This window comes from Thunnus maccoyii, chromosome 7, assembly GCF_910596095.1.
Source record: "Thunnus maccoyii chromosome 7, fThuMac1.1, whole genome shotgun sequence".
Taxonomy (NCBI): domain Eukaryota; kingdom Metazoa; phylum Chordata; class Actinopteri; order Scombriformes; family Scombridae; genus Thunnus; species Thunnus maccoyii.
Window position 1 is genome coordinate 18,214,696 of NC_056539.1, and position 241,112 is coordinate 18,455,807.

Genomic DNA, 241,112 nt, shown 5'->3' on the forward strand with positions numbered 1-241,112 from the left:
CACTGCAGGAGGGTGTGTCTAGAAACAAACCAATGGTTTTACTGTACTGCCACGAAATGGAATGTAACAACTAGGACTGGGTACAATTATTGATTTTTTGTTAGTTATTAATAACTCAACAATATCGATGATTCAACATATGAATAGAGATGCATTAAAAGGCATTCTTCTGCTTATCTGACACCGTAAACTGAAGGAAACATAATGCCAAAGTTGCAAATTAACCTAAATGTTGCATTAAGCTTATCGTCACATTTATTTAATTTCATTTGTTGGCCAAAAAAATTACTGCTTTAATGTAACTAAGGAGGGTTATCAAGCAATTTCTATTCAGACAGTGACCATTATTAGCCGAAATGACAAATGCTGCCAGCAGATTTGATCAGCTGTAACCAATAAGAAAGAAAAAAAGAAAAAGAAAACTTTGGCATTTGTCTGGTAACGCTGAACTTGGTAACACCACTCTGTTCTGTTAGCAGTTAGCTGCGTAGATCCAAAAGAAAATGTCTCATCCGCTGTGTAGGATGTCGAACTACTAGCTACTAGCTGGGTAGCAATGATCAAAATCTCCCAATTAAACCTTAAGTTAAGTACATCACATCAATATTTTAAGCATATTGTCTGACTAGTTGTGAAATGGGACTTCCAGAGCAACAGTTCATCAGTGTATGGCACTATGTTGAATAGCAGAAGTGGAGAGCTGCCATCAGTATCATTTAGAGCCTGTTGGATGTGGCTTAATTACAGGTGGGTAGTATAATTACCATTTTTGAATGTCATGATGTTTTTTTTTTGCTATGTAAATGCTAAATGCTGCAATTGCTGAGTAATAACAAAGATATATATTTAATTATAACTAATTGTCTCAAAATATAATTTTTTAAAAAGGTTAAATATCATCCCAGTCTAGTTACAACTATTTTCACATTAAGACAGACATTTCAAGCTAATACAGATATCTTCCATTTGCACTCATCCCAATACACCTGTTTCAAGGAAGACATTCTGATTTGTCACAGGAGGAAAGTTGTAAATAATAAAATGAATGATGGCTGAATTAATTTAGCTGCTTCAGTTTCAGGGTTGTGGTATTATGCATCTGGCTCATTGTCACACTGTCATGGCTTACTGGGACACCTGAATAGAACAGCGCCATCGTTAATGTCATTAGTAGCGGCTGTGCCTTTCCTACTACAGTATAAACTGTAAGTCAAAATGCATGCTGTGAAAAAGGCCAATTTGGAAATGAGGCACCATAGTTAACAAAATTTATGAATGGGTGGCTGTCGATGGATTAAGTGAGCACAATGTCTTAAATGCAAATGCATCCTCTGTGCATGAAAAGTGACAGGAATAAATTTTCCCACCATGAAAGGATTATGTGTAGGAGACATGGTTAGAAGCTGGCCACCATTTCCATTTAAGCACAGTGCAGAGGAAAAGAAGGACATTGTGATTCAGGTGGACAGACACATTTTTAACTATAAATAAATGTTGTAGCTGTGTACTTTTCAAAGTTTTAGTGTGTCAAACGACACAGTTTCACTCGACAAAACTGATACGGTGGTATAACATGGTGAAAAAGACACAAAGCTTTCATTAATTATACAAAATTACTATCATTATTCAGAGAGATTACATGCTTGGAAACAGAAAACATCAACAGTGCTTTGAAAGTACTCAAAACAAAGCACTGACAATCTAAGAATGATGTTAAAATGCACAAAACAAAGTCTCATATAATCATAATAGCCTAATATGTTTGGCAGTAAGTGAGGCAGCTTTTTTGGTAAATGCTCTTCTGGGACAGTGAATATAAAAACATCTATCTTTGAAAAAAAAAAGATATTTGATAAGTTAGTGTAGAGACATACCTTTGAAATGTTGTTCAAAATAAGCCTCTGAAGGCTTGAAAATAGTTTGAGTGATCATGGGGTGATACAGATAATGCTGTCTCAGCTATCATAAAAATGTGTTGCTCTTGTTGTTTGGGGAAAATATGCCTGTTGGAGTGCACCACAGCATTCATATCAAGGCTCTATCCTCCAAGCACAATAATGTAAAATATTATGCAGCCCAATATAAGTAAAAAGATGTCTCCACATATAGTATATTTGTGGCAGCGAAGTACAAAACCATTACACTAAGGAACACTCTGCACTATATTAAATTACAGTTTACATTTTCCATCTCAGTTGGCAAATATTGCTTACATCAGAGTGGTTCCACTATAGTTTGCTAGGTTGATATCTTTAAAAAACAAAATCCTCTTCTGACAGCAAATGCGAAGGCTTGAGCTAAAAATATCACAAACACTGAATGTGACATTTGAAGAGAAGTGAGAAAGATATGAAGGAGAGAGAAAGAGAGAGGGACAGAAACAGAGATACAGAGAGATAAAAAAACAAACTCTGTGATAATAACTGTACATACACTGTTAACATCCATATCATTCTTACAGTAAAACCCAAAGAGATAAAATGCCATTACAGTAGAAATGTGTTCTGCGTAAATATACACATGTCAAAATATGCTGCTGTAGCTGTTCCCTGCAGAAACAGTGGGTTGAGCAGTTACACTCTCCTCAAAAGCCTGTGTGTCTGTTGATTTCAGGGAGCAGTCACCTCATTATGCTGCAGCTGCATGAAGAAACTGAACCTGTATTTACCCATCTATGCATCCCCATGGCAGTGTTAAATTCGATATTTTCCGCTCTTATACCCCGTCTGGCAGGAACAGAGTTTGTTTTCAAAGATTGGGTCAAGACAGGAGCAGCTTAAGATCCCCTCTGCTTAAACAAGAGGCCTGAGAGTTTTTTAGACACATCCCAAACCCTGATCTGTACCAGCAGCACTGTGCTTTTCTGCATAAACACATGCTCCTGACAGTCATTTTTACAGTCCTAATCTTGCACTTGTCAAGCTTGACACAGTTTGATTAAACTTGTCAACACTCCTCTTCTCCTTCGCTTTCCGACTGGTGGCAAACGCATTCACCCCGGGATGCACCCACGGCTGCCGATCCCTTCCACTCACCTCGGGTCATTCTCATAGCACTGTGCTTTGTTCCTCCCCTGCCATACAGCTAACCTCAGCAGCACTGGAAATACAGCATTATCATATTATTTATGAGGGCTGGCCTTCTGGGATGCAAGTCAAGCAGGAATACCAATTGAGCTCTCCTGCCGTCCTGCTCCAAGGCCTGCCTCCCAGGCAAAGCACTTACACTTCTGCTCCCCGGGTAGAATGTTATCTTGAAGTTGAGGTTCAGTCGCTGTTATTTATTCGCCATTTAAGCAGACACAGTGCAAACACTGTAGGTGCCTTTGTCCGAACCGTGTATTTGCAACTCTAAGGGGAATAAACTATAAACCTGAGACTTGTATTTGAGATCATCTTGCACCTGACGAGTTAGTTTGCGTTAATTTGAGGATTTGGCTAATACGTCTGAGCTCCACTGTAGCTCCCTGGTGGCAACACAAGGATATGATCTCCTGCCTGTCTTGGCTACAGACAAGCCACCAATCTGTTCACTGGGATGTGAAACACAGCTTTTCCCAGTGTTTGGACTGACAGATTAGATTGTTAGCAGAAAGTCATTATTTCCAGAGAGCAAACTAATCTACAGTGGCTGTCCTTTATATACCCTCAAGCCACACGATATTGTTTCAGAATTCACATTTTTGAATGGAAGTGAGAAATGTGACTGAAATTACATAAATATGTGACTCACATCTAGAGCAGCATGAATTAGGTAACTCTATTAGTCATTAATACCCCCAGGCTTTTCATTGGAGAGGGCTGATGAGCCAGGAGACTACATTTGATTTTTTACACTGTAACAACTGATCATCAGTCTATATCACAATTCCTCCTCTCAAAAATACTGTAATGTTGAGTTTATTAGACTCTAATACTGCTAATTAAGAATACAGCAGTTTCTTTATCTTGGATATGAAAACATTATAAATGCATTCACTCTGACATATGCTCTATCTCAGCAAGATAAGCTGTCTGAAGCTTAACAAAGACCCACTGTACAGCATTGTATGGCAAATCAGAAATTTCTTGAGTAAAATTTCCAACATTTCTTCTGTTTGTCTTTTTTCTTTTGTAAGAAGTCATTTTGGCTCAGTATGTTTCCTTAAATAACTCATCTGAATTAAATTTCACCTATCTGCTTTGCATACTCTGCTGGTATCTCTTAGAGTGATTGCACATTCTCCTCGAGAAAAAAAGGCTTTCAGTGTGTCCCTTTGCATGACAAAGAATTGGCCAAATCTGAAACATTTACATGGCTGAAAAGTTAAAGCGAAAGGGACGCTTTTGTTTCTTGTCATTATTCACCGCCAAAAAGAGGATGAATTCATTTTCTTTATTGTACTGAGTTAAGTCGGGTGAACAATACCTTTTTTGGCAGGGGGGGCACGACAATAAAGCACTAGCATTTGTGTTTTGTAGCAGTTTAACTAAACTGGCTTAACTACCACAATGAGGGAAGTATTGGATTGAGGTAATGATTTGACAAATCTTTACTACCAACGCTCCTGTTCCACAGCCCAACCATAACAAGCACATATCACACTGTATGTAGGCTGTACGCATGCCACCCAGCACTGATAAATATGTTGCAGACACATTGCAGAAATTGCCTCACCCTCCTGTGAGCTTTCCCCTCCTACTGTCCTCGTCCACAAAATACTGAGAAGCAAAAGGTTGCAGGGTGTGGAGTGGCATCTTGGGAAAACACTGGCCCCGCCAGCATGTCTTCTTTCATGCCTCATTCATTCACTTTATCACCTCATTAGAAGAATGTGAAGGTGTGGAGGGGAAGCCTTGTCACCCTGAGACAGAAAGGGAGGAGCCATACTCCATCTTCTCCTCCCCTGGCCCAGCTCTACCAGCCGCTTGCTAGCTGCGCGCACGGCTAATAACATTGCTCGGAGGGGGATGTGAGCTGCCATATGAGCACACTTCATCAGGTGACACATAGAACACACGGTTTTACCACTGGAGAGTAACAGATGTGAGGAGCAATGAGGAAGCCATGCGAAAATGCAGAATTCAGTTATTATATCAATCATTTGTCATTAAATATGAGATAATTGCTCGCAAATGTCTCTCATCTCCAATATAATAAAGCTTCCTACCTTAACATACAGCATTTATGTTTTATTTCCTTTGGACATTTCATTTATTCATTGCGATTTAATTTGATATATATCTTTTTAATATAATTATATTTTGCCTCGTTTTATTTCCTTTACATATTATACTTACCGAATTTATTTCACAAATGTATTCATTTAATTAAAAGTTGTAATGTATCCCAGAGTTTCCCATAACACTGAGCACTGCTTCTTCTCTTTAATATATATGATGATTTAATATGAAAATAGCCAAATTTAAAGAATATTGTCACAAAACATCTGCTAGAAGATACTTAAATCAAAAACCGTTAAGTCCATATTGGTCAAATTGCTAGTATGTGTTTAGTAAACTGTATGTGTGGACACAAGTCTATTCTGGTTCGCCACTAGTTTCCCCTGCTGCCAAATCACCTCACAGCGAATAAATAGCTGTTGTGTGGATCATGCAGAGGGGATAAATTTCACCTTCTCCCTGGTTTACAAGAGTACATCGGTCAGAGCTGCCCTGGATACATAACCCAGATGAAACCATGTATACACACACGCGCACACACACCTCAAAACAGAAACATTTGCATTTTTTCATTTTTTCATTTTTTCGGACGAGAACTAAAATAAGTATATATCGTGACCAGATGTGATATTAATCACAAATATAATCCACACTAATTTGGGAAAAGGTGAGAGGACATAGCAATTGTCTCCACTGTGTCACCGTCGCTGTGCAGAATACAAATGGAGCTTTTCATTTCATGTGTCAGGGCCTCACACAGTCAAGAGAGCCAGCGGCGTAATGTAAGAGTTTTTAGGGGCTCTATCATTATGCTCTGCCTTTTTATTGATTTCCTCTGGCCTCACGTTGTCTTGAATCCCTCCACTACAAATTGCCTTCATATTATTGGGATACAGCCTCTGTACAGGCCACTCCACGATTATTTATTAGATGTGTACATGGTTCAAATTGCTTTTGCCAAGAATAAAAAATAAGTAGGCCTGATGAGAGAAGATCCCCTCTGATGTTTGAACAGTAGCCTTTATGTAACTTGGCCTTTATGTCCAAATACTGTAAATAAACTGAAACCAAATGTTACAAGCTACAGTAAGTTATCGGTACAAGTAACTATCTTCTTAAGCTATCTCCTGAAAAGAAAGTTAGAACATATACATATGACATACCCATGTATCAACATCAAGTGCCAATATTGTACAATTGTATTTTTTTTTACGTGCCTTTACAATTGATTTGAGCTTTATCAGGCCCCCGTATCACACTTCCTTTTCTCCAAATACTTTAATGCAGACTTTATTAGAATCTAAAATCTCAGCATGCACTTTGAAATTTCCTCTGTCATAGCGAGATAAGCTTCCTCAGACTTATGGTTTGAAGGTGTCTAGAGACGAATAAATTTGCTTTAGGGACGTGTTTTACTATAAGGTTGCAGTTAAAGGATATCATGATGGCTCATTGTAAGGGACCACAGAGAGTCTGTGTGGTAGTGTGCACTGTATGGATTTTGGGTCCTTCTTGATGTTACACTCATTGAAAACTTAACCTTATGAACCACCATATTGGAATAGAGATTTAGAATTTGATGAAAGACTATTTTGAATTCATACAGTAAACTGTCAAGGCCCAAACATGACCCAATGAAAGCTTTTCCTTTACAACCAATTACACTGAAGGATAACTTGATCTTGAAGAGGAGATCTATGAATAATGCATCATGGGCAACTATGTTTGGCTTGAATAGGGAGGACAAATATCCGGTTTTTAGCAGATTTTCAGTTTGGTGCATAACTACAACATTTTATAGATTTACCAGAAGAAACTGACGTACATTATATTTACTGTAAGTACTTCTTTCTGCTGCAGTGTATAATCACTGGTGGCTTTACCAATCGATTTTTCATTTATTATTTTTCCTTTTTTTCTGTTTTTACCTCTATTCCATCTCTGTAATTTAATGTTGTTAGCTCATTGATTTTTACTGACAATCAAATTTCATATCAATCAAATCATTTTTTCTTCTGCTTGAAACAAAGCGGCCACTCCTTTGTTTTGTTTTGATCATAAAAGTAAATTAGCTGAACACTAATGTGAGTAACAACATCACTGTAGCTAATGAAAATAAAATTATTTGCTTGTGTGCTCCCACATGGCCAGCTTGTAATTTGCACTCTCCTTGCTCTCACTTGTAATAAGAGCCGGTACATGAATCTAGCTGAAGTTCAGGCTTAAATGAGTGAATATTTAAAGATAGGTTCACAATTTTTTAAGCCTTACTTAAAATACCAGTCAGGTGTCCATAGAAACACTGAAAGATGTTTTCCTCGCTGTAATCATTCCTCCTGTTCATCCTGGTTATTAAAAGATACCCTTTCAATAATTACAACATTATTTGACCATTGCCTGGTAGTTCCACACTGTTTCTGTGTATTAACGCATTCTGTATGAATGGAAGAACCATTTAGTGTAAAGCCATTGTCTGAATGGATTTATAGATTTTATCCTTTTAGCCAAACTTGTCTTTAAAACTTGCTGTAAGGTACTTTTCCAGCAGAAAATTCCAACTGATGGAAATGAAATGTCATAAACTTAGAATTTGTCCTCATTAAAATTGGCAACAACAGATACTCACATAAAACTATTTTATAATTATTATTTTAAACCCAACTGAACCATTTGATTATGCTCCTTCCACATTTTCAGGTAGGTGGCTGGGTAATTTTGAGGGTGTCTTTATGTGCCTGAAAGAGTTCAAAAATATCTATTAAATTGCGAATAATGTTGTATGATGAGGAAAAGGTGTCCAATTAAACACTGAACAGGTTCAATTAAAGATATAATTGCCTTAGGCAACAAAAAAGGCTGACAGTAAGGAGAGAAAGACTTCAAATAATGGTATCAAGAAGCAGTGTGAGAATTCAGATAAGGAGGCTCCTCATTTCAGCAATAATGTGTGGTCAGACTGCAAAACTGTAACTGTCCAGTTGAGGAAGAAAATCTTTAGTACAGCATGCAAATGAAAACTACTACTAGCTACTGTATGTCCAAAAAGGTAACATCATGAAACATTTTTTTTTAAAGTTGCATCTACTCATATAGACTAATTGATAGTACAGATTTAAAGCATTTCCTATTAAAAGCAGGCAGTTAACTTTAAATTAAAATTACTACTAAATTGCTACCAATGAAAGTATTGTGTTTAAGATAAACTTCAAGTAATGATTTTAAAAATGCATACACACAACTTTGGAAATTGTCCCTTTAAAAGATATCTGTGCAATGGCAAATGTGTGCTTCCACTGTGAAAGTTGTGCATGTGAATACTGATGGCCTGTAGGCTGAGTGTGATTAGGTAATTAGTATGGCATTCACAAAATATTATCATCTTCCCTCAACAGTTCTTTATTTGATTATAAATTAGAGAATGACTCAGATTTTGGTCATTTGGTGGATGTTTTTTTTGTTGTTGTTTTTTTAAAGGCACATTTTAATATAGATGACATGGAGAGAATCAACTCTTCACTAAACCCTTCCCTCAAACAGCATTTGTCCAATCATAGTTTCTCACAGAGTTGAAAAAGAAAAAGATCTACACATCAAATAGCTCCTGTTTACAGGACTTTTATTTTCTGCTGTGTGATGTTTCAAGCACAACGCTCTTCCTCAGACTGCTTCTGATACATACAGAAGTCGCCATCTTAAATACCCATAGTTCACAAAACCACTTGACATAACACACCAGGTGTAGAGTGCCATCAATAAAGTTGTAGCAAACCTTACAATATTTGACATATTTTGCATATACATGAATTTTTATAGATTTTTGTAAATACACAGAAATGTCTAAATAGGCTATATATACAGTACTGTGCAAAAGTTTTAGGCACCCTAGATGTTTAGATTCTTATCCATTATGCAATACTATCAGGGAGGTGTCTGATCAGTCCCAAATTTATTCATGACATGACAATGACCCCAAGCATACAGCTAGAGTCATAAAGAACTATTTTCAGCAACAAGAAGAATGATGAGTCCTGCAACGGATGGTATGGTATGGCCCCCACAGAGCCCTGATCTCAACATCATGGAGTCAACCTGGGATTACATGAAAAAGCACCTGAGACGGCCTAAATAATAAATCCACAGAAGAACATTCTTTCTCCAGGATGGTTACAACAACCTACCTGCAAGTTACCATGAGAACTGCTGCGGTTTTAAAGGCAAAGCTGCTCACAGCAAATATTGATTTCATTTAGGTTTCTGCTGTTTCCTCAACTTTGTACCTTGAAGTTAATTGATAAATTAAAACAATTTATATCAATATTTTTCTAAGCATTCTCACTTTACTTTCAGTGCCTAAAACTTTTGCACAGTACTGTATATACAAATATATACAAAAGGTACAAAAAGAAATACACAGTACATGTACCCCCAATGGTTTGTACTCAATAGGCTAGATAGCTGTCATAAATGCTACCTGTTAGAGGCGCCTCTGTATATTTATAAAAATATATCCACTATTTAGAGAAAGGAAAAAATGTAATACCTTGTGTAAAACACTCCAAAAAGATGACATAATATACAGAGAGGCAGTATTATTGTTCGAGAGATGACACCTAGGATATGTATGTACAAAACAGTCTAATGTCAAAGTCCTCATTAAGAACTTTTGAGGCCTTAATGAGGACTTTGTCCCCTCTGGAAATTACCCAAGTGGCCATTGCCAAAAAACCAACTCGTTCAACCACCCTCATACAGGAAGAAAATACTACATTGAAGGTCATGTTCTACTGCTAATGTCATATACATGCTTAAATGCCCATGTGGACTGGCATACACTGGTCAGACCACCAGAACTCTAAAAACTCAAATTGCTGAACACTATACCATCAGAAATAATGTAATATCTAGTCCTGTGGCTCTACATTTTTCGAAGGAAAAACACACCTCTTCCACTTTCAGATATGTGGGGACTGAAGCTTTAAAACACCCACACAGAGGAGAGATACTAACTCTATGCTCCTAAAACATGAACAGTTCTGGATACATATACTGAGCACTTTAGCCCCAACAGTCCTTGATGAGGACTTTGACATTAGACTGTTTTTGTGCATACATATCCTAGGTGTCATCTCTCAAACAATAATATTGCCTCTCTGTATGTTATGTCGTCTTTTTGGAGTGTTCTGTTTTACATACGGTGTTACATTTCTTCCTATGTCTAAATAATAGATATATTTTTATAAATACACAGAGGCACCTCTAATAGGTAGTATATATGACAGCTATCTAGCCTGAGTCCTTTATTGGATTACAAACCATTGGGGGTACATGTACTGTATATTTCTTTTTTGTACCTTTTGTATGTATTTGTGTATATATGTAGCCTATGTATAAATTTCTGTGTATTGACAAAAATCTACAAAAAATCATGTATATGTAAAATATGTAAAATATTGTAAGGTTTGCTACAACTTTACTGATGGCACTCTACATCTGGTGTGTTATGTCACTTGGTTTTGTAAACTATGGGTATTTGAGATGGCGACTTCTGTATGTATCAGAAGCAGTCTGAGGAGGAGCAGTGTGCTCGAAACCTGTAGTCCTGTAAACAGGAGCTTTTTGATATGCAGATCTCTCTCTTTTTCAACTCTGCAAGGTATTTTCTGACCCAGCACCCATCCTATTAGGTATTGGGATGTGCATGTCTTTATTATTATTTTTCATCATTAGATTTCTCCACATACTGAAGCGGACTGCATGGGACTGTAGTAAGATAGGCAAAAGTGTAAGTAATGCACATCTGCTGTTGGATGCCACTATATCAGAGTTTAAAGTATAAGTTGTGAAAGGTAAAATTTAGTAGCTTAAATTTGCAGGTGATAACTCACAAACATTTAAATAACAGATGAATGAAAAAAAATGAACCCTTTAAAATAAATGAGTCTTTAGTTTGTCAATAGTCAATAAAGTCTGTGTTCTATGATCACTTTCAATATTTGTCTGGTCAATTCTCTGTCTGCAGTTTTCTTAATATTTCTGACTGTTCCTGTGACAGTTTCTTGGGAGAGACTGCACTCTTTGTGATTGTGTGTAGCAGTCCTGGCGACTAGCAGTATTTGATGAGTCAATTCTGCGTTCCAGGTAGAATCACACTGCGAGGCTCGCCATAGATAGGAATGGATCTTCAGAATGGCTCTCACTCTGTCCATAAGACCTGTTTGGTTTTGCAAACAGGACTTTAAGATTTTGTTTTGTCTATTTGTTGTACAACGATTATTCTAAAGCATAACAACAATGTAACACTAAGCATCACACATAGTATAATACTTTATGATAACATGTTCAGGCCTTGCATCAGAGTTTACACAAGACTTTTTTTTGACAGCTAATATGTCCGTTAATATTCCAGAATTCCGGCCATATACGACTACCAGACATATGTTTAAATATAATATAATAGCCTACATTTAAACAGCAATAAAACACAAAAACAGAAACATTATGATTAAAAAAAATTATTTTAGTCAGCAGAATGAACACTTCACAAACTTTCCAAACTGAGCATATATGCTACAACAATAAAATAAAACAAATAGCCTTGCTGTTGTTAATTAAATGGAGCCAAGCAGGCAACCTGCAGCTCCGCCACCACCTCCACCTGCCGCAGTCTTCCTAAGCCCGCCTCTCACCTGGGCTGGGGAAAATTAAACCGGCTGCATCATGTGTCCACAACTGCAGATTCATCCACGCAGGAACCAAACATACAAAAATATGCTTCAGGACAGTTTTGGGAAGGTGGTGAAAAAGTTAGTTTTGAGCCTTGTAAGTTACTATAACTCTCATGCACCTTGCTAAGTTAAACGTTTGCCTAAATTTCTTCAGTCACCATCATCTTTTCTAAATGTTTACACGTTTCTCCCATCCTCACTGGGGCCGGGGAAAAGTTAAACCTCCTACTGATCAATTACATGTTATTTAAATGTGGAGCTCAGGGCTGATGCGTTTGTTTCTCTGTGCCAATGCTGGATGTAATGATAACTGAGAGAAAACGGTAAGACTTTTCATGTTAACTGCTGTCAAGCCAAAGCACAGGGCTGTTGCTGGAGTACATGCCGGCTTTTGATTCTTGTGCCACACTTAGTCACATCTGACCAAACACTCAGTGAATCTCTCAGTGTCTTAACACCAGAGACAAAACCAAACTTTTGCATAACATAAGTTTATATTTAAGTTGTCTTGACAACATATCTTATAGGTCACACAATATTAGGCAATTTAATATGCTTTTGATGCATTTATTTATGTTTTTGGCAATCGAAATGTTTCCCCCTGGACATTTTGACTGTTGATATTTTCATCTGCCGGACAGCTGCACATATGCCGGCTAACGTAAACCCTGCTTTGCATTATACTCTAGTTCAATAACTTTAAGTCTCAATATCAATATCTGAATCAATGTACTATAATACCAGCATACATCACTGTACACTATAGTACTAATTAAACAACAACTAACAAAACCATTATGCTAATAGCATTAAGCTTTACCTCAATCCAGTATCAGAAAAGATTGTAGGCAGTGTAGCCTACATGTTACATATGGCCCTGCTAATATTTTCAATGCCCACTCTCTAGTGAAAGTACAAATAACAAACATAAACCTCACATTATCCACAGTAAAATGTTAAATACTATAGTTTAAACATTTAAACCTTCAAAATATTAATACAATAATAGTAATGGACAACGAAGTTGCCTGCACACATACAATTAGCAACATTAGCACCATACAGCTAGCTTACCAAGATAAATGGAAGGGGAAAACAGCTCCCGGTTGCTTCTACTTTGGTTATCTTCTGTGTTGATTAGTTAGCTTGTGGATGCATTAAATTTTACTAACTGCAACTTTTTAATGCTATTCATCAATTTTCTTTGCTGCCATTACACGTTTCCTCTGTCTCAAATGCATATCATGCAGGTGTGTCGTGATCTGTCTGTCATGTTCAGCTAGGGGCAGGATTAACCAACTGAATTCTGAGTGGCTGATCCTCTCTCTACTTGTTCAAATAAAAAAAACAGAAACATTATATTAATACATTATTAATACTTTAGCATTTAATTGTTACTGGGTTACAATAAAAGCTCCCTCTGAAGACCTGGATCTTACTCTGGGTACAGTTAGAAGACAACTACCAGATGACCTGAGGGGTCTGGTTGGACTGTAGCCAGTGAGCAGGTCAGTAATATACTGGGGGGCCAAACCATTAAGTGCTTTACAGATTATCGGCATAATTTTGAAGTTGATTCTGTGCTCTACTGGGAGCCAGTGAAGAGATTTCAGAATTGTAGTGTGATCGTATTTGCATGTCTATATAAGTACTCTGACTGCTGCATTCTGAATGAGCTGCAGCCTTGAGATTGTGTATTTCTGTAGTCCAGGGTAAAGAGCATTACAGTAGTCCAACATGCTGCAGATAAATGCATAGACCAGTTTTTCACAATCTGCTTTAAATAATAATCCTCTAACTTTGGATATATTCTTTAAGTGATAGAAAGCTGTTTTACTTATGTTATTGACATGACTTCCAATGTTAACATCAACATCAAGAATGACTAGGAAGGCTGGGAGTGAGAAGCCTGCTTTTGTCTGTCAGACTCACAAACTGCATACAGTATGTGCCCTGCGAGTAAGGAAAGCTAAGGGCCGCATGACAGGTCAATTTTTGAGGAATCTATGACTTAAAATATCTCAAAGCTCTAAACTTGAATATTCTAAATATCAGACGAGGAAAGCTTTGGTATATCTGATGAAAAAGAAACCTATTAAAGTTTGTTTCACCAGGAGCAATGATTTCAATCATTTAACAACCTCATTAAATCTCACCGTATCCTCTCATGAAGCTTGACATTCATTTTCGCAGCCTACCAAGCATTGTACCCAGCAAATCTGTTCACACAGGATGCCTCAATCACATTCTTCATGGATTAGGCCTCATCTACTATCAGTGATCAGGGGTTAGCGATCTAATCTGGTGTTCAATCCCTCACAAAGACAGATGGAACGATTAGTTAACATAGACTCTACACTCGAACAGGTTTTCACTAATCTTTTCTCAGCGCGCTGACAGGATTTCCCTTCACAGTCAAATGTCCATGTTTTCACACAGGTTGGCTCACAAATCCGTGTACACTGCAATGTTATTTCTCCTTGAGTGGCGGGCCACATAGAGCGGGGAACTCCCTCAGGAGATAGAGAGCATTTCATTTCACACTGACATGTTCACCTCTATCCTCACCATCCCGCTGAGGGTTGCTGGGGTTGTCAACCGTGGGGAAATGAAAGAGGAACTCAAGCTTTAGCCAGAGTCAAAACAACGTGAAAACTACATTTGTGACCACAGAGCAAAGCTGGTAACAAAATCGCTTGGATCTCTTCAGTTGAGAAAGTTATTCATGTTGTTGTATTTCAATGTCCCTGTTCTATCTCTCACTCAGTTTTGTTGCAAAATAGCCTGAGGAATTATATCACCCTCAAGTAAAGGGTAAACACAGGGGGTATAAAAAGACAAGTTTTGCCATATAGGAGGAATAAAATTGTAATGGCTTGTTTCATTCCCCTTCGTATTTAGATGCAACGGGTGAACAATATACTGTAGCTTTGTTTGTATGGTCAAGTCAGGGTCATCCTTCCAATAAAGCACACATGGGGGCTGGTAGCAGTCAAATAAATTGGATTTTATATGCTTGCCGTGAATATAAGGCTCATCCAATCTGGAGACTGCTCTGCACTTTTTAGAGCATTCATGATACCCCCAGGCTTTTCATCTCTGGCAAAGCTTAGGCATATCACTTCTCATTATTTCTTGCTGAATCTTCCAATCTAGCCAATTCGAGGTAAAATTCGACACATCTGTTGTTCTCCTGAGGTTGAATTTGTGAGGTACACTGGGCATGGAGAGAAAAAAAAAAGTCAAAGCATTAGGTGCTGTTTTCCTGAGCTATTTATTCACATCATTTGTTCTTTTCTTATTCTCCTCAACATTCGTTCATCTGTTAATGAGCAGAAAGCTGATAGCCCTTTGTCATTCAGGGTACGAAGGGTGATAGCTTTTTTATTCAATTATAGACTTTTTTATCACATTAGACAGCGTATTTGGTTGTTTATTCACATCCAATATTCACAGTTCCTCCGCTTATTTTGATGTGATTAGCAATTGTTCAGTTGCACAAAAGCTTGTCCAATAATTGAATGGACTTGTTTTTGAAGAACGCAGATGGCCTCATTGTTTCTCATATTGATAAAATACAAAATACCTCTAATGGTGTACACAAAGCTACTAATGAACAGCCAGTCTGATGTCCTTTTTGGTATGCATAAGGCAACACAGGTAGTTAGAGCAGAGGCTCTAGAGGTGTGGTAGGTATGTAATCTATTTCTCTGTGCCAGAAGGTCAGACAGATTAAACCCTGCTATGAAGATCCCAGTTTTCCATGACAGCTGTCTGCAGGGGAGCTGCACAGCTCTAAAACTGAGCTCTCAATGAGATGTAAAATTAACTTCCCGTCTTCTGGTGTGAAGGTCATACTTTTGTACCAAAAAGAACAGTTACTTGACGCTCTCTGACCATAACCAATTAATATTTCTAGGTCGACATTCAAAGCAGTGAAACTGAAGCCAAAATGCTGAAGAAGTGCGAAAACGGTGAACAGGCACCTCTTTCCATGACCTTGTCTTAAGGACACATTGGATCCATTGATGGATGTAAAGTCACCGGATCCTATTCATTTTCTAAGGGCAGGGATCTGGCAGCGCGTGTGTGATGGATACAACACGGTGAGTTGACAGACCAATCACCATATCTGAATTTGCATAATCCAAATGAGTCCATCCAGCGCAACATGGCGGTATCATGAAACTCAGAACAAACTGTCAAACTAGGCAGTGCTGATCAAATATGAACAAGATTCTGTAACTGCATTGCCTGTTTCTCACCTCAAATGTTTTCAGAAATATCTTTTAGTGTACTGTTTAGCTGTAATATGAGAAAGTTTGTCACCCAGCCGCCATGTTAAGAAATGGATGAGCCAAAACACGGGTCTGTGTGTCTGCACCGTTACTGAAGATTAATGACCAAGGTGGGTTGTGTTAAGTTAAAATAAGTTTTTCTAATAAATTCCTTGTAATTATGTCTGTCTGTCAGCAGGCCATAGCTCTGTATCTCCGTTTGACAGCAGACAGGTTCAGTAACAGTGGAGCTCTTGTTATGCTGCGATTTAATGTTTTAAAACAAGATTTTACCAGCTGATAACTGCAGGAACAGACAACCAAATGAACTGTCTTCATGTAAAAATAAATCAAGTTAAACACAGAATCATTTGAAAATGATTTCTGGCTTGTTTAAATGTTGCTGCACTGTTTGTCTTCCTCTCATTATTATTATTATTTCTCTGGCTAGGGGATGTCACAGAGGAACTCCTGCCCTCCTGCTTCACACATCCACCCCTCGCCTTGCCTTTCTCCCTCCTCTCAGCCCCTTGCACACGCATTTTTCAAAATTATGCAGTGAATGGACTTAGGCTCTGACCTTGGAGTGAAGTTACTCTTTAATGTGTTGTTTAATCGCAAACTATTTAAGTGAATTATGATTGAGATACTTCTTACATCCAGAAGGTGGCAGTAATGCAACGCCAACTGCCATGAAACCCCAAAGAAGAAGAAGATTAAGATGCATCAGCTGCACATGTACGAGGTCACTTGACTGTTTACCTGTAAATCTGTGTTAATTTTGGCAGACAAGTTGCTGTTGGTCTTCATTTTCTGAGTTGGAAGAGAAGGAGGACATTTCTTTTCACCTCTTTTTGTAGTATTTTCATACTGAGCGTGATTGTAGTGTGTTTGTGATACAAGATAGAAGTTAGCCGCATGACCCAGGTTGGTCTGCTTTTTTCCCACTGAGTCCTGCCAATTCGTGAACATGTTTCCACTGTGAAACATTACCATAGACTGTATATGAATATCATTATGTAACTTTATATTCAGTCTATGAACGTTACTCTCAGCAGGCGATAGCAGCACTGTTTACAGGCAGTTCAACACCTGAGTCTGTCCTGGTGACCACAGAGAAAGCTGTTTTTACATGTCTGTGTTTAGCGCTGAATAGGTTGCTTTTGAGTCTCTGTGGTTTGGAGATTAGTTTTACTCTCACATTCATGTCTGTACTTTCAGATATCAGGCTTATTCTACTGGTGACTGAGTTTCAGAGATGTTGAACTTACTGCTGATAGAAATCAATCGTCTATCATCACCCTGATTGATTGATCATCATCAATCAATCATCCTGCTGCTGTTTCATATTAAAAACTCTCCATTGGTGAACCAGTGTGAGATTTTTATTGTGAAGCAGCTACAGGAAATACTACTTGTTTGCATTTAGTGTATCTGCAACCACTGGTAAGTAGCTGTAGGCTTGAGGTAACGTTACCACTTTACATTCTGCTCACATTTTATAATCACGGTCTTGTATTCAGCCGATATGTTACATTTGCAGTGTTTATGAACTTGAATGAACCGCTATTAGCCAACGTGTCATAATAACTTGCCAATCTGAGATGGAACCATTTGGCAGCCATCTTACATGTATCCAGTTTTAAACATAGACATATATGGGTAGACGTCGCATTGACTGCTGGATTGTATGTCAATGTCGCTGCCACAGTGGTCCAGGCAACTTGCCATAAACTTTCAGAAGACTGGACTGGGAAGATGCTTGAATCGTGTTCAAACCGTCACACAATCCAAACCAGATCTTGGGGAATTGCCACTCACAGGTAAGACTGAATAATTGTTTTTGGTTGTATCTGGCCATTATAAGATTATATTTAGCGCTAACTAGTTGGCCACCAGAGACAGACTATTAATAGCTAATGTTAGCAATAGCCAGGGCTCGATCTTAAGGAACTCCCATTGTTCTGGGTCTACGGTCCTGGGGCCAATAAAAATTGGACGAATTTTGGACAAGAGTTGAAAAAAGGACAAAGTGAGCAAAAACTGACAAGTCCAATTCCAGACAGCTGTCTGAGCTCATTAGTATGTTAGTATGTGTGTGTGTGTATTGACGGAGCAGAAGTTAGTGTCATTAGCAGCAGCTCAACATGAGTGAATCTGAATAAAAGTGCTTTGACTTGGTCTAAACGGCCCAGAGCGAGCCCCAGTGTAGCTTGGCTTCCTAGTTATTATTTCAAGGGCACTGTGCTAACTGAATTTCAGATCTTCCAATAGACCTTCTGTCAAAACAGGGCCATGAGTACACAAAAGACCAGAGGGAGTTTGCCCTCACTCTCCACCTACACGGTCCAAAAGAACATAACTGTCTGAGAGAGTCTCTCCATCTCGACCTCCCACATCCACATACATTGCAAAGGTATTCTTCATGTCATTTGACTGTACTTTTTAAAAATACTGGTTCAAATACATTAAATAACTACTTTTTCATTTTACAAAGGTGGATGAGTTCTGTGGATGCCAAGCCTGGCCTAATGCTGTTGGATATGTTGAAAAGAAGACTCTCATGTTGGATGCCATGACTATCAAAAAACATGTCCAGTACAACCATCATACCCAGAAAATGTCTGGATTTGTGGATATGGGGGATGGAATGAATGAGACGGATGTTGCCACTGAGACTCATGTTTTTATGGTGGTTGGAAGGCTCCAGTTGCCTACTACCTGAACAAGTCTGTGTCACCAGATACACAGAAGGTCCAAATTGTGAATGCGTTGGAGGAACTGCATGAGTGTGGCATAAGAGTGGTGTGTGTTAATATAGATGGGTATGCCTCCAATGTTAGCATGTATGACCAACCTGGGTGCCTGCTAAAGGCAAACCTTCTTGAGCCCTTAAAAACCTTTATTGCATATCTAGTGACTGTTTAGAGGGTTTTTGTGATGATGCTTGCTACATATTGAAGCCGGCACAGAACATGTTACAGGCTTAGAGTCCAACAACCACCACAACTGGCCAGATCAACTGGACATACATCGTTCATCTGAATGATGTCCAAGCAAAAGATGGACTGCATGCTGCCAACAAGGTAACAGACAAGCATATGTATTTTGATTCCTAGAAGATGAAGGTGTCCCTGGCTGCACAACACTGAGTCACTCTGTTACAGAAGCTCTGTGCACATTGAGGGACCTTGGCTATTCACAGTTTGAACACTGTCAAGCAACAGCTGAACTCATTGAGGTAATACTACATGCAAACATTGTTTCTTATCAAGGTTTACTATTCATGCTGCAAATAGTGATTTTTTTTAAATTTTAGAAAATAGGCTAATGATTTACTGAAACATGAAATATGATATGTGAACATGTGTATGCATATGCAATAGCCTATTTTCACATATCAATAATATTAACTATCATATGCATGGTGTACATTTCAAAGTCTAGTCTTATTTTATTTCAACTACACCAATTTCTCTGAGACTGCAAACCTATCTCAATTCTTCATCATACACAATAGCCTACTCTAGGCCTTTTATTATTCATGCATTAGACCCAATTAAATCGCGGGTTCTTCATATGCTTGTTGAGCCATCATGTGACCACATGAGAATTTGAAAGAACTTGACCTGAACTGCTAAAGTACAAATCTCCTTTCTCTGACTGGATTACTTTACCTGATCAAGACATTGTCAAGGCATTATTTGCTTTACTGAGAGGAAATTTGTGTAAAGGCATGAAGTAAGCTGACAACAAGTAATATTGATATATGATGACTAACTGCAGGATTTTGGGTTAGCTAGATGTGGTGAACATATAACATTAAGTGCGACCCCTCTGCCTTGAATAACAATATTTTGGCTGATTGTGTGGTTGGTTAGTGCTCCTTGTTGCTGTTAAGGATGTGGCTAATGTTACTGTTGTGTTGATTTGCCTGGGCTTCACTTTTTGTGTAGATTGTAATGTAGCTGGTTTGCTGGATTTGTCTTATGAAATGGGATTTAGGGGTGAAGACGAGCAATTCTCTTTGTCCTTAACATGTATGTTTGCTTTACACTTGATTCACATGGAATCAGCTGCTTGGTGGTCAAATGTCAGGTTAATATTAATAACTTTGTTATAACGTTAGTAAACATTACCTTTGAGTTCTAATTTAGCATAGCTAACATTAAAACAATGGGCCTCATGCATGAATGTTTTCTTTTTTTCTGTTATATTTGTTCTTACACAAAACAATAAGAGGAAAGAAAAGAAAATCCTGTGTGGGATTTATGAAACTCTCTTAACTGCCTGAACTTCAAATCACTCGTTTCAAACTGATGGATGCTACCTGTTCATGTGGGGGTGCACATTTGTGAAATGTGATCATTGGCATAATCCACGCCCCTAATATTGCCATATAAGGCAACTTTCATTCACAAAAAGTTCCCAAAGAGTAAAAACACTGCGCAGCTTCAAGTTCTGCTTTCAGAAGTCAGAAGACAAACACATAACACATTTGGGAGTGACTGCAGGAGACTTGAAACAATTAGAAATATGAATCCAGCTAAGATGTCATCAGAGCAGCTCTGCACTATGACAGAAATAAAGAGGGAATGATTTGACGTGAAGTTAGATGCTAAAAAACATCTTTCTAAAGTAAAGTACTCTGGTGGGAGGTGGTTATGTGACAGTCACTCAAATATTAGAGGAGAATATTATAGTCTGCAGGTGATGTTACACTGTCAGCTGCAACACAGGATGATACTGGACAGAGAGCTGCAGAGAGACATAGAGGCAGCTGTCAGAGTGAGAGACGTTTCCAACAACTAGGGAAATGTAAAAGATGCTGCCCCAAAATACGCCAACAAAAATCATAAAATCTAAAAAAAACCTCGCAGGAAATTGGCAACCATGATGATGAAAACATGGTGAACAGAATATAGATTTTGTATTAAGTTTGTTTTACTTATATAGCCTACTAATTTTTTTGTTAATTTTGGTATCATATTTAAACTTGAAATTATTACAGAAAAGGGTATTATAATTATAGTGAAGAAAGGCAGAGATGATCTATTCATGACATGTACGACAGGTTTGGACCACTCCTAAATTTTGTTCTTACCTAAGAGAAAATTTTAAGTACGAGAAAATTTATGAATGCCACAAATGTTCTTAAATCATTTGTATACACATTTTAAGAACGAAGAAGAATCTGTTCATATGAGTACTTCTTGTATGAGGCCCAATAACAGATCAATGCTGCTGAGAGCCAGCAATCAGCAGTAACTTTGACTTAGAACTCAGCTGGTCCGTTACTTGGTAGCCAACAGTTAAGTTACCTAGTTCACTAACTTTTTGTAGTTTGAGTTGATCCATTTGTACAAAATAAATCTCTCATCTACTCTATACTGACATGTGGAAAGTGAAGCCAGCCTCCCTGGTCTCTTTGGTCATTTTAGTAAAGCAATTAGATGCTGTACAGCCGACATCCATTTGCTGCCCATAGGTGGCAAATGTAAACAATAAACAGGTAAGACGGCGGATGGTTATCCCATGAGTTATGACGTAACGTTGCATCTAGTGTTTTAAATCTATGGTGTAAGCTATATGCTTACATAAATGGAAAAATAGAGTGCTGCGTAACAGAGCAGACCTCTTTTTCCTTTTCTGAATTTCCAAAAATTAATCACACTCTCCCCCATTTAGCAGGTGAAGGGGAGAACTTAAGGCAGCTCTTCAACCTTGTATTTATTTTTGAGCACATGACTGGCTACATACATGTAAGTATATTAACTGTAAACTAACAGTTTTGTTTTTGTATTACATTTTCTTCAAGGTGCAACACACATTAAAAAAAAAAAAATAGAGCTAAAGGGGCTTTAGGCTTATTTTTTAAGTGTGGTACAGACAGTTTATGCAATAGCCCTAAAGAGAAGCTATGTATTGTGCTCCTGCAATGCTTTGCTGTCAGTGAACATTAGAAATATGCAGTTCATTTAGGCAGTAACTGAAGTTTCTCACATCGCTGAGTAGCATTTAAAGTGAATTTACGATTTGCAGTTCAAAAGAATGTGTTTAGGGGTGCGGCTATGATGTACTGTATCGAACCATATACTGTAAAAAAAAAATGGACGTAGCCACTGTGACATCACCATCTTGGATTTTTGGAGCCAGAAGTGATGAGAATATTTGGTCGAGAGGGTGGAGCTGACACGGTAGCTGCTAGCTGCTAACTGCTAGCTTGGTTGTATTTACAGTCTATGGTTAACTGTGATAATGCTAATGCTAATTTTCGCTAGCAAAAAACAGGCTTAAAAACCATTAAAACAAAATATACTTACAGGAAAAACTGAACATCGGACTACTTAGAGGGTCTTTTAGTATGACCAAATGATGAACAAGACTTTTTACAGACAAGATTTTTAGGCAACCAAAATGTTACAATAACTTTCATGAACTGAAAATACACTGAAATAGTGATGGCTACAGCTTCACCTATACTCTGTGAATGTGGGGTTACGCCATGGTTACATTACCTAACCGACATTGTCGCTGTAGTAGCGACTTCAATCACAACATAGCCACGCCCTATAGCATACCCTGCTTTCTCATAAAATTTAAATTAAATGGGATCATAATTTAAAAAATGAACATTATGATGTATTGAAGAAGTCCTGAAGTCCTAGCGATTGAGACCATAAACTTATTAGGGAACAGTTTTAAAACTGTTTTAAAAGTTAAGTTTCCTTTACTGATAGCCAGATTTGAAATTGACAGTGTAAAGGTTGCAGTTCAAAGACCTCAACTTGAGGACATTTACTTAAACATTATAGGTTACAACATCCACATTATGGGCACAGGCATCCATATCCTTGCCCATATATTAATGGTCCATGTACATTCAAGTCAAGGAATGGGATCAGGTCACATTTCTGTAGAGTCCATAACAGAGAGACATCTCGGCAAACATTGTCATTGATCCTATTCAACTGTCATATTTGTAGATTCTCTGAAGTTGCCACTGAAAAGGAATATTTTACTCATATAAATTTGCATCTCAAAGCCTGTGAAACAATGTTTGTGGACATTATGTTTTCAGGTGGAAGCAGAATTTGTGAGGATTACTACTGCTCCCCTTGTCTCAAAGTTCCTTGCACAACTTGACCAGCACATTGCCAAGCTCATCAAAGTGTTGAGGAAGAAAGGAGGCTCTGCAGGGAGTAAAATTAGCATAATTTTGGCTCCAGTAGAAAACATTTGTAGAAAACATTATGGAATTATAAGAAGATTATTAGTAGATGACTGTTTTTACGGGTATAGGGACTAATAAACAGTCAGAAATCAATCACATCTGTAAACACGCCCCTATAAGTATAAAATTGTGATATGACTATTGTTCACAATGCCTGAACAACAACTCCTGTGCTTCTTTCAAACAAATTGCTACTTTTTATTTGCAGTCACCTCAAACTTTAAACACAGATCAGTGACCGTAGCTGTTTCAGTTGTACTGATATTTGGAATGAGCAACAGAAAGTTTGCTTCTTAACATACAGCATGACAACTTATCCCCTAATCCACACACACAATTTTAAGCCTCTGTTTTCAGGTTTATCCATGAGTTAGTCTTGTGAAAAAGTTCAGTTTTTGGATGTAAAAGACACGTTAAAACAAAGAAGGAAGATGCTTTACTGGTTTTCTTTCACTTCCCTGCCTAATGTGGACATGGTCTATAAGTGATGGTAACCATTAATGTCCATGTGATGATTAATTGGTCATTGTGTATGTCTATCTCTGCAGTTAAGAAGCCATTAATTTCACATGCTTAGAGAAATGTGAGGTGTAGTATGTGTGTTGTGTATGTGTGTATGTGCAGTCCTAAAGTTTTACTGTGGTTTTTTTTCTCCTTTAGAATGAAACTGTTGAAAAGAAGGGGAAGAGGGAGTGCATCCTCAGGGCACTTTGTATCTACCTGAATGAGGACTTGAGCATCGTCCTCAGAGAACTCCTGGTTGGTAATGTTTAAACTTTTTTTGGAACACTAATATATACAATCACCATGCATTTTATGAGGAACATCTGTGCAATCAAATGCAATCCACCACAACATCTCTGCCATAAATGCCACTTTTACAAAGCTTATAAATTTTCAGTTTTTGGTGGTATTGTCAGAAAGGTGATAATTATACTTTATGTTTATTACTGAGGTCATAGTGGGTGGTGGTGTACTGGAGTCCATTTTATTGAAAAGCGTTCCTACTATTGTGTTTACCACATTAACATACATGAGGGGGGCAAAACATTAGGATCACTTGTCAACAAAAGGTAAACAAAAATTGAAAATGCATAAACTTAGTAAAAGTAAAAATGTATGGCAGAGCTGTTGTAGTGGATTGCATTAGATTACACAGGTGTACCTAATAAAGTACTTGGTGTATATGTAAAATAAAATTATATTTCTAAAGTTTGATAGAATCACCCGGCACTACTTCATCTTGTTATTTTTATACACATAACACTGTTTGAATTATCACACTATTTTCATTAAATTATTATATAAGGAAAAACTTGAAATGCAAAAGTTACTCTTTGGAATTCTGCAATCTGTTTGTGATTTCAGTGTTTGTCTTTGTCCTTTTTTTCTCTCCTATGTAAAGGATTCAGATGCTACAACTGTTCAGAGGGAGCTTGAACAAGTTATCCTTGGCATCTACAGCATCAGTGTTGAGGGAGGTGATGCCACCATTCCTCCAGCTGATGGTGGAATAGTGATCGAGGGTGTTGAAGTTCTGCATGGCTTGCATCTCCTCTGCATGTGCACTCTTAATGGGTGTAATATATGCACTGAACCTCAGCTATCCTCAGGAACTGAGAGCCTTCTTTGAAGTTTTTCAGAGGCTGTTCCTTCAATTGGATGCTTGAAGACTCTCAACCAAGGTACAGAAGCTCAAGAACAAACTGTATGAATAAGCCAACCATTGATTTGGATGCTGAATCTTCTGTGGAAGAGACAAAATTATATTTTGGGCCAAAACTGAATAAAATGATGTTTAGCTGTTTGAAAATAGCAGAGCAAAGAAAAACTACACTTCAGAACAATAACCAATGATTTGGCAAACTACCACCATAAGTGAAAAGTGGTAGTCTGGTGGTACTACTAAGTGACAAGTGAAAGATATTGAATTGAGAGACCATGTGATTCATTTTCTGTGAATCATCTAATCAATTAATATTTGCAGCTCTATTTATATGTGTTGGTCTTATGGTGCCAAAAAAGTTAATGCGTTGTTTTTTTGGACCAAGTGGCTCCAAAATATTTTTATTTATTTATCTAGTTGGCTTAACTCACAACCATTGTGTTACTGTAATACAAGTTCATTAAATTAGATGAGCTTAACATTTTTGTTTTTAACTAACATATTATAATTTCATGGAACCTGTTGACAAAATACATTTAATTAAAGTCAGTGTTTCGATTTTTTGAGTGCATGTCGCTATCATTAAGGATTATATCTAGTTTTAGCTACTGCAAAATTTTGAGTTTTAGTCATCATTTCAATCTAACATAGAAAGACTTCTCTTTTTAAAAGATTAATTTCAGTACCAAACATGCTAAATTACCAGATTCACCGTGCACTCTATTATGCAATATTTATCTTTTGCTGTTTGGTATTGAATGAGAGTAATCACCCTTTGGTGATAACATTTTCTCTCCATCATTTTACTCACTGCACGCTGTATTTAAACTCTTATCATCATCATTTTTCGTTGAAATAATCACAGATTTCTACAGAGTTCTATTGACACTACTACTAATATTATTTTTGCTCTGATGCTTTTGGAAATGTGGTCCTTTTCTTTGTAATATAATATTATGCACATAATTCTGATATTTAAAAGCTCAAGACAACGGTTTCAACCCTAGCTGGTCAGTGATTCCACCTTAAAAAGGGTTCAATATTAAGTGATTATCTTTAAAGATCTTGGTTCTTGTTTGGAATATCTTAAAAGGTCACATCTATCTAGGTGTTAAGATTAATGCCCAACAAATTAAATTTGTCAGTGAGATTTAAGCTATTTTATTATGCAAGATGTCATTTAAGATGTCATTTGCAACACATTACACAATACGTTTTTTATGTTTTCAGTGAATCAAATAACAAAACATTGTTAAACACACAATACATTTGTATTGATGACATTTACAGATTAATGTGCTTTTGGAAAATGTTGAAATGAAACTGTAGAAGAAATAACCATTTTAAAAAATCCCAATTCAGTAATTTTCTTCAAAAGCGAAAATGTGAAGTACTTTAAGCACATTTATTATTTCAAAAGTTTACTTATAAAGACACCCTTCTCCTTGTTACAATAAGATAATAATTTCAGTCTCAGTGAGAGTTTAATGGTGTATTAAACTTGTGATATCCTCAGTGGATAAGCTGCCAAATATTCTTCACCACTGAGCTGAGAACCGAGAGTGAAGTCAAAAAGCTAAAGCAGAGCTCAGCCAGGTAGCAATGAAGAGAGGAAAACTGTTTTGATTTTTTTTTTTTTTAAAGAAAAAAAAGAAAAAAACTTTTCCTATAAAAGAATCTACTGCTGCTAGGTTTGCTGTGTGCAATATTAAAACTGCCTCCAGGCTCAACAGGCTCCAGTAAAAGAAACCTCTGCTGGAGCCAACAGCATCAATGATGATGAGTGTGCTGCTGTGTGAACTGATGCTCTCAGACAACGGCAGGAATATATTAGAAATACAGATAATGATGAAGAATTGAGATAAAACATGGAGAGTGACAACTAAATCAGCTCCAGCGTGCCACAGATCACCCAACTTTCTCAGCTGCTAAAGATATAATACAAGGATAAAGTTTGGAATTAACTGGGGCTTACATGTTCACTTTTGTATGTTCAGTTTAGCGCAAGGCCCTGCTAAATCCGTCCGATATTTGTGATCAATATTTAATCTGGGCCAGTATTTTTAGGCATTTTGTTGATACTCCAAATCTAACCCAGCACATGGTTGCACCATCCATCAGTGAAAACTGCTTCAAAGTGACCTGCCAAAGAATACGTGACAAAGTGGGTGAGACCACACCATTTGTCCCTGTTACACTTTAATATACGTCTTAACTTGCTTGTTATTTCTTTGTTTAGTCAGTATAACATCTATCTGTAGCATTGCTTTTGCATACTATCCTGCTTATATATTAGCCTGTTGTGTTACCATACTCACCATGCTATCCAGGATACAAAGGGGGAGTCACCCACTGACTTCCTGCTTTTAAGCTCTCGCTGACATCACCAGTGACCAAGCATGGGGGGATTTATTGGATTTAGTTAAAGGTTTGGTTACGTTTTATGTTATTTGTACTTATTTTGGCTCATGGTGAGGACTATGTTGTGAATAAAGTCGTAAACAATATCAACTGCTAGTGACATTGTTATATGCCAGTTGTTGGTATAAGGGAAAGGGCACCCCTGTGAGAATTATGGTTCTGCCTAGATAGATTGGAGGGCCTATTTAAGGGGAGAGTTGGTGGTTTAGGGGAGAGCTGAAAGGAAAGAGGATGTACAGGTGATCATGCTTAAGTTTGTTTAGTTGAGTTTTCCTGAGTTAAACTCACAATATCTCAATCAAAACAATAACAAAAGACGAAGTGTGATGACAGTGTGAAGTAACGTGGGATCATGGGAGTTGTTGTCTTCATTGTTAAACAACCAGCTTCTTCAGGTTAGGATTATTATGTTCATCGTTCAGGACGTTTTTACCGGGAGCCAAATTATCCGCAGAGGTCTCCTCCTCTCCAAAAACAAACGTACATGGTGATTAAAACCGGTGAAAATACTGAATAAAGCTGTTTCACATAAAAAATAATGTTTCTCCGACAATGTTCAGCAAGCAACGGACTTCGAGCTGCTGCTAAAGTTTGCCCAGCTTGTTTCTCTGATAACTTAAGATCCAGACGTCTGATGACTAAAATCCTTCATCCAGTTAAAAGATATAGTTAAAAACAACCAAGATCTAAAAAGTTTATCATAAAAATGTGGCTTAAAACTGAATGAAAGTCAATTTATAACAGTTTCTGTTGAACAACCACAATGCCGATGTATTATCGTGTATGCGTAGACTCTTTGGCAGATGCCATTGTGGCATTCAGCCACAATGCCGATGTGCTATCTTGTAGGTGTATACTCTTTGGTAGACACAATAGTAGTGGACAAAAACACAGCGCCGACACATGCGTCTTGTGCACGTATACCTTTTTTTAGAGGGGTATGACGCCATTGACAGGTGACAAAGTGAAACAGACCGTTACCTTGATTAAAATTACAGATTTCTCTAGGTTTGACAATTGTTGGAAACATTTGGGATAATGTAAACTCAACAAAATATATAACATAGGTCTAGATGTTTTTAGACATTTTAATGTGGAATAGTTACATATTGTAGCTTTAAGCCAGTCAAGATGAGTTTGACTTGCTTGTTTCCATTTCATTTTTTGAGACACTTCTTTGGTTACACTGGTCTGAATAAATCTTTCTTCACTGAACAAGTCTCTCAGTCTGCCTCCTGTCACCTTCCTTGACATTCTGACCAAGCTCCCCCACAGAATGATCAAAGAATATATGAAAAACCCTGATTATTCATAAAGTGCACAAGATGTTCAATATAGTGAAACCCAGTTGGCCCTTCCTTTCTGTGATTATAAAAGATGGTAACACAAAGGCAGCCTACAAGTGTGGGCAGAGTAACCTGGCAGTCCTGGCAGCATAATAATATTTAATAATATTCTCAAAGTTATCATAGCTTTTATATAACACTAACACACGTATTGTCTGAAAAGTGCTCTCCAAAGTTCACCCATATCCATTCAAAGATATTGTAGAGCAGCAACCAATAAAACACAACTAACTGACTAACTGAAGGGTACTTTCTAGGTGACTGCTCAAATAAAACTTCCTTCCTATGAGTATCTTTTCCACTCATTCTGCTCAAAACAGCTTGATAGACGACTAAAAGATTTGTTTTTTCACTTGGAAATGAATCAATCACAGCAGACCAGGTTTTCATTTCACTGTAGCCCCTTAAGAGTCGCTTTTGTTAAATTTATGACTTTGGAACGACCTTGTATTAGCAGCTGAGGATTTGTGACAATATGCACAGGTCTCTGGCAGAGCTTATTGTGGCCTCAAAGTGACAGACACGCAGTATAAATTGTATTTTCATGGTAGAATGAATAAGGTAGCAAAGTAGGGAAGAGATCCCAATACAATGTCAGTGAAAGGGTGATATATCATAACAAAAAGATTTTTTCTTTGTCATTTGTAGATTTAACTTTGAAAAATCCATTGGCAACAGAAGTCAGATCTGTTTATGAAAAGTATTTATTGTTTTAAAATATGAGTATTCAACACAAGAAATATTACAACTGATTTTAATATGACTTCTCCGACTACCGAAGTCTGGGGATTTCTTAATGAACGTTATTTGCTTGAACAGTGGCGAGAACAGTCGCTAACAATCCTACACCCTTTATATTTTGTCAAGGACACGCACAGAAATTATGCTCTCCTGTCTTTCTCCTCCATAGTGAACTGCATGTCACTGCACCAATATGAAGGGCCGCCCTAAAGACTTTGGATTGATTCTGCAATGCAGGTTTTTTTTTTTTAAACTCTCTAATTGTTTCCATTCCAGTTTTAACAACGAAACTTGGGAGATTGTCCTCAGTCTCTATGAGCGAAGCGTTTAGAGACTGACCTGTGAGTCTATGACTTACAGTACGAAGGTTAAATTCTTCGAAGAAACAGCAGTTCAAAGTGTTTAATCTTGGCAAAGACACTAAACATTTACCCAGCGCTACAAAAACTTTTCAGTAGATGCAGAGGGGGGGGCTTTTTCATGCAAGCTCACACTATCAAAGAAAACAAACAGGCACTGCTGCTTTGCCTGTGGCTGCTGTTTGAGAGTAACATAAAAAAGAAAACATAGGGAGCAGGAAGGCAGCGTTCACTTTCTTTTCCACACACTAAGGTTTTCAGATGATTTACACTGCTATGCAAACAAAGAACTTTGTTCATTACAGTAAAAGCAGGAAGAAAGATATTTGTCTATCAAATAGTCATTCTTTTATACATTCTTGAAAATGATTTGGCACTTGGCGTATTTATGTACATCACTGCATTTTTATTTTCAGTAGATAATTTGCCAAATAACCTTTTTCACTGTGGTTATATTTGGGAAGGGCTCAGCCTGTAAGTCATGATGATGCAGATGAAAGGGCTTTTTTACCCAGAGTTTGGCCTCCTAGGTAGTTCTAGCTTTCCGCTAAACGTTTTGCAGCATTTCAAAGAAAGTTAAAGCTGCACTAATAAATATATTTCTTTTCATTTTAACAATGAATCAAATGACCATATATGCAATTTGAAAGGGTTTGCTTGAAGTCACAAACCCACAGAGAATTACCTCAAGATTTTGGGTGTCTACAGGATCTTTTTTGGACAATTGTTTTGGTTTTCAGACCAGCACATCAGCCCTCATCAACCTGTTTTTCAGACATAACAGGCAACAGTGAAAAAGCCCTTAAAAACTCACTGTATGTTACCTGCTTATGGTATGTTATGTTATCAGAGTTAGTGGAAACCAAAACAGAACTGAAAGGAGATAATTGGGTGGCCAGAAACATGACTCTTAACAAAGGCTTATGTTTCTTCATATCTTTTGAGGGTATAATTGGGCTTTTTTTGTTGCTGTTGTTGTTGTTGTTTTAGTTTTTCCACTGACCCCAAATGCAGCTTTAAACACTGTTTCTGATTGAAATGAAGTGATGACTCTGTGGCTTTGGCCTAAATCTCTGCAACACGCCTAGTTAACCCTTTCTCTATAAGGTTGAATGACAAGTACATGTCACATTGAAATAAACTGATAAAAGACCAGATGTGTAACATGCTAGAGGGGGAAACAGTAAAATGTTTTGTTTTGTTTTGCAATGCAGTATTAAAATCATAAATAGAAATTGGTTTATTTTAATGAGATTTATTTCCTTGGATAAATCCTGTATTTCAATGCTCATTTAATTATTTGATAGTCTACTTGTTAATTTAAAATACACACAGATACTTACATTTTTCATTTGCTATTTATTGTATTTTGCATCAATATTTATCACTTATTTATTTCACTGCTGATTTATTGTTGAGGCAAAAATACCTTGCTCTATGGTGAGGAACAAGAAATTACAGACTCATTAATAACACTGAGCTTGATCTCAGATTTAAGGAATTTATTTCAGAGTATCAAGTCAAATTAATAATTAATAATTTAACCAACAGCAATCAGCAAACAGAGACAGAATCTCGCTATTTGGCCGAGGTGGCATCAAGACACTGAACAATGACTGTCCTTATATGCAAACAGAACTTGCAGATGGTCACGTACTTTGACGTCAGTTTGTTTTGAGTTCAGTGCTATTTACTTGTACAGTTCATTCAAATATACTTTGTCCTTGCAGAGGACATCATCATTCTTACAATTTATAACACACCAAAACAGAATAACAGATTAAGAAATAAGATTTCCCCTACATTTATCAGTATGATTTTATCGCAACTAGTCTTCAGTATTTGACAACATTACAGAACAGTACATCATAAACTCATTCTTGCTTATTTTAGACTGATGAAATCACGAGTGCGAGCACAAGTTGCTGTATTGTATTCTTAGAAATAACACATCTGACTGCTTATGATCAGTAAATGATCAGTTTAATGTTGTGAGGGTTTCATCTATGGCTTCATCCACTTTTGTCTCCCAGAGCCTCATTATTATGTAGCCTAAAGCAGACTTGGTACACAATGGACCACTCTGCATCCTGCCAACTGGGCACTCAACTGTTCCAGACAGCTGCTCCACATTTAAGCGATGAAAATGAACAAGAAACTGAACTATGTCCTATAAAGATGTCAGTAATGTCGCAGTGCTGTCCATTCTAAACATATTTTATGACAAGATGCACTTTTCACTCCCACCCTCTTTTAATTTTACTTGTCTGGTTGTGCTGCACATCCTAGAGAAAGTTCATGGTAAGCGCCACTCTTGGGGATAAAAGATCTGTATCTTGCTATATTTAATGACTCGAGAGAGCTTTTTGAACTATCCACCTTGTATGAAATGTGGTCGATGTTCTCTGAAAGTACAAATCAGTTATGACTCATGAGTGCTGTAGGTTTCGTCCCGCATGGGCAGTGCGGGAAAAGCAAAGAAAGGAAAGGCTCAAAATAAATCACTGCTGGCGGGCTACATATATCAAACTATAGTTCATTCAAAATGTGTTTTGTCCACTACATCTGTGTTATAAATGTGCGTTTGGACTTCAACAGCGAGTTACAGTTTGAGAAATGTAATACATTACTCTTTACTCAGACAAGTGGCAGTTGTTGAACTATACCATAATGGAATTTCTTATGTGAAGAACTCAGGGCAAAAGCAAGGGCATTAAGGTTTTCTTGTTTTGTATTTCATAGAATGTCGGCTCAGCTTTTTTTGAAAGCTGAATGTCAGACTTTGGTGGTGGTGTCATTTCTGAATTTACAGTAGTGGACATTCAGTCTACTATTTGCTGTAATTCTCTGCTTTTCTATGACTTATCAACAGATATAATCCTTTTCAAACACTTAAAAATATATCACACACACCAATTTATTAACTGTAAAAGGTTTATCAAACCACATTTGTGTTGCAGCTGAATTTTCAGACATACACATACTTTATTAAAATGTCAGTAAAACATCATTAAGCTTTATTCTGTGCGTGCTGTTGTCTACTGGTTTTAATTTTTCTGAGAAATGAATGTGGCTCCACAACAGTCTTTTAGCCCTTATTTTCAGAGGTATCAGAGCAGGAAGAGACTCACTGAAGTGCAACCTCATGACCAGCAGTATAGTTGCTGATAAGAAGTTGAGGATGGGCTGTGAAAAATGCCCTCTGTTTCAATTCTGTCTAGATGAGTCCTTAGCTGTTCACTTACAAGTGCTGATTTCCTGTTTTAAACCACAGGATGTCAACCAAAAATGTGAAATGAATAAGTCACATGGTTAGTGAATTTACTGAGACTGAAATCTGCTCACTTAAGAGGCCAATTTGCTGTGTACTGTACAAAAAAAACAAGACAAATCCAAGTATTAAAGGCAGAGATAGAAAGGCTGTTTTACATCAAGCTTTACAGTTATTAATTGATTAATTGGTTAAAATACAGCCTTTTTATACTACACATTTGTTGCTAAAACATGGGTCCTTTGAATGTGTGATCAATTGTCCTTACATATTTCCTCATGGATCTCTCTTAAATCCCGTAAACCCCGGCAACAGGGATCCATTTAACAGAGCTGCTCAGCATTCACATTTCCATGTTTGTTGTGATCGATTGGCACATTTCTCTGCTGGATGTCATCCATTATCACAAAAGCCTTACCAAATCACTAATACAGAAAAATGACCATTCACTTTACTTCAGGAAACAATAGCTTGAAATACGCGACATTACTCATGTTAAATTAATCCCATAAACTGTAGTTGGTATTGTGTGTAAAGCCAAATATACCTGAACAAAACGATGTGATAACATGCAATAAAGACACCAAAAAAAAAGCAATAAAGATGTTTTGCTTGGTGTTTGTGGTTTAAACTCATCATTCCCTCAGAATAGTCAAAATAAGGCAGCATATGCTTCAGTGAGTTTTCCCACATCGTTAGCATACAATTAAGACAATAACAGCAGTTTTAATACTTCACATAGTCTCCATAACCATTAAAACAGACACAAAGAAAAAAGACTATACTTCTTTGGTTTATGCTTGACTGTTTGAGATAGATAACAGTGTAAAGTAGAATAAGGGAAAAATGTTGTCCTGAGAAAAAACTGTCAATTTAAAATAAAACATTAAAGAAAACTTGCGTGCATTGATTTCACTCTGTCTTTGAACGATGGTTGGTTATAAAAAAACTCTGAAGAAATGTCTGAGGTATCTATTACTCAAAACAGCTCAGACGTTGTGATAGTCCAGTGCCTGATCTCTTTCATCTTGTTCATAATTCCTGAGGTTATTATGAGTTGAATATTAGAGGCTGCCACTCTTCTACCCCCCCCCCCTCCGCACAGTGCACTAACACTAAATGGAGTCGTTGTAATTATAGCTTTCATGCATGGGAAGGTACGTTTTCTGAGGTAATTTGAAGGGCTCAGAGAAAAGAAAAAAAAAAAAAACCTCAACATTGTGACTGACAAGCGAAGGATGGAAAATATCTTACTGTCTCAGCCCAAAACACCTCTGTGACAAAACTGAATAGAAGTATTTGTATTCATGGTATTATCACAGCTATTAACAGTAGAGGGAGCTTCAGTTATGCAAATTAGGATTGTGTTTGTGACAAGATGAACTTTTCACTCCACCTCTTTTAATGCTGCTTGTCATGGAACATTGGTCGTTGACTCGTTTCCAGCACGGTGAAATGTCCCTTGTAACCTCTGGAAACCAGTTTCCTGGCTCTCTGTCACAGACAGCCCTGCAAATAGAAATGTGTTCCAACTCCTACCCTCTCAAACCACTGCGATAAACAATTTATCTCCTCAGATAAATAATATCCCAAGATGGCAAAGGCAACTCTCACAGCACCCAGAATGAATTTATAGAGGATCAAAACTCCTTTCCTGATTTTAAACTAAAGGCAAGGCAATAGTATAAAGCTCATATCGGTATAAAAACAGAAGCAAAACGTTCAGGAGTTCACAGTCACTCACTCCATTTAATATCAATGGAGCAGCTCCAGACAGTACATCTTGATACTGTAACATCAGAGCCTGCAATCTTGGCTCTGTGGTCTGTGAGATAAGATTTTAAGATCAGACATCATGAAACTATATTGATCCCCTTGGGGAAATTAATAAAAAAGTATTAGAATTCAGTAGGAAAACGTGTTATATAGGATTCAGAGGAAAAGAATGGGAGACTTTTTATATAGGATATAAACTCATAATGGAAAATAACATCAGCAGTAAAACAACAAATACAAACACTGTGGAAAATGAAAACTGAGATTACTGAACTATGATTTAAGTGCTGATATCTGAATATTTTACAGATTGCCAAATTATAATATTCCCACAATAACTAGAACAATTTTGTAAAATCTTAAACTAAGTGAATGTACGCACATGGTCATGAAAATACAAGCTTGCTTTAGTATCTTCTGTAACTCGTTTTTGTACTGTAAATCCACAGGGAAGTTTTGCTAATGTAATGTTCATAACGAAGCATGTGTCATCTGCAATAATTAAGTGGCACCATGCCAAAATGTCATCTCAGAGAAATGTATGTCATTTCCATAGTTACGGCTGTACAGACTGTAAAGAATTATGTAGGCTAAGTCGAAAGGCTTAGAGCAGCATAATGCAGGGGGTTACTGCTCTAAAACAAACTTTATAAGTCCCTGGTGTGTGTCTGCATGTGCGTGTGTGTGTGAGAGAGTACTGTACAAACATGTATTTAAAAGTTTACTTGAAGCTAATATGAAGCTTCAGTCATCCAATATCTTTCAATGATACAGTCTTTTTAGTGCCAAATTCCTTTTTTGTTAGTCTTTCCATTGCAGCTGAAAAGGAAAATACTCCAAGACATTAAGAGGGAGACATTTTCAATAAAAAGTCTAACTGTGCCAGATATTTACTCCATTGACTAACTCAGACAGCTGAAGCCTCATATTATCTTCAGATAAACTTTTAAATACATTTTTTTACTCAAAACAAGGACTGTTTTTTCTCCTATCACTTACATCGTAAGTGCATTTGGAGGGCATCTATCTATCTATCTATCTATGGGCAACTGACTATTGTTTTAAGACATACTTGAAAAATTGTGAACCTATCCTTAAATGAATTATTACTCTAATATTCCCAAGAGAACTATTTTAGGGAGTTTTTACATTTCATATAACATTACACATACAGGCCTATAGCCTAACTGATGCTAAACTGCACATACTTTATATTAGTTGTCTGTTAGGCTCTATTTTCATAGTGTCAATATCAAATCTGTTCCTGAGTTTTCCTATGGGATACACCTGCGTCACCGGCTCCATTTCCACCAAATGCTCAGATTGTTCATTTCCTTATTGGGAATAAATAGGAGCTGGTTCTCCAATCGATATCTTTAATTGCTCCAGGATTGTATCAATACCTACCTACCTACCGGTTTTACTGCTCCATCACGAGCCACTGGCAACGGGTTGCCCGGGAAACGGCCGCATGGCAACAGGATCAGAGCCTGGGGGTTGTCTGCTTCTAGGTCTGCTCCCATTTTACATCGCATTTCCTCACTAGATGGTGTGCAAGCCACTGGAGAGTAGCTACACTTCCCCGCACAGTGGGCTCTACATCCAGCAAAACAAACCTGGGAAACTATACGGCGGAGCATTTCTTTACGGAGCTCCGAGGAGGAAAAAAAGTGTGGAAATAAAGCGTCACTCGCGTCCCCTCATTTTTTTTCTAGCTACCAACCGCTTATTTTGCAACAAGAAGACTTGGAGAAAAGCGACGACAATTTACAGCTGTGATGGACATAATGATTGCGGTGCAGGATGCTTGTGTCTCTGGTCAGTGGCTTACTGCGATAATTCTCAGCCTGTGCTGCTTTCTGCCGTCCTGTTTGCCCGCTGGACAAACTGTGGACTATTCCTCGGTTGAAAGTGTGGTTAGCAGACAAGGCGACACGGCTCTACTGAGGTAAAAAACAAAAAAAGAAAACACACGCTAACACAACTTCACTTTTCTCCCGCTCACACTCACTCTTTGTCGGGAGTTTTTCCAAAAGCTAAACACCCGACTGACACCTGGTTGTCGTTTTAAAGATGCACGTTAAGTACTTTTTAAAAGAAAGGGGGTTATCATATAGCGACTGCCATGAACACACAATGGGTCATTTTTTCCCTCCATCCCGTCCTTGTTTTCGCTTGACAGGGGGGCGGTCAGTGCAGCGGCCGATACAACAGGACGCTGCTGTTGCGACAAGTCGGGCTTGTTACTAACAGCAAAGTTTTCCAAGATACTTTCCCTTTCAGCACATCGGCTGACGGAGGAGATGTGTTATTTTAGGTAGTCTGTTAGGTTTCATAGCTCCTCATAGGTGGCACGATATCGCCTGAAAAATCCATATCAGCCACCACACACCGTCGCTTATGTAATTTTGGTGATATTATGTGCGTTGATTCCCCACAGTTTCAAATGCTGCGAGTGCTGTAAGGGGAGCTTATACGATACAAAACAGAGACTAACGTGCTGATTAGTTAGTGGTGCGATGTTAGCCAGTTTTGATGAGTGTAGCTATGTGATGTCGCAGTTTCAAAATGAGGCTCAAGAATGTTTGTGTGGTCGCCGCTGATCGGGAATCCAGTTATGGCAATGACGCGCAATCTCCCTCCATCCTCGCTCCATCACGTAGGCTACGATGCCAGCTGCACAGGTAGAAGCCCATTAAGAGCAAAATTAAATGGCATGGGTGTGGTTTGGACCGGTATGGTATAAGACTTTGTAACAGCAACATTATATTCTTTATTTGGGCTTATAAGCAAAGCCATGCTCAAAATAGTCACATAAAAATACCCTAGGCTACAGTTAAAATAAGAAGTGTCCTTTTCAAAAGATAATTTAACAGGCTCAAGTTTTAATATGCTACTCTGCTAATAGACTACTCTAGTTTTCTATAGGCCATTGTTTTTGAATCCTGGTTCTGGGGTACCCCTGCCCTGCATGTTTTTAGATGTTTCCCTCTTCCAGCACACCTGATTCAAATGATCAGCTCATCATCAAGCTCTGCAGAAGCCTGATGATGACTTGTTCATTTGAATGAGGTGTACTGGAGCAGGGAAACATCTAAAACATGCAGATCAGGGTTGCCCCAGGATCAAGATTGAAAAACACTGTTATAGGCTATAATTACAAAAGTGTCTTAATTTCAGTTTTCCTTCAACAACTCAAAACTGTCTGGTTTACACACAACACATGCAAAAAAAAAAAGATGCAAAATCTTAGGAGGGCTGTGATAATATCTTGTTCTAGCAATATCAAATATCCGCTTTGATGGCTCTCAGGAGAGGCTGTGGGGCAGGCCTGCCCCATTTCAATATGAATTCTGTGGATGTTGACTCTGAGAGATGCTGGGTGTGGACCTGAATACAGAGCAGCGGACTGTCGAAAGTTCCACTCAGCTTGGCTTGTAGTCATTGTCGTCTCATACTCGGTTATTGAAGAGCAGAATTGTTTATGTGGTGTGGGGTCGTCATAGATGGTGATACGGAGATGAGTGTCGTGTTATCTGCAGGCTTTAAATGTGTTGGTTCTCATCGCAGAATTACCTTGACAACCGCTAAGGGGTCTTCACTATTTTTACCATGTTCCCTTCATGCCTGAGGGCTGTCCCGTCAAAGAGACTTACACCTCCGACTGTCTCCTCGGAGAAGGTGTCTAATTCCCTGGTGTTAATCTGTGTTGGCTGTGATCAGTGGCAAAAGCTTTGCTTGAATCCTGATGGTTTATTGGACCAAATATTAACCCTGTGCTATGAATCAGCTCAATAAACAAGTAGCTTCCCACCACTCTCAGTAAATGCCAACCAGAAATCTAGGAATGGATAGAGAAAGCATTTTCAAGACGCTTTCATTGGTGGGCTCTTTTCTTTTCAGTCAATTAAAAGACATGATTCAGCAGTTGATGTAACCATTCATCTGGTCTTCTTTCACTCATGTGAATGCAGCCAATGTGAAGTTATCACTTTGCTGTGCTTGCACCTGTTGACCTAATAGAGATTGTAAACCTTCTAAACTGCTCTATATGCTTGTCTGGCTGGCATCTAATTGCAAAACATAATCGCCATCAGTGTGATGATAAAGGCCCACTTTGTCTTCTCACAGTCATTTTCTCAAACCACAAGAAACTGTGGCTCTGTCTTCTTTCCTTCATATTTTTTTCATTGGTCTTGAGAGCCAGGCATCAAAGAATTGACCATTTCTTTGAGGAACTCGGTGAAGAAAACAGTGCCTGTGTGTAGAGTTTCTCTATTGTCAAGACCCCAGACTATTAGAGGGCAATTTTGTGGTGCCCCAAAGCTGATTGCTGGCTAAAAAAATGCAAGCATTCTCAAATACTGACAAACCCAGAAGCATGCAATTAGTCACTGCCACTGGATTATGGAGTAGCTCCCGAGAGGGGCGTCTACTGTCACATGTTCATTTCCCCCACCTATTCAATTCTTAGCGCTGCATTACTGCTGGCCTGATTCATCTTGAACATTGGGTCCATATCAATTAAATGATTGGAGCCTCTTGAAGATGAGGGATGGTCCACATGTGTATCATCACCCTTTTAATCCTTTTTGATTACCTAAAAGCTCAGCCTCTAACAAAGGTCCTTGTGTTTGAAATGGGTTGTGCTGGTGCTCCCACAGCGTCTTACATGAGTGCATCCAAGTTATGCACATATGCTGCATTTATTAACATACTAGAAAGCCATGAGCTTCCATAGGGGGGCACATTGTTTAGAGGAGCCACACACCCCTTTCTTCCCCATCCCTTTTACGGGTTTCATGTCATTTGGATTCAGCAGAATAAACCCTGACTTTTCCCAGTAAATGAGTCATCTGGCTATGAATTTGAGGGGGACAGCCGGATGAGAAGACTGTTCCCTGTGCTGTCAGGAAACACACGGTATCAGTGGCAGCCTCTTCCACTTGGATAAGTAATCAGTAGCAAAGAGCTAGTGTCTGTAAATTTAGTCCGAGCAGACTGAAATCTTAAGAATAGGCTGCTACCATACAGTTGCAATTTGTGGTTCTGTAGTAAATCTATCTTTTCTCTGTCAGTCAGCTTTTGTATTTGTATTTTTTCAATGAAATATACAGTTCATGACAGCTAGAAAAAGGAACTAATTCATCATAAATAGCAACGAGGTTGTACACATCAAGAATAAGACAATGATCTTAGTATTTTCTTGTTATATAGTTTGACAGTTGGCCCTCAGCCACAAAATAAGGCCTGCACCACAGGCTTTACTCTCTGTAATGGTGCAAAATTGACCTGTCACTAGTTTGAAAGTCTGGTATTCATATAAATTTAAAATCATTGCCTCATGTCAAAAGCCTGTTTGATGAAAATCTTTTCTGGCTGTACATGATGGCACGGGAGCTGTGTTTTCTAGCCTTATTCAGGACAAAAACGGTGCCATGCGTCATTTTCCTTAACTGTGTCATTATTATGGCTCTGAAAGGTCTTGACATTTGCTATAAGCACTTGTGCACAGTGTTTCCCATTAATTACATAGACCGTGGCAGCCTGCCACAGTTTCACAATGAACCGAAAATATTTTTACACTTCTCATACTAACATAAAAGATGTCTAACGTTGTGTTTTGCGCCTTGCTTCAATGATATTAAAGCTTGTGGTGCTTGCAATTTTGTTGTCAGCTTTGTCTGAAGGTGAGTTGTTTATGTGAAATGATTCAGGCGTGTCTTCAGTCTGCTGCCAACATCGGAGCCCCACTGCAGCTGCTGCTACTACGTACAGGCATCATGGATGTATTATAAGAGCTGGATACCGGACCAAAAATGGTGCCCATTCAGTCCTATAGGAATTGCTCGCCTGGCGCATACGCCAAAAAAAGTTTCGAGCTTCCAGGTTTGCTTCCACGTTGTGTGGCCCACTGAATATGCGCAGTAGTGTTTCCCCCGCTGGCCTTGCCCGCGAGCTCCCGCTCTGCCTGTAGACTTTACATTGTGATGACGTCACAGATTTTTAAATCGCATTTCTCGGCTCAAGGAAAGTTTGGCAAACATAAAACCTCCATGGATCAAAAGCTCATAATAGAAAGAGTCATAATTGACGTTGTTTGCAGTTCGAGGGGTCCTGTCAACAGTTTTACAGGCATCTCTTTTACAATGGTGGTCTATGGGGAAAATCCTTTTTGGGCTGCAGGGATTTTTCGCTGCAATACCGTGAGTGGCCACTGGGAAAAATTGGCTGCAAGGCTGAGCGGCGATGCCCTATCCAGCTCTTATTATATATCCATGACAGGCATGTTTAGGGCTGGGCGATATGACCAAAATCTCATATCCGGATATAGGTCATTTCATATCCTGATATAGCACATTTTAATTCAATGATTAAATAGCTAGTTGGTCCGTCCCCTCCATCTTCCCCTGCTGGTGTAAAGCTGCCTCCGTGTGTGCTTTTACATAGCATGCAGGTGTTCTGGATTCAGAGGAGTGACGGAGATCAGACTGATCAGAGCTGTAAACTCTGCCAAACTCTGAGGGAGGACAAAGACGTTACTAGGACGAGGTGAGGACATTTCTCCTCGTTTGATAACTTTAAAAGACAAGTTAGACTTTTCTGTCGGCTTCCCGACTCACTTTAAAAAGAAGAGAGAGAAAGAGAGAGCAGCTGTGGTTAAGTGAGCTAGAGGGTGAATGAAGAGAGGGAGCGCTGGTAGTGAGAAAACTGGTGAATCAGATCAATAAAATGTTATTTTCTGATTGTTTCAGAACGGTTACGTTCTAAAGCACAAACACGCCCACACACCTCCACTCAACCCTGTGGCTGTAGCAGAGACTCACACACTGAGCTAAAATTAAAAGAGTGCACATAAATTTGGTAAATAACACAAATAAAGACAGTCTCGTCTGCGATTTGCTGTCATTTATAGTTGCCAACTCGCTGCTTCTCTGCTCTTTCTCACTGCTGCGGGGCTGAGCCCTCTGCGTGTGTGCAGCGCAGCAGAGGAGACAGACAGCGGTGGAGAGTTGATGACAGCTAAACTCATTATGTTACTGTGCCGTAAAAGCTTCGCGAGGCAAAAGCCAAGAAGAGTAATTTATCAATGTAATCCGCGCGAAGGATGGACAGACGCCAAACGACGTAAATATTACCGTAAAGAGTGGGATTTGCATCACAACGATATAAACGATAGAGCAAAATATGAAACGATAGACATTTTTCTCTCGTCACAAGAAATATATATCGTCATATTGCACAGCCCTAGGCATGCTAAGCTAACCATCACAGCTCTGAGTTAACACAAAGCTGCAACTTCAGTTCAGTCATATTGCACTGATAAGGAGAGGAATTACTGAAAGATAGAGCAACAAGTTTATCTCAGTGCTGGTGTTTCAAGTGTATTTCATTCAATCTGGGGGGAAAAAAATACAAATCAGTTCAATATTGTCTGTTTTCAAGCGTCGGTTTGCAACGCAGGACAGCATGACTGACTACAAACGTTAAAGTCTTGTGTTAAAGTCTTAATGTTATCTGAGAACAAAACTAGCTGTATTGGAAAAAAACATCTCATTTCTATTTCCGTGCTCCAGTGCTGAGTGCAGTGAAGTCAGCTGGACTAATTTTGAACCAGATGGCGGTGCAGCCTCCTCTGCCACCACCCAGTGTGGTTGGTTCTTCAGCCACTCGCGACGGCCACTGCCTGCGTATCCGGAGTGACTGACAGGCTTCGCCGCCTCTGAGCTGACAGCGTGTTCAGTGACACCTTGGAAGTCTCAGTAAATGCGATTCAACAGTCCTTTTTTAATTTTAGCTCAACTGATGTCTCTGAGTACAATGGCACAAAACATTAAACCTGCATTAACTGATGTTTTATTCTCCTGTGAAACAAGCAGAAACAAGTAATGAACACAACACAATGTCAGAAAATAGTCAAATGTGATGTCTGCAAATGTCACATTTTGTCAGAATCCAAATATAATCAGTTTACTATCATGTATGACACACAAAAACTCAAAATTATCATTTAAGAAGCTGCGACCAGCAAATTTTTCCTTAAAAAATGATTATTTGGTTATCAAAATAGTTATTGATTAATTTTCTGTCCATCAACTAATTAATGAATCATTGAGCACAAATTTTTTTGGCCACGTTTTCAGCAGTAACAAGTAGTAAACGCAACACAATGTCAGTAAATGGTTATAATAGTTGCTTATAATTTCTTAGAGCACATGTTGACGTCTTCAAATATCATATTTTGTTTGATCAACAGTCAAAAATCCAAATATATTCAGTTAACTATCATGTATGACACAAAAAAGTTTTAAATCCTCATATTTGAGAAGCTGCAAGTATTTGGTTATCAAAATAGTTGCTGATTGATTTTCTGTCAATCGACTAATCGATTAATCATTGCCGCTCAGATTTTTTGTCCTCCTGTTTTCAGCAGAAATAAGCGGTGAACACAAAACAATGTCCGAAAATAGTTACAATAGTTGGTTATTGCCATGTCATCACCATTCAGATCTATACATCCAATGTGTTTATGATTAAATTGTTTACTAGGGCATAAAATTGTTTACAAGAGCACAAATTTTCTAGCCTCTTCATTTTGCTCTCAAAGTGCACCAGATTGATGCATTTAACTTTAAAATGTACAACATTTTCTCCAGGGGTATTATGCCCCCAGAACCCCCCTAGAGCATCCAAGGTTTACCCACCACAGTCTCATAAAATCCTATGGAAAACACAGGACAACATCTGGTTTAAATGGCTTGGTGTCCTTTCTCCAGCACAGACAGTGATAAGAGTAGAGGAATATTAAGTAACTGTTCAAACTCCACAGGACACAATTAAAAGAAGGAATTGTTGACTGTCTCTTTAACACAGACCATAACCACGGTTGAAAAACACCCCTTCACTTTCTGCATTTCAGCACTTTTTTAATTAGGCCACAGCTAGTTCAGTTAAAAAAGTATAAGCAATGCTACTTCATCTCCAACGGCTTCGTTGGAGATACAAGCAGATATTGTGAGCTCTGAATACATCAGTTACCTGCCAAATATCTGCGGTTTCATACACTCATTTAGGGGAAAACCTGGTTTATCTCTTATGACACATCTGGGGGCACACCTGAGTCTGTCACTGTTAATTAAACGCCAAAATCCCCTTGCCTGCTTTCTGCACCACATGTTTAATGCGATCAGTGTTGCTGTCAGCACAATGTTGCTCTGTTTCACAGTCCTTATGCTCATCAGGGTCTCCACATCTCTGGGATCAAGTGTTAGGCAAGTAATTTGACCTCTTTTTTTGGCTTGTGAATAGACAATATCATGATGCAAAACAATGGGTGTGGGGGAGGGGATGTTTTTGGGGGAGGGGCTCCCAGCTGGAGCTATCCATGCTCAGATATTACCAACGGTGAGAAACTCATACTGTCATATGTCAAAAACCCTGATCTATCCTTTTAAACTGTAGAAAGCAGGCATTTTTCTAGCAGTATGGTCTATCTCCTATTGTTTAAGCTGGCTATACTACAGTATTCATTGCATTCATTACTCTGGCATCCATTTATAATAGACATTCTTTAGTCAGATGGAAATCAGCCAAGAAGGTGACATGCTAGAGCAATGACTAAGAAGCTTTTTATACATCTGCCTCCTATAAGACCTCCAGTTAACCTCCTTCCACGGTATCAACTTGAAACTCAGAGCCTGTCATGGCTCATCTTTAAAAGCAATATGAAAAATCCAAAATCCATGTATCCAATTTTGATATCAAGGCTATTTTTAATAAACCTGTGAAAGTGATACTTCATCTCCCAATGATGAGAAATGATCTCAAATATTTGTACCTTGTTGTTTCAAGTGATACATTGCCAATCGGTGTAGAAGGCTACACTGCTTATGAGATAAATCAGTTTACATTTGGATTCATCACTTGCCTTGGTTATCCAGTAAGATGCATATGTTGAAGTGCACTCATCTTTTTTTTTTAAACAGACACAGAAAACCCAAAATACTGTTGGAAGGTAAGGCAACCCACATCTTTCTGGCTTCCTACACAGCACATCCTTGGATGCCAAAGCTTTTTAGTTACATGCCATGATTTATAGCCTCGTATTGTTATCATGTAGCGAGGCTAACATATATATTAAAAGCCAAATTTGCCTTTGGTAAACCATTTCCAAATGGATTACATCTTGGGTCATCATTTGTCAGGGAAGTCAAATCATTTTACATTCTAAAAATTAAGTATTTATATTTCTAATATATTTCAATTAGCGTTAAAGTGATTGAGTGCCTTGGTGAATTACAGCCTAAATAGAAATGCTTTCTCAAGGTAAATCATTTGAAGAAAATAGATGCTATGCTAGGTTTTAAAGCATCTTACTAATATTCTTATAATCACTCCAATTATAGGGAATAGGGAAAATGATTTAGGGTGGAAAATGGAGCTTTTACCCGTTTCCAGCTGTGAGCATCCACATAATTGCAATAATTCTAGGAAATTCTCAAAGGAGTGTTTTTGTGTTGTGAGAAAGCTATAAGCCTCAAAATTAAACTTGACGGAGAGTGACTGCAGAGGCAATAACAGGTTATCTTTTGGGCAATTTCAAAGTTAAGTTACTTGAAACAGAATTTTTTGAAGAACATTCCTGCTGTGTTGGGGGATTTCTTCTTGTTTTTCACATCACTGAAAGGTTTGCTTGGACACATTTTGCAGTTTTAAACTGAGCATTAGACCATGATTTGTCCACTTGTTACTTACAGGTGTATTCATTACAAGAGTGTGAATGGTTTCATTCAGCTATTGTGAGGATTTACAGACTGCTTAAGCAGATACTCAACATGCACATTGATTTTCAATAGGTTTATCAGATGAATGCGGTTTCAGTGCATGTTCTCCTGATTCTACAGTATGTAGTGTTTTTTTTTCTGTATAGATTAAGTTCTCTCTTACAGCTATTCCAGAGTAAATTTCTTTTTTGTAAGCTCTTGTTGAACAGTGTACAGCCTTTTCTGCTCCAAATCATATGCCAATACCTCAAGTCTTTCATCACAGAGAGAGCTGAAACGATTCCTCGGAGCCCCTTCAATTAAAATCCTTAATTAATCAGTTTAGCATCTCCTTGTGTTTCATGATAATTAGTTGTGCTACTCTGACAACATTGCGTAATCTCAGCTGCGCCTCTTCAGTTGAGCCAAGTTATATACCAGAAAGTCTTCATGTCAGCAGGTTATAGACAAAACTCGCTGACATGAGAGTTTGAGGCCTGAGTGATGGTGAAGCTTTGAAAGAGAGAGTGCAGTCGTAGGGGTGGTACATTTTGCTTGGTATGCTGAGCATGTAAAAAACACCTCAACCTTTAGTAAGCTTCTGGGAAACATGAAATTTCTTTCATGGAAAGCTCTGCAGCAGGCATTATCATACATCCCTAAATTCGTCTGTGTTCGGTCCGATGTCAGAAGGTGAACAATGTCGTGCAACGACATGTTTGTTGAGCTAAATCTCCATATCTCACCAAGATAATCTGTTTCTGAATGTTTTAAGCCTATTTCCAATAAGTTTCATTAGCGCAGTACAAGTAAGAGAGAAGCATCATCATGGGAGATATTCCCTTAAGATAGAGTGGTGGATATCATTATCTTCAATGCAAGATCTGTATGTGTGAACATGGGTTCAGGCTGAAGGGACTACAGGTAAACATTACTTTGATCCTCTGGGAATAATAAATCAGAAGTGTTGACACATGGTTATCTTAGCGATGGCCTTCAGCGAATTAAGACAATCCAGAGGGATTTCAGCTGTTATAGAGCCTATTTTCTTGCCCTTTAATGAAATTCAACATTAGCCCAATGTCTTGAGTTTATACTAGTAGAGCTTTTTATAAGGAGAAAAATGTATTTTGTTCCACGGAGCCATGATTTCAGAGTAAAGCTGGTCGGCATGCTCTCTATTTCTTGCTGACCAAATACATGACCTCATTTCACCTTCGAACTAAAGCTTATAAAGCATAACTGTTAAAACTTTTCAAATTAAAGTAAGAGATGGGATGCTGTATTTTAATCGGATGCTTAAAGAGCAGAACATTTCTATCACTATTCTGGATGCTATAATTCCTCTGATTCCAAAAAATATCATTATCTCTTATGAGTCACACAAATTTCACCACTTTAACAGAGTCTCTGCTGTAGTGAATTACCTCCAAAGCGTTTTCAACTGTCAATCAAGAATAATATCCAAATTAAGAAAGAACTTTTGACTGTAATCTCTGTTTTAGCACTTCAGTTCACTCATATGTTCACGATGACTGGTCTCTCAAAATTGATTAGAAACTCCAGTAGCTAAAGGAGGTACGTATTGTCATAATTCATTTGGTTTTATGTTGGCATGGCTAAAGAATTTTAATTGGAGCCGCTCTGAGCAGGTTTGGTTTTTTATTTCCCTCTCTCTCTCTCTCTCTGTCATCTGCATAATGAGTGTGTGGATTTCAGACTGCTGTAAATGTTTGTTGGAGCTGAGTAATTGGAGAGCCTGCATTGGTAATTATTAGTAAATGGAGAAAGAAGCAGCGGAGCAAATCAATATCGCTGAAAATAGTGCTACCTTTTGTTTCCAGTGGGGTCAGGAGTTAAGGTAACAGAAGTGTCATGCTGCACAGAGATTAATAAAACCCTCATTTGTGAGAATGATTCATTAATATTGTCCAGACTTTAGGCGCTGTAAATGTAAGTTACTATGTAAGTCGGTGTAGTACTGGTAATACTGGAGCATATTTTACTGAAAAGCTTTTCATTGAATTTTGTGGTAGATGAAAGGCAGCCATGACAAATGCCCCTGTTGGATTCTTACTGTACGGCTTAATTGTAGATTCATGACAGTGTATTAATTTTTTGCTATTTTGCACATGGCAGAAATGGTTTGTTACTGTAGAGTAATCCGGTTAAACAGAACAAAATCTGGTGTTGCTCAAGTGGAATTTAAAACAGTGCCTTTAGCACTTGACTTATTATGGGAATACAGAACATTACCATCAGTCACAAAGGTTAGTGCTGTGTTATTGAAAAGGCCCCCGACCTCCGTTGTTTGATTGTTTGAACGGCATTGATTAGCAGTGATGTGTACTCTTTATCTGGTTTAACTAATCCTTCATTTACTCCTTTAATAGGTAAAAATTAATTTTGGACTCAACAGAGCACAAAGCTCCTGAAATAAAGGCAGAGGATTTAATCTAAACATGGAGGAAAGATTTTGACATTAATAGACTGTCAAGCTTTGTCCCGACCACACCACGACAGGGAGATTGACTCAATCTGTGCTAATGTTAAACCGCAAATTCAACTGATTTGTTAGACTGCCAGTCATTAGGATTCTAATTTTAGGTTTATGCTATTCATAATGAGACTTTGATATCTCCATGCTTCTCTGTCTCTGTCTTTAACTCTCTCTCTCTCTCTCTCTTTTTCTCTCTGCAACGCTCTGTTCCTTAATTGCAGGCAACCGAGGCACATGTGGACGTGATCAGTTACTACCTAGTAATAAATTAGCTGGCTGGTATTCTCTGCAAACACTCCAGAGTTTGTTATGTCTTTAGTATTTGTTCTGCTCATGTTAGCCTCGCCAAGTTCTGTTCTATGTGATATTCAACAGTCAACTCATTGTGGTTAATCAAAGTGTTCACGATAAATAAGTGACTGGGAAAAAAAACTTAACTGCAGCCCAGGCTCATATCATTTATCAAATGATTAATTATCCCATTTTAAGCAGAGGTTGGATGTTTTTCAGAAAACGTCATCAAAACATCTATTAAATTTATTTTTATTTATATGAAGACATAAAAGGTTCGTTTCTTCACTTTGCCTAAAGATTCTTCACACTATGAACAGTGGTACTGTTGCTTTTTCGCATTATCTTTTGGAACATGACAAAACACAACTGATAAAAGCTTTTCATGTAGAATATTTCTTTCAATAAAATTACTCTGGTTATCTTTTTAAGACAATTTTTTGGCATTTTTCCTTTACTACAGAGATGCAGGACAGGAAACATGCCAGCCAGAATCAAACTGGGGATATTGTATGCTATGTGTGGTAACGACTAGGCCACCAAGATGCCTCCTCTAGTTAATTTTTACAGTATAATATAATGAATGCAGAAAAAAATGACTGTAATCAGTCCATGATCAGGGTTTTCCTTGGATTTTTTTGAGACAAAGGTGGCAAAGGCTGGGCCTGCACCTTTAGAGTGTTGTGCACTTAAGTGAAAAAAATCATGGTTTCGTCATGACAGACGAAAGTGTCCACAGGGATTTATTTTTTATACCAAGATGGAACAAAAAGATGAAAAATAAAGGTTGTGAAAAATGATGGTGTTGATTTTATAGACCTGGGACAATATGCTTATGTCCCGATAGGATACTATCATGATACTTGGGTGCCAATTCGATTCAGAATCAATTTTTGAATCAAAACCGATTCTTGTTTGAATGAATAGAAAAGGGGGCACTGGTGTCCATAGTCCACTGAAATACAATATGAAACGTAACTGGCAGATAAGATAAATGGTCCCCAGCCTTTTTATTTTAAAAAACTTAACTGCATTAATTAATTTGAAAGCATCTTACAGTCTCCTGCCTGTATGAGAATAACAAACTGAGGGGGAGGTGGAGTGCTCCGCTGTGTTGTTATTAACGTCATGTCACCAGCAGTGGAGAGCAGCCTCTCTGCTATACTGTTAGCTCCAGGGAAAGCCATCACTGTCCCAGACACTGAGCGGGTGCAGGGCTTCTGAGGTAAAATAGACTGAGCATCGAGTTATTTTCTTCACCTCAGAGTTGGTTTAAGTTGTTAAGTGCTACAGTGTGTGTTGGTCAGCCGGTTTTGTTTGTTACTGCTGGAGTTCAACTGCTCCGCTAATGTCAGTCCCTGAGTGACGGCGTAGAAAGTTCACAATATAGGCTACTTCACGTTCATCTCACAAAGGTAATTATTTAGTCATTAAATCAAAACATGCTTGCAACCGCTCCCTTTTTTGAAGATGAATTACAAGATAACTCTAGTGTGTGTGCGCTGTAGACTGTCCAGGTGCTGCACTGCCCTCGCAATTGAGTTCTGCCAGCATCACATGCTGGACTTTTCAACAAAGGCGGCAACCAATAATACAAAGCCACCCTGCCATTGAGTTATATGGGCAGGGAAAACCCTGCATGACGTAGAGATGGGGTGGCTTTTGTGTTGGAGGTTTGATATCTTCCCTAAATACAGTTAGCACCTGTCTTGTGCACCTAATTAATCTTATCAGCTCACTTTGAGCAATATGCACAACCTACTTGAAAAAAAAATGTAGAAAAATATCTATTTATTGATGTACACCTATTTTCACACCGCAAGGAATTAGCAGTTGCTACTGTAATGTTGTTGAAGGCTACAGGAAGCTGAAGCTGCCTCACAATAAAACCCTGACAATGGTTGGCAGGTGGAACACTTTAATTGTTAAGCAGTAGCAGAATGTATTATCTTTGTTCGTTGTTATCTGGTTGACAGAAATAAACAATTGATTTCTTTAAAAGAGATTTAAGGTTTTTAAAACGTTTGTGCAACTAAGCTCCTATTTCTTTTGATACGATTCTAATATATTTTTTTATGTAGGTGTATGATGTTAATCCAGTTAATGTTTTTTTTCCTTTACAATGAATTTTCATATCTCCATCACCATTTGTGAGTTTTGACTGAACCATCCAACCTTGCAATAATGTAGTATTTATACTCGAAATGAATGGAAATTGTGCTTTTCATCAAGTACATTATTGACTGTGTCTGGTTATATTTCCTCAAGCCATTCATAGCTCTTTGGTGAGGAGCTGCTGTAGTCCACATAGTATTTTGTTAGCTAAAATGCCTTTATGTGTGTAGACACCCAAGCAGCAAATCAAGGCTTATGCCCTGTTTCTTTTTTTACAGAAAAAGCAAGTACATTGCTCTTCTATTGGTGTCTCAAACCCACAGAGTATTGGCTTGGCAGCTTCAGCAGCCAATGCTTATAATTCACAAGCTTTTTAATCACAAGGATAGCATTTTTCTCAGGAGATATTTTAACTATCCTCTTTAACTCTGTCAAACTTACATGCAAGCTTTACAGAACAACATGGAATTAACCTCAGAAAGGTTCTCTAGTGAAGTCTGGCTCTTTTTCTCATCCTTATCGTACCCAGTTAGCATTATGAAAAGGGGGATTACAGCTCCAAGCTAATTAGCATCCAGCCCTATGAACTACAAATGAAATGTTCGATAATTCAGAATGTGTAGCTACCATACCTCTGTCATGCTAAAATCTTCATGCATATTGCTAGATTTAACACAGACGCTGTTTCATCTTACTGTATTCTGTGTGACACAGTCAGGTGCCACAATAGAACTTCCCTGAGGCACGCAATCAGTTTCCAGCTTCCACAGTATATTCAGCATTCTCTAAAACCAGTTGCCAGTTGTGTTCAGTGGAAGTGTGTGGGCCATGTCTTTCTGCCGCAAACCTCAATCCAGGCACTGTCTTTGATTCCAACACAATGCCCCCGCTTACTTCCTCTCTGCACTGTGAGTGTCACTTTCATTTCAGAATATTCACCCTCCTTTTTTTTGCCAGTGCAGTAGCTAATGGGTAGTCTTTTCAAAGCCTGGAGAGGATAATCCTGTCATCTTCGTTTTCATGGCCACCTCAGGGGCAACCAAGAAGTTCAAAAGAAAAATCTGCAGTGCAGTGTTTGTGAGGTTCATTCTTGCTGTTGTGTTCCATATCTGCCATCACAGGCAGAACTACATGTGGAAACAGGTGCTGTGTTGAATGACTTCAATGGCATGTACTGGCTGACTTAAGGGGATATCTGAGCCAAGTACTTTATTGTGTTGTCTTAATGCTGATGCCAGTGTACCACAGCACAAAAATGCACGGGTGGGAGGTGGTTCTTGAAACCAGTTTTTCCATCAGAAATGTTAACATGTAAAACAACTGCCTCATAAAAAGCCATATTCTGCCTGACAGGCCAACGTGGCCATTCAGAGATTATTACGTTTACAGCCTCTGTGGCTGCCACTGATTTTTCAGATTTCCACTTTATATTATTGGTTGGGGTTTGTCTTTCCTGGGAACTAGATGACTCACCTTGAGTGAGCAACGGTGTTTGATTTGATTGTGAAGACTTCCACAGAAGAGTATCTTATGTATTCCTGTGATGAGGAAATATTTTCAGCTAGTGTCGTACGAATCATTGTAGTAAAAAACCGTAGAATCAAAATGAAGCAGAACCTCGCTCGCCCCACGTCATGACAAGAATAGTCATGTTGTTGACTGAGAGTAACATGAAGGTCTGAGACAAGGTGATATCTAGGTATTTTTTTATGAAACACAGAGAGTTGTTATATTCATATAATATTCATAATTTAGCATATGTGCCTTAATTATTACGATGCACAATAATCAGGGTTACAAGTTAAATGAGCCACAGTTTCACATGGACATAATGAATTATCAGGAAAAGTGAATCTGTAATGAACAAATGAAGTACAAGAATAGAAATTAATTTAATGATGCTGAAATAACACAAGTCAAAGAGACAATGTACAAGAGTTGCGAACAAAATGTGTGATTATCGTGGATAAATAGTGTATCATAACATCATATTAGAATTTAACAAATCACGTAACTAAAGAGTCTAAGAGCCCTTCAAAAGAAAAGAGCATTCTCTGAACAGTAAAGATCTAAATGCATGAGTGATGATGCCTATAGACTCAGTGTATCAGTTATCTTAATGGCATACATTTTGGCATGAATTCAGGGCAGTATTGCACACTGATTATTGCTGTCTTGGTGTGTAAGAGAGTATAGTGTTTCTCACCTAGACCCAGACACCCAACCATCAGCGGTGCCATCGTTGACACGGCACTGCAGATGGCTGTTTCCGTGTTTCGGTGCACATTGTTTTGTTTTATTTTGTTTGATAATCACAAAACATCTCATAGTCCTATAATTGCACATCTGTGATTTTAGATCTAACATTCCATGTTACATTATTGTAACTGTTTACGAGTTGTTTATGAGGCCTTGTTTATCATTTGCACATTCCTGGTCAATATTTTGTACATTTAATTTCATTCTGTATCATTTAAAATTTAAACCTGAAGCAGCTCTTCTCACTTATATTTTACATACTTTTTAAATTCATTTCTTTTCTTTTTTTTTTTTATTATTTAGGATTACTTAATTTTGAGTATATTTTGACTGTTGTGCAGCACGACACCAAAGCAAATCCTTTGTGTGTGCAAACCTACGTGGCAATAAACCTGGTTCTGTTTCTGATTCTGATCTATTATGTGTCTCTGACTTTGCACAGTCCTTTATAACAGTATTAAGGTATAGTTACATTTTTAAATAAAATGACTTACTACTAGTCACTTTGGCCGTGTAATTCTACAGCAAACTGGTTTAAGATATGCCTTCATTTCGTGTTCATTATAGCACGTATTTAATTTCCAAGAAACACTCACTGAATTATACATGTATGTAAATGGAAGCTATATTGTAAACAGAACTCACAAGTACATCATGTTTCTAAAAATAACTGCGCAAAGAGTGGTAAATAATAATAAACGTGGGATTTGATTTTGAAAGAACAGAACCAGTGTTTCCCGCAGGTTGAGAATTTACTTGTGGGCGGTGCAGCACATGACGGGCAGGTCAGTAATAAACTAGTCAAACGAAAGTATATGAATAACTCTATTTATTGCAAAGGAATAACTACTCAAATAACTATCTAAATGTCAACATAAATATTAAGAAATAAATAACTGTTTACATATTAATATGCGTTCACATTTTCAAAATATATTCAAGAGATCAAAACACATTAACTCTGCTTTTGGCTCAGAGTTGCTCTCCTTGCTTTCTGTCATGTGCATATTTGCACAGTTGGCATTCCCTGTTGGAACATTTAATTTTCCTTGTTTTGGGAAAAAAACATTTCTAACACCTGTCTGTGTTTGGGGTGGAACAAAAAATCAATATTGCAACATATCACGATATTACCACATGTGATCCGTTATTCTAGGATTCTTTTATTTTTAAACATGGCGCTGCTCCGGATTGATTCAACTTCTTTGACTCACCACTACCAGACCGCCACTACCCTTCGTCTCCTTATGGAAGCGCTAAACAGACTGGTGACGGTCAGATGAACAGCAATTGTGGGTGACAACGAAGAAGAAGAAATGCAGGCAAACTAACTAGCAATGAGCAGCTGTTGTCAGACTCTCTGTGTCTGCGCTGGAAACACAAGAGAGTCCTCCAGAGCTTTGACAGTCACTAGAAGCACATTCGTGGCTCTTTATAAAAGTTTCTGTGTGTTACATGTGTTGTAGCTGAGCTAATGGCTCTGCTACAATAGGTTCCCTGGTGAGTGTGTCTGTGTTTGTGGGGGAGTGTTAGTAAATAGCCGTAGCCCCGCTGTTTAACATGTTAATGTTTAGCCTACCGTCGCCACTCATCAGCCCTGGATGTCTTGTTAAGCTCTGAATATAGCGGTTAGTTATCGGCAGGTTGTAGGTTGTGTTTATTGCCAAAGAAAAGGAATACATCTTTGGGTTATTAGCATGACATCGCCTCTCTGTTGTCTCTTATCAGACTTGCTAACTCTACGGCACAAACTGAGGCTACAGTTAGCAGTGTTGTGATATTTATACTTGGCGGCATTTCTGGGGCTGAAGGTCTGCTGTCTGTGTGCATTATGAAATGACAATTGCGCATCTTGATTGAAAAAAAAAAAAAAAAAGGATTTCGAATTGTATCTACCTGCGTGGGTCTTAATCCACCCGGGCGGGCTGCCCAAGTAGAGCCTATGTATGGCAAACGTTGAGAACTGTGTCAACTGAGCTCAAAATAAGGCAGCTTTCCACTCAGAAATATTGTGTTGACAATTGCATTCATATTACACTTAAATTTGCCAGATGGACTGTTTCAGCACAGGAATATTGCCGTCTTGCAAAAAAAAGGTTAAGTTATGACACCGGAATTGATTGTGTAATAGTCTAATAAAACAAAATGTGTTGAGAGTTAGATGACACATAGATGTGGCCAAGATATTACACTCAGTCTGTAAGGAAGCAATTTCCCCCACTCAAGGAGAATGGTTGGACTAGGTAAAACAACAGGGACAATGATGGAAATAAGTCTAGGACTTTATTGCTCTATTTCCGACAAAGCCTGATATATTGTGTCTGAGTGTTGACAATAAACCTAAACCTAAAATGTATCAAGGGAAACCTTGTTTTGTGTGGGAGTACAATATGCCCTGATTTAGAAACTCTTTGGAAAACAAGGATTGCTTATGTAAGTGGAAATTCACGCAGTGTAACAGACATTTAAAAAAAAAACAGACAGACATTTAAAAAAAAAGATCTATATATGTTTCTTTACCTAAGAAATTATCTTTGAAGAAATAAGGAATGTGCAGCACAGTGACTGATACAAGTCTATTGCAGTCCACAAGGTTTAATTTTTGCCTTAAGCCTTGACACTTGACACAAAATTTGGTTGACAGGATGTGTTTGTTGGCTGCAGGAACTATTTATTTACATGCTCTGTCACATTCTGTTTTTCAGCTGCCATGAGAATGGACAAATATGGACAAAAATATCAAATGTATTGGGCAGCAGTGTTAAAACATACCTCCAGTGCTCCGCAAAGCTGCATGTTACTCTGCATATTTAAGGATGTATAATATGTGTGCATATGAGCAAAAAACTCCTTGGATACTATAACTGACCTATTTTGCATATATTACATATATTGGAGTGAGGTTTTGTTTATGTAGTATAATGTATAATACTTCACTAGTATAGTGATATAGTGATATAGCTGCAGGCATAGATTGAGTAGACATCTCACCGCACTACATCTGACAGCAAGGAAACCTATAGCACTTCATATGGACACTTACTTGCCAGTTCATCCAAATTGATTTTTATTTTTTGCAGTCAGCTCAAATGTTCACTTTCTGTGTCTCAACTCAACTGCTGGTTTGCAGACTAAATTATTCCACAGATAGATATATTTTTTATCTCACAGTTAATAATGGGGGGATACTGTATACAGCCAAATGAATTATTCATGCAGGCATTCCTTTGTAGAGATTAAAAACAGAATAAGAATAATTCACACTGTAAGCTTACATAAATGGTTTTAGAAACAGCTAATAAACTAGCAAGCCTTTCTAAGGCAAAGCAGCTACCTAAAGTTCTGAGTTCGTCCTTAGAAGTGCCTGCTTAAGCCCAGATGAGAGCCGGCAACAGAATAAATTCAAAGGCTTCTGTACAAATAATCTCCACCTCCTCCTCGATCTAAATTCTTATGGTTTTCTCCTGGACGTGACACACCGGAGCCTCTCCTGGTTCACTCTGCCACTGAGGAAGTGACAGGTCCTAATTATACAGGCTGGGGGCCCAGAGACACTTAAACATGAACAATTACGTAGGGATAAAAGCAGCAGATAAAAGGAGAAGAATAATGAGAAGACAAAAAATGGCAAGAGAGAAAATGAAACAGAAAAGGGATTTGAAATATAAAAAAAAAAAACATTTTGTAGGGTTTGCTGATAAAGCAAGCAAAAGATTGAGTCTGTGGAGAGCAAAATGACAGTAATGGTTCTTTCGACTTGTTTCGATATCGTAATCAGATTTAGAGACACATCATGTATATTTATTCAGGAGGGTTTTTTACATAATACTCTTTGTGCTCACCAATTGCACAGATCAGTCATGCCTCAGTGCACAGCAACAATTTCTCAACCCATAAGCTGAACCTTTGTCCTTCATTGAAAACCACAGAACATACAGCAGACTGTTATTAGATGCCTTTGCAACCATATGGTTTGAGAGCTTAGTAATTGCCTGTGCCTACATCGCAGATGAATTGTGGATGAATTCATGATCTGAACATGCTGTGCTGTTTAGCAAACGGTTCTAAAGGACACTGGCCGTCTGTTTGCTGTGCTGTAACCCTCCAAGCTCTAAATGGATTAATGATGCTGAGGTTGTCAGTTCAAATGCAGACGTAGAGGATACTGTTGATGTGTCCTTGAGCGAGGCACTTAATCTATATTGTGTCAGTTAATATCCATCTTCATAAAAGCATTATACGCATATCATGGGTTATGTAAGTCACCCTCAATGAAATAAGGAGAAACAAACACTGTGAGCCCCAGATAGCACCTTGGCCCACAATACAGTCCTGGGGAATATCAAGTGGCTGTTGTCTGGATTGCTTTGCTTTGTCATTGTTTGGAGTCTCTATCATAATGTATTCAGTACGTGCATTGAGGCCTTTTTCTTGTAAGCAGACATAAATAGTTCTACTGCTCCAAAGAGATACTCTTAGGTTTTCATATTCTGTCAGTGTTTATGGCTCATGTTGCCCACCTTAGTGTCTGGCAAACCTGCACTGTCTACACAGTAAACAGGACCACAGTGTGTTGCTGACATGTTGGGGGGGTGGGGGGGGGGGGGGGGTGTGGGCAGTGCTTAATCAGAACAGTATAGCTCACACACTTCTCTGAGTGGGTGGTTTGCTTAGACCTGGACCCCACATACACAGGGAGGGGAGTTTGCAGGGTTGCCCAATTAGTGCTGAAAAGTGTAGCAGTGTGAGAGTGCGTCAGCAGGGAAGTGTGCACCAGAGGAGGCGTGTCATCAATCATAACTCCAGCTCCAGGCTTGTTCCAACCCTTTTTCATATCTGCCAGGAGGAGGAAAATGAAGGAGAGGAGAGAGTGACAGTGGCCAGCCGATTCCAGGAATGCCTACAGACTGCACTTGAGCTGACCGCATTAAAAGCCTAACTCAGGGCATCAATAAAGGGCAATTATTTCTTCTGGTCATTTTTTAAATTTTTTTTTTATTGTTTTATCTCCCGAGAAGAAATTCATAAAATATGCATTTAGTTAAATGATGAGTCTGTTTTTTTTATTATCAACAAATCCAATTAAAAGACAAAAATCAACAATGAATCGATCCTACTAAAAAGTATTATCTGTTTAGTTTCATGACTACCAAAGCCGTTAAAATCAGTCTTATATTTCGTATGGCAGATCATGTTACATCAATTATTGTGTATTGTGTTTGTGGTCATTCACTAAACACCGCCAGTATGCAACGTCATGCATCATGACCTCTGGCAAATATTCTACATTCAACCTGTCAAACATGCGCATCGCCTCCCTTCCCTCTTGTACGAGCCATCTATAAACCTCGAACCGTTCCTCCTCGACTTTAACACTGACACACTGTGACACTGGCTCAGAGATTTGTAACGTTTCCAAAAATGGGTACTTGGCTCTGTATGGAGGGTATAATGATAATGACAGTTCATCATCATAGAAAATGTCTCTCATATAGGGAGTCTTCTCACTGCTTTTGTCAAAGTCTTGACAGTGTCAGTGCCAGCTAATGAAAGCTTAAAAAATTTTCTCTGAATATTATCTTTGAGGTGTTTTATCATGTATGAAATTTCTAAAAGCCCCGTACTCTCAAATTAAAATTATGGTTGTATTTCTTGGCACGAGTCCTTTTGTTCATTTTATGCCCCCACGCTCTATAGCAGAAAATGTCCATGTAGAAAATGCTTTAAGATAATCTCTCCTTAGGGAGGTGTACAGTAATATAATACAGGCTACAACAGAACCTGCCCTCACATGCAGCGATGAGACAAGAGCTGTGATAGAGAGGATCTCGCTAGATGATAACGCATTTGCAGTTATGACTTAATTCAACCTTTCATTTGCATTCTCGAATTGGTCATTTTGGATTGTGATATCAGGTTTGCAAACATGATACGGGCCTATGGCTTACTGTCCACCTGCCTGACATCCACCCTTCATAAAACGGTCATCAACATTAGCTGAATTGTGTAATTAAGTTTTTGTCCCTCCATTAGAGCAATATTTCATCACTCACAAATTATCCTCAACAACATTATCTTGATGTTAATGTCCATATGGCCTCTGTGATGACTGTACCACTCGCTGGCAGTGGTATGAAATGTTATCGCACCAGTGGAGATTTCCCTTGATAAGGGAAAAGCAAATGGTGTGACACCATGATATCACAGAGGCTATAGCCAGGTTTATGTCCTTAAGGTCAGAGTTCAGTTTCATTGGCGGTGTTCAGAGAGCATGATTTCATAGCAGCATGTGCTCTTCGTAAACTATCATACTAAAGTGGGAGAAGCATGCTGTTTTAGGCAAAAAAAAAAGCATCTGTGGGAGAACAGAGCTCGGATCCACTGGTAATAACCTCTTCTTTTAACCGGCAGTCATGAAAGGCAGGGCTGACCTACATGCTGTAAGGAGGATTCTCGCTCACTTGTTAGTGTATACTGGTGGGGAATCGAGGTCTTTTCTGTCAGGAGGTGATACGTTGAAGCTGCAGACTATCTCAGTAAAGCCCAAGGAAAAAAAAAAATGTGAGAGATAGAGAGAGCAAGCTCTGTGAGAAGGGGCCAAACACTATCCAGCACATGAGTGTGTCTGTCCACATGTATGATTGTGTAATGTGTTTGGCAGTTAATGACACGGATGTGTGTTTGCTTGTGTATATGTGTGTATCAGCGCTTGCACATGTGTGTGTGTGAGTGAGAGAGACAGTGGGAGGGTTGACTGACAGTCCTATCTCCCACAACACTGTGGAGCTCCATACATCATTAATCGCTGACAAAAATGAACATTCTGCTGTATTCTTTAAAGGCTAAAAGACGATACTGCTGGCTTTTCCCTATTGTAAGCCTGTGTGTGTGTGTGTGTGCGTGTGTGTCCACTTTACACTATGTGTAGGTGATGATTCACTACCAACTTGAGGTTTCTGACCTGTGTGTTTGGTTCAGTGCCACTATGATGGATGACATGGTTATCAGAATCTCATGTTCAGGATGGGGGCTGTCCTATCTTGCTGTCAAGGTCAGTGGTTACTAGGCTTATAACAGAGTGGCAACCTAGTGAGTTTACTGAAACACACCTTATATTCCATTGAACATCCATCATATCAAACGTCAGATTCAGAATGACCGCTGTCGTAGGACACATGAGGAAGCCGACAACTGGAAAACGTCTGACCCTGCCAGTGGCAAAAACAATTATAGAATTAAAACTTCATGGGGTTAAAAGTATAGGATCATTTGCAGCCAATAATAAGTGAATGTTATGTAATAATGAACAGATCTGTTTATTTATCCTGAGATAATGCAGCCGTGTGTGTGTGTGTGTGTGTGTGTGTGCGCGTTTGCGTGCATATGTGTGTGTGCGCCAGTCAAATGGCAGCTTGGTTACGGCGTGATTGGGACTAATGTAGAGCCTGGGAATTAGCCTCTCCCATTAGCCTACAGGGAGTTGATAACAGATTGCAGGCTTTAATACTAAAATAGCCTCACCAGAAATGAGCATATACCATAGCTTGGGCTGCAAAAATCCACTTACTCCATTGCCACATTCTGAACAGGGTAATCAGTCAGTTGTGAGATCAAAGCAGCATCAAGACATTATCCTGCATTTAGTTAGGTGGTGAAAACATAAAATTATGCTTTTTTTCTCTGAAATTGTTCATTTTTTATAGGACAAATATGTTTATGATACATTTTTGGTTATACAAAGACATGCATTAGCAGTGAGCAACAAGGTTGGGACTTGTAAAATGTGTGTTAGAAATAATCTATAGACATTTTCTGCCTTACTTTGCTTTCTTAATACCTGTGTGGGCTTGTTCTCACAGACCAATCTCATGCTTTTTTTTTTTTTTTTACACAATTCTGCAAGGTTAGTATTTTCTCAGCTAACCTGCTGATAGCAATTTTGGTTGATTGCCTTCCAGAGGCACTACCACAGCTACTTGGATTCTCATGGGCCTGTATGATTACTGTCCATAATTCAGCAGTTTCCATTGTTTTAACTTTCAGGCTCTCTTACAAGTGATGGCAGCTGTGCCCACAGCAATCTCATGGAGGGGCATTGTCCTATTCCTGTCCTTGCACTGCATTGCCAAAAAAATACAAAGGGTGTATAAAATATAAATCTTTAGGTCACCTTTTTTACACCTGTGTGCTCATCTTCTCTCCCATTGCTATACCTTCTCCTTTTTACAACAAAAGGGACATCATTACACCATTGGCTGTAACTTAAAATGGTCTTACAGGCTTATATCAGGAATGTTGGTATGAGGAATGCGACAACAGTATTTTAGTGATGCTACTGGCTCAAGGGAAGACAATGTCGATCATTTGGTTGGACACTAAACTAAGATGATGAACATGGTAAACTTCATACCTGCTTAACATCAGCATCTTAGCATTGCCATAGTGAGCATGATGTTAGCATTTAGCTGAAAACACCACTGTGGCTGTGTACAGCCTCACACAGCCGCGAGCATGGTTGTAGACTCTTAGGCTGCATTCAAAACCACCTACTATACTAGCAGTATGTATTGATTTGGCCAAAATGTACCATGTAGTATGCAGTATGCAAACAAAAGCAAAATCTGCAGTATGCCACAAATACCCAGATGTTGTACTGATTCGGAAAAAAAACTCCAGTATGCATTGCACCTTGCCTGCTGTGTCCCACAATGCAGAGTGCTGGAACATTCACAACCGGTCACAACTCTAGCGTGTGCATGTTGTAAGAATGAGTTTAATTGCAACCTCAAAGAATTTAAATCTCTTATTAATGCCATAACCAATATATTTCTATTAAAAAAAGTACTCTCAGTGTCTGTTTCATCTCCCCACACCTTTTATAAATGGAATTCATTTTCTAGATAAAAGGTGTTCAAACAAATTCACAAGGCCTGTTCTAACAAACCATTTATACCCTGCTCAGTCTTGTTGAGATATTTCAAATATTTTTGACCAGCCAACACTATCTAAACTGAGAATGAAATCCTCCATATACTCAGTTCCACCCAAAACAAAAGATTTTCACTACAAACTAATGAATGATTTCTATCCTTATGGTGAATTTTTAAGATTAAGATTTGGCTTTGAGAACAATGAATATGTTTTCTGCAAAGGTGATATTGAAACAACAGAGCATCAGCTCTGTGCTTCATGCTCTCATACCCAGTTGTTCTGGAAACAATTCATGGAATAGTTAAATAGCCAAACGACAGCAATGCCTGTTACTAATGGTTACTGTTTTACTAATTTTTGCCGAATTCTTTATTCATAAGGCTAAATTTATAAAGATCCCACCCATCTTCACGTGCTACTATAATGAAACTGAACTCTATGTTAAATCTCTGAAATTAATGAAATCCAAATGTGCCGAAGATCTTTGTGTATTACTAGAAAATGATCTGATCAACGACCAAAATTATTTTGTTTTATCTGCTTAATCTTTTATTTTTTATGTACCATTGTATTGTCTGTGTAAATGTTTTATACCTCATGTGGTGTCTGTTCATTGTAGACTGTCCAGATCCTGCATTGCTCTCGCAATTCCATCAACATCACGTTATTAAATAACATTTAGAAAATCGATTTCTAACTTCTCTTTCTCTTTCTTTAGAGCATGAGGGGATGCTACACAGTAGCAGTAGTTTGCCATTATCAGGTGCTATTGTTTACTTTTGCTTGGTAAACCTGGAAACTGGCTAAGCCCGGCCTTGCATACTGCACATTAAATCAATTCAGCAGTTTCGCACTGCATACTATATGCAGTATGTAGTACATACTGCATACTGCGTTTGTCGGTAGCATGTAGTAGGTGGTTCCGAATATAGCTTTAGTCTTGTTTTTCTCACTGTGGTGATAGGAGGGTGCACTAATGGATGTACGCTACTGTAAAAACTGAATACTGGATTCAAAGATGGCACCTTTTCATTTGAAGTGAATGAAGATCAAAGATTGCTTGTGGAGCACATAAGCTTATAGTTTTCTTGATTTCTGGTTTGCATCTCTGTAGTGCAGCCCATTGGACACATGCATTAGTGTTTCAGAGGATGTTATATACATTAAAATAACTTTTCTAAGCTCTGACAAAAAATAGCTTTTCTGAGTTCTGAGAAAGTTTGACAATACTAATTAAAAACGTATAATACAAAGAGTAATAATTAACCATGTTTGTAGTTTGAAGTGTCCTGTAAGTTTTACAGATGTGTCTTTTATACTGCTGTATAAGCTGAAAGCTTTAAATGTAAATAAGCAATAAGAAGTGTTATGTTCGCAGCAAAAACTTACTGTAACTGCAGCTCCAAATGCAGCAGTTGAAAAAACTGAGTTTGCTACCATAATGTGGTCTGATTGTTCTTGAAAATTTGTCAGCACTTGCAAAGGACCCAGGAAGTCCTCAGCCCATGTAATTATCGTTTGTGCAAGGTGAGCTGGGTTCTGTCAGAGCTATAACACAATCAGCGAGTGTATCTTTGAAGATGGGCAGGCTATTTTTGGAATACTATGGGGGTGGGGTACATTGCTTTGTTAAACTGGGAATCAGAGGATTAAAATACCTTGTTGGGGCCAGACATCATGCAGAATTGTTATCATATATGTTCTGCACCGTATTAACACTGTCAACGGTCAGTGTACCTCTAAAAACAGCCAGCGGAAAGACATCTGTGCTTGTGAAGGACTTGGCTCATTCACAACGTAACCAAACCCCTAGATGATGGAAGCAAAAAGCAACCAGAGCTCTGTTCAGCCATGCTATGCTAAGCTGTGTTTAAAAATAGATTCCATTAAGCCCTGATTTTCACAGTGTTGATATTTGCTTTCCAATGTATATGGCGAGTGGTTGCAATAACTCTTGCTAAATATTTTCTCCAATCATTCTCTAAATAGGGGGCTAGTAAAATTGCCTCGAGGATCTTCAGACACACTTGCTGCCAGATGTTTATAGTTAAAAGAAGAATGCAAAGTAGATGGATTGTATTTTAGCATTTATGTTGTGAGTATGATATTAACAAATTATGGAGTAATACCTCCCATCCATCTCAAGGTGTCCAAGGCCTGAATTAGGAGCAAGGAAAATATTCTCTCTCATCACATAGAAAGCATGTCAATGGAAAAACCCATTACGTTTGCCTTAAGGCACTTTCCTATTTAACACTGTTCTCTTTAATGGGGTTATTCAGTAAACCTCGAGGCCATCTTCTACTAATTGCATGTTTTATAAACTGATAAGGAAAAATCACACAGGTTACAGGCTGCAGCCCATACATCTTATTTAGATTCCTGCACTTCTGTAACCATCCAATTTAGGAGCTTAGCAGACTTTACTTCTTATCAGCCATTTTACCCTCAGCTGAAATTACATTCTCTATAAACTGTTGGAAGGGCTGGATTTGGTGAACATAACACACTCCAGTGCTGTGATCCCAGCCATATGCATTATAAAAAAGGAGATGTTTGTAGCACACAATCCGTTTAGTGTTGTGTTTCCTGTCAGTATCTTATGAGGTGTGTGTATCTTGTGCAGAATCATCAGCTCAGCCCCTTCCGACCCGGCAACCCGGCGTACAGTATCGTGTTTTGTGTGGATGCTCATTTGCCATTTGCTCATTTGAATGTGCGCGATGTCGGTAATGAGCAACCAGAGTTGGTGAGGCATAATAATGTCCAAGGAAGAGATGAGATGGATTCTCTGCTGGGTGTTTCTCTTTTACCATTATTAGCCTGGTTGCCAAGATGCGAAAGTCCCGGATGCTGCAGCAATTTACATAGGCTTAATGAACCTGTTCGCTTAGACGTTTTCCCGCTATTCCCCTCCACAACTGGCACATGTGTGGAGAAGAATCAGGCCCAAATCCATCGTGTAATAGGCTTTCGATAACAACATCATGATGGTTAATATGTTTTTGTGCCAGTCTGGTGTTGCTGTTGGAGCCGTGCCATCGCCTCTGCACATGTTTCAATGACTTAATGCAATTGATTGGATGTGCTAAGCAAGAGGAGCAGTTTTCTACAGGATTTTTGATTAGTTTTGTCATTTAGGAGATTAAGGGAAGAATAACAATTCATCAGGACTCTGGTTGGTTATTGAATTAAACCAAATTGTGATGTGTGTGCTGTACTTGGATGATTTTTGGTGTTTTGATAAGTTGGAAGATAATTGTAACTAATGGAAAACCTATTCTGTAATTTGCCTTCCTACTCACTGCCATTTCTTTTTCTTTTTTCTCTCTCTTTTTTTTCTTTTTTTTACAATGCTGACACTGGGGCTTGTCTGGAGAACATTTCCAGACAATAAGAGCAATTTCTTGTTTAACAAAACAGTGACCTCATTTAGCTCCAACTAATTATGCGTAACAAGGTCATTTTGTAATAGGCAACTGTAACAAAAATGACAATGGAGGTTTTGGATAAAAACCCCCACATGCAAAATGAAATTATGTCATTTAGACTGTAACTGCATAACTTTGCTTTTCCTTTGATATTCTGTCAATTGGTTGTCAACATTATCAAGATGTCTCAGAATAATTTTAATTGCTGCAAAAATAGGATCCCAGCTGCTTCTGCATAATTTATTTCTTTTCTAGATCTTTATAACGTTCGCTTGTTTTTATAGAAAGTGCAGCATCAGGCTTGCTAGAAACTTCAAGAGTAAGTTAGGATGAGAAGGTCTCATCAATGGAAAAGCAGGAGTCACAAATTCAATAGCTTTTTGTTTTTAGGATTGAATCTGGGTACTTAGTCCAATTTTGGTCATATTCATTCGGGACATACTGAGCAAATCTATGGACAGGGGAGGAATAATTTATTCTGCAGGAGTGCCTTAAGAAGATTCTGTGGACATTTTCTCGGATCATGGATGTAATAAGTTGCAGCGGTGATGTAACCCAGATAAAAGTGAACCACCTCTCTGAGACAGAAAATCCAGACTGAGCAACTCAAATATGTTTCAGGATACCCAAGAGTACACGCTGTGATATATTTTAAAACAGTGATGGACAACTAACAAACGATGTAGGTTAATGGTAATGTTCGGTGTAATGCTTATTATAAATACAGTAACTGTAATTGTTATGCTTGGCAGTGGCCGATTTCATTGGTCCAGTGAACTGGACATGCATATCAATCACATTATAATTATGCACACATATGCAAACACACAGCACTTACAACTGGGTCACATCATGAGTGTGACATCATAAAACCAATGTTAAGCTTTTTAATCTTCTAATCTCCCTTGTTGAGAGATCCCCAGTGATTTCATTGACCAAGAAGAGGAACTAACCAGAACAATCCCTGGCTCTTGCAGATTCCTTGTCTACATGGCACATGGCTGCCCACCACTGCTCTTTGAAGTTAATTTAGTAAGTAAACAAGAAGAAAAACTCAACAAGAAAGCAGCAAACTTAAAAAAAACTGTCTCTGTTCATCATTTGCCTCAAATTGTTTTGTCCAGCTTACCTCGCACGCACCAGCCAGAGCTCTGGATTGTTTGACTGCCTCTTTAAAACTGTATACCACTGTTGACACTCCTGGAGGAATTGGATTGTTTTTCACCCTGCTGACCACCACTTGAGTGAGTTAAGTGAACCAGGCTCTGAGCCCAGGTGGAGTGAGGTAAATAAGTGCCTCTCCAACCCATGTTGTGCCCCCTGTTGGCTGTCATCAGGAAGTAATGTTTAGACTCTCAGTTTGCTGACTCCTCACTGATTTATGCCTCTCAGCGTGTCCTCAAGTCAACCCACCTAGAACCCACACACTCGAGAGAAATAAACTGATATCTTTAATTGCTGTAATTGCATTTCACTCTTACTGATGTTTTCCTATGGATACCTTACGATGATTAAGGCAATCTCCGAATGGAGTATATGCTCTATCAATAAAATTACCTACTCAAATCACTGTTATGAATCAGAGACCTTGTTTGTGGGAAGAGCCCTAAGCTGAGCATAATCCTTGCCAAATGGACTGGCGATTAGCTTAACTAAGGACTTTTTGGTCCTTGCCAGCACACAGGCTCTGCATTTTAAGCAGAGGAGCATTCATTGAATTTCTGTATTCATCCAACCTTCTGCCGCCTCCTCCCATACAAAGAGGCTAACATGCATGCATATAATTACACAAAGAAATATATGCTTGCTGAAAATTTCTTAACACATCCCAGTATTCACAACAATGCTCTGCAATAATATATAGGAAAGTTTGACATCAATGCTTTTCTCGTGCTGGGAATGATGAAATTCTGTCATGATAATCAACAAAGTACCAACTTATAGGCTTCAGGCACTCTCTTAAACACCTCACGTCTATTTTTCATAGCTCTGATGTTAGCAGGGGTTTTGGATTAAGTGTTTCCTAATGCTTCATGGTGAAAGCAGAATGCTCAAACTGTGCATGCTGTGCAACCCAGTTCTTTCACCCACTCTCTAAACTAGGAGAGGGAACTGCGCGTGTACTGCATGTATGTGTGTAACATTGCGAGACAGATAGAAAAAGGACTGTCCCTAAAGCAAGCAAGTAAGCACAAATAGGGCATGTAAAATATGAGTATGCCCAAAGGGGCCTCTCCTCTGCTCGATGTATTTATTCCAATATTTGCAGATGACTGAAACCAGTTAAGTGCTGTGGCAATTGCTTATTTCCCTTTGTCAGGATGATGAATGTGGTCGCACCTATCGGACTGTGCAGGGGTTCCAATGTCCTCTGACAATGAAGGATTGTCCATTTGTGCCATGGACAGAGCACATCAAAAACGGTGGATAAAGCCCTGCAGGAAAGCAATAACAAACACCCTCTTGTTACTGTCATTGTTTATGACAGAGTTATTTTAAAGCATGGCATTTTCCATGTTGTATGCATACATTGAAGACCTGACACCATCTGACATAATAGGCACACAAATATCTTTTATCTGTAAGTGTTCAGTTAATATGAGGTATGTCAACCAGGGATGTCGTCAATAACTGGTGACAATATAAACACCTGCATTTTGTAACCAAAGGTATTTTAGAAGCTAAGGCACCCACAATATGTTTAGAGCTTTATCTTATTTGAACACAGACTAGAGTTCGTACGAGAGTGGAAATAGTCGGCAGGCTGTATATGTGGGTTACAAACAGTAGCCAGAGAAGACACCAAACATTTTTTCTGGTTTTCTGATTGATTTTCTCAGCTACTGCATCTAAAGATATATTTGCCAATAATTCAGATTTTCCTAGAAGCTTCCCAATTTTCACTGGTGCACACCCCATAGTTTTTGGCTGGATTGGCCATGGACCAACCCTATAACCGCAGTTGTCCATGAGTGAATGAGTGAGTGAGTGAGTGATGAAGTTGAACCATTGGTCGGCTGGCTGAGTGATGGAGTTTCCCCATTTGCTGTTGCTCTTTCAAAATGAATCGGTGTGAGATGATGGAAGCAGAGGACAGCAGTGCGACGCAGAGTGACTGTGTTTCCTGCTCCGAGCTCTGTTAAATACAGTAAAGTCGGCTAAACTCCTGTTAAACAGATGCGTACCAGCGTCTCTACCGTCTCCTCCTCTACCATCCGATGTGATCGACCCTCCGGCTGGCAGCGCTGTCAGCAGCCGACAGGAGAGACGCTCCGCGGTGTGTTTGGATTTTATAACTGAACTAATACCAGGACGCAAACTTTTTATTTCTCTCACATTTTCACATCACAAACGATGAACAGCAGCGTTAAAACATAAGTCTTGCAGGTAAAACATGTGACTCATGTAGCTGTTATATCAGTTTAGTGTGAGGCGTTTGCTCTGCAGGTGCGCTTGATTTGAATGTAACTGTGGTAACCAGGCAGAGATAAAGCCTCCTGAATTTGCACCGAAAATGCTGTCAAAACTTTCATTTACAATTTCCACCGCAGCCTCCATGATCATCGACTGGGGGGCATGAGGGAGAGCGCACAGTTAAAGTACCCAACATAACCATCACTCTGACAAAACACTCAATGCGCAGTGAAAAATGAGAGACATCCGCAGAGTGAAACAGATGAAAGAGCAGGGGGAGTTGACAGATAGGTAATTAGAATAGTTATAATTAGAATTAAAATAAGTTCTCTTTCAAATCAAACATCCCAAGATATGAGTGGAAACTATTGTTCTTGCAACTGCATTTATAACCTTTTTTTTTCTTTCTTTTCTTTTTTTTGTGATTCAAACATATCTTAACCATGTCATGTAATACGCTACTTCAGTCCACTTTACCAGCAAATATTACTGGGACCACTACAACAACATTTAATATCCAGGAATTCATATTATAGACATTATCACTGACTATCCCTGTAAGAAACTGGCCGCAATTTCACACATTGACCATACACAATCCAGCCATACACTAAGTTGATGATCTAATTTTAACGCCCCTAATGGAGCACTTTCACTAATATCTAAATATTTATACATTTTACTGCCGTCATCATAACCTCATAAGGCCTTAGAATATTTTTCCCTTGTCAGCATCATCAATATGGATATTGAGGATACAGCATTACCATACTTTAGTTTTGCATTACTTCAACAAGGTATTTTCTTCCTTTCTTGCAGACATTTGAACTCTGAAATGTTTTGCACAATCAGTTAAGCCTTTTTCCACTGTTAGGCTGTGTAGCATCCAAAACATGGCAAATGTTGCTGTTTGCCTGTGTGATAAAAAGGCTTAAACACCGTTTCACCTCAGCTTTTATTGCCTGTAGAAATGCTAAAGGTGGCTTGAGTGACTGACTAGCAAAATTGTGCCAAACAGAGGCATCATTATTCACATCAACTTCACTATGAGAATTATTTTCCTTCATGCAGCAATAGATTCACCAAAACAGTATTACCTCACTGTAAATAACTGTAAAATGTAGCCACAGAATGAGCAAGCATTTTTACAGGATGACATATTGGCTTTGTCGCTTCAAAGTTGGGAAAAATGTTTCCTTGCTAACTTTGATGTGATGATGGTAAATAACGAAGGCAGTGTCTCATCCAAAATTGGTTTTGGCAGCAATTTGGAGAGTTACAAAAAATATCAAGTGAGCAAACAAATAAAACCAAATAAGAATTATCAGTTCAATACAATTTTGGATGCTTTCAGTGGGGGTTGGTATTTGGGTTACATGTAATTTGGATTATGGTTGAGTGTGTACATGTTTCCAGACAGCAAGTCAATCTAATTGTGTTCGGACACCTGTGGTTGAAATGGTCAAAACCATCTGACTTGCTATGGCAGATCACTCCAGGACTTCTTGGAGTTCCTCTGTCCTTCCTCGATGGTGAAAACATACATGTTAAGAATAAGGTTGGAACAACTTTTAGATGATCTTTTAGAGATGAGGATGAGAAGCAGTGGAAGGACAGTAAAACAGAAGTAGTTGTTGTTACAAGGGAGAAAAAAAGGCTACAGATAAAATATTGCATACAGATAACATATCGCCTGGTGTCTGTATAGTATTAATTCAGAAATGTAGAATAGGGGTGTATGAAGAGTCGGACAGTTGACACACTTGCTCCAGAATGAACAAACGATCGGTGCAGTTCAGCGATGAACACGGACAATGGAGGAAGTAGGAATGCCAAAAATGTGGGGTCAAGAATTTCTGAAGCACTTTGAGCTCAGCCCGTTATCATTCCTTTATGCTCTGGATCAATTGTTGTGGAGTATGACAGGTTTTTTTCAGAAAGTTACAAAAAATAGCTGATGCCCCCACCTCAATTTATTCTTTCCCTAAAAGGAGACTACTTATTGTAGCTTTTGCACCATTTTAAGAGCATGTCCATTATATTTTCTTTTCTGTTATTTTCAGGAATATAATAAAGAAAAATGCAACTAAGCCTGTAATCTGAAAGTACTCCTTTTGATTTTTTTTTTCATCCGCTGCGTCTAGCGTCTTAACACTGAAGTTGCCCATGAAACCGAAGGTCATTTTAAAGTTATGAGGTTACAGCAATTGTGAGCTGGGAAGGCTCAGCACGCAACCGCCCCTTGATAGCAGTCATTTGCAGTGACATTTAAAAAACACAGCATCATCTCAAGAGTCCTCACACAGTCTAGACATTACACAAACACATTTGTTTGAGGTTTGTCTGATTTAACTTGGGGTTTAAACTCTGTTATGTCACACAGTAAACTCATCTGTAAACCCAAGAGGCTAACAGGGAATGAGCGGCTCTACCCCACATCCAGCCTTGACCCATCCCTCTGACTCCCACTTCCCTCGCTCTCCCTGGCACACTGCCAAGTCTGACCTGTCACTTGGGTGGTGAGTGGTGTGGGTAAACCGTTCAGCAGCAGAATATCCAATCAGGCACTGATGAAAGGAATCACCTAACACACACACACACACACACACTTCAAAGCACAAACAAATGAGGTGGGGGTGCACACCAGAATAAGGATGTCAATTTAAAAAAAAAAAAAAAAAGAAGATTAACATTAAAGAAGTCTGTAATAAATATTTTATGAATAAAGTCTTCATTACTCTGTTTCTCTTACTTTGAAGGCTAGTTGGTTCATTTTCTTACCGCTAACCTAGTACTCACCTCAATAAAACATCACACCCTTAAAAGCCGCAGCATGTTGACCCACTTTTTGTGTGATGAAGTACAGCTGTCATTTATAACTGATGTGAATAGCTTTAAATGCCATCATGGATCGAGGACTGCGTGGTGTGTGTGTGTACTATAAGTGTTACTTGTATATGTGTGTTTGAAGTGGGAGAGAGAAGACTTGAGAAAGGAGATAGAAAAGGTTGACAGAGAGAGAGAGAGAGAGAGAGAGGGGGGATTAGGAGGACCTGGGCGCAGATGGCTGTGGGAGGCAGACGTCCCCGTTGAGCTGTTCAGGGTTGTCCCTGCCAGCTCAGAAACGGTAACAGAAGTACGCAGAGCAAATAGGCTACCTCAAAACGGGTGGCTAGATTTGGGAAAGCAGATGCTAAAAAATGCGTTCCATGCGCGGAAATGTCACCAAGAGCACTACAACACAGGAAAACAGAGATCCCCTTTTACAATTGTGTGAAAGTTTTGTATTCCATCCAAAACATTCACAAAAAAAAAGGAAAAAAAAAAAACTAATCTGTGATGCAATTGACTTTGTGTTTGTGTTTGACTAGTTCAGCATTTCAACAAAAAAAAAAAAACTCATTCATGTCTTTCAGCATTATTTCAGCAGCACAACACTATCAACTCCTACAAGACTGCAAATTAATGTTAAGATGAATATTTGGTTTTCCTGATGGTCTGATCTGTGTTTAAAAGCCTCGGTGGTAATGACACCGTTAATAATGAAACATTTTGTTCAGAGCATTAAAGATGTGCATGTCGCCAGCTGGTCTACATCAGCTCTCTTACCAATCACATTCAAACAAGTCATCAGTCATGTTCAGTCAAGACAATGAGGAGGCCTTTATAATCTGCTGAGCTTTAAATCTCACTCCTCTGATTGTACTGTGACACCACTGTTGCTGGTTATACCCTTGCTAGCTACACTTTACTGGTTGTGTTGATTAATTTCTTCCTTCAAGTCCAGCTGTTGTAGTGTTTGTTTGTTTTACCATACTTGGGGATGGCATCTCTTTCCTTATGCACTTATGTTGGCTTCTGTTCTCAACATGCTTTGGTTGAACAAGAGTTGAGGGTTTACTATTTTCTGCTAAATAAAAGCCTTCTGAATTATCATTGTATCATGCTGATATGACATTCCTGTTCACAAGGCTGCCTCAATTGATGGGATTCTTCTTCTACTTTTCTTTTGTGAAGCAATCTAATGGTCTGTGTGCACAGATTCCTTCCCTAAGAGTAATATCATTTTGAGAAATTGAGATTTAAATCAAAAATGTTAGTTAAGTTATTGTCTCTAAGCAGGTCAATCTAGGTCTAGGTCTGCCCAGGTAAAGCATACTGATCTTATGCGTCCTGACATTTTTTCATTTTTCCCTATTTTTGGTCTTGTCTCTTAATTTCCAGTTGCAATCACTGGCTATAGTAAATACAAGTAAAAAGTTCAACATAGCCCGCTATATATTTCTTCAAGTTGGGAACACATGTCCACATTTTTGAGGATGTCATACGGCCTGACACAACCACATCCACCACAGATATCGGATGAGAAAGACAATCATTGGTAATTGTTCACTATCTTACAACTAGCTTAAGTAACTTGTGTTGGAGCAGTAGCTCAATGTTTCTGCAGTGAAAAATTGCAAGAGATTAGTTGATTAGTCGATTGACATAAAGTTAATTGGCAACTATTTTGATAATCAAATTATTGTTTTTAGTCATTTTCAGTAATTTTTAAAGCAAAAATGTCAATTATAATAACTGGTTGCAGCTTTTCTGTGTCATTCATTATAGTTAAGTCTCACATAGCCAGAAGTGATTATTATATTATTACTTATCTCCACAGTGCTTCTGCTAGAGGGGGAAAAAAAACACTCTGGCTTGTTTATATTTCTTTAAACCAATCACAATCATCTTGGTGGCGCTAAGCCCAGGATGCAGCAAATGTGCCCTTGCAAAATAGTGTCGAGGGGCAACTTGTGTGAGCTTGTTTGCGTTAAAATGGCTTAATCCCCGCAAAAGAAAATGCCACATAAAGGAGTAAAAGTCGTATGTTGACTATGTGATAGGACTTTTACAAACATAACTTGGCATTTTCAGCATGTAGGTTGCTAGCTCGGAGGTTGTTGTTGTTGTTTCCTGTAGCAACAGGGTTTTGATAATGGTAACATGCAGATAGCGGAAGGGGAAGAGAATGCTGCCTGAAAAAGGCGGACGATGGCAGACTTTTACCCACAGTCTACATCCGGTGAGTCAGGCTAATTATCATAAACTGACTCTGATAAAACAAGATATTTGAAAATGTCTATTTGAGCTTTAAGATATTATAACAGGCATTTTTCTCTACTTTCTGACACTGTATAGACAAAATCATGAATTGATTAATCAGTAAAATAATGAAACAATAGTGAAAATAATCATTAGTTGTAGGCCTAAAGGTGTTAACATTATTTTATTCTTTACAAACAGTCAATCAGTAAATCAGCTGATTTTTGATTTGTTGGTATGGAAGCTGATTTGTCAACATGAATTAAGACCCAAATTCGCCCAATTACATAATACATGTTTTGTCAATAGTATAATTTTAAATGATCAGCTTTTTCATAAGCCCACATCATGGTAAACTGAACTGTGCAGCGTAATAGTGGAACAAACCAAATGAGTCTCCATTTTGCACTCTCGCATGAAGAAATCGTGTTTCAAACAGCCATACTCAGACGACTTCTGTTTTAGTATCATATTGATATGTATAATAAAACATAAACACAAACACATTCTGACCAGTAGTCATAATAGTAACATGAGCAGCTGATCCTGGCGCTGCGCGGGAGAAATGATCTAATTAGAATTTAATGTTTTTCCTGACTGCCGAAGAAGAAAGCCCCTCATTTTCCTGCTGTGGCAGCCATTCACTGCAACCAGTCAGACATTTGCTAAAATGCAGGCACAAGGTGATCATGAGCAGCATAAGTCAATCTGCACAATGCAACCATTTCAAGTATAGACAGGAAGTTAAAGTCGGAGCACTTGTTTCTGAAAAGCATAAGGTCAAGCAAAGGTGTTGGAATCGTTGTGTCTGGTTTAGGTTCCATGGCGACAATGATAGGGATTACTTTGCTCTCTATTATATTGCTAAATGGCCCCAGTCATGGTGAAAAAAAACCCCATAATAGTTTATCTGGTGTATTATTTTCTGCCCTCACATTATAACCATATTTGAAATGAAGTGAAACATAATTAAAAGGTTCCCAGGGCCCAGGCAATATTATAGCACCCTGAACTCCAGTGTGCTTGTCAGGGGCTTTTCAACCACCCACTGCTTGCCTCAGTTTGATCTGCGGGTCTTTAATACACAGCAGAAATGCAGTTATCTGCCATATTTGTATTCTCCTCTCCTTCCCAGCTATTGCATATGATCCCCCCCCTTCTTTCTTTCCATAGGGGAGGAATTAACACACATGTATTCACGGTGAATATCAAATGCCAGTCAGTCAGTACAAGCTCACAACTGGCGCACTAATAATAAACTTCTCGCATCTGTGAATGCCTATCACTGTTTAAGATGAACGGCAGTTAAGTTTCAAGGATGACCGACATGTACCTCTTTGGGAGAAAATTTTTTTTTATAACTTTCTTTGAGGGTTTTTGCTAAATTATCAGTCCTTCTTCATGCTGGAGCCACAGGGAGGTGGCAGTGTGCGTTGTCAAGCCACCGGTTTTGAAGGACAGGTTAATTTGATTTGGGAGATACATTGTTGGTGGTCTCTGCATCCACAAGTAATTACAAGTCAGATGACAGGCACCTAACGGGACAAAACAGTGTGTGTTTTAGTTATCTATTCTATGGTCTTCTATCATATTAGTGATGCATACAGGCTACACCCACAGAGCTCTCCACCAGGAGTACTTAAGACTGTGTTAAAAGTAAGACGCAAGGTTAAAGTCTGCAGGGGTAAAGGCCTGTTTACTCAACTTTCTGTAACAGCTCTCCTTTGCATTTGACACGTCAAGGTAGTGTTCGCCTCTGTAAAAGATGGACGCCTAATCATATTAATGAAAGAAAAATGATCTGAGGAAATATCGTTAAAGACTACGGATACTCCCTCACCCTAGCTCGGCTTGGACATTGCATACACAGTGGATCACATCATTTACTGTAGCTCACTCTCACTTGCGAGCAGAGATACTGGAGGTCAGATTACTATTTAGCACTGAAGTGCCTTTCTGAAATTAAAACTGCCTGGCACAGTGAAGAGTGTATTGTTCAAGAAGGCAAACTGCCTCACACTGCAGGATGCCCTGCAGCAAACAAAAAAAAAAAAGAAGTGATTTAATATGTGTCTTAAGCCTGCAGCATGCTTCAATTTCATGAAAGAAATACAGACTCATTTATCTCCTAAGTGTTTATCACTGTGAATCATTGCTGCTGGAAGTTCAAATGAGAACTGTTTACCAGTAAATCTATTCAGGCGCAGAGCTTCCATCCTTTGTTTGGATCTTTTTTAAGATTGCTGAATGTAAGAGAAATAAATGCTGTTTAGGCAAAGAGGCTTGAGTACACTATGTGTAGTAATCCTAAACACTATATAGTTATCTTTATGTTGCGGTTGTGATTCAGTGGTACTGACTTAGTAGTCCAGTGCTGTGTTCATAGTATTGCTATCTGGCAGTGATATTGGATAACTGTAGAGTGTTCCTCAGGAAATGATTCCCAGGCAGTATACTATTAATATGACAGATAACAGTGCAGTAGACTGTTTAAATGTTTGATCTGGCTTTGTTTAGCTCTGTTTTGAATGTGACATTTAACAGTATCCGGGTGTGCAGTGGACTCATTTTTGATATGAATGTATTACACAGAGCACATTCACATATTTATACGGAGGAATTGTCTGGGGTGGTAAAATGCTCACCCTTTATGCCTCAGCAAAGGCCACTCTTTATCCTCTCAGAATTCCAGCTTTTATTCAACCGTTAATTTGTAAGCCCCATTCATTTTTATTCATTTGAAGTTGAATTCATTCAGTCAATGTCAGTGCTTGACAAAAAGAATCAATAATGTGAATTAATCCAGAGATTACTCGTGTAGAGCTTTGAACGATTTTCTGTACATGAATTAGTTCTAGTGTAAAGACGGGTGTTGACTTATACTCATATTGAAATAAATAACCTTGCAAAATCTTGCACGTAAGGGGTGTAAACAAGGAAAAAGACAGGTTACAAACTTGGCCTTTCACTATTGTTCACACATCAGAGATGACTTTTTCCTAGTTACATATTGTGGACTGCTTTGACTCAGCTGCTTTCACGCATGTGAAACAAGACAAAACCATTCAACCAAAGCTTTTCAAGCACAGGTCACTTCATTTGTATGCGCTGTGAGAGAGGAGGGAGAATGCACCTGAAGGGGACCCTGGAGGGGACAAGGTGATGCTATGCCAGGTTTGTTGTAGTAACTACTATGGTAATAAGAGAGAGGGGGAGGGGGGCATTGATTTTATATATACAGGTCTGACAATGTCTTCCTGCCCCCACAGTCAAATGCCCCATCTTCATGTCAGCTCAAACAGAAATGAAAAAAAAGAAAGAAAATAATTCAGAATAGATAAAACTCAAAGTCTCTTCACTTCAAGTGAGATTTTAGAGTTTCTAATGGGTATGAGACACTTTTTATACTGTTCTCTGTGTCTGTGATGTTAGGTGTTGGTTTCAGCACTGGGTCTGTGTGGATTTTAGCTAGAAGGCTTCAGATGTGTCCCACCGGCCACAGTCGACAGGATTATTTTAGGGATTAAGAGCCTGGTGCTCTGTACCTTCGTTGCACAGCACTACAGTATGTCCTCATTCTCCCTCATTCTCTGCAACAACATTACACCCCACCCCTTAAAATATCCAACATCTGGCTACTACAACTTAAACCTGTGCTCACGGGACAAAGAGACACCACAACTACAAAAAAAAAAAAAAAAAAAAAAATCAGGGGTATATGGTGCATTTATGGAAGAATATGCACATAAATTGCAAATATTATTTTGGCACATATTCTTATTTTATCAATTGCACATATTTTGTATATTGTATACGATTTGCACAGGCATTATAGGACCGTAATTGTAACCGTAATCATGTAGTCTTGTTTCTCAAAAATAATGCATTTGTTGCTTCATGTTCATTTTTTTCCACTTACAGTAGTGATAATACACAATTAAGGGGGATAGGAATATGAAGAAAGATTTCCCGTAGCACAAATTGACCTTATTAAAGATGTTGGTGTAACAGAGTAATTAAACTGAATATTTTTTGCCAGACACTGGGATTTGGGATTATTTTGTTTTATGTTCATAATACCATCCCACTGTTTTTAATGGTATTATCTTACTAGAGCTGAAACAATAAGGTGATTTATTTGTTTGTTGAAAGACAGGACATTTTTTGAAAACACTGACTGTTTAAGTATTTTTTAAGTAGAAATCTCAAAATTCATTGGTTGTAAACTGGATACCTCTCGGTTTTGGACTACTGGCAACGCAAAACAAGCTATGTGAATATGTTAACTTGGGCTTTAGGAGATTGTGATTTCTTCACAGCAGAAAAGACCTAGAATTTTCACACTTTCACATAGTTCTCCTTTCACTAGTGTTGCCTCTGTTAAGGGCAGTGACTCACTGAAAAGGTTTTAGAGCATACAGTGCAGGTACATCACAGCATCTCTTTATGTGTGAAAAGGCTACAATGGAATGAAACATCTGTCCCTGACATCACGATTAAAGGGTTTTCCTCATGCATTTTTATGGCTGTATCACACTCTCATTATGCTCTTCAAAACACTTTTATTCAAGCGGGTTAAGTGGGTGCCGCTATTAACAAAAACCCAAAAGGATTGTCTTAAAGCAGATGTTCCACTACAGTGATAAAGTGCACCACTAATTTTTGGACGTACTCCAGTTGAACAAGGACAGAAGAGTGAAATTTTCCAGGTGGTCGTCTCAGTGTCTGATGTTTAATTTATACTGTACCTCAGTGAAACAGTTGACATGCCATAGGATAGAAATGATACAAGGCTGACTGTTTCAACAGATTTTCGAGTGTCGAGTGTTGCTTTTTTCCGATGGTCACAGATGTGATCATGTGTCAGATACAAAAGTTGCGATTGGAAGAGGAAAGTTTTTTCTTGTTCCTCCCTTATCATAGTAAGATGTTCCACCCAGCAGTCAACCACCTCTCCACTCTAAACAAAATCAAAAATGTTCCCCTCCTCCAAAATATCCAAAGTTTCAACTTATTGTGAGTAAAAATGGGTTCCAGTAGTTTCCATTTGGATCCTGATCAGCAAAATATAGAAATGTGTTAAGCTCAGATGCTAACAAACTGCTTATGAAACCTTTTATTTCTCCTCAGTCTTTTTTATAGTGGAAGTCGCTAATAGTGATCACGTCTGTGCGGCTGAAATTGATCACTTATGTTATTATAACCAAATTATTTTTCTTTTTTTTAATTTCTCATGCAGATTACCGTCTAATTGACATTTGTATATTTATTACATGAATGTAAAGTAATGAAACAGATAGCATCCCTGTTTCTTGTAATTCTTGATATTTTAAAACTTTTCTCACTGAATATAGGAAATGAATGCTGTTTTTTAATGACTTCTAAGTCATTTTAACTTATCTACAGTTCAGGGATACTTGCTGTACCTGATGCTGGCCGTTTGAGCCGCTGAAAGCCACCATGTGGACGCCATGGCACAGTGACTCAGAAGCAGTCATGGGTTATCCACTTGAGAGACTGCGTTTTCTGCAGATATAGTGACGAATCCTGAGATGTCTGGGCTCAGGGCAGAGCTCCTAACCATTGAGAACCTGATCAGCAGAACTACTTAACCATCAAGCTAAACTGCACTCCTGTCTGGTCGGGCTGTAGACTGCTGGACAAGACCCAAAATGAACACCGTAAGCAGACTACTTGATTACTATAAGCAAATTATTTAAGCAGCATTTGCATAGAAATGATTCTGTCCTGAGCTTTTTGATCCATATAAGCGGTTGATCACTGTAATTGTGATCACTATAAGCGGTTTCCACTGTATTAGCAAAGAGCAATGGAAAACATATACTGTAGGTATCAGGCTTCTCATTTTTAGCCGACATGACAGACATCACCAGCGGCAGATTAGATCAGCTGTAGCTAATTAATGTTAATTCTGTCACAGCTAAAATAAAATGATCGGCTGTTCTGTTGTTAATGTGCTGTCTGCAGCTGGTGTCTGTATTCAGCCCAAGATTGTTTGTGAGTGAAGAGACACATCACTTGTTTCGTAAGTGGAATATATCTTTTTGTTGTTCAACAGGAACCAACAGAGTGGCGACTCTTAAAAAAAAATTACCTCAGCTATCTTATCACCTCACTTCATTCTAATATTTTAATCTGATCAATTTAATAGTTCTGAATCAGGACCTTCAGTATATGTAGTAGCTCTTAAGTACAGTAGGCTATAGTTGCTAATTAAATTTATCAGATACATATAATTAACACTTCATATATTATGCTGATCATGTCATTTTCAGATGGTAGATACAGGTTGTGAACATTAATTAGGCTGCCACTAAAAACTGTCCTGTTTCTGCCTTGTCAGCCAACAAGAGGTGATTAGACATCTTTATTTTTGACGGGCAAACATAACTTAAAAATATACAATATGAGATTCAAAATAATTTGGATTCAATAAGTGGATTTGACACTGGATTTGAATTTGATAAAATGCTATCAAATCCTACCCCTAATTATGAGCTAGTTTCTTTTGCATAAACCTTGGTTGAACTTGGCCTCTAGTTATACTAACAGCTGTTGTATACTGTATGCATGCTGTCTCTCTACCCTGAATACAAAGACACTTTGTGCTGAAGAATAAACTAGCTTTTCATAAAAAGATATTTTTTTAATAAAGAGTTGCATATTAAGAGATATGGCTCAGTTAAACAAAGGTTTAATCAGTGAAACTTTAGTTGTATGTTATTAAATTTATTTATATCAGGGACCATGTATAAAATATATTAATCTCAAACAAAGAGACAATATGCTTTGTACCAGAATTAGCCACTAGCTAATTTCCATCTGTAGTCCCTGGGCAGGTGAACAGAAACAATAAACCACAGAACAAAACCTATCATCTCCACTACAAATGGACCAGCAATCTATCGACATCCACACAGGCATATTCACACACATACATTTGCGTGCGCACACGTACACATGCACACACACACACACACACACACACTTTTAATAGGAATAGCAGAATACAAATATCAAAATATTCCATACATATATCTAATATTCCATACATATATCCAAAGTTATAAAAACAGGTCATCAAAATGTCAAATTAATGCTGACAAGACTGGTTACTTAAAATCCATTTTTTAACTTCACAGCTGAAAATATGGAAATCTGTGCAGGTTTTCAGATTGACAGGTACCTTATTCCATTCTTTAATGGCTTTAAAAGAAAAAGCAGATTGTGCAAAGGCAGAGCCTCGTTTAGGGACGCTACATTCTCCCCTTGAAGCAGACCTTGAAGCTCTGCTCATTTGCTCAGAGCGGAACTGAACAAAGCTCTTCAACGGTGAAGGAGCAGCATTATGGATTATCTTATGCACTAAAAGGACATCTGAATGCAACACTGAGTTGCCAAAGCTTAGCATTTTATATTTAACAGTATATCACAATGATGATACTGTTGTGATATCCTGTCCAGGACTTTCAGAACTGGTTTATGAAGTGACCTAATTAGTTTTAAGACATTCAAATATGCCTTCAACTTTAACGGATTCCTAATATCGCTAAAGTTAGCTAAGTAATATTTCACTACATGGCACATCTTTTTAATATGCATTTTGAATGTAAGAGTGGATTCTTGGGTAACACATAAGTATTTAAACTCATCAACATTTTTTATCTTTTGTCCATCTATATAAATATTTAGAAAAACCCTTTGTTTTGTTAATTCATAAAATACATGGTCGCTGTGTTCTCAGTATTCAGAGTGAGACATGAGTAACTGAGCCACTTTGCAACTTTTTGCATTGTTAATAACTTTTGGCAGAAACTTGTTCAGTGTCTTTCCTGTGTGCATATAATGCCGGGGTCTCCACACCATCACACACAGATGGAAGATCATTGATGTATTACTGAACAACAATGGCCCCAAGAAGGAACCTTGTGGCACTCCCATAACGCAGGCTCTTGATGTAGATGATGTTGAGATGTTTTATCCTTTATCCATATACACTGAGAGCGGTCAAGTAGGTAAGACTGAATCACTAACATAAAGTTTGAATTTAGACAACTTAGAGAGGAGTACTAAGTGATTGACTGTATCAAAAGCCTTGCACAGGTCAAGAAATATGGCACCCACCACCCCTCCTTTATCGAGGCTAGCCTTAATAACTTCAAGGAAGTAGCAACGTGCAGTTTCAGTAGGATGGTTTGCTCTGTACCTAAATTGCATGGGACAGAGTAGATTTTCTTTATGTAGATGAACTACCAGCTGTTCAGCAACAACCTTTCCAACAACTTTTGAAATGGCAGGCAGCATACTGCTTACTTCCTGTCTGTCACCTGATTTGTATACAGGAGTTACAATGGTGGTCGTCAGAGTGCCAGGGAATATGCTTTCGTCCAGTGACCAGTTTATAATATGAGTGATAGGGGTAGTTAAATCATATTTATATTTTTTAAGAAAACAGTATCAAGTCCCCAAGTATCTTTTGCTCTTGAACTAGATAATGATGAAAGGATTTTATTTCTTTGCCTCATCTGTATGTTTAAAATTCAGTGCAGTTGCTTCATTAGTTAGAACCGTAGGAAGCTGGTTGTCTGTAGAATTGCCACCCAGTTCCAAAATAGAGTTAATAAAATAATCATTAAAACTATTTGCAACAACTAAACTGTCATCTTGTATAATACCATTTAACCTAAGCTCTATAGGTCGACTCTTGGGGTGCTCGTTTCCTGCAAGTTGATCAATACTTTTTCATAACATTTTTGTGTTCCCTTTTGCCTGTCTTATTATCTCAAGAAAGAAACTAGCTTTTGCCTTCCTAAACTCCCCCATAACTTTATTTCTAAGGCCTTTATATATCAAACGATGAGTTTCCAGTCCTGATTTGAGAGATTTTTTGAGGGCTGCATCTCTGTTCTTCATTAAGTGCCATGAAGTGTCATTAAACTAAGACAGAGTCTGTTTTCTATTATGCTTTTGAGGCGTTGTTTTAGTAAATTTAGATACAAGTTGCTTAAATTTAGATATTAAATCATCACAGACCTGCTCACAGTTTTTACTGTTATACTGTCCCATTTAGTTTGCCTTATTTCATTCTCAAAATGCTTTAATTCCTTCTTTGGAATAAATGAGATATATTGCTTCCCTTCTTTACATTTTATTTTGATTTCTAAACCGTATCCTTGATAGCTGTCTTGTAACTAAAGTGAGATTATGTTGCCAGTGATTAGGTTGTATGTTTTTTATATACCATCAACTTTATTTGTGAAAATTAAATCCAACAAGGTTTTTGAAGATCTTGTTATTCTTGTTGGATTCTCCATCATCTGAGTTAACTGAAACTTATTAGCAATGTCCTTTAACTTCTTTCTGCATATTTTGTCTAACCGGTTGAGATTGAAATCACCCTTTAAGAGCATTCTTTGCCATCACTAAAATGTCCTTTAATGTACTTGTACTGATAAATTATCAAAGAACACATCCTTTTCAGTTAGTGGTTGATACAGTACAAGTACATTAAAGGACATTTTAGGGGAGAGAGTAATGGTAACTCCATATTACCATTACATATTCCAGAGTATCACTGGGCAAATTAAATCGTTTACACTGAATGCCTTCTTTAACATAGATCATAACACCACCACCCTTGCCATGTTTACAACCTTGTCGATAGAAGCTATAATGAGTATATACTAAATACACCTGATGGAGTTGTTTGAGTTAGACACATTTCAGAGAGACACAAATAATCAAGGTTAGTGTAGTAATCTCTGACAGTAATTGACACAATACTCTTGATATTTAAGTGTCCACCAAAAATCCCCTTGGGTTTTACTTTTGCCCTTCTGCATGATTTAGAGTCTGAAATATTTTGGTTTTCTGTTGTTTTATGATCGTAACATATTTGTGAAAGAAGTTGAGGGACCAGCAGTTAGCAATCTACATGTAGTGTCATCCAGTTCATGTACAGAGTTACCTTGTGCCGTGTCGATGTCAACTCGTTCTCCGCAAGAGAGATGAAGAAGCACGGGTTGGGTAACTACCGTAGGTCCGTGAACAACCGATGTGTGTTTGAAGCCGTCCCCTCTTATTAGCTGGTAGACTCCAGGTCCTGGTGTGGTTTGGAATCTGTCACCTCAAACTAACTGGTAGTCTCCAGGCCCAGGATTAAGGTGGACATCCCCACAGAGCAGCAGAATAGGACAGAGAAAAGTGGTGAACCTCTGGTCTTCAGGGGAGGAAGCTCCATTCCCACCAACACAGGCAGGCTGACGAAGTTTGGCCAAGGCTCGCCCATTGTTTACCACATTGGAGTATTAGGTGTGTTGGCTCCATGAATTGAGGGGAGGCTGGAGAGCAGCAAACTTGCCCAATGTGTCAACATGACTGGATGATTGCAAACAGGCAGTATAGCAGCTTCCCCATGGAGATAGGACAGCAACAACTGACAAATGCAGGATCAGACTTGGGATAGCACTTGAGATGCGATATTGACCAAGTAGAAACGAGGATGACAGCTTTTCCTTAATCTAAGTGAAAAAGAGTGCCATTTCCCCAGAAGATAATAGGGAACAGTGTTTCCCCTATAATAGTACAGGCATGGCGGGCCGCCAGGCCAATGAGATCCCCCGCCAGGCCAAAAAATAATTTTTTAAATGTCAAAAATCACACCAAATATCCATTCATTTGCAAATCAATAGCATTTGGGAGCCTCTGAGCAGCACTGTCACGAAACATGAGTTAACGTATGTGTCGTTGCCTGGGAAACTGCAGGTAGCGTAATTTAAGGAATAGGCCAAAGTGTAAGTGAGTGAGCGGTTAAGCGAGAGAGCGAGTGGCAGAAAAACAACGGTGAAAGAGAGCGGAGCAGAGGAAAAGGTTAGCAGCAAGTTGTCAGTCTGGCAGTAAATGTACAGTACAGACTACAGTTAATAAATGCTGCAGTTTGTCAAAACCATGAAAAGTCACGTCTGTTGTTTCTCCAACTGCTGGAAAAGTGAAGGGGTTAGCTCCAAAGTTAGCAACAATGGGTTAGCCTAACCTGATGACGCTAAACAGATAAATAGAAAACGGAGAAATGTGTAGCTGCCTGCTAATTCGCTCCCCCCTCCCAAAAGAAAATCGACAACACCGATCAATGACAACACCCCACCCCACCCCCCCGCCAGGCCAAACCACTCAATCTAGGGGAAACACTGGGGAAGGTGAGACAATGGCACCTGCCAGACTGTGGCAAACACCTGCCGCCATAGTAAGTGTTGATCAGAAACTGTCAATGTAGAGGAGGAGGGGAATTAACCATTTATAGCAAATGGTTATACTGTTATATTTGGTGGAAAAGGCTATGCTGTTCAAGGGAGCGCTCAAAGAATCCGAGCAGCAATGAGGATTCTGCTTAGAGAGCTAATCCCCCTAACAAACATACATGGACATTAATCTCAGTTAAATCAACAATATGAACTACATAAAGAGGAGGTTGGGGGTGTGGAGAGAGCTTCAACAGCAAACTATGTTTTCAAGAGCATAATCGGAAGAGTGAACTGTGTCTGCGGTGTATATCTGCGTGAATGTGGTTAGATGTTAGCAGCCACACAGCTGTGGATGAGTCAGAGATTGTGAGGCATATTGACAACAGCTGAGGCCAGTCAGCTGAAACAAGCACAACTTCAGTGCTCTGCCTGAACTGAAGCTGTACTTCATTAAGTGTGGCCGCAGGTTTGTTTTTACTCACATCCTTAAAAATGCTAACAAAAATATGTTTTTTGTGTCAAAGTTGCGATTTGAATAGGGATGCATCAATCTGACTTTTTATATCACGATACCAATACTTGGGGTTGGGTATTGGCCGATACCGAGTACCGATCTCACACCAGTGCTTAATTAATAAGCTTTATGCCTCATTGTGGGGAAGAGACTGGGATCATGCTTTTAAATTGCTTTCCTAACTTTGTAAAACAAAATGTAACAAATATATACATACATACAAATCTGCTGAATTGATATTTATTAAAATAATTGTATCCGATATCAGATCGAACCATTGTCACCAATACCCGATCAAGCTATTTGAGTCGGTATCTGACCAATATCTGATATCAGTATTGATATCCAGATTTGAATGCAATTTTGAAATAACAAGAGCTGTAATTTTAATGATAACTTACGATACATGATTAAGAGTGTCTTGGCAAGTTTTCGGAGGTCACATCTTTTTGGTGTTTAAGAAAAGACCAATGAAGTCTTTTTCTAGAGTAACAATCTAAGTGATGGCCTCATGTTATTTTCAGACAGGTAGCTAGCACGTAGCTTGTTAGTTGTCGAGTGTAAATTTCAGCTGTTGAACAGAGTTTTCAAAATCTCCCAGTTTAACTCTAAAGCACATCATATCATCACTTTAAGCTTTTAACCTTTAAAACTCAGAAACTTCCAGGACTCTACTGTGATGCTTACGTTAGCGCAACATCAGCTGCAAGTAAAGAGCAGGGCAGATTGAAGTGTATATATAAAATTATGATAATTATTCTATAACACTGTATATATACAGTGTGACTTGAATGTCATGATTAATTTTTAAATGCAAAAAGCAACTGCATTCTATTAAAAAAAGATTTGTGATAATACATATCTTGCAGTGTATTGTTTCATGTCATATAGACAGCAAATACAGGCTTATACTATTCTTAATTAAATTGCAGTTGCAATATTGGTCAGAACAATTGAAATAAGATATTTTTCTGAAATAGCTCAGCCCTATTAGCAGGTGACATGATGAAAACCCAAGTTTTTCTTTTGCTTATTTAACATCTTAATTGTCTAGAAAAGAAGACATTAAAAAAAAGTGGCTACATCTTATATATGTCTTCTCCTGTATTGCAAAAGATAAGTAGAGGTATTGTGCTGAAGTTGTATGTGTGCAAAAATGTAGAGAAAAGAGAGCTTACATGGGGTCTGTATGGCTCAAAGTTTAACCGTCCTGTGTGTTTATTATGTAACCGTTACGTAAGAACAGATCTCAGACTACAGAGGGACCCATCCAGAAGTGTTTGTTCATTTCTTCTGCCAAACGTAGGGGGAAAAAAACTGCTGAATGTGAACTACTAGACTGTGAAACATTGAAATATGTTTACAAGTCAAGATCTGTGGAGTTAGTGCGAGGAAGAATATTTACAGTTGAAGAACTTAGAAAACAATTTTATGAAGCAAGTATAAATTTGGGTCAGCATGATGCCCCAGTGTTAATTATGGCATCTGATCAAAGAGCTTGAATGAGTTTGGCTAAACGAATTACAATCTGCTTCTCTTACCAGCTGCCATACTGTAATTAATGGTTTGTCATCATTTTCCATTCATGTGAGGTGCTCAAACAGCAGCTTATCATCTTCCTTTTGCACATTGCACATAATCACTAGGGTTTGAATTGAACTCTGTTATTTGTGAGCCAAAATACAACGAAAAAAAAGAAGCTTGTAATGAGGCTGGTTCGTATGCAGTCACTTGTCAGAAGCAGGGATAAATAAAAGTATCAATTAGTGCATGTTTTAGGTGTCAAAGCTACTTCAGAATCGAATAATTACCTGAGCTTTGTATAAACCATGGGAAGCCTGTATCCTGGTGGGCAACCAGAGAAAAGGGGCTTGATGGAATCAAAGTCCACCTTAGGTGTTATCAGTTTTGTGCTGCTTTGCCTGATTGAAAGGTTGCTGTGGTTTTCATTTAATATTGCATTGTTCATAGCATTGGTACATGATGTAGCATGTTGATCTAATGGTAAATGGTGGCAGAAATATGTGTTGCTCTCAAAAAAGGGAAATAAAAACAAGACGAGGTAAACCGAGTGAAGCTTTCCACTGCAAATATCTTTAATATCAAAGCATTTTATCAACTAAAACTGTCTTATCATGGAAGATAAAATATATATACGGGCATTAAGCAGGATTTGTTCCATCTTTAGTTTCTATGCAGAGATGAAAAAGAGGTCAAACAGTCCAGCTTAATTATCCTGGTTATGACACACCCCCTTCCATCTTGTAAAAACAAGCTGGATGATAAATTATTAAATAAACTTACTTTGAAATCTTTGGTAAGTCTGATTTTAGGGAATTTGAGGATAGTACACACAGATTTGTGCAGCTGTTAATTTAGTGATGATTGTTGCTACAATATTATTGCAATAATATTGCAATTATACATACGTTGTACTGTATGTACAGTGTATTCTTTATCCATTGGTTTTACATGACTGTTCTGCACTCAGTTCACACTACATCAAACTGGTCGATATCACAGGCAGTCAGGCTTTGCCTCACAGCAGCCTAAATTTGCTACACTGGGTTGTCAAACTCATGCCAGACTTGTGATGAGTTCTTACATGGTTCCTATTCAAGCCAGCTGCAACAAAGGAAGCAGTCACAGTAAACAGCAACCCCTGAGACGAGGTGCTAATGTAAAAATGGCCTGTTTGGACACATACCTTGGTGAGGAGGTGTATGCATACAAGCATCTGACTCCATGGTGAGAGTTTACAAAAACTGTAAGATAACAATAAATTTCTGGAGGGAGAAGGCACAGACACTCGACAGTGATAAGCAAACTGCTAAAACAGCGAAAGAACATCAAGTACTAGTTCATCAAGATAAAGAAAAATGTCAAGAGTCTGAGTAGGGATCCTGCCAGGGTGAAGTGTCCTCTAGCCAATAAACTGGCTCTCCGCATTTGTTGAAGTGACACTTCATGCCAAATCTATCCTTGAAAGGTGGGTGTTAAAAGTTTGTAGTTTACTCCTTCACAGAGAACAGCACCTGTGGTCAGCAGTTTATATAAGCATATAATTGCAAGAGTAAGAGTGTGTTGAACAAACCAATCAAACGGATGGACAGCGGAGAATCGAGTTTCTCTGCAGGAGTGGTTCAAGAATTTTCTGTGTACCTTTTGATAATTTTTTCAACATGGGAAAACATTCTCCTTTCCAGCAGCTGACATGAATTCAAGCAGGCCAGCTTCTGATCTCTATGAAGGACTGGACTTTTATAATAACTTTTAACAGCCACCTTTCAAGCCTACAAGGAGTGAATATTTGATACCGAAAGGGTAGATTTTAGGTGAGGAAAACAGAGAAATCAATAGCAGCTACACTAGAGACAAGGTGTGTTATAATTACTGTTTTACAAGGATATTATGATGAGAGCACAGCAAGTTATACGGTGCCCACAATAGTCGTTGCAGGCTGCACACAGGTGCATTGTGCATTAATGTTTAGGCACTCACAGCAGTTGTAAACAAATGGAAAACAATAACTTTGCAATTGTAGCCCATATATCTATTATTATCTGAAAATAATAGACAGATAGTCTGAATCATTCAGTTCTTTAAAGTCATACTATGCAGGATTCTTCATTGATGTTTGTAAACACAGCATTCAACATTGGCTCCTCCTTTCCGGCTCAACGACACCAGAGCGAGCTGAGAGCAGAACGAGAGAGAGAGAGAGCTAGAGAGTGAATGAAGAGAGAACAAAGCAGTTGAATCAGATAAATAAAACATGATTTTCTAATTGTTTCACAGCAGTTACGTTCAAAAGCACAAATAGACACGCCCACACTTCTACACAGCCCTGCAGGAAGATGCCACATTACCGGATTTTGTGTGAATGCAGCCGAAGCTTCATCCTGTCCGCCGTGGCCTCTCTGCTCTGTGTGTGTGTGTAGCTCAGCCCCACCCGTGGTCAGACAGACAAAGAGCAGAGGAGCAGAGGAGAGAGACGGAGAAGCAGGGGAAACACTGAAGCACATAAAAGACAAACAGAGCAAAATAAACTGGTCGCTACATTTTTTCACAACCTCATACCCTGCGCACTGTTATTGGCTGGGGGCTACACACCCACTGCCCAAAGGTTGATGTTCAGAAACATCCCAAACACAGCAAAATAATTAGAAAATACAGGCAGAGGGCAGGGTTTTGTAGACACATACACCGCCACACACTTCTAGTAGGTCATAAGTGATGATTTAGCAGGATTATTTTTGTATTAGTTCAGGGCTTTTCTGAGACTGTGGGCCTCCCCTCAGACAAAGCTTGGAAAAAGCCCCCCTCGCTTAGTTTCAATTCCTAGATGCCTGTGGGATCACGATTATGTTATTTGATCCCATGAACACTCAACAATTGAGCCAAGATAGCCTGATATTGTTTGAAATACTTTAGACTACACAAAATACATAAAAAAGGTCTGTTTGAAGGCATTTATTTGTTTCTAACTCTGGGAAAGTGGGAAAAAAATCCCCAAAACTACTGTATCTCTGAACTATCTTTTTAACCAAATCACACACATGTAGGCTATTCTATGTGATCTCCTTTTAATAACTAATGTAATATTTTTTCACTTTCATCCACTGAGCCTCCACAGAAACTGTTTGGAGCCCCCGTGGGGAGGCCTCTGTATTAGTCTGTACATTGTCTTTAAAAAAATCCTGCATAGTATGCCTTTAAGATCATGTCCTTCCTGCTTTGTTGACAAAGATATAGAAAAGGAGTGAAACTTCACTTGAGGCTCCTTCAGTAAATCTTACCTAAGAGCCAGCAACATTACTGCTTAGTGGGCTAACTAACCAATAGGTCCATATGGACGTTCCATAGGACCTGAGCTTTTCTCTTGTGTTCTTTTTATTACTGTCCTTTCTCCATTGTTTGCCAGTGCTTTGTCACAATACCTCTAGGGTTGTACCTCCTCTAAAGGAGACCAGCCTGGACTAGACCATTGTCCTCTAACTGCTTTCCTGACAGACACTTTCTTGGCACAGAGGGTAAAGCGCTTTGTGGTTAGTGCCAAACTGATTTCCTCGGTGGCTTTACTACTGGTGCTGGCAGTCTGCATGGCATGGTGACAACAGCTAAAGAGCCAAACTTGATTGCCTCTTTTCCTACTCATTATTACAGTATTTGTCACGGAATATGATGAGATTTCTTAAGTCCAAACAGTACTGGATTGATGAGTAAAACAAATGCTTTCTGACAATGGTGACCCAATCCTCATCATGTTGTACAATTTACTGAATTGTATGTACTTGCACTTTGTCTGTGTTCAATTAGCTTTCAAAAGTAAATTGCGTTATCCTCGGGAATGACACTTGTATCAGACTACGGTCCTAGAACGCAGCCTTTTCACAGCCAGATATTAGTTTGATTATCTGTGATTGGACTGAAGGACAATCATTTGGTAACCAGATGTTTGGTTTTCCTCTGATGATCACATTTAAAATATATGTCCAAATACAACCGAGAGTTGCTCTTGTTGCCTTCTGTTTGCTATTTTGCTTGTGTTTTTGTAAGTCGCAGGTCATATTCAAGCTGAAATTCAAGACCCTGCTGTTTCTTACAATAGAGAGAATGCGGCCAAATGCATAAAATTCTGTGTTTGTTACAACTAAAACTTTTTTAAAAATATTAAATCACATGTACAAGCCTGATAGCCATAAATGGAGGTAAACATGCACTTAAGCAAGTGCTTGAATATAAATATCTATATTACAAGGTCTGCTACATCAAACCCTTGACTTGTCAATGAAAAGAATGAAAAAAGAAATGCACTTTCACCCAATGTCTATATTCATTGAGAGAGTTCACAATAACAACAGAATGGCCATACTGTATGCATGACTATTACGCATGGCTCTGGCGATTGTAGCCTTGAGTCAACCCGAGTCTTAAATCAGCTATAAATGGTTGAGTCACACTTGCCAGGTGCTGTGATTTCTATCTTTTATGACTAGCTTTATGGTATCTATAACTAAAATGTAATCCTTCCACTGGTCTTGCATGAAAGATGAAAATCAATATTGTGCAAACATTTTCAGGATGTCTGTTTATTTACATTAAACCTCAGAACTTGTTTATTGGGATCCTTTTCTACTTTGCCTTCTAAAGAGAGAGATATTATTAGTTAGCAAGAAAGATAGCAGCCATTTCTAAAAAGGTACTTGGACAGCAAACACAATGGCATCATTATAAACATTTGCTGCATTCAGTCGTTTTTCATTTCTGCAGGTCTAACTGTAGTGTCTCTTGTCACTGTAGGTGCTACCTATTGGATGGGATCTCTAAAGGAGCCTGGCTGAACCGCTCAAGCATCATATTCGCAGGGAATGACAAGTGGTCTGTGGACCCACGTGTGTCCATTGTGTCCAGCGTTGGAGACAAACATGAGTACAGCCTTCAGATACAGAAGGTGGATGTAACTGATGACGGCCAGTACACGTGCTCCATTCAGAGCGAGCGCAATCCACGGCCAAAGCTCCTCAACCTTATTGTAAAAGGTGTGTATAGATTGTCTTTTAATGTTCTGTACAGGCACGTGTCTGTGTGTGTGTGTGTGTCCTTTTCTTTTGCATATGTGTTTGAACTGATATTAAGTAATACATGTAGTGAGTTACCCATTTTCCATAACTAGTTACTGATGGATTTCAGTTGTCTGCGGTTGTATGTGGCATGCTCTTGGATATGACTGGTGGGTACAATATTTCAAGAGATAATTGCATATTTTTATATACTTTATGTCTTCCTCTGCCTTTTTATCTTGTTTGTTACTTATTACACGGATCATTTAACCGACAGAATTTCCGTAGCGTATCTGACAATATTTTTTGTTGTCCATGTCGGTAATGGTCACAGGTGTATCTGGCACCATCTGTGCTGTAAAAACGTCTGTCAATCACTTGTAGTCTGAATAAGAACAAGTGCTTGAGCCATTTTGCTTTGTGTTAAATAATAAAATTAAATCTTTTCAACAGAGACATTTCTTCTGTGGAGGCAAACTGACATTGTAGGGTACATTTTGTGCCTGTAGGCTATGTAACACAAAGTCGAAGCTTGTTGGTTAAATGACTTGAGGCAGACTATGTTGCTTTAATCAAGTCTCCTGGGTTTTTTAATCGCAGGTAACAAAATAAGATGTGATTCTTAGGAGTCTTAGCTGAACTCTGTCTAGTTATTGGCATTCTGTATTGATGAACAGGTACTAAAATTTTGAATTTCAGCCTTTAATATAATAAAACTGCAATTGTGGTGCTCTTAGGCTGACAAAATTGGGCTTCATCTTGGGCATCTCCATATCTAACAAGGTCAATAGGTGTATTTGTGTTTTATGGGACATTAAGTAGGCTGTGGGCACAGGGAGCTAATTGATGAGAGTATCCTAATTGTTACTTGCTGGAGTGGTAGCTGAGTTTGTATGCCTCAAACTGTTGCTTAGCTGCTAAACAGGAACTCAGCCCACTTGAAAGTCCAAATGCATGTTCTATTTTTTTAATAGACTGATACAAAGATTTACAATATTTATGGTCCACTTGCCTCTGCATATGTTAAGGTAGGAATATTAATAAGGATGTTTAGTCAAGCTGTCAAAGGAGTTTGTTACGTACTGTTTTAAATTTCAGTTTTTATTTCACAAGATATTGTGATGGTCTATATTCCCTGTCTAGTGTTCTCACCCTTGGTGTAGCCCTAAGCAGATATCTGCTGTATTGTAATTGCATACCAAATGATTTTTATTCTGTTTTCAAGCCAAGACAAGGTTAGGATTAATTGCAAAAGAACACAATGTAGAAAAATGCATCCCTCCACACATGCAGTATAATATTAATAGAAGAGGTAAGGGTCAGATACACTCCATGTAGAAGCGTGAGATGTGAAATGTGCAAGTGGAAACAGCCCTCCAGCTGGCATTGCTGTTATGACATATGGAGTGAGCTTAGGAAAATTATTTTAGGGGTGTGATCATACCTGCAGTTTGTTTTGTTTGGCCTGCACCATGTGTGAGCGTATGTATTTGGTATTTATCCACACTGCCATGGTACAAAAACAAAAGTCACAGAGTTTGTAAAAAAAAAAAAAAAAAAGTCACATCAATTTCCAGCCTGGACAGAGTTTTGGTAAACTGCCATCCTATGAGGTTTCAGATCTCATTGGAGATAAACAGTGTTGGTGTAATTATCAGATTAATTATTTGTCAATTAATTGATTAATAAGTGATTATTAAGAATAGGATTTAATTCACATTAAATCCACCATTAAATCCTGAAAGACAGGGAACTGATAACCAACTCACTGATTCAGTCTCATAAATAATTCCTCCTAAATTTTGCTATCTTAATAGTCAAGATTATCAAAATAAGAGGGTGAAATTTAGTTAAATGATTAATACCCTAGTTCTGTCATAACATTGTTATAGCTGAGTATGCGTGTGTGTGTGTGTGTGTGTGTGTGTGTGGCGTGTAAAACAAAGAGGGGAGCTACAAAGCAATATGGCGGACTCAACCCACGTGTGGTGGGTGAGATCACATATGTGGGCCACGAAGGAGTTGGCGACACAGGCGGGAGGATTTGAAAATGCCGCCGGTCTGAGTTGAGCGTGAACCATGGAAACTCACTCTGTGTGTGCGCGTATGTTAGTGAGAGAGAGAGAGAGAGAGAGAGAGAGAGAAATGCATGCAGAGTCTAACTGAGTGAAACCACAACCAAAGTGAAGTTGAATCAACAGTCAGATCAACCGAAACAACACAGCTTAACAAGTGGAGCTCTCACAAAGCATTTAACATTACGCATAAGCATTTAGCATCAAACATCAGCGTTTAGCATCAAAATAACACACAGTCTAAGTCTGCCCAGATGTCAGCTTTACTTGGTGATCGTCTTAGTAAACAATCCGATATGTGTTCATCCGTCTTTTCCTCTGGATCACATTGAGCGGGTCCAGCGGCGTGACGGAGCATGTGATCCCATTGTCCTTGTTCATCAGCTGGGTCTGGGTCACGTCTCTGTCCGATCCCGTGTGTTGCAGTGGAGTGGAAAGCAGAGATGATGTTGACGTCGGAAGACAATTCGTTCGCCTGCTCGATTGCTCTTCAAAAACATTGCGTGGCTTGCAGTAGTTAACCGGTTATGAACTTGTAATCACTCAAGTACTGCTGAGTTAATGTTAAACTATACCGTGGCCAAGTGGTTAGGATAAGAACGAAGTGGTCCTTTGTTGTTGTCTGATAAGAAGGGTATCTCTTTCAGCTTCGCAGAAGTGCAGTGCGGAGAGGGTGACTCTTGACGGCAATGGGGCATCACACAGAGAGACCAGATTTGAAATTGTCTGCTGGTTTTGTTGGTTAGATGATGTCAGTGGTCGTAGGTCACACCCGACCAATGATAGCTGAAAGCTGGGTCCATGGGCGGAGTTAACATCCAGGTGTGAAGTACCTGGAGGATTCTGGGAGACTGAGTCTCAATAGGACTTCCTTTGTTCCTTAGAATGAGAAACATGCAGTCTGGCCTGTGAGGCCGTACAACAGAATAGTCAAAACAAATCATCATTTATCTTCTCAGGTGTTCGTACCTGTTAAGACAACATCAACGAATGGGGCACCATCAGCAACAACCCAGAAAGCAGTGTGCCATGAGCTCATTTTGTTGTTCCAGATTTTCTAAGCCGCTGGCTATTATATGTCAACATCCATCTCCTTGCACTGTACTTATAAAACTGAGTGGGTGTGAGGTGGCAGTGTGGTTGGTTTAAACAAGTGCCTTTTGAATTATCATGGTTGTTCATATGGTTTGTCTATCATACCGACAGGCACGAGGCTGTTGATCAGAGTACAACTCACCCTCACCCGCCTTAGAAATGGCCTGCTGGTTAACAAGCCCGTCCTGTTATCAGAGGGTCACTCTGTTCAAATCCTCTAATGTGGAAGTACCTTTGATTAAGACACTGAACATCTACTGGCTTACTTATTGTTTGTTGATGTAGATACACATAAGCTTAACACCTCAAATATAAATGCAGTGTTCTATCAGCACTTGTCAGCTTGCCTGAGCACCATGGTGGCTTTGCAGTTATAGCGATTGTCCCATAGCTGAAAGGTCACAGGGGCAATCTCCGCCACTGCCAATGTGTCCATCAGCAGCCTTGACGCTTGTTAAAGTGCCCCGCAAGCAAGCAGCACTTCCTTTCTTCCCTACTTTTTCTCCCCCTTGATCCTTGTTTCCTCCTAGCGAATGGTTAAGTCCCTCTTTCAAAACCCACCCTTCCAACTTGAACCGATCCATCAAATCAGGATCAAGCCAAATAGTGACCTTATTTAGATGTGACAGGTCCCCAATAAAACCGTAAAGTATTACATTTGCTGCAGTGAGCTCATTTTGATGTGTTACTGCTGTCACTCGTCACATCTGGCATGTGCTTCACATAAATGCATTTTAATGTGAAGGCAGAAGAGTCCTTTACTGTGAAGTGGGATGTGTCAACAATGCAACTGTGGTTAGGTAATGTTAAAAATCGTCTCCATATGTTTTCTCTAAAAGTACATTTTGTACATTATAGGATTGCAACAAATTCTCATTATAATTATTGATTAGTCATCCAAATATTTTCAAAATTAATTGTTTGGACCATAGCATATAAGCAAATTTTGAAAAATGTTCATCACAGTTTCCCAGAATCCAAGGTGACGTCTCCAAATGTCTTTTTTTGTCCGACAGTATGAGGTTTAACAACATATCATAAGAATATCATGAGAATTTCAGCTATATTTCCTTGAAAAAATATCAAACTAGTTGCCAATAATTTTTAGGCAATCAACTAATCTATTAATCAGCTAATCAATGTGGCTTTAAAACTTAGCAAGAACTTTGGATTTTGTTACGTGTTCATCAAAGTTCAATAAAAGGTGAATGTCTTAGAAAAGGAAGACTGACATCTCATTAACAATGAACTTTTAGCAGTTGGAGGTTGAATTATTTCCAGATATTAAATTTGAACAGGAAACACTGATATTGTATTGGCACTCAGTATCGGCAGATTCCCTGAGACGAGAGAAAAGTATATCTTTGTATCCCCCTGAAGCTGGAGACAATCCAGGTGGAGTGTTTATCACGAAAACCCCAAAAATGGTTAAAGTTAGATCAAACCGCAAGTGCAGGGGTTAAGAAAAAAACCTTCTAAAATGGATAACTGAACAGTATTGACTATATAAAGCCCACCCATTTCTACTCAGTTTACAGTAACCCACATTATATATACCAGCTGCTAAAAATTCCTCATTGTACATCCAGCAAAATACGGGTTGCACAGTCTTGTGAGTGACTGAACTGTAGAGTGGCTGACAGCCAGCAGAGGTATTTTGGGTTAAACTTGAAATCACTTTGCTTCTCCTTCAGCAACATTTTACAGGTGCACCGTGACTCTAAATATACATGTGATAAACTGTAGTCATCTACTTGGCAGGAAGTAATAGTCACTACAGGACCATCATGTTTTTGTAGATGTTGGCTTTCTGAAGAACATTCTGTAATGGGAATCTTACCAGGGGTGTTTCGGGTCATGGCAGCTCCTCACCACTGGCCATATGGCCACAATCAAGCCGGAGCTAATGTGCCAGCTGTCAGCTGTATAATACGTTTTGCGATACCCTGAATTCCTGATGGATGTGACCTAGTGGCTCAGATTGGGCTACAGTTTGACCTATGCATACAAATTGCTGTTCTATAGTTAAGAAATGTTCCGGTTTTATTTCACAGAAACAATCATTTGGTTAAATAAAGCTTAGAAATAAAATTCTGTTTGTTCTGTTTAGTATTAGCTTCATAACACATTTACAACCAAGAGTCTGACAGCGGTTGCACGGTGATGCAAAAACACAAACATACAACAGAAAAACATGTTGTCATTATATGTGTAGTTAAAATAATAAGACAAAAGTTGAACAAAGAGACCCATAAATAAGCTTTATACTCGTTACTTTTCATCTTTTCAGTTATTAGTGAAGCTTGATGGTGTTGTGATTTTGTTATCTAAATCTGCAACTGTTGAGTCATCAGGCAAATGGGTTACCAGCTGTTGAGAAGGAGTTGTGTATCTTGAGTGTGAGCTGCAAGGAGGAAACACAGATGACTCACTCCAGCTGATACATGTTTACGGTCAAGTCTCTTGACAGGGTACCCGAGGTAGTTAAAAATTTGGTTCAATATATTGCCAGCCACTCTGTCATTTCTTTATTTATGTGCGGCCACAGCATACATGCACTGTTATGGCACCTCCATAACTTCACTCCGTATTGTACTTTTGTTTATCTCCTTTGTCAAAACTCTGTGTGTTGTGAATCATTACCTGTCACGGTGTGATACTTGTGTACACATGCTTAAGCCCACTCATGGAGAACAGAGGGATTTCTTTACAGATGAGATGTAGCAGGGGAGCTGCTCTGTCATGTTGCTGAGGCTTCTGGGAGCATGCTGTTTTTTTTTTCATCTGCTGAAAGGAAAGGGAAGACTTGCTGAGGAAAAAAAAAAACGAGACACTTTAATCTGGGCTTTTCAGTCCAAGCATACAACATTTATTAATGCTGCTACACGAATGTTACAGTTGAAGTAAAAGGATTTCATGGCGTTGGACTTTTTGGCACTTTTGCTTTGCAAGATAGTACACCGTGAGGAGTAACAAAAAATAAGAGCAATAAGGGATTACTGTATATGTATGGAAATATGCAATGGTCTCAACCCATTTCAAGCGCATGGCAGGGTTCATATAAGGTTTTAAAATAGAAAAGTGTTAGTCATTGAACTTAAAGTATCTCGAAGATCTCCGTTTCATTCTCTTTGGCGGCACCACATGGCGTTAAGCAGTAATTGCAGGTGTGTTTTTGACCCTCCCTCAAAATCAGTCCCTCTGAGTGATGGGAAAATGCATCACTAACTGCACCGCTTGTGATTTGAATGCATGGCGGGAAAGTCGCCACCGACACCTGTTCTGTTATAATCATACTTATACTTCAAATGCAAGAGCTTTCATCAGCAGGCCATAGGCTCAATCACCATTGTGTTACCTCATTTGGCGATAAATAGTGACTTAACAGACATTTATTTAAATGAAAATCTTCAAGATTATAACTTTAAGGAACAAAGTACATGACTTAATAATTGTGCTACTCCATAGAAGTTGTGTGGTGTTAACTTTATTTTGTCAGCAAACCTGTAAACTATTAATGGGAATGAGAAATAGCGACACATTTTCCAATTGGAGCCACAAATTAATATTTTTCTCTTTCTAATCACATTTCACAAGGTTTCCCCTCACCTGAACATTACATCAGTGTTACAGCAACAGGAATCTGTAGTAAGCGTCACACTTCTTAACACATGAATCACATGCTACGCATTAAAGGTGGGGGGGGGGGTTAACTATGGCTGTGACGGCTCCCTCATCTCTTAGAATCATTTAATCTCTGCAAGACATTTATCCCCCCTCACAGACCTTGTGTCACCTCAACAAATTAGATGTTTGCATCTGTGCCTCTCCTCCCTAAGCTTCATTGCTATTAAAGAGTGCCCATGATAAAGTGAGAATTCAAAACACACTACTGCACTGGCATTGCAGCTCAGAGTCGCATGAAGTAAAGGGCACAATATAGTATATTTTGCTCTTTGTCGTCACTGCAACTGAGAGAAATCTGAGGCACCATATACTGATTGTGAAAAATAAATCATGCATGCTGGTGGGAGTACTATCAGTATGATACACCAGCAAATACAGAGAAACCTATGAAAAGTGTAATGTTCTGCACAGTGACGTATGGATGGAGTTAAACTACAGTAATGCCATATTTCTGCAACAGTGCACTACTACATCAAACATTTGGAGCAGCCAAAATGTTTATCATATCGCTTTACTTCAGATCTACCAGTGCCCTAAAAGGTCTCTCACATAATCTTAGCCAAAAGCAATAATTATCAGAGCCATCAGGGTCTGTTGAATTACTAGTAGGGGACTTTTTTTTTTTTTTTCCTCCAGATACATCTGGCACAGGTAAATGCTGGGCAGTTAAACCCTTCCTTTAACTACTTGACTTAACAAGATTACAGTGAATGGGTTCTGCCTTGTGGCTGTGCACTGATTGTCGTGTGAAACTGAGATATCCCTGACAACTCCATGAACTCTGAACCATTAGCTGCTCCTGGTCCACACCAGCCAGGTTATTTAAATTTTTTTCTTTTGTTTTACTTCTATTACTGTAACACTGGTCTTCACCCTGCATATCCACCATGCATATGCTGACCTATTTACAGTCTACCCTGACCATTATCTCATATAGGATACAGAGCAATGAGAGATTGGTATCAGGCCCAACCCACCCCTCTTCACATCACATGACTACCCTCCTCCTCAGCCACCATTCTTTTCCCCCCTCTCTGTTAATTAAGATTGTGGATGTGATAATGTATTAAATATGCACAGCACCTCTCATCTAAGAATATCTTGTCAAAGCGAGGATGGGGGAAAGAGGCATACTTCCTTTCACCAATGGCTGCTCACATGGGCATTGGTAATGTGTTTCAAACTATCATCACCCAAATTGATTGACCTAAAACCCCCAAATTCTAGGCCAAGTGAGGCTAAACAATCTTGCTGACATATTGTATTCTGAATGAGTTTTTATTTTTATATATATATATATATATATATATATATATATATATGTATATATATATTCTACCAAACTAGTACAGGATCATGAACTATTATAATAAATAGCAAAGTTATGATTCATTATTTTCTTTACAGGATTTATGTAAGATTTTACATGATGCCACATTGTGATGCAGTACTTCATAGGGTTAACGTTTTCAAAAATGTGAGACATAATCCTGTATGTGATGAAAATGCTTTGGACATTAATATGGATCAGTGCGGATCCACAGTGAAAACTCATCGCCCACGCCCATGGAGTGAGTCAGTCTGGGAAGAGTGTTCCTCAGCTAGAAGTGAAATGGAGGGTTAAAGCTCAGGTCGTCGCTCTTTTCTTTGATGTCAGGACAGAGATAGAGTATAATTACAGAGTGTGGCATAAAAAGGCTCAGGAAATCACAGTTCATTCTTAATATGCTATGATTCTGTCACTCTCATTAATTACTGGGTGCATTTAAAATAGATTTCATTTTCTCATGACCTGAGTCCAAAAATACAGTCCTGTCAACTACACTTTAATGCAACTCTCTGAATTAATCCAGGGAACGAACACCTCCACAATGACATTTCTCCGTCATTTACTGGTGAGAATTCCTCTTGAGGATTAGCAACATCAATACTATAAAGTTTAAGCATAGTTGAAGCCTGGCTCTGTATTCAATTAAAAGTAGATTACACTGTGCAAACATATTGCTTAAACAATTTCCCATTTAAACTTGATGTCAAGTGGCCTAAACAGTTGAATGTTAAGGTTTCCATATTTCTTTGAAACCAAAACATAGTGGGACATTTTGTCAATATTCACTGTGACTCACCCAAAGATGAAATTGAGAGCTACTACTGGACTGGCAATTTACTATAATAGCCTAATATAAATAAATGAACAACTGAAGAAGTCATTCTCCTTACTGGGCAGCCATTTCAGTAAATTAAGGCCCCACCCACAGGTGTGCAAGCTTTACCTCTCAACACACTTTTCAGTAGTTATTGTGGTCCACTCAGTGAGTCTTGTGCTTGTTCTGCTTAACAATTGTAAAATCGACCCAAGATTTCATCCTTGCGGTTTAACTGATTTCCTTAATGTCTTGCTCTCTACTCTGTGTACATGAATGCATCTCTTACAGAGGGAGATGCAAAGCAGTGTTGACAAGATAACAAATATTCCATTGCACTTTGATACTACTTTGAATTGAAAATTTGATTTTTATCAGTATTTTATACCAAATGGATCGTGAAAGGTGAAATCCCTTAACATTAAAATAGGTACAACCCAGAATCAATTCAAGGCTAAAGAGGAATTGGCAGTGATACTACAATCTAAGTATTAGGCATGCTAGCAGCATGGCTCTAGGGAGGACGATGTTGGTCTGCCTGGCTGGTGAGTCGGTCAGTTCACCACTTTGCTCAAGATTGAAATATCTGAACTACAGTTAAATGGATCGGCATGAACTTTTGCACTGACAGAGGTTGGTGACCCTCTGACCTTTTGTCTAGCGCCACTCACAGCTTGACATTTTTGGCTTTCAGTGAAATATCTCAACTATTGTTTGTACAGATATCCAGGTGTCCAGAGGATGAATCCTAATGATTGTGGTGATGCACTGACTTTTCCTCTAGTGCCACTTGCGGGTCAAAGTTTTCACTTCAAAAATATCTTAACATCTACATGGATTAATGCATTCACGGTTCCCAGATGATAATCCTAATGACTTTGGTGATCCCCCGACTATATATTTTCTAGCTCCGGCCTCTCGAATGTGAGTATTTGTGTAGTAGTATTAGTAGTATTATAGTGTTTTTTCCTTTTGCTTTTCTCTGTTTTACATAAATTTGGGTTTTGACCTTTTGGTGATGGACATTTTTCACTGTTCTAACATTTTATAGACAACAATTATTTGACTAATCAAGAAAGCAATTGGCAGATTAATTCATAGTGAAAATAACTGTTAGTTTAGGCTCTAATTTTGTTCAGCTTTAGTTTTCAATGCAGGGTTAATATCATATGGATATTGATGTCAAGGATATAGAGCTCTTGGTCAAAATAAAATTAGATTGTTCTGTAGCAAAAATAGATTTTGGTAATAATAAAAATCTGAAAACACCAATGAAAAAAACAGATCCTCATGACTGTATGTGTGATATGATGTTTGAGGATAGTGAGTCAGTGCTACCGTCACCAGCTGGAATAACTGCGTATCGAGAGTCTCAGTGGACAAATAATGCAGTAAAACAATGCAGCTTGGCATTGATATTGCAGAGACAGTGTAAAGAGAATATGAGTGTGTCTAAAGGAACAGATTTGCCATTATGGCCCCTGACATTTAGTTAACCACTAATCATTGTCATTTATGTGTCATTTGGTGTGTGTGTGTGTGTGTGTGTGTGTGTGTGTGTGTGTGTGTGTGTGTGTGTGTGATCTTTAACAGTGATAATCATTGCTATTCACCTTTAAGCACAACCAAATCAAGTTATCGTGTCTCTGCTTTCATTGTAAAAATCATTGAAGAGTCATGGATTAATGTCATGTTTCAAATAGTGGCTTTATTTACCTCAGGTGAAAAGGGCACTAGGGATTTAATACAGACTATTATTATAATTCCAGTTTCTCATTTTTTTTATCATTTTATTTTACATAATTTTAGTAAGAAGCCTTGCTGTTAACTGATCTGTCCCCATCTCTAGTGTTTATTTGTTGTTGCTGCTGTTTGCCTTTCATGCAAACTCAATATTTACTTTATGTTTACCTGTTGTCATGGTGAGTTCAGCATAATGCACATTTCCACTGCATTATTTCCATCAGTACAATATCGTCATACATTATTAGCCTGATAATGAGACTGAATTGTGTTACCCAGTTTGACATCATGTTTATGTCAGCCATTTTCTGATTGGTGGTGTGTTTGTCTTAGTGTTTCCATAAATATGCCAATTTACTGAGTTAAGAGTTAATATTTCTGTAAGTTGACATATAGCTGCATCAATGTCATCCACCCTTGTCACCATTTTTGTCACATTTGATCAACAACTATTAAATGGACTGCCATGAAATTCTGTACATCCATGGTGCCTAGAGGATGAATCCTAATGACTTTGGTGACCCTTTTCCACTAGCACCACCAGCAGGGCAAGTTTCACTTAACCTGAAATATCTCAACATGTAAATATCTTAATCACTTAGAAAGCTCTGATATACAAAGCCTGAATACATCTCAAACTTGGACCTAAAAAGTGGAACATTTTGCAACATAACCTTCAAATAATCTTCAGAAAGGACTCTAAAGAAGAGGTTACAGCATTAATCAGCAAGAACAGAAAAGGAAATATCATCTTTGGATGTATTTTTTAAATATCAAAACAACTAGCTAGCTGTCAAATGCTAACTGCTAACTGCTACCTGCCACTCTTACCAACACTACTAAGGAGAAACTGCACTAAGGAAGCGAACAAAGGAGTTTTTTTGTGGAGACAAGAGGAGAAATGTAGGGGTCCTTGTCTGTATTATTCTCTCTCTCTCTCCATGAACTGGTGTGATGGCGGCGTGACCAATGTTTGTGGCGGCCTCTCCTAGTTCTGACTATACAGTTTCTTTGTCCATGTCTACGTTTGTCATTGTGTTGAGTGCAAGGAAAATATGTTTATGATCGTCAGTTTCTTTTGGACCTTTGTAAGACTTTTACTACAAGAAATACTGGCTGGGAGCTAAATCAGCTGAGCGAGCTCGGTCTGCTAAGCCCAGTGGGCCCAAAGGAAACCACGGCCTTGTGTGGAGCTGCGCTGGAGAGGAAATATTGAAAGCAGTGCGATAGGACGCAGAAGCTGTTCTCTGGACAGCAAAATAGATTATATAACCCCCCCCCCCCTCCATCAGTGCTGGTCACTCATTGACATGCACCAGCTGTCAACATTGAACTCAAACATGCACTTTCTCTCTAAATGCACTGTAATGCACTCTGCTGCTAACTGTTTGTTCTTTTTTGTTTGTTTTGGCATGTTTTTTGGGGAATTTCTTCCTTTTTAGGGGAATTTCTTCCTTTTTAGGAGAATATCTTTCTATTGCTGTTGCACTGCTGTGAGCTGGGATTAACAGCATTTCATGTTCTTTTTTAATGTTTTTTGTATGTAAGTACACAAGAAAATGAATCTTGAATCTTGACACTAGACCTGTGTGAATTAGGTTGAATGGAGAGGTCTGACGCCAGGCTAATGCCACACTCACCACACTAGCTGTGTCTCTTTTTTTAACAGAAACACTTCTCAATCATTAATTTATTCAAATCAGTGAGATGCACATATTTTTCCAACAATGTCATCGTTTTTAGCTGAATTCATACCTGTTTGAAGCTGTTTTACCACACTGTCCAAATTGGACATCATCCAACATTCTCTTTGCAGTCTTTGTGCCCTTCTCTACTCTGAAATGTGTATCTGTTTTTGTCTTTAATTACAACATCTGCTACAACATAATGCTCAGGTCAGAGATGTTTGTAAGTGATGAATAACTGTAGCTCCTCTCTGTTTGTAAATGAAGGTGTGTTATGTAGAGAAATTGAAATAAACTACAAAATTTTTGTTGAATTCTGGACATGCAGTCCACTCCGGAAATGCCGTGGAGGATAACACTGTCAAATTGAGTGTGAGAACAATCTAAATTCAGAATTTTCATCAGCCAGTGGTGTTAGCCCATGGCTTTTGTGGTGTTGGTTCTCAGAGGTGTAAATCACAACAGAGACATGAGTTCTCTCACTTCTGTGTGGATCCAAGCACGGTCCTCAAGGCGGTGTTTATCATACAGTACAACGTTCATCAACAGTACGATAGCTGTGAAACAGATTTGTTGGGGGTGAAGCATTGGCAGACATCTCCGAGATACACTGGCCTTAATTGGGCAGATAAATATCACAGGCTGCACTTCCCGGCCCTACAGCACAATTGCATACATCACCCTGAATCCAGACTGACCACCAGCAGTAGGGTGCCGCCCGGCTGTCTCATCCCAGAAATCCATCTGATGCCCAAAGTGCAATTAAAGAGCAGTGAGAGATTTCCTCCCTTAGCCTGCTTCCTTGACTTTTAGTTGTGTTAGGTTCCAATTGCAGACACCCTCCTGCTTTGCTAGAACATCCAGTGGTCATCTTTATTTATAGACCTAGACTGACATGGCTAAGGAAATATTATCAAAGATACAAAAACCAGGCGAATCAGAGAAGGAACACTTTCTTATTTTAAATGATCAGTCACTGATATTCTGTATGAATATCATCATTTAAACAATCAAAGCTCTAGAGTAATGCTGTAAACAAATAGCAAGAACAGACATCCATATTCTGCAAAGTACAAGCTCAGAGTTTTTAATAATGAGCAATTTATTGAATATTCATGACTTTGGCATTTCCAAAGACCTCAGTGGGTATGAATTGCCCTGTATTACCTACATGTTTCGTCCAAATCTTCTCCTACCACCCTGCGAGGAGGATTGTGAAGAAAAGTGGTCGATACTGGGCACCATCAGAGAATGAATGTGGCAGCTGACGCACACAAATAACAATACACATGCCGCACGCACATGCCGCACGCACGTACCACACAGACGCACTTACACACTGACACACACTCTGAGAATAATCAGTAATACTTTTCAGCACTTCAGCCTTGAATTGTTTGGCAGCCAGTGCTATTTATCATGGACTTATATGACTCACCAATGAGAAATAAATCAGGACAGAGAGAGGAGAGAGGAAGAGTTTGACAAACAATGAATGGATGTGGTACTCATTCTGAAAAACTTCTTTATGTCTGGACAGTTCACTCTTACTGGAAATTCAAGACTCATTTCTACCCAATGACCCAATCAGAGATACATGTTAATATTTTAAGGTAATAGCTTAAGAGCAATGAGATTTGCTCTGATGATGATGATGGGCTCTCTAGAAGGCCAAACTAGGATGTTTTGAAAGACGGTCATAACTATCAAGGGCACTCTGAAAAGTATGAAAGTCGACTGTTTCTGTGCTCTAAAAGGCCTTTCACATCTCTAAGAATTCATTTCCCAGCAGCAACTAGGCAGTTTCAATAAAACAACATCTCTGAAAATGTAGACTCAAGGCAGTGTTTTGTATGAATTATCGCTTTATACGTCTAACATCTGCGATTGATAAAGCTATAGATTAGAGATGGGAAGATTTGCATCAGTGCACCAGCACAAACGTTCACAGTGCAAGTGCCTCAATTAAAAAAGTGTGCACTAGATACCATTTGAGATGAATTCGCAATGTATGGTTTCTAATAAAAATTTGCATCAGCAAAAAACGCTTTATTTGTATATAATTATTAGGAGAGGCTGTATGCCTTTATTATGTCAAAATGTGGCCAATCATTTGTGACCAGTAATTTAATATTTAGATTGATTCCTCCTCTCTAAACTGTTTCTCAAGTGCGCTAGCATGCTAAAGCTAAGTGCGCTGCCAAAACGTTCTTGGTGGAACTCCTGCCCCAGAATTATTGTTCTGTACATGGGAGTAAGTGGATTATTAAACTGTTTTGACAGTAATTGTTTTGGTCATGGAGCATATGCACATAAACTAGAGACAGAGAACACTACACTACAAAGGACTTGTGAAAAGGCCTGTTTGTGAAAGATCCAAGTGTTTTTTTAGTGGTCAAAAAGAAACAGCATAAATGAGATGATTACTCAGTACTGGAGAAACAAATATGTAAAGTAAAAGTGGCACTTTTTTAGTTAATTTATGATTTGCTGAATGCTTAAGATATAAAATCAAACTCTCTGTACCATTTAATTGCACAGCTTCATTCTTTTGCATTACGTCAAATCACATTGTATCAAGTTGAATCACATTGTGTTGAATCGAATCGTGTCAAATCGCACTGCATCGCAATAGGGGTGACTTGTATCGTATCGCATTGGTAGTTGCTTCATATGTATCTTTAATGTATTGGATCGTTGGCAATGCATTGAGATGCGTATCGCATCGGCCTCAGTGATGGAGATGCACATCCCTACTATAGATGAAAAAGGTTTAACATTGTGTCCAACAGTGTGTACTGTCTTATTCTGATAGGAGTGGACTATGAAGTAAAGGCAACTCACTTACAAATGACAAACTTAAAAATTTATCGGTTTTTGGATCTTGAATAGTCACCTTGACTTTAAAGAGGACATATATATCATGCTTTTTGTAGTTTTCTGTGAATTTTATACTGTCATGATGTCAGATGTCTCATGCTAAACATGGTAATAGATCCAAAATTTGAGGTGAGCGTATGTAATGATGCTCCCTGAAAGTCAAAAGCCCAGCCTTCAACCTACTACTGCATAAATGTTTCATTACGTCCCCTTTAATAGATAATGATAACACTAGAACCTAACTACAGTCGCAGTGTTTTCTCTGTCTTGACTCAGTACATATTTGGAGTATGACAAATTGTTTAGCGAACAGCCAGCAAAGAGCAGAGACAAACACTCACTGAGTCGAGCTCCTGTCCCATGACTCTGTATCTGCTAGCTGCCAACTGCTCTCTCCCCATTAATCACGACCCGGGTTCTAAAGTTTGAACTTTGACCTTTAATGCTGCATCAAGGCTCAGTGACAGATGGAGACAGAGCTTTGTGTCCTCACATCAGATCATCCATTTCACACACACACACACACACACACACACACACACACACACACACACAGAGAAACACTCTCCTCACACATGGAGAGCTGAGATACACAGAGGATCACCCATAACAACGGTCGTTTGGTCACAGGCTGATATTTCCTTGTTGGAAAGCAGTGTGCCCTCAGTGTTTCATTTTGACAATAAATGATTTGAAATAAGCCTTGCATGCGGCCGCGCCTATCAAAGACACTTTGTTGCCAAGCCACTAATTGAAAAACCAGTGATCTTCCTTGAGAGCGAAAGGAGAGTGGCCCATGCAGAGGAATTTTGTTTAACATAAGCAAGATGCCGAGGCTGAAAGACACTGATTAGCATGAATAAATTAGAAACTATTTCAATAAGTGGGTGATAGCTTATCTTTGAATTACATGCCCAGTGCAGCTCTCCCATTGAAGATTAATTGCCTCTCACAAGGTATTTCGAAAAGTTCATTTTCATCAATTGATTTCCCTTAATTCATGAATTCCCCTGAAGTGCATGAAATTGGTAACAAGCTCTCAATAATCACGCTTTCTGCATCGTTAACCTCATTGGCAATTACTCATCATATGTATCAGTTGTGACATTTGCGGAAGCATGTTATTTTTGCACCATTAGGTCATGACAGGAATATTATCATAAACTAATGGTTAATTACAAGTCGAACTAAAATGGTGTTCATAGTGTCTTCAGAGTTCTACAAGAAGCAGGGCTTGTTTTCATCATGTTTTTATTCTTTTTCTTGCTTATCAGCCTGATCAACTCACTGTCCAGATAACTTTAGTCGGATCTCCTACTCCTCACACAAATGATGACAAATACATACTCATGCGAAGCTTAAACTTTCACATTTTAAATGTTTATGTTGTTTCCTGTCAGTCGAAACTGTCCCAGCAAATAACCAAGATCCGAGACACCCTGAAAACTGTGTCCCTTTATGACTGTGGCAACATCCGTATATTGAAGGCTAGTGGTAGAATTGTCCTGTGTTTTCTCTTTCTCCAAGGCTATCAACACCTCACCAGTACATTGTTGTTACCACAGTTTTGGGGTCATTTCTGTTTCAGTTAGAGATGGGATTCTGCCTTGAAGCAAAAAAGAAGTGGGCCACAGAAATACATTGATAAAAGAATATAACTTCAGGGTTACGACTAAAGTAATGGGCATAGATTTTCCTGTAAGAACTTATGCCAAGTGCATTTACGGTGAGCCAGTGAGGTGTGGGTGCTGGTTAAGACACAGCAACAAAAATAACAACTAGGTCACACCTATAGAAAAAAAAAGCTACAACATGGGAATCCCATGTTAAACGGTTTGTGTTATATAGGACACAATTTTATCACCTAACACAAATCTCTAATCAGTTGCAAGAGAAGCTTGTGCCTCTGCTGACATACAGTGCGTCATACTGTACTGTACTCCCACACTATCACACACACTATCATTGGACCCTCAGGCAAATTTCTGCAGTACATTAATAGGGTAAATCACTGAATTCATCATACGTAATGATACCATTATGGAATAATGTTCATCAGCTAATGTGCACTTGCCGAGAATCTATTTGTGTCTTAAGCCGTTTACTGTCTGCTGCCGCTTCTTACATCTCATTCTTTATTAACCTGCCCAACATCTTAGCCACAAGGTGATCTTAGAATATGAAGAGATGCCAAAAACAGACAAATAGTAAGAGTTGATGAGGTTTTATGTCTTGGCCCTGCTATTCCAACACTTAGTCCACCTCTATTGCTGCTGGGCTCAAATAAATGGAAAGAAAAAGAAAACATCTCTTTTTCTGAACATTTTTTATTGCTTTTTATTATTGGTGTATGGGTTTGTGTGTTTTTCTGTAGAAAATGATTGAGATTGATATGTTTAATAATGCTATGAGAGAGTCGCAGGCGATATTGGAGGTAAAGCTAGAGTGACTTTCAAAGTTTATGGCCTGAGAGTGAAATACTGTGTCATTTGTTTGAAAGCACACACTGCAGGCAAACATGCATGTGCATGCGTACATGCACACACATCGACACAAACACACTGTCAGTGTTTCTGAAATATTTTTATATCCAAAAAGTCAACATATTACACATTATTGAAGACATTATAAGTGAATTGGCTGAGCCTTAGGGCCAGGAAATAATGGCATGACGGACAAAGTCATCTTTACAGTAAGAAATGCAAATTTCTAAATTGGAGGGGCGTAGTTTTTCCAAACCACTAAGGTTATGTGTTACCATCACAAATGCATATAGCAGGCAGTGAAAAACCCTAGCCAATAATAACAAATTTCTCTTTCTACTTGGTTGAACTTTTTCCAAAGTTAAGTACTACAAATGATCTGCGCCCGCTTTATGACACTGCAAATAGAGGTAATCCCTTTGAGTAATATAATCTGTCACTGTTTATGTTTAGTTTCCATGTCTGACACCTAATTAACGGACTAGAAGTTGGTTCTTTTTTGCTGCCTGCAGTGAGGAAAGGGAATTGAAAACCTTTAGGAATAGCTGTGTGGGAACTGTCTCATTACTGAGGTGTATATTACACCCTACAAACACAGATATATTTTACAGGTTTATTATAATCCATCTATATCAATGTCATCTCTAACAACCTGCGGTTTGGGGAGGCTTTGGAGTTGGTAATTTTAGAATTGCAAGGAGCTACTCAAAGATCTCCCCAGGATTTCTTCACTGTATCAAGCAAAGCTGAAAAGTAAAACTCAAATCTGCTCCTAATCCAATTTTAAAGTGCTGCATGTCGTTGATTAAAGACGATCTGTGTTCAGATCAGGATGCATCTGCGTTTTAATAAGACCATTACATCTTATTGTGTTTGAACAGGACATATGCCCAGGGCAGTTACAGCACCTTCGTTCATTTTGTCTGTGTTTGCAGGATAATGGTGGTCAAATGAAGGACTTGAATTACAGAAAATGAAGACGGACCTTCTCTCTTTTTCTCACCTTCCTTTCCTCCCTCTCAGCTCTCACTGACTCCTCTACCTCTCCTACACCTATACTGCTGTCCATTACAACAAGTGGCCGGGCTTCCCCTCTGTTCTCTAATTGGAAAGCTGGATGGCAGTAGGTTTAGCCAGTAATGGGGTCCTGCAATTTGGTAGCCATAGTCATCCTGGAGAGGCCTGTCAGAATTCATAGAAGAGCCCAGTTCTGTATATCCCACTTTGCACCTCTAGAAGAAAACTCCTGCATTTTAATAGTGCAGCTGTAGCATTTCTGTAATTCACGGTGGCGTCATTAGAGTCTTATTTATTCACCCGAGGCGTCTGCCAGGAGGGAGATGACACCGCCCAGATCAGCTGTGGCAGCTCACTCTCAGCACCTCCCGCAGAGCTGGAGAAGGGGAAATTAGAGAGGAACGGGCAAACATGACAATCATAGCATCGTTAATGAATTAGCATGTAAAGAAAACAACAAGCTGTGTGTAGGTATTGAGGAGAGGGTTATAATGTTCTGTTGTTGGAGGGGCAGAACAGTCAGGACTGATCTTTAAGAGGTGGAGGAGGTGTAAAAGGGATAATATAGAGCACTCAGAGAGAAGTATCCTAGGAAAAAAATAATAGTAATGGATTCTGCAAGCTTTCAAAATAATGTGGAAACCAAGAATTTCTCAAGTGAGGATTTCCACAACGATGTCTAAAAGGCTTTTCACAGCAGGGACGAACATCCATGTGAATAATTTACACCTTAGACGTGACCACAATTGTTCTCATACCAACTTTAGCCGAGCAGTCACTTTAACTTAACCGTATCTTATTCATAATTTATTTGCCATGACCACAGCTATCCCAAACAAACACACCAAGTAGTGTAGTTGCCTTAACTTTGAAACAGTAACAGTCTGTAAGAAAATGACATGATATGCATGTGAAGCACACTACCAAACATTGCTCGGGGTTGAATGGATCACAATATTTACTATTTTTTCTCGGATGTGTTGGACAAGTGTCTACAGAACCGATTTAAACTGTGACTGACTTTAAGAATTTTTGCCTTAAGCGTCCTTGGTATCGGTATTAGCTTAAAGAGGAACATCTGATCTGTTGGCACCTGTACACTGGATTCCTTTCATCCAAACCTGGTCAATTTTTTTCTATTTTAGTGTGAAATGCAGCACAAAAATACAAAAAATTCTCCCCAGAGCAGGTGTGACCAATTTTGAATGCTGTGATTCTGTATGCACATTTTTTACATATTTGCAAAATTGTCTCTGAAGCACAGTGGCGTGAAACAACTTCATTCCTGTTAAGTGAGATAATGGTACCTTAAACCGCATTCATTGTCATTATCCTCAGTATGAGGTTAAGAAAGCATCCTTTCTGCTGTGTTGCCTTTTTTTTTCATTGCCACGGTTTAAAGTGTGTAGACTGAACAATTCAATTCACACCATCACTCAGAGGCGTACGCACACATAAGAGTAATTTGTCTCATTAACATTTGACATCAATAATTCAGTTAGAAATTAGTAAGCAGTTCCACTATTAAGAGCACTTAAAAGTTGATAAACTTTTACTTGTGCAGCCACCTGGTAACTTGATTGTCACATTAGTGGGTGTGGAATTTCAAATAGTTCGGAGTTTCTTGCAATGAATCAGCACCGTAACCTAGCAACGTGACTCCCACTTACTATATATAAGATCTTGTTTAGGATGATTTTTTTTTTTTTGAACAACAGATTGCAGAATCATATTGTTTTTATACATTAGCTGTGTCCAAAGTCACTCTGTCACTTGTTCCATATTCCTCAAATAACACTTAATATTTAACAGTAAACAGTAAATTGAGATTTTATTGAGACACTTATGAATCGTCATCAAATTGCACCATAACTGGCAGGTGTAGTGTCACCTTACTGCCAAGGCGTTGCATTGTTCATTGTTTACCAAAAAGAAGTTAACATGCTACGGGTACTACATTTTTCTTTCCATCGTTGGAATTTCTGAGGGCAATATCTTCTTACCTCACTCTGTTTCGGTTGAATTTACAAAGTCATGCCAGAGGTCTAAATATGATGGTGTCTAACTATAATAGTTTGTAAAGACAAGAAACAAAAGCATGTGTTATTGACTAGTGAGTAAATAACTGTTCAGTTGCTCATAGACTATTCCATAGATGATTCAAGTTTTTCCCAACTTTTTGTTTAAAGTTTGACTGTTTCTATTGATCATTTATTCTGTTTCCCGGACTTGGTTAAACAGTTATACAATACAGTAAAGCAACTGAGCTACAGCAGCTCTGAGCTAAAAAACTGAGGGCTCTTCATCTGAACCTTTGAAAACCTCTCAGTCCCTGCCAAGGAGAGATAGGATCAGTAGACAACCCCAACATTTTCAATTTTGTGCTATCAGACACCGAGAAGATGTGTCAACAGTGGGGTCCTACAGGAAGTAAACACAGGAATCTGACAAGCAATAACCTAGATTCAACATCGCCTCTAGTCCTCTTCCACTGAAAGTCCGCCACTTTCATCTCATTTAGATCCAGATCTGTTGATCAAAAATGACGCCTAACTCCAACAAAACAGAAAACACCAGCGCTAAGGCTGTTTTCCTGGGCACTCCCTTATATTGGTGAGCATTATGCTTGTGTTAGGATGGGTCAATACAGGCTGCGGAGGTACCATTTTTTAATTATAGAAGTTTTGTTTTCCTTAAGCCATAGAGGTTCCAGTTATATGAGGACAGATGCTTTTAATTATGCATCATCCTGTTGGCAATTGGTCCAAAAAGAGAACATGTTGGTCTAAAGAGGAAGTAGGGAAATTGTTGAATCAACTTTTCATTTGTTAGTTTTTTAGCTCGCATCAGGGGGGATCACAGGGTAGAATGGTTGGAAACCCCAGACGACTGAGAAGTCATTACTGTATAGCACAGTCCACTGCAGAAAAGCTCCCTCAGAGATTCAAATCTTGCTGATTAAAATAGTGTCTCAAAAGCTTCTATGTGTATGTGTGTGTGTGTGTGCACTCACATGTGCTTGCATGTGTGCTTATTTGAATATATAAATGCCTTTGTGGGTGGCTGCATGTGTGTCTGTGTGTTTTGAACATCCTAAATACCGAAGCTTTTAACATCAAAGCTCCGAGAGGATTTAAGTGCCCAGAAACTTGCCAATTATGATCGTAAGTGATGTCCAGCAGGGACTGTTGATGAGTTGCCCTCAGTAGAAAGGAACATTTTTCTTTTTCAAGAAAATACTGTTTAACGACTGACTTGGATTTGTGACAGACAGCTTCCAAACCACCTAAAGTGTCGCCCGGATCCAGACCTGAGTCATTGCTCACATCCCAATTTTTGTTCAGTGATTCAAAAAGGTCTGGTTTTGGTCTTGTGAATAGCTTGAGAAACAACTGAGACAATCAAAGCCTTTGTGGATGGGACTAACTGGATGTGCCAAGCTCTGCTGGCTTGGGAAATATTAAACATAGTTCGACGGTCAGCAACTTAATCACTGCTCAAGTATATTTAATTGTGTTTAACCATAAAATAAACACAAATTAAACATTTCCATGACTTCATTGTTTTTTGAGAGCTGAGTTTATTATGCACTGTAAGAACACAGAATACAGAACATAGCTAGAGTGTACTGGCTGGCTAGCATTTGCTAGCAAGCTACATCAGCTAACATGTTAGCAACCAATACTGTCCTGCTTCTGTCATAATCTATTTTTCCTCATATTATCATGGCATATCTTAAGTCAAATGCAGCTTGTATGTAATTTCTGATGTATTTATTGGAGCATTTATTCATGGTAATGTCAACTTCTCCAAGGAATATACCTCTATTGAATGGATCGATGATTGAAACCTTGATTATTGAACCTCTAAGAAGCTGCAGCACACCCCCAGTAAAGCATCAAAAACCACTACATACTCTTTCGATGTAACTGGAATTCCTAGAGGAATTCATTATGTGTTCATAACTACCCATCACCATTAACAACTCATTTAACCAATACAGTGATTTATTTTTATTTTGAATATTCTTGTTATTCCAAATGTAGTAATTAGTTGGTGAAAAAATATGTTTGTAAATCAATTTCCAGGCCAGCAGAGCACATTTATGAAAATTTGATAACTTTACAGGAAACTTAAATTTTGTTTCAATTAGTCAATTAGTCAAATGCTTGTTCCTTTAGAGAAATTAGTAGTAACATGAGAAAATATTCAATTTATGGTAGGAGAATGACTGTATTGCTGAAGCTTGCTTATTTAGTTAGCTTGCCAGCCCAACCAACATGTTACTTTCTGTCTGTTGAAGAAACAGCAATTATTTGTCTTGGATTAATTAAAAACAACTCCCTTCACGTGTGTCCCAATACACAAAAATAATGGCTTACAGTACCAGTCAGTTTCCCATCTATTTATCATCCCATCACCATCAGCACCATCATCCTATCTCTCCACTAAAGGAAGGAATCTCTGTCTGTCTGCATGTATTTATGTATTTATGTATGTATGTATGTCACATATCTTGAGAATCGTTCATCTGATCTACTTCACACTCGGTGGGTGCATTGCAGGGGACCCAAGGGAGTGCAGTGTCAAAGTTGGTGCAATTTGGACATGCTACATGATCAATATTAATAAACTTTGAAAAAACAAGCAGTCAGCAAGCCGCTCTGCTGTGCAGCAGCTGTACAACCCTACCATGAGAGAGAAGACAGGAGGACATCTCTCTTCGTTTGATAACAACAAAAGTTAGGCTTTTCTGTCAGCTTCCTGACTCATTTTAAAAAAGACAAAAGAAAAAGAGAGAGAGGGGGCGAGCAAGCTGAGAGCACGAGCAAGCGTCAGAGAGACAGCGCTGGTGAGGAGAGACAGTGGTGGAAAGCTTTCTCTGAGAGAGAGAAAGCCTGTGAATGACAGAAATACAATGTTATTTTCTGATTGTTTCACGGCAGTTACGTTCTAAAGCACAAATAAACAACCGTCAAACACTCAACAGATGATTTACTATGGAGACAGACGCTCTTACTTTCTGTTTCCTCTGCATTTCTCCTTTTCATTCATTCATTACATCCAACTAATGCAGCAGTAAATACAAAGAACAACAAGTCACAAAAAAAAGAACCCAGATCTGTGTTGTTTTTTCCTCATGTGAATGCTGTGTTTTAAGCACGAAACCTGAGGAGCATGTGAGAGAGAGAGAGAGAGAGAGACTACTAGACTACTAATTCCTCCTACAATGTAAAACATTCAATGAAATAAGGAACATTTAAGGACATTTAAGGAACAAGCTCAACTCTGTAATTTCATCTTTCAAAGAGATTAATGACCTCTCAAAATTGAAAATACTTCTAGCAGAAGGAGACAGGGCATATCTTGCTGCCCAATATGTTTCAACATGCCACAACCTGACGGACAGTGAATGACCTAGACACACACAGTACAAGCATGCATTCACACACACACATACACACACACACACACAAATACATGCATAGGATATACTGTATATATATAATTAATAGAAATATTAACATTGTTCTCAAAACTTTCATGCCAATAAAGCCCACTGAATTGAAAGGAGAGAGAGGGAGAACGGCGGGACGAGGAGAGGGAGAAACAGAAAGCTTTCTCTGAAACAGAAATCCCATGAATGAGATAAATGATTGACCAATCAGAGGTCTACAGTGTTTTCATGTCGCCTTTTAGTATCAGCTCAGCTTGAGAAAAATTTTTTCACATGAGCAAATATACCCACTCAAATGATATGAAATGAAGCCACAGAAAATAAACAATCTAAGAGCCCAATATGATCAATCCTCTTCATTTTAGGATGCACATTTTTCAAAAGCTCTGTTATGTATTTGATTTTTGAATGCAGCCCTCATTATACTTTAATTGAGAAAAGATTCACTATTACAGGACTTAACATCTGTGTATAATAGAATGTTAGTTTCTTTCATGTTGTTGGTGTATATACTCATTCATACCTCACATCAACAGTATTAATTTCTATATTTGTTGAAGCAGCTACACCGGAGGCCAAGCAATCGGCCCATTCCAAACAAGCACGTTTTGAACAGACAGTGCACTAGTTCACTTGAACGGGCAAAACTTTTGACTGGTAATGTATGCTAACTGCACTGACTAAGGCAGCCTCTGTGTTGACTGAAAATATAATCAGAGTGGTTGGATATTACTGATTGGCAAGGGGAAAATCAAATTCTATCCCCTACAGAGAAGATTTAACAAGATGGTAATGTCAGACTGAATCATGGAGTCTGAATCTAAGGTATCAAGAGTTATGTTCCCTAAAGTAAGAGATCATTTAAGCCCAGTATATATCTCTCAACTCAAAACTAGAACACAAGCACCTTCTCACTGCAAAGATATCCACCTTACCTCCTACTTTAGTGTAATATTACATACAGATGATACTGGTGTGTGAACCAGAGGTTGCATATTTGAAATGCTAATCTTCTGCATTTTTTTATCTGTCTTTTCTTATAGTTCCTCCCAAGATATATGACATTTCCTCTGACATCACAGTAAACGAGGGCAGCAATGTGTCGCTCATCTGTACAGCCAGTGGGAAACCTGAGCCAAGCATTTCCTGGAGACACATAACCCCATTAGGTGAGTTCACTTCACCTCTCACTTACCCATGCTAATAAACGGGTGGATGGATAAATGGACGGACAGATGTATGGATGAATCGAGAGAGGAAATGAGGAAGCATGGACGGGATCAATAGGTGATAGACTGAGAGAGAGAGACGACTGGTAGTTTTGCTGTGTTATTTGATGAAGAGATGGAAGGGGGGGAAGGGAAGGAGTGATGTGGTCGAATAGATGAGAGGGTGAGGGAGGAGGGACGGAGGGAGGGAGAGTGGGGGAAATGGGTGGATGTAATAACAATTTCAAGTAAACATACAGTATCATGGAGAAAGAGAGACCTGAGTTTGAGGTCCTGCACTGATGTTGCCATTCAGCACCATATATTTAAGGGGAGAATTAATGTACCTGGTTTTTAAACAGTAGCAGCTAATTAATTGGCTAATCATTTTTTTGTTAACAAGTTATTAAATGGGGCCAGTTTCCACTGACTGACCACCAGTCCCACTTTAACTGTAAACAGCTAGAGAGATCAAATGGTAAGAACTGGGGATGTTAGTTTCAATTAATTTTGCTTTCAATAGACTGACACCCATTAACTGGTAACTAACCGGTTAATTTTTTAAAAAAGTTGTGATGTATCTTGCGTTTGTGAGAGCTGTTCAACAGTCGGTGGTCAGAACTTGCTTGTCTGCCCTGGTTAGCTTGACATTTAGCTCATCCTTCTTCACATCAAAGTGTTTTTCAATGCGTTTAGTCACAGTAGCTCTCGATGGCATAACATACTCGGGCTTGAGGTACCGAACTAGCTCTCTCAATCCCTCACCCTCTACCACACTGATTGGCAGCATATCGGTCTCAATCATTGCAGTTAGTTACTTCATGAAAACCCTACTTTTCCCAACTCATTGCATTACACGTTATTTAACAAATCCAAATGTGATTTCGCAAAGAATATTTGGAGTCAAATTTTAAGAAATGAAAGTCATAATTATAAAAAATGACTCACAGTGACAAAATCACTACATACACAACTTAAACTAAGTTTAACCAATAAATGGTCCCTACAACTCCATGGACATTATAATTGTTGATATCCATAAATCTCTGTGCTGTTTATCAACAGGAATGCAGTGAAATTGCATAGGATGAACTGTGGAGAATGAGTTACTGTGAGGAACAAAATCAGAAAAAGAAGAAAATATCTCCTTTTCAAGATGCAATATATCTTGGAAAAAAATGATCCATATACTGTAGGTTATGATCAGTATTTTAAAATTAAACATTTCCTTTAAATTGTTGCAGTCTATGTACAGTCTATATTCCAAATATTTGAAGACACTTTTCAAATAGTTAACAAAAAAGAAAAGATATTCCAACCATTGGTTTTGACACCTGTTCAAGGCAGTAGTTAATGTGTCACCAATGCACATTCTGCCACTAAACAGAAGATAGATAGAGTATTTCTATGCATAAAAATTGCAGTTTTCATCACTGCAAGGAGACCTACAATTTGCTTCGGCAGTTTGTAAACCATCATTTAAGGTGCATTAACAAAGAATTTTTATTATTATATTATATTATATTATTATATAGTCTTTATTATTATTGTTATTATTTTTTTAGTTGGTTGCTAGTCTGAGCACACATACACCATTAAGTGCTTTGAATACTGAATCCTCCCTTTGAAAACTCATTCCAAAGCATTTAACTGTTGCTGCAAAGCCCCCACCCAGCCACTTCCCATCCTCCCTCATTTTCATATTAATGGATTAGAGCATGCTGTGCTTATCTGATAGCTGTGAGGATGACTGCATTTATCTTATGGCTGTCAAATCCTCCTCTCTGGTGTGCTTGCCCTGATAGCGTTAGGGGAGTTTTCAGAAGATGATCAAAAGAGCCATCCTCAGAGTCCGAGTGGCAGTCACTCATTCTACTTTGAAGTGTCCACACTTTGAAGTATACCAGGGAAGAAATGATATGCTGGTCAAATGAAAGGGCCCAGGACTAAATGTAATCACAGACTGTCTCGAAGCACATCAGAAAAGAAGCCATTTGCCATGGACTCTTTGAGTCGTTTATTGTAGTAAGGGCGATTTGTCCAAAGAACATGGTACAACTGAAAGGTTGTAATAGGCTAATTACCGATGGAATCGATTGATGGAATTCCATTAAATCTTTTGGATATGCAGAACAGTCTACTCCAACCACTGCGTAGGCAACCTGAATATGCAGTCACAGCATATGGAAGCATTTATTTCAGTTGTGAGTGACCCATTAAAATGTAGCAGACCTGCAATGACCTACCATGAGTGGAGCTGCTTGAACTACCATCAACACCAAAACATGGTTATTTTTTGTCAGGGTCTAGAAACACCAACAGGTCACTAATTACAGGGAGGACCTATAGTCATAACTACATTCTTTTTATGTGATGTATAAAAATTAGGGCTGCAACCATTAGTCCATTAATCAATTAGTTACCAACTATTAAATTAATCTCCAAATATTTTGATAATCGATTAATCATGTTAAGTCATTTTTTAATTCTCTGATTCCAGCTTCTCAAATGTGTCTCATTTTCTGGTTTCTTCAGTCTTCTATGATAGTAAACTGAATATCTTTGGGTTGTGGACAAAAAAAGACATTTGTCATCTTGGGCTTTGGTGGTAAACATTTTTAACCATTTTCTAACATTTTATAGACCAAACAACTAATTGATTAATCGAAATAATAATTGACAGATTAACCATTAGTAAAAATAACTGTTAGTTGCAGCCCCAATAAAAATCTAACAATTGCGATTTTTAGGATTTTGGAGAAAAAGGCTTTGATATTGATTCTAAAACATCAAACAACAATCTTCTACCACAGTCTTTTTTGGGGGTGGTGGGTTGAAGCCAACTATAGTATTTTGTAGAATTTTGTCCCAAGCAAGTTTTTAATGAACAATGAAACCGAAAACACTATTTGCTTATTTTATTCTATTGCTATCTTATGCTATTTTATTCAAAAGGATAAAGCATCTTTCATAGTCTGTTTTCAGTCACATTTATTAGGTATTATGAGTAACATGAATCGTGCAAAGTCATGATCTGATTGCATCATTGCCTCCCCAAGCACTGAGATTGTTGGCCATTTATATTTGGTAGGAGTCTAATCACTTTTATTGACATGAGACCAAGCAGGTGAAACCACTATGACAAACATGTCTACGTGGCAGTTTTTATTTGCTGGCTTTACTCTCTTCAACACTCAGCCATTTTGGGTGGGAGTGGGTATTTTTCACTCTGTAGATAGATCTGCTGCAGCAGTCAGTGGAGTTTGACAGAATGATAAATTTCCCTGACTGACTGTCAAGTTCCTATTCCCACTCCGACTGTTTTGTGTTTGCATTTTTTCCTTCACTCCCCCTCCTGACAACCAGCAAACTGCCAGCTAATAATAAACTTTGTGCATCCACTGAAGTGTGGCCATAAACTGTTTATTCAGATGATAATTTAGCTCAGTATATGTGCATATAAAGTCAGTGCATATTCTTCAATTAGAGAGATGCAAACTGAAGCAAGTACTTGTAACAGGCAGATCATCCCTGTTGACGTGCTGCTAGAGGACGAATGGTGTCAGCATATGTCTGATGCTTAAATGCTTAAAGAATCATTTCTGTTTTGTGGAACAGTTTAATTAGTCATGTAGAAATTCTGCTTGACAGTGAAGTCCTCAGGAGTTTGGGGTGATTGCTGCATGATAAGGGCGCTTGTGACTGGAAAGCCCGCTCGAATCCCCCTATCAGCTGGTGAAATCTGGATGTGCAAAGTGAACGTTTCATGCTCTCCCCACCCTTATCAAACACTGTCGATGTGCCCTTGAGCTAGGATTCTACCCCCGACTGTTTCAGTGCTGCTGCCCGGTCATCAGTTGAAAAGAACTAATGAGAAACTGCCTAGTTTGTGTGTATCAATGCAATCGTTTCCAACCCTGCAGCTCCTCCCCCAGGCTTTTGATATCTTTAAAACATGTTCTGAATCAACTTGTATGGTTAAATAAAAGCTGAATTCAAATGAGAAATGCCATTAGAAGAAGTACACTGGTAATACTCCCAGAAGCCACTCTGTCATTTTTAATTTAGCTCTTGACATCGCTACTTACTTTACTCAGAAAGCCCACAATAGCTTGGGTGACATGTCAGGCTTTGAGGGTATTGCCTACGCATGGAGTACTGCGCTATGGCTCCTCACCACTATTTCATAGGTCATAGGGAGGGGGGTGAAATATCCTTTAACATAGCCTGTTTCAGTCCGGTTCGGTTGGGTGGACGGCTGGATGGCTGGGCAAAATTGCTTTGATAAGCTTTTTCCATTGAGATTTGAATCCATGGGATAGAAGTGTGACCTTTGAAAAGGCTGACTAGAATACTCAAATACATATTTGATTGCTTCCTGTGATAGGACTCAGCTGGGACACATTTTTCTCTCTTTTTCCAAGCAGCTACTGTACATTTATCAACTGCATACTGTATGTTTTGTTTTGCCTTTTCATTTAAGTGCATAGGGCATATCTTCCCCAAAGCACACTCTGAGGAAACAGACAGCAGCACCCTGTGCACTGACATCTCACTTCAATATGTGTGCTGTCGCTTACTTAGAGCTGGATCCAACAGAACTTGCTTGGTCCTGAACTAAGTGTTAACACCATAAATGCAAGTACAGTAGCACTGTTGTCAGTGGCTCTGTGAACTGTGCAATGAATTATTCAAACTTGACTTTATATCATTGCTACATACCTGGAGTCATGCCTGCTATGATGCACTGGAATCTGGCAGCTCTTTAAGAGATGCTAAACAAGGTTTTGGCGGTCTGTTCACCAAGTAGCTCTCACTCAGCACTCGGTTCTTTTTCTCATAGTTTGCAATGAACTGATGTGCAGTTCAAGAGCTAACACTTGAGCATGTTTTAAACATGATGGGAGGTGAAAGATAAAGAGTTAGGCACTGCAGTCCGAATTTCAGATATAAACAGCAGGAGCTGTGTCTAACACTTCCCTATTCAGCTGTTGAGCTGAGTATTGCTAACTAAAGAGGTGCTCAATGCGTACACGCTTTATTGGAGTGTCTGCAACATGATGAATAGTAGACCTTTTTTAACTCAAATGTGGTATTGAGTAACTCTCACACCACACATATTTAATGGCAGTTTGCAGTCATAAATTTATTTCCAGGCAATGACTTTTTTTAACCCCTTAACTATCATTCCCTTTTGGAGGTGGTCCCCCAAAACTAAAACAAATGGGCTATTTATGATTGTTACACCCTTGTGGTGAGTTTGGACATAAAGTTTTCAAGGATTTATTACATAGTTGGATGACCAGACTACTTTGAAGGGAGGGAGACATATTTTTTAGTTTCACTTGTACAGTTTGCTGTGCATTGTACTTGGATTGACAAAGGCATTATTTTTTTTTTTTATTGATATAATAAATGTTCATAATTAACTTTTTATTGTAGCAGCAGCGTTTGCTTTATACAGTCGGAACAGTAGGTGGTAAAAGCTTAATGATAGTGTTTGTTTTGATATTGGATCACTATATTGATAACCTGGTAGCTATGTATAGGCTGATATATCTACATTTGTTCCATTTTTTTCCATTCTTGTTGCATTGCAGCAAATCTTGTAGAGCCACTGAATACATAAGAAAAAATGGTTAATTATAAAGTCTGTTTTTGTTCCTATATTCACTAATATTATTACTTATTGCAGTATTCAGGCATTGGCCAAGCTCAACAGATTGATTCAATTCCACACTCTGTGGTGGCCAAGACAGTTGATTAAACAATAAGTACAGTGAAGCTGGAGTATGGAGTCAACTTTTTGTTCAGTTGTTACAGACTACAATGTTTTCCAGTTCACTAGAAAAATATTTTTAACCCAAGCCGTCTGAGATAGAGGACCTCATCTACTAGCACTGTACTTATTTCATTTAGTTCTTATTAACTGAATCTTTGTACTCTACAACCACCAATATTTGGGAACATGGCATAAAGTTTTTAAGTAAAGAAATTAAATCTCTCAATAATGTTGACATATGGCCTATTTTGTCTTGAATCAATGCATCCTAATGCATAAAGGTTACGATATTGTAACCCTAGTTCTATAAGCACACATGAAGCCCTTAACTGGACTCTATGGGTAATACTCCCCTCCAGTCACATGCACACAATTGCCCACTGAAATTTGCATGTACGTAACTGGCCAATAACCACAGAAGACACTCACGCCACCCTTTTCCTGAGTCGCTCCGAGCACGGACTATGAAAAGAAGCCCATCATGTTCATGAGATAGAACCTTATGAATGGATAAGGCATAGACCAAGACGCGGTTGTGCATATGTCCTCGACACTTGCCCTGCTGAATAAGGCCATCAACGCTGCTACACCACATGTGGAATGTGCTCGGACCAAAGTGGGGAGGGTCCTTACCTGCCTGCCTGTAGGCTTGGGAGATGCACTCACAAAGCCAACTAGCTAAGCACTTCTTGGATAGAGCTTTATTGGCCACACCTCTGCATAGCACATGAACATCTGGTCATTGCGCTGAATGGGTCAACATCTGGGTCATCTCTTTATACCACAGTGCCAAACGGCAGTCCGGGGCTATCAGGATGACCAACAGCCACTCTTGTCTCACTCTCTCCAGCTGAGGGGGAATGAGACAAAGAGGGGGAAAGGCGTAAAGCAACCTCCTTGGCCATGGCGCATATACAAATGTGTCCACCTGGTGGATCGTGTTGGGGTGCCGGTTGTCTGTTCTCACCAACACATGATTCCTGTGAACCCAGATCAGGAAGTGTTGGAGAACCAAGAGCACAGCTTGAAGTTCGAGGAGGTTGATGTATTGGTTTTCCTCTGAAGGCCATACACCACCTATTGCTCTCCCCAGGAAGGTGCCTCCTACCTTGTCAGGGGCGCATCTGTGAACACCTTCTGCACTGATGGGGGAATGTTCACCATGCGGTGCTTGTGCCTCTTGGGATCCAAGCGCAGGCTGGCAAACCACCTTTGCAGGCAGTGCATGTGCAGGAGCCCCAGTGGAGACACTGGATGGCCCGTCGCCATGAGCTCCAACCCCTGCATGAAAGGCAAAGAGGACTGCCTGCTGCAGGGCCATCTGTCTGGATTGCAACAGAACAATCCACAGACTAACTGAGTTGAACACAACTCCCAGATACTCTGCCTGTTGGCACCAACTTGGCTGTGTGGAAAATGGCCCATTCCCTAAACCTGGCCATGACAATGAGGTCATCTAAGTAGAAGAACACCCTAATGCTCTGGTCGCACAGCGGTTCAAGTGCTGCATCCACACCCTTCCTGGATGTGTGGGGAGCCAGGGAGTAGCCAAATGGTAGCCTGTTGTACTCTTAGGCTATCCCTGAGAGGCGAAATGCAGGAACTTGCTGCATTCAGGTGCCACCTCGACGTGAAAATATATATTTTTTAGGTCGATGGTAGTGAACCAGTTCCAGCAATCTCCTGATGGTTAGCATGCACAATGTCTGTCAGGCAATGCACTGGTTCAGGATGCAGAGATTCAAAATCTCACACCAGGACATCCTGTCTCTGTGTGGCCCTGCACTCAGTCCTGCACCAGGTGAAACGGGACTCACCATCAATGTGGAGATACACCTCGAGCTCTGGGTTGCTCTCATTGCAGCGGAGCAAGATGTCACACAGTCGTAAATGGTCTACCGTTGCAGCCGTTGAAACGGAGGAAGTCCTCGGCAGTAAACACAGGGCGGTGGCTGCATCATGCCACTCTCTGCATGGTCCTGACCGAGGGCGAAGCAGAAGAGATGTCCAGTGGCGGCAGCAATGAAGCCAGGGCACAACAGGCAGGAATGAGCTTACTGGAGCAGCGACTCCATCTGTGGAGAGGTAAGATCAGTGAGCAGATTCAGAGTCACTGAAGTGAAAAGGATGAGAGCGGCTGCGAAGCACTGCTTTACACACTGTGTGAAACACACGTAACTGGTAGGTGCATCCTGAGTGGCCGGCTACATACATGCAAATTTCAGTGGGTGATTGCGTACATGTGATTGGAGGAGTGTATTAGGAGAGTCCAGTAGAGGGCGGAGCCTGTGTGAGATAGAATAAATGTTTTCCTTGGTCACACTAATTACTTAATTTTTCTCCTGAGCCTCTTATTCAGTTTGCATATGTGTCATTTGAAGTATGCTACCCTCGGCCTTGTCTAAGCTATTTTTCTAATCACACAGTCACATAGATCTCTCAACCCTGCTAGGTCTAGCACCTGAAATTGTATGTCCCCGGCTACAGTACATTTGGCTAAATATGTCAGCACAGAAAGTAACATTGAGGTAATTTTACGGGTCACAGAGATGGCAGCACATGCAATCAGACGTGACTTAAGGCTCTTTTGGCCCACTTCCATTCTCTGGATTTTAACAGTCTCAGATTGACAGCCAGGGTGCAGTGTAGGGGTTATGTATCAAGGCAGACTAGCAGCCTGTTTTTCAGGCAGGCCCTGCACACGGTATGATTCTACCCCTAGTTCTGGCCCACACCTTGAGTTGGGGCCAGAAGGCAGCAGCGCACAATGTAGCAGCGTGGGTTGTTCTCCATTTTCAGGAGTTAAAAGGATAAATTGATGTAGAAAATGCTGCTCTATGCTATAATGGATTCTTCAGCGATGCCTGCCCTATCTGTGTATTGCAGCCCTGAAGGAAGTGTACTCACAGCTCCCCTACACAATGTGGGAAATTGCTTACTGCAACGGCACTTAGCCAGCATTGGCTCTGAATGCAAAATTAACCTTGCTATGATTTCTTTAATTTGCTTGGAGTGACATCTCCCTCAGGTGAGAAGGCTTCTGTCAGTTTCTCAAATATCTCTCAGCATGCACTCATACACAACTTATGTTAGGTCCCTTGGTGGTTTCTGTAACTCACACCAACAGAGGAAGTTATTTTTTCCCCAAGGCTTTCCTGTGTTATTCTTCAGATTTTTTTCAGGATATATAATGCTATGTCTCTTTCTTGTTTACTGTAATGTCAAGGTTGAGCACTCAACATATAATGTTCTTCAAAGTATATATCAAGAACGGAGCCCTGGAGTGGCCACTGAGAGAAAAAAAATTATATCAAGGCCACATTTTACTATATTGAGTGCTCGAAATGCTATTGTGTGCACATGAGATACAGTTTGTTCCCACGTTTGATTAATTCGTGGGCACAAGATACTATTCATTCCCACCTTTTCTTAATTTGTGCACACAAGGTAAGTTTATATACAGAGAGCCAGCTCAACAGACCAGCTTTTCTCCCCGTAGCATGAAGTGCAGTGCACCTGCTTCATGTATCAGGTGTCAGACTGTGGCTGCCCACTGCTCCTAAATACTTCGAATGGGTATATAGTATAACAATATAACAGGATTGGTAAGGATAGGATGAAGAGTATGAATTCCTGGTATATAAAATGTACTTTGAAAATAAAGAGATTCTGATTCTAACAGGATGATGAATTGATTTCTGTCAAGTGTCAACAAGCACTAAATAGTCCAAGACTGCACATTTGTTTAGAAAGCTAACCCTTATGTTTACCTTAACTTTAGGTTACCTAACCTCACTGGAGACTTCATGCCTAACCCTAATCTAAAAGAGAGATCACTTGCTGGAATACAGTGAATGCTTGGTGGTTGATATCCTAATTTGTTTCAGTTATTCATCTAAAAATAATTGCGCACTCACCATGTCATAGAGGCGCGCAGGAGGTAATTAAAAAGATCCTAGCATGGCTGTGGTGCATTTTCCTCTCACATTTACCGACCTGATGGGGAATGTGTATAGACGGACAGTCTTGGACTGTTAAGTGCTCGTTGACACTTGACAGAAATCAATTCATCATACTGTTAGAATCAGAATCGCTTTATTTTCAAAGTACATTTTAAATACCAGGAATTTATACTCTGCATCCTATCCTTACCCATCCTATTATATTGTTATACTGTATACCCATCCTAACTATTTAGGAGCAGTGGGCAGCCAGTCTGACACTCGATACTTGAAGCAGGTGCATTGCACTTCATGCTACGGGGAGAAAAGCTGGTCTGTTGTGCTGGCTCTTTGAATATACACTTATCTTGTGTGCATGAATTCACCAAAATGTGGGAACGAATTGTATCTTGTGCCCACAAATAAACCAAAAGAGTGGGAACAATTTTTTTTCTTTTGCCCACAAATTAATCAAAACATGAGAACGAATCGTATCTCATGCGTACGCAATAGTATCGAGTGCTCGATGTAGTAAAAGTGGCCTCAATATACATTTTTTTTCTCTCTATGGCCACTCTGGGGCTCTGTAATCAAGGATGCGATTCTTGTTTAATGGCTTCTGTGACCTTTGCAAAGCCCCCTTCCTGCTGTAATCAATAGGAATACCATTTGCTGCCTGGGCAGAATGATGCAAGTAGATCCTGCATGAAAAATAAAAAAATAAATAAATAAAAGGTTGGCTTACATTAATCAAAAAAGAGGGCAACCTAATTAGATTTTTCCAAATGGAAATTTGTCCATTTGTTTCAGAAGGATCTGTTTTTATGTATTTGTTCAAAACTGTGGGACCACAGCTGCTTTAAGTGTGTGCACTGATTGCTTACTAGTTGAGGGAAAAACACAATAATGATATACATGTTATAAAACTTGCAACACAACCCATCTTGTATAATTTGTCTTAATTAAGCCATAGGATACTCCAGTTTAAATGTGGATGATAAAGGAAAAAAATACATACTGTCGTATGTTGTTCATTTTTACAACTTCAGGTTTTGCTTTAGTTCATAAATTTGATCCTTTGTGAGTTTGTCAAGATTCAGAATGTTTTATTTCAGTGTTACAGTGAATTGTACTGTCATACTCACCAGCCACAATTAAAGTCAGTCAAAAGAAACAAAACAAAATTAAAACACACAAATACATATTATGGGGTTAATACAACAATCCCTCTAGCACCACATCAGTCCAAATTTAAATTCACATTTAGTCAGAACTCCGAACTCTTTCACTAACCAGCAAACTTGTTTTCCCCCTTGGTTCCCTAAGCCAAAACATTGTGGTATTGTCAATTTATTTGGCCTCCATTCTGGGTTTTGTCAAAAGCTTGTTTTGCTTCTTATATGACAAAATTCTTCCAATCATCACTTCGTGCAACTGGGACCAACTTTTGGATGTCTTTATTACGGCTTAAAAACAGAATTTGGCTGTGGTACGAACAATAATTTGGCAGCGAAGACAGATAAAGAGGGAGTAAAACATATCTCTGCAATGTTCTCTCCAATCATAATCAAATTTGCTCAGCGGGAAGACAAGTCCTCACTGTACCTGCATATAATGTGCTCGGCTTGAGTGACTTATGCTTGGCATCGATGCCAGACATTGCTGCTTGTAGCTAAATTTATTTTGGGATTTACTTCTTTCACATATACACACACATCATTAACACATCATCAAATCGTTTCCCACTTCAACCTCACTGGACTCTCCAGTTGAGCCCTGTCATATGGACTATCATTAGTGAGGAAATTAATAGTGTGATTCAAACAGTATAGTTATTACTGGCAGTACTAGAGGGCTTTTTACTGTGAAACAGATTCGGGAGTATTACGCACAGATGTGTTGAGTTAGCGGTTACTGTTCTTAGTGTTTAATGCTAGTTGTTTCATACTAGAGTTATTCAACATTTGGCACTTTTTCTTGTTTGAGAAGCTAGAAGCATTAAAAGGGAAGAACAGCTCACAGAAAATCAGAGTGCATCAAAAACAATGTTAGATGAAGTAAAAACTGGCACAGTATGTGGGATTCGGGAGCACAGTAAAAGTCTGATATTGCTTGATGTCATTTGATGGGCTTGGTAAAATTGATACTGTAGAATCATAGTAACAATGTTATATCTTACACCCTGCTTAATTCAGTGTCCCTAATCTTGGAGGTTTGACAAATTTTTGAACAGAATTGTCATCAGAAGGTGTTTTCATGCTGAATCATCAGCACAGTGCCTCACAATTCTCTACACATTTGTGAACGCTTGCAAACTGGAATATTTCGCTCCATCAGTTTAATTGGAGCCCTACGTGCCACCTGTGGATATCACTGAAGGGTACTGTTGAATGTGGGAGTCATTATCACTTGCACCTGTTTCTCATGATTGTGCCAGAGCCTTGCATTTATAGTGTTGGAATTGTGCAGAAAAGTGAACAGGATTTTTTTTCATTGCAGACATTTTGACATGCCTTAGCAGGAAAAACGCTTACATACACTTAGTGGGACACAGCAATTAGTGTCATTAATAACACCTGGGCTTCACCTGCTATGACAAGTCAAAATGTGTGCCATGTAGAGTAATTAAAATCATATGTAGCTGTGAGGAATGAGCTTTCCATGTTAAAAATTTAAGAAAAGAGAGCTTGAATCCTTGTTTTCAATTACCATAATTAAGGCAAAGACTGCTGCTTTTTCAACTGGATTTATACTTAAAACGGACATATTATGCTTTTTGTTATTTTCCGTCATTTATATGTTGTTATGATGTCGGAAATCTATGTTAAACATGGTCAAAGTTCCAAAACTTGAGATTAACGTATGTAGAAAGGCTCCCCGCAACTCAAAATCTCTCGTGTTCTTTCCACCAGTGAAGGGGTTTATAAGATTTTGCATATCATTTTCAGCGTCCCCCTGTAAAATACAGAGGCTATAATAAGATTTTGCATGTCATTTTATCTATTTTCCTTAGATAAATGCTTGCAAAATGTCTTGTTTCTCCAAATATTTTTTAAAATACTTCTAATAGCATATTCATAACAATAGGCTAATGTAATATTCGCCTACAATATATAAAGGCTACTTTTAATATAACAGGATAGCTTAAAATAAATTAATAGGCTACCTGCTTGCGTTTTCTAAGGGACTCCTGAACTTTAGCCTTGAGCTCTGACATCCTCCTGCTGCCATCCTCTGTGCAAATGAAGTGTTCCTCCAGGAGGCTGAAAGTGATGGGGTAGATGTGATGCAATGGAGTCATTTTTTACCTCAGACTGCTGCGAAGCTGTAAGCGGAGCATTATGGATCCCACCACTTTCTTGGCATGACCCAGTCTACTCTTCCCCTGATTAGCTAGTACTCGTCGCCTTCGTTGGTTGGGTCGGCTAGGTTTAGGCATGAGGAGATTAAATTAACCTATAGACTGACAAGCTTAACCAGCCAGAAATATTCCTGGCGGTTAACCAATCAAGAGTTAACCGTTGACATCCCTAAATCAGAACAGAGTGGGTTCATCAGGAGGGGCTTTAAAGAGACAGGAGTTAAAACAGCTGTTTCAGACAGAGACTGAACTGAAGGGCCACATAAAGAGTCAGTGTGAGTAAAATAACAAGTTTTTTGACCTGTAAATCATGCAAAGATTGTCTGGTAGAGCCCCAGATTAAAAAAAATAGAGAGCTGTAAATGTGCATAATATGTCCCCTTTAAATGCAGACTGAAATTTTGCATCATTCCTACTGTGAATAATCCCCGTTCATTGTTATTGTCCGATGTCTCAAAGTTCAATGATACAGAACTTATTTGTCAGTTACATTTAGACTGAGTCAATATTGAGTCAAATACAGGGTTCTCATTTTCAAACCAGCTCAAAAAGTCAGCCAGAGATACTAATTTATATAACATTGTTGACCAAGCATAGGTGATAAACAGTGGACAGTAAAATTCAATCAGACCTTATCACGAAAGCTACACTTGTGAGTAGCAGTGGGGAACACAATTCAGTTTCCTTCTGTTGATTCTTCCACTCAAAAATGTGTTTTTCTTCTTGTGCCTACAGTCGGATGTTTGAGCTTCACTGTGCAGAATGATGTATGTGCAGAGTTTGACACTAAAAGGTTGTTTTCACATTCATTCTGCTGAAAGTGGAAAGTTTTTCTGTGCTCATTGAAAACCTACGTGCATTATTTGTGACATCACAACTATTTTGGAAGTAGACCCTGGTCCAGTATGCAACTTACACAAGTGTGATGTGTAAACTTGAAGCCTCCAGTGCAGATACACTGAGAATGGACTTCACAGTGAAGTAGGAGACATTGTGTGTCCAGCATTTAAAATCTCTCCTCTAAAGGAAGGCTGTTTGTCTGTATGTATGTCCTTCGCATATCTCAAGAAACGTTAATCCAATCGACTTCACACTTGGCAGGTGCATTGCTGGGGACCCAATGAAGCGCAGTGTTAAATTTGGTGCAATTTGGACACGTGACACGATCGATATTAATAAACTTCGAATAGACAAGCGATCAGCGAGCCACTCTGCTCTGCATTAGCGGGGCGGGGCTTTTGGGCTCTGTGACTGCATGTAATGATCACGAGCACAGGTGGAGACCAGAGTTGTACAGCCCTGCCATGACAGAGAGGTGGTGATGACATCTCTCTTCATTTGATAATATTAAAAGTTTGGCTTTTTTGTCAGCTTCCTGACTTATCTTAAAAAAGACAAGATATAAAGAGAGAGATAGAGGGCGAGCGAGCTGAGAGCACAAGCTCTCAAGGAGAGGCAGCGCTGGTGAAGAGAGACAGCGGTGGAAAGCTTTCTCTGACAGAGAGAAAGCCTGTGAATGACAGAAATACAATGTTATTTTCTGATTGTTTCACAGCAGTTACACTCTTAGTTTCTGTTTCATTTTCCTCCTCTGCATTTCTCCTTTTCATTCATTCATTACATCCAACTAATGCAGCAGTAAATACAAAGAACAAAAGGACAAATCTGTGATGTTTTTTTCCTCTGTGTTGCTGTGTTTCAAGCACGGCAGCTGAGGAGCACATGAGAGAGCGAGAGAGAGAGAGAGCGAGAGAGAGAGAGAGAGCGAGAGAGAGAGAGAGACTACTAGACTATAGCTTCCTCACACACACACACACATACATGCATAGGATATACTGTATATATAATTTATATAAGTATTAACATTTTTCTTTCTTGCCAATAAAGCCCATTGAATTGAAAGAGAGAGAGACAGAGAGAGAGAGAGAGGCAGAGCAAAGAGAGGGAGCAATAGAAAGCTTTCTCTGAAACAGAAAGCCTGTGAATGTGATAAATGACTGACCAATCAGAGGTCTGCAGTATTTTCATGTCACCTTTTAGTATCAGCTCAGCTTGAGAAAGGTTTTTTCACATGGCGTGCTCTAAAAAGAGAAAAGTAGACAGCAAAAACAGACCTTTTAATCAAGAATGAACAGACTCTTAGGCAACTTCCCACAAGCAGTTTAATCAAAAAATGTCTCATAGAAGCACAAATCTTTTGAGCAAATATACCCACTGAAATGATCTGAACTGAAGCAACAGAAAATAAACAATCTAATCAATATAACTGATCCACTTTATTTTTGGATGCACATTTTTTCAAAAGCTCTGTAATGTATTGTATTTTTAAATGCAGCTCTAATTTATTTGAAATGAGAAAGATTCACCATTACAGTACTTGACATCTGTGTATAATAGAGTGTGAATTTCTTTCATGTTGTTGGTGTATATACTCATTCAGGCCTCACATCAACAGTATTAATTTTTATATGCGTTGAAGCAGGCACGGACAGGCACGCTTTGAATGGGCACTACACTAGTATTCATAAATTCTGTTTTTTAAATTAGGGAGATTTTAAAAATTTCTTACTAGGTAATTGACCTTTTTTTGTGGAAAAATATGTCAGACACAAATCCCTATTCAAAGCAGAGTTTTTTTTTATGTCTTAAAACATGTCTAGAGGGCATCTTTAAGTATTAATTAGGAAAATCATTGGTATATTTAGTACATAAATATGCAATGTCTTGTCCCAAATCAAACATGAGTTTTCAAAGGGGAATGAAAAGAAAATTGTAATTGCAGTGGTTAGATTTATTAGATTAATTGTCTTTAAATTGTCAGAACATAGTAGAAATTTCTTTTTTAAAAGTTGCCCAAAGCTCAAGATGCAACCTCAAATGTGTTTTGTTCCGACCAACAGTCCACAACCCAAAGATTTTACATTTAAGAATCTGGAACCAGAGAATTTTAGCATTTTTTCTTAAACAAATGCCTCAAAATTATAAATCGGTTAGTTGGCAATTAATTGTCTGTTGATTGACTAATTAGTATTTTTCACTTTATCGAACAACGAAGAAAACAGTATCCTCATTCTTTGGTAACATTACTACTTAAGCAGGGAATAAACTAACTTGGCTGCCCATTCTAGTGAAGGAAACACCACTTTTTACTAGGGATGGGTATCATTACGATCTTATCCATACCGATATCAATACTGCTTATCGATATTCTTATTGATACTACTCTTCATAATTTGGTGCAAAAAATAATGAAAACATGACATGAAAGATGTGAAGATTCAACGTTGGGAGGGGGAGCATGGCTGTGTGAGGCAGGAGGGCAGAAGTTCTTCAGCGAAATGTAATAATAATGACAGGAAGACAAACATGTGCAACGACATTTAAATGGGCCAGAAGTCATTTCGCATTTCGTCCTGCAGCTGTCCACTGTGGAGCAGATCCACCTAATCACCAGTTTCAGTGAAGTGGGTTCAGGTTCGGCGGAGCTGTTTAGCTTCAGCTGACAGACAGGACAGACAGTTTTGGCAGACCTCCGGTTACACTGAGATTTATTTTTTAAACAAGATTTTACCATCTTATAACTGCAGGAACAGACATCTGGAATCAATATTTTGGTACTGACCAGTCAGGAACCGGTGCCAATTTAGTACCAGTTCTCGATACCCATCCCTACTTTTTATATTAACCAGTAACAGTAACACAATTATTCTGCTGGCATCTCACATAGCACATGACTTTTAAAAAAAAATTCTTATTTCTATTGTCTTTTGGATGTTGACTGCTCTAAGCTGACACGCACAATGCAACCAACTTCCCACAGTGACAAATACGTGATTGATTGTGTTTCCCAGGCTGTGAAAAAAAGTTCTTGTGCTTCCCTGTAGAAACCGCTACATTTGATTCGTCCATTTGGTAAATGGTATTGGAAGCATCAAGCATACATGGCCTTATGGGTCAGTGCTTTTGATTTCATTGCCCTAGTAAAAGACACAAGTGCACACAGTGGATTTCCACATACTGCGTATCATAATTCCCCATTACAGTGAAATACAGTGGAGCGATGCATTAGGGACAGTGTATAGGTCAACTGTGTTATGCAACCACTTAGTGTGTAGGAAGGAAATCTACGCACGCAACTGAGACAAAAAGTCCTGTGAAATTCTTCTACAATCTATAAGTGAAGTTTATAGCACCTCTCTAGAGTAGACATTATAAAGTGTTTGAAAGCAATCATTGTGTGCAGTGTATAAGACGGACATAACGCAACCACTTATGGTCCACAAAAATCTATAAAAGCTGTGTTTGCAATATTTAGACATTCATTATAAAATTAATATAACAGATTTTGGCTGTGTCATGTGTAATGTAATGGACATGAGGGTCCTGACACACATACCAGCTACTGTACATGTATTTTGGTAATTATTTGGCCACAGGAGCACAGCACGACAGTAGGAGATTTGGGGGAATCCATTATCAGTAGGTGACATTTCTATGGCTGGCATCAGTCATGACTAAATGCTTGATTTCAGATCCATCATAGAGACAAGTACTGCACAGTATGAGTTGAAAAATAGCAAACCAAAATTATTTGGCTGTGAAAACTGAAATGTACTCTTATTGGTCGAAAGCAAAACATGTAAGAATGTTTCAGATGTCTACTGTAGAGATGTAAATATGAAGCCAATTTAAATCTCAAAGAAAATTATGATTAAATTTACCATCTAATATTCAATTCCCCAATGTGGAGAGCAAACTGATGCTGTGCTTTGCTCTGCGCCAGTTGCAAGTCTATTTAATAGGTTATAATATGGACTGCGTCTGGCGCTGAAACGAGGTCTAATCAGCAGATGAATAACAGATGGTAAATTAAACTATTTAATTTGAATTAAACAATACTGTATCTCTTTATTTTGAAACACACATTTAATTCCACAGTATTACAGTACTTAACCAAAAGAGATTTGCTTCTCACAAACACAAATGACGATGAGATAACATTGTTTTCTAACAGTATTATTTTCTAAGCAGTATCATTGCTAGACAGACAGCAGTCTGGTAAGATTAACACTAATACTTTAAAATTCCTTTTATTTGCTACTGTTCTTTTGCACAGTTATGAAGGAGATGCACTGTCTTTTTTAAGGAGTAGAGGTTGTGGCTTTGGCTGTAGCCTAGCTCAGCAGGAGACCTACTTATTCACTGGAACAGATGATATCGGATCCCTCTGCATCTGCCATAACTTTAATTCTCGGTATATTACTGAGGCTATAGGCCTGACATTGAGTTTGATTCTATATCTCTCAATGTAGTGCTCTCTTATTTTTTGCACTTAAGAGAAAATAAGCTAGAGTCAAATTTACCATCATATTGTTTACAAAAATTGTTTTTGAATTATGTCTGTTGAGTACACATCGCACATGTAAAGTCATAGAGAATGACTACTTTACACCTTGTTAACCTAGCCTGCACAAATCCCTGTTATTTTTTTTTACATCAAACTTTCACTGCACAACTTGATACCTATACTGACACACTCTGTACTGCACATCCTCTCCCACATCAGTGGGATTAAGTTAAGAAAAAAAAAAAAAAAACAAGCTGTGTGCACCCAATGAAAAGTGCTTCTTCACTGGTGCAAAGCCCAGCCATGTGCCGTGCACCATCACAAAAATAGAGCCCTTTGTGTTATGTTTCCGTCCCTGTGCTCTCTTGGCATATTAACGGGTCTGTTTTTCAGACACATCCAGTGCTTGTTTATGGATCAGTTTTTCAAACATTTTCTTTCTTTTGCTTTTGTTTGTGTGGCCACCAAAGTCTTTGCCAAGCCTCTTGGATTCCATTTTTGCCACCACAACTGTGTGAAAGCTCATTATCGACACTGCCTTCAGATTTTTGACACAGTAATTAGCAGATACCACCCAAGCAGATACCACCCAGCCACCAAACCCCCACTCATCTAGGAGAACAAGTGCTCACTTTGACCATTGCTGAGGTCAGAGGATCACTACGCAGAGTGAGCACATGGAAGGCTGCTGGCCTGGATGGCATACCTGGCTGAGGTCTTCAATACAGTATTTAACCTCTCACGGTCCCAGTCCATAGTCCCCACATGCTTCAAGACCACCTCTATCATCCCTGTCCAAGAAATCATCAACATGTCTGAATGACTACTGACCTGTAGCACTCACCCCCATTGCCATGAAGTGTTTCGAGAGACTGGTCCAGTCCCACATGAAAGACGCTATCTGACCAGCAGACTTCAGTCTGGAGGCCGTTGGTCTGTTAAGTAACCATACCTCCTCCACCCGGACCCTCAGCACAGGAGCCCTAAAGGCTGTGTTCTGAGCCCCCTCCTCTACTCCCTCTTTACCCACAACTGCCTGCCAATTCACAACTCTAACTTAATACAGGGAAGTCCACTCCCCTACATACATACATACATACATACATACATAAACACATATATATACATATATATCATATCAACAGGGCAGAAGTGGAGAGTGTCTCCAGCTAAATTTCTTGGAGTTCACATCGACAAGGACATCTCCTGGACATTAAATACCCGCTCCCTCGTGAAGGAGGCCTAACAACGCCTGTATTTCCTGAGGAGACTGAGGAGTGCCCGTCTATCACCCAAAATACTAAATACTTTACAACTTCTACCACTGCACCATTGAGAGCATCCTGACCAGCTGCATCTCAGTGTGGTACGGTAACTACACATCAGCAGACCAGAAAGCCCTGCGGCAGGTCGTCAAGGCGGCCAAGCATATCACCGGTACCCAGCTCCCAGCCATAAAAGACATCTATCATAAACACTGCCTGCCCAGAGGTCTCAGCATCAGCAAAGATCCCACCCATCCCAACCACTGCCTGTTCTCCCCCCTGCCCTCTGAGAGGCGCTACAGGAGCCTCTGAGCCTGTACTACCAGGCTCAGAAACAGCTTAACTCTACTCACTCACCCACTCACTGACACACACACATACCCCCAAGCTGAGCCCCCTTGAACCCCCCCTTACACACACATACACACTCCCCTCCATGTTCTCTCACCTACCACCTACCGTTTCTACACTTCAATGACTTTATCCTGCACTACTGCCATAAGTTTACAATGCCATTTGCACAGATCTACTACATATACAGTATACTACCTCATACATAATGCTAGTGTGTACATACAGCATGTTGATATTTTTCTTGTGTGTTTTCACTTTTTTATGCCATGTATGTCCCTATGTGACCCCCTGCACAATTTTTGGTGAAGCCGCAACCGCCCTCCTTTCATTGCATACGTGCCTGCACATTGTGTTATGACAATAAAATTGAATTGAATTGAATTGAACTGAATGAAAAGCCAGCAGCGTTGCACAATAAGGAAGTGGCATTATATAAGAATTCAGCTTACTCACAGGAAAGATTGGCAGCACAGAACGGCAGTATTTCCACTCCTAAAGCATGGATTGTCTTGATTCAGGCTCTTCTTTTATGAGATATTGCTGAGTCAGTGTTGGGTCTCTGTGGCTTTCTGAGCAGTATGTTGAGCTCAGTTTTGCTTGATTGTGCACTCTGACAGATCCTCATCCCTTCCAAAGCCGTCCACACATCTTCCATCCCAAATCACCATTACCGCCCTGAAAAGTTGTGTATAAATAGATTTCACACTGAGCAGCACTGGGTTGGAAATTAATTCTGGTCAGGAGAGAAACTGCCACAGTCTCCCTAATACATGCACAATGCTGCCTGCTGAGATCCCATAACCATTTATTACATAAGCACACCCAGTAAAATTGGTTTCATTGGTAGTATATTCATTGAAAATCTATCTAGACTAAGAAATAACACAGTTGTGTAACAACTTAACAAATCAGTGATGAATGCAGATGCAGATTCAATTGGCCTGTTGGCATTGCCAGGACTTAATCTGTCACAACAAAATGCTTCTCAGGGCTGAATCATTTTATTTAGTAATGCACAACAATGAATCTAACCCTTTAGGCACAAGTACACAACCAGGATTCATTTCATACGTCGAGTCAACATTGTTCCAGCTAGTTATTTTAAGTGTAATTAACCTCGTGTGTCCAGTATAACTCAGACAAACAAAACTACTCAAATGTTGTAGAAATGCAGCAGGGGGCGGGTTCAGATGAGAAAAGAGCTGGTACACAAAAAAAAATGTCATGTCAGAGTCAGGTTAGCAGTAAAGTGTGCACATAACAGTGAGTGTTCAGTATGAGCTACAGTTTGTCTGAAAATAAATGGTACAGCTCTTTTCGAGACCCAAGCAGAGTTTCAAAGTTTTGTTTACCAGCAACAGGTTAACCCTGATGTTAGCTACAACTTCAGCTTGACCTGGTGTTGTAAAGGAGTCTCATCTGTACCTCCCGACCACAGTCTGGAGGCTGAAGTAGGCAGATATATACTTTCCATACTCTAAAACATCCCACTGATGGAATAATGAGATAATAGAACCCATAAAAGTGTCCCAAGTTTTAAAAAATAATATTACTCATTTTGATTGTTACAGTATATGTTAAACAGTAGTAAAACTCAATAGTTAATGCACATTACATAGCCACACTATGGTTCATGTCATGCACACAGCTACTGCGGCACAGACAACACACACACACACACAACATGCACGTCGCGCACCCAGCATGACAGCCAGCGCCACACACACACACACACACAACATGTTGTTGGTGTGGAAGTTCTTCAGCATGAGTGAAGAAGACACAAAGTTTGCAATTTGTAATACCTTTAAGTCCAGAATAAGCTGTGGAGGAACAACCTTGAAAACGTTTGGAACAACTAACTTAATCTGACACTTAAAAAACCACCACCCTGGTTAACATGCCAAGTTATTTAAATAGTTAATGAACATACAGTTGAATTTCAGTATTCCATCAAAGAAAAGTTACAAAAATGTTTGTGTATGCTGTCAATTATAGATCTTAGAAAGAAAGGAAATACATAAAAAAGAAAGAAAATCTTTCAGGTGAGACTTTTAAAAAAATCAGAATCAGCCAAGAAAATTGCAGTTGGTGCATCTCTAATTGTTTCATTAATCATTACCGAGGGAAATGTAACAATTGATTATGATATTGATTTTAAATGCTACTGCCTATCACAGGTATGTGTACAAGGCAACAGGAGGAGGACCCAAATGCAGACACTGAGTGCAAATTTTATATATCCAGAGGGGCAAGGCAGGCAGGCTGGTCATGAACGGGCATCAGGTCAAAAACACAGGTAGCAGATAATCAGGCAGGGGAATCGGGAATCAGGAACAGAGGAAACAGGATGGCTGGACCACATAGGCACACCACAACATTGACGATCTGGCAGGGAACGGATGGCAGAGGACCCGTATATAAGCCTCTTGGGCTGGTTAGGTAATGAGCAGCAGGTGAGGATAATTGGGGAGTGGCAACAGGTGGGTCGGTGGGTGTGGGTACCAGGCAAGAAAGTCCGGGTGCATCTGATGGACAGGTAGAGAAGGAAACTAAATTAACAGGACAGCAGCAGGAATCGTGACAATTGCCCAGCCCTTTTAAATAATATAATTAGTATCATACCAATGTTCAAGACCACTGGCACTGTTCATCAAAATGAACTTCATTTGCTCTGATGCTAAAATGCTGATAGGTTGGTCTAGTTTGCTTTCCAGAAGGTTTTTTAATCCCTCAGTTATGCATTAGCACATGCACAGCCTGTTATGAGCTTACCTACATCTATCAGATATGAAATGATACTTCACTTAAATTCAACTTAATATTTAGTCCTGATGATTCTCACTGAATTATATTGGAAACTATATTTTTCTATGCTTCCTGTCCATTATCACACTTTCAGTTCTTACTAGCAACACATTTACACAATGTGAGCCTCATCAGCATCATCTCTCACCAGTAACTATGTTAATGTTGTCTAATGTTTGATTGAGGTGGACATTTTGTGTGAATTTGCCCTCCCTCCAGCTTTGTTAGTGCATTACACTCCTTCCAACACGCCAGTCATGGTGCTTTGTTGCTACTACCTTTGGCACCTTTAGCTAACTATAAAGCACTGATATGTGCATTGAGCCACTGAATTTGTCTGTCTTCCAGGAAGTAACTCGAACCGTACAGTTCGGAGTTGAGTAAATCATGAGAGGATGACTGGGAACACACCATTATTTCATTTCCTGCTACCATATCAATATGAATGGATCAATGCACTGCTAATCTGCTGCCATTTTAGGTTGAAAGGAAGGTAATCAGGATTTCAGTACAATACTTAATGGCATCACATCTTCTCCTGAGTCTTACTATAGGTAACAGAAAGCCTAGATATATTGTGTAAACTGAATGTGTGTGTGTGTGTGTTTATGTGTTGTATTTGTATTCTTTGTAGACACGGTGTAAATGCTTTGCCTCCATTTTTCTATCTCCAGCCAGGAAGTATGACAGTGGCGAATATCTTAACATCACCGGCATCACAAGGGACCAGGCTGGAGACTACGAATGCAGTGCTTTAAATGACATCGCCTCTCCTGACACCAAAACTGTAAAAGTCACAGTCAACTGTAAGTATATCTCTTTTTTCTTCTTTGCTTCCCTTTTTTTTTACCTTTCCTGGCCTTAAAGCCACATGAAAGACACCGGGACAGTCTTCAATGATACCAGTGTCATGTCTCTGGCGGTGCACTTCAAGAAAGTACACCTTCTAGAAGTTAAAAAGTAGAAAGCTGGAGTTTGAAGTTTCTTAATATTTAATATGAGAATTCCCTTTTTGTCTGGACATGTAGGTGATTAATTCACACTAAGGAAAGGTCTGACTGTTCTAAGCACTATTCCATTATGCAGGTAATGAGTCTTTCAAAAGTGTGAGGCGACAGTAATGATGAGCCAGGGCATTAATGAATGATACTGGGCTTTAGCTGTCATGGTCACATGGAAATCTCCGCTCGTAAGTATGAGCAGGAATGGTGCTTGACAATTATTACCATTCCCTCTCTGTTTAAAAAGGCCCCTTTACTTCGGTGTTATTCGTAGAGGTTTCTATATAGATGCCCTGTGCTAAATCTCACTTATGGCAAAGCTTATCAGGCAGTCCGCTAAAGAGACAGGGGCGAGGCAGAGTGAGAGGAAAAATGCTCCTCCTGGCCCAGTTACCGAGTCATATCCTGAAAGCTAATCATCCAAGTTTTCTGATACAAGTTTTAAGAAATATTGTTATTTTATTTAATATACAGTTTTGACAATGTAATCAATTCATTGAGACAATTTTGAATCCGATAATGCTTGTACTGTATTTCCATGTCTCTGTGATGAGACAGCTTTCATTCCGGCTTCATTATAAAACCAAGTCTTCTGGCCATTATTTCCATGTAATGCATGGCTCTAATGAGCTGGGTCTGACTTGGAATTTTAGAGGCCAGTTATTTATAGCTCAACTAAGACATGGGTTCAAGGATGAAAAGTTCTCTGGCAACTGGCAGTGTCTGTCTGTTACACAACAAAGGAGATATTCACAATGATTGATAAGGCATGTCATAGTCCAACGCCGAATTTTAAATCGAGACAGCAGGGGTATGTGGGTTTCGGTATCCAAACTGAGTGAATTGATGAGGATGACTTTTCTTTTGCTGTCAGACAAAGTCGCCACCGTCTGGGCACCGGAGCGATACTTTAGGGGTGGGAGTATGCTGTAGTTTGTCAAGTGTTAAGGCGGTATTCGCCCGACGTCCAGAGTTATCTGAAGCTGACAGATCTACAGAGCTGTTCCTTTCGTTGAGCAGTTACTCATTCCTTGTTATTGATCTGTACCACAGAGAAGAACTGTCCATAATTTTTTTGGTGGACTCCTTTATTAACATGAAGATGAATTGATTATTTTTTTCTACTTGATTTGATATTACACGTTATCCTCTAGGTATAGCAGAGACTCAATTTGCTTCTTTACTACAGAAATGGAAAAAAAATGTATGTAATACAAGAGACTTATTTCTGCCTTGCGGACTGAAAAACTGAGGTTGTGTATTTCTCCCAGTCTAACTGCAACACATCACAAGCCTTTCTTGAAAATGGGATGAGTTATAACATAAAAACAGACAATTTGTAAGACACTTTTAACAAAAGCAGCAGCAGGATAGTCTCCCTTCAGTGAATACACTGAAGAGAGACTTTTAAAGTTTATGCTCATTGAAAACCATTATCTCCACTTTTTCAGAAACAGTGAAAGAGCCTGTTGCAAGATCAATGACAATACATTTTTGAGATAATCCAATGGGGTTTTGGAAGAGTTTTATGAATCTAAAAGGATGGAGAAATTTATAATCCTTAAATTTATCTGAAAACATAAAGGTCATAAAGATGGAGACACTGTGCATGGTTTTTTGCCGGCAGCATCAATAGCTCCAGTAACTCCAGTGGACATAAAATCTGTCTTGCAATGTTTCTATGACACATACACCCCGTCTCTCTGACAAGTCTTTATTCAAAAACAGTCCGTAGTAATTAGTTGAGTCTAGGTGAGGGGACAGTTTGTGTCTGCACATGGTGTAAATCTCCAAGCTCCCTCCCGTCTATAGTCATAAATATTTTATAATTCTCGATGTCCTGTTTGAGCTATGGTCAACGTGTAGCTGGATAGAGTCAGACTTTTCTGGCCTCATAAGCACCTTACAGATGAACGGTCCTGTGGTTTATTGTGGCTGTTTAGCATTCGAAATGCTGCGCAACTACAAGACCTGAATCAACAAAACATGTAGCTGACACTGTGTAGTTTAAATAGTAAGTGTCAAAGTATTTTCTAAATATGTTTTCTTAAATTTGTTTTATTTTATAAAAGTTGCCATCTCCCTCTTCTTCTTACATGATGTGTTGTGACACATGTGCTCATTTACAAAGATAAGGGGGCAGAATAAATGAATTAAAGACGTTCATTGGAGCGGCTGATATGGCCACAGCAGGCAGAGCCTGAGCCAGCTGGTGGCCACTCTTCACTGCCTCCTCTCCACCCTGGTGCAAATCTCCCTCTGTGAAGGAAAAAGAGAGACATTTGGACGATATCCCAATCTACTGTATCATCCGTGCTCTACTGTCACACATCAGACTACATTCACAGAGCGGCCATGAGCGTGGGGTATTAATGAGGGCTTGGTATGCCAAACTCTGAATTAAGATAAAGATGTTAGCTGACATTGAAACTCAAACAAGAGGAGGTAATTACAGAGCAGGAAGCAAGAAATGTACTTTATTATAAACATTACACTGTACAGGCACATGTTCGGTTAGGGGAAAAAAAAAAAAAATCTTCACTCGGCTGAAAAAATCAGCCACCGATCTCTGTAAACACTCTCCTGGGAGGTTTCGCAGGTGTCAGTCAACAAGCTTCAATGTGCCATTTAAAAGATTTTCATGAAATCTTCAGGCTTCATTAGATTTTGCTGTTAAATTATGTAATAGGCCATCACAGTGCACATGATCCTGTTAGAGTATCCTTCTTGTTAAAAGCAGTTAAATTAAATTAAGTCATGAACATCAATCAATCACGACTGCACTGTTCCTCTTTTATCATTCTAATAAAACAACAAAACAACATAGGAGTGAGTGACACTGACATTTCATGGGTTAACAGTCTAATTAAATACATGTCCAGACAATTTCTCTGCGCTTTCAAAACAATTCCTCTTTTTTAAGCTAAGAGTATAGTTGACCTCTGGGCTAATTGCAGATTAAGGCCACTAATTAAAATAAGCAAAGCAAAGTAATGAAAACAAAATTAAGCTCTGGCATGTTTGGAGTTTTAATAACACCAGGCCTTAAGTAACACTAAGCCTGCCATTTGGCTTTCTATGATATGATGAGTTAGAGGCAGAGGGTTTGAGGCATTGTCACTGTGCAGCCACTTTCCAAGTGTTAAGTCTAGTACATGTGACCTCCGTTTAAATTTCTCTAAGGCTCAGAAGACAGCATTAATTAAATTACTGCCTGCCTGCACCTCTTGTCTTTATACTTCCGGTGATGAATGAACAGCAACTGAATACTTTTATCAGGTAAAACTGAACGATGGCAGTTATCCAGAAGGTTACGCTAGAATCAGATTGGCTGAAAAGCCCCACTTGGCTAAAGGATATTTCAGCAGTGATTTCACCTGATGAAATTTGATCTCTGACCTACTTTTCAAATTTACATATTCATCCTCACTGCAGGTGAGTGCCGTTATTGGCAATTGAAATTCTCACCGCACAGTGTGACTCAAAGGCATAAATATCACATCTCGGTGGCTGAGTCAGAGGGATGAATGAGAAGGAAACCACCATGGAAAACCTGAGATAAAAAGCCAGTGTTTGATTAATTAATGAAGCCACCTTGTTGTAGAATAAAGGCGTCCATTACTAACTACAGATAAAACAATAACACAAGCCTGTTTCTTTTCCAATATAAGAAATCAAAGGTTTGACCTTCCTTTGTAGTTTAGAGAGCTCTCTCCCTCCAGAGAGAGCTGTCGATTCTCACTCCTTATTGAATGAGTGACACAACAGAGTTTGAATGCTATCGTGTCGCAAGATGCAATTTGACAGTTTGCACAAACTTTTGCCACATGTGGAAAGTACACAGACAACCAACTGTGTCGCTGTGCTACATTTTATTTTCTCGTCACTCTTTCAGATGCTTCAACCAAAGCCGTTTGAAACCACACCAGATGTTCTGATCGTCTATTCTCCGTCCATTTAATAATCACAAAGCTGCCACGAGTCAATCTGCAGGAAATAAATGTGTAAAGAAGACAGATAAGTTGATGGCGTGTTAGCACCACAGATGTTTGAATTATTGATGAAGAATAGGAAGACCACAGCTTTTTCGGGATATCTATCTCTTTTTTTTTTATGGTGATGCAAAATGTTTTTACGGTTACGAACTGTAACAGCCTAATTTCTTGGAAAGTTAGAGCAAAACATTCAGACTTCTTGCAACTCAAAGCGCTACAATAGATTGGTCTTGGCACACATCTGGAACTTTTGCGGTTTTTGTTGGGTTTTTTTCATATTCTGTGCTAGGAGAGTCATATGAGCCCATCCCTTCCTATCTTGATGTAGAGTGCAGACATCTGTCCCTCTTCAGCATCACTTGTTTTCCCTCATAGCAAGGTTTCTCTGGCTTTGCAGAATGAAGCTGTGCCCTGTATGCTTCCAAGTTTGCCTGCCATTTGTACGCCTCCTTCCTCCTCCAGTACCCTGCAGCTGTGAATTCTGCTTACACATACACAACGGCCGTGTTTATAAAAAGAAGAGCACCTCACATTCTTTCCTGCTTACAGTAATTGGCCAACAAAACTGTGATCATTTTTAATTAATTATGAGCATGCACATTAGACCTGCTGTGAACAATTACAGCCGTAGTATTGATAGATGTCTGAGCATAATTGGAATGCAGGGACATACAGTGAATACTTCACATTCTTTACATCACCTCGTCTAATGTTTGCTCCAACCCTGGTTTTTCCTCTAAACCCCTAGTCATCCGGGCCTGTTTGGAATTCAAGCCCTGCCCTGATAGATACACCGACAACATGCTTCTCTGACTCCCCTGACAGAGTTGTCCAGTGGAATCGTGACCATCTCTTATAAATAAAAGGCTAAACATGTTTACTTGTGGTCAGGAGACGCATCTTCATGACCACCAAATATTACAATGTCAAATAATGACAGAAAGGTAAACAGCAATTAGTGGAGCATGTTTGCACAGTACTAACAGTCTTAATTAACAATCATTATACTCTATACATTTGCAAAGCAGATAACATTTACATTAGATTAAATGCATGTCCTACATACTGTGTGTGTGTGCGTGCGTGTGTGTGTGTGTGCGTGTGTGTGTGTGTGTGTGCGTTTGTGTGCGTTTGTGTGTGTGTGTGTCTCAAGCTCTGCAGTGGATTGCACTGGTGGATCACAGGTAGAATAAATGTTCATTCCACAGTTCAATGAAATCTGTTATTACGAGTATTTTAACATCAGGTGCAAAGTCTCAGTTGAGCATTCGTCGACAGTTTGCAGTATCCATTGAAATACTATGGCTTACAATTCAAAAGAGAAGACTTCCTAGAATTGGATTCTGATCCAATCCTAAGTAGAGTTAAAGCCAGTACCCTCGAGCTGTTTGGATGTAAATCCATCTCTCTACATCTCTCCAAAGCTCTCGTCTTGATTGCTATATGGATTCCTTGCTTCATACGGGGCATGAATAAATCAGCAGAATCTTGATCTTCTGCAGAATAAATGTTCTTGCTAGTACCACTTCAAAATAGATTGACACACAGTGACTTTCAGCTTGATCTGCAAGTTTTAGTGACTGATCAAAATTAGGGATGCACCGATCCAACTTTTTCAGTGGCGATACCGATACCTGGGGTTTGGGTATCAGCTGATACCGAGTACCGATCCGATACCAGTGTTTAATTCATGAGCTGTATGCCTCACTGTGTAGAAGAGACTGGGATCATTCTTTCATGAGTACAGGAAAAATCAGTGTTGCTCTCCTAACTTTGTAGAATAAAATGTAACAAATACATAGATATAAATTTACTGAATTGTTATTTATTAAAATAATGGTATCCGATACCAGATCAGCCCATTGTCACCAATACCAGATCCAGCAATTTGAGTTAGTTTCAGACCAATATCAGTATCGGTATCGATGCATCTCTAATCAAAATGACTTTATAACACTGACAAAATGCTTTAAACATTACGTCCTCTCACCTAACGTCCCTACGCATTGATTAACGCAGATGTGTTGTGTGTTTACACAGTGTGACATGCCTGAGTTTCGTATGGCCATGCATTCGTACTATTCCCTTTTCATAGTGTAGTCTTCATCTGATAACCCCACCATCTCATACACGTATTTAGGGAGATAGGTGGGGATTTGAGCACCTTGAACCATTTAGTGTTAAACACCGACAATAGATTGAATCCTTACTGCTGTAGACCCACACAGTCCTTCACACTAAGCCGGTTATTTATATGCCTTGCATTGTATAAAAAGAAGGAACACAATGTTCCCTAGCTGTTCTGAATAGAAATCTTAATGAATTAATAAATCTTGGCAGCAGAACCATTCCTGACTGACAAAAAAAACAGGACAATGAAGCCCACAGATGGCAGTGGGGAACAGTGTCTCTGTGTGTAAGCTGATAAGTCATGCACTGATGAGTCCATTTCTTAATTGCAATGAAAACTCATTTTCAAATCTGGCTGAAGAGGTAGGGTTATTAATTGATCTTTTAATTAAAAAGCTTGCGTTCTCTGGGTTCTCTTGGCAAACAATAGTTTGTAGCTAAATAAATCATATTCAGTCTTGAAGCACACCAATTAATCATTAATAGTCACATGAGGATTGGTTAAGGCAAGCGACTCAGTGAAGCCCTTTACATTAAGGTGCAATGCTTTCTAAACACCCCTTGTCCATTAATATTACATAGACAGAAGGTCAAACATTTTACTCATCATTAACATGCTTCTATTTGTACACTTTGTAGAGATGTACAATTGGAGACATCGTCTTTGTTTTGATGACAAGCTCCACATAATGCAGATGTAATGGAATTTGGTTTGTGGTCGACCCACAACTGGCCATTTGTCACCCAGTCGTGCCTTACAGCACCCATTTTTCTACCGTGTCTGTGCTATTCCTGGACCCAACCCCTCAACCCCATCTGGTGGAGTCACCATGACTCCAGGCATGATTTACAGCACCACCGCAGCATTCTCTGGACACTAAATTACCTGGATTATTGGGCCTTCATGAGTTTTAGTGCACTACTTTGCATTACGCTCCAAATCCTGATGGTGTGTTGCACAATATATGATGATATAGGACATGCCAAGAAGTAGAAATTGGAATTATTGGATTAGACTGGATTTTATGGGTGTGATCTGTCTTAACAGATCTCAGTGCCAGTAGCTAAATTGGAAAGATTTGATATTATTGATATGCATATAAAATCAGAGCATTTTGGACCACCTACAAAACCATGGTAGCTTTTCTTTTTATTCCAAAATGTTGCAATATTTGCATGACTTGAGTGGTGAGAAAGACAAATAATTGGGCTCAAAATACTTTCAAAATCTCCTAATTTGCAGAATAGAAACCTTAGTCCGTTAAACTTTTTATGAAAGGTGCCCTTGGTACGATAGATGATTATAGATGATCTATATTCTTGGTCCGACACCAGATCATCTAAGGAGAAATCAGGACTTATATTCAAATACAACCCTGAGATATATTTTTTTCTTCTTTTTTGGTCTTTATTTTTTTTGTTGTTGCCAGGATTTCAACCAGCCTTTTGACAGAGGATATTAATCTAAGTTAACCATAAATAGGAAATCCTAACACAGTGTTCTTTTTGGCAAATAGCACATTCAGTTGATAATAAATAAAAGCAAACACATTGAAATGCCCCCCCCCCCCTCCAAAAAGGAAATACAACAGCTACATGAAATGAGCAGTTCTAGACTGACAATTCATCTGTGGTTTTGTGTTGTTAACATAAAAGACAGTAGCTCTATGTGTGAGGTTTCAAGTATTGACACATCTGCCTGGGCCACCATGTCCACTGTCCTAGCAACTGTACAGCGCGACAGCCAGGTCACCCTGGCGCTTTCAGAGGCTTCAGATAATCAATGGCCCTGCACAATGACACCAATGGAGGATTACGAGGATTCACTAAGCCTCTGTCGGGCGGCATACTGCATTGATTTTGTCATACTTGTTATTGGCTTATATTTCTGCGCTGAAGAGCACTGTTAAAATGTTCCTGTCCGTGTTCCCTTCCTTTTCTTTAAGTATTGTAGAGCTCCTTTCTGGTGCACATTGTCAAATGCTAAACACTTCAATGTTACTCTTTCACAAGTTTTAGTACCCTTCTTATTGGTTGCTGCAGGTTGTTACTGCTTCTCAGAAAAGATGCTGGTCTTGCCTCTCATGTTTTTTGTGAGCTGTCTTTATGGCCGCCAAAGGAGGTTGAGATTGAGTTAGAAAAGTGTTTTATACTCGGAGTTTGAATTTTACACAGACAACAATGGTTAAAGCATCTACACACACACACACACACACATACACACATAGCAAGCACAGACAGCCAGTCAAGGTCTACTAATACCCCCCAGCATGGCATTCAACATTTCATACAGTGATAAATGAACAGGAAAAGCCTCAGCATAACCCGCTCAACCCGAATCGCTTGATTCACTATCTCAAGTCCTTCGGATTATTCAGCCCAGCTGTGGAAGAGGGAAAATAACAGTAATTGGCACACATATGCAAGGACAGAAAATCAACATACACTAGTCAATATGAATGTGCTCATTAGAATGCAGAGGAAGGTTGGTGGAAGGGCATCCATCATCACAGAGTGCACTGTCACCTCGGTGTGCCTCTCCTATATGATCATACGCCACATGTACAAATGCTCACATGTATCCTTTTCACCTTCCACAGATCTGTTGCATCCCACCTCATCTATCTATGTGGACTCTTACAGGTTGGCTGTGCTGACAGCGTTCATAATGCCTTCTATTTATTAAAATGAAGCAGGGACTTTGCATATACGTGCTTTAATGAAGCATGTTATTTCCATGTTTATACCAGTTTTATACCATTTAGTAACCAGAGGTTGGTGTTGTCCAGGAAAGCTGCAGCAGTCGATACGGAGGTCATCCATTAGGAACATCTCCAAATGCAATTGGAAGTAAAGGTTTGCAGGCGCTTGGCCGAGCAAGCCCTTCCACTGGATACAGGCTACAGCTCTGACTGACAGGTCGTTCTTAAAGGCTCATTGTCAGGAATATAAATAGTCCACATCTCACTTTTAGACACGGCCAGGCAATTTACTGCAAGCTGCAGGACTGACCCTAAGAGTGTGAGCTTCTTCCATGTATCATATGCTTTTAATCAGAATCTGTATGAATGTCACAAAGTAATTTTCCTTGCACAGTATGTCGATCTGATTGGATGCTCAGAACAGTTTTATTATTTGTCAGGACTTGGGGAGTCAAGCCAAGTTTACACAATAAACAATGTGAAATGAAATGAAAAAAAACTTGTACCTTATTATGATTGGTTCTCCAGTTTCCTTATGGTTCTGATTAATGGTGTAGGAGAAACAAGAAAACAGGAGAACCAGTTGAAACCACTATGCATCAAGGCCTGTGAGAAACAGTGCTACATACAGCAAGCACTGCTTGTCCTCAATCTCTTAAAGAGGGTCATTTTATTTTGTTTACCCTCTGCAGCTCATGAATACAACATTACTCTGACAATGGCCAATAAGTAAAACTGTAACAAGTGAAACATTTTTATTCCCATTATGTGACTAAAGAAATGGAAAGAGTGCTGGGATTTTTTGTCGCACAGGTTTTGTCCAACTACATAGTGGATTTGACAAAATTCCATTGTTATAATTCTGCATAACTTCAGTTCATTAATTTCATTTCTTTCAAGGCTGTGTTACTATAAGCAGGGAAAATATTTGAAGTACAAAAGGCCTGGCTTACTTTAGAAACCGTCCATATGTAAAGCTGCCTTCATGACACTGGCAAAGAGATTTACACCACATTTCAGCACATGAAAGGAGCCTCATTTTGCATTCACAGAACCTGCCTCTGCCACTGAGTCTTTGAACTTCCATTAAACCATTTATCACCATGCAGTGCAATTCATTTCATTTTCCTAACACTGGGGATGGATGCCCTCTCCCCTCCCCAACTCCGCCTCTGTAGACTCTGAGTGTTGAGTTTACACTGTGTAATGTGTGCACTGACCAGGATGCTAAAGTTCAACAACCCTCCTTCTTCAGCGCTTATTGTCTCAATTTCACTAAAACCTTTTTATTTAGACTTATGCTAATGATAACACACATTTTTCTTTAGACTGTCATGTGTTTCCTGCTAACTCTGTATCTCTTTTTTTCCCTAGTTGCCCCAGCTATCCATGAGATGAAAAGCCATGGAGTTGGTCTGGGACGCACAGCTCTGCTAAGGTGCGAGGCGGCTGCTGTGCCTTCTCCGACATTTGAGTGGTACAAGGGTGAGAAAAGGTGAGCCCAGTTTGATTGTATTTTAAATAGGGATGCACTAATCCGACTTTTTCAGTCCCAATACTGATACCTGGGCTTTGGGTATCAGCCGATACTGAGCATCAATCCGATACCAGTGTTTAATTAATAAGCTGTATGCCTCACTGTGTGAAAGAGACTGGGGTCATTCTTTTATGTGTAAGGCAACATCAGACTTGACTTTGCTTTCCTAACATTGTGAAACAAAATGCAACAGATAAATATGTTTATTTGTTTAAAATTATATAATATAATCCTGAATTCATGAGTGGGTGATTCAAGTAATTTGTTTGCAGGAGGAATGGGGTGAATTCAGCAAATATACAACTGATTTGGGTTGCTGACATTTAGCTGCAATGATTCAACAACATTGGTTTTGGACGGCAATCCAGATATATGACATTATCTAGATTGATATTGTATGCGTAGGCTAACATTTAACGTTACTGCGCGCAGTGCACACACACACACACATAACATTACTGTTTTGAAAAGAGGACAGCTATAAGGATACACTCACAGAACAGAGCATGTATGTGTGTGTGATTCGCTGCCAATCTGTTTAAAATAAACAAATAATGTAAACAATATGGGATATTCTGGACTGAGTCAACTGAACCTGCTGAGAGGTGGTGTTGACTGACTGAAGCAGATTCTCTGTCAGAAACACAGAAACCTGAACAAATTCGACTTTCTAAGGCAACTAACAGTAATGCCAAGATCTTATATTTTTTACCGGAAGGCTCAGCGGTGCCCAAAATGACTGCAGTGCGACCGAGAGAGGAAAGTAATCCCGGATGGGAAAGCGCCCGAAGTGAGCTTGAGGAGCAGAGCTAATGCTAACTGCCAGCCATTGCTAAATAATGAAACAGAAAGTCGACTTTTATTAGTTGTTTACTTTTACATAACCACCGCGGTTATAAAATTGATAGTTGGAGGATTTTGTTATGTTATATGTCGCATTGGATTTAATTAGCGGAGGTGTTTTGCTGTTAAATTTTAGGCAACATTCGACTGGTTTTCTCTTAGCAAGATTAGCTACAATAGCCAGCCTTATTGAGGCTCCTTGGGACAGCTGCTATTTAATAAAGATAGCGTCCAAAACAACTTCACATAGTGTTGTAAGTTAGCATACACTTTGTACTTTCTATTAAGCCTTGTGCTTCACAGTGCTGAAACAACAGTAGCTACCCAGCTTCGGCGGGAGAAAAGTTAGATTATAGATCAGCCCCATGTCACTGATACCCAATCCAGCTATTTGAGTCAGTATCGTACCTGATATCAGTATCGGATGGGTGCATCCCTAATTTTAAGCAATTGTAAGTTTTTCCAACATTTGCATGTTTTAATCAGTTTTTTGTGGCTGCACTCCTTTTAATCACTGTCTTATCTTTATTTTGTACCTGTATTTCCTGAATTGTGAATGGAAAACCATAGCATTCCTTCTGCTTCTTTACAGACCTCTGAGACAGAAGTGAAAAAAAACACAAAAATCTAGTTTTCCTGTTTGTACATGAAGACAAAATCAATAACAAATGAATTGCGGCATCTAATATTAGAATTGTGTTAACTGTCAATAAATATTGGAATTTATGCACATTCAAAGTCAATTTCACACTTCAGAGATGCAAGCTGATGCAGCAAAAATAGACCCGGTGTATAACCATAGCGGAGCAAGAACAGTGTGCCAACTCCAAGCAAGTTGCTCCACTCAGACATCCGGCATACCAGCTGAATGGCAGCAGATCATCTCTGGCAACCACAAGAAAGCCTGACTGCGACTGAGGAGCGTCCAGTTGACACTGAGAATCAGTCCGCCAATATAAATATAGGTGGATACAGTTGGTAGCACTAGGTTAAATGAAGTGTTTTATTTAGCTTATGTTATTAAACAATGTAAATTGACAATCTAATAATTACCTTTAAGTTCACATAATTCTTAGAATGTATATATTTAGACAGACTCTGAATTTTCCTGATACTTTATAACCCAACAAGCCAGTGCTCTAAGTGCATATACAGGGAGTAAATGCTATTAATTATTTATAAATACTGTTTCATCAAGGTCTGCGGGGCAATTTGAAGAGCAAATGTTGTCAAAGTTGTATTAAAAACTGAAATCTTTAATGCTGAGTTATTAGCTCATACTTGTATTTGGACAAGTAAGTGACAGAAAAGGTGTGTTTTTTGTTTGTTTGCTTTTCCCCAAAGGCAGTTCATGTCTTTGTTCTCCCGTCTGTCCAGTCTCTGGGGAGAGCTCACACAAATGCTCCAGCAAGAGTCATTTGTGCCTTGTCCTCACCTTGCATCCTAATAAACTGTTGCTGGCAACTGGCTTAAATCATTCGCAGCACATACATCAATCAGTCTAGATTCAAGTGTCAGTTCTTGAATTTAAAAACCAAATTACCCCCATTACCCATCATTTACCCACTCCTGGTGAGCACAATTTCAATCATCAGCTCACACTGTGCTAATTGTAATTATGGGGTGGATTCAATTTATTCAAATTGCTAAGGAGGCAAGTTGGCATGATTCTAGTCTTTACTTAATTCAAGGACTTGTTCTTTCTGTGACTTCTTACAGGGCTAAATGGTGATCTGTTCATTTACTCATCATCATGAGAAGGACGCTAGTATGAGGACTTAAGCACAGAATATGTGTATTTTCTGTATAACATCCACACTATGTTTCATTGCCCATTTACTGTATAAAGGACCACTTCTCATTTTGGCTCTGTTCAGCGCTGCTTGTCTGTATCGGAAGTAGTGTGACAGTTTTGACAGGCAAATCTTTCTCGTGACATGTCACTGCTTTCATTCTTGAATGGAAGTGGGCGAATGTTTATGTGTGTGCGTGTAGGAGCGAGGGGGGGGGTTTCTTTCACTATGACTGAGGGAAGCATCGACTAGTTTGATGTTGAACTAGAGAAGAGGCGAGCTCACTTGCAGACACCCGTCGAGATTATCAGTGAATGTTCAGCTAACATTTGAGGAAGTCGCCGTGGGAGAGGGAACAACAGACTTGCAGATATTTGCTGGACATAAGGTCACACATAGCGGTTCAAGTCAGAGTGCCTCTCAGAGCAAGTTGAGCCAAGTTACAGTTCACGGGGGGCCAGAGCAAGGCCAAGATAGAAACATGTTTCCTCACTGGAGGTTTCTATGATGTATAATGTTGCCAAATGTGAAACTGTAGAAGCAACAGCAACCCTACTGATAAAAACAAACTCAGCTGTAGTATCTACAATAATCCTACGATCAGGATGCGGAGCATATGTTACACAGTGATTTTTAATCTCTACAGGCTGTTAAAGATCATCATAACCACCAAAGTAAACAATTACACATTTGACAATTTCACAGCACAGATGCCAGGCACAACTGGAATAGGATTTATTGTAATCCCCCTCCACCTGCGACAAAACGATGAACATGTCAAGTGGCGCCCAGCTGGTTCACCTCTGGGTCATTTCTCTCTCCTCTCAGTCCTTCAAAGCATCTTTCCAAGGCAGACGCAACAGACCAAGGGATAAATAGATCTGGTGAAGAGGGTGATGAAGTACTGTACAATCTGAAGATCCACTAAGGATGACAAACATTTGTGTTGTCCTTGACTCATGCCAATTCCCCCTTGACACTTTGTGTGCGGATGAGAAATTAAAGCTTCATATGTTGTGATTGTGTTCTGTTTTCAGGATTATCAAGGGTCAGGGCATCGACATCAAGAGCCTCAGTTCCAGATCAGTCCTCACAGTGACCAACATGACAGAGGATCGTTATGGGAACTACACATGTGTCGCCTCCAACAATCTAGGGACGGCTAATGCCAGTGTGCCTCTCATTCGTAAGTTGTCATTATACCTTCTTGTCATTGTACCTGCTTGTGGCTAACTGGAGTGGTGAAGAGTCAAAGGGCTGAAAGAGTTGTTGTGGATGTCAAAGGGGGTTTGTGCCCTCAGAAGTGTTTTCATCTTTGCTGCAGCATTTTTGATATCGGAAAAAGCCAAAGTTAAAGCCAGTACTGCAACTGGTTGTTTCTTCTTTTCTTATGATTTCTTTCCATTGCCATGACCAGTACCCAGTGTTCGGTGTGCATTCACCAGACAACTCTTGCTGTTTCTTATTTCCTAGACATCAGTTTTGTGAATGTCGGTTCTCTATTATGGTTGCAAAGTCTGTATGTGTGTGTGGGTGGCTGTGTTGATGTGTGTCTGCTTTTAAAGTCAATGTCTGCATGGGTACTGGAGAAAGAAATGTAGCTTTGAGGTAGCAGCATCACAGTTACAAAGGCAGCTACCTGTACACAGGTCAGTCATACTAAGTTGAATGCCAAGTAGGAAGTATGACTCAGATTTTAAAGAGGTCTGAGAGTCAGCCCTTTTGTAGTTTTCAAAGCATCGTGAGGCGTCTAACAGAGTTCTAAAGAGGCCGAATAATCAGAGACCAATCTGCTGCTGCATCAGGGATAGACTGCAGAATAATACATTTAGAGACACATTATTACATAAATTACACAAAGCTAAATTCAGTCCCCATTAGCGGTACATATGATTTTGTCATACGTTCCAGCAAACACACATGGCAGTGAATATGGGTGGGAAGCCAGTGAGGGATCACATCCTTGTTGTTGCACTAACAAATCCTTTTAGTTGGCTGGGCTGTCTGTGTGGAGGGAGGTTATTATCTTGGGGAGATGGTGTGAACATCTTGCTGCTTTACACCTTCTCACTAAGGGCCAGTGACTGCATATTTATTGGAGGAGGCACACGGCTGCTCTCTCTCTCACCAAGCCTGCAACAGTGCTAATAGTGGAGTTAGCAGTGATTACAGCTGCTGTACAACGAGAAGTGGCTATTGTGGAGAAAAACACAAAACTGGATCGAAACCTCTGTGTCACAGTCTGTACACTTTATGAACTCCACAAAGCCTGTATTTATGCCATTTATCACTCAGAAAACAGCCATCGCACAAAGGCACATAATGAATCATCTTTCATTCTTCAGATGGGTTTGATTTTACAAAGTGTCCAAACAATAGTACACGTTGCTGCAAACTCTTAAATGGTAGATTTGTAATGTATCATAGTCCTAAGGTTCACTGCATATATTGGACAAGAGGCGGGGTACACACCGGCCAGGACAGATCATCAGTCTATTGCAGAGCTAAATAGTCATTCTGATGGCTGATTGAAGTTCTTTATCAATCAATGAAGTATGATAGGCCCATAATTCCAGGATGACTCAAACACATAAATAAGTAAAGAGATAAAAGCAGCTTAAAAATGCCCTAAGGCTTATTCACACTGTAACACTTAACAGCCAAGGTCTGCTAACCACTCAATTAACAAACAAGGAGTACAAGGCTATTTTACAGACCCAAGCTGAAAAACAGTCTTACATCACAATTATCTTGTATTTTAAGACAATGAATCCTCTTTTCTCATTTTTAAACAAATGCCAGAGTGGTTTGATGAATACCAGGATAAAGTCCGCAGCCTCTCCACTCAATGGATACACACTTCTTTGAACCTCTACAGGAAGTGACTTTCAACCACTTTCATTCCTCAAAGAACAAGACACTTTTCCCTCTTGAAGAATGTTCCAATATCTGTCTGCATTCATTCACAAACTTGTTGAAGTACTATTGCACTTCTCGTTGGTTGTTTGATATTCATACACTGTTAGGAATTTCAGTTATTTTGTCCAGCCGCTGTACCTGCCAAGCAGTGAAAAAAGCAATGACAGCAAGGCATTGGGGAACATATTTCCCTCAACGTTTTGGAGCGTGGATGGGTGAAAAAATTCAATTTAATGTATTCAGTGATGAAAAATGAACAGGTGAATTAAATTATTCACCAGTTGGCGCTGCACCCTCTGATGATAACATTGTCCCTAGCAGGCCAGAGACTCAGAATACAAAAAGACATTTCTGTAGAGTTGGCAATTGTCAAAGGAGCACTCCACACTCCCGTTTGTGTATGCACAAAGAACATCAAAGGCTTGTCTCAGATCTTCAAATGGATGATCTTAATGTGACACTAGCGAGACCTCAAAGGCAGAGCGGCAAAGAAACCCTCAGAATAGACAGAGGAGGCAGCATCCTGTGCTGCCACCCCCAACTTCTCTCTCTCTTCCACTCTATCTCTTTATCCCTTTGTTTGTCTTTCAATCGCGCTTTGTCTATCTGATTCAGTTATCTCATTCCCTTACTCCTCACTCCTTTGTCCTCACTCTCCCCCCTTGTCTCTCATTCTTTCCCTCTGCCGTTCTCTTTCTCACGCACATACAGCATCGCTTTCCCCCTCTTTTCGCTCTCATGATCTCCGCTAATGGAAGAGAGGCCAATTCTGCTGTCACTCTTAATGAGAAATGGCAAGCAATCGTCGCAGCGCACTCTCACCGGTGTGTTGACGCAAATAATAAAACCCAGAGGTTAGATTTCACTGCGGGTGACTTTGGATTGCTATTTTAGAACCAGTCGATAGCTATTGATGAGCGAGATGGGAAGGGGGAAAGGGGCATGCATATTTGATAGAGCATCATACATTGGGGTGAATTTTAAGTGGCAACACAATATAGGTGGTTTGTGGTGAAGAAATTGAGGATTTATGTATATTGACTGTATATGTGGAGGGGCTTTACAGTAGTTTTCTTTGGTTCTTTCCATTACACTAAGAGGTTTAGGAACTGTGTGTGAATTGATGAGGTCAAGTAAGGGTCATCCCCATGCAAAAAGTCTTTTTGAAATACATCCATTGGGAAAAATAGATGAAATATAAACAGAAATACTAAGCGTGCAGGGTTCAGTTTCATTACTATCTTGTCAAGATTCTGAAGTTGAAAGGTCCTTATCCTTCAGCGGTGTAAATCCTTTTTGTCTTAACCTAACAGAGTCACTTTAAATCAGTCCAGGAAAAGGCTTCCCATTATCGCTGATGAAATGAACTGTGACTCTGGAAAGCCTGCACCCAGAAAGAGTAAACACATCTTCCTTCTATCCAATGGAGCTACTGGAAGACACCTACGTTTGGTTTCTGTTTCAGGTGAAACAGGGATGAAAAACAGACTTTGTATTCTGGTTTTGTGCGTTGACAAGTTGACATGGTAGTTTTATTGCACTCGTTTCAGAATTTTTGAAATGAGTTTGATGGCCTTGTCCTCGCTGTCCATGCTGTTGTGTTGGTTGCAACTCGATTCTGCCTATTTTGTTCGAGCATGTGGGGTTTTTGTACTTTTAAACCATTAACCAGGGATTGTGATCTCTTTCTGCCAAGTACCACTTTAAGCTGTGTGTTTAAAGCTGTGGTAAAACACAAACTGGATTCTTTGGTGCAGAAAGAAAGAATACAACCTCTTTGTCACTACTTGTTGGAGTACCTTGTGGGTGTGTGTGTGTGTGTGTGTGTGTTTGTGGGTGTGTGTTTGTGTGTGAGCAAAGCTATTTTCACCCAGTTGCTTTTTTGAACAACACAATACTCAGTGTCATCTGTGAATGAACGAATAATAAAGTTGAAAAGCACTTGTCACAATAGTCTATGCTTCTAAACAATTAACTTACAAAGGTTCAATAAATTGATGCACAAATGGATAACAGGCTCGGATGGTGGCATAGCAAAACTCATAAATAACTTGGTTGATACTTTTTGTGCTTCTACTGTATGTTTGCAGACATAATATTTGTGTTTAAATGATTACAACAGAAGCAGAGGTCGCACAAGTGTAGTTCATGCTGCGATTCATTTTCAGTCACTTAGATTTAATCATAAGACACATGCTTCTCTCAGTAGCTTCTCTGTATTTTCCTTATCACTCCCTGGGTCCAATCAAACCTCAAAGTGCATACAACAGAAAAATAATCACAATTAATGGGGTATCAGCTTTCTGAGAAAATTATAGCATAACCATTTTTGTCAGTTTGTATGAGCAGTTGTCCAAAATCAAAGCAGTTAGACTGGAACAAAACCTGCAGAGTACAGACTGGATCGATGCATTTGTTCTTACGCTAAGAAAGATATCTCTTTTATACAAATGCAAGGGTGAGTTAAGGCAGTCACCAATAATAGCAGGATATATACTGATTTATTTGTTGATTTACTTATTATTATATCATTATTTATAAACTTTGCCAGATGTTACAGTTGACATGTAGAATATATTCAGAATAAAGCACAGAATTCAGTTTGATTCCTATAGTGTATGTCCTCTAGTCTATATACCATTAGTGCTGGCTTTGCAAATGTTTGTGCAAATGTTTGTGCGGGGGTTACTATAGCAGGGCTGAGCAGTATGAGTATTTCAGTTGAATTTGCTCCCCCAAGCCTAAAAGTGAATGAATGAATGGCTACAGTTAAACATGAACATCTGTGTAAACTAGCAACAGATAAAGTTTGTTGTAAACAAAAACGTTAACCTGAAAATCTTTTTTTTACCTTAGACATTGGAAAAATCTGGCACAAAAAGGGGTATTTGAGGAATGGATGTTGAAATTAAAGAAACAGTCTGCTGTTTCTACAGCTGAAGCTGTCAGGAGTCAGGAGTGTTTACATGCTTAGATTCCACAGTGGCAAAAAAAAAACGTATTACTGCTCAATATAAACTTTAGTAAATCAAAAACTAAAATTTTACTTTCAAGAATATTACTGCTGAGCCATTTACAGACCCAAATCATCCTTTATGTTCCTGCCTACTGACATATACTTTATTTGTGCTACATTTAGTTTATGGAATATTCTTGGTCAACAACTATAGAGAGAAAACAAAGAATTGCAACTATGAATTATTTTTAAATATACCAAAACATCTATTACAGGTTGTGTTTCTGACAATCTCTTCTTGAACATACAAATATTTACTACACCACATACACACACACACACACACACACCTTGTTAGGACATTGCATTGACTTCCATTCATTGTGGACAGCCTAACCCAAATCCTAACCCTAACCTTAACCATAACCAATTCATGCCTAACCCTAACATTGTGAGGCAGCTGGATCACGTGAGAATCCATCTTGTCAGGCTTCAAGTTATGCGTTGGTGTCTGAACCACCAGTGGTTCAGAACAATCAGCATCCTGTTAGGATTCTTGCGTCATCTTGTGATCTCACGAAATCAGCTGCCTCACAAGATAAGAAGATGATAGACAGATGGTTCATCCAGTCACCTGCCATGTATTATTTGAAAGCGTCAAACAGTTTCCAAGGATGACTTCTCAGATGGTTCTAACCATCTGGTGCATCCGGTTAACTCTAACCTTAACCTAACCTCAATTCACACCTTACCCCTCACCCTAACCAGGACCTCAGAAATGACGTTTTGCCTCATTAGGACCGGGCTTTGGTCCCAATGAGGTCTACTGTTTCCGACAAGGTCGGTGTTTATACTGGAAAAAGTCCCGATGAGGTAACAAAAACGCGCTGCACACACTCACACACACACACACACCCCTCTTATGATTTTAGCTGAGTAACAATCACCAAACTGACATTCCCTATTTCAACTTCCCATTTCATGTGCTAGATGGAAGTGAACTTCGATGAAAAGACTGAGGCTGTTCACTCCAATTTTCTGAGGAGTCCTCCAGCTTAATTGGTCAAGCTCTTATCCCCCAGCCCACCTCGGCTTAGCCCTGAAGGAGATTTTCTCCGCCTATACCTCTGCCTTCATTTCTTCCTTTCTCTCCCCCCTCCCCCAAGCAGTAATCGGAAGAGACTGATGGGGGAGGAAAAGAGTAACTCTCTCTCACTCCGTCACAGCTCAGGCTCCCTGAGGCAGGAGAGACACTACTGGCTAGTTGGTTAATGAACGTCGTGTTTGTTTGTCACGCTTATCAATCACCTCATGTGTAGGTGTCATTTCGACATGTCTCCTCATCTGCCATTGTTGTTGATGATGTTGTTTGTTCCCACACCGTGAGATTGTACCTGAGTCATGGAGCAGGGATGCAGGAAAATGGGAGCTAAAGGTGAAACCTGAAATGTGGGTGTGTGATAACTTCAATATTGAAGCCATTTGAGCATTTGGAAGCCAGTGCATCGTGTTTTAGCAAGTTGTATTCATCTTTGTGTAAAATTACTCCCATTTCTGTTTATTTATCAGCATCGGTCAGATAAATCCTGGCGGCATTCAGCTGTTTTCTGGTTTGTTTCAGTGGTAAACAAAATTAATTTCAAAGCATTTTGACACGTACCAGCCTCTCCGTCACACACCCGCGCTCTCTCTCTCTCTCTCTCTCTCTCTCTCATGACCACACACTCTCTACACACACAACCTACGCATTGAGCTATACCTTAAAGGAGCTATATTACAGCTATAGTAAGTTAGTTAAAATCGCCCCCAAAAAAACACAACTGGCGATGGACTCAGCCAAACGCCAATTGCCGATATATTTGTCCAATTGCCCAAGCCTAGTTCACATATAAAAATGTGTTGAATAAATTTAACATGGCGAGGTTGCAGTGTCCTTTATTTTCCCAAAAGCACCCTTACAGTGTTGCACCATTTACCTATCATTTGAATGCCTGCATTTCCATATTTAGGCAATCAGAAAAGCCATTAACATTTTCCAGTTGCACTGCAATGAGGAAATGTTTTGTGCGGTGGGAGAGTGTTCATCCTGCAGCCCAGCGGGCAATGGACTTTATACCCAGCCCCACCCTCACCGACTATAGGAGGCCAGATGCACTGGTAGAAATGTTCGTCCCCGGATGACTGAGCCCAGTTGATGCCCACAGGATGATACACACCGTGGGCAGTATTAAAAATGACGTAGGATGAATAACTAATTAGCTGGCTCACAAATTAACAGTCTTTAACACAGACTATTCTATCATTTTAGAGGGATAAGTGAGGAATTGGACATCTACAAGAACACAGACTGCAGAGTTTCTTTGCGGCATCCTCTTCATATAAGGGGTGTAAAGTAAGATTTGTAGGGCCTCTTAGCACAAAATTGTTTCATCTGTTGGGTTTTGGTAGGATTTTTGATCAATATTATTGACTCAGCAAGTGATTCACAAGGTGCTGAAATTTATATCTTTCAAAAAGTCACTTAAAAATATATTTTTCAAGGCACGCACAGTTCCGAAAATTGAAAATTTTAAGATAAGTTATGTTCCTTTTGGACTTTTGCTTCGACTAGTTCCCTACCTACTGCACTTTTATGAAAATGTAACTCCAAACATGCAGTTTTGGTATTAACTGCTCATTATTGTGATGAGCTAAACTCTGAATAGAGCCCCACATGAACATTGGTTCCTCCAAATCATGTCAAATAAATCACCTGCACTGTCCCATCTACAGAGAACAAAGAATAGCAATCCATGAAATGAAATAGCTGTGAAAACTAATGTATTTTATCTTACAAGTGAGCAAGCTGTGCGAGAGGTCAACTGCCATATACAGTACGTGAAATCATGCGTCGCTCTGCTGAATGACGGAAAGGGTCCAACTCTGTGTGGAGCTATGAGGGAGAGATTGCATGTCAAAAGATATGTTCCACAGTAATGGAGAAGTGTCTGAGCGCTCATGAAATGATACACTGGTGAATTCATGCTCTAGTATTAATCAGATAGCACCTGCCTGCCTGTTTGAAGAAAAACTAAAAAGAAACTGTTTTCACATATCTGCTCCCCCAGAAGTACTTAAAGTGGAAACATTTGTTGAAGAAAAGATGAATTCGACCATTTCCCCACCAATATACAGAGGGAAAAAGGCATATCATTTTACGTATGAATACTGATTCCTACATAATTTCCCCTTCAAATAGAATGATGAAATCAAATGAAAGCATTGTTGTTGGCATAACAGTAGCCTGTTAACTTGCAACACAGTTATTACACAGTTGTTTGTGCGCTTCAGAAAAGTGACACAGAGACCATGGATTGGGAGCGTGGTGTGGACCACGATGCGCCCCCCTTGTGTCCTGTAGTTGAAATGGCCATATTGAGTGCCCATGTAAATGGATTAAAATGGCGAGTCTAAGAAGGCTTCTGCACCATTGCATGCCCTAGATACAGCAGCTCACTGCAACAACATTAAGAAGTATTCTTTTTTAGTGTGACTGTGTGAGGTGTAATCATTGCTACCATGGTTTCCCTTGTGACAGATAAGCTCCTCCTCTGCCATGAAGCCTTCTGGAAGAAGGTGGTTGATACCATTGTGGGAAGTATAAATAGTTTTTAGCTGCTGGTAGAAGTCACACTGTTCATGTGCCAAATGCAAAGCCGAAAAAAACTCCATGAGCCAAACCTCTGCATCACTTTGAGCTGAGCCCTTGTGGTAAAGAACAGCTTTGCTGTGCCACACATCTCAGATCCTGCTCCCGAGTGAGTCATTGCACAAAGCTGGTTGCAGCTTATCTTGAAGTAAGTGCTTGTTTACCAGACAGAAAGCCATGTTTTTTATTTTTTGTTTCAAACGTTAGATCAAATAGGCAGTAATGTTTACATTATAGTGATATCTTTGTACCAAACTTACATTAAAATAAAGCTGCAAGCAGCGATGAAAAGGCCCTCGCACCTTACATGTGTCGGAGGGAGTGACAGCTGTGGTATCGCTAAGGGAGGTTTGTTTACACGGCTCTGAATTGTCAGGATTATCGGACATTGAGTGAATGGGTAAAATATTATTTCCTGTGAGCAGTACGTGGCGCTTGAGATTACATATTGGAAATTGTGTATACATTTGATGAACTATGTGTCATTGAGGATTCACTTCCTGTTGCCCTTATACAATGCTACATAAGGGAAATATTGATGCAGCAATACATTTACCAGAAGGCAACTGACATGGATATACATTTTCATGAATGTTGGACACTGCATGTAGGAAATAACTATCATTTCCTGCGTCCACTATGTGGCACTAGAGAACACCCACCAATTACACGTCGTGTTGCTGTATATCATGTGTAGACCACACCATGTAAATTTCATGTAAATCGGATGATATTTGTCACATAAGGCTGACTTCCTGTTGTCAGTAGGTGGCACTATAACTATGACTCAATATTGGCATGTAGATGTGTTCAGGCCTGGACTCTTATCAAACAGGAGAAATTTGGGGCAGATTGGACAATGTAAAGTGGATTTACAACAACTTCCTGTTTAATGCCCCAAACATGTTTTGGGCTAAATTGTCCAGCACGCCACGCCAAAGCGTTCCATGACAACTAAAAAGCTTCACAATTAAACATCACAAAGATCTTTAAATGTCACCTACAAAATTTGAAGTCACTCAGGTTAAATCTCTAGGAGGAGTTTGTTAAATACAACACCTGTCAATGGCTTCACTTTGGGAAAAAAATGCAAAGCACATTCAAAATGGCTGACTTCCTGTTGGACTTAGGGTATGGCTCCAAGAGGCTTTTTTAAAAGTCTGGAGATGGTACATCTGCCTATCAGATTTCATACATATACGTCAAAGTGGGGGCTTTGACTTAAGCACCCTTAAGCCATTTTGCCACACACAAACCCAAGGCCCATATCAGATATCAAGTATCAAGTCAGATATCATGAGTTTTTGAGAGCCGCAAAGTTTCCGTGCATCCTAAAGGCCTCAAATGTCTTCATAAAATGAAAATTGACAATGAAATCCAAAATGGCTAACTTCCTGTTGGGTGAAGAAATTTGAAAAACTATGTATTATGTTGAGAATGATGAGAACAATGAATTTCATCAACATCAAAGAAACTTTGTTCCACAATGGTCCTGCATTTGGGGGTGCTATGGAGCCGGCTGGCAACACCTGAGCCCAATCACTACAGAACTCTGATATTTTTGCCAGTTCTGACATGTGTGCCAATTTTCGTGAGTTTTCGAGCATCCCAAGCCCCTCAAAAATGCAATGGCGTACTAGAATAATAATAATCTTGACAAAAACAATAGGTTCCTCACACTTTCGTGCTTGGGCCCTAATATTTTATAGATATTTATACTATAAACTTATAGAATATGAGTTTAGCTGGAAGTTTTGGAAGTCATAAATTAAAAGTGATTTTTAGTCCTAACTTATCAAACTCCAAATGTGTGTAATGTATGGTGTGTGACAGAAAAATCAAACACACATATTGCTTTTTTATGCACCTGTTTACACACCTCTCATCAGTTTATTAGTTGTAAAAAAAAACAACAAATTGCATTCCCTGTATGACAAAATCTGCACAAATATCTTCACTGAAAATGTGACTAAGCATAGGATCTATCTTTATGTGACATTTAACACACACACTTCAAAAGTAAAAATGATGTGTTTGCTGCCGTCCGTCTGTGGACACACTTAGCTCGAGTAGTGTGACGTACTGGACTGAACATTATTCCATCTCCCAAATGCCACCAGTGGCTCAGCCTGAAATGAGTTCATAAGGTAATCAGATTGGGACTCTGAGTTCCCTCCTCAGAGGGATCAGAGACAGACTAAAAGTTCCCTTTTTTTCGCTCATTTTTCTGTCAATTTATACAACCATAAAAGGAGGCCACGATTTGTAGAACTGTGTTATAATCTATGGAGAGGGAAAATAAAATTAAATTGATGCGATTTACGAAGTACCCAGCAGGTGCAGATCAAATTATGGGTGCTAACTGAGCATGGTGTGATCGCACACCATCAATGCAAGAGACGGCTAGTTGTTTAGCATACCAGGACTGAAGTGTGATGAAAGTTTTTCACTCCATCACAAAACCCCTTCAGGTCTTTCTAGCAACCCCAATTCCCTAGCTCCCCTTGTTTTTTTTTTGTTTTGTTTTGTTTTTTGTTTTTGTTCTTTTTGTCTTAGCAGTAATATACAAATCTGAGGCAACTGGGAGAATAAAACATGTTGTTTATGAGCATGTGGAGGTTGCATCTTGCCACAGAGACACCAGTCCTTAATGCACGGAGAGGATTTGTCTCCATTCCCTGTCCTTGTGTCCTTGCATGCATTTTTCTTTTTATTTTACGTCTCCATTCTGTTAATAATACATGAATGTCCTCTTTCCCTCCCCCCCCTCTCCCCCCTCTCCTCCCCTGTAGCAATTATTGAACCCACCACCACTAGCACCACTAGTGCTGTCTCAAGCCCAGGTCAGTATATGTCACCATGCTGTACACCAAATCAGCAAAGAGGTCCGCTGCCTCATACTAACCTGAACCGAAATCCTCTCCTCCATCTTGATTTATTTCAGTTGGCTGGCTGGAATGCCTGCTGGGTGTACAGCTTCATTGTATGTCCTTTATTTCGTTTTGCCTTTTTTTTTTGGTTTAATTTTGGGTTGGCTTCTACAGCCTGGCTACATATACTTCCCGCAGCCTGTGCCATCGCAACACCCCGCCCCCCTGTCCCTTCCATTACAACCCCACCTCCGCCACCCCCCTCCCACCCCCACGTGGAGCAAACAGTAGCGTCATCAAAGTGGCTGTTCCATATGCCTCTGGGTCTGATGCTTTTCATAATGCTGATGGCTTCCTATTCTTCTCTCTGGCTTTCTCACCACCAAAAGCACCACTCTCCTGCTCCTCAGTGCTAGCTAAACGCAGTGTACATCAAAGGCAGGATGCTGTTGGTGGCAAAGGCCGTTGGTTTGTTGTCTGCAAGATGGAATCTCTGCTGTCTTTGTACTTTTATCACTCCCTTTCCGTCTCCTTTTCTCTCTCTGTGTCTTAATCTTTCTCCATCCCCCCTATCTTCTTTTTCTCTCTCTTCTTTGTCTTTCTAGAACAATCGGTTGGCGCTCTGCCACCCTCTTTAACCTGATCTGCTGCTAGTGCTGTTGTTGGTGCTACACTGTCAATGTCGCCCTTGTCCACCCCCCCCCACTGTACTCTGCCGCTTCCACATTCCAGCCCAGAGTAATCCCTTCTGCCTGGCCGTCTTTTCTCCCTCTCTAATGGTTTTAAGCAAGTCGCAGAATGTAATCTTTCATGCCGGTTACATTATTTTTGCTTAATACTATTCACACAAAAAACATGCAGCCACGCATGCACACTAAAAAGCTCTCTCCAGCACATACACACAATAGACACTGAAATGAAGACATGCTGAAATATTCAAGTGCACTTCAAATGCACCTGCCCTTACACGCGTAATCACATGGGTGGATTCATATTGCATGATGAATCTGCTGGGAAAAAGTGTTTGTTTTTTTAAGACTTTTCATCCATTCGTTAACAGACGCCATCGTTTCCTCTCGCGTTTTGGAGACACAGCCCCGGATTAGCATTTGCTCGCCTGCATTCTCTACCTGTCTATCTGAGCCAAATATAATTATCCATGGAGATTCTGTCAGATAGCAAGTTAAAATAAGCTCAGCAGCAACGAACAGTCCTGGCATGGCCCTGAACTCTCATTTGATGTAACGCTTGCAGAACAAATGACAATTTCATGGTCCAAAGGAACACCAGTGGTTTCAATCGTGAAGATAAACTCACTCAGCGACCCACTGTTCTTGTTTTGTTCCAAGTTGTATTTGAAGTTAATTTTTTGATGGCGCCCTCTCTAAGTGGCTTGGCAAAGGGAATTATTTTAGATCCCTGCAAATGGCTCTTTGTCCCAACGTTATTTAATCAAGTTTAATCATTCATTTAACAGATTATTATCTGCTTTTATTTTCCCTGTGAATGAGTTTGGGAAGATGTGCTCCCAAAGTAAGGAATAAAATTCTGGTCTGCAAGGTAAGCGAATCAGGAGATCTGAAGTGGAAAAATGGTTTATCCCCCACAGCACTTGCAGTGCATGTTTCAGCCCATTGATCAAGGGCAGATAACAAAAAACAAAAAAAAATCAAATTACGAAGAGAAAACAACATTAATAGGCAACATCAGTCATTCTACTTTTATTTCTAACCTTGCTATGTTAGTACTGCTCTAATAAGAATCTATTCAGATGGGCCAAAATGTTTATGTGTAGATTAATACTATTTACATGCTAGATTGTTTTGACTCAGAGCTTTCAAAGACACCAACAATACAAGTCTAATGGATTACATCTTTTAAGCAAGTTTTAAGTCTCAGGAGGTATCATACAGAAATAAATGGAAACCAGTGGTTGCTTGAAAGGTGGGAAATGGATATAAAAAGTTAGATAGATTAAGAAACTTAGAAAACGGCAGCCATAGAAAGTGTATGCAATTTAAAATGGATTTTCAAAAACAAACAAAATCAGTAGCATGCACCTTTAAGTTCATCTCATATTCTGATTCAGCAAAATACCTTAATGCTTTTAACATTGTAAGCTAATGATTTAGATGCGATTTGACTGACTGAGGCTAGACTACAGCTAAATGCCTCACTGGTTACAGTATGGATAACGCCAGTCCTCCCATTCATCTGAATGGGGGTAGTGTGTTTAGGCTGCAGGGGCTTGGGCCACAGCGGTGCTGCACTGGCCTGCGGAGAGAAAATGCAGAGTCAACTTTTGGAGAAATGCAACCCGACATCATGCTGTGGTGGCCAATCACAGCCGGTGATCAGACTGATCAGAGCTGTAAAATCCTGCCATGAGGGAGTACAAAGACATTACCAGGAGGACATTTCTCTTTGTTAGTTAACATTAAAAGTAAAGTTAGCGAGAGAGCAGCTGTGGTTGAGCAAGCTAGAGAGTGAATGAAGAGAGGGAGCGGTGGTAACGAGAAAGCCAGTGAATCTGATCAATAAAACGTTATTTTCTGATTGTTTCACAGCGGTTTGGCCTGAATACGGCCTTAGACTCATATAGGCATGCTGCCATTTACTGGACTGGTCAGACAACAGCAAGCATTGCAGAAAGTTCTTCCTGAGGAAACACATCCAGTGTGTGTAACAGGCTGCTGAAGATCTTTCTCTTGCACATGGTGTTCAGTGCACACACTTGGCTATAATGTGTTGGGGAGGCGGCATTAAGGCTTGTGAAGCCAGCAGATTTAGTGGTAAGGAAGGCCAGCTCTGTGGTCGGGCTGGAACTGGACAGTCTGGAGGCAGTGGCAGAAAGGAGGATGATGGACAAGATGAACACCATCCTGGATAAACCCTCCCACCCACTCAGTGATGAACTGTGGCAGATGGGCAGCGCATTCAGTCAACAGCTCATCCCACCAAAGAGCAGGACGGAGCGCTTCAGGCGCTTGCTCGTGCCCGCTGCCATTAAGACTCCACAACAGCGACTGTGACTGAAGCCTAAGCCAGCTGTGACCCCTCCACCCCCACCAACCCACTTACCCAGTGCTGCCACCATCTCCACTGGTACAACATCCAGGCTATTACACATGGACTATCTGTACTTCTATTGAGCAGCCATCCATTTTAGGATAAATATGACTGTACCTTTTATTATTGATATTACGTAAATGCTAGTACCAAAGGATTATATTATATTGTATTCACATTTGTACAATATGCTCATCAGAGTCTTACAGTACAGTATATCAACCTTTTCAGAAATGCTATACATAACATTGCTGACTTCATCCACCTGCTAAAGTAATGGCTTTTTGTCATTCAGACAGAGGTGTCCATTATGGAAATGTTCTGTATAATGTTCGACATTGCAGAGGCACAGAATGACAAGACATGAAATTGGGACTCTCATTTAATTCTTAAATGCTGTATGTAAGGCATTTTGCTGGATAGTCATGATCTTCTCCATGCAGTTGACATTAGCGAAAATTTAAAATAAAGAAAATATTATTGTGGTTGCATGAGTTTGTGTTTATTTGTTTGTTTGTTTTTATCCTTATTTGGTCCACATGATGATGAGAAAAAACATAATTTTATAGACCAATCTCAATCTCAATCTCAATTTAAAATTGGCTTATTCATAGTGTTTTTAAAAGTATTTATTAGACACGTTTTGTTTGTGCATGAAAAAATAAAATTAAGTAAGAGATTAATTTAATAAGAATTTAGTACTGTGTTCTTTCTTTCTTTATGACAATATGTTAATCAAAAATTACTTTCTGCATATTTGACCTTATGCCTCTGTAACATTTACGTTAATATGATGGCATTCAGCTGACCCTTGTGTCTTGTTGAAAGTGTAACAGAAATGCTGCTACAGTAGGTTTGATCTTGTAACATTCTTATTGCCACTTTTACATAAATTTGACCTGAATGCTTAATGAGACATGAGACCCACATTTAAAATTACCAGTGCAATTACATAATGAGATGCACGTCTAAAAGAGGCTTATATCTGTTCTGCATCATAAATATGATGTATAAATTCATATACTTAGGTACTAAAACACAAAATGACCATGTGCCTTTGGCATATTATGGGACTGTAGTGTTAGTGAAAAATGTGGTTAACATACCTAGGTTAACATAATATTAACCTATATGGATCAGTATAGTCTTATCGTATTTTATCTGACATTATCATAATATTTTTATTTAAATTAAATACTAACATGGTCTTACTTGTCAGGGAACCACTGGGAGAGAAATAGAAACCATCTGTCGTTGCTGCTTGACAGATTTTTTTATCTACTGCACCATGAAAGTTGACACTGTCTACAGTGTGCAGAAAATGGTAATATACCACATTTGTTGACACAAAAAGGTCTTAAGCTTGTTTTATCTTTAGCATATGGATTTGTATGTATTTACCTAAACATAATGCACTGCTCCAATACTCCAAAGCAGCTGGCTTGGTGCCACCCTGTCATCCCAATGAAATGTAGATCTGTGATAATAGCATACACTCCCAAAGGCTTTCTCTTCTGTTTATTTCCGCAAATCACTTGACAGTAGAAAAACAATGTTCTTAACACTGTACTGAGCCACATTTCTTGTCTTTGCCAGGCACAGTGTACAGTGCTACTGGTTCAAGGAATATTACATGCATTATACATAATGTGTGTGACTCCCTCAGATTCCCAAGTGTCATGTTAACTCCCAGATAAACAAAATTCAGGCAGCCTGAGTGTAGCTAAGTGAAGATGATGCACATACAGTTTTACTCCCCCATTAATCCTGTTCTTAGCTCTCATTTTTCATAGTGCATGATCCCCCCACCCCACCCCCCACCAGTATCTGGTATAATCAGAACTAATTACAGAGGAGGTAACTCTAATGTTGTCATGTATCATGGAAGTCTGGCATGTGAAGCATTTATTTGACCCTCCTTCCAACCCAGCATCGAGCACGGGGAGATAGAAAACATTAATGAGTCCGTGAAGGTTTATGTGTTTTGGTAATATCATGCAGTTGGCCGTAAAACACAGATCTGTGATGAGGTGATCCATGATGGAGCAACCTTTAAGAATTGTTAACTTTTAATCCATTGCATTTTTCTTGCAGGAATTTTAGTAGAACAAGACAAGACACGTCAGTTTCTTTACATAGATTGAAATTGAAAATCTCACCAGCTTAATGAAGAGCATTCTGGGATTGATTTAGAGCGAGGGTAGGTCATGTGTCTTTCTTTATTTCAGGTCCAGGACGCAACATCAAAGAGATAATCTACCTTATTAAGTATTCTTCCAAAGTCCTCCAAAATTCAGAAGTCACTCACTCAGCTCCCCAAGGCTCAGGGAGCTGTGTTAATCAAATTATTTTAGTAAGCATGTAAAGCTTCTTTAATCAAAGGATAGCTGGCTAATTTATGTCTGAAATTAGGGTAATGTCTTCTTTGGAAGATGACTTTAAACAAGTTTGGGTTTTGCTTTTCCTCTTTCAATTCTTTATTTTGTTATCTGATCTTGGTACAAGTTGGACCTAAAGGCTCATGTTGTTGATATTACACTGTGCACAGCGCTCTTAATAAGTAAACAACTTGGCATTTTTCTGTTAAAGTTCTAAATTAATATTCTCTCTTGGCCATCGCTTTGTAAATATTAGACTAACTATTACTGGAAAAAGCTCATAAGCACATTTAGCCTGTCTTTGAAACCATGTGATGCATTATTTTGGTAGTTTAATCTGCAGCTGACTGTTGTCAAAGGTTGCAACATTTTTTAACTTAGTCCCTAATACATAACACTAGTAATGTTAAGTTTAATGACTTTTTTATATTTGGTATCAGTGGGAATTAATAGTGATAAGATAGATTTTTAGGCGTTTACGTAGTACATTGAGAATGAGAAACAGGCTGTCAATTTCTGCTGAGCCTGAATATTGGTTGTTACTCACATTTGGCTTGTAATGACTTCAGTACACATCTTTTTGTTTGAACTGTGTCGTTACTTTGTTTGTGGGGTTATTGTCAATACGGGTGTCACATTAAACAAAAATGTTCTATTTCTGTTCATATTTCAACATGAAAGCCACAACATCAGAGCAGGTGAAATAGATTAACTGCCTCCCATATTCACTTTTATTTCACATTGCTTTAAAAACAGTGAAACATCCACAAATCACACTTTTTTTTTTTAACTGAAAATATGAACAATTAAAGGGCAGAGTGTTTCTGCTCTTGGGCCTTGCAGCAGCGCATACTAAGCTCTTGCAAAATATTCTAAAACATATGCTCCAACATATGCTGCATGTCCACATGGACTACTGGAATACTGATTATTATTGATAACCCAGTACTGGGTCATCCTGAATTAACTGGTGTGCCCAGGAAAATGTGAAATGTTCACAGGACTCAAACGCATGGGAGGAATAAATATGAATATTTAAGGCATCTTTGACTCCAAAACGCAGTAATAAGTTTTTACTACCACAGCATGTCCTTAATTTCAATCAGGATTATTTCTGACATATAGCAGGAAAACACTGACAGTTAGACATTGATACTGGATTCCTTGGATGTCATTTAATGAGCAGAATGGATCAACCTCGCCTTTGTTTCACCCAGTCAATCACACAAATCACTGTCAATCAGTGCACATCACCAATTGCGTACCGCAATCTCTAACTGTTCCACATTTCCTTTCAAGTCAAACTTGGTTTACTTCCCATATGTTGTCATTTCAGATATTTTCAGCTCAGCAGATAAGCAATGTGTCACTCTAGAAGAGTGAAATAGAAACAGTTACTAGATTATAAAAGGCTCTTTTTTCCATCCCTTGGCTCTAACTTCACACACAGCAAAGTCTCTGCCACTTCCCTCCTCCTGCAACGTAAAAAAAACCCTATAAATCAACCACGGCAGAGTTCCCAAAGTTGCACTTGAGAAAAATCATACTTGGATGGTGTGTGTTTTCTGCCACCACTCAGATAAATATTGTAGATATTATGGATAAAGTCCTCATCTTTAGGTGAACCACACAGGACTCCCGAGCATTAGAGACTGTTGGAAGCTGTGTTTCATCCAAATAACTGTTAAAATAGACCTTTGTGTTAACTATGCATACACACACTATTCCTCTGCACTTGTGTAGCCAGAAGCACAAGCCAGAAGTGCTGAAGTTGAGTTGCGTCAAGTGGCAATTACAATACAGGCACCAATGTGACTACTGACTCCTCGGGTTTGTAAGTCATATGCAGCTAATGGCAGCATGAACACACTGCACTTATGAAATATTCAATAGGATGGAACAAATTCCGCTGATAAGCTTACGTCGGGGTCTTTTCTGAGTAGACTGGCACTGTGAATCCTATCGGATTGTGGAAACTACAGTGTTAAACTGCTCGCCTCTACAGTAAACAGCCCTGCCTCTGTTTACCCAGCATGCCTGGTGTCATACACATTGAGCTACCCACAGATAATCCTTTTTGGCAGTGCATTTTCTACCAGCCTTATCAGTTACATGGTAGCAAGATCAAGAGCAGTGCAAACCCTTCTGCAACCTCCTTCCGCAACTGCACCGCCACCCCGACTCCTGTCTCGTACGGCTTGTTTTGAGGTGATATGCTGACCTTCATTTTTACCGAGTGCTAACTCCCCCAATCATCTCTGGAGGGGCCTGATAAGGAGATGGCATGTCATCCATCATACTTGACCCCTAGATCCCACATCACAATGTAAATAGACGGGGGGTGTCTACATTTTGTCCAGTGGAACTGGAAGCCTGTGAGATTTCTCAGTTGAAAACTTGTTGTTATAGTATAATGGTTCAAAGAAAATAAAACATGCATTTCCTCCTTTGTTCAAATGTATATTATATACATGTCTAATGAAAAGTGAATCGGATACATCCAGCACTTAGTAAAACCACCAATGATCTCGCTTATAGCTCTGTGTCAGTGTTTTCAGAGTTCATTTAATTGAATTTATTGAATTTCACATGCATCATGACAACATTTGCATTACCATACTGTAACAGTATATGTTTTCTGGAAATGAAAGCCATTACTTTCATATTATAATAGTGCACAATATGATTGCCGTGTGATACTCTGTTTTCTCTCTGTAATTCTTTTTAATGAGTATTAATCAAGGGAAGTGTTATTTTTGCTATTAGGCTGATTGTTACTCAGTTGTTTGCGTGATATTAGTCATTATGGGTTAGGTTCTCTGTTGTGGTTGCTGCCTGGGCTTTTTATTACAGTGTCCAAAAACACATCCTGAGTGCTGATACTGATTAGTTAAATGTAGGAGATACCGACAATGAAATTGATTTTGTCTTTTACTGTGCTGGGAAGGGTGCTCTAAAACAAAATTATGTCTCTGTCTCTTTATTTCCTTTGATCCATTAATTATGAATCACTTAGGATATGCATCAAAAAAAGATTTTTTTTAAAAAGCCTGGGAAACACAAATGAGTATTGATTGGTTCCTTTTAGAATATGTTTGGTACACACAAAACACAAGATGATACATGCATGGACAGCTCAATATCCCCTAGAAATTCCGTCCATACGGGCACTTCTGCACCTCACCATGATTTACGTCCAATGACAACATTCAGTACCAATTCAGGAAGTAGTTTGCCCAGTGTAAACTATGTCAGTAGGCAGATTGTAAGATTTGCTTTAACCATGAACTTTTCCAAATCTAAACCACACTGTAGTTGGCATGCAGAGATTGTAGAAAGCAAAACATTTAAAAAGGTGGACATTGAGCATTGGTTTTACAGGATATGGTCACTCTTAAACATAAAGTGAGTGTGTGTATGTGTGAAAGAAAATAGTAATGACTAAAGGAAGGAAAGTGGCGCCTGGCTGGTTGGTTTGGGCTTACTTCGAGTCAGCATCAACAGCCAGACTAAATGGTGCTCATCAAAGACGTTATTGATCAAGTTTTGTTTGTGGTTGTTCCAAAAAGGGAACAAATCTGGAGGTAGTTAGTTTAACAGTTCTCAGCACAAGACAAGTACGGAAATTAGTTCAGGCTCTCACTCGATCCAACAGCTCAACAAAGTCGTTTCCAATTCTACTATGCATGAGCACTTAATATTCCTTAGTCTCTTTGAGTTATTTGATAACCCCTGGCCTGTACCAGACAGCCAAAAAGAAAAAATGAAATTGATCATGTGTACCTGAAAATATGAGCCTATGAGCCTACTAGTCACCCTAACGTAACGTCATTGAATGTGATCTGGGCTTTGCAGAATCATCCAATATTGACTGATCCTCATATTTTTCTGATTCCACACCAGACTCTCATAGAGCATTCAGAACACATTTGGACTCCCACAAAGGCCTACTTACCTTTCTTCCCTCCAATCTTAACTACATAAACAGATTATTATCCATATTTCATGGGCCTTAGCCTTCACTGCTCCTCTCTGCCCCCTGCAAAGACTCATTTTCAGGGCTGCTTTTCACCTGTTTGTCAGTCTCTGATATAAATGGCCGCGCTGCCCTTCCCCCTATCAGCAGATAATTCTACTTACCCCACATCTCTCGCTGAGTCTGGCTGTCTCAGCCTCTCTCTCTTTGCCCCTCTATCGTTCCCTTGCTCCCACATGTACCGCTCTCCTCTCTACCTCTGATTATCTCTCCCACTTTGCATCTCCTCAGGAGTGCCGGCCATTAAACACAAGCCTGGTCTCGCTGTCAGTCCCACACGCACACAGAAGAAACACAGCAGCACACACCGAAACTGTAATAACCTTCTTCAGAAGAACAAGAAAACTTATTTCGCAGAGCTCACTTTTTTTCTCTGTTCATCTTCCATGCATATTTCTCAGTATTTGTGTGCATAATATTGGTGGTGGGTATTAAAACTGAGACCTGTCAGAGCCTCTCCACTTTTTAAATTGTGCCAAAGAATCTTCTTTCTTTTATGTGTTTATTCCCACCTCTTATTTAAGCTATTGTTGCAGGCGTCGCTTTTATCCCTGTCGCTGTCACTTATTTTATTTTTTTTTTCTCTAGCATAACTTTTCAGAGTTTGCATATCACCAAATCTCACACATCTCCTGCTGTACCCAGAAGATCAAAGCACATTATGCATTGTAGTGCTTTCAGGTTGTGACATCCTTCTCAGTTTTTGAAGTTGTATTTACAACTGTTCTTCAAAACCTGCGTCCTTACTTGTGAATTGAAAGTTTGGCAAATAAGAAGAAAAGACCACTGAAGAGAAGTCACCAGTAAAGGGACGAAGAAATAGTTTTTTTTTGTCAATTCAGATCTTTTTCCGACTTTAATTGGCACCCTCGCCACAGCAGTCAGGGTGATTAATAAGACGATTCAGTTGGAAAGATGAGTTTCGGTGCTCCCAACAACAGACAGGACTCTGCAGTTGTTGTGTGAGAGCTGGAGCAGAAAATGGATAGTCATTTCCTTTTATGGCCACAAAAGTCTGCCGTAGAGATTCAGTCTTTGTCTATAATTGAGACACCAGGGTATATTCTCCTTCTGGACAGACTCTAATGGTTAGTGCATTAAGGAGGATGATTGAAGAAAGCCACACACTTACAGTAGAGGCTGCGGTAAATCAGAAAAGATGGCTTTTTGGCCAATTTGTAGATTGCAGTGGATTCACACTGTGCAGTGCTTTAGGTCTTCCCTCGCTCTCATCTCTGTTGAGAGTACTCTTCAGCAGAGTTAAATGGGTGTAATTTTGAGGTAAAAGAGAGAACACTTTTACTAGTAATGGAGAGAAGGCATTGGACATGTTGTCATTGCCCTTGGAAATACAGCAAATGTGCTCTTCAGGGCTCACTCAGTTGCTTTGGAGGCTCTTCACTGCATCACTCTCTCTGGTTTTGCATTCAACTCATGAGGGTTAAGAAGCGGAGGTTGGGCCTTTCATGAGTCATCAGCTGGACTCTTATTAGCTGCTTATTTGCAGACTTGACATCCTCAAGGTCCATAATGCTGCCATATCTAACAAAACCTCATAACAGAGTTTATTGTGGCATCTGATTTTTATTTAGTTTATTTAGTCTTTTAACAAAATGTATGTTGGTTTCTAAAACAACAAAATCTAAAGATGTTTAGTTTTCATTAATGTGTGTAATAGTTCACATACACAGTACCGTGTTAATATGTTCAGTTGATACAGTTCCTAAATTCAGGCTGTTTGAACATTGATCTTTTGTCTTTACTTGATCCTCCAGTGTCACAGAATCTGATGGGTCAAAGATGTCAGTAAAACACTGCCCGCCCACTGTCTACCTCCCCTGCAGAGCAGTGTGATCATTCAGAGGGTGCATTCACTCACTTTTTGACTAAAATATGATTCATGGTCTGGGTTTAGCTTGAGACGAGCAGCTGATAACATTAATGCATCATATTCTATTCTATGCAATCATCTATGTCTACATTACCCACTAATTCTATCCCATAAACACAAAAGAAAACTTTCAAGACTGAAAGTAACATGTTGTTAATGTTTTGTTAACATTAGCTGACCTTTTTATAAATTTCAGTATGCTGGCATGCATGTTTTTGTAGTTCATCCCAGCTGTTTTGTTGCCACTTCTTTAGAATTTCACTGGGATTGTAGATTAATTAAGTCCATAAATCTTATTTCCTTCAAATAATTGGTTACATTAGCCAACAACACTAAAATGCAAGATGCTGCTTATGAGTGCAACAGTTCAAGCAGTTTGGGCGGTAGAGGATACTGTTTTACCAATAAAAAGCACACAGTGTGTAGTTCTACAGATGCTGAGGCTGTTGAATGACACTATGTATTAAAATAGTAATGTTCATTTGACCTTTCCTCCATCTTTAAGTTGATTTTTCATTTAACAAAAATGATTTCAGTAAGAAGAAATCAATTGGAAGTGTATAAAGATATTTATTGACGCTAGAAACAGAGAAAGATGTTGGCAATCAGACTCCATCAGTGTGAAGCACCTTCATTAAGTGAGGGCACATACTGTATGAAGATAGGAGATAGGACAGGACCCCTGAAGTCTAGACATTGGTGGTGGTTGAGAAAAGCCAGCAGGTCGTTGATCTCCCGGGACATCTTGGGAGTTCAAAGTACTGGGTTGTGCAATAGAGGGTCTGGTCTGACAGACAGAATGACAGAATTGCAATAATATTTAAAGAACAGCATCTGAAGACTGATTGACTGGAGGAATGCGAGCAGAAAGGTCATTGGTCAGATGAGGCGATGTCGGAATTGTGAATGTGGGAAAGCCTAAGTGATGCAGAACATCGACGATGCAGTTAGTAGTGTGCCCTACAAACATTGGCGTTGACAAATGTTTATTTCATTGCATCTGTCATGCAACATTTCCAACCATTCCCTGCAAGCCTTACTTGTGACTCCAAGCATCTTGGGCAGCTTGTTGTGGGGTTTCATATATATTCATATATGACAGCTGGCTGCCAGCAGATTACTGGTCTTTCATGTGATTTTGCCAGAGGGGTCGAGGCTTTGTTGCCAACTATCCTGATAATACTTAAACCTCAGGAATCCTACCCTCCCATGACATGTCAGTTCCCCATGTATTTGAATCTTAGAGGGACGGGGTGCCTATATGTCACTCCATGATAAGTGTAAGGAATTACACAGTAATTAGTTTGCCCGTTCTAAACAAACCCTGACTGACACTGACAGTGGAAGAGGCCTGAAAAGTCAAGATACTGTGCCCACTGCCTCCAAAAGCAACCTCTGTTAAACCCTTGCCTCCCAAATTTGCATAGAAATTATTATTCTAGGATTTGTTTCACTTGTAGAAATCAAACATACAGACATAATGATATGGAGATGCATTTAAGCTGCTGTTTTATTGTTTAAGTCAGTTGCTGAATATTTTTGCAACCAGATTAGTGACACTTGAGGGATGAAATGGTATTGTGCTGCTTATTGGTTGTGCTCGAATGATTCACAGTATTAAAACATACAGTAAATTAACCATATTTTATGAAATTAATGTTAAGTGTCATGCTGGTTAAAGGTAAAAATAGCAACAGCCTATTCTCCCATATGATTAACTACTTGGTATATGTGTTGTTTTAAGGGTAAACATGATATATGATATATAATGAGGATGATAGAAATGTGTCAACTGTGAGACATTTTGTTATACCATTTATAGCAAGTTAGCTGTCTTTTTCTTGTTTTATTGGACCATTGTGTACAATGTTGGAAATATTGGATTTTTGCATCAAAGTGATTCACTAGATTAGCTAAAAACAGACATTCACATTTGGTTATTTTATCTACAAACTGTTCTCAACCTCAACAGAATTTCCAGAAAATGTATCTCAATATATATATATATATATATATATATATATATATATATACTGATATCACAATATACATTTACATAAACCTTGGTAGATGAGTTTATTCACGTGGCACACCTCTAGGTTGTTTATGCAATAAATATTATTTAGATTTTTTCATCAAACTATAGGGCTCTATGAAATCCATTTTATTTTTTTCCAGTTTCTGGAATTCCATGTTTTCATAATTTTTCTGAATTCTTTGTTTTACAATTTAAGCACATTGTCATCAGAAAGAGTGTCTAATCATGTGGTGGATGAATACAATTTCAACAATTCAATAAGAAAATATTAAAAATTTAATGAATATCAATGAATTTGATGTAACACAACATTGCGCTGTTTTTTGATCAAGGAAAGTGCTTCAATACAGTTATAAAACAAAACATTCATCCTTTTATAAAATAAAGTGCTTCACATTCGTATGTTGGCAAAACAGAATAGTTGTTCTCCTGACTCATAGAAGTTGTTTGGATATTGCTCTTCTCTAAATTTAGCTGTTAGTGTTAAATTCCCCTCCTTTTTTGGATGACTTAGCCGTGCTACGTGTGTGTGTATGTGTGTGTGTGTGTGTGTGTGTGTGTAGGAGGAGCTGAGCCCCGCCCTCCCCTCAGTGAAACACAGACACACAGACAAAGGATAGAAGCTACAGCAGAAAATTACACCATAACACAATATCTCAGTATCGCAGTTTTCTTCTGTTCATTCAACTTAAGTGCTGTGAAAAAACACTTACAATGGCAGGGAAGACCTTAATTTTTATAAATTGCATCCACATCTTGGCAAATTCCACGATATTCCGTGATTGCGATTAAAAATGCAAAATGATTGCCAAACACCAAACCAAACACAAATGGGATCAGCTAATATAAATACAGTAAATATACCAAGCACAGGCCAGCCAACTTGATGACATGCAGGACTTCCTTGCTCTGGACTGCATTCTCACTTTAAACAGAGTACAGCAGAGTTCGCTTGGAGAAAAAAAATAGTTAAGAACTACTTGTGGGCACACCTGAGTTCAGTCTCACTCTTCCAATTGACCTTTAACTGCTCCTTACAACACTGGTATGAACATTCCTGTCAGTCATCAGAGATATGACTGTAATGGCTACTGATTTGCATTTCATCCAGCTTTGGCTGAAGCAGAATTCAAGCTCCTCTTAATCACAACAGCCCGGAGACAACTGTAACCGCATTTGGTCTCTACTTTGTATGCAAGATCATACTGGCAGAAATGTGATAGGAGGGCTCACTAGCGCTTTGCTTAAGTAGTGTTTTCCACACTTGGTGTTTTCCTATCTTGGTCCACAGAGAGAGATTTTTAAACAAATCCAGTTGACTTTCCACACTTGTTTCACCTTCAAAATCACTGTTATTGATCATGTGGGTCCATACGCACTGTCCTTACAGCACAGCAAAGATTTTTGTCCACTGCCTTCTCAAATGACACCCCAGACCCCTTCGCCTTTTCTTTAATTATTTCTTTACTTCTTTTGTCAGGTGTGATGTCTGGTATCTCCCCTCTGCCCTCTCAGTAAGAACCTTGTGCTTTGTGAGTCAGTGTTTCTGCACAATGTTGTTTCACTCTGGCAGACAATTATCTCTGAGAGGCCTGGACAGAGAGAGCTGCTCTTCATGACAATTTCCCCCTACCCTTAAATCAGTCCACAGTGCCCATCACCCACTAAATGGCACACACTCTTGTCTATCCCCAAAAACACACAAAACATGCACACTAAATTATGCTCACACACACACACACGTACACCTAAAGCTTTTTTCCCTCTCTTGTATTTTATGCTATTAAAAGTGTGTGGACTTAAGCACTAAAGTTCATCTAGCCCACACATTCACACACCGCTTCAATCACTGTCACGAGCCTCAGGAAAAACCTCTCAATCAGCCCAACAACAGATGACAGAATCTACAATAAACCCCCCTATTAAAAGCTGAGCATATGCATCTGCCTTTCTCTCTGTTTACCGCTCCTCAAGAGTCTTCAAAATCTTTTTATTGACAAACCACACCTTGAAGACCTTGGAGGTTTTTAAACGCGGTTAGAAAAGGTCATGACATTCAGAAATGGCATTCTCTTTGGGGAAATGGCTTGGATGTCTAGCCGTTAAATAAGGTTAGTTCTATCTGCTTGATTTCTGAGCTGTTTGGCGTCCTCTGCATCGCTAAAGAGTGTCCGACCCTCCACTAATACTGAAGGTTCTCAGTGCAAGTTGGAGTGGTGTCACCGTGTGTGATACACTCCCCCAGAGGCTAATAAAGAGTGCAGAACAGGCTCACACATACACACACACACACACACACACACACACACACACACACACACACACACACACACACTCAAATACACAAACTGTATAGGCACTTATGTTGCCGAGTATGTTCCCATTTGGTGGCAGTATGTGTGTATGGATGGATGCATTAGTGGTGGATGGCTGGGGGTTGCTGCTGACAGTTAATAGTACATTTCTTTATGCACACGCTCACGCAGGCACACACACACACATACACACACAGAAACACACACACAGATAAAAACAAACCCCCCACACACGCACAAACACTTTTATGCATCCTGCACAGCTCGCTGCTATCTCAGTTCCCCCACTCTCCTCCTCAGTCCTTCTCATGCAGTGGAGGAATTGAAATGCAAGTGCTTAAGGGTAAAGCCTTGGAGGCCCCAAACAAAAACCATTAACCCTTTGGTATTCCCCTGGCCTTGCAGCTGATGAGTTATTCAAGGCTTTTGACAAGGATCCTCCCTCTTTACATTCACTAATGATGAAGAAAGGTCAATGAGCATGCTGAGAGATGCCTTTGGCAAAATAATCTCGGGACCCAATACACCAAGGCTGTATCATCCTCTGAAGTGATAAACGGCACTTTTTTATGCAAGTCCCAGCTTCCTGCTGAATTACAGTAATGTGTTTGAAACAATCAATGGGCTGAGCTACTCACAAGCCAAAGTCCTGTCACCATTGACACTGTTAATTAGCACTGAAGAATCCCAGGCGCTATTGTGTGAGAACATTTGAAAGGAAATGAGCGGATTAGACCAATTTGCTTTACATTTGTTATTCCTAATGCCATCTAACATGGGGAGATCTTAGTGATGGTGGGTGGCTCCCAGTGGGCTCCCAGCCACAGATCTGCATCCCACCATGAAACAGCAGAATATGACTGGAAAAGAGCCCATGCGCCTGTCATTAAAACAGAACGAAATCCAAGCACAGGGTAAGATCAAAGAAATATTCCCTTCTTCCATGATTGTTCGTTTGCTTTGCTCTTACATGTCTGGCACTTTGTTGGATTTTAATAGTGTTTACTTTTTTTTGTTTGTATTTAACTGATTGATGTGGGTTTTGAGATGACTGGCAACCCACTTCTTTCCTCCATATCAGACCAAACCTTGATTTAGTCTGAACCAAAGCTGAGAGGGGATTGATAAACCACCCAAGAATATGTGCTGTCACCTTCTCAGCCATCAAAATAAATTCTTCATATTTACCCTGTGACTAATACAACAAACACACATCCTCACAACACTTATAATTTTTAGAGGTTGTTTAGTTTTATATGAACAACTCGAAGGTGTTTTTGTTTAAAGGGTAAGTCTGGTGATGTTCTATATTTTACTTAGTGTCAATGAATCCCATGAAAAGACCTAAACCAGTTATGAATTGGTCCTACCTACTAACAACTACCTACTATTGCCTGTGTATGTAAGTCTGATATAGCTTATTCCTCTGTGCCATAGACCTCCATTGGTATCCAAAAGGTATTCAAAACACATCAGTGAGCCACACTATGGCAGTGGGTGACATGTTCCTTCATTACAATGAACATGTGAACTGTAGTTCATTTTGAGTCAATCCCTCATACACCATCCTGCTGCTGTAAGTACTCACCAAGTACTCTCCAAACCTCGTTAGCACCGCTAACGAGCTCCACTAACTCAGCAATAAACACATTTAATTTCCTGTAAGTTCTTTGCAGTAAAAGCCTTCTGTTAATTTGTGAGTGGAAAGCTTTTAACATGAAGAAGCAGCAGCAGGAGATGTTTTCATCAGCAGTAACTTAACACAGCTCCAAAGGCTGAAAGGGATCAGGAAACAGTAAAATAAGGCTGATACCTAAAAGTACAGGTGCACGTGTGTTGGTAAACTAGGAGGGATTTTTCAAAAGGCTCATGAGGAATCAATCAGTATTTATATTTATCAATATTTATTTGAATTCACAACACAACACGCTCTCAAGGTACCGAAATTTGGCACCAATGGATCTAACGTGAATAGGTACTCGGTAGTACCGACGTGATCAGGTCGGTACCCTTGAAAGTTGAGTTCGGTACCCAACCCTACACTCAAAATCCCAAAAGCTGAAAATAGTCCCCAACAAATGCACTTTTTACTCCTGTTTGAATAATGTTTGCTAAAGTCTACAGTGCCCAGCTGTTTGAACAAAAATATTTAGCCTTTTTTTTAAATGAACAAATATTTCCATACCATTCTACAGCAGTAATGAATGGCCTTATGGCTGAGTGCCTCAGGCAGGACTGACTCAGAAAGTAGTTGTTGGTTTTGGTCTTTTCATGGGATTTGTTGACAGTAATGATAATATAGAATATCACCTGCCATATCCTTTCTGTCTGGATATTTCATGCTAAGCTAAAGAGAACTGAGATCTGACGACTTCTGGACTTCTGGAGGTGTTGTATGCAGTACTGCAGGTTGACTAATTGAGTTTTCAGGGTGACAAATTATTCAATTACAGTGTACATGTAGCTGAACGCTGTTGGACCGAAGCTTGTTGTCATGAATCATACAAAGAGAGAGAGTTGGAATTGGTGGTTATTTGTTACCAGACACAATCTGTAGTCGAACTCTTGCAGCATGTCTGCAATTAAATCTGAAAAAGTTTTTTTTTTTTAAGAGTTAGTGTGATTGTGTTATTGTTTTGACACCTTATTCTTATCTTGTGTTTATTGCTTGGATGGGATAACATCCTTTCTTGGAAATAGTGCTTTAACAATACAAGTAGTCTTGATGGAAAGGTGCAGATCCAATTAATCTTGGTTCACTCTTTTCCTAACACATTATACAGGGCGAAATATTGATAGAGGAATTCAGTAATTGGATTCTGGCTCTTAATAACCAATGAAACAGGATTTGCTAAATTGTTAGTGGAACTTTGATCATTATTTTCTAGACAGATGGCATTAGCCCCTTTCATATAGCTATTGTATGAACCTTTATATTCTGCCATATAAGGCCTGTAATGAATGCAATATAATTGAAGTGACATTTCCCAGGCTCACATTCACTGTCATCAGAGCAGTGAGTCAACTTGATGATGAATACTGTATGTAAATGTGAATCCATCTGCTGTGTTTTCAGGCTACAAAGGGAGAAGTGTGTGTTTTACCAGACGAATTGATATTTACTGCTCCTGGTACCCAACTGAGTTGAACCAAGGGTCAATCCACCAGTCCAATTTGTCGGTAAACGCAGACTCATTCCCCTCAGTGATCCCAGTCAATAATGTTTGACCTCATGTGAAAAACAAGAACACAAAGGCAGAGAGTGTGGCACTCACTCACAGACTTGGGAGTTGCAGTCACCAAGTGCAGTCCCACATCAAAGGGAAAGACCATGTGTCACCATCATCGGTTATGGTATTTATGCAACCATGAAAGTTGCACATCGATAGTGTCAGTGTGGCAGAGAGGATAAGCCTACAGAGGAAAGGCTAAAGTGGATTTGGAGATGGGGGTGTATGTGGAGGAGTAGATAAGACTTAAGGTCTTTTTTAAGGATCTGACACGTTTCAGTGCGAGGTGATATTGTCTGTCATTTCTTCATACAAGCAAAACCTCCAGTAGTGTTCCACAGTTATTATCATTGTATACACGTCACACAACTCAGCACTTCCAAACAATCGTCTAAACCCTGGAACACACTCAGAGCAAATTGGACATGCTTGGCTCATATGCTTAACTTTTAAATTAACCCATTGTTTTTATTTGCCAGCTGTGCATTGGCAACATTTTGTGGTGTATCAAAGCACCTTGACACATCTTTTTTTTCTGAAGCAGACTAGGGCTGCAGCTAAGGATTATTCTTATTATCGATTTATCTGCTGATTATTTTCTGGATGTGTTGTTTTGTATATAAAATGTAAGAAAATAATCAAAATTCCCGTTATAATTCTCCAGAGTCAAAGGTGGCATTCAGTCCACAGTCTGAAACCTAAAAATATTCAGTTTACTATCATGTATGACAAAGAAAAGCATTGAGTCAACACATTTGCTGAAACTAGCACATTTTTGGAATTTTTGTTTTAAAAAGCCAAAACAATTATTAAATAATCAAAATATTTGCCAATTAATTTTCTAGTTGTAATTAGGTATTTGTACTTAGTAGTATTTCCATTTTATGCTATGCCACGTTCACATTCTGCAACATTTCAGAGGAAATCAGAGAACATCCAGCAGATACAGAGCAGCATTAGCATTCATTTGGAGTTATGTTTCTGGCCACCTGATGAAAGTAAGTCCTTGTAGCTCTGGTTTGGTCTCCTCCAGCTCTTGAAGGAAATATCTGGCTCTTTAAATGCTCCGCTATCTTCACCAGCTACTTTGCCTATCGTTTGGTGCTGGGCAGACAGGGTGTTTCTCAGAACTTTTTCTGCATGAGAGCAGTGAGTGTGAACCAAAACAGTAAAGTTGCGGGCCAGACAACCAAACAAAGAGCTTAAAGACATGATAAACACTCTGTAGAGCTGAGAGGAACTGCACAGTCGGGTAATAATTATCTGTGGATTCATCACTACAAGCAACCCCTTTCACGTACCACTACTCATGTGATCCATTAATATAAAGACACTGAAAATGGGCACTTTAAGTTAATTTTTCTGATAATACCTTAATGCCTTTACTGTTATTTAATGAAGGACTTTTACTTCTTTCAATGGAGTATTCATAAAGTACAGGATAGTATTGACACTTTTAGGCAACTAACTGCTGAGTATGTACACTATATTTCTTTATTTCTTCTGTCTGTGTTATTTGTAGAAATGTATAAAGGAGGCCTACCTGTCATAATGAAATTCAAAACTCTGAACTGGAGGTGAACATGTTTCCTTCCTCCCGTCTGCAGTGAGCTCACGGAAATGAGGATAGAAGAGCATTAAAGTGACACACATCAAATTCACTCCTAATTTCTGCCTTAAATACACTCCCCATATTAACAGCATCTGACATTTGTGACTTAGTTTTTAGCCTTTCTAGTGCAGCCCATCTCCAGGCCGACAGACGGAGGCTATTAAGAATTAATTAACAGCACCACAATTAGTTTTCTAGTTTCAGTATAAAAGGGATTCATTCTCATTCCAGGCTGCAATCTCCCAAAGCTACATGTGTCAAGAGGGTCGTGTAAGTAGTGTTAGTGTGTCGTTTTGTGTGTTTTATTTTTTTTCATTGTCCACCAAGCTGATGTAGACATTGTGTCAGGAGTTGCTGGAAGGTTGTGGAAGTTCATATCCAGTTCTGAGACCTTGAACTGTTGAACCACTTAACATATCTCTCAGTATGTGAATTAGAAAGGAAGGTATTCACACTCTCTCACTCTCTCATACATCCAGAGTTAGTTTAGTAGTGTGTATATACGAGAGGCGGTGCTCGTACTGTATAAAATATCCATCTGAATCAATGGTGCCCACTTCAGGACACTAGAGTTTTTATCTGAACCTCCCAAAGGCAGTCAGCAACAAGGTGCAAAGTAGAGACTGGAGTGCATTCACTGCCTCAGGTTCTGTCTTGGCGTAATAAAGGAATATTTCATGTGTGAAACTCACACAGCCTATGGGCGTACACTATCTAAAGCAGACTTCGAGCTAGCAATAATTAATGTAAACATATGGCGTGTGCCTCCATTGAATTGTGACTCTACTCCATGCAGCCTCAAGTCTTATGCAGTGCCTCAGCTAGAAATAATCCACTGCACATGCTAATCACTTGGCAATTGATTTGGCCCTTTTTGGTCCAACAATTCCTGTAAACCACCGAATTGATCTGAGAGAAATCAATTAACAGCTCAGGGTAGGTAAATATGAACAAAAAATATGGATTGCTCTGCATACAGTATGACCATCTGAGCAAATTCTGGCAGCAGCTCGTGTGCTTGTGCAGAGATGCTCAGCATGAGCAAATTCCAGTCAGGTTCAAGTAGCCCCAGGTGAACTGTGATAACCAGACAGTCTGCAGTGATAAAGTTATCTTATACCCATCAAGAAGAAAATGCACTTAACCCTCTACATTCAGGCCTGCTGTGTTATCAGCACCATAATGGAAATTGATAAAAGAGATCTGTCTTATCATAATCCTACATACATAACAGCGGGGGATTGCTATTTTGGGAGTCTACGGGCGAAGGAGAAGGGGCGAAAAAGGAGAGGGCAGAAAGAGAGCGTTGCCTCCTGGATGGAGATCAGATGCTATCGGGGTGTATTGATGGAGCAGCTTGTGGAGATGCAAGTAGCATCGGCTCGTCCTAAGACATTCCTCATAACTGGCCAGATTGTCACTGTCATCGCGGGGGTGCAGGAGCCGAGCAGCGGCTGACTCAGCGAAATCCTTGGGCCTGCAGCAGGACTCGTACAGAAATAAAACCCTGATAAGCATTAAAAAAGTGAGGGTGAGACAGGGGGCATGGGGAATTATTAGAGAGAGTGGGAGTGAGAGACTCAAATATGAGAGGGAGATTATTGGAGAGACGGAGTGAGGAAGAGAGAGAGAGGAGGGGAAACTGAGGCTGCACGAACATGATACATGCTGACGCCATTTGTTTGTGTCCCTGTGCATTTTATTAAGCCTCTAACATTAAACAGATTTAGGGGAAACAGTCAAAGTCATGAAGTAATTATGCTTTTGGAAATGCTGTGATTAAAAACACTCCTTTAATTATCAATTCACACTGTATTGCCTTTTTTTTGGAGGGGGGGGGGGGGGTTGTTATTCCCAGAACATGCTGATGTGGATTTACCCTCTAGATTTAGGAAAAAAACAAAGCTACACAGAAAAATTCATAAAACATTTTAAAAATGGAGATTTATCCATCAGGCGTGCATATAAAGTACGTAATTTGCAAGCCCACTGATTTCCTGCATAAAGCATGTCCTTGAATTGATAGGTGCAATAAACATGTGTGTAGGTCACTCTGAATTGTGGATTCTCTGGAATGCCAGACTCATAACTTGACTATTCAATTCAAATGAAAGGTATATAGATGCGCATTCTGTTCAAGGAGGAGGAGGGAAGAGCGGCCGTAAGAGAGAGAGAGGTAAATCAATAATGAAAAGGAACAGTATCTGTACAGAGAACGCAGGAAATGTCTTCTCTGTCGGGATTCCTTCCTCAAGCTCAAACTGTGCTGAGGGTTCTCTTATGTGTCCAGATACCCCACAGAGGCGTTGATTAAGTCAAGCTGAAGGCCAAAGTCTCCCTGCAATTGAGAGCCCCCAGCTCACTCAGTAAGCTATCAGGTGACCCGTCTCTCCCGCTCATTCACTCTCCAGTCAGATACTGATGCTGAGAGGAGCTATTAGAGCCTGGGCTCCAACCCCAAAAAGCATTCTGCTGGGTGTTGATAAGCAGCAGGTACCAGGATGTGGCGGGAGGCAGGGAGGGAGGAAGAGGTGGGGTGAGTGTACGGCAGCAATGGGAGGCGGGGGACGGGAAATGATCTCTGAAGGCCATCTTATTAATGGAGGCTTTTCATTACTAGCACTAATGCAAATGATTGGTGGGGCTAATGAGCTTGAAGGTCCGCGCGAACGAGGGCTCCGAGGAACAGCGGTGTGTGGTGATCATAGCGGGAGACGAAGGTGATGAGTCTTGAACATCATATCTGGCCATGATGAACATTTAGCTTGTACTAGAACAGGAGGAATAGAGAGAGGAATGGATGAATGAGCTGATGGGTCGGTGAGTCAATTGTGCACCAACTCAATATGGCAGGCTGCTACAGGCAAGAGGGTACAAGATGAATTGTGGAGGGGACGAGTGTATTTCACTGTCAGTGGATTGAAGTGAGGTAAAGCATGGAAAATGTCTTGATCGCCTTCTATAAAGTGCTTGCACGCTCTAGGTTTGTAAGCACTTAGGAGACGATGAAGCGCGACACATTTCTTTGAAGGCGCGGCATCCCCTCATCAAATGTCATGAGCAGTGCATGATATTCCATTTATACTCTTTACCGAACACCAGAACACTGGCCCATTATTAAAAAGACAAACTGCCTTTAGTGTTTGCTGTAGTGTGTTAAAGACACCCTTGGTGGCTGCTGTGAACCTTGCATGTAGAGGGATTTAGACCGATTTACAGCATGGTGTGTACAGGATCAGTTCTGGCTCAGGAGTGTCTCATGTGGGCTCTCTCAGGGGAGCGGCGGGGGGAGGACCAGAGGCCACTGATTGATGGTCAAGGACACTGAACCCCTCCCCCACACCCCTTGCTCAGAAGAGCCCATCTCTGAAGCCGTGTCCTCGGGGGGATTGGGATGCTGCCTGGCTGGCTGCCGTCTGTGCGCCACTCGTGACAGCTCGCCTGGAGGATATGAGCAACTCAGGGGATGAATCATTCGCTAATCGACAAATGAATGAATTGGAGATTTAATCCAATACAAAAACATGGGAGATTTTTTTTTTTCTATTCCGCATTGTGGAACATGTATGAAGCTCAAGGGGACCGAACACAGGATTGAGGACTTTTGAATGAAGCACATGTTTCCACAAAGCTTACAATCCCAGTCTATGTGATCGTTAAAGCGCTGAAAAGAGGAAGGGAAAGGAGCACGCACAATTACTTAATGAATGATGATGTTCCAGTGAATTACAGTGCAGTGCATAACACTCGAGATGGTACTCAACACAAACCCCGCATTGAGTGTCACTGTTGCATATTTCAGTATGATTCATTATCTGTGTCAACAGTGACTGAGGTTCAGGGCCTTAGCATTTGTTGTGCATATGATGTGTGGGTGACAAAACTGCTGTCGATAGAGATTCGGGGAGGGATAAGGGGGAGGGAAGAAGGACGACAGAGGGAGAGCCTGGCTCATACTCCCAGCACACTATTTAAAGCTGATGGCTCCCGTCCAGAATCACAGGAGAGAAGCAAGGATTGTTATTTTCATATGACTTTGGCTAGTGCTGGGGAGGCTTTAGTTTTTCATTTCAATTCTGTTGCAAACCAGTAATTGAAGCGTATCGCTTTCATCTCCACTTATCTCCTCTGCTCTTCTCCCTTTGGAGCGCTGCTTGTCTTCGTAGCGTTTGCGCATCTTGACACTGTTGGTTTCTCTATGATATATTGTATGGGATTCTGGTACTTCATTGTAGCTCGCTGCTGATGTACATGGCAATTAAATTCAAACCCCAAAGAGGTAGAACTCAGTCAGAGCCCCCCTCCCTCCCTCTCTCTCTCTCTCTCTCCTGTCCGCTGCTGCTCGCACCCCCTTTCAATCACTGTCTTTTTTTGCAGCTCGCTCTTCCTTTGATTCCCGCTTCTTCTCCCCGTATCTGCCTTTTCCTTTTCACTCGCTTTCTGTCTGTCTCTTCCCCCTTCTATTCCCTTCATGTTAATAAGCAGAGTAATGGTGTTGCAGGCAGTTCCTGGTTGGGGAGTTAATTAAAATGGCAAGTTACAACCCACACAGTCAAAACAATGGAGGCCCCTGCTTTTCGCAGTGACACAGGGAGATATTAAACAAGCCCAAAATCAAACACCGCGAGGAGGCAGGAACCCAGTAACACTGCCGATCCCCCAACCTCACTTAACACTTCCGTCCTGAAATACTGATGGGTTTATTGTTACTCTCTCCGGCCCAGTCAACATTAGTCAGAGCAGAGATCCAGTAATTACCTACTGCACTCCCTGAACTGCTGCATGAAAAGCAATTGTGTACAAGATATTAATGTGATGATTACTGCAGCATTTTACTGAGCCAGAAACGACACTGACACTGATCAGATGAGAAACTGAAGAAGGGGAATAGTGACATCTGCCTATTCCCCACCCTCCACCACCACCACCACCACCACCACACACACACAAACACACACCCCAAATGATTTTGCTAGCGCGGCTAGCACAATGCAGAGCGCTCAGGCTCTGACAACAGTGGGCCGGCTGAGCAGGACAGGAGCAGTTGCTATGGTTACCATTTCTCGGCTCGCTCTCACAGCCCAGGAAAACTGTGTCATTATCCTGTACTTTGGATAGGAGAAGAGAGAGAGACACAGAGAGAGAGAGAGAGAGAGAGAGAGAGAGAGGAGGGATACAAAGAGAGAGAGTGAGGTAGAAAGGGGAGACAAAGATAGAAAGACGAGGGGGGCTGCAGTTCACACAGGCCAGCCATGCATCTAACACACACATCATCAAAATTTGCACCCATTTCTGCTCCTCTCTCTCCCTTTTTTTCCCCCCTTTCCGTCTGTCAGCAGTGCTATAGTTTTCACTCTAATAGGTAAACAACTTCAGTGCCGACAAATAATGCTTGAAAATATCAGGTAAAAGCAGTGCTGTCAGGTGATAATGGGATGTGTGTCCTTTTTTTTTTTCTCTCTTTCTCTCTCTGCCTGGCATCTCCTGTGAAAATTGTCACCAACAAGCTATTATGTTGGTAAAAAAAAAGATCAATCTCTGCATCATTGTATTTATTTTAACACACCGACAGCCATATGCCACTCCAATGACAACCAACCTAGATTCTTATTGAATAAATAGTCCACAATAATAACAGCACAGTGGGATAATGATCCTCCTCTGCAAAAAAATGTGCAACAACAAGCCGCTTCTAACCTCAGAAATACACAAAGCAAAAGGATTTATATGTTCATGAGCGTGTGTGTGTGTGTGTGCAGTATGTGTTTGTGCTTACGTTGTTGTTCACTTTGCTTGTGCGCAACTGTGTTTGTGCATCGTTAGGTCCACATCAGGTTGGTATTCCAGAAAGCAGGTTCAACAAATTCTGAGTCTAACACTGAACTCTGAGTCGATGATGGGAAACTCTGAGTTTGTTGATCTGAGTTCACTCTGAGTTAAGCACACACGTGGTGAATGAAAAAAGACATTATCGATGGAGCTCTGATACTACGATTCACCATGGCAACAGGTAAATAAAAGGCGGACGGTGCACATTTATCTTTAAAAATAAGAGCCTGAGTCAGAGCAGGGAAAAGTGTCAGTTAGTTAACACAATAAAGTTATATTCAGTGTTGTCCATTAATTCATCATTTATCGAATCTCAGAATCCATCAGCTATCTGATGATGATTTAGCCTCTCAGGGGCAACGACCAATATTTCGGGCCAGCAGATATCCAGGACACTTCCTCTTCCATGTGCTGGTCTTTGTTTACAGTCCAATTAGCAACTTGAGACGGTCCAGATGACATTTTGGCTAATCTCTATAAACAGATATCTGCATATGAATGCAGATAAATTTAATAAAAAGCTAATGAAAAGCTAAATCATCATCAGACGATAGCTGATGGGTTCCGAGATTGCATTTCAGCCAGTGCGTTCTGCCTGTTTTGCTCTCCACCCTGGACTTTTTACCTGCATGCTACCAAAGCCTGCTCAAACGTGATTGGTCAATACTACTTAGACTACAAATGGAAACCAGAACACCTCCGGTACCAAAATCTTGTCCTGTTGCCTACAGATTCTTCATTCAAATGCAGATTTCTGTTCATAGAGATTATCCTTTCCCAGACTTAATTTCCTTAATGATGATAAAGTGGAATCTGACTTTATCAGGCTGTAGCTACATAGAAATGAAAAATACAGTTGAAGATTTAACGAATATATAGATCAAAGACATGACCGTAAGCTCACAGTCTGATCCAGTAATAATGTGTTTGGTGATTTGCACTTGAAAAGGCATCAAGGTTAAAATACAGTAGAGTTTACATTTTTAGACATTTTTGGCTCAACAGCATTTAGTGACTTTATTTCAGCTACTAAAACCTCACTTTCAATCTGCAGCCACACCACGATCCTGCTCGCTCAGAAATATTAACATATAATCTCCAATATTATATGAATTATGTTCCATCGGTGCGACCAATCACATCATGAGTGATGGAGATAATTATTCATTGATCCTATGTGTCTTAAGCTTCATACTGATTCTGTAAATTTAACCTGAGATTACACTTCATATGCAATAACATTTCAGTGCAGGAGCTGCTCTAACAAACTGGCAGCTGTCTTGTTTGCACAGAGTCACAGAGTTGTGACAGAAGGACATGCAGAGGTTTTATTCTGATGTGAGACTGAATTCACGCTGTGTAATATCTGAATGTGAGAGCAAAAAACGCTGTTCAAAGAAATCACTGATACTGCATAAAAGCAGTAACTTTAGATAGTCCTTGAGTAGCAAACTGATATCCAACCAGGATTTTGATTCTGACAGACAGTAAACCACTGATAATTGACGTGAGCTTTGATACGGACTGAATGAATGCGGAAAATGAAAGCGCGTCTGGCTCTGTGAGAAGGAGGAGACACAGAGAAACTCAGGGTCCGTTAAGAAAACCTGCCAGCGAGCAGGTTAGCTTCACAGAGTCAGTTACCATGGTAACTGACCCCAAGTTTAAGTTACATCTCTTTGTGGAACTGAAAACCCAGAGTTTCCCTCATCTCAGGGTTAACAAACTCAGAGTTTTCACTAAACCTGTTTCTGGAATACCACCCCGAGGAGTTACATTGTGAACTAATTACATGGCCGTGTAAATAGAGGCACCCTGCTGATATGGGCTGTGCACCACATGATTTCCCCTGGTGGAGCAGAGCCTGTTTGCACTGCCTTGCTGCGCTGTGCTGTGTGTGTGTGTGTGTGTGTTTGTGTTTGTGTGTTTGTGTGTGTGCGAGTAGGCATTCAGGCATGTGACCTGTACATGCAGGTATGTATGTGTGTGTGTGTGTGTGTGTGTGTGCTGAGGGAGAGCATGTTTTGTAACCTGTGAGCTGTGCTTTATTGAGCTACAAGCTAAAAGAGTGTGTCTGTGTTGAGGAGGCAGAGTAGCCCCCCTCCAAATGAAAGGCTGCCCTCTCCCTCTCCGCCTGCCTCACGCAGCTCTCCAGAGAGCTCTGTTCATATTACTGTGGCTGTCTGCTGGTCAGAGAAACACAAACAGCACAAAACAAAGCAGGCTTCGATGAGAAAGTGAAGAAAAGACCTTGTGTAGCCCCTCATCTGTTCTCCTCTCTCTCCACTGATAGCTTTTTTTTCTACGACTAATATGAAAGGTGGGAAAGGGGAATAAGTATTTTAACAGCCAACTAGAAAAGGTTAAAAAACATATAGTATTTTAAAATAGTACAGAATCAGTGGTGAAAAATAACTTAGTACATTTACTCAAGTACTGTATTTCAGTTTAATTTTGAGGTACTTGAACTTCACTTTTTCATTTGTATTATATTTTTAATTCAGTACATTTATTTAACAGGTGTAATTAAATAACTAGTTACTTTTTAGATTATGATTTAACATTAATTCCTCGACCAGCTACAATGTAGTACTTTAAAGTCCCCGTCCTCTCAAAAATGTATTTTTCTTGTTGCTCCTTCAGTTAGATGTTTGAGCTTCATGTTGAATGATGTGTTTGACTCTAGAAGGCTGTTTTGAGATTTATCTGCTGAAAGTGGAAAGTTTCTCAATTTAAATCTTGAGTTGAAGGCGCGTAGCTACAAGCAGGATTTGTGACGTCACAACTAGTTAAGAACCAATCATGATCCAGTATTATTATCCAATATTTCTAGTTGACATTGTGGGTGTATGTGATGTGCTATTGTGTTTAGCTTTGTATTTTGTATAATGAGTCCTGTGTGTTTTTTGCTTTGTGCTGTTTGTTATTGTGCTGTTATATGTTTTATTTGTAAGGGACTGCAGATAAAAAATGAGCTTTAAAGCTAACTCTGGTGCAGTGTATCAAATGTTAACATTTATATTTAAAACTGTACATTGTCCTTATAAATACAATACAATTTTTTCATGCAACTTACACAAGTGTGATGTGGAAACACAGCGCACATACACTCAGAGTGAAGTGAAGTAGGAGCTGCTTGTATCCAACAGTTCAACTATTGAAATTAACAATATTTGTGTAACATTTCCAATTAAAAAAAAGCATAAATAAAAGAGGATAAAATTAAATTATAAAATATGAAAAATGTAAAATATGAAAGTGGAAAACCCATTTCAGACACAAATTATTATTCAAAGCAGAATATTTTTATACATCATAAATTATGTTTGGAGGGGATCATTAAGTACATTTTGCTGAAAATACTTCTGTACTTTTACTTGACAAGGAGTTGTTTTTTCTTACATTGTAGTATTAGTAGTTTTACTTACTGTAAGTAAAGATCTCAATACTTCCACCACCACTGTTCAGAATATTGCACCGAGTGTTGTGAAGTATGAGTTTCTGGGATCAGCGGCAGCGCTACAGTAATTGGAGTTTTTACATTCTCATTTGAAAGCACCATACCAAGCTAACTGTGAGTTTGAAAGTGGAGGATGCGGCGGAGTGAAAGTGCAATCACAACTAATCAGAGCTTCTCTTGTTTCCTGCCCACAGCACCCAACACTGCACCCTATGGGAGCACAGGAAGTGCGCACGTCCCGCTGGCCTGCCGATACCTGGTCCTGGCTCTCTCCTCCTTCATCAGCGTGTACTAGCAGAGGCCAGCGCGGACACAATGACTGTCGAGAGCATTTATGAATCCTTTTTGACATTGCTGATGGCTGGGATCCAATCTGGTACAGTTTGTTGAAAAGCTGTGAGGGGAAAATAATCAGCGTTATTTTGTGTGGGGATTTTTTTTTTTTTCTTTCTTAATTTGCATTCTGGTGAAATTTCTGTCATGTAAATACTATGATGTTTTTTAATTATTATTTGTTCTCTCTTCAGTTTTTTTTCTTTTCTGATTGATCGATCACCTTGTGAATCAGTGCTCACCCCCACCCCCCCAACCCCCCACTTCCCGCTCCGCCTCCAATCATATCAAAATTCCCCCCGCCCCTAACCTCCCAAATTACTTTTCAAGCCTCTTTCTCTGGGAGGTGACGGCGCAAAACTGACATTTTCATCCGTTTTTGTACATGGCTAAAAATAAGCAATTGTGCCAAGTCTCTCAGTACACAGAATTACCATACCAATGTTGTATTGAATGTATTATGGGTTGTTGAACAAAGGAAAGACATTTAGATTCCTAACAATACAAAATTTGATTATGAAGTGTGCTTAAAAAATACAGAAAAAAAAAAAGAAAAAGAAAAAAACAAAAAAGGCAGGGTGTTTTTTCAGGACCTGTATTGTCATGATTACTCAGTAGATGGATGAACAGTGTTGAAGGTGTGCTTTGTTGTATTCTGAAATGGGTCCTTCAGTAACTATGCCTGCCTAACAGCTTTGATCAGGCAGACGTCAAAGTAGCAAAGTATACTGTATTGTATCTTTATATTTTAATATAGTGTAGGCTTTTGTTTTAAAGTGGGACCAGCTTTTCTCATTCGACCAAAAACATTAACACGGTTCATGAGTTTGTACAGTTATGAAGGGAGGAACATCGCTGCCCTGTGTTTACATATTTTCTTGAAAATATAAATATTACAGTATATCCTCCATATTTTGTTTTCAGTGAGTCACATACGTGAATGTCACAACAAACTGTTGCAGTATTGAGAAGAAAAAGCAGAGCCCAAGTTAAACTGATTGCTTTTCTCTTTGAAAACGGGCCACCTCCACTAGGCGTCTGAGCGGGGCATTTTGTCTCTGAACTCACTGTTAACCTACTGATCATCTTCTGGACAAAAACACACAGCTGCATACTGTCGGTCGCTTGAAGTTTTTAGCTTCAGCTTTTGGCATGACGCTTAGATTCTGCAGCACTGCATTTGTCCGTCTCCGTTTTCTTTTACAGATTATTCACTACTTAAATATATTACAGTCTACAGTTAATGGACATCATTGTACCAATTAACAAATGATGGAAATATAGAGAGAAAAAAGGCTATGTCGCTTACGATTTTTGGCAAAATATGACAGTGTAAGGCAGATATTTCAATAGATCATGTTAGTGGTTAAGTACATGATCTCTTCAGAAGTATTTTGTCGAAAACGGCTTTCTTTCCAATCCGCATCCTTCACATATTAATTATAATTATTATCAAAGATACACAAACAGCTGATCAGTGTCCGCAGGGCCAATGAAAGTCCAACAGAGTTCAAACTTAATTAAATGATGCAGTTTGCGGCTTTTTTATTCACTGAAATCAACCATATCAAGACGCGAAGCAGCGTTATGGTAAGGGTTTACTTTTTGACGAGACTGTCAGCATGGCATATTCATCCTCAAGTATCTTCAATCCATGGTGTAAACAGAGTTACTGCAATGCCTTAATAGTACCATAGACATTAAATTAACCTCCTTCTAAAGAAGGACACTTCCAGAAGCTCTCCCAGATGTGGAGCTCCATAAAATATGACCACATTTGTTTGACTGATTATTGAATGTTCATAAACCATTTGCTGACTGATCTTTCGAATTAGGCATTATTATTCAGTGAAAACAAAATTCCTCAACTTATGGCTCTCACAGGTATTTTCAAATAAGCCAGTCGCAACTGATAAAAATGCAGTATTTGTCATACAGGTTAACATGTTTGCAAGTCTTGTTTGGATTTGGATTGTGTTCTGTTTCGCCCCGCGATCAAGGAGTTCACACAGTATTTTCACATGAACTTGTAACTGCAAACCTATAGAGAAATAGCCATCGCAGTTAAAAGACTTAAAGCACAAACACTGTTATTACTTTTATGTTTTGTGGTGATTTTGTTTTGAGGTCTGCTGAACTTTTTTTTTTTTTCTTGGAATTGTTATCAGCTTGTTTTACAAATTATGAAAATACTGCACCATATGATCTTGTTTAAATGTTAAGGTATAATGAAAATGGGTCAGAAATATATTTATTCTCTTCCTTTATGAAAACAATGTATAAAAAAATACATTTGAAACATGTAAAACTGGTTATGTGACATTTATTTGAATGAGGCACAGTATGGCATAGTTTATAATGTTGTCAGGTTCATTTAGATGCCATAACTGTCGTTGATTTTTTGTCGAGACGAGTACATTAAAAAGAACAATGTTTGCAATCAAATAACCTACTTTTTGAAACAGAGAGGGTGTGAACCAATATAACAGTATTATAGAACAGAATCAATGTGTGTATATTTGGAGAAAATAGGATACCGTTTGATCTTTAGAGCCAGTGTGTAGTCATAGTTTTCACACACTTGCGTGTTTGACGATGTGCAGAGAGTATGGTTGTGCTGCATGTCAAAGTTAACCTGTGTTTTTTGAGGTGGCCATTTTACAGATATTCAAACTTTTTAATGAATGGAACCAGTTTTTTCCAAACGTTTTCGTTCTCGACCTGGTCTAAAAATACATACCTCCTACAGATCACCAGGCTATGTTTGTTTGTGATTTATTTGAATCAACTTTGCTGATAAACTAAAAACAACTGCTGTTCAGAGTCATAATGATTATTGTGGCACATTGGTGACAGTCTGGAGTTATGTTGGTTGCTTGTCCGAGCAGTTAAGACCATGCTAGTATTTCCATATGAAATGTACTGGATGTTAATTCTTTTGAATAATGGTATTAACAAGTCCCTTTTATCAAATCACTATTATTTGCAATAAAAGTCTTCATGTTACAATACTTAAACTCATATCTGAGTTAATGATTCAAAGGGGTCATTATCACTCTCCAGGTTGAGGAACATATCGCTTGTGTTTGTACAGTGTAACTCGGGGTTATTGAGTCATCTTAATTGTGCAGTATCATGCATACTTGATCCCCTCCCCTCTGCCCCCAAACACTGTATAAATCCTCCTGAGCCCAGATGGCCAGATGCCACAGTACACAGGATTAACCAACATTTGCACTGCATAGTCATGATTGACTGGAGTGTGTTGCTCAGTATATCTGTTCTCAATGTATTACAAACGTAAAACGCTGTTCATTCCCTCCCATGATGCATTTGGAGTAGATTATAATGTACTTTTTCAGGGGCAGGGCTTTCTAGTATCCTATGAACTGAATACAGTCTTGGCTAAAACATCCACGGTTGTGACCTACCTCGTGAAAAGTTCAATTGGAAAAAGTCGTGTTGATGTAGGAGCTGAACAGAGGCCACGCCACCCACCCGCAGAGATCGCTGCCTCACCTCAAAGCTCCCAGCTGACACCGGAGGAAAAAAAAAATCTCTCCGCTTTTAAATATAAGATAAGAGGATATTAAATATTCAAGTGTGTGGGTATTATAGCCCACAGTTCCCACCCTGAATTTTTAAATCGCCCATTTCAAAGCATCCTCCTGCACTCAGCCGACGTATCAGAATCACAATGTTCAGTTTTGAATGCATTTAGTTTGGATTTGTTGCATTATGAAACAACAGCTGTTTAAAATGAGTCTCAGATGGGAACAAGTACTGTACTGAGTGCCTTCAAAGTATTTTGTCAATCAGCTGAATAACATTATTTAGAGCAGTGTTACTACAAGCCAAGCTGAAGCTCCTGTTAGCAGTGTAAAGTATAAAATAATTACTCACTTAACAGTTTTAATTACATCGGCTATTTATAAAAATACACCCAACCATCTCAGGATGGATGCAAACAGCACTCCTCATAGGTTGCAGACATCATGTAATTACATGTACTGTGTATTTGTACTTGTTTGAAAGTGGTTTCATGAGGCATAATTAAGTTATTCTGATACATGTAACCCCGAAAATAGCATAGAGAACAAGTAAAAAATTGAATTAAACGCAGTTAATTGTCTTCATAATTCAAATATGATGAGTGAATAGTTAGATTTCAGTGTACTAATGTGTATTTATCTTCCAGGGAAAAAGAAGCAGGGTTCAAATCGTTCTTAATCATCTTCATACTGGATATTATCAGGTCGAACTTTATACACACAAACTGCAGTTTCCTGTCTGTTTTCACCTCTTTAGAGTCTGAGACGGACACTTTTATTACTCTTTCCTGTGATTGACATACTGTATCTGACACTGGCTAGAATTTTCCTGCTGCTGTAAAAAAAAACTTAAAAAAAAATAAAAAGCTGCTTGGAAAAAAAACTGAGAACAACCAGCAAGAATTATTTTTGCAGATGATGTGTGACTCAGGATGTCACCGTAGGAAACATCATAACAAACTCAGACAGTGTTGTGACAGTGTTGCTGCACCAATAGGAGCACATATACTGTGGTGCCAGTGAGAGCTGATGTAGAGAAGCGAGGCAACATGTTGCAAGTGGCATTTACAAATTTTAAAAAGACAAACCTGCATAAACACTGACAATGAGTCATTTTGTATTGCGACTAATACAAATATTCAACCTCGAGTGCATGTTTTCAGCAAATAATGCTTTACAGCGGATTGTGATTTGACCACTGAATACTGGATGTTTGCAGTTCTTCTTCTGCAAATTAATTTATGTAAAACAGTAATCCTGCAGCAAAATTACGGCAGCATATACAGTGGGTTTGTGGGAATTATTAGCACTGTGTCAAAGTGCTGTTTGGCTCTTCACAAAGGCGTCTGCGGCCGGCATGAACAGAGACGAGGCTGGAGGAGAGAGGGATTCCTTCTGACCCAGCGGTTAATGAAACCCTTCCTGTGCCATTGTCAGTTTTAACTGGGAGATTGTGTCATACTATAACGCTGGAGCTGCTGCCTGGCTCTTGCGGTCGCCATCCAGCTCCCTGAGCAGCATACTGAGTTGTCAGTATCAAAAAAACCTCTGTTTCTTGAGTGCTAGCATTCGGTTTGGTAGATATGTTTGTTGCACAGCAGGGAAAAGCTATTCCTCCTGTCAAACCCAGGCAGAAAGACAGGGGGGAAAAAAACTCGAATGCCTTTCTCTTTCTCTGTAACAAGTCTCTGGGCAAGTTTGATTCAGTTCTAAATGGAAAAAGCAAAAAAGAAAGTTCAGGTTCTTGAAATAGGCCTCTTCTTTTCTCTCAAACATTTCAATTGGTGCAAAAACAGTAAGTAATTTCTGGCTGATGTGACTCTCAATTTTCTTTTTTAAATCCCTCTGATAGTGTGGCAGCTGCCAACGTAAGGGTGACGTGCTATTTTAAAAAGAGGTTGCATCAAGTATTTGTCAACCTGTCCCTCATTATTTCCACTGAACTGGAAAATAAGTTGCCAGCCAATGATGCAAAGCCTGAGATAATGCCTGGGTTTTAAAGCAAGCTATCTAAGCCAGGTCTCTCCATGACGCCGTCGACTGAATCACACAGTGCGAAGTGTTTGCACATGACGCTCCCGGGCAATTGTCAGTTTTGTGAAGGACTGAACGGGTTGCCATAGAGAAAATGTCATCATTTGACTGACAGTAAATGTAATCCTATTTCATTTGTTTTCATGCCTCAGAAGGCAGATTACACATTATTCTATATACACTAAATGACACAGCAAATCAGTTCTTTGTAGCACCAGTTATCAAATCGTATCACTGAGCTATCTGTGGCCTCTAGTAACAACACATGAGGTGCAGCATTTCTTCTGTTTGTAAATTGAATATCTTTACATATGCCATTTTCCTTCTTTTTACAAAAAAACGGGAATTTACTTAATGATGGTGACAGGAACACCCTTAAGTTTTCTGTACGTACTTTTATTTCTTTTCTTTTTTTTTTTAAATTTAATTTAATCTTTAAATCGTCATGCTGAAAAATTATGTGATGAGAATTTTGGAATGGATATGTTTACTCAAATGTGTATGAAGGTCCTTTAGCCACCAGGGATATAGTTGTACATTTATAGGCTCTAGATCACTGGAATGATATATATGGCTTTAAGTGGCATTGATATATCTATATATAAATACATATAAATATATATATTGATATTTGTCCAGAAATAAGAAAATTCATGTACTTTAATTACTTTAAAGCTTACATTGTGTATAGCACGTATGCAAGTCCATTTTCATCATGTTTGATGTAATTTTGTAGCAGTGGTTTGATACTAATAAATGGCAGTTGATGATGGAATTGTAGATTGTGTTGTGTTGAACTGATGTGACCTTTACAGCCGTGCAGCTCTGTGCTTTTATACATGTTCAAGAGAACAAGGAATAACTGAACATAGTCACTCAGCAGCCACATTGGAATTCAATAATTTATTCATAACAACATGTTACAGGCTAAAAATATCCAAGTCATCCATTTAATGAGCAGATACTTTGTGGTTTCCTGTGAGCGGCTCGTGACAAGCAGCAAAATACCGCGTTCCTCGTGTATGAAAAAGTCATGCATAGGCTTTGATAAACAGTGACACGTACATGAATTCATTACTTCTTTCATATACAGTATGACAGTGATATACAGAAAGGAAAGCAGAAACAGTCCTCAAAAGAAAACAGACTCTCTTTGTAGTTTGTTGAAATGTCTAATACTGAAAAATATCAAAATAATTGCTCTCCCATCAGAGCAGTATCAACAATATTTTTGCTTTCCAGGATTGTCATTATGTCAAATTATGAGATCGTACGTTCATACGATTCTTGCCGTGAATTGGTCCAGACAAATAGCAGACGTGTCGGACCTCAACCAATGAAAGCTTTCCATCTTTCACGATTCGATGTACGTTGGTGATCGTGCAATCGTTTTACCTGACAGCATCAACAACATTGTTCCTCTGTATATCCTCTACTGAATATGCTCTTTAGTCTCTATAGTCTGCATGTTTACAGCTATGGGAAGAAGAGCTCATATGTAATAGAACTCGGTGAAATAATACAAATTGATTATGATAGAGCCCTTTTGACACAATAAACGATATAAAACAATAAATTGTTGCATTTTCACTCCTAACTCCCCACGTCTGTTGGTTTGGGTCATTACTGAACTAATACAATGAAAAAGTGGAAATTTGAACATTTCCAAGACAACTGGACAACTCTATCTGCTGAGGAAGATATGATCAAAATCTCCAGAACAGCTACAAAGGGGACGCTGTGGTGAGATTATTTTTTTTTTGCTGGACTATGTTTCTGTTTACCTGACCAGGACTTCTAGCAGCCATGTGAAGTATTGAGTCTGTGACATTGTTTTCAGCACCACAGAACCACGTAGGGAAGTAATCAGGCTGGATAGATGGGTCAACAAATCGTGCGAGTTTGGCACATGAGACCTCAGTTGGTTTCTTGTGTTTTTACCATGACTAAACAAACTTTTCCTAACCTTTAAGAAATGCATTTTATCACAGCAGGTTTTGTTTTTGTTGCTCAAGGCCCGTTGGACCTATTTGTTGATTGCCACATTCTGAGATCTCAGCAGTTATTTTGGTGAGTATTATCGATTTAACCGATGAAACCCAGGTTGTAATGAACAATAAACTTAATTCAGTCAGCCAACTCCTGTGGTATCTCTCTATATAAAGCAAGGAATCTCTGTCTGTCTGTCTGTATGTTTGTCCTTTGCATATCTCAAGAACCGTTCATCTGATCTGCTTCATACCTGGCGGATGGATTGCTGGGGAATCAAGGAAGTGCAATGTCGATGTGTGAAGTTGTTTGGATGAGCGGTTCTTGAGAAATACATGAAAAATACCTCATAAACAATGTTGATTTGCTTCTTCTTCCACCCATGGAGTCATTGAGCGGAAATACGGACAGCGCCACTCTGCCATTGCAATCCATATTGTGGTCAGAGGTGGAATTACATCCATAGTATTAATGACGTGAAAATGTTTAAGAGACTTTCGCTCTTCTATTGAACTGTATGCGGTGAATGAAACTTGGCATGTACATTCAAAACTTAGTGCTGGATGTCTCAGGCATGTTTTGAACAGGCACTACAGTTCACCCGATCAACTTCAGCTCAACTCAAAATTGTGGTCTCCAGATATTCTGCATGTGTGACGTTTAGGAAGCATCAGTAAATTGTAGAGTCTACTGATAGCCTGCACGAGAGACGTTTAGGGGACGGGCACTGTTCTCTCTAGGTATTAAGAAATTGGCCCGTTCCGAACAGGCACGGTTTGGACGGGCACTGCACTAGTTACATAAATGTAGAATACGGCATTCATGGTTGGCATCTAGGATCTGACCTCATCACTCCCTACAAGGAAACACTGAGCTCCTTAAACAAATAGTTTTTGTACCCGAACCCAACGAAACCTTAACCATAGTGGTGGCTGGTCTTAAAATGGTAACAATATTTTGGGAGGCACTAAAAACAATGACAATGTTGGAAGGCATTCTGTCATTTAGTTTAGGGGACTTGTTTAAGTATTCTCACTGTAACTAATGAATTATTCAACAAAATTCTAGCCCTGAAATTCTGTGATTTCAGTAGTTATGTGCTCCCCAAAAGCCAATTACAGTGGCAATGGGGAGTTTGATACGATGACAAATGGTTAAATCCAGTGGCTGAATTATTGACTGGAACCAAAATGTGAGGACAGAATTCCTCTGGGACCAGAGTTGAGTAGAAGCTGCTCTACACTCTAATTGCCCCCCGCCCACCTACTCGTTTATTTCTTGGCAGCCCTGTGTTGAGTGTTACAGAGCACTGATGAACTCTACAGCACACTTTAAGTGTTCCAATAATTAAAGCCCACAGAGATTGTCAAGATAATACACCGCACAACAATAAGCTGCATAAATTCAAGAGACTTAAACAACAGGTCTGGTCACATTACTTAATTGCAGTGCTTTTGCAATTGCTGTTGCCTTTTTTTTGTGATGGTCTTTCCTCTCACCTGAGCAGACAGCTGAGGCAAGTGCAGACTTTATGGCTCTGGAGAGAATATGCAAATGTGAGGAGATGGAGTTTATGATCCAGAACTACTCTGCTCGGAGATGGAACAATAAGTGACAGCAGTTGAAGTCAGAAAGAGAGAATTTGCAAAGTATTTGTGAAATGAAAGTCAGAATAATGAGACCTGTGTCTCAGTCAAATCCCTGCTCTGACTCAGCAATTAGGACGAGTACAATGAGCTGGATGGCCATTCGGCTATTGTTACCCCCGCAGATTTTGTCACTTGATGAAGCAGCTTAAGAACAAATCTGTGTTTTGTATTTCTTTCAAATGTCTTCGATGTTGATATTATTATTTATCTATGAACTACTGCAGGTTTTAGACTTTAAATAGGCACTTGCAATAACTGATTTTTTGGTAAACTTGTTGACAAACAGTTGCATATTTAGACATCCAGCAGATACAGATCAACATTATCATTAATTTGGAAAACTCTCCTTTCAGCCCAGTTTTTGATCTCCACTAACTGCTAAATTCTGTCCTTTGTTCACCAGCTAGATGATAAGTTTATCTGTTTGTCATCTGCTGTTGGTCAGCGAGCATACAGCTAGTTTTTAGAGCTGTCTTGAGACCCATAACACCAAAACACTGAGCTGATAGATGCTATAAAGCTTCGTAGAGCTGAGGGAGCCTGCAGAAGCAAGTTCGTCACAATGAGCAACCCTTTTCACAATCGAGTTGTCGTGTGTTTCATTGTTAATATGAAAATATTAATCATAGCAGCTTTTTAAAACTCTGTCTCCTCGAAATAATGTTTATATGCTGCTAATTTCCAACAGTAAGAAGAAGAGATAATGAAGCCTGGATTATGTACAGTTATCAGTATAATGAGGAAACATTAATATCTGGAAATTGTTCCCCAACAACATATTTGATTTGTGTTCCCTACAGTATGAGCTCTTGCAGTACAATATCCTCTGGTATAGCAACTAAAGCATTATGAAACCCTTTTATGATTATGTTTAGGCACTCACAGCACTTAATAAGGGAAAGATAGTAGTCTGGTTAAAAGGGATTTGAAGCATGAGACATGACATGTTTATCTTAACCAAAACCAAACCTTAACCAAAGGGTTTATTTATTTCAATAATTAGTAATATAAATATACATTTCTAGGAAATAATTTTGGCTTAAAAAGTCAAATCTTAGCCACTGCTCTCAGTCACTTCCTACACTCTTATTCTTGAACGTCGGCATGTGTGTACGAGTATGTTTTGCATTCTTTTACATTTCAATACATGTTGGTAAAATGATATACATTATTACAGAGTACATTATTTTTGTGTTCTTTATGTGGCTACCACAGCTATTCTGCCGCTGTGCCATTGGAAAGTAAACACACCAGAGCGTAGACATATTGCGCTGTTCTAACCCTACAATAAACACGCAATCAGCACACACATTTGCAGTTTCATCAAGATGTAGTAAAATTCAAACACACAGAGTCAGGGTGCCTTACATAACCATAAAGTAAGCCTGGCGGGTGCTGTCATCAGAAGCGTGCCTGCAGCAGCCTTCCTAAGATGAAAAACAAATGAAACACTTTGAGGCTGAGCTGATTCCCCTCCCGTTCTGCAACTCCATCTGTCACTCCCAGCGACTTGTGCTTTCCTGCATGACCTCCATCACAGTGCGCAAGATGAACGAGGTGGGTCTGGTCTCTGTCCTCTGTCTTCTCTGTGCCAAGGCAGCAGGAGCACCGAAGCATCGAGAACACCTGCAAACTGAGAGTAATGAGGCAGCAGGCCGTGCGGCCACCCATCCTCCCTGCACTAATCAATTCAGCTAGCCATTAGGAAACCAAGGAGAACTGCAGCTAGTTAGAGAAAGTTGCAGCGTCATACCATGAGAAACAATCGTCTGCTGAAAGTGGTCATCTGTAGCGTTTAGAAGAGGGTAACAACTTTTATTATCTTTACACTGCACATTCCACTGACCACATCTGTGGGTTTTTGATTTACTGTTGATTAATTGTGAGTTTCTGCCACAGTTTCTGACTATTACAGCCAAAATTAACCCCTCATTTCCTTTTATTGTTGCAGCCAAAAACTCCTCATAGGACAGAGGGGTGCATTTTCATGACCTGGGTATTAGGTGAATTTTTTGTCATATAACAACTACACATCCATAGTGGGAAGAGGGTATCAGATTGTAAAGCATACTGAGACAAATGTGTAATTCTCAGATATAAAAATAAAATAAAATCGAACTAAACTGAATCAACATCTACAGTATTATATGAAAATGAATTATTAATTGAAGACTTAAAGGACCAGTGTGTTAGATTTAGGGGAAAAATAAGAATCATGTGTTTTCGTTACCTTAGAATGAGCCCTTTATATCTATTGAGGGAGCAGGTCCTCTTCCACGGAGGCCACCATGTTACACCGCCATGTTTCTACAGTAGCCCAGAAAACCAGACACTGTCTCTAGAGAGGGTCTTTCATCTTTTTCGTGAGTTTCGTGGCCAGTATAGTTTCTCCTACATGCTTATAAGGGGAAGGGAAAGGTATTCAGTTGGTTGCAATCTAGATGCCACTAAATCCTACACACTGGTCCTTTAAGCTGCGTCCTACTAGGTAAATTTAGCGTTAATGTTTCAGTAGAAATGTAGTACTTAGCTTTAGTTCTCACACACTATCAGAAAGACTATTTTCTCTGAAGACCCTCAAGCAATGGTTCTCATCTTAATACATAAATGGTGCACACAAAAAGGTGTTTTCATTTTGATTGAAACGTCCCTCGTCTTTGTATTCCAACCCTTCAATCTCGTCGTCTTTGCATTTCCATTCTCCTGCTGCCAGCCTCCAAGACAGGAGCCAGAAATGCACTAGAAAAAGACACGCTGTCAAACGGTGTATATTCCACCACCCCCCCCCCAAAAAAATCATGCCACCGTGTCATTACCCAACCTCCACTCTCTCAGAGCAATCACATTCAAAGAGCATTTTTCAAGAGCTCCCTTCCCAGCACAACTAGTAAGCATGGCTAAAGGAAATTTAATCAGCAATGAGAGAGGACAGCGGACATAATGCAACAGATGATAAATAGAAGAAAGATGCAAATAGTATTTATTTTAGACAGGCCGCGCTGACAAGCCTGATAATGCCTCCTCATGCAGTTCTCCCTGCAGCTTCTTTTTGATGGCTGCGAAGTCGTATGCACCATCTTTCACAGCATATCATTTATTGAAAAATTGTGTTATTCATAGAAATGATTTCATTTTTCCGGATGTTTCATGTCAGTGGTGCTTGAGTACTATAGCAGTAGGCCTAAATTAATAAAGAGCAATGTAAATTGCTGCAGTCATGACAAACCAGCAGTACTTTAACACTGAATACATGCAAGAGTCCTTCAAAATTATATATACATGTATGTATATGTATGTATATACAATGACCATTAATTGACATTTTTAGAAAGGTTGTGTCTTACAGTGACACATTTCATCACATGAATCATGCATATGCGGGCGTACACATGACGCAAATACAACTCATGATGATGATCCCGCTCTTCAGCAACAGTACAAAAGTGTCTCATGAATCCTTCCACCTGTGACACTGAAAGTTGGCTTAAGACTATTCCCTCGGTAGGTGACATTTAAAGTTTAATTACATAGATTTACAGGTGACGTCTAGATGCTTAAAAAAGTTAATGTGACTTTTAAATTCTGTATCAAATGTTAGTCATAACTGCAGCACCCAAAGTAAACATTTGATGAAAGAAATGGAAGTGAGCTTAAATATTTTTGACTTCTGAAACAGCAGATGATAAAATAATCCAATGAGGTCAGTTTATTGGCTTTTGTGGAATTTTCAATCATATCACATTATCTTCATCAGCATGCGGAATTGTACATGTTAAAATATCAATGTTTGTGAGCACTTTTAAGTAATAATTCTTGAGATTTTAGTCCTGCTTGATTTGGTGACACACATGGTTATTAGTGGTAACTGCAAATGATGTTTAATACTACACGTCCCAGAATGCAGTAAACATTCCTTGAGCAGCTACTTTTCCAGAAATACAACAGAAGACAATCATGGTTATCTGTTCACAGCACAACCAGCAAACCCATATTGTTTTAATAAAGATGTCTGTCAGTAATTAAAACTGAAATGGCCGTTGTCTTGTTGTGTAGATGCATTTTTGATGAACAAATCAAACACCGGTGACAAATACATTGTGTATCCTGCTTCACAATTAAATCCACCATGTGTTTCACCACCTGGATATTTTTAATGTGAAGCTGCAGCAGTAGGTAATGCTGTGTTTGTATCAGAAGTAACCTAATAAAGCACCAGAATCCAGCGGGGGAATGGCGGACTCGACACTAACAATGAAAACAACTATGTAGAGAGATGATAATGATTGTATATACATTGAATGGCTATTGCTAAAAAAATAAACTTAAAATTTTAAAAGGATAACTTTAAGGACTTTTAGTTCATGTGGGCTAAACATAGTTCCCCTACAGTAGTAAGATACTAAAGCTACTAAATGAACCATGTGATAAGATTAGTTTGTCAGCTTCACTGAGTGTTGAGCTAAGCTATCCACATGTGAGTTAGGTGCAAGTCTTCCACAGTTCTCACAGATCTGTCGGAGTGTTGGAGATCAAACTGTTAATTATTCACCTACAGTAAGCCAAATTTATTCTGTACTGGATTTATTTTTTCTGTATTATACCCATGAAAGGACTTCATTGTGCACCTAACATCAACATGCTTTCATGCTGGTCCAGGAGTGATTCTGTCCTGCATCCCAGGTGCATCTGTGTCAATGCCACAGAGAAACACAGCCTGTCATTAGCACTAATACAGCTGTCAAGGGAGCTACAGCACTGTTGCCTGCACACGAGAGCAGCTGAGCTGGTTTGCTTGTTATGTCTGTCCCTCTCTTAAGTTTCCTGTTTCTCCTCAACTGCTTGAGTCTGGCTGATACCTTGCTGTCAGTACAACTGTACGGCTCTACGGAGCAGCATCCCTGCAGAGGCATCGCTAATCAAGTCTTGTTTTTGTCCTCGGTACCTAGCAGTTGGACTTTACTGAATAGCTTCAGAAGTGTCGGTACTGTCACACATCCCCATGAACTGGCAGCCCATGAGAGGGAGTCATTAGATGAATCCTGGCAATGCATGCACCAAGCCTCTGTGCTTCATTTAATATGAAACTTAACTGTAAAAGCATGGCTAAAGCTTCATTTAATCTCAAACGTATTGAATATATAATGTTGTTTAGTCTCTTAAGCACCCCCCACCCCCCCCCACCCCCCTCACACACACACACACACACACACACACACACACACACCATTGAGAAAATGGAAGCATTCATTTAGCAACTGCTTCCAGCTATATGCTGCTGCAGATTTCTGGTTTGACACTGACATATAAACTCTCATAAACACCTAAAAATAAAAATAATGAAACAGCACAGTTGCTGTGGCTCAGAGACACACTATGCCTTCAGCAAGCATCCAGATTTCTAAATGAAGATGGAACTAAGTGGAGTCTACTGACCATATTGGTCTGGGAACAAATACGACAGAGAGGGAGCTTGCTGCACGATGTCCTGCTGAGATAACACAAGTTTCTCTGTCATGATTTTTTTTCTTCTTTCATAACAGCAAAGTGGCAAAAACAAAACAACCACAGGACTGTATTTCAGACAGACAAAAATGCAAGTAAACATATGAGACAATCCTATCATTGATCAAACTAAGCTGTCCCACATCTTGAAAGCTTTTTGTTTTAGATTTATCTCTGGGTGTCCAACTTTGAATGAAAGTTAGTAACAACGTGACTTGGAGTTTAAGGATGTAAAGACACATGGACCGAGCTTAAGAGGATTTCAGAGAAAAAGTTGTGTCTCTGTGCCTTGGTAGTGTCCTGATGATTAGAAAGCCATCCATTTTAATGGATTTCCTCCCTTTGTTAACGAGGCACCTCACTATTCAAGAAAATGGCACCCAAATGAATGGCATGCTATTAAAGGGGAAATAATGGCTTAATCTAGAGATACAAAGGGAGGAAAAAAAACACATCTTCTCTGCATGTTTCACACAATAAGTATGTTTTTTCAAAAATCATCAAAACCTGCATTGTATCAGCCAAATTTTTTTGGTAACACTTTAGATTACAGCCCGCAATGTACAGCCTAATTATTCTGAATTTACAGTGTAATTTTCCCTTTGCCAAGCCCCGCACCTTTGTTGTTAGCCGCTGCTACTCTGTCAGAGCTAGCAGGGAGCCCACCCGGTCACTAACTGCACTCTCTAAAGAAATATCTCATTTTTTTGATTTCAGAGAGAGGCAGACAGAAGGGTCTACAATATGCGTTTGAAGGATATATCCAGGATGTCAAACTGACTCAGCAGCGAAAACAGGTTAAAAAGATAAAGATAGAAGCTACAGATCACAGTATAAGTGAACGAGCACATCACCTGGTGATTAAGACAGAAGTCAATTAAATAAAGGAGCAACACTGTTCCTGTAAAGGAGGGTAGGTCTTTATTCACTGTTACAATCATTAAAAGGAAGAGCAGCATGTGTATACATTCAGTATAGGCTACCTTCAGTAGCTAGCATAGCATAGAAGTGCTAGTCATCGATTGGTGTGCCGTACCCTGTTAATGTTAGCTCTACAGCTTTTTGCGCCCATCTCATTGGACTTATCCATGAAAAATAAAAGTAATTACCGCGGAGCAGACACAGCTGTGCTTTTTGATCTTTGAGGGGTTCAACTGGGAATGAGGACGTCCACATAGCTTTATCCACAGTCTACACTTTCAGGTTTGATTTTGGTTTTGGAAAGGGGAAGAAACATATTTCTCCTCTCAACCTCTCCAGGCAACGAGTATCAGTGTTACACGTGCCCCAGGCACAACGTTTAACCATGACTAGCTTGAAATCCACAAAACCAGTCTGAAAATAAAGAAAATCTGAAACGAATGCATGAGAGTCTATGAAGCACAGCCATATAGTTACCCGGCCCTGGTTGGAGCTAGCCGATGCTACGCTATGATTGGCCAGTCAGCGTTCGAGGGGCGAGACTTAGTAAAGGGTGAATTGTTTTTTGTGTAACAGTACAGTACATAACAATTCATACATGTAGGTACCAGGTAACAAGATGTGAAATTATGGAACAAGGGGGTAACAATCTGGGAACTTAAAAAGAATTTATACTGTGGGTATTTTTTAACTATTTAACTTATTAGCTATTCTAATATTGCAGTGTACAGTATGACCATAACATAAATTATTTGATTGTCATGATTCCTGGCTTGGTCATGTGTTTCCCTTGCTCTTTCTGTCTAACCCTGCATTCAGTCCCACACTCTTCTCCTGGCCTTGCTGTTCTCCACCTGTTCACCACATGCCCTTGGACTTTCCTTCCTGTTTTCCACACCCACCTGCTCACCTGTTGCTACTCTCCAATTGTCTGCACCTGCTCACCATTCCCTCATTAGCTCCCCTGTACGAATATCAGTCCTTGGTCATTCATGTCCTGCCAGTTTGTCTTTGTTACTTCATTGTATACTTGCATTCTAGCCATTTTGTATCCTGATCCTGTTGCTGATCCTGTCAGTAACCTGTTCCTGCCATTACTTTGGTTTCAACCATCCGCCTGTTTATGACTTGCCCGCCTGCCTGCCTGCCTGGCCTGATTGGACTTGTCGCCTGTTTTTGACTGCCTTCCCATTGACTACTCATAAGCCTGTCTGTTGGATTTTGAGCATTAAAGCATTATAAATCATTCATTTATAATTATTAATAATATAAATTACAGTGGAGGAACATAATGCCAAGGGTGGATAAAAATATATATCGGTTAGGCCTACACCTAATATGAAAACAAATAGAGAGTGAATTCTTGCATTGCTCTGTATACTGGCAAAGTAAAAAAACCTCCAACAGCATGTCTTGTTTGAGTAATTGTGTGTATCTGTGCTAAAGGATATTTTTTTGTAAAAAAAAATAAAAAACTTTCTAATGAAAACCATCAATGAGTACAGTCTCTTTGTTCACTTTTAGTGACATTTGATCTCAATCCGCAAGAAAGAGCTACACATGCTGCCTTATTCTGGACCAGTTGCAATAATCTAACATTAACTGATGAAGTTCTGGACCAAACTGCTAAACAATAATCCAGGTGAGACAAAACCAAAGCTTGAATTACTTGTTTGATAGTTTGTTGCATCAGATATTTTTGCACATCACATTTAGTTAACATTCTCTGTATGTATGTCCCATGATAATTTATTTTCTATGAAAATTCCCAAAAGTTTGGGTTCTTCAACCTGCTTTATTAATGTTATTCATACTAAGATCAAGCTTTGGGTTAGAACATAAAGAATAGTTTGTTCCTATTATAACACTAGTTGTTTTAGACACATTCAAAATAAGTTTTCTTACTGTTAATCCAATCTAAAACAAAGTTCAATACCCAATCTAGATTTGTATTTAAATAACTAATTGTTGCTTCTGCCAACGTTGAGGATGATGAACTTCTAAAGTAATTATCAATAAAAACCAAGATGCATCTTTCAAAATGAACTGATTCCAGGAATTCCAGGAGATGCCAATTGTCTCTCACCAGTCTCTCACCTGAGAGAACTGGGATAGACGCCAGTGGTGCACAATGGAGCAATCAACCTGAATAAGCTGCATTAATCCACTTAATAAATAAGAAAGGAAATAAACAAAGCAACTAAGAAATTAGAGCCTCAACTGGATTTCTTAAAAGTTGGACTGAATGAGTGCAAAGACACACTGGTTGACGTTGAGCTGGCGCTCTCTGGAACCAAAGAAAGAATGAATGCAGTGGAGACGATCTGTAACATGCTCCAAAGACAAAACAAAGAACAGAGAGAAAAAACTGAACAGTTGGAAAATTTCAGCTGTAGATTCAACATCAGAGTAATTGGCCGCGACAAATATATGGAAAAGGGACATGCTACAGAATTCATGGTATCATTCTTCAGAGAGGTATTTGAAGATGAAAATCTTCCTTGCCAACCTAAAGTGGAAATTGCACACAGAGTGGTTCCTTGTAATAAAATCTGGTGGTTACTTTTTAGTTAGCCTAATTGCTTATATAACGTCATGTAGCCTATTAATATTGTATTAATTCAAATCTAGAATGCCAGCGATGATGGCTTTGCTGCTATATGGCCAACAGTGTTATTCTTATGGCTTCCTGCCAAGCGGGAGCTATCATATCTGTCAGAAATTCCAGATATCTCACACCGAGAATTACGTCCAGGAAACTGACAATAACAGTTTTTCTCTATAGGGTGCACATAACTATAGCCAAGGGGCACCAGTTTCTTTCTCCCCGTCATCCTTATCAGAAGAAAGACAAAAAAAGAACAAAAGGACGAAGCAAACCACAAAAAACAAAAAGAAAAAAAGAATTTAATTAGTTTTTAAATGAAGAAGTGTGTTAAATAAAAGCTCTAAAGTCAAAGTTACAGATGTCAGATTTTTTTGTTGTAATATGATACAAGGTGTACAATGTGCACTTTATATTACAGTCTGCATATATTGTAATTACACTGTGATTAAATGAAGCAAGGGGAAACAAATGTACACTTCATATTACAGCCATATTGTAACTAAATGTAACAAGGGGTGAACAATTGCCACTTTACATTACAGCTTGCATATATTGTACTTACAGAGATCAATGTGGAACAGTTTGTTTGATTTTACTTGCCTCAAAACATGGAAGAACAAACTAAATTATCTGCACAGTTTGCTATCAAAAGAGCATATCAACCATATACTGTATATGCACTGTGATCTGCGTCTTATGCTTTATCAGGCTATATTTGCATTTATTTTCTGGGATGGAACAGGAAGCCGTGCACAGAGCTGAAAAGGTAAGCTTGTGTCCCCCTGCAGTGCAATTTGATCACTAGGGAGAATACTTATAGCCTACTTAAAGGTGCAATAAATGACATTCAGCCTCACTGGATGTCAGCAAACAACTATTTGCTATGTAAAGATATAGTGGAGTAATGGCTTCTCTGTTCTTTGTTTTGGTAGCCAGCCCAGCCATGCATGCATGTTAATGCATGTGAGTCCCTCTGTGTCCTCCTCGTCCTCTTCCAAAATGGTGGCCATGTCACAAACTTTATCAAATTAGAGCTAAACAGTACACTAAAATATGTTTCTGAAAGCATTTGAGGCAAGAAATAGGCAATGCAGTAACAGAATCTTGATCCATATTTGATCAGCACTGCCTAGTTTGAAAATTTGATCTGAGTTTTGTGAGCTTTCAGTTCAGGGATCGCTGTTTTTTTTCCAACATTACTGAATAAACAACACACACATTTGTTTTGGTCTGAGATGTTGGTGCTATAGTGTGAAATCTAGTGGCTGAATGTTGTGTATTACAACTTTAAAGGATTTCAAAAATGTCAACGTGTTTACATACAGGTGGGTGACATAGCGGAGTGGGCCACATGAGGCTATAAATGACCATCGATATTTGCTGGTGAAGAGAAAGTCTTCTGAGGCCCACAGTATCAATGACACTTTCTCCAGGATCTTTGTTCCAAAGTTAACACACAAATGTACCCAGTAGTTATTTAGTAAGTGCTCCAAACCAAAAAAAGGAATGTTTGCCTGTATCCTCTTTTTGGTATCATCTGTGCCTGTCCACTGTTGTGATTATATGGTAATTTTAAATAAAATCACATCAGATTTATGAAGTGCTAGAGAACTCTCCAGATTTTTGCTCAGATTTGTGGTCATACTGTACTTAATATTGAATATCAATATTAGAATAGCTGCCCGGTAGTTAAAAAATACTTACAGTATAAGTTCTCGCTATGTTCCTCCTCAACTTACAGATTGTTGCTCAGTTAGTCACATGTTAGTTAAAAAATACCTACAGTATAAAATCTTTGTAAATTCCCAACTTCTATTCCGTAAGGAATAAGGATGCTGTTACAAAAAATTACACTGTAAATTTGGAGTAATTGCACTGTACATTGCAGGCTGTACTCTAAAATGTTGACAATTTGGACACCAAATTATCCTGCTTCAGTTCAACAGGTGTTTTATGATGAACATTTAATTGGTATTTAATTTTTAGATTTAATTTGTTATCAATCCTTAAGTGCAACACACACTGCTATGAACATACACTACAGCTTGTTTTATGGTGCATCACATCATTTGACTCACATTAATCAATGTCTGTAGCACTCAACAAATCCATCAGAGGAAGTAGTGAAAGCACAGTAGCTAGGATGTGTGGATCAGGGGAACAATCCAGAGATGCAATTGCTGCTCTTCTAGAGAGCTGACGTGAGCTGATGTTAGGAAATAGGACAGTGGTTTATCCTAAAATCGACCTGTGATGATGTACATCAAGACACCCCAGATGTGCTGACTTACATAGAAAACAAATTGGTGCCCATGTTGTGACGTGTACAAACAGTACAAAAGGTTAATTTTTCCACACATCTGCTCACCACCTTGCACACAAGGTTATGTCAAGCAGAAAAAAAAAGTTCTTTTGTGTTTTAAGTGATGATAGTTATCACTGGTTACTTTTCATAGTTATTAAAAGTTAATAATTGTTATTAACAGTATTTCTTTATAGTCTTCTCAAAAGTGTTGCTTCAAAAGAAACAGGAACATATCAAATCAATGTGTGGACAGACTGGCCTTCAGAACTTAGCGTTATTGTGTTTGGCTCAATTTGGTGAAGCACGGGAAGGACTGCCACTTTCCGAACAAATCCATTACTGGCTTTTATCAGATAAAGAGAGCAAATGGCTCCAACGTAAGAGCTGTCCTTGTGACATCACAAACATTCAGCAAAACTATTTGACAAAAGACATAAAAGGATTTATGGGGTATAAAAATGCAGTGTTTGATCTGGCTGATTCAGAACCCAGATCTATTTTCTCATCATTTGAAACCCAAATCGGCATGCTAATACAAAATCAAAATATAGCATTTTGCAGGTTAAATTGGTGTGTGCTGATGGTGATCGTTGATGATTGGGTTGAATATAATGGCTGGACAATGTCTCCTTTAGGACGCTAAAGATAAGGTTTAATTTGAAGTTACTCACAGTTCGGGGTTAAACTGAATGCATTTTTTTTAAATTAGAGGTTTATTTCAACTGTGAGGCTTGCAACCAGAAATGAGACCATCAACATAAATTTGTTCAGCAAACACAGGTCATTTCATAACACTCCAAAAGCACTTCAAAACAAAAATGCCTTTGTTTACACTTGAGTGACAAGCAACATCTTGCAGACATAACGTAAATGGTAGGGGTATGTTTTAAAGGATCTACAATAAAAAAAATGTGTTGCCCAACCACAAGAGACGGCAAAAGTGTTTATAGCAGTGCCAAACGGCCACACTCAAACGCAACCAGCCTGGTGTCATGGGGGCAAATCCAAAAAACGGCACAATTTTCAACAACACCAGGAAGGCACACATAGTGCTGCACTATTTGTACATATGAAAAAATGAAATAGTGATGTGAAGAATGAAAAAAAAGAGCTGGAGAGAGAAGTTAAAACCCTACTTAATTTCTCACCTCTGCACAGCTCACCTGTCACTGCACAAAGTGGACCTGAATGTTGGATTATTGGTTTTGGAAAATCATAGACATTTTTCACGTTGGAAATGTGTTGGGGGAGTGGGTTTTATAGGCTGTTGGACCATCCAACAAGCACTTGGGATGGAGCATAACGACATCTTAATTACGGTCATCTCTAAGAAGCAAAAACATGTAAGTATATCATGACGTTGTTTTGTTATTTGATTGTTTGGTTGTACTTTTTCCAGAAACTCTTAAGGTGGAGGTCGGGGTGGATGACTACAGTTCATGTCCTGTCTTGTAACAGTCAACAATCTCTCTATGTTAACTATAACCACAATTTAACCTCGACCAAGTTTGTCTGTATCCATACAAACAACCTGTTTTGTCCTTTGGCTAAGAAGACATTTGCTAGTTGTTTTTGAAATGCCTCTGCAAGGGTTGGCTTAAAAACACTGGATATAATAGCCTTCTAACTATGTAATTTAGCGACTTTCTCGCTAATCACACAGTTTTTCACACGCTTTTCAGATCTGCTTGTTACTTTAGCTTAGCTGCTAGCAATGGCTTCCCTCTTTTCCTCTCCTGCTCTTGAGGTGTCTTATGTTTAGCTGTTCCCCTGCCTCCTTAAGCTATAATGTCAAATTTAATAAATGTAGTTTATTTACCATGTTGGAGGCAAGGCTCAGTGAGTTAGAAGCACAGCTACGCACCATGGAAACCAAGTCATTAGCTGCTGTAGTTAGCCAGTCCCCAGTAGCCGCTGTGGGTGTCAATCAAAATATGACTTGCCACACCTACGCAGTCTTAAGAAATGATCCAAACAGCAAAATAAGCTGCTTTTGAACTAGGTTTTCTAAAAGTTATGAACTTTTATTTTCACACAGATGTTCATGAACGCTTAATGAGACACAACTTTGACATGATATATGCATTTGTGCTATTTCAAGCCAAATTTCCAGAGGCTTTAAAATCCATTTAATTATGAAGCTTAGTGTTTCTCAAACGCACAGACCTCCAAGTGATCTCTGTTGTGTTTCTCTTTGTTAAAACACAAATGCTTTCCTCAGAATGTTAACTGACATTTTGTAGGCAGCATTCGATCCTATGGAAACGTGTAGAGCTGGTGGGCTTAAAGGTTCCTTGCTACCGTTACGGAGACAGAACAATCCCACATGAGAATAGTGTGTCCTCCCCCTCTGTCGTTTCCATCTCAGAACTCGGCCAGCTCTCCCTCAGGGGAAACTTCAACAGAAAAACAAGAAGATTAGAGAAGCAACCCACAATATAAAATGACTCACCATGCAGTTTACCTCCAGACATGAGCTTTTATACCAGCTGTAACTCTCCGTCGTCTCCAATACATACGTTCACTCACTTAGTCACGAAACGTGACATTTCCAAGTAATTACAGGTGTTTCTCATTATTGGGTATCTGAATTGAGACTATTTTCTCTTGACACTGGCATATGTTTAAAGATAAAGAATCATTTAATTACTTTGTGACTTTCATGTAAGGCCTGCGTGGTAGCTTGTGTTTTAACTTTCCACCTGAACATATGGAGAGCTGTAGTGCCCGTGTGTAGTGTTAATAGCACTGAATGTACTCACATCTCTCAACACCAAGAGCTGTTTTCAACAAACACATCGTGCCTGGTGCAGATTAGGCATGGTGAATTACAGATCAACCTATCCTACCTCTGATCTCAGTTCAGGCAACATTCTGCCACTGTTTTCATGTTTTGATCTATCTTCTTAAGATAGACTGATAACAGCGAGAAACGCCTGACATGGAATAGGCTGGCACGAGGTCTGTGGGTGCAAAACTCCCCCGGAACACCCCTTAAAGTTCATATCTCCAGCATCACCACATCAAGTGTCTTTGCTGAAATGTCACAGATATGACAGGTGATAATTTACAATGGCAGCTGCAGGGCAGAGGACAACATGCTGGCACAATCTCCATCCATTACATCTGCGTGTGTGCATCCATTTATGGCACAGATAAGCTAGAGGATGTTGGTTTTAGCACTGTCTTGGTTCATGGCGTACATCTCATCACTGCTTGACAACCTGTTATGAGCTCTCTCCAAATGCGTCATTGACGTGTCAAGTGTCTTAAGCCGCCTGTGTCTCCTTGAACTGAGGATAAATGACTGTGTCCACTTGAAAGCTTAACAATATAAATGATTTATACCATCCAAAAGTCCCCTCTGTGATTCATGGCCTGCTGCATGTATAGCTACACTGCCATTAAATACATAAACAGCTGAGCTAGTGCTGTTAGACTGGGGCACAAGTCAGTGTAAGACCATGTGTGTATATGCACCTGCCTGGTGGATGAAGAGCTCTCTCTCTCTGGCATTAACGATGTGACGTTTCTGTGGCCAGTGATGGTAAACCAACTCCTCAAGCTGGCTGTGCATTCATGAACCTGCTGTCAACTTTTATAATACATCCACTACTTGAAATCTGTGTTGTACTAAGGCGCATTTGCATACAGAAATTGTTCAGATTGATATTTTCCAGTCATTAGGGTAGTGCTGTAAGACACAAACAAAAACTGACAGAGCAACAAATATTATGTCAGTTGTAGTCTACTCATGTGGTTTATTTGCCATGAAATGGAAAGAAAAAAGGCTTTGTGCTAAGACTAGATTGCAGAAGTCAGTGCTGTAGTAAAGTATAGCTGTATATTTAGCAAATTTGAATCTTTATAAAAAAAACAAACAGCTAATGCTTCACATCATAGTGTTAATTTTAAATCAAACACAATTTTAAGGTCAACCCAATTAGTTTACATTCCTTTTGTAAAATTGAAAACCTATTTGCATTTGCTCTTCAATAATCTGAAATCAGTTGGCTGTGGAGAATTTGTAATGTGGTCATAGGTGCCAAAGCTTAGATATTTCTTAATTACAACATAATTGATGGCTAATGTTTCGTAGCAGGCAGGAGAGTTGTTGTTAGATGTGCTCTAGCATGAGAAGGAGAAGTAAAACTTGACTATGCTTGAGCAGCTAAAGTTATTATTTCATTAGACCTTGGGATACACGTACGGTGCTCTGATTTGGGCACACAGCTATCACGCTGGAAAATCACACAGAGATTGTGTTTACTGTACATGGTAATCAGCATTCAAAGTGCATGGGTCATGATCAGGAGAATTAATCTAATTACCATTATCATTATTTTATTATCTGATAAATTGGCTGTCTTGACAAACGCTCCCTAAGGATACACATAGAAAATGCCAAAGAACAAAATGCCATGGTCTGTGAGTGAAAGTGGTTCTGCTGGAGTGATCAAATTAAAGCTTTGTCAGTCATGCCTAGTTATACACATGGGGCAAGGACGGTAAGAAATTAAGAGTACAGTGTAAATTCAGCAGACCATGATAACAGTACTTTCTCAGGTGATGATTTAGTAATGACGTTACTCATAATTGCATTTGAAAGTGATGTAATTTGATAAAAATGCATAATAAACACCTTATTATGAAAAAAGTATCTCTGGATCAACATTGTGTGATCAGTCACAATGCTGCTGGTAACCATTTCATTAACATGGTGTTGCTAAGAAACTGCTTGGGTCAGTTTACTTCCTGCTGACTGTCGACATTAAGAGTGTGTCTAAAGGCCGTTCTGACTTTGGATACTTCTGCAGTGTTGACAAGCTCATAACAATGCCATCTGCATTATTTTGACATCGATATATCAAAATGTCTAAAACAATGGAAGAATTAAAAGCAAATTAAATAAAGTATTGTCATCCCATCTTCTCAAATGACAAAGACTGTTGTAATTACTCCTTTTTTTAGTCATGATTGTATAAACTGAACGTCATTGCTCCTGCACACTGTTGAGTTAATTTAAAGAAGGCATTTTTTGACATTTGTCCTTAAAGTCATGAAACGGTTTTATCATACGTGAGATATCTTCATGACTTTTTTGGGTTTGCAAACACACTGGTGAGCCACATTTATGGGCATAGGCAATGAAAAAAGAACAAAATAAAGAACTTTTAAGTTTGATTCAAATTAATATGGGTGGTTTGTGATCACTACTGAGTTGTGCTGCAAAGTTTGAGTGTTTGATTTGTCTCAGTACACTGGAGTCCACGCTTCTAAATGTATCAGGTAGTTTGAGTTTTCCAGCACTGGAAAAAATGCGCATCTCTCAGGCCACTATAATGCAGGGTACTCTAACCAGATGTGTGTGTATCAAGTGGTAGTAAATACATTTATGCTTCATTATGCTCCCAAAATATTAGGCTGTACGTTAAATACAGCTATCGTATCAACCAAACTGCAGCAGAGAGTATTTCCAAAGTCCGCAAGCAGCGAAGTATCCACAGTCTACCAATCACTGAGTCTTCTGTCTACAGGCTAACAAACTGTGACTCTGGTACATGAACAAATCTGGGGTTGTTTCCAGATGGTAGCCCTAGATTTGTGAATCTGCTTTAAAATATTCTTATCTCACTGTTTTGTCTTAACACTAAGGTTCAGGTCTGGTGAGGTTCAGGCACAAAACCCACTTGGTTAGGGTTAGGGAAAGATCATGGTTTGAGTTAGAATTATCACTTCAAAAGTGGTGTGGGTTAAAGTTACTACTTCCTTATAAATCTCACAAGGATTTTTTTTTTCTCATCAAATCTAGGGTTACCATCTAGACATGACCCGAATCTGATCTGGCGAGCCCCAGATGGTGTTTGGTATTCTTTGGCAAATGGGCAACACATTAGCATGTACAGGATGTGTTGAGGGCAACGAATCTGTACAAGAGCTGGTATCATTACCAGCAACAGTCGAGTTGAGTCTAGTATACGGGTTTTTAGTTCTCAGTGCATACAGCTACGGTTATACCCGAGAAACATGTCAGTCAGTCACCACCTGCACTGCTGAAAGCAAAGCTAAACATTGTCGCACAGTACTTAAATACGTTTTTGACACAGTTTAAGGTTGTAATGCTTCTATTTTTGTCACTGGCAGCTAGTGTGGTGACATATAAAAAAAGTATGAGGGAGAAAGCGAGGGCTTTTGTTATTGTCGGATTTGAGAGTGCAAGTATATGGCTACTTCCTGGAGGCAGTATGTGCCAGTACAGATCTAATACATATCGAACCCACAAATGAATCAAACTTTGGATTTGTCTGTTAATTTTATACCAGCACTACTACTGAGACACTTTCTCGAATGAGCAGTGCGTCCAAACTTTTAACTGGTACTGTACCTTCAGTCTGGGTTAGGTTAATCATCTAGTCATGAATATGTCTGAGAAAGGGGAGCGCCCCAGTAGCTGAATGGTCACTACACATGTCACATAACCACAACGTCCCTGGCTCGATTCCAGCCAGGAACCTTTGTTGCATGTCATACCATCTCTCTCTCCCCCTGCTTCCTGTCTTTCTCCTCACCGCCACTGTCAGGATGCACTTTATTTCCTGTAATTAATTTAATTGACTGACTTCAAGATTCTTTTAATCACTTATAAGGCCTTGCACGGTTTAAGCTCCTGCCTACATTTCAGAGCTACTAAGCCCTTTTACTACCGAGCGGTCACTTAGGTCTTCCAACCAAAACCTGTTGGCCATACCACATGCCAAACTAAATACCAAGGGTGACTGGCACCCAGGCTTTGGAACAATCTCCCCACTTCCATCAGATCAGCTGAGTCTGTTGACTGTTTCAAAAAACACTTGAAATCCTACTTTTTTAGAATTGCTTTCCCATAACATTCATTAAAATTCAAGTGTGTGCTCTGGGTGATGAATGTATGCTTTCTGTGTCTGTATGTGTTCTTGAATTTGTCTTTTGTGGTTTTCTTGTCCTCTTTTCTTTGTGTGCCAATATCAATGTAAAGCACTTTGTAAGTAAGTAAGTAAGAAAATAAGTAATTTACTTACTTACTATTGCATTATTTACAAATAATGGCAAATGAACACTATAAATGAATTAGGAATATTATGTTCACATTACATACCTATTCATATGTATAAATGTATATACTGTAGATAATTTATTAATGATTAGCTCATTAACTAATTAAGTATGAATAACCTTAATTTTAAAATACAGTATTTACCCACTATAGCTGCCTATATCTGCACCCACACCCACCCACCCAGCCTAAACCATGTCACACATCCACCCCCTAGGATCTCCTGTGGACTCGACCATAATACTGTAGGTTAACTTAAATCAAATGTATATATAATGCCCCCTCTCTTTATACTTATTAGCACTGCTGCATGTGACCAAATCTCCAAAGTTGAGGATTTTGCTTTGTGTATATGGGGAGTAGACAATTAAAGAAACATGTCATAAAAAGATAGCAACCATTTCCTGATGATATGGTTGTGAGGTGGTAGCCATCTCTGGGGTTTTTGGCAGCCGTAAGACCAGCAAGCAACAATTGTTTTACATTTCATTCAGTCCCAGCTGAGAGTCCTCTTTGAGTGGTAAAAAGGTGAGTTTGTGTAGAAAAGCCTTGTCTGCCAAGCCTGACTAAATCTGTAAGTCTTGGACAGTTGAAACACTCCTACATCATGGGTTTGATGCTTCCCAGCATGTTGCATTCATGCATATTCACTCTGTATTTGTTTCATTTGGAAATTGGTGACAGTTGTATGGTACAGTCTGTGACAGAGCTTAACATGAATATGCTAATGCTTTGGGTTACAGGGAAAAATTTGCCTGTGCAGTGGCAGGTCTTTATCCTTCAGATGAAGGTTTCTATTCAAAGCTTTGAGCATTGATAGATCCTTTTGTTTCCTGGACAGTAGCTTTGAGTATATTATTAATACAACATGACTAATGTATAAGCTACCTACAACGGTGTTCGCATTAACAAATTATATATTAAGATTTACAATCCTGTGGAAATTATTTGTTAATGGACAGCTCATTATTAATCATATATGGCTGCTAATAACTTACTGCATAACTTATTACTAAGCTGTTACTAAGTTCAGTGGACAGATTGAAAACTGCTGAGCAGTTGACGCAGGGACAGAAGCTGAACTGAGGGACTGCATTAAGGACCAGTATGAGATGAATAAGGAGTTTTTTTTTACTTTGAAGCAGGGCATTGTGTGATACTTACATTCTGTTAATATAGGATGATTCTATATTTCCTGGGCTAATGAAAAGGAAGCAATGAATCCCATTTTCTTCGTCTTCAGAGGTTAGATCAGCTTGTATAATTGCTATCATTTACAATAGATGTACAATAGCTCATTTCACACTGATAGGAACATTTATAAGAAGCTTCTTATGACGTTTCTATTAATGGAAAATATACATGTGGAACCAGAACCACTGAGGAAACAGGGTGTCAGTTTTATAGACTTATAATGAATGTTCTGATAGCTGGACAATTAAATGGACAGTTACCACTAAGCTTGCTTTCCCTACTTTGTGCTTTGTGTTATTTTTTGTTTGTAATTTTCGCAGCCTGTGGAGTCAGGAGCTTGTTAATGATTTCAGGGCAGATAAGTAAAATAAATGACGACCTCTTGGCTTCACCTCAACTCCCCCACACCGCCTTAACATAATAAGCAGTTAATCGCACCTCAACACTCTCTTTCATTCGCTCTCCTCTACCTCCACTGTATTTTAACCCTCGGATGTGCTGACCTGTATAACCTGGCAGAAAGCTGCTGACTGACAGCATAATTCATAGTTGCTCATAATAATTGGTTTAGCTTCGGCCGGTGTAAAACACAGGGGACAATGAGTAATGTTTGTAGGTGTGATTGAAAACAATAACTGTGCACACACAAATGGACTAGACAGTCTGGCATTTTGCCCTATCATCCTGCACAACTGTCTAGACAAGTTTCCCAGATGTTTTCATGAGAGGCATCAAGCGTACTGCTGCTAACAAGCCGAATGCGTCACACTCGCTGCAATTCAAAGGGCTTCATAGTCACGTAGAGCTCTGCATTCATTTTTTTTACGCTTTTATGCCCGTGTATTTGTTTGGCACACCACTGAATGAGACCTCCCACATGAATTCACCTTGCTCACACTGCAATAAACAGAGCAAGCACTGTGCTCAATCTTAATTTAGGTTGACTCTTCGTCCTTCTTACTTATCTCCTATCCTGCTACCAAAATATTTACAACACCTCTCTATCTTCAGTTACAGAACACAAACTATATTTAAACTTGTTAATGTGAAACACTGTAAATGATGAAGTGAGTTGCTTATTCCAGGAGGTACCCGGGGGTATATTAATCATGCTTCTCATTGGTTTTCAATTAGAGGAGAAGGAGCAGCTACAAATGATCTGCTTCCCTGTGGTGCCTCTTCACTTCCTTGTCTGTTGTAGGACTGCAGACAGTAAACAATCAGAATAAGTTATAGGTAATGGTTTCTTCTGTGGTTGCTGATATAAGTGGAAAGCCAAAACAACACAGCCTAATGAATGAGGCAATAGATGTTTAACAGAAATGGAAATGTATCAATGCACAGACTGCTGTCCATCTTGTCACTCAGTGCATGAATACATGACACAATTTTGCAAGCATAATAATGACTGAAATGACGCATTAGCCGCCAGCTGCACCTGTGGCTAGAGGTACTTGCGTTTGAGTTGGATTGGACACACCACAAGGAAGATGCCAAAGACAAGACATTTTGGAGACAAAAAAAGACTGAGAAAAGGCAGTTAGTGTCACACACCACCATGAACTGTTTGTATACACCTTTTAAACTGAACATCCACATTGAAGAGCAGGCTGGTGGAGTGGACCGACGGAATGGCTCCTGAGGCATGTCCAGAGTGTTTGCCTGGTCCAAGTGAGCTGGTTGCGGCAAGCAAGAACACTGGCTTGGTGGTGAGTCAACCACACACACTCCCCCCAGATAGGAAAGGTTACATTCACCCAGGGTAGTCTAAGTCACATTTTTCACATCTAATGCAACACGCAGGGAGAGGCACTAGGTTACGGGCTTGCCAGCCTGAGATATTGAGGATTTATCATGAGCTTGGGTTAGCATTGCAGTGTAACAGGTGTTACGTAACGTTGTCCACTCACTGATTTATTTTAGAAGTTTCCATTTTGAGTAAAGAACAAGAAAAAGAAGTGAAATCCCACAACTACTTTGTTTACATACCCTCCAGAAGTCTGCAGAAGGGGCAGCCTCGGGAGGGGGGCCTTAGTGAGACATGAGCTAAAACGGTCTGTTTCATACAGTAGCTGAACTGTGGGGCTGCAGTAAGGACCAGTATGAGATAAATAAGGAGGATTTTTTTTACTGTAAATCATGCAAAAATATACCAGTAGAACCCCAGAATATAAATATAGACCTAGAAATGTGCATGATGCGTCCCCTTTAAGTTTAGGGAAAGGTAAATGTGCCAGGACACAAACTCCCATCACAGACCTGGTCTTCTCCATGAAGATTTGACATGCTACACCCGTCCAGCAGCTAAACCTCCACACCACTACTACTATTAAATGAAGGCCAGTCCTGCATTAGCACTGAATGTTGGCATTAGACATAAATCGTGAGGTGGGGAATTGCTCAATATGAACATAAATCATAGGGAGACTGGACTGTGCCACAAGAAAAAACTTAAGTATTTTGTAGAGATTCAAACATTTTCTCTTTTAATTATCCAAATTGTTGAAATAATTGCACACTGTTTGCACAGGATGTCCCTTCCATTCTCCTCTAAGCATCCCTACCGTATGATTTAAAATGTGAGAAGAAGAAAGAAAAGCCGAGCTGAAGGTACTGTCACGCTATAATAAAAGTCCCATATGGATGCACAGAGGGCAGATACCTCTGCTGGCAAGATTGGTGTAATCAAGGTATTCAGAGAATCACAATAGAGTAACAATAGAAGCAGCCGCGTGTAGCAGTAGATGTGAGAGAAGTTCAGCTCCTCAATTTTCTAGGACAAAGCAGTCATTTATGTCTTGTTCCATAGAGGATGAGTCTGACTTAAGCAATGAGACGTTACCTGAATAGAATTATGGGTATTGTAGTTCAAATTAAGTTATGCTGAGCTGAGCTAATGTAAGAAGACTGCAGTGCTGTGGTCCTACCCTCTGTCCTTTTAAGTACAGTATATATGTGTCAGGTTTAAGTTTTATTCAGACTATAAAAAACATTAATATATAAGGCAGAAGATTTGACTTTTCCCTCTCACATGGCACTGAGACGAGGAATGAGAATGTCAAGTTATGGTGACAGTTCTTGCTTTTGATCAGTGCATCTCAGTGTGGCCAGTGGATGATGTGGGACTGGAGTGACAGGAAGAGATCCATGCATACAGGAACAGCTAGGAGAGGCTTTGTCACATCTGTTACTCACAGCCCTCCTGTCAGGATGTACACTGGTGCATGAATACATTGAAAGCATCACATCATGTATTTATTTATATATTTATATGCTTACCATATGGCTTCAATAAATGTGAACCATACAGTGTGACTTACAAGAACACAAAAGTAAAATGATTATGTTTACAATAATAAACGATGTTAATGTCACAGCAACCAAGCACACAAATTCAGAGGTGTGAGACAGGATCTGTTGCCCATATACTCTAACATCAGCTGCCTTAGAGACTTTCCTGACCAGATGCATACAGTGTTAGGCTGTCAAGTCGGGCAAGTATAAGGCCTCATGTTATCCTGTGGACATGCCGCTGGTCCTTCACCAGCAAACAGCTCCACAAACAGACTGTCCTCTAGGTAGGAGGGTACCTATAATACCAGTGGCTTCAGAGAGCGACACCTCACCTTCACTGCCATAAATGCATGTTCTACAGGAAAGGCCGGACACACTGTCACTTCAACAGGTAAACAATTCTTCAAGTGACTAGCCGGGGCCACTCTTTCTGACCTGACAGCCAATCAAGACAACCAACAAGAGAGCCAGTGTGCTGTGACAATAATGCCATACTTTATGTATCTATGTTGTACTTATGGTAGGAAATTCTACAACCAAGTAAAGACACATGCAGTCCTCCAAAAATCAATTCCAGTTAACAGCACCTGTCATGAACCGGTCCCCATTTTGTTTGTCTCTCAGGAAGGTGTACAAGGACACAAATGTACATGTGTGAGCATGGGGATGACGTGATACACATTTCTGTTGATGGTTTCATGCCACTCAACTGATCGACAGGTGGCAGCAGGAACATGCAAAAGGCTCCTTCATGCTGTGTGATTTTAAGCTGTCCAGACAAAAGTTGGAAATTGTGAGAGAAAGTGGTGAAATCTTGTCCAGCAAAAACATTGGTCTTAGATAGTACAGTAAGACAAGTCCACCAACCAACAAGTTCTCCAAATTAAACGACCACATAGTTCATTTGTACCATGCACTCCAGAATGACCCATTGGAGCGTTTTCAGAACGACCCATTGGAGCGTAATATGCCACTTTCCAAAACTGTTCCAAATCACTGTTAAAAAATAATTAAGTTTGTAAACCAAACCACTTGGTTTGGGTCAGGGAAAGATCATGGTTTGGGTTAAAGCGATCATTTGAAAAGCAGTTAGTACTTCCTTAAAGATGGGCAACCTTTGTTGTCATGGCAACAGTAAACACCACTTTTTTTTTTTTAAGAATGTCCCGACTTGCAGTTGGAAATGGGAAGTGAATAGCAGTTGAAGCAAGAAGTGAACAGCAGTCTCCTGCAGCTAAGTCCACTTTTAGCCATCCACCCAATCCACCTCCTCTTAATAAGGAAGTCACCTTATACTGACGTCATCACAACTGCGTCACTTTCCCGGCTCATAATCACTACAGCTGCTAGATGGCGTCTGTCACTCAAACGAAACTATAGGTTGTTTTTCTTGGGAGGACAGCCTCCCACCGACAGCCAAGTTAGAGAACAAAGACTGTCTGTGCCACAACTTTGACAGTATCTGCTTCCACAAGCCACGATGACAAACCAACCAATCAGAATTTGATGTGAAATGATGCAGAATACACTGGTGAGCTGGCATAATGCTACTGTTGGAAAATATATTGACCTTATATTTCATGTTGCCCTCATTTCCCTGGCTTCACGTACTCCTTCTCTTCTTTTGAGATAATAAGTGCCAGCACTATGGCCAAAGTATATTTATTGTTTTGCTACATTTTCAAAAAAAAATTCAGAACAATGCAGATGGATGGCACAAGTTTATGTCTCTGCTTGCACCTGTTTCTCTTTTAATTGACATCTTAGAGCTATGATTCACCAGGCATTCACCACACCGTATGACATGGCTCAAAACTAATAGCGTACAGTCTGACATAGATTGTGACTGAAACTTTATTTGACCCATCTTGCACAGTGTGACATGCAGTAAGACTGTTGTTATCGCACAGTCTATAGGTGCCTTAGAAAATGTAGCAAAAGACAGTGAAGAACAAGAAAAAAATTGATTTTGCTGTTTTTTCTAAGGAAGGAAATCCATATTTGTCACGTCTCAAGGATACACACGATACATTTGTAAGTGAGAAACACTGAACGGAACCATCCAACATCCCAATGAAAGGAAGATCATTAACATTTTGCTAAAATTTTTAAATCATATTAATTGAAATGCCACAAGTTTGAGTTCCAAATAGTGTGGATCAAACTCATTCATGTAATGTGTGTATACTTGACAACCACACTCATCTGATTGTTGGAAATGTCAAAAGTGTAATTGTTTTCCACTCCTAAAAGCGTCGCAATATCATTTGGTAATGAATGAGGACATTTGAAATACACCAGCTCTTGAATGGACGTTAGCTTGTGGCCATTCACTCCAAATGCGTTGGTGGTCAAAGAAAAAAAAAACATGCTCTGACACAACGTGACTGCTTAGTGGAGCTTTTTCAAATCCAGGCATTGTTTGGAATATTGCCCTGAATGAGAAGTAAATCACTCTTATGAATATTTAATAATTCCCAAGAGAACAAAAGGTAGAGATGTAAACTATAGACAGTTCCTAGCTCATATTTGTCTCTCTATGAGCAAGCAGCACATCTGATTGTGTCACATCTACAAATATTTTGTCATGCAACTCTTGTGTTTTTTTTTGATTTTCCTTTTTCTATGTGCCTTCACATGCATCCTACAACATGGAGAAGCAAAAGAACACCAAAAACAAGTTCAGTGTATGAGAAAAGCACTAAACCAACACTAGACCTAGAAAACACTAGACATTAGGAAAATTGTGAGAACTGCTGCAGTTGTATGAAGCAAATGTCATCTTTGAAAACCCAATAAATACAGCGTAATGGGCTTTTATGTCTGATTTTGTTTCAGTTTTGCACAAGTGTGTGATTATTAGAGAGGAAAATTGAAAATAAAGCAAGAACTGATAAAACACATGATAAGAAAAGACTATGCCCCACATTGACATTGAAGACATGCAAACACAAACATGCACACAAGAATATATAATGTACTGAAATGCTTTAGAAATTGACCAAATTCTTTTAGGAATAAAACCATATTTTGTTTGAGCTAGTTTTAGGCTAAAACATAATGCTGTGGTAAAGACAGCAGAGGATCAAAGTGTAACCTTTAAATGCCATCAGGTGAGACATATCATGAGTATACGACCCTTACAAAAAAGGAAAGTATGCATCTGAATGAAAGAAACACGGTAAAACAGTATTGTTTGGTGTGACAGGATAAAAAATCATCCTCTCCCACTGGCCTGGTAATCCTCAGGCGGATAATTAAAAAGTGTGTGCCACAGTCTAAAAGAAAAAAAGATTAAAATAAATAAATAAAAGAGGAGAAGAGAAGAGGCTCTGCGCAGATCCCGAGGGGATCCATTAAAGAATGTTTTCTTGAATTGAGGTTAGGTGCATTGATCTCTGTCGAAGCTGGCACAGCTGAGAGTTAACACTCCCTGCCTGCGACTCTGACTCATTTCATACATTATTCCAATTAAATCACTGTGGCCTGCCTGCCTGCCTTTCTGTTTTCTAGGAAAGAAGGGGACCGGCACCTGCCACATTAACTCCACCGTCATCAAATATGTCTTTAAAAGAGATGCACTTCTGTCAAAGACAAAAGACAAAAAAGAGGACAAAAGGTCAATGAAGGTGACTATGACAGCAGAGGAAACGATTGAACGTCCAGCATGATAGATTAGTCACATTAGGTACACGCTAATAGGTCCGCTGTCCCGTACAGTAGGCCTACATGTCATTGTGTGATATATTGACTGGTGGAGGTGTGAGCACAGCCATTGTTTTAGTTGCCATTTGTACAAGGAAATCCCATTATTTAGCGTTACTTTGGGGACATTCTTTAGCATTTACTGGTAGTTGATGAGGACGTTCACTTACGATTGATTAGACAAGTCAACCATGATAGGCTGTATACTAAAAACTATGACACTTATCATTTCCAATACCTTATACCACAGCTAGTAAGTGGTGGTAAAACATAATGTTTGCTATTTGTGTCTCTCTCATTCATACTGTCTACTAATTTATGTTGTGTTTAGATTTCACAATGTAAAAATACTGCTCCTCATATATTTAAAGCACTTAGCTTTTTTGATTAAATATACAGTATACTGTACAAACATTTTAGGCACTTAAATAAAGTGAGAATGTTTTCAAAAATAATGCCATAAATAGTTTTTAATTAACTTCATACAAAGTGCAGTAAACAGAATAAACCACCAGTTCTCCTCAGTAAAACTGCATACAGTTTTTCATGGCACTTGGCAGGTCGGTTGTCAAGAAGGACTCCTTGTTCTTCTTGTAGCTGAATATAGTTCTTTATGACTCTGGCTGTATGTTTGGGGCCGTTGTCATGCTGCAGAATAAATTTGGGATTGATCAGATGCCTCCCTGATGGTACTACATTATGGATGAGAATCTAAACATCTAAAGTGCCTAAAACTTTTGCACAGTACAGTATGCCAACAAGACAAAGAGTCTACAGCCATACTAGTAGCTCTGTGAGGCAGAGTGTTTCTTTGAGTTTAATTCAAACTTCAGCATACTAACATGCTCACAATGGAAATGCTAATATGCTGATGTTTAGCAGGTAATATTTACCAGGTAATAGTTGGGGGCAGCAGGTCATAGTAACCATCTGTGTTCAGTGTGTTAGCATACTTACATTTACCAATTACCACTAAACACACTGTACAACTGAAGTTGATGAGAATGTTTTTCCAAAGTACTGAAAAAATAGCATTTTGACCTGATGATGACACTAGATGGTAAGTTAAGGGATCACCAAAGTTTTTAATTCATCCTGTGGGAAACATGACATCCAACAGGTGATGAGGCATTTTTCTCTGACTTGTAAAATTTCAACCCTCTGGTGGCGTTACATAAAAATTCAGAGGATCACCAAAGTCATGAGGATTTATTGTCTTTGAACAATGAATGCGTGTACCAAATTTCACAGCAATCCATCCAATAGTTGTTGAGATATTTCATTCTGGACCAAAGTGGTGGGCCGACCTTCCAGATGACCGAAATTGCCATTCCTAGAGCACTGCTGCTAGCGTGGCTAAAAATACATCAAACACATATGTCAGCCTTAAAAATCTCCCAGGACCCCACCTGCATATTAATCGGCCCCTTGTGGGGTCTGGAACCCAAGCTTGAGTAACTCTGGGTTAGGGTCAACAGTAATACAAAACAATGTTGATGATGAAAGTGTTTTGGGTTCAAAATGTCCTACAAGTTGCTTTATGGATGAAAACAGCATGGATCAGCAATCCACTGCTCGGCTGAACGGCCACACACGAAATTCAGTGTCGAGCTTGCAGAGAAATTGAGGCATTACAGCCGCCACTCAATAACACAGAAACAAATTGTTTCAGTTGTTTCCCGCAAGAGCAATATGCATGATGCTAACTGACAGTGGGATCAAATTGTTTGTTCCTCTTACCTTACCACACCCATCTCCCATGCACAAACACACATCATAACACTACAGTGCAATCAGACCAAGCTATGTGATTACAGGCAGAAAATGTATTTTCCAGTTTCCTGTCAGACTGTGGAATGATACAAGGAGCAGCGTGTGGAGAGAGTCGGATGCATGCTTGGGTCACTAAACCAGGCTGTGTTAAAGCTGGCAGGCAGACTTTACATAAATATTATTCATCAAGCAGCTTTTACAGATATGACTTCAGTGGTTGGACACAACACCTACATCAAACACCTTCTCTTCTCAGTGAAAAGGATTAAAGGAGAACACTTTCCTATGAAGGGCTGTGCGTTTGAAAGCCGCATGCCATGAGTGATCATTTGAGTTAAATATTTAGAAAAGGACTATCATTCTCCACTCAAGAGAGGGTATTGAAATCAAGATATCCCTTTGTGGAGCTCTGATACTCTGCCACACAGTTATCTGATATATTAGAGATCTTTTTCTCTCTCTCTCTCTGAAATAAAGAAACATTGATTTGGCACCTTGAAATTAATGCAAGACAAGGAGAGAGACGGAGATGGAGACATGAAAACAAGACTGAATCAGCTGGAAAGGGCAGCAGAGTGGAACATTTGACTAACAAGCAGTTTTTGAATGCACTTTGCTGCGGTAGAAATGCAGTGCCTTCTGGTCCCATACATCTATCGATCCTGTGGCTGATGGAGATGTCAAGAAAAGAGGGGATAAACCTAGAGGACAAGTCAAAGAGATGGTAATGGGCTGAATGAGAGGACAGAGGAGAGAGATGCAGATGGACATGATAGAGAGAGGGAGAGGTGTTCACGCTTTCTTTCAGTGCAGGTCCATCCATACACAGTAAACTATAGATTGAAGGCATATGCAAAAGCCTATCTGTAATGAGTACACACACACACACACACACACACACACACACACACACACACACACACACACACACACACACACACACACACACACAAGGTTAACTGCAGTATTCGCTGGAGGAGAACACAGCCCAGCACATCATTGTCTCCTAATGGGAGCAGGTTGCATTGCCTTCCCAGCACGTCACAAGGACTTGCAGTATGCTGGGTGAGAGAGAGAGAGGAAATAAATAAACAATGCACTTGGTGGTGGGAGGGGAGTAAACATTCATTAATGTAAGGGTGGAACATGTTTAGTTGCTCCATGTAATTTGCATGTTCTATTTATGGCCAAGTGAGCTCAGCCCCAATTATTGTGTGAACAATATTGTAAGCGTTCTTTGTATCATAAATATGTAAATGGGGCTGTCTTTTGATACTGCTTGTTTTTAGAGTGCATCTTTTAAATTGGCTTTCACAGCATACGCAGAAAACGACAACTCACAGCTTCTGTGACATGCATTTGATAACATAATTTTTCTTTCATGGATGCTTATCCTCCATTGACTCAACTGTAATCATATTACAGGCAATCTAGTGAGTCATTTGACCTTCTCTGTATTCATAATAGGGACCAAGCTGTAATCTAATGTTATGTAATCTAATGTTTGATATAATTACAAAGATTGTTCAAGCCAGACAACTAAAAGCCTAGAATGATCATATCTCTTAGTAGAGGCCTAATACAATATTAAATACATGTGAAAAATCACATAGAGCTTTGACAGCCGATACTGTACCTCAGAGAAAAGCAGCATATACACTGCATGGTAAACAGCTCATAAGCAGCATGTTCTGTTTTATTTACACTCCCGGTAAGGACTTTGAATATTCATAAAGATGAGTAGGAAAAAGTAAACCAAGATTATTTTTTTTGCATCCCTTCTTTCAGCCTGCATCTGCAAACTTCCTGGTCATGAAAACTAATGGAAATGCATGTGGGATTTCAGCGGAGGCTCCAATCCATTTTAATCCTGAAGGCAATTACGGCGTGGGGTTTTAGGGTCAGTAGTGCTGTTGATTGATGGGAAGAAAAAGTCACTTTAACAAAGTGCTGTGAACTTCATCCACCTGGCTGCAGCACAAAGGGTGTTGCTTGATGCACCGAGACAAAGCTTTAATGCTTTTTTAATACATTCAATGAAAGAATGCAAAATGGAGAATTAATGATTGTGTCTCTGATAGGTCCTATGTGTCAATATCACAGATGCCTTTTGAATTACAAATTAATTCCTTAATTTCTATGGATCATTTGCTGTTGCCTGAGATGAACCTGGTAATGTTATTGCCACCAGCAGCACTGATGACACACAGTTTAAAGTGGATGGTGTCATTGATCAGTGACATATTTGCAATGCCTCAAAAGCCAGGTTTGTTTGTGGGGGAGAATCATTCGCTTCACTGTTTTCTTCTTGCTCCCTTTTAAGAGCCATGCTCCGTATCCTAGCAACAAGACTCACCCGCCCCCTGCCATCCATAGAGTCTGTGGCAGGGAGCAAATGCGAGAGTGTAGGACCCCTACTGTCTCCTGTCACTGTCTCCACATACTGGTCATATTCAGCATACATCTGTGGTCCAACTTCCATATGATGTCTCATTCAGCTAATTCAGATATCCTAACTTCACTGACATACAGTAACTACTAAGTACATTTACCGGTACTCAAGTACTACAATATTAAAACAACATGAAATTGTATATATTAATAATATAAAAAATAATGTTTATATTAACAATGGATCAAATTACTGTGTATGTGAAGGGGGTCGCTGGTAATGATGATTATAACCATGTAGTTCCCCTCAGCTCTATGGAGAATTGTAGCATAATTTTTACTCATTTTTTTGATTTTACAGCCTGCAACTTTGCTGTTTGAAGTTTCATTTACAGGCACAACCGGCAGATGTTTTCAGCAAAAAAAGCTGTGATGAACATACTGTGCACAACCTACACTGCACCTAACAGCAGACAAAGACAAAGTTAATGAATAACTAGTGAATATACTGTACAATTTAGCAGCTGAAGAGACGAAAGAGAGATGTTTCCCTCAGAAGTTGTTGGAGACCCAAACAGAGCTAAAAAGAGAGTGCAATATTGTTGCTGATGTTGCTTTGTGTCTGCTGGATGAGTTAATAAGTGACTGTTTGCGAGCATGTTCTCCATATTAACTTTATAAGGTGATAATGTGACAATATTGTGTTAACAGCTTGTTGCATTTCCCTCAAGTGGCCAAAAGATCTGTTGCAGGTTCAAGTACATTTTGCATTGTGGTATTTCTTTTTTTTCTTCAACCTGAAATAACTGATTCTTTCTTGGCCACTTGGAGGCAGGAAAAACAAGCTGTGAACACAACACAGACATGTTATCGCTTTTTCAGTTGATATGGCAAACTTGTAAGCAAACAGTTGCTTATTTATACATTCAGCAGACACAAAGCAACTTCAGCATTCATTTGGAATCATGTTTCTGGCCACGAATGTAAAAAATGTAAATAATCACTTTCCTTTTAGCTCTATTATTTGTTCCCATTATCTCCTGAGGGAGATATCTGGCTCTTCAGCTGCTGAATGCTCCACTATGTTCACCAGTTAGTCGCTAACTTTGTCTGCCTGCTGCTTGGTGCGGGGTAGGTAGTGTACATAGTGTAGCTTATCAGGGCTTTCTTGCCAAAAACAGCTGTCAGCTGAGAGTTAACCAAAACAGTGAAGTTAAGAAACCAAAGTTCTTATTCCAAAACAATGAGCTGAAAGATGCTGAAAATTAAGTGATACGTCTCTGCGACTTTATCAATACGAGCCCACATATATGTAAGTTATTAATTTCATCCATAGTTAAAATATAAATATTGATAATAGCAGTATATTAGAGTACATTACATAAGACTGTAAGACCACCGACTGTATGAAATGATGTTCCTTTCTTTCTTCTTCCTGAGAGGCACAAAACAAAATTAATTGTTCATTTAATTGTTTCTTCAACCACTTTACTAAAATATCTGCTTAACTGAGAAACCATAAACTTTTGAGTATTTCTACCTCCTACAGTATCAAACACAAAAGTCTACTGGTTTACTTAGAAAAACACCAAAGGCCTATTATGGTATCAAAAATACCACAGTTGCATAAACTAAAGGCTGATTTTTTTGTAGCCCAGTGGGAGTCATAATTCTCACCCTCACAGCGTTGTGCCATTCTCCACTCACTGAACCCAACAGGAAATTGAACGGCCTTTAGTTGGAGATAAAACTGGAAAGATTTGGGGATCACAACTGTGCCTGAGGACCAATGTAACCTACTGTGTGAGCCATACCTCATGCTGTTCCTAATGACCTCTGCGCATATGAAGTAAAAGTCCTTTCAGCAAACCATTCCTGTGCTCAACCTCTAGTGCCAGTACCCATGCATATTATCAGACAAAAAAGACCAATGGGACACCAATCTGCCAACCTCCAGCACAAAGCTGGTATGATTTCCTGGGATGAATCACAACACACTCTAGGCATGCTCTCTATTCAAAAACCCTGTGGCCTCAAAATTCTACCCCTTCCTTTCAAGTCTGCAATCAAATTCGTTGCGGAACAGACACACAAAAAAAGTACACAACAAAAAGGGCAATGAAGAAGAAAAGGATTCAGAATGTTTTGCTGCTAGTACGCGATAATGTTGAGGATGTATTGGGGGGTACAAGGTCTCACTGATGGCCCAGCAAATGAACGGTTCCTCCAGGGGGTGGGTCTCATCAGGCCATGATGGTACTCCTGTTGAGAGTCATCAGCTGAGGGGCTGATTTGCCCTTGTTTCATGACTCCTCCAGACTGGGCATGGAGTGACCGGACTGCAGCAAACAGTGAGAAAGCAACTACAGTGCTCCCCTAGGGTGTATGAAAAAGAAACAGCTGACAGTAATTGTTTCCTTTACGCCTGTTTCGCTTGCACAAAAACTGCATATTTAGCCACGTTTGTGTGAATCGTTGAGAGCTTTAAACGTGTGAATATGGATGGACGACAGAGAATGTGTTGATTGTTCCGCATGACTGGTGTTAGGAGTTTCATGTTGAAATCTTACTCTCTTTTTTTGCCAAGAAGCATAATGACCATAAGGGGAGTATATTTTGAATTCAAGATGCTTTTCTCTGTGAAGAAAGAAACTATGAACATTTAAAGGCAACAGTCTAAGTCTGCTGAGGGTGAATATTTTATACTACAAAGACAGATTTAGGGTGGGGTTTTATTTAAAGTACATGCAAAAATTTAAAGCAAATTACAGATTTTCTCTCACTTTATGGAAAATTAGCTGTGTATTTTCTTTTAATCAATTGTAATTGATGCTGTATTGTTATGTTAACACTTTTAAGTTTCAAAAAGTGCAATTTCAGACCTTCTCATTTACTGTAAATGCAAGCTATTAGTCTGTTATATTCACTCTCTGCTCCTGTCTCAGACATTTTTCAAATTATGCTGTTTTCATATTACCGTCCATGCATGACATAAGCTGCCGATAAACTTCCCCTAGACTTATATCCATGTGTCATTTATAGTTTGCGAAGGCTTTGCATTCACAAGACAGTTGGCATTCTATCTTCCTTTTTCTTTGCCCCAGTACCTCCACACCACCAGCCCACCCCACAACTCACAACCCTTATTATTTTTCTAATAGAAGATAGCTATTATCAGTTCAATGACAGAGGACATAATCAACATAAACAGAGTTAGCAATTAGCAATAAAACTTTTACTTCATTTGTATGCAGCATTGATGCAGTATATATTGTGCTGACAAATTGGATGCACTGTGGCCGTACACTCACACACAACCAAAAACACAGTTACACTATACAAATATTTTATGTTCTAGTGTTGGTACATATACAACATATACCAAAACTATTAAATAATACACAAATCTCTCATGTTGCCTGGGTAATATTAGTCTGACCCAACCTTTCTGACTATTAACTAATTTTAATGTAATAAAGTAACACATTTTATGTTGTACCATATAGAAAAGCATATCAATTGAACTACAACATATAAAAAGTATAAGATGGGTTGTCAGTCCCCCAATTTCAGCAGCAATACGAATGAGATTATTATTATTTTTAATTATGTTAAATAAATTGATGCCGTTAGGTAGTTATTTAGCTACAAAACACTTTACCCACAAATATTAGAGCTGGTGATCCAACAACACTACCACACTACTTTTAATCACATTACCAGCAGGAATATTGACATGCTAATGGCCAATGGCAAATCAATATTGTAATTACAAGCTTTAGTGCTAATTACAAGCTTCAAATTACATGCAGTAGGCAGGGTATGTTGTGGTGTTAGTTTGTAATTGGATGTTGCCAAAAACATTGCTCTTAAGTTTCTCCAGTATGAAACAAGGTAACAACAGTTGTGGCAACTAACAAGAGAGAAGAGAGGTGTGCATAAATTAATCCTCAAAAACTTAACTCATGCAGACAAACTTTATGCAGTTTGATCCTTTGATTATTGTTTGCTTCACTATCGCACGGACTTGCTTCATAAAC

At 39.2% G+C, this 241,112-nt stretch overlaps 1 protein-coding gene and 1 long non-coding RNA gene across 15 annotated transcripts; both read left to right on the plus strand.

Moving 5' to 3' along the window:
- Nucleotides 1-16,625: 16,625 nt before the first annotated feature.
- Nucleotides 16,626-27,962, plus strand: LOC121901181. 8 transcript variants are annotated; one of them, XR_006097198.1, is made up of 8 exons: nt 16,626-16,909; nt 17,386-17,987; nt 18,427-18,580; nt 18,662-19,250; nt 19,332-19,405; nt 21,856-21,926; nt 23,246-24,157; nt 24,804-27,962. It is a non-coding gene; the product is annotated as an uncharacterized LOC121901181 (long non-coding RNA). The 8 variants fall into 8 exon arrangements; XR_006097199.1 differs by having other exon boundaries at nt 17,876-17,987; XR_006097197.1 differs by lacking the exon at nt 16,626-16,909 and having other exon boundaries at nt 16,920-17,610; nt 17,876-17,987.
- Nucleotides 27,963-36,013: 8,051 nt separating this feature from the next.
- On the plus strand, nt 36,014-200,080 carry negr1 (neuronal growth regulator 1). 7 transcript variants are annotated; one of them, XM_042416844.1, is made up of 8 exons: nt 36,014-36,796; nt 91,846-92,084; nt 117,416-117,541; nt 141,113-141,244; nt 151,641-151,761; nt 155,477-155,625; nt 166,795-166,845; nt 169,440-170,413. In XM_042416844.1, the coding sequence occupies exons 1-8, from the start codon at nt 36,525-36,527 to the stop codon at nt 169,472-169,474; spliced, it is 1,125 nt and encodes a 374-aa protein (XP_042272778.1). In that variant the 5' UTR covers nt 36,014-36,524; the 3' UTR covers nt 169,475-170,413. The 7 variants fall into 7 exon arrangements, with proteins under 7 accessions (XP_042272778.1, XP_042272780.1, XP_042272776.1 ...); XM_042416842.1 differs by lacking the exon at nt 169,440-170,413 and adding an exon at nt 196,925-200,080 and having other exon boundaries at nt 36,019-36,796; XM_042416845.1 differs by lacking the exon at nt 169,440-170,413 and adding an exon at nt 196,925-200,080 and having other exon boundaries at nt 36,659-36,926.
- Nucleotides 200,081-241,112: the final 41,032 nt, after the last annotated feature.

Excerpts from the sequence above, each read along its gene's own strand:
- negr1 (XM_042416842.1), top strand. The coding sequence starts at position 36,525 with ATGGTGTGCAAGCCACTGGAGAGTAGCTACACTTCCCCGCACAGTGGG. Across the intron at positions 117,542-141,112 it reads GAGACACATAACCCCATTAG|CCAGGAAGTATGACAGTGGC; the intron begins GTGAGTTCACTT and ends TTCTATCTCCAG. Across the intron at positions 151,762-155,476 it reads TGGTACAAGGGTGAGAAAAG|GATTATCAAGGGTCAGGGCA; the intron begins GTGAGCCCAGTT and ends TTCTGTTTTCAG.